The sequence below is a fragment of the Limanda limanda genome, chromosome 2, assembly GCF_963576545.1.
Source record: "Limanda limanda chromosome 2, fLimLim1.1, whole genome shotgun sequence".
NCBI classification, from domain to species: Eukaryota; Metazoa; Chordata; class Actinopteri; order Pleuronectiformes; family Pleuronectidae; genus Limanda; species Limanda limanda.
In genome coordinates this window covers 24,968,368-25,231,814 of record NC_083637.1, presented here as the reverse complement: position 1 = coordinate 25,231,814, position 263,447 = coordinate 24,968,368, and the positions used below count along the sequence as shown (strand labels likewise).

At 42.5% G+C, this 263,447-nt stretch overlaps 18 protein-coding genes across 21 annotated transcripts; 9 read left to right on the top strand and 9 right to left on the bottom strand.

Annotated features, from left to right (window-relative positions):
• Positions 1-10,260: 10,260 nt before the first annotated feature.
• Positions 10,261-19,211, bottom strand: nfil3-5 (nuclear factor, interleukin 3 regulated, member 5). The gene is made up of 2 exons (XM_061086803.1): positions 19,076-19,211; positions 10,261-14,182 (listed from the first exon to the last, which is right to left on the bottom strand). Exon 2 carries the CDS (start codon positions 13,690-13,692, stop codon positions 11,851-11,853), a length of 1,842 nt encoding a protein of 613 aa, XP_060942786.1. The 5' UTR covers positions 13,693-14,182; positions 19,076-19,211; the 3' UTR covers positions 10,261-11,850.
• A 4,408-nt stretch (positions 19,212-23,619) lies between these two features.
• On the bottom strand, positions 23,620-26,444 carry LOC133020930 (nuclear factor interleukin-3-regulated protein-like). The gene is made up of 2 exons (XM_061087705.1): positions 26,310-26,444; positions 23,620-25,640 (listed from the first exon to the last, which is right to left on the bottom strand). Exon 2 carries the CDS (start codon positions 25,548-25,550, stop codon positions 24,300-24,302), a length of 1,251 nt encoding a protein of 416 aa, XP_060943688.1. The 5' UTR covers positions 25,551-25,640; positions 26,310-26,444; the 3' UTR covers positions 23,620-24,299.
• A 10,538-nt stretch (positions 26,445-36,982) lies between these two features.
• Positions 36,983-39,947, bottom strand: klf1 (Kruppel like factor 1 (erythroid)). The gene is made up of 3 exons (XM_061095093.1): positions 39,818-39,947; positions 37,253-38,075; positions 36,983-37,158 (listed from the first exon to the last, which is right to left on the bottom strand). Exons 1-3 carry the CDS (start codon positions 39,893-39,895, stop codon positions 36,983-36,985), a joined length of 1,077 nt encoding a protein of 358 aa, XP_060951076.1. The 5' UTR covers positions 39,896-39,947.
• Positions 39,948-42,906: 2,959 nt separating this feature from the next.
• c2h22orf23 (chromosome 2 C22orf23 homolog) lies at positions 42,907-45,567 on the top strand. The gene is made up of 6 exons (XM_061085403.1): positions 42,907-43,000; positions 43,261-43,323; positions 44,186-44,359; positions 44,503-44,637; positions 44,811-44,911; positions 45,460-45,567. The coding sequence occupies exons 1-6, from the start codon at positions 42,907-42,909 to the stop codon at positions 45,565-45,567; spliced, it is 675 nt and encodes a 224-aa protein (XP_060941386.1).
• A 197-nt stretch (positions 45,568-45,764) lies between these two features.
• micall1a (MICAL-like 1a) lies at positions 45,765-61,887 on the bottom strand. 2 transcript variants are annotated; one of them, XM_061083548.1, is made up of 16 exons: positions 61,338-61,887; positions 58,305-58,353; positions 55,171-55,312; positions 54,872-54,972; positions 53,496-53,635; positions 51,542-52,173; positions 51,398-51,458; positions 50,765-51,195; positions 50,149-50,540; positions 49,924-50,058; positions 49,638-49,764; positions 49,395-49,485; positions 48,767-48,840; positions 48,230-48,344; positions 48,093-48,139; positions 45,765-47,931 (listed from the first exon to the last, which is right to left on the bottom strand). In XM_061083548.1, exons 1-16 carry the CDS (start codon positions 61,481-61,483, stop codon positions 47,789-47,791), a joined length of 2,826 nt encoding a protein of 941 aa, XP_060939531.1. In that variant the 5' UTR covers positions 61,484-61,887; the 3' UTR covers positions 45,765-47,788. The 2 variants fall into 2 exon arrangements, with proteins under 2 accessions (XP_060939531.1, XP_060939532.1); XM_061083549.1 differs by having other exon boundaries at positions 50,149-50,498.
• A 2,284-nt stretch (positions 61,888-64,171) lies between these two features.
• Positions 64,172-73,530, top strand: gga1 (golgi-associated, gamma adaptin ear containing, ARF binding protein 1). The gene is made up of 17 exons (XM_061083550.1): positions 64,172-64,231; positions 64,957-65,041; positions 66,577-66,652; positions 66,811-66,909; positions 67,300-67,423; positions 68,143-68,243; positions 68,442-68,522; positions 68,875-69,012; positions 69,123-69,204; positions 69,337-69,447; positions 69,557-69,679; positions 70,040-70,083; positions 70,363-70,553; positions 70,707-70,942; positions 71,072-71,241; positions 72,474-72,584; positions 72,885-73,530. Exons 1-17 carry the CDS (start codon positions 64,186-64,188, stop codon positions 72,993-72,995), a joined length of 1,929 nt encoding a protein of 642 aa, XP_060939533.1. The 5' UTR covers positions 64,172-64,185; the 3' UTR covers positions 72,996-73,530.
• Positions 73,531-76,414: 2,884 nt separating this feature from the next.
• Positions 76,415-86,457, bottom strand: LOC133016958 (probable ATP-dependent RNA helicase DDX17). The gene is made up of 13 exons (XM_061083546.1): positions 86,134-86,457; positions 84,385-84,538; positions 84,188-84,284; positions 83,817-83,950; positions 83,487-83,552; positions 83,265-83,406; positions 82,253-82,413; positions 81,983-82,155; positions 81,759-81,869; positions 81,588-81,649; positions 80,988-81,047; positions 78,585-78,818; positions 76,415-77,709 (listed from the first exon to the last, which is right to left on the bottom strand). Exons 1-13 carry the CDS (start codon positions 86,184-86,186, stop codon positions 77,222-77,224), a joined length of 1,935 nt encoding a protein of 644 aa, XP_060939529.1. The 5' UTR covers positions 86,187-86,457; the 3' UTR covers positions 76,415-77,221.
• Positions 86,458-86,512: 55 nt separating this feature from the next.
• On the top strand, positions 86,513-90,800 carry ntan1 (N-terminal asparagine amidase). Its single transcript, XM_061083547.1, has 10 exons — positions 86,513-86,846; positions 87,342-87,444; positions 87,747-87,812; positions 87,908-88,016; positions 88,125-88,198; positions 88,296-88,349; positions 88,443-88,496; positions 88,577-88,674; positions 89,208-89,321; positions 89,492-90,800. Exons 1-10 carry the CDS (start codon positions 86,766-86,768, stop codon positions 89,660-89,662), a joined length of 924 nt encoding a protein of 307 aa, XP_060939530.1. The 5' UTR covers positions 86,513-86,765; the 3' UTR covers positions 89,663-90,800.
• Positions 90,801-91,536: 736 nt separating this feature from the next.
• On the top strand, positions 91,537-120,289 carry LOC133016932 (bMERB domain-containing protein 1-like). Of its 2 annotated transcripts, XM_061083544.1 has the most exons (7): positions 91,537-92,286; positions 97,155-97,166; positions 114,556-114,667; positions 117,179-117,252; positions 118,725-118,839; positions 119,999-120,092; positions 120,188-120,289. In XM_061083544.1, the coding sequence occupies exons 1-7, from the start codon at positions 91,983-91,985 to the stop codon at positions 120,287-120,289; spliced, it is 813 nt and encodes a 270-aa protein (XP_060939527.1). In that variant the 5' UTR covers positions 91,537-91,982. The 2 variants fall into 2 exon arrangements, with proteins under 2 accessions (XP_060939527.1, XP_060939528.1); XM_061083545.1 differs by lacking the exons at positions 97,155-97,166; positions 114,556-114,667; positions 117,179-117,252; ... (1 more) ...; positions 119,999-120,092; positions 120,188-120,289 and adding exons at positions 93,722-93,792; positions 93,980-94,009; positions 94,369-95,887 and having other exon boundaries at positions 91,640-92,286.
• Positions 120,290-122,361: 2,072 nt separating this feature from the next.
• On the bottom strand, positions 122,362-139,375 carry LOC133015568 (meiosis regulator and mRNA stability factor 1). The gene is made up of 27 exons (XM_061082804.1): positions 139,279-139,375; positions 138,510-138,720; positions 136,756-137,640; positions 136,428-136,587; positions 135,972-136,186; positions 135,025-135,142; positions 134,760-134,932; positions 133,945-134,463; positions 132,164-132,318; positions 131,749-131,910; positions 131,438-131,624; positions 131,122-131,300; positions 130,884-130,964; positions 130,527-130,766; positions 130,300-130,419; positions 130,017-130,195; positions 129,714-129,934; positions 129,475-129,617; positions 129,221-129,354; positions 128,590-128,792; positions 127,922-128,149; positions 127,035-127,274; positions 126,689-126,940; positions 126,435-126,501; positions 126,233-126,337; positions 125,681-125,848; positions 122,362-125,215 (listed from the first exon to the last, which is right to left on the bottom strand). Exons 2-27 carry the CDS (start codon positions 138,663-138,665, stop codon positions 125,016-125,018), a joined length of 5,490 nt encoding a protein of 1,829 aa, XP_060938787.1. The 5' UTR covers positions 138,666-138,720; positions 139,279-139,375; the 3' UTR covers positions 122,362-125,015.
• On the top strand, positions 138,857-145,091 carry LOC133015580 (pannexin-1-like). Its single transcript, XM_061082815.1, has 7 exons — positions 138,857-138,920; positions 140,256-140,713; positions 141,920-142,041; positions 142,192-142,385; positions 143,000-143,501; positions 143,582-143,751; positions 143,894-145,091. Exons 2-6 carry the CDS (start codon positions 140,530-140,532, stop codon positions 143,741-143,743), a joined length of 1,164 nt encoding a protein of 387 aa, XP_060938798.1. The 5' UTR covers positions 138,857-138,920; positions 140,256-140,529; the 3' UTR covers positions 143,744-143,751; positions 143,894-145,091.
• Positions 145,092-146,042: 951 nt separating this feature from the next.
• On the top strand, positions 146,043-153,323 carry LOC132996501 (nuclear distribution protein nudE homolog 1-like). The gene is made up of 9 exons (XM_061066794.1): positions 146,043-146,156; positions 146,553-146,673; positions 146,796-146,949; positions 147,382-147,530; positions 148,224-148,360; positions 149,380-149,547; positions 149,630-149,715; positions 149,830-149,984; positions 150,691-153,323. The coding sequence occupies exons 2-9, from the start codon at positions 146,588-146,590 to the stop codon at positions 150,782-150,784; spliced, it is 1,029 nt and encodes a 342-aa protein (XP_060922777.1). The 5' UTR covers positions 146,043-146,156; positions 146,553-146,587; the 3' UTR covers positions 150,785-153,323.
• Positions 153,324-153,325: 2 nt separating this feature from the next.
• myh11a (myosin, heavy chain 11a, smooth muscle) lies at positions 153,326-185,136 on the bottom strand. Of its 2 annotated transcripts, XM_061066783.1 has the most exons (42): positions 185,044-185,136; positions 180,909-181,273; positions 180,374-180,530; positions 175,634-175,661; positions 172,044-172,143; positions 168,284-168,376; positions 168,091-168,154; positions 167,457-167,552; positions 167,026-167,169; positions 166,835-166,930; positions 166,228-166,346; positions 165,949-166,101; positions 165,637-165,810; positions 165,347-165,520; positions 165,068-165,182; positions 164,314-164,507; positions 163,676-163,797; positions 163,526-163,595; positions 163,257-163,417; positions 162,452-162,560; positions 162,209-162,340; positions 161,828-162,034; positions 161,558-161,695; positions 161,319-161,442; positions 161,044-161,215; positions 160,671-160,883; positions 160,354-160,498; positions 160,024-160,230; positions 159,827-159,931; positions 159,560-159,712; positions 159,127-159,375; positions 158,599-158,811; positions 158,271-158,483; positions 157,990-158,151; positions 156,939-157,067; positions 156,761-156,849; positions 156,538-156,661; positions 156,224-156,432; positions 155,607-155,715; positions 155,291-155,463; positions 154,867-154,899; positions 154,334-154,401 (listed from the first exon to the last, which is right to left on the bottom strand). In XM_061066783.1, exons 2-41 carry the CDS (start codon positions 181,248-181,250, stop codon positions 154,875-154,877), a joined length of 5,802 nt encoding a protein of 1,933 aa, XP_060922766.1. In that variant the 5' UTR covers positions 181,251-181,273; positions 185,044-185,136; the 3' UTR covers positions 154,334-154,401; positions 154,867-154,874. The 2 variants fall into 2 exon arrangements, with proteins under 2 accessions (XP_060922758.1, XP_060922766.1); XM_061066775.1 differs by lacking the exon at positions 154,867-154,899 and having other exon boundaries at positions 153,326-154,401.
• A 6,136-nt stretch (positions 185,137-191,272) lies between these two features.
• Positions 191,273-194,240, bottom strand: cep20 (centrosomal protein 20). Its single transcript, XM_061091988.1, has 4 exons — positions 194,198-194,240; positions 193,265-193,462; positions 192,281-192,365; positions 191,273-191,804 (listed from the first exon to the last, which is right to left on the bottom strand). Exons 1-4 carry the CDS (start codon positions 194,223-194,225, stop codon positions 191,675-191,677), a joined length of 441 nt encoding a protein of 146 aa, XP_060947971.1. The 5' UTR covers positions 194,226-194,240; the 3' UTR covers positions 191,273-191,674.
• Positions 194,241-194,727: 487 nt separating this feature from the next.
• On the bottom strand, positions 194,728-218,943 carry abcc6a (ATP-binding cassette, sub-family C (CFTR/MRP), member 6a). The gene is made up of 31 exons (XM_061082885.1): positions 218,526-218,943; positions 215,493-215,669; positions 215,213-215,338; positions 210,581-210,718; positions 208,158-208,280; positions 206,987-207,048; positions 206,719-206,850; positions 205,474-205,680; positions 204,082-204,259; positions 203,684-203,845; positions 203,487-203,579; positions 202,719-202,922; positions 202,207-202,353; positions 202,027-202,114; positions 201,391-201,460; positions 201,177-201,303; positions 200,902-201,078; positions 200,629-200,796; positions 200,219-200,405; positions 200,027-200,111; positions 199,820-199,937; positions 199,182-199,389; positions 198,754-199,064; positions 198,275-198,474; positions 197,976-198,102; positions 197,729-197,830; positions 197,480-197,626; positions 197,212-197,370; positions 196,877-197,043; positions 196,521-196,715; positions 194,728-196,145 (listed from the first exon to the last, which is right to left on the bottom strand). The coding sequence occupies exons 1-31, from the start codon at positions 218,565-218,567 to the stop codon at positions 196,037-196,039; spliced, it is 4,536 nt and encodes a 1,511-aa protein (XP_060938868.1). The 5' UTR covers positions 218,568-218,943; the 3' UTR covers positions 194,728-196,036.
• Positions 218,944-235,204: 16,261 nt separating this feature from the next.
• On the top strand, positions 235,205-239,553 carry coq7 (coenzyme Q7 homolog, ubiquinone (yeast)). Its single transcript, XM_061088169.1, has 6 exons — positions 235,205-235,372; positions 235,710-235,888; positions 236,684-236,798; positions 237,083-237,222; positions 238,068-238,136; positions 238,447-239,553. Exons 1-6 carry the CDS (start codon positions 235,288-235,290, stop codon positions 238,522-238,524), a joined length of 666 nt encoding a protein of 221 aa, XP_060944152.1. The 5' UTR covers positions 235,205-235,287; the 3' UTR covers positions 238,525-239,553.
• A 9,095-nt stretch (positions 239,554-248,648) lies between these two features.
• notum2 (notum pectinacetylesterase 2) lies at positions 248,649-254,432 on the top strand. Its single transcript, XM_061095072.1, has 12 exons — positions 248,649-248,829; positions 249,184-249,295; positions 249,463-249,515; positions 249,949-250,044; positions 250,165-250,225; positions 251,337-251,449; positions 251,709-251,811; positions 252,215-252,403; positions 252,498-252,598; positions 253,348-253,495; positions 253,615-253,662; positions 254,129-254,432. The coding sequence occupies exons 1-12, from the start codon at positions 248,649-248,651 to the stop codon at positions 254,430-254,432; spliced, it is 1,509 nt and encodes a 502-aa protein (XP_060951055.1).
• A 2,787-nt stretch (positions 254,433-257,219) lies between these two features.
• rps15a (ribosomal protein S15a) lies at positions 257,220-260,918 on the top strand. The gene is made up of 5 exons (XM_061086231.1): positions 257,220-257,262; positions 258,128-258,265; positions 258,438-258,517; positions 259,072-259,157; positions 260,786-260,918. The coding sequence occupies exons 2-5, from the start codon at positions 258,133-258,135 to the stop codon at positions 260,877-260,879; spliced, it is 393 nt and encodes a 130-aa protein (XP_060942214.1). The 5' UTR covers positions 257,220-257,262; positions 258,128-258,132; the 3' UTR covers positions 260,880-260,918.
• The last annotated feature ends 2,529 nt before the right edge of the window (positions 260,919-263,447 follow it).

The window sequence follows — 263,447 nt, the reverse complement described above, 5'->3', positions numbered from 1 at the left end:
GAGTTCTAATAGAGAGTATCGCTGATTAAGACACCAAAAATATGATTAAACGTCAATGCTTTGCTGTAATTTAAAGATGTGCACATGATGGTGAAACCCCTGTTGTTGTGGGAGCAGAGTTTTGCATCACTGAGTCCAGTTTTAAAGATACTGTGGTTGTGGAATGTGAGGTTAAAGTTTGGTAATGAGCTGTGGCAGCTGCAATATATGAAGGAAGAGTGTCTGCCTGTCTGCCTGTCTGTCTGTCTGCCTGCCTGCCTGTCTGTCTGTCTGTCTGTCTGTCTGTCTGTCTGTCTGCCTGCCTGTCTGTCTGTCTGTCTGTCTGTCTCTCTGTCTGTCTGTCTGTCTGTCTGTCTGTCTGTCTGTCTGTCTGTCTGTCTGTCTGTCTGTCTGTCTGTCTGTCTGTCTGTCTGTCTGTCTGTCTGTCTGTCTGTCTGTCTGTCTGTCTGTCTGTCTGTCTGTCTGTCTGTCTGTCTGTCTGCCTGCCTGCCTGCCTGTCTCTCTGTCTGTCTGTCTCTCTGTCTGTCTCTCTGTCTGTCTGCCTGTCGACTCTTTAATAAGTAGACTTGTCAATTATTGTCAATTCTCCTATATTATGTGTTTGATACATAAGTGAAGTTATCAACATTATGCACACAATAATTTTGTCTGATGTGTCTATGTTCTTTTTATTTTTATTCCAACAGAATCTTTATTTCAAAGTTTATTCTAAGCACTTGTTGTATATAATTAGCATTAAATGTCCGTTAATAAAGCCACTTTACAATTTACCTCTGTGCCACAATCTGGTATCAACCTGAAATCAACATTGGTGGTTAATATCTAAGCTTATAATTATATAATGGATATGAACTGGGGTTTTGTAAGTCAGTGTGGGTGTGTCATTTCATAACTGAAACTGGGTGGATAAATAGCATAGTTTGACCGCTAGAGGGAGCCTCACACAAGTACATTGAATGTTTTGTCCCGCTCAGTTCCTCCTGGTTCCATTCAAAAACATGGTTCAAAACAACTGGTTCATTCCAGAGTCAAGTCTTTAAGTCGTTATAGCAGTGACCTGTATTTTGTCTAACGTGAAGCAGATTCAGATCAAATCATTTTGGGGGAAAAAATGTTTTTGAAAGAGATGAGACGGAGATAAAAGTCAAACCCACGTCCGATCATCCGATTGAAACTGCAGCCGGAGCAGAATGAGCCGAGGCGGGTTCAGGTCATCGAGGTCGTTTCCCTGCCTCTGCACCATGATGAAGCCTTGAGCAATGTGGGAGGTCAAAGTTCACGGTGACAGATGTGTGTGTGTGCGTGGTGGTGGAGGGTGACCTGTGCCCAGTTTCCGTAGTTTTGAAAACACTTCTCGACACTTTACCGTCTCTCCCAGAGTGTGGTGAGATTTCCAAGAACTCAGTGTGTAGTGGTTCGGAGGCAAAGAATAACATACTTTATTATTTCCTCCCCTCTGCTTATCTTGAACGACGTGTTTCTTTCGTCTGCTCTCCCTTTTAATCTCAGAGCCCTATTGCTTATCAGGCCTGTGTTTACCTGTGTGTTCATTATGTGGAGTCGCACTATGCTTTGTATTCAGTAGTTTATCTACATACATCAAATGGTAAACCTAACTCATTCATATGTGTGCCATTAGCTATAGATCCAGGGCGTCTCTCTTCCAGTGTTGTATGTCAATCCTGTCCTCACCTCACACTAAACCAGGGGAGGATTTAGGGGAGGGGCCTGGGGGGCACTGGCCTCACATAAAATCTGGGTGGCCTGTGAGATGCCTCTATCCTGCCAGTAGTCTTTAAATAAATAAATAAACTATTCACCCTGGGACAATACTAACAATATGGATGTTGGACATATTATTGGCCCCGATTTAGAAAAATCCTAGATATGCCTCTGCTCTCAAGTGACTACTTCTATCACATTAAGAGAATTCCCAACAACAAAGATGTGATTTTCTCTATGAGGGCAGAAGCCAACTCTTTTTATTTTCCGACTCTCGTGGTTGTGGTTTTTTGATGTCCTCCTCTGCACCGGGGCCTTGTCGCCGCTTGACTCTTACTGACTTCTTGCAGCGTGCTCTGGGTCATGTCAGCTGCTTCCCTGATATGAACCTCTAGTCGGCACAAACTGTTCCATCATCATCATCAACTCATGCTCAGTAACATTTGGTTATTGGCGTCGTATGAGAGCTGAATGTGAATTAGTCTCATTTTGAATTAGAAGCCGCTGAAATTAGTCTTTCCGTGGTTTAATGGCAGAAATTAAGCCTGAAGCCCAAATTAAAATCATCAGGAGAATATGTTAATGACCAGACTATTCATTTCGGTTAGTTTGCTTTGATCGTTCAGATACGTTATGGGCATTACTAATGGTGTCATTGTGGAAGCTACCTTGTCAAAATCTGATCTGGTTCCATTTCCTTTTTTCTATTTTATTGAAATGTTTTTTTGTTGTTTTATTTTTAAATATCTGCTTAGAAGACAGACAGTAACAATAACAACAGTATTGAAAATACAACCTTGGTGGTGGAGCAACTACATGTCAAAATGAGTACTGTGATATGCAGGGGTAAAGTATTCAGTTGAGAGTTTCACCTGTTCAGAAAAGAGTATTGCTGTTATTACTTAATTTAATTTTCTAAATATTTCTTAGATCAAGATGAATGGTGGAGAATATCCACCGCTGGTCCCATGTTACTGTAGAAAAGTGCAGCTTTCATGTGTTTTACTGGGTTTTTCTTTCATTTTTTTCTTTCGGCCTCCATCAGAGCAAAGCTTTAATCCAACTACACAAAAACTAAATTAAAATGTAAATACATTCAGTCTAAATACCTCCACTCAGACACGTATGTCCAAAGTCATGGGTCCCCAGCTCCACCTTGTTGTGTCAGTACTGTAAACGGGTTGCATGTCTCCTGTTCACTCGACTGAGAATAATAACTAACGACTAATCACAGATTAGTGTGTGGCTGCGTGTTTTCTTGCATGTGAGGCCGTGGCCACTGTGTGAGTGTGTCTGCAGTCAAATGTGAGCATGTGATGTGAACAAGCGTCTGTCTGTGTGTGTGTGTGTGTGTGTGTGTGTGTGTGTGTGTGTGTGCGAGTTGTGTGCCTGTCCAGTCACGCAACGGTTACACAGCGCGGTAGATCAGTGGGAGAAGATTTGCTCAAATGGTCATCTCCGCATTTTCTAAAGCCTCTGTGTGTGTGTGTGTGTGTGTGTGTGTGTGTGTGTGTGTGTGTGTGTGTGTGTGTGTGTGTGTGTGTGTGTGTGTGTGTGTGTGTGTGTGTGTGTGTGTGTGTGTGTGTGTGTGTGTGTGTGTGTGTGTCTCCTGCAGTGTTTGTACATTATCAGGTTTGTGGTGTAACAGAAAACAGATGGGAGAAATGGCTGAGACTAATCTAAGGGGGTTAATCCACTTAATAACCACCATGAAGAACTGCAGGTTACCTCACTCACCACAGCTCCAACATGTTGTTGTCTGTCAGGTCGCTCCGCCACCAATTATGTTGGCTTATGTGGAATGAATCAACTTGAGAGAGATATGTAGGATAAAAACACCTCTGATTTATTACATTCTATATTCACCTGCTGCTCACTTTTATTTCAATACTGTCTTTATAGAGACTTTTCCCATCATGACTCCATCATTAGCTTGCATCAGGCTTATCCAGCACTCTGCAATAACCAAATCAAGTTCTCATCCTTATTCAGAGACTTTTTTGAAATAAATTCACTCTTTCTATTTCCCAGTACAGATTATTTGCTGTGCAGACCACAGAGTGCAGGCTTAGTAACCCAAAAAGGAAATGTAGCACTAAAAGGGAACACAAATTTTGAAGAAACTCTCCACTTTTAGCAAACCCAGACAATTAAATTCTGATATGAGCTTGGACAGAGCGAGGACTGTTTCGTAATAATAATAATAATAATGAATAAGTCTTCTTCGGAAACAACACATACATTCTTTCCTGTAAAGTGTCCCATGAGGGCAGGTACAGCCTCCTCTCTGTGTTTAATTAACTGTGTTGATAGCCGCTGATGTTCCACTTAAAATATTTATGGAACAATGTTGGCAGCTTGGATTTAAAACTGTGCACTCGAGGCTACGTGTTCATCAGAGCTCCTCTAGTGTCACTAAGATATTTGCACTGTGGAAACACACAGCTCACAAATATGGCTCTTTTTACGTGGCAGACAGGGAGAGGTCTTCACAACGCCTGAGTCAGAGCTCTCCAGCAGCTACGCGGGAAACTTTGTGTGTCTGGATGGAATCAGTATGTGATTACATCAGATGGTGTGACGCATTTCTGTGGTGGGCAACGTGAAACTCACTGTAAAACCTTGTTGAGTTTAAAATAGGACGGCAAACATACAAAAACCTAAGCAAACCTACTGTATTTATTAACCTCCCTCATGATTTATGTTAATAATGAGGTGCATATAGGTTTTGACTTTAATTACGACTTTAAAGGGTTTTTTTTAAGTTTCTTTTATAGGAATAAGTTTGACATTCTGGGAAAAGCATTTGAGTTCGCGTGGCTGAGCTTAAGAGGAGCAGCAAGCCTCTCCTAGGTTTGAAAAGAAACAGCACCCCAAGGTTCTGCAGTAACATCTGGGGACTTAAAAATGTACATTTGTGTTTTTTTCTTTAGTTTATTCCCTCCAAACGTAATAAAATTAGCTCACCACTCATTTTAGTTTGCTTAATTGTTGATATGCAAAAAATAATTTATAATAATACATGGTTTAACGGGCGGTTACATGCCCATGCCCATGTTTCTTGGCTGGTGCACAGACGACCTGGAGTCTGCTGTCATGGTGAGGTTGCCAGGCAGCTGCTGGCTGTAGCTTCATGTTTACCTTTCAGATAATTATTAAACTTTCCCGTTTGCCTTTTGTGTTGCCGGAAAAAAGAGAGTCAATATTGACCTTTCTGAAAAATCTTAAAAAATGGGAATATGTTCCCGCTAAACTAGCCAGCGGCTGTCTGTAGCTCTACATTTACCATACAGACATGTTAGCAGTATTTAGGTCATTTTAAATTGTTGAAATTCTGCCTTTTATTTTAACAACAAAAAAGAATCACAATAATATAATCTATGGAAAAATCTTGAAAGACATAAAATGTTTCAATCTAAACTAATAGTATTTAGTTCATTTAAAATGGTTAAAGTGTTGCCTTTTGTTTTTCCTTATGCAACTCTGGGAAAACCCTGAAAAAAGGGGAATATTTCGACAATATCTTCCTGACATGTGATCCTGTTCAGATACAGGCTAACGTGTTTACATAAAAGAAGATGAGAGATTGCTCGGGTCAGTGGCCGTACGAAAATGAAGGTCCTATTTCTCCATTTTGACAAACACTCACACAAACATGCAGGGACAGGCTACTTCCTGTGGCACAAGGGCACAAGATATGGCAATGGGACCCAAGGGTGGTTTTACATTGCATAACATGGAGCTGAATCATCGCTCACATACAAACATCCAAGTGGCCTACTTTCACATCAGAAATGCACAAGTTTATTTTGCCTTTAGCCTATTTTGATGTGATGTAAATGCATCGGTGTTAGTGTGTGTCTGTGTGTGCGTGTGTGTGTAGTGTGTCACTCACTGGCCTTCCTCAAATCATAATTTGTGCTCATGTACGTAACACCCTCACACACACACACTGCATTTCCTGACCTATTTTACAGAGCAGTGGAGGGCAGAGGCAGTGAGCGGGGATAGAATGGGTCATGGCAGGCAACATAACTCCCCCTTGAGCAGCAGCCAGCCGAGCATGTCCAACAGACGAGTTGTTTTCCCCCTCGCTCGGTTTTCTCTCGAAGTCTTCCTGCAGGCGTGTGCAAACCAGAGACACATCTCACGGTGCAGCTTACATAAAACATATAGCTTTATTTGTGCTGATATCACAGTGGCCAGTTGTACCACATGCTTCTTTATACATCATTGATTTGGTTTAATTTGAGATTTCAAAATTGTGTTACAAAACATCCAGAAATCCCTTAAGGTAGGACCACATTTATTCATTTATTATTAGAAATTACAATCAAGATCGAAGGACATTTTCTGTAAGGGATGAAACTCAGAAAAAGTTTATAAATAACTCACTGAGGGGACTTGAGACTCTTGGTTAATGTCCAGCCATGCTGCAACCGGCTTAATAATTGATTAACTGCATTCCTGAGTGACTTATTCTTTATTTTAAGAAATTGGGATAATATCAGATTATTTTCAGTGTAACCGGCTTATGGCTGATCTTAATCATATCATCCACACAGGATTAAGTTTGAATTAAAATAAGGATTTTTATATGATCAGATGAGAAGACAAAACTGAGAGACTCAATGGTTGCTAGGGCTGGATTGTGAAAAACAAACTGTACACCAGCAAACACTGATGTAATATTCAAAGCTGGGTCAGTTTAGCTCGATTGCACAATGAGTTTTTTTCTGCTTTGTTGGCCTCCTGAAGATTTGCTCCTCTCCATTCAGTGAATCTCAGCTCACTGTAGCTGAGATTTCTGCAGTGAGCGATGGTGTTTGACATCTGCTCAGCAGGATGTTAACTGCACATCCTCTCTGGGAGGATGACGAGCTAAAACGACTGAAATATGAAATTCAGAGGTGTGAATGAGCACGCAGACACACGCGCACCCATATATATATATCAACACACACTCGTCGACTCCATCCTCCGTACCCCATCCCTGGCTCTCCCTGTGCTGCTGACCTACATACTGCAGCATCCCAGTTACATAACCAGTCAGGGCTGTTGATCACCGCAGGCAGCGCAGGGCCAACAGCCCCTCCCTCTCTCTCTTCTGCGCACACACACACTCTTCGCCATGACCTACCAGTGTTCAGAAACGTCTTCATTTGACAGGAAATTAATATTCAAGGTCACACCTGCCGGACAGGTGGATTCAAATGGCTTGTGCTGGAACAATGCTGAGAAGATTCCAACTTAGGTCACACTTGAATGTCTGGATTTTGGCATCTGGTGCATATTGTGTTTCCTCGAAGGTGGCCTACACTTAAAGAAATACCACACCCAATTCCTAGTAAGTTGGTAATAACAATAACAATTTACAACATTAAACACGTCATGGAGCTTTCTATTACATAATCCTACTAGCTCTGACGAAAAGATCAATCTTTGTGTGCTTTTTAATATAAAGGTCAACTTGATGCAACATCAAACTGATAAATGCGTGTGTGTGTGTGTGTGTCACTGACTTGCTCCCTCATGCATCAACCAGATAGGAGCTTTTTTTTCTGAATAGTTTGCTCAAGTTTACACTGTAGACTAGAGGCATGTGACGTAATCCTCCCTCCCTCCCTGCCTTCTACCCCCCCAACCTCTCCCTCCCTGCTCTCCACTCTGAATACCTCTCTCTCTCTCTCCTGCCCCTCACCCCTTCCCCTCCTCTCCCATCCCTCCTCAGTGACCTACTTTTACTCTCCTGGCCTGTTTTCACAAGCCTCCGCACAACACAAAGGAGCTTTTACAGCTCAAAGACGTGCTGGAGGGGGGGGAGTGAGAGAGAGCGAGAGGAAGAGAGTGAGGGAGAGAGAAAGAAAACAAGAGATAGTGAGAGGATAGGGAAAGGTGGGAAAGGGAAAAGGTGTAGGAGAGAGAGGAAAGTGCAACACAAAGCACTGCGGTCGTCTCAGGAATGCCACTTGTTCCAACTGCCTGGTGTGACATGGAGAGCAGGAGTGAACATTAGTGTGTGGTCAGCTGCTTCCAATCACCTTCATCCGTCCTCTATCTGTTCCAGGAGTCATCTCCTAGCGCTTCACACTCAAAGTACGGTGCATGCGTTTGAATTGTGTCACAGATTTGCACAACATGAAACCCCCTGGTTACTAACTCTGAAGATCAACACATGTCCACAGGTGGTTTTATGCTTTCTTGTTTATTTATATATCATTTTAGTTTCCAGAGTTGAATCTCTTTAAGTTTGGGTGTTTCCTTCTCAAACAGCAACACCCCTGCATCTGATAGGCTCTCCTCCCGTTAATGACTCTTATGTAACCCGCGTCAGTGGCGAGCTCTGCCCATGCCAGCTTTCAGTTCCTATCAGCTATTGTTCCATTAACAGCAGGGTCAGATGGAGGCTGCGTGCACTTTATAGTCTGACGCAGTTTTCTCCCAAGACAGTTGTGTAACTTGTTTTTAGCTTGATGCACTCTGATACACGCTGGGATTTGTTTTCCTGGTTTTTATCCATCTCAGACCCCGGTTCATGGCGTTGAGCAATAATGGACTGTCCAGACACAAAGAGCAAAATAAGCAACTTTGCTGAAGTACTTTTATAGGTAACACTGTGTTTTGTGTGTTTTACTGCTGACCTTCTCTCTTCCAGTGAAGAATGAAAATGAAAAAAGGCCAGTTTGCAATTATTTCTGTTGATTAAAATCAAGATTATTTTAATTGAATCATGCATTTAGAACTTCAGTTCTGGTTTTCATTTGATATTAAGTCAGTCGAAGAACGATACAGGAAATCGTTCCTCCCAACTGCAATAAGACTGTACAACTCATCTACCTCTGTCAGTGCCACCATCACAGAACTGCACTAAACCTGTCTCCTTGCACTGTGTACCCTGTACAACCGCTCCTTATACACTTACTTCACATCATATGTGATATGTGTTCATATACACCATATTGATATTATATATCATTTTATACAATAATATTGTCTTTTGCACAGTCTGTCTACATATTCTTAGACTCATAGTATATTATATTTCCTATTGTATAGTCAAATACTTATATTCATATTCATACCTCTACTATATATCATATATTATATCATACTCTCTGTATATTCTTTGTATACATAAGTCTATATACACATATTTATACATGTGTACATGTTATAATTACTATATTATATCACCATTACTATTATTATTATATATACTGTTGCTGCCATTATTACCATATACTGCTTTTATATTGGTATAATTACTATCATATATAAATATATATTATGTTATATTATATACTATATATACTGTACTATTCTTATATACTGTCTAACAATACCATTACCATCATATCATCAGTACTTTTACCATCATCTTGCCACTGCACCTTATCTACCTATTTTATTGTATTTTATCTTGTGCTTCTGTTTTTTTATTCTTTCTACCTCAATATTTTTAATTTTATTCTATTGTATTGTATTTTATTGTATTCAAATATACCGGCTGCTATGACAACTTAATTTCCCTTCGGGGATGAATAAAGTACTCTATCTATCTATCTATCTATCTATCTATCTATCTATCTATCTATCTATCTATCTATCTATCTATCTATCTATCTATCTATCTATCTATCTATCTATCTATCTATCTATCTATCTATCTATCTATCTATCTATCTATCTATCTATCTATCTATCTATCTATCTATCTATCTATCTATCTATCTATCTATCTATCTATCTATATTGGTATCTACATAAAGGTAACAGTTGTGTGAATCCTGGAAAGATGTACACATCAGTAAAGATGTAAATGGCCCAATGTAAATTTAGATAAAACACAAAATAAAGTAAATATTTAATTTCTGCCTTAACGAAAGGTACAAGAAAAGAATAAAGGAAATCCTGCAAATGTAGCAAAGCAGAGAAAAGTTAGAGGTTTTAGTAGCTAGATGAAAGGGAGTCCTCCCCAAATGTCTGGATTGGCCCAATCTGTGCCTTTTGAGATTTCTGACTTTAAAAATAATTTCTTCTCACAATATTCATTTTACTGCCTGACTCTTCGTTTTAAGAGTTTTTTTTTTAATATATATATATATATAAAATCCCATGAATAGGCTCCTTTGAGGAGAAAGCCTGTTTGTAAAATATGAGGTTCGTTTACATTGGAGTCGTGTGTATTTTGTGTATATTCCACGACGTGAATATTCAGGCAGAGGTTTGGACAACAGATTTCCTCCTGTGCTAAAATATCACTGTCTGTGTATTTTTCCTATTTCAGTCCATTTCACAGAATCTCTGCCAACAGGCAGCAGGCTCCGAGTGATGACTGGGTGAACCACTGATGTGTTTTCTGGCTGTGTTGTCTCTCACTGAGCTGCACTAGCAGACTGAGATGTTGCTGTCTGTGAGTTGTGAATCAGCCACTTGGTCTCCTGCAACCCCCGAAAAAAAAATTGTCTGGTTGCGAGTATGTGTATCAGTTCTGAAAGCATTTCATAAGAGAATCACTCAATAAGTACCAGAGAGACATTTGTAAATTCAACAACCTTTTTATTTTTTCGCCCCCATTTTGAATCTTTCACATTCCAAAATGAGTGTTTTTTTTCTGACCATTTTGCATATCCACGTGAAGTATAGCAATACATAATCACTTCTGGACGAGCCTCATTGAATTTTTTTGTCTTCCATTTTCGGAAAGCCTTTCGGCAAACAGCAAGGGTTATACAGTAACACGTAGTACAAATGGTAACTGGGGCAAAGGGCAGCGAGGGTTTAATACACGGCACAACCAGGAAGAGCATTGAGCAAAATGACACAACAGGATGACATAAAAATACACATAATAAAAGCCAAAATAATAACAGAATATAATAGAAAATAACAATATTAATAAAATAATAATAAAATAATGACAGCAGCATACAAGAGATAGAGACAAATTTACATTTATACATAGTGACCAAAGGCAGGCACCAGGAAGTGAAACAGTTGTACAGACGTGTGTGATCTACTGCAGCTACTGTAGCTAAAACAACTCAGTGCAGAGGTGAGTGGGGTCGTTTGGACATTGAGGGGACGAGGGACAACACAATAAAGAGGCACCTTATGAAGCGAGAGCAGCTTTGCTGGTTACGACCGGAGAGCCATTTCATTTATTAGACAGACGACGTTCGTCTGGAAAATGAAGATTTATTGATTTCTGTTGAACGGCCTGCAGACGAGGCTCGCCTTGTGCTTGTCTGGTTTTGCCGACAGCAATGTGTGACTGCATAGCCTTGATTTATACAAGAGTAACTGGCCTTGACTGCTCTGACAGCTTTGAGTGTCGAAGAGCTTGGATCACCTGAACGAGGAACCGGAGCTGAGTCAGAAACAAACTTTTTTTTCCTTTTTTTTTTTTATAAGTTGTGGCTCATACTCAAAGTATTCTTTGAGTCATTTTCTAGACAAAGAGGGACTGTACACGGTGTCTCCACAAGAACAAACTGATCACTTTAAAGTCTACAACTTCCATTATCCCACAACTTTTTTTTGTTTATTTTTTGCCACTTTTTTTATTCTTAAAATATATTCCATATATGCAAATTTATATGTCACAGTAATATACAATCTAAGTGCTTCAGAATGTAAGAGAACTTGTGTGCAGATGATGAGTGGGTTTGGGATCAAATGGTTCGGATGGGTTCGGAGGGAGGAAGAATGTCACTCTTAGCCAAAAAAGGAAGGATGTGTATCTTTGGTCAAAGGAATGTTCCCAGAATGCCACGGTAAATGCGGACCAGCCACCCAGGCAGCTTACAATAATGAATAATTGAATATCGTTGAATTTTCCACGAGAGCAATATCCCAGACTCCATCTCTGGAGAGTTTCATTCTTTCCCCTCCCTCGATGAGAGATTTGTTATTGTAAATTGAGAGATATGTGGGAGGTAGGAGAGAGTACAGAGAAAAAGAACAGGTGACACAGTGAACTTGATGGTGAAATCACATCCTAACTACACCTCACACAAATCACTGTCTTCATTTCTGTCTTGTAAGGTGGCGATGTGAGTCCGAGTTGTAGTTGTCTGTCTGATATAGACAACCAAGAGCAGATGCTCGAGCTGGTCCCAATTGTCCTTATTCTCGCCTCTTATTACGCCCACCCCTCCCACTGCTGGATCCCTTTTTTAGTTCCTCCTTCTTAGCGTCCGTCCTCTCATTTACAGTCTTAACCACTTCTGCATACTCAGTGTCATTCTCTACCTCTTTGCTCTCCCCATTGGCGTGGCTGCTGTGAGGGTTGCTGGGTAGAGCTAAGTACGGGTGCTGGGGCAAGGTGGGAGAGGGGGACATGGAGGTGTTGACTGGTCCCTCCATCTGAGCTCCTGCTGCCCCACTGGACAGTGCTCTGTACTTGAGACGGAGCTTGTGTGGCAGAGCAGTGGCTTTGACCTCGGCTGGACACTCTCCATGAAAAGTGGCAGCTCCAGCTGCCTTCTGGTGGTAGCGGCTGATGTCTAAGGCGGGTGACTCATCATCTGTGGAAGCCTCCTTGTCAGAACTACGAGGGTCCCCATCACTGGAAGAGGTGTCCTTAGTGGAGGTCTCCTGGTAGAAACCATCAGCTCGGGGGCCCCCCTCGTAGGTGAGCACTGGGGGCTCTTCATCCAGTGTGTTGAGGTAGCCGTTGTGCTGCACAAAGGAGGACTTGCCTTCCTCAGTGTTGTGGGTCAGCTCAGGGGCAAAAGGGTTCTGGTGTCTTTCTGCCTGCTGACGACCACTCTCCTGACCCTGGTAGCTATAATGCTGCTGTTGGGCACTGGGATTGTACTTCTCCTGAAGCTCCTCTACCGACTCAGCATGACCATTGGTGTATTCATACTGAGGCGAGTCCATGGTCTTTGTCCTCTCTAGCTTCTCAGCGACCTCGGTGATGGTCAATGAGCAGTCAGAGAACTTGGAGGTTGAGGGTTGCTGGAAAAGCTGTGGCGGTCTGCTCTGCTGGACCTGCTGGCCATCTGACCTCTGGCTTTCCATGGGGTAACAGCCACTGCTGGAGCGGTACAAGATAACGCTCCTCTGTGCAGAGGTGGCCTGGGGAGCTGGGCTGGAGGCATCCATTTGACACTGTTGTTGCTGCGGTTGGTGGTGTTGGTAGTCCATGGCACCTTCAGACACTGGGGTGCTCTGCTGGTGAGGAGAAACCAGAGCAGCGTGGTTGCCATGGTAAGCCCCAGTTGGCACTCCATTTGGTAACCCATTAGCTAGCACATCTGGAATCTCGTTGCTTTCCAGCCTGGCCATCTCTAAACTTGAGGGCTCCTCCTTTATGTTGTAGCCCATGGGTTCTGGGCTGTCCCTGGAGGAACTGTCTGACAGGTCAGAGATGGAGCCACGGGGAGAGTATTTGTGGAGCATTGTGTGGCGCTCACCACGGCTCGACTGCTCAGGTTCAGAAGAGTCTGAATTTAGCATCACCTGGGACGCACTGGAGTATCCACTGCTTGAGAGGTAGGTGTTACTGTTTGGGGTGCTGCTCCCGTTGCTACCACTGTTGGCATTTGCAGCGCTGTTGGCAATCTGCTGACTTTTCTCCATGTAGACGGCTGTGCTAATGAGGCCAAAGCGTAACTTGAGCTGAAGGAGTTCTGTCTTGAGACGAACATTCTCCTCATTCAGCGCCATGACCCGGTTCTCTAGCACCATGTCATTAAGGCGACGCTTTTCCCTTGAGCGCTTGGCTGCTTCATTGTTCTTCCTGCGTTTTTCCCAATAGGAAGCATCTTTCTTTTCGTCAGAAATGAACTCCCGCTTGCGACGAGACGTCAAAGAAGACTTGCTACCTTTAGATTGGCGACTGCCGCGCCCTCCACTTTCGGGATCAGGGGATGGGAGGCTTCCGCTGTAGTTAGAAAAAGTGTCTACATCCATGGCATTCTTGTTGCTGGAGGATGGAAGGTGAAGATGGAGACTTTCCATTTTGTTCCCAACTGGGGGCCAGAGATTGACTCTAGCAAAGGGAACGGTATGAGCCTTCTGCTGTGTTAATAAGAAGTGTGATCTATGTAGCAGGGTCAGCAAAAAATTCCGGATGAGGTATTTGTGCTCCTTGAAGAGAGAGCCTCATTGATTTTTTTTTGATCAAAATGTTCAAGTGTCCAAATAAGCCAGGAAGATTAAAAAGAGTTGGAACTCCACAAAAACCTCAGACATTGAACTAGTGTTGAGTACGAAGAACTTCAAAAAAAGTAACAAGTTGGGGTTTTGAGCGGAGAGTCTTCCAGTTGGCTTAGTGATTTGTGCAAAGCAGCTTCTGTGGCCTCACTAGAGGTGATCTTCAGCCGTACTGTGATGCCGGTCAGGCTGCTGCCCTCCTTCTCTAGGCGTCTTACGCAGGATATAGGTCAGTCGGTGTACTTTGGGGCTCCGCGAGGAAGTGGCTTTAGTGCTGAGGTTTGCTGACCACTACCTAGTTTATGAAAGGAGACAGCAAGAGGAAAAGGGAGAGAAGGAGAGAGAATTAGATTAGCACTAGAGTATATACTGTGGTATATTTACATTTTAGTCAGGTCATATTAGGCTGTCACATCTGTAATGGCTCAGGTTATGTTGTAGCCGTGACACTGTCTGGACTTACACAACACTGCAAGCTGCTTAGCCTTCTTATGTTGTGTCAACATCGTAGCTCTACGGGAAGCTTTGCCCAACTTACTGGTCTTGCGGCATAAAGTGAACAACAAGCCAAGTGCAGATATGAGAGAATGCTGACGGCAGTCCGGTATTATGTAATAACTGGATCTGCACTTAGTTTAGACTTGATTCCTCACTGCACGACAATAAACAGTTGATATGCGGTAATTAATAACACATCATTACACTGAGCCCTGGAGTGCATTACAAACATCAAAACATATTTTTAATGACGCACGAACGCACGCACACACACACACATACAAAAACAATGCAGTAATCTAGGTCACCGGGTCTGTGTGTAACAATGACTCCTCTGGTGTCACTTTTCATTCGCAACAGTGGAATTGTAAACCCTGGCAAAATGTAGGGCAAAACGGTGACCTACAATCAGTGAAAACTATTTATTTACTATAACTCTACATGTAAAGATGAAGTCAGGCATGAGGAGATTTAGAGGAATTTTGGGGCGTTGCTGATGAAAAACAAACAGTCCCTGGTCCCGGTTCATGGCACCATTTCTGTCATGTCCTATGATGAAGTGTGGAAACTTTGACCAGACATGGCGCAAGCAGAGAAGACCTGAACAAATAATCTCCCCCTACAGTTCCTGTGATTTACACTGGGATGGCAAGAGGGCAAAGGAACAGTCGACAATCACGACCAGAGAAGTGCTTGTGCTCCGGTGGAACAAAACTTACAAATCCCTTACTTACGTAACACCAGAGTCAATGCCACACAACTATTTAATCTAGTGAACGTCTTCTCTAGACTGCGTACAACACTTCTCTGCTTAGGCGTGGAGTCAATGACCCTGTTTCATAATCTAATCACACATTGTGACTTTGAAATAGTCTGGCTACAGCTAAGAATAATTATGTAACTATAAACCCATGCCTGTGATATTGTAGCTCAGGGGTTATATAGGGTGGGTGCTATTCTATAGATCGAGTTTTCTTGTGAGTAGCAGAACATGAGTTCCTCCCTCTCTTGTTTGTCTCCTTTTCTTGAAGGACCAGGGTGAAGCAATGCTGATCAGACGTGGACGCAACCACAAACAGATGTGGAAAAAATGAAAGGGTCAGCCCCCATTTCTCCCCCCAACCCCGAATAAATTTCATAAAGACTGGCAAGAGAGGGAGGGGGTGTGAAACAAAGGCGGGCGGGAAGGAAGCACACATACGTCTGCGCTGTCCCACTGACCTAGAAACGGCGCTAAGCGGTAAACACTCCTCCTGTCTTTGACGGTGCGCCATAAAATAGGTCAGTGGAACTGCATGGGAGGGAGGGCAGGAGAGGGAGAGAGAGTATTAGAGTGCACGCTAAAAATAGAGCGACAGACAGAGGTGAGGGAGGGAGGAAGCAGAGGAACGATGGGGTGACGGGAGGAATTCATTGGGGGGAAGTGAGAGGAATTTTACACAAACTGTGGCACGAAAAATAAGAAAGAGGGGGAAAAAAGACACTAACTTGAATACGCAATCTTCCCAAAAATCGGATTATGACAGCCCCAGTGATTTTTCATGCAAGATTAATTCCCGTTCACTCTGGAAACCCTGCGCCGCCCAATCCAGAGCGTAGCTACATGAACCGGTGGCAGATGAAAAACCATGGCGAGAGACGGGGAGATGGCATTGACGTCAGAGCACACACCCATCTCTGCAGCCAAATTCACACAAAACAGGCTCTCTCTCTCTCTCTCAGGACTGCATGGGGAGGGGCTGCTGTTGTTGCTCGTAGCCTACGTGCTCTGAATTGCTCTGGTGGCGGAGCAGGCCTTGTGTAAATCATGCATATTACATAGCAGCAGAAGCTACAGGTCTCTGGCTGCGAATGCCTCAAATCTCCCCTTGTTCACTCTCCTCTCTGTGTTTTGTTCCCGGACTGAAAAAAGAGAATAGACACTGGGCAAGGTACGCTGTGTAATTGGCTCTTTGTGTGGAGGTTGACTTCCCATTAGAAAGGGATGATTCCCTGCAGCTACTGTACAACACCGGGTCTCTGTGTTTTTCTCACTGAACGCCGCGAGGGAGGTAGTTCCCGGGCACTTGCCGCTCGAGGAGGAATGCCTCACCTCTGACCTTCTCTGAGGCAAGTGTGAGTAAAAGGCAAGGCATCCTCTTCCCCTCCTCCATCTTTTAAGTGATCCAACACCACACACGTGGAAGGGGCCCCTGCAAGGAGACTCCATTTTGCCCAAAGACAAAAAACGAGGAGGCTGTAATCCAGACATACCAGGTTAGTTAGTGAGACCTACGGGACTGTGTGTTGTTTATCACCTCCTCACAGTGTATATGACTAAAAGCACTTCAACTTGTAGTGAGACGCTACAGGAACTTACAGATAAATGCACTTTTCTGGGAAAAGGTTTTGACTTTCTCTTGAAATGTACTCATTAGTACATATTAGCTATTTAATCATGTTAAACCTACTTGTTCTATTAGAAACATGTGATCCTTTTCACTTAAATCTGAATTCCCACATCTTCACATCTTTACTAACAAGTCAGTGGTTTTACCTGCTTACACACAGCAGATTCAAAAAGATTAAAAAAATGTACTAACACATTGATCCACAGTCAGTCAACAATAATAAAGGATCTATATTCTTAAAATATGAGGCTGTTTTCCATCTCTTATGTATATTATAAATTGGCTTAATTAATCTTAAATCTTGAATACATTTTTTTTATAGATTTTGTTCAAATGTGTCCTAAAATAATACATTCTAAGTGAAATGGAATGTTAAAAGAAGCCGTGATGCTTCCATCAGATGGAGAGATTCCTTTAAAAAAAATATCTGCAATAATAGAAAACACCGTACACGTACATATTACCTATTTAATCATGTTAAACCTCCTTGTTCTTCTATTAGAAACATGTGATCCTTTTCCCTTAAATCTGAATTCCCACATCTTCACATCTTTACTAACAAGTCAATGGTTTTACCTGCTTTACACACAGCAGATTCAAAAAGATTAAAAAAATGTGTACTAACACATTAATTCACAGGCAGTCAACTGAGAGAACCGGGTAAATAGCTAGAGTTACTAAACCCTGCATGAGTATGTGGACTTGGATTCCTCAGAGCGACAGACAGAGAGGACAAAGTAGTCCACGCCTCGCCCCGTATACCCCATGTGTCTCCTCCTCACCCAGAAACCCGTCTGACCTACATTCAGGGGGCCGGCTGGGACAGAGCAATGCAGACGCCCCTGGAAACCAGACCAGCTGGCAGCCGGGCGGACTAAGGGCTCACCAGAACTATGCCTGCCCTTCGCCACACAGGAGTTTCCACACATTGCATCACATCCTGGATGTTCACTTGCTGTTCTCATTTCACAACAAAGGCCCTGGCAAAGACCTCGCTGGGATCTTGGGAGGCAACCTTTTTTTTGGTGTGTGCCCAAAACAGGAAACACTGTTCCATCTGCTTTAGCCTCACTTCTGCTTTTTTTTTCCTTCTCCCATGTTTTCTCTAGAGCACAAAAGACTGAGCAAGTTAAAAATAGCTCGCACACACCGAGCAGCTGTGTCACCTCACTGGATAGAAGCGTGGCAGTAGAATACAATCTTCCTAAACATCGCTCTCCCTCCGAAATAAGTGTGTGGTGTGACTGTGGGTACGGAGGGGTGGGAAGGAAGCACAGGGTGTGAACGGGAATCAATTACTGGCCTGGCTGTCCCAGGAGAGAGCTGCAGTTTATGGCTTCTCCCTGCTGTGTGCCTGGTTATGTCATAGTCTCCAACTCCCTGAAAGAGAGGCTCTGTGCTTTACTCAACACACCTCAGGACAAACACACAACAAAAAAATATCCATCCACTGACTCACACAACAGAAATCAGACATCGTGTGCTAATTTTTCTACTTTGAACATGTATTACAGTGATGTAACCTGAAAGAGGTTGATGATGGACACATGTGGGGGAACAGGAGATTTAATGGAGACATTCAGTTGATCCAGTTTTCCCAAAATTATCTACTATAAATAATAAACAATAATAATAATAAAGGATCTATATTCCTGCCATCTTTTCTGTATATTATAAATTGGCTTCATTTATCTTAAATCTTGAATGAATTTTTTTACAGATTTTGTTCAAATGTGTCCCAAAATAATACACTCGTAATGAATTGGTATGTTAAAAGAAGCCGTGATGCTTCCATCAGATGGAGAGATTCTTTTAAAAAAAAATCTCTGCAATAATAGAAAACACCGGACACGTACATACATAGCGCAGCAGACCACGTGCCCGAGCTGAAATAAACCCGGTGTGTCTGCGGGAACCAGACAACACTCGTTCCCTGGAAAACACCCGCATGGAGGAAACCACGTCGCCTTGACATTGAACCCGCGGTGTGGAGAGTGGCCAGTGTGCACCTCCTGCCTCGTGTTCCGAGGAGAACACAAAGAGAGGGGGGAGAACGCGACAGCGGCGGAAGAGCCACTCCGCACATTTCCCTGTCATCCCACACAAAGCGGCGGCGGCGAGCGTCTCCAAGTCCCGGCTCAGCCCGGAGAGAGAGAGAGAGAGAGAGCCGCCATGTGGACACCACCCGGGAGCATCATGTCCACATACTCACACACACACACACACACAGGTTCAAGCACACCGCACATTGTGTAGAGGACACAAAGAAAACACACAACAGCGGCTCGCCTCGCACGTACCTCGGAGGAGAAGAAAGAAAAGAGTCCCCGACACAAAGCTGTCTGGCTCCTGCTTCCTCGTCTGCTCGTCCCCTTCTGTCTTCTTCCTCCTCTTCTTACAGGAAACCTCCCGAAAAAGCAAAACGGAGGGGGGGGGGGGGGGTGGAAATGGAAGAGAAACAAGTGTGCGGTGGTCCGTGTGTGTGTGCCGGGCTCCGTCAGTGGGGGGGCTGTGTGGCTCTGTGCTGGCTCGGGCTGCCGGTGCGCTGCGTGCCGCCGGACTCTCTGCTCCACTTCCCCGGATCCCTTTCCAGAAATATGTGTTAGTAGGTCAGCGGTTGCGTAACAGCTCTTATGCTGCCTAGTCACGTTTCTGTCCTCTGTCTCTCCTCTCTCGATCTACCTCTCCCTCTCTCTGTCTCTCTCTCTCTCTATCTCCCTCTCTCTCTTCCTCTGTGTGTGTGTGTGTGTGTGCGTGCTTTCTCTCCACCTTCATCCCTGAGCTGAAGTTCATAACACGCACATGGATGCGCTCTGCAGCGTGTTAGCGAGGCGTCCATTGATGGCATGTAACAGCCTGTGGTAACAGCCATAGAGGTAACAGCCTGTGGTAACAGCCATAGAGGTAACAGCCATAGAGGTAACAGCCTGTCCTTGAGCACAGACTCGGTGTCAGAGCACCTATTTGTCTCTCATCGTTTCTTTTTTAACTTGTGATTATTTATGTTTATTGATACAAAACCACAATTATTTATTTCTTTAATTCATTCATCCCGATAACGACCTTTGTGAATGCTTGTGTTCCTGTGTGTCTTAGAGTGTGAACATTTTTGGAAAGTGGAGACATTTTTTAGAAAGGGGACATTTTTGGTAAGTGAGGACATTTTTTAGAAAGGGGACATTTTTGGAAAGTGGCGACATTTGGGCCGGTCCTCGCACAATTATTTATTTCTTTAATTCATTCATCCCGATAACGACCTTTGTGAATGCGTGTGATCCTGTACACGTTTCTTAGAGTGAGGACATTTTTGGAAAGTGGGGACATTTTTTAGAAAGGGGACATTTTTGGAAAGTGAGGACATTTGGGCCGGTCCTCGCTTTTTAAGTGGGCTGTTTGAGGGTTAAGACTCGGTTTAAAATGTTAGAATGAGGTTTGGGTTAGGGTTAGGCATTTAGTTTGGATGGTTACGGTTAGGGTGAGGTGCTAGGGAATGTATTATGTCACTGAGTGTCCTCAGATACAACTACAATGTGAGTGTGTAACAATGCAGCTATGACATAATATAAACAGGGTTCGCATAAAAACTGTTTTACAAATTTGTTTTAGATCATGGCCAGCTACAGATCATCGTCCTCATCAACCAAATGTCCACAGGCCTGGGGCATGCTAGCAGAGGTCATATTCTGTCCAGGTACTTTTAACTTACACTTGATTTCAGAGGAATACTTTGCGCTTTTTGCTTTTATTGTAGCACATAGTAAGTATTTACAAGCTCCACCTTGAATAACTCCAGTATACATTTTTATAAAGTAGTTGTACATACGTAATAGTTGTACAATAATATGAGTACAAGGCAATCTGCTGGTTAATGAACACTTTTACCTATGATGCCTAATGTGCTATTTGCTGATAACCCTTTTGTTGGCTTTAGTAGGATTGTTAATGCAGGACGGTTACTGGTAAGTTTAAACCAGAGGGTGTGTATGCAAATATTAGAAAGCACCATAAAGGGATAGTTCGCTGAATATTTAAATTCACTCATAATCTACTCACCACTATGCGGATGAAGGGGTGGGTGAAGGGTTTGAGTCCACAAAACACTTCTGGAGTCTCAGGGGTAAACAGCATCACAGCCGGATCAGATACAATTGAAGGTTTACACCACGGTTTAAGCCTGCATGTCCTCAGATGGCCTCCTCTGAACACCACACACACTCTCACCCAATGGCACCCGCTAGGATTGCTACTTCCTGTAGTGGAATTTTAGGCTTAAACTTGATCGAACATGAATGTCGGGCTTGTGGACACTTGGGCGATAAATTGTTTTGTCTGAAGAAGAGGTCTCTTTTGCTGAAAAACAGTTTACCCCTGAGACTCCTCAAGTGTTTTGTGGACTCAAACCCTTCACCCACCCCTCCATTGACATAGTGTTGAGCAGGTAACGGGTGCATATTAATTTTTTCGGTGAACATTCCCTTCAAGGCAAATGTATAATTGAGGATATTTGGCTATATAAACAGAATAAACTCACTGCTTCCAAATCCACCGCTGTGTAGAGATACATCTGGAGCTTGATGTTTGAAATGTTCTTTAAATTATAGCATATTGCTATTTCTTCTCTACAGCGCAAAATATCACAAAGTACAAGCAACAACACATCTGCTGTTCTTCATTATATTTATAACATAACAGTTTTGTTTGATACTGTTACATAGATATAATATTATTGTTTTTATTCTAGCAGATTTATACACTTGTATAATGTTATTAAAAAGTGTTTTAATTCTGACAGTCAGCATCCTTTTCCTGTTTTTGTTGGTGGAGAAACAGTTTGGTGAAGACCCGGATCAGGGGGTGGATCCATACATTTTTTTGTCCCTCGATATTGCGTTCAATTCTGAGAGGTTTATGAAAATATACCTTCATTTCCCAGGGAATAATTTATGGAAGCATGCCTTTCTATTTTATTCTATTATGTTTATGCCTCATACACATAGTGTGAATTCATCCTGATGGCCTTCAGATTCTTTCTGTAGGATCAGTCATGTTTGCAGTGGCAGACAGCAGAGGATATTATTGTAAAAACATAGGCTATGATTCATTTTAATTATTTTTGATTATTTCTCCTGCTTTAAATAAATATCAATTTCATTTTGTATTCATTTTTCCATGGTCAGGGATAAGATTTTGATCTATAGATTTTTGTTGAAATAAATTCCATTTTTTCCAAGAAACCTTGATGAGAAATTGACAATCAAATCACTATGATTTAAAATAATATAATAATAAAACAATAAATCACACAACAGTCCATCATTTCCATTATCTTTCAGGATTTAGCCAGTTCATCTTCTGTGTTTTTGTTTATCAACACAGGCAGAGGAAGTGTATCATCTGCTCGGGAGCTTTTCTATTTATTATCCCTCAGAGCCTGTTGTCCTCGAACCACCGGACTTCATGTGCGGTTACGTCAGCCCTGTTTTGTATCAAGCACACATCCACCTCCAACCCATTTTCTCCCTTACATCCCTTCCCCCTCTCTGTCTATATACACACACACACCATCACCCCCCCACCCCCCTCCCCCATTAGACTATGTTGGGGGAAACGTCGGCCTTGAACTTGTCTACCTCCTCCCCCCACCATATCTGTGCTGGAACCACCAACCCCCAACGCACCGCTCCATCGCCGCATGCAGCTGCCTCTGCATGCAGGCATTCCCTTGGCAACTGTGGTGGTGCCTGCCTAGCAACCGAAAGGCTCTCGCTCGCTCCTGTGTGGCATGGGGGGTTGCAGACTGGGCTGGATGGAGGTTGAGCACAGACAAAAGATCTAAACAAAGACTTTGTTGTTGTTGTTGTTGTTGTTGTTGTTGTTGTTTTGGAGGCAGACAGGAACAAGGCCATGGCCGTGTCTCTGCAGCAGCACGTGTCTGCTGCTCCCTATTCTACCTCACACTCAAACATCACAATCTATTTGCATTGATCACACAATTGTAATTTCCAAGCTCCGGCTTCCTGCATCACATTGAGAAAGAAATTAATGATTTAAATGTGGAAGTGCTCTGCTTCAAACACGATGTAGCACTCCAGAAACCACAATGGAGAAGATGACCTCTGTAGTAACACTGCTGTGAATGAATGAATGAATGAATGAGTCAGTGATCAGTGCAGATAAAAGGCACTTGGCGCCACCTGGTGCTCATGCAAAAAATAGAGTCCCATAGATGAAAATATTCAAACAAAATTCACTCGAATAAATCATATTCATACTAAAATGCATTATTCAGTGTTTACTGCAGTATTTCCACTGCCTTGAGAATCTATCTGCGGTACCAGTCTGTCTCCAGGTGTTCATGTGGTCTGAACCTGCATCCTTCACTCCCATTCGGGCCAATCAATCTCCACCGCAGCTACTTGGGGCCTAAAAATAGCTTTCTACTGCTGACGTGGAGGATGCGTCATGCAGAGTAATCTCACTCCTCTCCCCTTCTCCCTGGCACTCTCAGTGCCACTGCCCCCCCCGCCCCTTCTCCTCAATGACCTTAGTCGATTCCAAGGTGGCGATAGCATTTAGCAGAATTTATTAACGAGAGGAAGGCCATACATGAAATTCTAAAGATATCACTTCAGCTGTCAAAGAAAACTGGGATACCATTCATACTGTTGAGCAGTGCCCCCCCCCTCTCCCTGGAGCCACAACTCCCATCGCTCCCCCCCGCTGTGCAGAGTCTGTAATGCAACACAAACTGCAGTTGAAACATGCTCAAAATGCATGTTACCTTTAGAACAAATACAACATTAGTATTTTGGTATATTAAATTAATTTAAAAAATTCACTAGACTCTTGAACAAAATACTTTTATTTTCAAATACAGTTACAATGCTGGACAGTGATGATGACAGTGATTTCTGTATGTACCTTGCAGTCATAAATGGGAAGCAGATATAGCGAAGAGCACAAAAACCACAGTAAACTCCAAAGCGTCACATGTATCACATATTATAATGTATCATGTTATACTCCCACCTATCTCTTTGAAAAGGTTGAGCAACTGTTTGTTTGTGTTGACAGAAACTTGAACATGTTCACAGGTGTGTGGAACATGATGAGACGGAGGTTTGGTTTGCATGCTTAATATTGAACATTCTTTTTACTGCTGTCTGTCAAATCGCTGGAATTCAGCCTGATCCAATGACTCTCACATGAATCCCCTTTAGTTCTTCAGTCCTTGAGCATTAGTTTAAAAGTTGTCTCTCCTGGTTGTGGTGTGCTGATCGTTGCTGAACAAACAGATCCCTAAACTGAATTGTAACAGAGAAACAGGTGGGGGTGTAAGCAAGCTCTGTCATGTCAGACACACAGGTGCAATGCTGTGTCTAACAGTGTGCACCAGCTATCTGATGTCCAATGTTGTGTCTTCAAGCAGTGGTGGGTTGTTGCAGAAAGCTGACAGTTTGTACTATGTGAGGTGGAACATGTCCGTTAGCATTGATTTGCCTCCGATCTTCCTCTGTTCTGGTTTTAAGTGACCTTGGAGATCAGCTGCTGAGAGAAGAGCCGTTTGAGCTGAGCCACTTCCTGAGACAAGCAGCTGATCTGCGACCTGAGACTGCCGTCCTCGGTCGGATGCTTAGTGTACCTGGAGTTCTGCAAAGAGGAGGAGTTATAATAAGCAGAGGACAGAGCCTGATGCTGCTGCCCGAGTCCACCACCGGCCTCCTCCCTCGCCCACGGGGCCTGACTCGCCGCCCGACCGTCCCACGCTGCCGGCTGGTGGCTCCTCACCTGCATGTTCGGCCCCACGGTCACCACAGGTGGTTCGCTGTGTCTGCTATCAGAGGAAGGAGACATCTCCCCCACGTCACTGTTGACACCGGAACATTTGAAGCGCAGCTTGTGCGGGAGACTCCTCAGCCCGTCATGGGAGTCTTGTTTGTGTACATACTGCACCTCCACGGGACATATGTGGGAGTCGTAGCCCTGCTGCTCCTCGGCCACCTGCCTCGGTGAAGGCTCCACACGTTCACTCAACGTGTCCTCGAAAAACACTGGGCTGCCCATGTTTGAGCTGCTTGAGGTGGAAACACCGGAGTCCTCGGACACACTGTGACCTGACAGAGGCCCGCTTGCCCTCGGCCCATAGATGGACGCCTGCTGCTGAGCCTGGGAGGGGATTTGGTGGGTGCTGGGACTTTGCTGTGTGTTGAGGTATGAGGGTCCGTCAGTGTGCGGTTGGTAGTAATGTGTTGTAGCGGGGGGTGGGTGTGCACAGAGGGGAACAGAGAGTGGCAGGATGCTCACGTCAGACGGATCCTTGACCAGACCAAAGCGAAACTTGAGGGCCAGCAGCTCCGCCCTCAGGCGAGCGTTCTCCTCCAGCAGACCTAGGACCCGCCTCTCCAGCACCATGTCATTGGCCCGCCGCCTCTCTCTGGACCTCTTGGCGGCCTCGTTGTTTTTTCTTCTCTTGTCCCAATAGCCGTCGTCTTTCTTCTCGCTGGGGATGAACTCCCGTTTGCGGCGTATGTTATTGCCGCCGTCTTCATCACAGCTGCTGCCAGCCTTAGATTCAGCGCTCTCTTTGTGCTGGAGCAAAAAGGTGCGACCCAGGAGGCCTCGGGCTCGCTGGCTCGTGGAGGTCAGGATGGAAACGGCTTCATCGGTGAAGGACCCGCAGGCCTCACCCAGGCGTCTGGACTCCAGTCCCTCCTCACCCAGCAGTGAGGGCACCAACAGGTCCTGGATGACGGCTCCCACGGGTTGACCCATCATGCTCAACAAACACCTCAGGAAGCTCCAGGGTCTGTCAGCAGCTCACTGAGGGCTGGATGTTCAGAGGGAAACACACGATAATGGCACCACCTAGTGTTGAAGAAACACAAATACATATGATGAGGATTTGTTTGTAGTGTTGTAAAACATTTAATTAACATATTTCATCTGTGTTTACATTGAAAGACTAATAAAAAATGAATAATAAAACTAAATATTGTGCAGATATTTCTGAGTATTTGAGAGGAATAAAAGGACTTTGATATATATTCATTATTTTGATGTTTTTATATCAAATCTGAAATTTCAACAGTTAATGTTCAATATAATATATTTATATCATTGGATATGCTGTGTAAAAACATTGAAAGAGTAATTTATAGAATATATTTAAAGTTTAAGTTTTAAAAAAGTTTCAGAAAAGGAGTGAAAGATTAGAAATGTTCGATTATCTTAAATGTCCTTTTTAGAAATAGCTTAGGAGTCAGTGATCATAACTTTAACCCGGCATTTACACTTAACTCTACCGAGTTTTTAATTCAACTCTGCTTCATAAATAGATGACGGATCAGCTTGTTGGTTTGTTGTTGATGTTGATATAACATGAGTTCACTCACGTATAGGATGATAACTCTTATACATCCAGACAATATTACACTTTCAATACTACACACAACATAGTGCAAAGATAAAAACTATGGACTCTCCTGATTAAAGCCGGTGTCAGTAAAGTGAAACTACAGAGGACACGATACTCACAGTCAGACAGGAGCTGGGCTGTGTGATGAGAAGCTCGGGTCCGGTCACGCAGGAGACATGTGGAGCTCCACAGCTCGTCCGGAGGTTTCTGCTCCTCGCAAAACTCAGCTCCGCATCTCTGTGTCGCTTCTTCCCTCAGCTCATCGGTTCAGCTGGGGTCGGATACTCACCCTGGCTGACCCCTCCTCCTCCTCCTCCTCCCCCCCCCTCCTCCCTCCTCCCTCCTCCCTCTTCCCTCCTCCCTCCTCCTCCTCTAACAGGAAGCAGCCTCAGTAAAACCAGTGTGGAGATTTAACAGCAACAAACCTGAGCTGCTTTCACACTCATCCCATAAAAGCAATTCATATTTATTTGTAGATCTTGTACTGTGGCAAGTATGAACAAGAGACGAGATGGAAAATAAATTGCAAATCAAAGGCTGTGATAAAAATACAAAAAAGGGGCCACATGAGAATATATCTAAAAATAAAATAACTTATTTAAATGTATACAATAAGCACACACAGCTGTTGTCAACTGCTGACTCATACTGATGTTTACACCAGCTGTTACACGTTTCATTAGGGTACTAGAATAAACCATTAGACTATATTCATTCAAAACATTGCAAGACACAGAGAAAACACAAAGAAGAAACAGTCAAATTGTGAAATCAAGAACAAAAGTAAAAACCTCATATATAAATATAAGAATAAATACAGTACATCATTTTTTTTAGGTAAAATAGGTTAGATCAGAAACTTAAATTGTAAAAAATGAGTTAAGCTTTCTCTTTTGTGTGTTAAGATTGAAGACATGACAGCTGCCAGTAAGCGAAGGCAATGTAGCTCAATCGCGCCCTAGTGGCTGCCTGCAGAATAGGTCATAAACCCTGCCTCCTCCGTGTTGGCTAGTGGGACATGGGCCAAACCTAAAGTACACCTCAAATACATTTATTTGATATACCCATATCATTTGTCAGTTTAGGTAGTTCTTATCACATTCAAGTATTGTTATTGTTTTATTTTATAATTTATCTTGTATTTAATTAATACGATTATTTTGATTCTAAATTTCACTTTCTTTCTCAACCCGGACATGTTGCCAGTGTACCACAGGGCTGACAAACCATCACTGTCACACAGTCAACCTATGCCAGGAAATGTCCTCAAGGCCACGAAAACATGAAAACACTTCACAGTAAGACCCTGCTAGAGCCAATCTATCAAGTAAATATTCAAATATTTTACAGAATAAGCAAAAACGTTGACCTGTTGGTGGTCAATGTCAGTAGGATTCATCCTCTGGTGATCATAAACAATGATGATTTAGATGTTTCATTTCGGACGAGGTGGTGGACACAAAAACAGACCAAGAGTGTCATCCTGGGAATCCTGCCCAGCACCTGTATGGGTCACCAGAACACAGCCATACAAGGTCCTGCATGTGACCACACGTCCTTCACCGAAGATTTTATTTATGCAGCTGTACCTGGAAGTGTTACTTTAGGTTTTTTCGTTGGCCGATTGCACGAGTTCCACAGTATCTGGTAAACTTGTTTTGCATCAAACAGGAGAAGAAATCCTATGAAGCTCCAACGTGTTACACACATGCACACACACACACACGCAGGTCATACTGATCTTCATAAATTGCACAACATGTTTGACCTAGTATAACAGTTTGATCAGATTCATGAATATTCAGAAATCCATCTATCATAAGAGGTTTAACATTTTAATTTGTAACATTCAACCTTTCTGCTCTAACTTACAGGACATCGAGTCTGTTTACAATGTGTATTTCAAAAGAAAATTCATATTTCTTGTGATTTTAATAATGAGAGATTCGTTGCTGATCCATGTGAAAACCTGCAACATCCACAGGTATAGGTTTTCTCTGTCATTTTTTTTTTTTTTTTTTTACACCACTACGTTAGATTAGATCATACAGTTATCAAAGCAAGTGTGCACAGTCATCATCGTGGCCTGAGTTGTCCTCATCTGCTCTTTGCAGTTCAAGGTAACACAAATACACTGACGTGTGTGTTTGTACATGCTCTCTTTGTGTCCTGACATAAAAAAACATATGGTTGTGTATTTTGTTTCCCACACACAACAGTCGCCCGTGTCACAGAACAAAAGCTTTTCCAGTGACTGTTGGCTTTAGTGTGTAAGAACAAAATAAACCAATCCCTGTGTAAAGGCCCCTGAGAGTTAATCTATAAACTATATAACCATAGATTGTTAATGTAAAGGCAGCTGTCTGCAGAGCGTGAGCCGCTCGGCTGCCAGGAGATAGTGTGAATGGAAAAGAGAGTTGTTATGCAATAGACCAAGACAGAGAGCATGTGAGGACTACGCTGGGCTGGAAGTTCAGCTGGGGTGAGGCTGCTCAGAAAAAAGGAACATTGTTCCACCAGCGCTCCGCTGCACTGTGACACTTCCTCCCCGCACATGGAAACGCTCCAAACAGGACCTCTCTGTGTCAATTTCAGCATTTTCTTCGAAACAAGACAACAATTAACTTCTCATTCTTTCCTCTCTGTATGTCCTCTCTGAAGCTTTTACCAAGAACAATGACACTATTGACCTGTTGCTTTGACCTTAACAGATCCACACACAGACACTGAGACAACTGTATTGTCCTGAGGTTCAGGTGAATGAAGTGGCAATGAATTGAAAAATTATGATTTCAGTTCGTTCCTTTCATTTTATTAGTTGGTATTTATTTCTTTGTACTGACCGATTATAGATTTTTGATTGCCCCCTGGTGGCTGGCTGCAGTACATGTCACAAATCCTGCATGTTGGTGGATTGGACATTGACCAAACTAAAAAGTCAAAGTGTATGTCAAATACATTTTTCTCAAAGATGCACTCTGTCCTTTTAGGTAGTTCCTATCAAACTGATGTATGTTCAAGTGCTCATTTTCTGGTAACTTTGGTTTTAATTAGTTATTTGATGCTATTTAAAAAACAGGGTGAAATGTCATGATTGACACCTGGGACTAACTCACAATTGGTCGATACAAGAGCTACATCCCCGATTGCTACTCTGGCTCCAAATGTGCAACATGGCAGTGTTCGTGTCTAGGATACTTGAGCTCCATTTCTGGATAATGAGATGAGTGGAAATGTGTTGTCCCTCTTTATTTATAGTCATTCGTTAATAAGAGAGTGAATTGAGAACATTTTCACCTGTATCATGTTCAGAGGGATTGTTTGGATTGTGGTGTAATGTTTTTGAGTGGTACTCTTCATTATTCTTCTTGAGACTTAATTTTGCAAGTAGAATTTTTTTTAAATCCTGGACAAAAGCATAAATGTATAACTTCTTATGGGATCTACTAATGATCTGCTTACTATTCTTTAATGTTTGATATATTCAAACTAAAGAAAACAAAGTCTAGTATCACAGTGGCAGCACAGAAACTCTGTCAAGGCGTTTGCCATGATTGGTTGAAGTCTAAGTTTCTCTGCGACAGTGTGTGTGTGCATGAAGACTTTCTATACTGAAGCACCTTTGAACAATATAACTCTTACCCTCAGTGACTTTAACCGTGTCCCCATGTATTGTGCTGAAGGTTGGTGCTGTAAAAGACCAACAATTGCTACATCACTGGACATGCTTCACCGCTGATGTGTTCACTCTGCACTATTATATAACTGGAATATTGTGCAAAATATGAAAGAAGCAGTGTTTGTGTGTGTGTGTGGTTGTGTGTGCTCGTGTGTGTGTGTGTGTGTATGTGTGTGTATAATAAAACATCAGTTGAATAAATGATTGTTATATATATTGTGTCACATGAGGTCATTATGCAGAAACAGCAAACACATTGACAGACACATGTAAACTAGAGAATTTCCTGTAGCTGCTTCCCAAACGTCTCCCACAGAAAAAACAGGGCTATTCTGGTAATCTGCCATGTTTTCAACCCATTAGCTTTTACTGCCAAGGAACATGCATTTAAAATGTTTACCTTCAAGAGAGTGACTAGCGTCATGTTTATGTGATAAAAATACATTTTTAGGAGCTGGAAAACTGCCAGTAATCCACTAAAGTGAACTTTTGTTATTTAATTCTGCAGGTAGTGTTTTTGTGGTTTCTTCCTCTGACTCCAGACTACAGACAGACAGTTACCAAAGAGAAAAATAACTGTTAAAAATAATGCAACCATTGGCTTTTTTTGAATCCTTTTAGCACTGTGCAGCTATTTTTTTTAATTTGTTTGTTTGCTTCTTTCTTTCTTTCTTTCTTTCTTTCTTTCTTTCTTTCTTTCTTTCTTTCTTTCTTTCTTTCTTTCTTTCTTTCTTTCTTTCTTTCTTTCTTTCTTTCTTTCTTTCTTTCTTTCTTTCTTTCTTTCTTGTTCTTTTCATAATTGAACACTTACAATAAAACAAATTCATGTCAATGTCTTCACCTTATTTCACAGATGTACATAATGTGCCAGGAAGCACAAATGCATCAACAGGGAAGAAGACAACAAGAGGATAGGAATGGATGTTCAAAAACAAAACAAATCATAGATTATTCGTTATATAATGCCGATCAGGCAAGTTCACATCCATAACAACTATTTTCAAGAGCAACCAGTAGCTGCAGAGTTTGCAAATTCACATGATCAGTCATAATCATTTATTTATCTTTATTGTTTTAGATGTATATATCGTATTACACCTTGGAGGATATCTACACATCAGGTTACAGCAAAGGTTAATGTCCATAGCAGAATGTGTCTGTGTGTGTCTGACTGTTAAGACTTGTTTGTGTTGACGTTAAGGTTGTGGTACTTATGTTTGACGAGTTGTGATGCTCAAAGAGAAATGTTAAAGTAAATTTACTATTTAGTAGGAGAACTATTCAGTCTGTTCAACATGTTGTTTAATCTCTTCTGAGGAGATTTATCAAGTCAGGGATAATAACTCAAAGACGTCAGTTTCCAAATTGAGTTTTTTCAAAATGATTTAGATTAAGATTGGACTGAAGAGAGTATTGGACTGAAGAGAGGAGCTGGAAAGACGTTGGCATTTACCAGGTAGGCAGGCTCCAACAAAGGACACTTTGATAATTGATTTAATGTTATTTTAAACAGTGTTTGTATTAAATCACAGACATTCCTATTTCAGGTTCAGATAAGGGTTTTTCATTTTGAATGCATGTTCTCAGAGGTCTTTATGTCTGTATATGTGAATGCTTCGTTATAGCCCAAAATAACGAAGGCACAGAGTAATTGACTGTCTCTGGCCGACAGTGGCCTTGTTTGACTTTGTGTCTGTGTGCGTGTGTGTGTGTGTGTGTGGGGGGGGGGGGGTGGGGGTGTGTGTATGTGTGTGTGTGTGTGTGTGTGTGTGTGTAAACTCAAGTTCAAATCAGGAGAACCATCCCACCCACCCCCTCTCCTCCCTTCCCTCCCTCCCTCTCTCTCCCTCTCTCTCTCTCCCTCCCTCCTTTTTCCGTTCCTCGATCCACTTGGACTCACAATCCCCCGTCAACAGTCTCAGTGCTGCAGCGGCTTTCACCACTTTAATCCTTATCCTGTTCTCGGACATCAGGCCAGGATGCCCATTACGTGAGGTTGTGCAACAGCAGACAAACAGTGCAGTCAATCGTTCTGCACATGCACACAAAGCCCGTCACCAATATACATTGAATTAGATGAGAGAGAGAGAGACACAGACAGAGCGCGTTGTGCTGGGCAAGTTTATCTGCATTTAGAAATACTTATCTCTCCTCACACATGGAGGGTTGCCAGTTTGGCTCCATATACGTGAATGTGTAACCGCCACAAAATTCAAATGAAGATAGATGTCTGTGTTTGGTATCCCTGCTGTTCTAAAGTAGAGGGGCTCAATAATGCAGAGGAAATCCATTTATAGAAGCTCACTGGAGAGGCAGGGCTGCTGAAATATTAATGCTACAACATTCTCTTCACTCGCTGTTGTCTGAGACTGTGTTTCGCTGTGATGTTTGTCTGCTATGCTGAGGTGTCTTATTCACGTCAAAGCTTCTGCCCTGTTGTTCTGCTGAGGTCGTCCCAAGTGTTCACATGGGGTTGTGTTGTTTTAAGACCTGTTATAAATTCAGTTATTGTTTAAATACTGAGCCTTATGTCCCACTTTTTTATAACTAGTGCAGTGCCCGTTCTAAACCTGCCTGTTCTCTTTGATGCTCCTGAGCTACTTCAGATTTATGCCTTGTCATTAATGAGGCTTGACGTTGTGTGTGCGAGTGTTTTAATACGAAGTCTATAGTGCAGGGGGAGATGGAAAACTTTGTGTTCATCCTACCTGGTTTATCTGCAGTGAATGTTTTCAAATGAAACTGAATTTGCCTCATTGCTGTTCACGCACGTGGTTTATACATGAGTTTGAACGATTTACTTAAATTATGCTATTCTTTTATACATTTAATTTCGGCTATTTCACAGGTCTGGAAAGAAATCGACACAACCTTCAAACCTAAGTTCACGAGTTTTCAAAATAAAAGCTCTGTAATTCAACTCGATATAAAGCATTGCAGCGACAAATCGACTGTTGTCTTTTTACTTTGTATTTTTGAGGAGGTTATTGAATGCTGATGCCATGACGGTGATCAGCACCAATGATAACTGTAAATGTCCCTGTCGTGGTAAAAAAAAACACAAATCATCAAAAACTTCACTTTTTGAACCATTTGTCGGCCGGACTGTAGTTTAAAGGAGAGCGTAGAAGAAGACCTGTTCACACTGCCCCGCCCCCGATGCCTGCTACAGAGCCCTGGTCCTCTGTTTATTTCAAATTTTATTAATATTGAACTATGGCGTGTCCAAATCGCATAAAATTTGACACTGCACTGCCTCTTGCCACTAAGGACACACATACCAAGTGGGAAGTCGACAAGATGCACAGTTCACCAGATATGCATTCCACATACAGACAGACAGCCAGACAGACTTTTGTGGAATAAGTTGGTAAATGCATTGATACAAATATGTTTTTTAAAGAATTGAAATGTTTTCTCTTCAACGAGTACAGATTTAATTTGCTTCAGACCACACAGAGTTCAAAGAAAAGTACACACAAGAAACGCGTTATCCGTGCGACAACTAGTAAATGGGGAAATTACATAATTTAACAGCACGAGTTAAGGGGTTATGTTTTAATCACATTTTGACTTCTCGGCAGCATTTATTAAAATTCTAAATGCTTGACATTGATGGACTGTGTCATTTTTATTGTGTTATTATTATTGTTTTCATTAGGAGAAGGAATGACAACTGTTTAATCTCCGCTAACTTTCCCTTTCAGGTTCTCGCAAACATTTGTCCTGAAATGCCCTCTCAATGGGGTGAAACACAAACATACACACACACACACACACACACACACACACACACACACACACACACACACACACACACACACACACACACACACACACAAACACACACACACACACACGCACACACACACACACACACACACACACACACACACACACACACACTGATTAAGCTGCATTTCTCCAAAGAGGAAAACAAGAAAGAGAGGGGGAATTTAATTACACATTCGTCCTCAAGTAAACCTTCTCCTCAGATCTTCAGCATTCAAGCTTTCCTCTGTGTTCCATATGCTGATGAAATTATGGATGTGCTGGTGGCAGGAAGAGGGAAGTTTTCTCTCTAATAAAAAAAAATTAAGTGGTTTAATGAGTGTTTTCCAATAATAATTTTACATTATGCCAATGGGACTTACAGAAAATGAAACATACGACTCCACGGATCCACTGTCATTTGCTAAAAGAGCCAAAAACATGCAAACATATTACATAAGTGCAATTGTTCATAGCACATCCTATTCAGACTTTAAGCCCCATTATTATAATGACATTTTTTAACCTTTGACTTGTTAAAGTGCTGCTGCCATCTGGTAACATCACAATATTTTCCCAGGTAAACATTTCAAGTCATGCTGCAGGGTGTGTTCTGCAGCCTGTAAACACTCAAGTCATGCCCTGAATGCATAATTCCTGCATAATATCCTCTTTAGAAGTATGGCATGATGTAACCGAGAAGAGGAAGAAACCAGAAAGTGGAACAGTGGAAGAGGAGAGGGGATTTGTTTAGTTCAGTTGGAGTGTTTGTTCTTTTCCGGGGGCAGGGCAGGTCAGCACTCCGCCTCTGTCCTCGTATCACCTCTGAATCCCAAATCATGTACTCTTGAACACTGTGCTAAAATAAACCCATTCTGCAGATGGAACCTCATGACTCTCTCTGCTGTGGATTCATCCTCTGATGTGGAGCGCCTCTCCGTGCAACCGCAAGCTCAGTGGATAACAGATAACTGATGACCACGGAGTGTGTCTGTAGCATCAGAATTACCAGGATCAATTCACATGTGTGTGTTTGTGTGTGTGTGTGTGTGTGTGTGTGTGTGTGTATGTGTGTGGCCCAGGTATAACTCATGATGTGGGGACATAAATCTGTTTACACAGAGCCAATGATATAAATTACTAGATTTTAATGTGAAGGCATGAAGGTTAAAGTTAAATTAGTTAAAGGGTCAGGATTAGGAAAGTAGTTACTGGTTAAGTAAGTGTCCAGGAAATCAATGTACGTCATTGATTGGAGACAAGACTGTGTGTGTGTGTGTGTGTGTGTGTGTGTGTGTGTGTGTGTATGTGTGTGTGTGTGTGTGTGTGTGTGTGTGTGTGTCTCATGTTGTCCTGGATGAGCAGGTTTAATTGCAGTGCCAAACACAGATTATTCACCATGACTCTAAAGCAGTCCTAAAATAACTATCGGCCAAGTATAGAATACAGCAAATAAAAGCATTAAACCATTAAAGCTTCTACAACTCTAAATATATTACTGTACAAGCTGTTACAACGATCTAAACGTTTGCAACACATGCTCCATAAATAGCCCCTATATATATATATATATAAAGTGCATGTGCATGAACACGTGTTGGCAATGTTGGCGAGCGTGTCGTCTTAAGTTTATGGGGAGCTCCATAATGTGATGACGGCCTCCATCATCTGACATAATCAGGATGAATCAGAAAAACTGCGTTACATAAACAGATTCTCATTCTAATCTCGTCCTCACCCAGTTTAGAAACACTGCAGTCGAGTTGCCTGCTCACACTGTCGCTGCCTCCAGGCACCAGGGCCTTTTATAGAAGACTGCCACCTCAAGTCCAAAGACTGATATTACACTTGCATATGCACACAACTGCATATTTTTAGATTCATTCAGTATACGATTTAAGGATTTAAGAAAGGATTTGGATTCTGCTCGCAGGCAGTTTAAAGCATTACAGGTCTTTATTGGAACTATAACAACAATAACAAAATGTAAAACACTTAAAAGCACTCTGAGAATAGAAAAAACATTGTACAACAATATAATACCTTCTGTTGATATAAAAGATTGTGTTAATAAATATGTTGCTGATTTTTAGAATATAATAGGCAACTGAGAAAGATGCATATTGTTTACAGATTTGAAAATGAGAAAGAAATACAAGCACACTAGTTTTTCTTAAATAAAAATTCCCTGAAACAGACAAAACACAAACTTAGATGAAACAAAATACACAACCATACATGGCCTGTACAATCATATGCTACATTTACAATCATTATTACCATAGTGGTGGTGGCAGAGTGAGCCGTGAGTTCCTACTGGATACACTATGATAACCTATGTCACATATATAATTTTGATATATGTTGTTAGTGTTTAAGTCTGCTGTTGTCTACGTGCCCATAGTGTGTACAGTGTTTGTCCACGTGCCTCTGGTGAGAGCTGATGTCTTTGTGTTGGCGTTATTATTAGATTTAAGGTTTCAGGGTGATCTGGAGGTGAAGTTGCATGTTGCAGCTGAACCCCCCCTCACCTCACCCTCCCCTTTCAAACATGACAGAGAACCTGTGGCAGCCTGCAGTTGTTAATAGAACTTGAAAGATGTTTAGTTTATCCAGTTTGGACGACTGTAAAAAACATTGCGTCCTTTTAGGGTAAAGAAAACAACAGTTTTTCAAATTTTAATGAAACACACTAATGAAAACATCAATAGGATTATTTTATATTCAATTTCTGCCAATAGATTCGTTTCAGGGTCCCCAACGTCTTATTCTTGACTTGATGATGTCTGAGTAATAAATCTGACTTCAAGTGATGTAGCCTAGACTTAATAATAAATAAACCTGGGCTGTCACATGAAAGGGGGAAGTTTACAGATTTGCTTGTTACGGATCTTGACAACTATGCTCCCAGGGGGCGAAGGTTCCCCACAGAAACATTTGTGTGTATGTGACCATGCTCTAATGCACCGGAGTAGCTGGTGGCATCCAGGTCGAACTATAGGAAAGGTAGACCTCTTATGTCAATTTTGCTGCATAAATTATGACTCTTTTCATGAGTCTGAAGAAATTGTTATTATGTAATGGTCCTTTTTGTAAGCACAGGATATCAATCGTTATTTTTTAGAAAAAGGGAATCTTAAATCTTTGATAAGTCACATTGGCACTTTGAAGTTAAACCAACTAGGATGAGTATTCAATTACAACATCGAACCCCTGTTTGTGTGTGTTTGTGTGTGTTTGTGTGTGTGTGTGTGTGTGTGTGTGTGTGTGTGTGTGTGTGTGTGTGTGTGTGTGTGTGTGTGTGTGTGTGTGTGTGTGTGTGTGTGTGTGTGTGTTTGGGCTTCAAGTGTGTCTCTTCATGTGCAGAGCCAGGTGGTCGGAGCGGGAGAAGGCCCTCTGACACAGCAGACACTCGTAGGGTTTCTGGCCCGTGTGCTTGCGGTAGTGACGTGTCAGCTCATCAGAGCGGGCGAATTTCCAGCTGCATCCCTCCCATGAACATTGGTAGGGCTTTTCCCCTGATCAATACACACAAAAAACACAAATGGTAACCATCAAACAAATGCGTTAAATCCCATCTTGTGTTCAAACACATTTTCTTGTGGGTTTTACCTGTGTGCGTGCGAAGGTGAGCCTTGAGGTGGGAGCTCTTGGTGTAGGTCTTGCTGCAGCCGGGGTATTCACAGCTGTGGATGGCGGGCCTCTTCTTCCCTGTGGCCCTCCGACCACGCTTCCCCTCCACCCCAGCAGGGGGCAGCTGGGCTCCCACCAGCAGGGATTGCTGGTGATGGGGCAGTTGACCAGTGGCCTGGCTGTGGGTGTAGTCACAGTAAAGGTTGGCGTTGTGGCTGAAGCCGGGCATGTAGCTGTAGTGTCGAGGGTCAGTGGTCACAGCTTGAGAGGAGATGAACCTGCTGTCGGGGTAAGTCACCATGGACGGGTGCTGCTGGGAGTAGTAGGGGTTATAGTCCCATGATGAGGCCTTACTGTGGTTTCCTCTGCCTCCTTGCAGGAAGCCAAACTGATCTACGTTAGCCAGACTGGGAGCGGAAGTCCGACCTGTTTGTGCCTCACTATAATGGTGGTACAGCTCTGGATGGTGTGATGGGGTTTGATCGGGGGACAGGAGCTCTGCCACGAAGCTGCCGCTGCTCACCGGCACACACTCCTGACCTGGCTGCTCCTTAAACGTGGCCACCTCTTGGTAGGCCGTGTGTGGGTCGACCAGCCGCTGATCACAGTTCTCCAGAGAAGGGTTGAATTCAGGAGAAGGGTTGCTCCAGTCAGACAGCAGGAACTCAATGTCCCAAGATGCTCGGCTGTCGTCGTCGAGGAGCTCCTCTGTCAGCTGCTTGGAGACCTGCAGCTGCTCGGAGATGCTGGGTCTGTTACTGAGAGAGTCCAGAGGCAGAGAGACGCCCTCAGACTTCCACACCTAGATGTTTGCAGAGAGGAGCAGAAGACGGGTTCACATTTCTACAAATCTATCTTTAAACAATGCTCGCATATGTTCCTAGCAAGGGATTGTTCCTGCTGCCCAAAGCAGATGAGAAGACATCCCTCCCTCACAGCTATTAGTACTTTTAGTACCACATTTCTAATTTGTTACTACTTTACAATTTCTCCACAAAGGAAACATTGTCTGTACCCACACAGATGGAGGATTTATGTTTGTCTTGATTTGTCTATCTCATAGGGGTGGGAATTGGCAAAAATGTGACGATTCAATAGTATTGCGATATTTGGGCCATGATTCAATAGTATTGCGATTCTGCGATATATTGCGATACTGCAAGTATTGCGATTCAATTCTGCGATATATTGCAATTCATGTCTCCCATATTATTCAAAGGCATTACAAAAAATTTGGAAAATAAGACTGCTCAACTCACTTCAAATGTCACATTTAATTCTGTGAACAACACTGTCTTCTACACATTAACTGAAGTGCAAAAACTAAGAAAGGGTAGTGCAAAAACTTTGTCCTTGAACATTCAGGACACAGGACCTTTGTAATTATTTTCTGAATGGGAGACCTCTCACATGAACACTGAGCTCCCAGCACATAACTTACAATTATTTAAATACAATACAGTAACATAAAGCAGACATAATAGAGTAACATAAACCGGAGAATAATCATATAAATAAGAGTAACCTAGAGCTTCAATCAAATTGGGCCGCTACTGTATCTCCTGCAGTGGAGAACACCCTTTCCGCATACACACTAGGTATCTTTAAAACTCTGAAACTCCTCGTCATGCTTTGCCAGCCAGGGGCTGTGACATATATAATTGTGAATAAAGTATTAAAAAAAAAAAAAAAAAATTGCAATATTTTGCGCTGCAGTATCGATAGTATTTCGGGCGCAAGATATCGCGATACTGAACAGAATCGATTTTTTTCCCCACCACTACTATCTCAGATGCTGAAGCCTCGTATTCAGATTCATTTCTGCACATTACAACATCATCATCACCACTTTATAAGGAGTTTCTTTGTAGCCAGTGTGTTGGTCACAGCAGGAACCACTGCTCACTTTTGTACAAAGCAACTTACAAGTGCATTCAAACTCCACAGGAAGAAGAGCTAGATTTAATCAAAAGCTCTAAGTGAATTCTCCCCAAAACAACAACTAAAACACGTCCGGTCCTACAGAACAAATGCAAAGTCTCTCCTCTAACATTAAACACAGGGCTACATACAAGAGACATGCTTCTCACGAGGTGTAAGAGTTTTCAATTTCCTCTTTCATCAGCCCATATCAAGTTCAACTTAACAGTTTAAGACAACCAAAAGGTAATTATTAACTGTTCGTATGAATTGATCGAATAAATTATTTGTGAACTTGCCGTCACGAGATAAAACTACAAAATGTCACCAAGTACAGCACATACCTTCAACACAATGCCGAACCGTCCACTCATGAAACAACATCTAAATTCACCAGATCAGATTGAACACACTTTTAAATATTCAAATTAATAATCCTAAAAAACAACAAACAAACTGACACAGACAGAAACATAACCTCCTTGGCTGAGGTAAGAAACATATTGTGTATGATATTGATTTGTATTTATTGTTTTGTCTCCTGCTCTCATCTCTTTAACCAAGTGAACAGTATGAACTCAGATGTTCCTGTGTGGGACCCGGACACACAAACTTCTTACTTACTTTCATGTTGTCGCTGCTGGAGTGAGCGAGGCTGGAGAAGGAGCTGATTGACGGGAGCACAGCCTGGGTAACTGCCATCAAGCACTTTGATATGACAGCAACTCTTTTTTCCTTTCTTTTCTTTTTCTACTTGACCCTCAGCTAACAGAAAGTCAGAGCCCGCAGCTCAGGCCTCTCATCCCACTCACAGTCCACTCCGAGCGAAAAGGCCTCACAAACTGTTTCCCCCCCTCTCCATCCCTCCCCTGATATCTCTCCCTCCTCGGCCTTGTCTATCTCTGTCAGCTGTGAGTCTTATTTCAAATCTCTCGTTTTCATGTAGGTTTTGACCGTTAAGGAGGTGGAGCGTAAAGCGTGAGCTTCACAGCTGGTTGCCTTTCTTTATGACTGAAGATTGTTCATTTACATCACCAACCAACTCTTCTATCTCATCTCAACTCACTGTCTTCCTGTTCTGCGGTATTCAGAGCAAAAAGGCAAATCTGAAGAAAAAAAAAACACAAGCACCAATAAGGGTGTTCATGGAGAAACTCAGAGAGATATTGTTCTTAAATGGATGAAACAGAAAATAATCCAGTCTAATACCTGAAGATGAATGTAATATACATTCTCAAATCTGTGCTGAACTTCTGAACTGAAAACATTTAGTTTTCTTAATAAACTTTTCTGAGGTAAATAAGATTCAACATTTGCTGCAATGTGGATTGACTGAGTTGAGAAGCAGCTTTTAACGATATACAAAGTAATTTAGTAAATGATAAGATTCAACTAAGATAAAAAATGAAGTTCAATGATTTAAAAACATTTAATAATGAGATTATAATAATAATTTATATAGCCCATTCGAAATAACCGTTGACAAAGGTAAAAATATACTTAAACAGAGACAATACAATACAAAGGCATTAAAGCAAACATCATAAGCAATTGTGATTTCTAATATTGCACAATTATATAATATATCAAATGAACTGTCACCACTGCAGACTGATGCAGTCCTCACTGTTTTTTCATTCACAAGTAAACAGGTTGCTCAGGCCATTATCAGATGTCTGCTCTATCTGAGACTGCATGCTTTGGCACAGGCTGCACACAGAGAGAGCGTTGGAGCCTGTGAGCTGAAGTGTGTGGACACTTTACACCAACGTGATGTGAGAAACAGCAACACAAACATGAATGTGAATAAATGTAAAATTTGTTCAGGCAGTGATCAGAGATGATTGTTTATTATTAAAGAGCTGCTCAAAGAGTTAATTCAAACAAATAAGTAGAGGTAAAGACATCTCTCATGAGCTAACACCAGCTTTTAATACGTTTCATGATTCTGGTTTTGAGACTGTAAGTATTGATTGATCCATTCCTGCTGATAGTTTGAATATGCTTCACACACACATGCCGACACAGATCAGTTCCTGTCTTCCCGTTGCGGCTTCTGAGAAGACCTGTGTGTGAAAGGTGATTATGTTCTGGCTGCTGTTTATCTGTTGACGCCGGGCAGAGGCAGGCTGCTGTCTTCTCACAGATAATAGACCTCTGACTGCTGCTCCCCCCCGATGACTAACCCACCGCTGATAAACACGCTCTGTCACTGAGAGCAGCTTCTTAGAGCTGCTGCTGCTGCTGCTGCTGGAAACCTTCACATTAGAGCTTCCTTGTGGTCTAAAGCACAAATTCATCCAATGTCTGCTTTTTCTTTTGCCAGAAGAGAATTTATGTGTGTGAACTTCTTTTTATGGCACAAGTTTTTTTTTAAAGAAGAACTGCATTGTATTTAGTCTTATGAAATGTATTATGAATTGTAAGTGGTCAAAGAAATATCTCAAATAGATTTATGATATAATAATGATAAACGTGTTATTATTAGACGTTTGATGTAATATTCATGACATGGCAATTAACAATTAATAAATAATCATTTCAAAAACTGGGATAAAACAGGAAAACAATTGAGGCTACTTTAACATTTCAGCACCATTCCCTGTTTAATGTGAGCAGCTTCTCAGTATGTTAAAACAACTACTTATACACGATCTAATCACCTCATTAACATACTGTATTTTTTTTTAATAAATATGATTTACTTCTCTAACATTTCTTTTGGTGTAGTGATATGATGTGGATTATTTTTTTAAATGACCCCTGTGGTTGAATCCGACCTTTGATACAGCAAATTAAAGGAAAACATTACAGTTTAGTTTGAATACTTTATTTGTCTAGTTCGACGAACACACTTCTGTTATGATAGTCCATTCTAGTCCACTTTCATGGTATATGTGAAAAGCTATTCTTTTTCATTATCAGGAGTAACAATAGATGCTATCTGATATCAATGATGTTATAATACATCCATGGTAGTAACTGGTGAAGTGTCATATCAAGTATAATGTGAGATTAGACTTGTAGGCACCTATTTTTGAATCATTGCATATAAACCTAACATTTTTTTAATGCCTGTTTTAACATTTTCTTTTGTGTCATCTTTCTTATTTTAATTTTGTCTCGTTTTTATCTATGTCTTTTTATTCCAGTGTATTTTGTTAAGCACTTTGAATCATGGTAAGATAAGTGCTATACAAATAAAGTTGTATTATAAATCCTTCTTGGGCGCCATCTAGTTGTCTTATTGTATCACTGCGCCTCTATCTTTGCAAACAATATCAAGTGAATGTGAATATAAAATAAAAACACAGCCATGAAATCAGTTTGTAGAATGTGCCATTAATAAAAGCTATACATTTGTAAATGGAATTATCTTTTATTATCGTTATTATTGTGTTGGCTGCACAGGTTGTTGGTTGTTGGTTGCCATAGCAACAGCACTCAGTGGCACCGCAGAAGACGCTGGTGTTTGAGCTCCGGAGTTTGTCGGCAGATGACAACAAATAACACCACGTGTTTCAGTGAGTTCTTCCTATGTTGTGTCCACTTGTAGATCTTATTTCACCAGGTTTGTATTTATTGAATCTATATGACGTTGTGCTGCTATTGTTAGCCACAGAGCTGTGAGCTAGCTTCACTGAGAACAGCGGTGTGCTCATTCTTTAAACGACGTCCCCTCATGGATTGTGGGTAATGTCTCTCTGTTGCAGATGGAGGCCTCCTCACACAGCAGAGGTGGGAGGGGCCTGTGGAACAAGCCCAGGGTCACTGCGTACAGCAAGCAGACACAGGACATGCTGAGATGTGAGATGATGATGATGATGATGATTATGATGATGCACTTCATGTTCAGTATGAATTGGATGTTCACAGATAGAGGAGCTCACTGTGTGTGTGTGTGTGTGTGTGTGTGTGTGTGTGTGTGTGTGTGTGTGTGTGTGTGTGTGTGTGTGTGTGTGTGTGTGTGCGTGTGTGTGTGTGTGCGTGTGTGTGTGTGTACGTTGAAGTGTTCACCACTCTACTGTGTTGTGTATTCCTCATCATGCTGTATTCCCTTTACTCAGTGATGATGCAGGAGTCCAAACTCACCAACCTCCAGAGAAAGCACATCAATGAAAGTCTAAGGAGTGAGTTTAAAGATTTAAAGTGTTTTTACTCAAGTATGATAATAAAGTTTAGATATTTCATATATTCTTAAATATTTGAATGTGGTAAGTGCTCAATACTGTGTTTAATACGTTATCTATATTGCAACACTCAGCATATCAGATAATGAAAACAACATAATAACACGTGGTTTAAAGGTATAATAATAATAATACTGCTACTACTACTACTACTACTACTACTGCTACTACTACTACTACTACTACTACTACTACTACTACTACTACTACTACTAATAATAATAATAATAATAATAATAGGGACTCTAGAATGGTCAAGGCCCAATAGTCTCCTTAAATTCAATCAAGCAGGACCAATTTTAACACACTCATAGATATCAGTTCCCTCAATTTTTTGTGATTTTTTTTCCCCCAGCACGTCCACTATTGATTCTCTGAAAAGAAACAGGGTAATGTTGAAAAATGTCCGTTATCACAATGTTATAGACGGTTAGAATAATTTCCCTGGATCTGCCGCCTGATCCAGATTCGCACGGTTACTTCCCTGATCCATACCACAGCATCCAGCGTGTCCCAGACAATCTGTCCAGTAGTTTTTGTGAAATTTTGCTGACAAACAAACAAACAAACAAAAACCCAAACAGACAAACATAAAACCAACCTTTCAGAAAATGGACAAGTGTGAATACATTACCACCTATGTAAAGGTTATGAAATCATTACAAATTTAGATTTTCTCAGTGAGCATTACATTTACTGTCCTGCTGCACATAAACACATTCATCAAATCATTTGGCTTATCTACATTTTGAATTACTACAATCAAAAACATTACTTATTTTGTTTAACTTTCCCTCCACAGATGGAACAGCTTTGCCACTGCCCCCTGACCCCAAATTGCTACCTTCTCCCCCTCAGCCGAAAACCAGTAAATCTGTCCAGAGACGGCTGCCAGGCCGACCTCAGAGACGCAGTGCGGAAGCTTGCTCTTCTGGGAACAGCTACTCCAGAGAAGAGTTCCGCCCCAGTCCTACCAGTACGTTTACTGGTTCTGCACATTTGTGTTTAGACAGAGCTATATTGCACTTGCACAAACTATATCTGGCTAATTTTGTCTATTTTGTTTTCATTTCTGCATCCTGAGAAACATTCTCTCTTCCTGTTTCACTGTGAATCCAGGAGACTTAGACAAAGAGAAGAGGAGGCTTCAGAATATAATGGCAACAGGAGAAGAAGAGCCCACATCTTCCTCATCTACAAATGTTCCAACACGTTGGACCCCAGAAGTGGAGGAGAAGGACCAGTATCAGGAGGGTGAGTGACTCTAAGTACTGAGTGCTCATGTAAAAATGTAGTATATTCTTCTGAGTATCATCATGTTGATGGTGTGATTCCATCAAAAGATTGTCTGTTGAAATTGAAATCATTTTGAATTAATAAATCCACAGCCCCTTCCATCAGTCTAATATGAACCTGTTTTTGGGTAGTTCTGGATGAGATAGAGGAAAGACGACAGTTTCTGGCAGACATGGCCTCTCTTGGTCAGGAGAAGCAGTACATCCATATAATCAACACGGAAATATCACAGGTAAATATGCAACTCAACTCTTTAACTCAAGATTATATTATATTATTATATAACGTCATGCAGTGCTGTATTTTGAAAAGTTCTTGTAACTTTGTATCTATTTGGAATCATATAATCAAAACTAGAAAGCTCTCAGAAAGTACATACCTCTGCCCAAGGCCCAACAGGCAAATTAAATTCAAGTTTCACACACTCATAGATATCAGCTCTTTAAATGGGCCTGATTTTTTCATTATAATCTCTGAATTATTCCATGGGAGAATAGTCCAAATCTTGCAATGCTAAAGAAAGTTGAAAATATTCTAGATCCCTGACCCATACCACATCCTTCCACCATGTTTCATAGAAATATGTCAAATGTTTTTTGCGTCATTCTGCCAACAAACACACAAATGCAGATGGAAACCTCTTTGGAGGAGATAGTAGTCAGTTGCTGCAGGACAAATCAGTAGCACTGCAGAAAGTTCAGATTCTGTGCGTACTGAAAATAGAATTAATTATCTCTGAAATACAATTGTACTGAATCCTGTGTGTCACAAATAATCCAGAAAATCAGAGAGCTGGAAATACTGGACAAGTGCCGCCAAGACATCCACTTGGAAAGAGAAGGCAACGTGGACTCAAAGGAGGCGACAGCAGAGAGGACCAACCTATGACTCTTCACTCTTATTCTTAAAATTACTTTGAAACCAAATGCAAGCAATAAAACTGCATATCTGTCAACACAAGCCCCTGAATCAAGTTGATTCTGAAAGGGATGAGTGATGTGTGATGACAGAGGTTACGGTTCTGTACTGTGCTTCAGCTGAGGTGTGGAGACAAAGAATAGGAAGAACTTCACTTGAAACAAACATTAGCTCAACTTATTTTATTTCTCTGCCTTCCAGTGTCAGTATTTCATATGATCCTGCTGCTGCTGCTGCTTGAGGACAATGTATAGAGCTGCAGAAGGACTTGGTTTCAGCTGTAGAGGAAGACAGGCTCAAAGCAGGGATAGTCATACTAGAGATCAACCATTTAAAATGGATGACGGACAGACAGACAATCTAAATGACAAAACAGGGACAGAAAGCAGTAAACCATACTGTTGCAACAATGAAGCGAATCAGATACATGTCACCCGTACAAAAATGTCAGTATTCAAACTTGTCTTATCCACTTTTTAAGGCAAAAACACAGAAACACACAGAAAGGCATCGTAAAATATAAATTAATGATTGCATATTCTGGTTTTCTCTCCCAAAGGTTAAATCTGTTTTGTAGAGTTTTTAAAAGACAAGTATCTGCCTTCTCTAATAGTCATTATTGCATGTTTGACCTTCGATATTTATAAAACTGTCAAGATATATCATACTTTCTATAAAGCTGTCCTCTACAACTCGCATTGTCCAAATCCGTCAGACTTTTTAATCCCAGTTAAGTTTCCCATCGCAAACATTCATTAAAGTGTGGGTCTCAATTCATCAATGTGTTGCATGAGTTGCATTTACACACATGACAACATCAATGAAGTAGCTAAAAACAAGGAAACTAAAAACAAACATACTATAGCAGCTAGACGAACTAAGGTATTACAAATGAAGATCAAGGATAGAAGATGCATTTCCTTTAACTAGTACCACAGGCTGAAACCAGACACGACATAAAACTTTCTTAGATCTCTCATCTATCTAATGGAGCAGAGGATATTTTTTACTATTATTCAAAAGCATGTTCTTTCAGTTTGAATGCAGGAGTTATTGATTTTACGTTCAGATTTTGTGATGCTTTCCCTTGAAACAGTACGCTCTCACTCCAATAGCCCCTGCTTGTGCTCAGATTTGCTCTGCTTGTTCTCAAACTGTGAGCTTGCACTCAAATATCCTGTGCTCCAGCTTCACACTGCTTCTCTGTTGGTCACTTTTTCCCGTAACATACTGGAGGGGAAAAAGAAACATGGCGGTGTCTCATATATTTTTATAGTTGCTAGCAACAGTTTTCCCATAATGAAATTAATTTTGCCGCTCCATGTTCACCAAGGGATCCGCTGGACTCCTGCTGACTCCTCTATGAGGCCGTTGTCTTTTTCTCTTCAAGCGCATCAACAGAGACCGCCCGAATGGGACTCTCAAACAAGTAAAGCCAACACATCCATGAGGGGCGGGATCATTTCATTTGTTCATTTTAACAACATCTCAAAGTAGATGTTTTAGGTGAAGCAGCACGAGGAGAAGAGCTGGAAAGTGCAAGAGTGGCAGACAGTTTTAAGCACAATCACAGCAAATTTCAGCACAGGGTAATTTGAGTGCAAGCACAAGGTATTGAGTTACAAAAGTTGAATGTGACATTAATAAGGCCTGCTCCTAAACTGAAAGACCACACTCTTGAATAAAGATTGGCAAAAAAACTACACAAAAGAGGATACGTGTAATGAACATGAGCAATTAAGATGAGATTAAAAACATTAAAAACTCATGAGTAACAGAGATAAAATCACATCCCACTGACTTCACCCAAGGTCTCAGAGCTGCTGTGCAATGCAGGAACAGTGAAGCGAGAACATACAAGTCATCCCCGTCATATAGAAATTTCACTTGAAAGGTCAGAGAGCTGAAACACGCTCGGGTCAGCTCTTAAAGCACTTGAGTTTTTCATACTGTCTGTTTTAACACAAAGGCAAAAGACAATCGTCACTGGTCAGACATTTTTGGAGAAGCATCAAGTAAGATGAGCAGGGAGTGAGTTCTGAGTTGCACTTAAAAGTCATTAATAAAATAACACGGTTATTAAAGGACACGTCGTCTCTTCTTCTTGGCCTGATGTAATCTCTTTTCACATCCTGTTTTATTTTCCTCATGTCCTTTTGGAAGGTAGGGTGTAGACTGTGTCCTCCGCTTTTCAGCTCTTCTCCTTGCGAGGGCTGGGGCTATTGCCTGGTTCTCCTTTATGGCTCAGCCGCTTCAGAACCTTAATGGGTTTGAACTTTGACCCTTTTTTCTTGTGGTGCGGCTGTTGCTCGCTTTCGGGTTCCTTGTGAAAGACTGATGAGGAGGAAAATAAGAAAATAAACCTGATTAAAACTCACATAAGTAAGGGATGGGGGACAACAAGGAGTGAGATGCAATTTTACGTGTTTTATTCAGCGACCGCATTCCTCTGTATTATCTTTCATATGCTAAAAATTGAAATAACTTATTCCTACCTTTCTTCTTCAGCATGGCCTCCATTAGTTTATCCTCTTCTTCATCCCTGTGACAGAGCAACTGTTAAATCACTGGTAGCTGCAAACATCAACATTCTGTAAATCCTGTGTCTGAATAACTAGCAGTTAGTGATCACCTCTGCCTGTCTTGGTCCATGTTGTTGACGATTTGGTTGCGCTGTTCAATGATGGTGACCAGCTCAGACATGAGCTCCTGATCCCGGCTCTTGTCCTCCTCAGTCCAGTCTTTCTCTGAGAAACAAAGGGAAGTTGATGGATTATTTGTGGCCTACTACACACTGAATGTGAATGCCCTGAACAAAGATAGCATAAGAGTGCTCTAGCAGGTTGTGGGTATTTATATAATTTATGAATTTGTGAAGATACAGTAACATAAGTAAATATAAATGCAAGTTCTCAACAGACAGCATGCTGTTGGGTAGTGTATGTAACATGAACTATTTGGGGGGTTGGGGATGCTCTGAAGTATGTTAGGTTTTAGTGAACACATGTTGAAACACTTTAATTTTAAGTATTCTTTTGGTGCAGATTTAAGAAAATAGTGGTTCTTCGTGTGGAGAGAAGTGTGTTATTTGCTATGCATCACTATTAACACACAGGTAATGAATCTGGTTATCCATGTAGCACTCTTCACATGTTGAGGCCGAACATACCTGGTTTGTTGAGAAGACACCTCATCTCATACTCCACATCAGCCTGCCTCTCCTCCAGGTTCTGCTGCTTGGCCCTGCACACAACATACAAACTGTTAGAAACTCCTATCTTACAATAGACCTCTTTCAACCTGCTTTCTGCAAGGTAAAGAATAACAGAAACAACGACAACAATTATTATTGTACAATGTAATAAGCAAATGACTAAATTCAAAATTTCTCTTCATATTTCAATATCATTTATCCTTAGATTACCAGATTTGTGCCAAGCATGAATGATGAATGCATCTTGCCCGGCTCTAAGCTATTTCCTTTTGGCCGAACCACAGTGGTTCGGACCTGTCAGGGGGAGGGAGGAACTACAGGCAGCTATGGGCGTGTCTTAGATGCAACGATATGGGTTTAATGCTCCACATGATCATATTTCCTCCAGGAAAATGTCTGAACACAATTAATTAAACCACTGAATCCCATCTTACTCATTAATTAAGAAGTTATTCTTAATTTAAGTGACTGATGATGTGAAGTTATCAACACAAATTTGCATGTATTGCCATATTTTAAAGAAAGCTTTTGGGTCAGGTAAAAAAGGTTCAACATCAGCCTCTCTCTGCAGCCTGAAACTCACGTGTAGACCAGCTCTGCTTCCCGTCGGACTAAAAGGTGTTTCTCATGGATCAGAGTGAACCAGTCCACCAGCAGGCGCTCCTCATCCTCATCTGATATCACAACAAAGGAACAGAAACACAATGTCTTATATTTTCATTGTTATTATTTAAAAGTTCAGGAATCTTGGCTTTTTATATTTTCAGTAATGTTTTAATATTAAATCTAAATGAGTCAAAGAACTGTCTTTAAAGCGATGTGATACCGTTGGGGTTGTCTCTCAGCTTCTTCTCCAGCTCCACCCCCCTCTGCTCCAGCTCATCCAGCTGTTTCTCCAGCTGACTCATCTCTCCGTGGATGTCCTCCACTGGGATAAACTGATCTGTCTGCACCTGGAGGGATGTTTCAATGAGACCGACCATTTACTTCTTCTGTTTTTGATGCAGAACTTTCTATTTTATGCATTTTATTTCAACACTAAAATCTGAATATGTATGAATGACAGTTACACAAACAAGATTCTGTGTAGATTCTGTGTTTAGTTTTTGTACTTTGCGTTTGATTAGTGGGAAGCCGTGACCAGGGGCCGGGGGTCTTGCAGGACGAGAGCCTTTTGGTGGTTTGGTTTTAGATTTAGCAGGCGAGGGAGAAGCTTTCCTGTTGAACGGGTTCTCTTTACAAATCCGCTAAAATGAGAGTAGAAACACAAAGTTGGATTTATATTAGGTGCAAAGTATTTTGAATAATTTAGCTTTATTTGGAGGTGATCCTATTACCTTGCTGTGTGACGGTGTGGCTCCGGAGGCCAGTGGGCTGGGGGTCGTTGAGGGTCGTGGTGGAGGGTCTCCAGCCCCTTTGGTCCCTGTACTGCGACTGGTCTGTGGTGTGGCTGGAGCTGAGCTGGCGTTTGAAATCATAGGAGAAGGGTACGGGCTGGGGGAGGGATGAAGCAGGTGTTCGTTTGTGGAGGAGGAAGGCAAGTCCGAGGAGTCGCATGGGGAGCAAATGGAAGGCTCTGAGATACTCTTGGTGAAGGTGAGTTCCTGGTCCCTGCTGGCACTGCCACCCAAAGGTGGATGGGAGGAGCTGTGGTCCGAGCCCGAGGACAGACTCTCTATGCTGAGAGCTGGAGAGGGAGAGCAAGAGGAAGGCTGAGAGTGAGAAAAAACTGTAGAGGGAAGAAGATTCAGTAAAAAGAAGAATGCAGAAATAAAAGAGGAATCAAAGTCATAGGTTGAAATGAAGACAGGATGGAGAAAAGAGCAAAGAACATTTAACATCAAGATTTGGGATGGAATGTATTCCCATCTCTGCTAATAACAAAATTATTTATGTGAGAGTTTGAATAAAATTGTTGATGAGTTTTACGTTTGCGGTTCTGATCAAACAGACCTTGGTTACCAGCAGGAGGCTGCGGCGCCCGCGGTGCTGGACGACGTTTCTTGCTCTTTGCACTCCCCGGGCTGGCAGAGCGCGATGAACTCCCTCCACTAGGGGGAGTGTCGGCACCTGTTGTGTCAGCCGCATTAGAGATGCTGTACCACGGGTGACTCACCACCACTATGGGTGGAATCGCACCTCCTTCACCCCCCTCTTCTTCCTCTGCCTCGTTATTTTCATCGTCATCGTCGTCAAATGGGTTGGCGGGAAGGGGTGGTGTGCTGGGTCGGGAGCCGTCCCCTTTAAGAGAGGACAGAGAGCCGGCATTGGGAGGTGTTGCCAATCCGGCAGGGGGAGGGGGAGGAGCTTTCTTCTTCTTGGATTCTGATTGGACGAGGGCGAGCCAAGGTGGGTCTTTAGGTTTATGGGTGCCACTGGACAGGCTGGACAGTGAAGACACACAGATAGGGATGGAGGGGTCACAGAGGGGAAGACAACAAAACAGCCAAACAGAGGCATGGAGGACCAGGCAACTCATACATGCTGTAACAAGATTTAATTCAGAGGAAGACTGGGCTGATATGAGACATGAATGTGAAATGGTGGCAATGGACAGGAGGAGGAATTTTAAAGAAACTGATCTACCTTCCGGGAGACTGGGATCTCTCTCGAGGTTTGGGAGGAATTGGAGGCTTCAGATGTTCCCCTGTGATTTCAGATGAAAGGAGAGGATTAGTAACAAATTGTACATAACTTTAGAAAAGTTATTGCTTTGCAACAAGCACACACCAGCTGCAAGGCCGTCTGTCGTACGGGGTAGTCGAACCCGAGGGGCAGGGCGAGGAGGAGGAGTGGGTTCAGTAACTCTGCGAGGCGCTGGGACCGGCCGACTGACACCTTCATTATTACTGACCGGCGTAGAAGGAACGTCTCCGTTGGTTATACATTTGACTGGTGTTTGAGTCTCCTCCTCTTTCTCTCCCTCGTCCTCCTCTTCATCGCTCTCGTCAAAAGGGTTGGGGGGAGAAGAGGGACGGGGTGTCTCCTCTGTCGCTCCACTGTCTTTTATGTCTTCTGCTTTTTCCAAAACTTCTATGTCTTCTGATTTTTCCAAAACATCCGTTGTATTTGTTGTAACAGGAGGGATAGTGGCCGAGACACTGGTCGGCATGTCAGTATCGTTTGTTCGGCCGACTGGGGATGGAGTCTTAGCCTGGTCCCTCACAGAGGGCGAGGTGTGAGGAGTCGGGCTGCGACCAATCCTGGCAGACGGAACCACCACTGGTTTCTTACTGATGTCTGGTCGGCCATTCTGGTTGGCTGAAGCTTGTCTTGCGAGGTGATGTGTGCAGACCAACGACCCAGCGTTGCTCACCAATTTGTAAGATCCAGGAAGGAGAGTGCTGTGACACTCTGTGCACCTGAGACAACAACGACACAGGAAGAAAGTTAGATTTTCATCAGGTCACAAAGAGGGACAGTTATTACCTGACTAAAGGCTCCATTATGCTACTCCAAATCTGTTACGGACGGATCGGACAGACACTTTTTCATTTATAGTTCTCCGGTGCTGAAAACAATTCACCGCCAGAACAGTAGGTGGCGCAACGGAAGACAACCTTGGAGAAGCCTACCTCACAAGTAATCAGAAGAAGTCCACGCTGTTTATTTACTTACTCCCCACTTCCCTCACACACAGTGTAGGCTACGATGGCAACTAAATAAAATAAAGTGACACCCAGCGGGTCAAACTGCTGATGTAATCGTTTCTTAGCGCAGCGGTTCCCCGGTCTTGTTTCCGAACTGTGTTGCTAATTCCACAGCTTGAAGCTACACGGAGCTAGCTAGCTTCCCCCCCAGCTAGCTTCAACCCCATTTCCACACACAGTCAGCAGGGACTCCCGACACTAACTACTACCCAGTGTTTGCTTCTAACCTGACGGTATTATAGAAACAGTGTCATGATAGAAGTAGAATTAAAGTCGTGACAGCGGGTTTTTGCACTGTTACCACCGCAGCTAGCATGGTTGCTAGCCCGCTAGCGCCGTTATGAAAGCTCGTTATAACCGTATGTGACCGTGCACACATGCCGTCAGTGCTCTAACGAGCCACCGTCAGCCAGACAACTCCGCTGGCTTAACACACACGTCACATTAATCGTAGAATCGTAGGTGTTTGAGTTTGTTGTGATACAGGGAAAGAAGCAGGAAGTTTGAGGTCCAGAAATGACGTTGTACAGAAATTATGTCGTTAGCAGACCAATCACAGCCAAGGGCTGTCCCTAGGCTCTCCGAAATAAACACGGACAGTTAGAAAAATCAGAGGTGCAAGAAAAGCTCTCCGTGGCGCTCGGAGAGGGCGTTCCACGGCGAGAGGGCGGTCCTATCTGTCCGTGTCTGAAGAAACGGAGTAGCATATATCGGCGTAAGGATTTAGGAAAATGAAAAGAGAATTACAGCATTTTTAGAAATACATTAGACCTCCAGAGTAGGGCTGTCACGATATCAGATTCTCACGACTTTAATGTACAAAAGAATCAATGATAACTATATTGTCGTGATAGAAAGTACTATTGAGATTCATTGATTTAGATTATGACTCATACACATGGTATTACTAAATGCTCATTATTACACCAATATCTATAATTACTTGCCAATATCTGTATATTGCAACAGCTCTACTCTAAAGACTATTTCCCTCGGTCCATGTAGCACACAGTGACTGTAGCTGTGGGATTCACCTGAAGCAGTTGCGATGGTAGAGCTTGCCGTCCACCAGAAACCTCTGCACCAGGTGGACGTGTTTCTGGCAGGCAGCGCAGGTGCTGCTGAGCGAGCTGCGCTGGGCCGCTTCTCCACCCGCCGGCGAGGGCTGGCTCGGCTAGTGCAAGGGACAGGGACGTCGTTCGCAGAGAGGGGGACGGGGTGGAGACATCAGGGGAAGGGGGGGAAGATGGAGAGTAATGGGGGGAGGGGGGAGGGGGAGATCAAACACGGAGTCAGGATTTGAGGATGTGGATTTGCGATCATCGTGTTAGGCTAACTACGTCTGCGTGGTTACTGCAACATCTACTGCTCGTTGTTTCACGTGCTTTGCTACTGCATTTCGGTTTTCATTTCAAAAAACAATCTCTGATCAACTCAAAAATGTTTATCATGATGTATATAAGTGTTTATTAGTAAATAAAATCCAAACAGTTGGGGTTAGTGGCTCTGCGAGTCACACGTTGAGGATATAACTGATATTCAGGGATGATATATCTGTTTTTTGGGGGTTAGGTAAATAATGTAAAGGGGTTAGAAGCAGCATATTCAAAAACTTGGCACACAGTGTTAGGATATTGCAATGGTTAGTCTTTTATGTAAAATATAAGATATGTTGGTTTTTTTTAAAAGACTGACCTAACATTTTAGCTTTCACCTCCTAGCCCACCCCCCAACCCCCCATCCTACTGCCTAGGCTCGGGATCAGAGAGTGGAGGGGGGATCAGATGTGAGGAGGAAGAAGAACAGGAAGAGGAGGGAGTGGAATGGATTTCCATCTGAACTGGGGTCGGGAGGGGTGGAGGCTGAGGTGGAGGAGGGTGGCAGTACATTGGAGTGTGGGGATGGAGGTAAGAAGTTGAAGGCATGCGAAAGAGAAGAGAGACAGGATACAGAGGCTATCTTTATAGGATTACTCTACCTCTGTCGCTTTGGTTACCCCCTGCTGTGCAACACAAAGCCCACAAGAGGAAGTAGTACTTATAAAATACGTATGTGGATATTGTACATTGTTGTACTGGGATGGGATTTGTGTTGTCCAGATCTGATGAGTTAATACCCCCAGAATAGCACATGCAGAATTACACTCAGATATTCCAAGGCTTCACATACACAGCAATATGCAACCAAACAATGTGAGGCTTCACCGGACTTCAGGACACTGTAAACAAAACATTACTTACAGCTTACCAACAGGCAGCTCCATACTGTCATCATGCAGGGCTTACTGTGTAGAGTTAAGTGTGGCCCAAAGTCTACTAAGTCTTAGAAATTTAGAGAGAAGTCAACACATGCACAAGGGGAATGACTGGTCGTTACTTTGCCCTCTCCTCGTGCAAAGTGTTGTTCTTACCTCAGACTCAACCACTTTGTCTTCCAAAGGGGTCAAAGGTCTTTTCTGGGCCGGCTCATTATAACCAACAGAACTCGGCCTCTTCATGCAAGGTGGGTTTGCTGCAAGAGAGGACGTAGAGGAAATCAGTTAAATGAGGAATACAGTAAAATCCTTTTTGTAAACTGTAATATCTTCATTTAATGCATATATCTGTAAAGAATGGGGATTGAATAACAGGATTCAAATCCAGATATCAAATATATTTTATGGAGTTCACATCGCTACAAATCCAATCCAGCTGAATTAAGCAAACCAACCTTGAGATTTGTTGTTGAAGAAGTTGTAATACTGGGAGACATAGGTAATGATACTGAGCCGGTCAGGCACTTTCATGGACACCATGTCCTCTGGGTCCAACAGGGCGGGAATACCCAGCTGTGTCTCGGCAACTTCAAATGCCTACAATGTGGAGAAGACAGAGAAAAGGGGAAAGAAGGGAGTTAATAGGAGAAGTAGGTAAGAGCAGGAGATATGAAAGAGACTGAAATACTAAAGGTATAGACGATTGTGGCACAGGATGTACAGGGGGGGTTTCCATTAACAGGAAGGTTGGTGGTTCTATGTGTGAGTGATGTGTTGCAGAAAGTGCTGCACATAGACACATTGTATGAAAGCTGGCTGTGACTAGTCATCCAGACTGGATGAGAGTTATATGAATACAGACCATTGACCCTTTTTATCAGTGAGTTTACATGCATGCAAATCATTTAACTATAGTCAAAGTCAGGGATCTGATCATGGTGATATCTCTTCACTCTAACCAGGTGAACCACTGGAGAACCCATTAAGATTTCAGTCATAGTCGGCCTGATTTCCATGACCAAAGTAATCACACAGGAAAAATAGTGACAGTGGGGTCTGTGCATTACCATGACTTTTTCATATAGAATGTCACATTGCTTCAAGCTGCATAAACAAAAGTCCATTCCCCTTCATTGAACTGGGGAGGCAGACACCTTAGCAGAAAGTGAAACTATATGCATCGCTGAAGGTTTTGCTTTTAGCGTTATTCCTCTAAATGAGGCTATCGAAATAAAACAAGGTACAGTTACATAACTGCTAAAGGTTGTCATCAAATTAAACCTTAAATCTTGGTATTTACAAAAGTCTGCTTATTTGTCTTTGTGTAAACATATATAAACTGAGGGCAGAATAATATTTGCTGTGTGCATGTGTACAACAGACCAACATGCTCACCAAAGCCCAATAACCAGCAGATACTTGTTGCCCTGAATAGTCTAACTCTGCTGCCAAAACATCGGTCATTTGCTCGCTATGTTATTTTGGTTTGTTCTTTGAAGCTCACCATCACTCTGATAAAGACATTCCATTGAAGACCTGAGAGAGCGGGTAAGGTTACGCAACACAATACTTATTGCAGTTACACAACACTGACGTAACTCAAAAAAGGCAATAAATGGTCAACATGTAACAAAACCATTTGCACAAATAATACCTGCTTTACAGATTAAATGCTTCTCTATTCTTAGTTTTACTGCATCTAGTTTGCTGCAATTTACTGAAAACGATTGAAACCTCTAGACTAATAAACATATTCCTGATGCACTATCGAGACCTATTTACTGTCCACAGACCAAAACAGAACATGAACCTACTTCAGTTCAAATCAAGATACTTTTAAAAGAAAATTAGGTAAGTGTTGTTGTTCGGATGACGACTCAATGATGATGATGATGAGTAATGCTGCTTCCGGACTGATGTTGTAATGCTTGTGTCAGACTGGCTTAACCCCGCCTTCATGCAGCTCAGGTAGTTAACAGTACATTGGGCTTGGAACCCTATTACTGAGGGCAAAATATTTTAGAATATAATCCAAAATTAACAAAGGATATCAGCAGAATGTGATTTAATAACGGTATTGACATAAAATCCATTTGGACAACCAAGATTTGAAGTTAGGCTGCTAAAGTAGCTAGCCCCAGCCCATCCCTTCATGTAATACCACTTTGTACCTCCATAGGCGATAGTGAGTTTCAGTCTGCCCCAAGTCCAAAATGAGAGGAGGCTATAAACCTTTCGCAGTCATCATCTCCTCGAGGGGTGTGTGATATGACCATGTTAGAATGTGATCTATTAAAATGTCTCTACGATCTGCTTTTACAGAGAGATCATTAGAACCGTTTTACAGTGTACATTATTTATTATATATATATATTAATTCAGTCCAACCTGACTCCGCTTGCTCTCTTCTCTCTCTCTTACACTGACACTCCCACACCGACTCAGCTGACGTCTCTAACCCACAACAGTTTTGTTGATTTGTTTGTAACCACCGCCAGATTATCAACAGGGATCAACACATAAGGATCGATACTTTTCTTAAATGAGTAGCTGCACGTATTAATTATTTTATTCATGATATTCTTAATAAACATAATATGTATACACATATACATAATATAAATGATAGGGGGGGCTCAAGCCTCGGGATAGGCGGTATAGAAAATGGATGGACTTTTACCGCATAATGTAATTCAGTGCAAGTCATCACTACTGACACTAAGAGATCAACCTTTGACAGCAGTCTCACATGAACAGGGTGTATTCAGTGTACCATGATCTCCTGTATTACAACATCTATAAGAAAAGTAATCCACTGAGAGAGTCAACTGTGAACAAATTCAAGGAGCTCACATCTGGCAATTACAGAATACAATCTGACCTAGAAGCTTGGCACGCTCTCTACATTACCCGTCGTGGATTACCTTCTAGGGCTTAGGCCTTATGGAGTCAGTACTTTACAGCCAGCATACCAGGAGTGTATTTCTGCTGCTACCACCAGTCGCCTCACTTTCCCTGAGAGCTGCTGGATAAAAAGAATGTAAACAGCCGCAGAGAGCTGCCAAAAGCTCTGCTCATACTGAAAATGAGGAGACTCCCAATTCATCCCTCAATATTCTGTTGGTTTACAGATGATGTGGGAAAAGCAAACATGGAAAGTATGATTTAAAAAAACCTTGGATTCAATCTACTTGCAAAATTACTTAGTGCAAATTCTGCCCTCTCAGCTTTAAATCTTCTCTATGTGGTCTCAACAGGCTTACGTCAAGGATTTGATTATTTTCCCCTTTTTTCTTTTTTGGAGGATGAATCCTCTGGTTTCATCCCTCTTTCCATCAGGATTAAGTGACACTTTTCTCCACAGGGTCAAATACACTGCACCACACCCACCATGACTGAATTAAATCATTGAACGTAATAATTTTATGGATGAGTGCAGCACACGCAGAAACAAATTCAACGCCTTAAGCTAAATGACAGATAATAGCTGGGCCTCAGGTGATTTAACACGCCACAGTGACATTACCACCAACACATGATTATAGAGCATCGTTCGAAGCTCAAAACATAGAGCTGTAAACTGACTCACCAGTCGGTTGTTGTCGTAGACGTTCTCTTTGGACAGCACGCCAAAGTCTCTGGAATGACAAAAAAGAGTAGATGTTAAAATTCAAATGAACATTTGGTACAGATATACAGCTTGCAACATCTGAACTCGTGATATCTGCTCTGAGGCCAAGGACAGCATAGAGGATCATAAAGAGGTGACTGTCCATGTTGATCCAGGACGGTGCTGCATTTAGCTTGCTGGCCTATATCCTCTTATGCTATGAACCATCAAAAAGCTATTATTGGCTTGAGAGCGTGACAGGAAGAAATGGTGAGCGGTATGGCTTCCCAGCTCCCAGAAACAACTGGTCCCACATCAATGATTCTTGATATGAACAACTGCCAGGACAAAAGGAAAGAAGTGGCGGCGTGAACAGGAGTGATGGGGCTGATAATTACAAGGTTCGGCTTTGAAAAGCCCGGAGCGATGGAACAAATGCCAGAGCTCTCCCCAGTAAACATCCTGCAGTAAAACTGGAAAATGTCTGGGGTGTTTCTGGGATGAAAGTGCGGTTGTGTGCGTAAGTAAATTCATGTTGATTTAAGTGTCTCGCAGTACGACAACAGTGGGGTGGAAAAAAATATATAAAACATGGCGACCCCAGTGTGAGCTTGTGGAGACCATGTGGAAATTTCAACAGGGCAAAACCCTATGAATGAGCTCCGTGTTGGAGCGGCACAAAGTGACCTCTGTTTTCTATAATCTAGTTCCCATGGTCACAGACCCACTGAGCAGCAGATCTAATATCAAGATGATGTCAAAACAAGTCCGCTGTGTCATGTCTGCCAACATAACCAGACGGAAGTACAGCAACCTAAAGAAAACACAGCCCAAACTGTCCCTGGAAGTTCAACGTTTTTTGAGACTCACAGGGCAGACAGTGCCAGCCGATGGCGGAGTGATGTGTGCGATCTGCACTGCAAAGCTAATCCACTGGGACTCAAGAGTCTCGCTTCCAGGTGTATTTTCGGAGAGAGGACTTCTATTGGACAGTGTGTCTGTGTGAGTGTGCACTGTGTGACAGTCCTTTAATATCCACATGATCAAAACCTGAGTGAACCAGTATATCTGCTACATTTGGTTCAGTCAGGTGGTAAATTTGTGTCGGAGCAAACAGGATTGAGATTCAGTGATGTTGTGAGAGTCAAACATGAAGCCTATAAATACAAATAATCTATAGTTTCACTAGAGAAGTGGTAGAGACAAAACCAGCAGTGCTAAACCGCACAATGCAGTTTGATCAGGAGCTCTACATGAACACAACTGACTTTAAATGCCCTGTCCCATGTCGTTTGGTTAATGACTAGACATGACTGGTTTATCGAAGTCGGATCTACTCCCTCTCCAATTGGCTGAGTGACAGTAGGAAAATGAGATAAGGCCATTTGCCACTCTAACGTCTCTCCTCTGGGCCCATGGATGTGTTTTGATGAAATCCCGCTCGGTGCAGGGTGGCTCTACGTTGGCCTGGCCCAGCATTAGAGCTAAATCCAGTTTGACAGGCCGAGGTCTCAGCCGCAGATTAGCCTGACGGACTGTCTGTCTGGATCAGAGCACTGAGGGCCGGACAGGGAGGCATGCTGGGACACAAATTGGAGAGGCAGCGCTCGAAAGTTGGGTGTTGAGGATTTCTCTGTTGTGGTACTTGGAGCTTTACTGCTGAGACGTGTACGTAGATATATTCCACTTCACTGACTTGTACTTAAGAGACTGCTCCACAGTGAATGTTTACTCTGCTCCCATCCAAGCATGATTCCAAACTGTTCACAAAAGTCTGCCCCACCTGTGAGGTGAACACAAGAGCAAGGCGCTCATCGTCTGAAACCATCCCATCAGACCACGTTTCCCCTCCAGGACAGAGCAGGAGCACAACATGCCATGAACTGAGCGGTTTAACACGGTCCTCCTACAACAGCAAGGGTCACAGGGTTGTTTCAGTCTGAATCAAACTACTAATCCTGATGCTGTCCACAGGCGGCTCTACCCACTGAGAAACGCAGGGCCACACTACAGCCACATTAGGCTACACAGAACTGGTGCTTTTCTAGAGAGATCCACATGAATGGCAGTCAGTGTGTGTATTCTGTCACACTGCAAATACCGGAGATGTTTTCTAATCAAATTAGTACAAAAAGGTCCACATACATATTTCAACCAGGCACATGATGGCCCCCCTTATCTGGGTGATGGAATTCCTGTGTCTATCAGGATTCGACACAGCAAAGGCTGATCGAACTCACCTATGAACTTTAGATGAGCTATCAGCTGCAGGTCAATAAGTCAGTACTTCATTTACAGGTTTTTTGGTCTGTACCAGAACAATGGAGAGGCATCACTTCCTCGTGCCTAAAATGAGCCCTTTGAAAACACACTGACACTGCTATTGTTCTCTGTGGTGGCATCTGTACAGCGTGTGTGTGTGTGTGTGTGTAGGTGTAAAATGCAGAGAGGAGGGGCGTGTTGTTACAGACAGGGTAGGACTTGTCAGCCTGGGTTAATTACAGCACACTGACCTCTCACTCACACTGCAATACTGAATCTAAATATTTCTACCGGTGATTATGTCGACGATTAAATTACATTATCAACACGTTACAGCGTCGATTAATTTTAACACGGATTGGAAGTTTTCACGTGTAAGCATTCGTACTTTAATATCAGATTAACATATATTTAAAACTATAAACAACTCTATCAATATCAAGCACTAAATCTATGATGTTTTAGGCACGTGCTTAACATAATCTCAGACAAACACAGAATAATCTACAGCACAGATGAGATCACTACTGAGTCAGTTGTGTTATATTTATGTATTATTATTATTTTTATTACCCTGAGTAGATGATCATGGTAATAATTTCTGTATTTCACTACAGTAAACAGTGTGAAGGCTGGTAACCTTTGACTGGAGCCAGTCCACAACCAGTTCATTACAGTGTTATAACGCCTGTACACTGCTATCAGGTTAGTGGGCATCGGTGTTACACGGTCCGGCTTCAGGATACTTACATCAGATCTGGTCTGAAGCGGTGGATTATGGCACAAAATGCCAAACCGTCCCTGAAGGACGTGGACATGTCCTTTATCTCCACATCGTTGTAGTTGTCACACTGTATCCGACACCACTCCTGCAGAGCCTTCAGGGATCCCATCATGCTGTCACTGTAATCTCCTGCTCGAATGAAACCACCTCGTCCTCGGTTCTCTCGCCTCGGAGGACACGGGGCAGACAGGGACTTTGTCTCCGGTCATGAACGAGTCGACGCCCGTGAAGAGGCGACAGACATCCAGACAACACCCGAGGTTCCTCTACATTCATCCACGGCCAGTGAGTCACGTTTAAACAGCTAGCCCCGCTCGCTAGCTACATGCTGGCTAACTTTGGCAACTCCAACACGCAGTACTCCTCCAGGTGGATCCGGTGGACCGGGTTCTCCACAAGGCGAAGCACGTTCCAGCGCCTACACCGGGACTTGGAGCTGAACGACCGGGTTCAAACACGACTGGGCTCATGGGCTCATGGCGGAGGCTCTGCCAGCAAAGTTCCTCACGTAGCCAATTGAGCTAACGTCAAGCAGCCACGTTAGCCTGCTGCTAGCTGCTGGTGGTGGTGCTGGGTGTGCTCCTCGGTGTCCGCTGGAGGGGTGATGGTGCAGGTCCACTGGACACTGGGTGGTGGTTCCCTCCTGGTGGACACGCAGCTCGGGGGCTTGGTCTGGTGGTGCAGCGGCTGCAGCGGCTGTTAGAGCCCCGGGTACAGGGTGTGAGGTCCGGTGCGGGTCTCCTGACGTCCTCCCTGCGATAACAACACTAACACACCCTGCTACACACAGCTACACACAGCTGTGGGTGATGGAGGCGGTCCGGTGCCGGTGCTCAGCCACGCGACGAGCTGCATTCAGAGGGGCGCGGGCAGCGGTCTCTGCCACTCGGTGTCAGGCTGCTGTTCACCCTGGTGTCCAGCTGGGGGAGCTGCTGAGGCGATGAGTACGGAGAGCCAAGAGTGCCATCTCTCGTTTCTTTTCGTTTTCCCACCGCTTTATTGATCAAAAGTGATGCTTTTTCTCCCAATGGTTTTCCATAATTTCGTGAGCTATTCCTTGGTCTCTTTTTTAATTATCAATGAAAAATGTACAAGATAAGATAAGATCATTATTTATTAGTCCCACGATGGTGAGATTAGCTGTGGTATAGCACGGCCCCAATATAGACATCGGTAAAGTAATAAGAGGTAAACATGCAATGCTTATAAATGCAAGGAAGTACAACAATATAAATGATGATGATGTGAATATTTGATTGCACATCCACCCCGATTTGCACAGGCAGAAATGGATATTGCACAGTTAAAAGGTGAAGCCTGAGTCTAAAGTGCAGGCCAGAAATTGGTGTGTGTGGTATACTGGGAGCAGATGGGGCTGTACGTGGCTACAGCTGCAGGAAGGAAGGAACTGCAAAACCTCTCCTTCGAACACGTTGGGAGGATCGGTCTGTCGCTGAAAGAGCTGCCCGGTAATGTGATGTAGTCATCAGGGGGTGGGACTCAGTGTGCATTAGAGATGACAGCTTGACCTTTGCTCTCCTCTGTCCCACCACCTCCACTGGGTTACGGAAGCTGGTCCTCCTACTCAGTCTATCCAGCCTCTTCCTGTCAGCCATTGAGATGCTGCTGCCCTAGCAAACCACAGCAAAGACGATGACTGATGCTGCCACAGAATCATAAAAAGTCAAACAAGGCAATCAAACATAACAGTTATAAAAATCCATAATTTAGAATAAACACCACATATTACTACACAAGGGATCTATGTTGACATATAAATATGAAATGTTCTCTCAATAGTGAGTCTTTGTACTTGTGTTGTCGCAGGAAAACTTTTAAGGCAGGTACTGTATGACAGACAATGATGACAGCCAATGACACGTATGTGAAATGGGCATGTGTAGGTTAAGTAGTTTCACTTCCAAGTGAGTTTCAGTTTGAGGAGAAATGATTCCCCGCTGTGTGATCATTCCTCCATAATTATTTTCGGTCTAGTACTGGGTATGCAGAGCAGAATCACAATTCAAACTATTACTCCCTGCTTACAATAAAGGACATACATAAACACAGAGAATGGAATGGATTGAAATCCTCTTTGTGTTTTCTATGGCTGGTTAAAGAGCATTGGAATCTATCTATTAATGAAAAGTGCTTACCACTGCTTTATCTGTGTATCTCTGCTATCTCTTTTAATTCCAAAAGGTCTATAGCTTCAGAAATACATGATCTATAGCCTTGATGTGGATCATGTTGGTGTCATTTCTGGACAGTGGGAGGAAGTGTTAAAGCATCATCATCATCATCATCATCATCATCATCTAGGGCAGGGGTCTTCAACATTTTTCAGTTCAAGGACCCCAAACTGATGGAGAGACGGAGAAGGGATCCCCTACTATATATATTGTAAAAAAATTGTGTTTCATATTAAACATAGCTACCCTGTTATTGTGCATTCAATACTAAGCTATTCAAATAATACACAGGTTCATATATTCATGTTTTTATTGTGTCGCTGAATGAAAGATGAGGTCTTCTGCCTCCATTTATCCGTTCGCTACAATATGTTAGATTCATGTTAATGTGTATTTAAATCCATTTAAATTTGTCGAAACAAAAATTGTACTTTTAAAAAATATAATTTTTTTTCTAAACAGTGGGTGGGAGTGTGGTAGTTCAAAGTCTCAATGTAAATCCCATGAAAACAGAGGCAGGGATATGTGGCACTGTTGACCTTCCATACCTCCTGTGGACGTCATGCGTCCCCGCGATACTTTACATAACCACGCGAGACTGGCTTCTTGTTTATTCTGAAAGATGGCGGCGGCGCCTCCAGAAGAGGAGAGCCTGGAGTCTCGAATCAGTAAGTCCCCATTCACTTCTACAGCAGGTTGACTTCTACCCTGAGGACGGGACGCTGCGGAGGAACCTGGGGATTCCGTCTCAGTCTGTAGTCGCAGTGCTGTGTCTGTGGATTCATCTCAGAGTCGAGACAGCGAGTGTCATCAAATGGGAAAAGTGCTGTTGACGTGGAGGAACAGACAGGTTCGGATGATACGTCACCTCGTCTGTAGCCTGTCTCCACTTGGACCCACGTTGTGTTCCGTGTGGTCAGTGTGAGGTTGGAGCTGATTCACCGACATGACACGTTCATGTAAACACCCCAGTGGAGCTAGCGTGGGAGCTAACAGCCCCAGCTAGCTAGTTAGCTGCTGCTCTGAGACATGAACCTGAACCTGAACCTTCCACCTGCACCAGAGACACTAGTGCTGCTGCTACACACAGGAGAGTCTCTCCTCCTCTGCTCCACAGCAGAGACACTGGGATGGTGTCTGCAAACAACCAGAGGCTGGTCACACCTGAGCCTGTTCAGTCTGTGCAGGACCTGTCACTGTGTGGTGTCAGTGTGGGGGGTGTGACAGGCCCCAACAGCCTACACACTCATGTCAGGAGTAGAACATGTCAGGAGACTCGAGTTTAATATTTTTAACTCAAATGTCACGTCAGAGATCCTATACATCAGCCTTCTCGTCTGGATAAAATCTAATGTTTATTTTAGTCTGATTTTCCCTTTTCTCTTTTCTACAGACAAGGCCACCAACCCTCTGAACAAGGAGAATGACTGGGACAATATCAAGGGGTTTTGTGATCAGCTCAACAATGAACCAGAAGGGTGAGATGAGGAGGATGACGAGCATCATCACACCATTTCTGAATAGCTGCTCTACTTCTCGTCGTAGATAAAACACACAAACACATCCGTGCTATGCCCGCTGTTGATCTAGAGTCCAGACCACAAGTATTTTGTCAGACACCTCCCACACAGCACGGAAAGAAGTGCCAGGGAGACGTGGCCTCTTTAACAAATAATGCCTGTGTGTTCAAAAAGAATTTAACAGATCCACACGAAGTCAAACTAAATCTTTACATTTAATATTTTGTGGAAACTCTTTTTCTGTATCTTTCCTGGTCATGTTCACAGAGCTTCACTCACTGGCTGTCTCTCTCTGTGTGTGTGTATATAAGATATTTGCCCTCCTGAAAAGTCATCCAGTGCATTTAGCTGAATCTGAGCACACACACAGCTCCTCTATATCTCTTCGTTCATTCTGCTGCATCTGTCAAGTAAATGCCAGCCTGCCACTTCCACATAGGCCCAAGTCATAAAGGAACCACTGGCTGTTTGACAGATGAGGTTGGTTATCGATGGTGAACTGTTCCAATTTTCATTTTCGAATTGTCTCCGCCAAGACAATCTTTTCACTGCTGTCTGTTTATTTGTTGGTTGATTTGTTTGTAAGCAAGATTACACAAAACCACAGTGTGGATTTCCATGAAACTTGGTGAAAGGACATTTTGTGGGTCAGGAAAGAACAACATTTTGGTGCTGATCCAAAGAGGGTTTTTTCACATTCTTTAACATTGCAACATAGGGTTATTTTCAACATTTCCCTAGTGAATTATTCATGGTTCTTGATGGAACTGATACGAGTTTGTGGAATTTGGTGCAGCTTGATTGAATTTGAAGGAACTGTTGTTGTGGTATGTGCTCTACTGAGTGCAGCTCTAGTTGCGAAACAGGTGTTTGTATCTCTTTGTGTTGTTGTGACACCTCACTGTTATTGTCATTGCTTCTTTCCTCCACATGTTGAAAAGACAACTACACTTCTATCTTAATTAAGACTCGACTAATTCCCACGTGTGAGCGGTTTTGTGTCTGAACTAACATTGAAATCACAAACTGAACATTGAAATATTTAGTAGCCAAGTGTAGAATTAGTTTTGAGCACCTGTCAGTTTGCACAGTGTGTTAAAAGGGCTACATCTCTCACTCAGGTATTTTTATATTGATGTTACAATGTTTAAGTTAAATCTGAGACTTGGTACTTACCATATTATTTCAAATAAATGTGCTGAAGCTCTGAGCCTGAAGAATAAAAATCTGTATAACTGTTCAAATACTTCTGGTCTGGACTGTAAATATTAACAACCTGCTCTCATCCAGTTTCACAGATATTTTTTTGCTTAATTAAAAACATTAATCCTATAAGTAGTGTTTAAGTTAATCACAACTTTAAGCATGTCTCACTGCTGATTTAAATAGTTTTTTAACATTAAAGGGTGTTTTGCCTCAAATGTTTTTGTGTATATTCATACTTCACACCTTTTATCTGTGAGTAGAGTTAAATATCTGTTTTTATCCATCAGTCCTCAGCTTGCAACCAGACTTCTGGCTCACAAAATCCAGTCTCCTCAGGAGTGGGAGGCCTTGCAAGCGCTTATGGTGAGAGAGGAAATTACTTAAGTCTAAGTCTTCACTTGTGTATGTGTTTTGTGGCTAATGCATGCAAAGGTCTGCAAAAGGCACAACACATGTCAAATGTTATTACTCTGATTGTCTGATGTGTAAAACCAGTAAACTTTAACTTTAACCACCTCCAGGTCCTTGAAACATGCATGAAAAGCTGCGGGAAGCGATTTCACATTGAAGTGGGAAAGTTTCGTTTTCTCAATGAGCTCATCAAGGTGGTTTCACCCAAGGTAATAATAGTTATATGTTCTAAGTTCTATCTCATCTGTTTAGCCATGACAATTATTATTGATGGTGTTTATTTGCTGTTTAAAACAGCAGCTTCATTCGTGCTCACACAGAAAAACTCCAAGAAAAGGTTTGATAGCAGAATGCAGAATAGAAAACTTGTATCTGTTGGGTTTGAATATGAAGCTGTGACCATGAGATAGCTCAGCTGGTCTAACACCCAAGTAGGATTTTTGTTAACCAGAGTAAATCACCACACACTAGTGTCAAAGATGTGTTTCAGTTTAATGGCTGTATATCATCTTTATTTATTCATGAAAAATGTCAAAGAATAAAAGACACAATTTTTCCATATAGATTTTTAACATACCTCCCACCTCCTCTCCCTGTAGTATTTAGGTGCGCGGGCTCCAGATCCAGTGAAGAAGAAGGTGTTAGAGATGGTGTACAGCTGGACGGTGAAGCTGCCAGAGGAGATCAAGATAGCAGACGCGTATCAGATGCTGAAAAAGCAGGGTGAGTGCTCCTGATGTTTGAGAACATGACAAATCACCAAGCGAAAGGAGGTTTCTCGTTTGCTTTATTGTGACTCCAAACCTGCTTCATACATGCACTGAACTGTGGATAATCTCCTGATATTATCTGGAGGGGCTGTTTGTAAGATCGCAAACGCCAGTTGGGTTGGTTGAGTAAAAACTCCAGAACTGTGTGAGAACACAGCAGGAAGCCCTCTGGAGGATTCACCGAAAGCTAGTGGGTGTTTTAAATGATGTTTCTTAACCTCTACAGATGATCTTCACAGTGGAATTAGTACGTAACCTTCTGCCTCCTGCATGTTGATCATGAGTTGATCATATGTGAAATGAAGTTGTATGAAGTCTGGAACCCATCTTGAGACCATTTTCCAGAGTTCATGTCTGAAAACCGCCAATATGTGTGGTTTGTTATTCCATATGATCTCCACACAGGGTTTATTTATGCCCTTTTTAAGTTGTTTGATATTGTCCTTGTTGCAAGTGCTTTCAGTTCTGCTTTTCATGCTTATGAGCCACAGACGTGAGGTGAATGTGATCTTAAAAATAGATTTTCTTACCACGTTGCAGTTGTCCAGCATCACACGTGTCTCTGACAGCGCTCAGAGTGATGTAGATTCTCTGGCAGAGATCTTTATACAAAATGTAAGTAAATAGGCTGTTGAAGTATTAAGGTTAGTAGCTGTCCTCGTTCTCTTCCAGGTATTGTCAAACAGGATCCTGTGCTTCCTGATGACGAGCCCCTCCCACCCCCTCCACCTAGAGCTAAAAGTGCCGTCTTTGAGGATGAAGAGAAATCCAAGGTATGATGTCTGAGGGATGACGATAAATGTGGTTGACAAAGGGAAGGACTCAATTGTATCATCCTCATGTCTTGATCCATAAAGATCTTTACCCATCACGTCCTTTTGAAATGAAGCCTATGCTTAACATTGTAAAGCACCAACAGTTTACTAATTCACATCCTCCCCTCTTTCCTCTGCCCTATCCTGTTTTTGTAGACGCTGTCTCGCTTATTGAACAGCACTCACCCAGAAGATCTAAGAGCAGCAAACAAGCTCATTAAGGAAATGGTTCAGGAAGTGAGTCACCCGCTTTGTTAACCAGATGTGCTGTACAGTATGTGCATGTGTATTGTTTAAAATACACACTTTCTTATAATAATAATATATTTTTTATCTCAAGGCACTTTCAGTATTTAAATTTCTTATTGTATTGATTTATACTGGGATTTACGTTGCCTACTCGATCTCCTAATCAAACATCAGCTTGTATTTTCTATAAAACATTTGTGAAGTTATTAACATTCATGTACTGTGGGTGTTTGCTGTGATAATCTAAAACTGTAATATAGCCTTAATTAGACCCGTTTTTACATCATGGAACAAATTGAGTTTAAAGGTCTGTGAGAGTTTATCGCTGTCTTTTCCGCAGGATCAAAAGCGAGTGGAAAAGGTATCAAAGCGAGTGAACGCCATCCAGGAGGTGAAGGAGAGCGTCAGCCTGCTGAGCCAGCTGCTGGAGGGCTACAGCAAGGAGAGCTGCTCCCAGAGCAACCAGGAACTCATTAAGGCGAGCACAGCTCAGCACATTAAAACATGCTTCAGCTACAGCCTCATGATTGTCCTGGGACGGTTCAGTAGATGGGAGATTTTAGGGTTTTCACGTGGTTCTAATTTCAGGATCTCTACCTGCGCTGTGAAAAGATGAGGCCCACACTTTTCCGTTTGGCCAGCGACACGGAGGATAACGACGAAGCCCTGGGTTCGTGGGTAGTTTCTGGAATCATATGAGGAAGCTCAAGACTTTTCTCATGAAGTTTTTGTTTCCATTCTGTTTCATCCAGAGCATGACTAGATAAACCGTCTGATGTTGTTAATTCATTTCTGCTTACAGCGGATATATTACAGGCCAATGACAGCTTGACACAGGTCATCAATCTGTACAGACAGCTGGTAAAGGGGGAGGAGATAACAAAAGAGGGCACATCAATGCCCTCACAACCAGGTATGTGTTTTTAAGGTCAATGGGATTTGAAAACCACTAGCATTTATAGATATGTAACATATTTCTGTAGACTACAAGATCACTGATGAATATTTTCTGTCCAAATCAGGCAACAGTAGCTCAGCACTCTTGGACCTGATGGGTCTGAATGCATCAGCCAACCCCTCCAGCCTACAGACCCTTACTCAGAACGTGGGTATCAGCCTCTTGGATGATGAACTCATGTCTCTGGGTGAGTTCCAGCTCGTTGCTTAGGGAACAAAAACATCTGGCTCACTGAACATTTTTAACAAGTTTGAACGAGAAAGTCAGCACTATTTCCTTATTTCCACTGGCCAGGGTGGCCTGTTGGCTAATATCCAGCATCCTCAGAGGCAGACCACACCTGGCCAGACCACAACAAAGCTCGACACATTTCCCGCCTGTTTATAATTATGTCAGAATTTGTGCTTACGTCACAAATTCTGACATAAGCACTGATGTTTTTCATTGTGTTGTAAATCATTTGTCAGCAGAAACAAGGTTTGTGTAAACCACCTCAAAAGCTGGGATCAAATGTAATTAACCTTTTTTATTGTTCTCGTCTTCTTAGGATTGAATGTAACGGAAAACTACGACTCCCAGAACTCTTTTCAGGTGAAAGTTTTAAGCTGACTTTGTACATATGGTCACATTAAAGCAAGTATTTGTAGAAGCTGAAATTGTTACTTTGGTGCCACCAAGTGGAAGTATTACAAACTACCAATATAACAATAAGGTATGCTAAAATTAAGACATTTATCTACATTTATAAAATAATATTATAAAAAATGGCTTTAAAGCAGATATTGATATGATTCTCAAACCATATAACATCATCTCCTGCCTCTTAAAGTCCTGACACCCAAACTCTAACCCTCTTTTTTTACTCTTCAGTCCTCTGATAGCACAGATTCTTTTGCTCCATCGGCATCGACTGCTGTGTTGCTACCAGCTGTGGTCCAGACACAGCATGCTCCGCCAGCAGGGGGCTCCACTGCTCCTCCTAAAGCCATGGAAGAGCTGGATCTGCTGGGGAAGACATTAATGCAGCAGTCCCTACCTCCAGAGAGCCAGCAGGTCAAATGGTAAGAGACACACACACAGATGTGGGGTTTATAATGAATACTTTTGGAGTTTAACAGTGGTAATATACCTGTGGACGGGTGGCAATTGTAACTGTAGTGGACAAACATGTTTCATGTTCCTCTAATTCCTGATCATGTTGCTGTTACACACAGGGATAAGATCCAACCTCACTCCAGAGTCACTTTACGAGATCTCCAGACCATGTCCCACACCAGTTCTAGACCCACTCCTCCTGCAAACACCTCCTCCTCTGCGTCCGGCCTGTCCGTCCAATCAGAGCAGCCCGACGCTCTCCTCCTCTCTAACCTCAGTCTCACAGCTGCTGGCGACCTCTATGACAGCATCTCTCTAAGTGACGTTACTGTGCCTCTGGAGTCAATCAAACCAAGTAAGCAAAAGCAATAACACCGGTTCCAACAGGGACACTGGTTCCCATCATAGATTCAGTTTTCTCTTTATGTCTCCACATCGGATTTCCATGTGTTTTTTCTCATTGTGTGTACACCTATATTTTCAGGCAGCCTGTTGCCAGTGACCGTATTCGATAAACACAGTCTCCGGGTTTTGTTCACCTTTGCCCGGGACTGTCCTCCGTCCCGGCCGGACGTGCTGGTGGTGATCATCTCCATGCTGTCCTCGGCCCCCAGTCTTGTCACCAACATCCGCTTTCAGGCTGCTGTGCCCAAGGTACGTCCCTCCTGTCTGCTCGTCACACTGAGGTCAGACACGCATTGCAGTCAAAGATGCCATCATGTACCTGAGCTGCCCAACTACAGCTCCAAGCATTTGTGTCTTGTAAGAGTCCTAACATTCGGTGGAAACCAGATCCACTGATTAAAATATTATTTGTTAATATCTGTTTATCTGGTTAACTTGAGTGCAGCTGAGACACATTTTTTAATTTCTTTGGCAAACTTTTTAGCAGACAGATCCAAATTTATAAATGTGGCAGATTCAAAGAGAAAACTTGCATTCATTTTAAGGGATAGTTCACCCAGAAATTTAAATTGACTCATTATCAATCCCCAGTATGCTGATGGAGGTGTGGGTGAAGCGTTTGAGTCCACAAAACACTAAAAGAGTTTCAGGGGTAAACCGTGTTCTGCTTGTGTGGTGTCATCCAAGTGTCATGTTACCCTCAAAACGAAGTCATATACACCGTGTTTTTAGTCTAAAGGTCCACTGATAGCTTCCGACCAGGTGCATTCAGGGACTGTCGGAGATGCTATCGTCCGCTAGCTTAACCACTTCTGGTGAACCTTGAGCCTTAAAACACAGTGTAAATGACCTTGTTTCAAGTCTAATGTGAATGTCGGGGCTTTAGGACTCTTTGATGACATCACACGAGCAGTATGGAGGCATTTTATGTTTGTTCTGTTTTATTACGTCTGAAGCTTTGGTCATTAGTTCCTTTAATTGTATTGGATTCTGCTGCAACACTGTTTACCCCTGAGACTACTAAAGACTGAAACACTTCACCCACCCCTCCATCGACATAGTGGTGTGGTAGATAATGAGTAAATTTTCATTTCTGGGTGAACCTTCCCTTTTAAAGTTGTGTTTCTGTTCACTTGATCAACTATTTAAACATTCTCTCCTCTTCAGCTCAGTTTTTGGTCTCTTGGCTCTTTAGCTTTGCTGCTAAATTGCTTGAGTCTTCACTAGCTAGTTGTTTACTGTGTGTGTCTGCTTGTTGGAGTATTTTACTGAAACAGCTGCCCGCTGTGTCTTATAATCAGATCAATGAGTGTACACTGTAACCTCAAAACTCTGTAAAATATTATGTATGTTCTCCACAATTAACACTTTTCCCTTTTATGAGGTTGTTTTTATGTTGTTCGTTAGCACGTTGCTTTAAAATATTGATTTGAAGCTTCTAAGTTTAGTGGTGTGTGTGTGGATGTGATTTTGTTGCCTAGGTGATGAAAGTGAAGCTGCAGCCTCCCTCTAGTACTGAGCTCCCAGCCTTCAACCCCATCCTGCCTCCAGCTGCCATCACACAGATCCTGCTGCTGGCCAACCCACACAAGGTATTCCTCTTCCTCACATAACACCATTTTAATACCATTTAATAACAGCATTTTATGTATGTCAGTTACAGTGTTTTGAGCAAATATGGATACAACCAATCTACTTTTCATGTGAAAGGAACGTTTGCACGTTTGTTAAACCATAATGATACAGAATGCTTTTCTGTGTTAAACACACAGTGTAAACATAGCTCTTTGTTTACACTTGATTTACACCATGATTTGTACATTCCATAGGAGTTTGATTTGCAACATCATAGCCCATAGCGGAAAAAATCTGACATTTTGTTTCCGTTTCAGGAAAAAGTACGTTTGCGGTTCAAGCTGACGTTCAACCTGGGGGACGAATCCCACGACGAATCTGGTGATGTGGACCAGTTTCCCCCTCCCAACACCTGGGGGAACCTCTAGTGAGATAGAGAGATAGAGAGAGAGATAAAGCACCCTCCTGTCATGTGACCTGCTGCTTCCTTTAGATTTAGGATGAAGTTGTTCCTCATCACTGGCAGAGGCCACATGGTCTCAAACGCTCGGTAAGACAAACTGAGAAGAGACCAGTTGTGGGAACCCGCTTCTACCTTGTGCCTTCCTTCACAGCCTTCCTGTCCTTTACGCCACCATCTTCATGCTCCTGTGTTTTGTTGCCACTTTCTCTTCTTCTATCAATCAGCGTAGAGATATATGATAAATACAGCAAACCGTCAGAAACATTGACTCAATGCAGATGTGGAGCCTTTAAAAAACAAAACAAAAACCTGAATGTGTGCATCTGTCTGATTCCCAAACTGCAAGTCCCATGTCATGTGAAGTACATGCAACAGCTGGAATCTGACAATTAAGATTATTCTTCGTTTTTTTCTACACAACCAGACACTCAATCTGAAGCAGGTGTGTGATGTAAACCCAACTTGGGCTTCAACATGTTACATATTTCCGAGTATTGTCACCACCTGTGTGTCCAGTGTTTGTTTTGAATGTTCAGTCATTGTTTGTGTTACATCCATCAATACTGTTTCACAGCCAAACTCTCAAACTGCTGAAAGTGATTTTCAAAAAGGCCAACAACTCTACCAAAAGCCCCCCCCCCCCCCCCCCCCAACCAATACATTATAACCTATATATTACAATAGTGACCTGATGGTACCTGATCAGAACTGAAATTATTTCATTTTAAGAAAGATGAACGTTCTTATAGTTTCAGCACAACTTCTGTGTTTTCAGGAAGAGGTGCAACAGTGGATGAAACAAAAAAGTATTATGCTCACCTTTTTAAAATCTCTTTTCTAAATTGATGAGCAGTGAGAATTACATGTGCGTGCTGGAAAGACACTCATTAGAGTTCATACCTCCGCCAAGGCACAAAAAATCCCTTTTTATAAAACTACATTTAATTATATTGCTCCCCTAAACATGCCTGATTTCTGTCATCAAAATCTATTCATTATTATTTTTATGTCTCATCTCTCATCCAAGTTTCATAGAAATCTGTTGAGTAGTTCCTGCGTAATCTTGCTAACATCCAAACCAACCAACCATAGGGCATGGTTAATAATTACTAACTCACACATTTCGTATATCATTATAGCTGTTTTACTTTGGTTTCAATGAAGACAGTTCAGAGTTTGAGAAATTCATCTGATATGCTTTAATAACTGAAGAAGGGCCAGGATAACCAAGTTATCCATGGAGCACAGATAATGAATTGGCACGTCGTTTTTTAAGTGTTGTCTTGGTTTTAATGCACTGTCGTTTATTTGAAAAATGTGACGGCTGGGTTGTGTGTCCGAGCCTCGGCTGTCTTTTTACCATGTCCCAATGTCCCGGTAAGCTGTGACAGTGGTGCAGAGAGTCGGCATGCACATGCACAACACCAGGAAAAAACTGCAGCAGCTAAATGGAATTCCGACGTTTTTCATATATGATTTCTACCCGAGCTTCTCCTGCTGTGATGCGTCAGATTGTTTTCTGTGTAAAAGGCCCATGAAGGAAGGGCACGGAATCTCTGCCCCTTTAAAAAAAGGTACCTTTTACTTTCTGCACTTTTCTTTGTGATCAGTAGATGGGAGATGGGACACTGTTTAACATTATGTTCAACTCAGGAGCTTGATCCGGAGATTCTCGTCCTCAACATGCACTTGTTTTTGTTTAAATTTTGCACATGAAATCATTCCATTTAGCAGAATCTTGTTTATTTCTTTTTTTTTTTCATTTGCTGCCTCTCTACTGTTGATTGACCCAAAGAGGGACATGGGAAGTCCTGAGCTGATGTCATGTGACATCCAGTTTGATTCTACCACATGTGCCTGAGATGGAACCTTTAGATTTTTTTCAATTTTTTTTTATTTACTCTGTACATAGATGTAAACAAATGACAGGTTGGATCTTTGTTTCTGTTTTCATGTGTTCATGTCCTCATCAGAAAAAGACTCTTGACCAACACACAATGCATCAGACGATGTTACAGGATCATCTGAGCATTCACGGTCACTGAGTTGACCGGAGCACGGTTCTATGATCGCTTCTTAGATTATGATGAAGAAAATATTAAAATAGAGATTCTGAAATACACATTCAGTCTTAAATGTGTGAAGTAGAGCTTCAGCTTTTGATATCACAATTTGCCTCATAGGGTTCAACAATCTGTACACAGCGAAACAACCCTGTGTCCTTAGCCCTCGACCAGGGGAGCCACTTCCAAAGGGATCCATACAAGACTTATGTGCTGTGATATCAATTTAACATTAATACTTGAAACCGTTAAAGTTCATATTGCAGACCACACAGTGCAGTGCCATTACTCATCCTTATAGTGTTGTGACACTATAAATCAGCCACTTGATTTGTGTACAGACACATTTTCACTGTTTATTTATCAATAACAAGCAATAATGAGAAGGAGAGCAGCCTCAGTGACGATCTCTTCATGGTTCGATCAGATTGTAAGTAATGAGCGTTTAAGCTCCCGGTATAATTTGAACTATGCACTAAGGAGGCTGCTACAGACGTGGCAGGTTTACACAATCCAGTTCAGATTTTGCTTTTGTCATCGCAATAGAAGTTAATTACAGGCTTCACTTCTTCATCTCCTTAGATATCATCCTCTTCTAACTGAAGTAGCCTTGAGTAGTTTTAATGAGGATGTTTAAACTTGTCCAGTCTGTACGATGTCAACAGAGACTGTGACTCTTGCTTCTTGTCTAAAAGGTTTTGTTGAAGAGCACGAACTGGATCTAAATACAAGACTTCCTGATGCATTAACTGACCCTGAGCCAAATGCCATCACATCAGTTGAAGCCATTAAATTCATTTCTGGCTTTAGTTAGTAAGGTTAATTTAAAGAGGCAGAGTGTCATCTTTTAACAACCCTGTTAAACCTGGCCTTACACATGGCCTAGCATGGTGCATGCAATGCCTTAATATATTGATCAGACTGGAGCTCCTGGATTAACCAGGACCAGATATATAATTGCCCCTCCCCCCCTGTGTAAATTGTTGCCCCTTAATGGCCCCTGATTAAGAGAAACCCCAGGTCTGCCACTGACTGGGACTCACCAGAAAAACTTGATTAAAAACTTACAAAAAAAACCTCCAAATTGGATTTTTCAGACTGACCCAAAAAGACGCTGAACTCAGTGGCAGCAGCTTGAAGAGCAAGTGGCAAGATTCCCACCAGGTTCTGTTCCAGCTGAGCTCCTCTTGTAAATATAAGCTTCATGCCATGATGTATATTTACCAATAAAAGCGACACATGTACATACTGATAAATGTGTGTTTATGGCAAATAAAGTCGTTTGTACTTCACCTGATGTACAAATAAGTTGATCTTTAACTTGGATTCATTCATTTGTTTATTATGAAAACAGTAAAAAGTGCACAATGAATGAAAGAGGAAAGCAGCAAAAACAGCGACAATAATTCAGCATCAGCTGATTTCCTTAATAAAATGATATATGAGTACAGAGTACATTTGTTTATTCTAACCTGCTGCAGGACAGGAAACAGTTTATTAATGCATTTAAATCTAAATCAAAAGAGACATTTATTGAATTGAATCAAAACGACTGCAGAGGAGTCACACATTTGGACACTTGGACAGTTAAAACAAACCAGAAAATGAATGTCAAAATGAAAGTTTGTCGCCAGAAAAAACCTGAGTCTTGCTCCAACAGAACATGAAGAACACGACTGGAATGTGACATGATCTATTAGAAATGATTTGACCAATAGACCAGCACTCGAACACATGTTCACTGAGGCTTGTACATGATTGTTGTCATCGTAACCAAATTCCTCCACAGCCAATGAAAGGCACAGCTGAGACTAGCGAACAATGACAAAATGGTGACATTACACAGACTGCAACCTTGTTCCTCCGTGAATCAGACTTGGGACAGTGACAATCAAACTGAAAATTAATATTAAAGGCAAAAAGGTCAAACAGGAAAATATAAATTCCACATGATGGTTTTTTTTTTTAAAGTACAAAACATAGAAAATATAAGCCCTTTCAACAGTATAAGCCTTTCTCAAATCCCTCGCTCTCTTGGAGTTACCAAGAGTTGGGGAGTAAAAACAAAGTTACACTGTGAGCACACCAAGAAGCACAAATGACCTCACTGCTTCCTCATTTCGTGATTCTACTTCCTGGGAGGTGGAGGGCCTGGAGGAGGAGAGGCAAAAGGGTACGGCGGCTGCCCCATGAAGCCCAATTGCGGGGGCTGTTTCACAGCAAACGGCTGCGCCATGAGGGGCGCCGGCCCCCCTGTTGGCACAGCAGGGGGGGGAGGCTGGCCAAACTGACCTTGTGGCTGACCTGACTGATCCTGACTTCCACTGCCGGCTGATTGGGTGTTGGGACGGGAGTTGTAGCCACTGCTGCCACTGTAACTCTGGTACTGATCTGATCCCGTGTTGAAGCTGTTCCTGCGATCTCCTCTGTCCCTGGAAAAGGAAGAGGAGGAGGAATTGGAGCCGCCTCCATCACGGCTGTTGCGGTTGTCACGACTGAAGCCGCTGCGTCCATCCTTGCTTCCACCGCCGCCCGGACGCATGCGGTGCTCAGACTCTCCGTGGAACATAAGGTTGGGGTTGTTGGAGTTGCCTCCACGGTAACGCATTCTGCCACCTGTCGGACACGATAAATGCAAAACTGTAGATCACGATGTACCCTGTACAACACTCCGCTCCATATACACTTACTTCACATCATATGTGATATGTGTTAATATAAACCATATTGATATTATATATCATTTTATACAATAATATTGTCTTTTGCACACTCTGTCTACATATTCTTACACTCGTAGTATATTATCTATTGTATAGTCAAATACTTATATTTATACCTCTACTATATATCATATTATATCATACTCTCTGTAAATTCTTTGTATATATAAGTCTATATACACATATTTATACATGTGTACATGTTATAATTATTATTATATTACTACTATTATTATTATATATACTGTTGCTGCCATTATTACTATATACTGCTATTATATTGGTATAATTACTATCAAATATAAATATATATTATGTTATATTATATACTATATATACTGTACTATTTTTATATACTGTCTAACAATAACATTACCATCATATCATCAGTGCTATTACCATCATCTTGCCACTGCACCTTTTCTACCTATTTATCTTGTGTTTCTATTTTTTATTCTTTCTACCTCAATTTTTTTTTTTTTATTGTATTGTATTTTATTGTATTCAAATATACCGGCTGCTATGACGACTTAATTTCCCTTCGGCGATGAATAAAGTACTCTATCTATCTATCTATCTATCTATCTATCTATCTATCTATCTATCTATCTATCTATCTATCTATCTATCTATCTATCTATCTATCTATCTATCTATCTATCTATCTATCTATCTATCTATCTATCTTATCCTTATCTAGTCACTTCTATAGGATGATTAACCATTATATATCTCAATTTGAAAACAATCTGTGACGGTTGCTCTTACCGCCTCCACCTCCACCACGGGTGTCCACAAGTTGATGCAGTTTTGGGTTGATGGCCTGTCGAGCCTCCGCCAACACCCGCACCAGGTCTCGGGCCTGCCGCATGTTCCCCGGGGTGAAGAAGGTGTAGGCGGTGCCCTTGTTGGTGCTGCGGGCCGTACGTCCGATGCGGTGGACGTAATCCTCAGAGGAATTTGGGTAATCGTAGTTGATGACGAACTTGATGTCTTCCACGTCTTTGGGACAAAAAAAAAGTGTTTTACAGCAAAGGCGGAAAGGAAAACGATTCTAATCTCATATTCTTGAGAAAGACTTGATCATGATTCAAATCCAAGATCTGATGGATTTTATTTAAACAAATTACAATAAATTATTTCAATTATTACTAAAATAAAAGATATTTTAAATATTTTGGGTCAATTCAAGTCAAAAATCTTAAATAAAGTTACTTACCTGCAAAAATCCCAGGTTTTATTTCATTTACACACTACTTCAGCTTCATAACTGACTTATATCGTGAGCATGATATTGAAGCATAAAGAAAACCTTGTTAAGGCTTAATAATCTCCACACCAACATGATACCTGGTCAAGGTGTGTGAAGACAGTCTGTTTCTCATTACAGGAGATGTGGGGCTCTGACAGCACTGCTGATTAAAACGTCTCCCTCGTCCCCTCCCATCGTGACGGAGTGAGGCTGCTTCATCAACCATGTCCCACTGAGAACCTTTACTTAGCTACAACACGATGGGATGTATAGTGAGCTCATGGAGGAGTTAAGGGAAAGGGGCGGTGAGGTACTTACCCCCTTTATGTCGTTTTTACAAAGGTAGTCAATCCCCCCTTGCTCAGTCCTGGTTCTCAGGGAGGCGCTGAGGGCGAGGGAGAGGACTCATCCCTCACCTTCTACGGACGCCAGCAACGTCAGACGGGAGCAGAACCATTGAACCCCATGACACACACTCACACACACACTCTCACATACCCACTCACACACACAGGGCTGGTTCTGTTGTTCTCTCGCCGCATTGCAGGACCCTCCTCAGACCCTGGCCAGGACTGGATCCAGACGAGCCCGTCTAACTCTCTCTCTCTCTCCCCTGTCTGTCTGCCTCTGTGGGACGGACCGACGGGCAGACATACAGGCACCTTAGGCTGCTCCCAAGGAAGGCTCGTTGGATTTACAAATACGGGGTAGGGGCGATCGTGGTTAGATCTTAGAGGGGCTTAAAGCCCTCTGAAACTAGCCGAGCTTCTAGTTTAGCGTGATCGAGGGGGGCAGTGACGACAGCATAGATTGTTAGAGCTGCCGTGTGCTGCCAAACCCTGAGAGGAGAAGAGGGGAAAAAGAACAAGGATACGGTCATGGGAATTTGGACATGTCAAAGACAATTCAGATATCCCCCCTTCTCACATGTATCCTGCCAACAGCTGCGGTTCAGGCTAACCACAGTAGCCTTCCTGAGGCCTCTGCTGTCATCTTGCACATATGCGTCTACAAAACAGAACACCATCTATCCTTTGGCATGATAATATCACTGGAGCAACTACAGAATCTATGTGTGAAGAAACAGCAACATCATGGGTTAATACTGAGACCATTAAAGGAGACATGAGAAACGATGTGCAGGAGCGTACGCCCCACACACCCCTCCTTTCAGGCAGCGTGCCAAAGAGCCCCGGGTGGAGGAAGCTTTATAACTGCAGTAACAAGAAACAGACTATAAACCAAGTGGACCAGAGGGTCTGCAGCCCCCCCACTGGAGGGCACAGTCCATCAGACTGTCAAGTTGTAATAAAGTGGGGAATCCTTCCACGTAATGTGCTGTACATCACGATTATACTTTCTGTGTTTTTCTCATATTTGATCAACATAATTACTACATATTTTATCCCCTGTAAACTTTGGAAAGTTCACAGTGCCATGTCCTTCATCAGCTTCATCACCTGAAAGTATCCAGCGAAGAAAATTCCACAAGATATACATTTTATTTTATTTGAACTGTGGTTCAATTGTATCTCTATACACTGATCAGCTGCAATATTGAAATGTGTTTTAATATTGTATCCATGGCTTGTTTTTCAGTGAAGTGATTTTCAATCATCTTCCATGGTTTAACAGATCAGCAACAACATTAAAACTAGTTGCCAGTTGTAATGTTGTTCTGATCTTTGCAAATGGAGCAATAGCAGGCTGCTGTCAATGGCTGTTACAACAGCTATATTATTCAGTAATATACTCACCCTCTGTCAGAAATAAATCAGCTTAAAAGAAGTACAGCTGTATGTGAACTTCTGTTATTCTATCATGTGCAATACATTGGTATTCATTGAAAACTAAAAAACAAAGAGGTTAGAGTATCATGTGGGATTATGCAGCATTAAAATGTATGAGAAGAGACGTACCCAGACCACGAGAGGCAACATCAGTAGCAATCAGTATGGGAGCTTTTCCACTACGAAATTCTGTGGAATTCAAAAAAATAATGATTTTAAATATTAGCAAAAATACTTAACTGAAGAGCAAGATCGACACTGTTATCATTCTCCCATCAGACCTCTCAATTCTTAAGACAGTGGCTTCTAAGTCCCTTTAGTAACTGTGGACCTGCACCTCTTGAATTCTTAACCTGACGACTTACAAGCTATAAATACTGTCTCAACATTTAAAGTCAAACTCAAAACCCCCCAAAACAATGTTTGTATAGTTGTTGCAAAATGTGGGGCAATGGCTGTGTGTGTATGTAATTGTATTATGGGTGTGTTTCTATAATGTACATATGCTGCTTTGTTATTGATTTGCCACTGTGCTGCATTTACAGGATGTTTTTTATGTAGATCACGCTGAATTTCTTGGTAATGAAATGACTTCTCTCTAAATAAAGATGTCTTGGTTTGATCAACTAAGTGATTTTACTCCTCCAAACAGATGAACGTAGAAATTAAACAAGAAACTGATCCACAAGTGAAGGACAGAGGAAGCATTTACATTTGATGTGTTCTTACCTGCGAGAACCCAATCTCTTTCTGGCTGGCTCTTGTCTCCATGAATACACATGGCTGGCCATCTAGAACACAAAATCATAATATTAGTGAACACTCTAAATACCTTCTGTCGATCCGTTTTTACTGAATCAGCCTCAAACTGCTGTCATGTTGTTCTCAGTAATTCCTCACCCGTCCCGCCTCATTCTCCTGGTGAGATCATCACAACGCTTCTTGGTCTCCACAAAGATGATGGTTTTGTTTTCCTTTTCAGCCATAATTTCCTCCATGAGCTGAAAAAGTCTGTAAACACACAGAGGCACTTACACAACTGAAAGTATGAGCTCATGTTCTGTAACATTACACCAGTGAGGATCATGACACAGTGGCGGTCAGATATTTGTGCTTATCCTTACTTGTGGTCCTTTTCATTCTCCATGCAGACATCAACTATCTGCAGGATGTTGTGGTTGGCGCTGAGTTCCAGAGCGCCGACATTAATCTGCACAGAGTCCCTCAGGAAGTCCTCAGCAAGCTGCCGAACATCCTTCGGCCATGTAGCACTCCACATCAGCGTCTGTCTGTCGGGCTGAAGGACAGAAACAGAGAAAGTGTCCCTGTGATTGATATGATCAAGATGGTCATTTGGAATTCAGTAGCCATGGTAAGTAACACGTTCTCCTCACCCTGATTTGATCAACAATCTTGCGAATTTGTGGCTCAAAGCCCATGTCCAACATGCGGTCCGCCTCATCCAGCACGAGGTAGGTGCAGCGACGCAGGTTAGTCTTCCCCCCCTCCAGGAAGTCGATGAGACGGCCAGGTGTGGCGATGCAGATCTCAACACCTGTCAAAAAAAGATAAACAGCCATTCCCTGATTGTTTGTTGACTAGTCCATGGACAACTCTGTGTGTGTGAGGTCAGGTGGTCCCAACCTGTTCTGTTCCTGGTAACCAATGTGGCCACAAGTTCCAGGGAAATGCAGCATGTGCTAAAATACCAGGCAACTGCTTTAAATGTCATATCAAAGAGTCGGTCTTCTGCTCTGGTGTGTAATACTTTTTTGCCGTGATTTAAATGGGTTGTTCTTTTTCATTTACAAAGTTAGCAAGTGAGAATTTTTTTTTTCCAAGTTCATAGTTCAAAGTTTCTTTCAGATCTGAGTGTACAGGTTAAAAAATGTACTTGCTGCCATGAGAGGAAAGTCCAAAAGTCTTATTGCTTGGATCATTTATATAGTTTTGTTTTCCTGATAATGTTCCACTGAATTTTTTTGCCAGGCAAATGTTTCTATTTTTCCCACAATGAAAACTGTGTTTGCTTTTGCAATTCATAATTCGACCACTAGCGGATGAAGTGCACCCCTGATCAAGTTAGGACTAGAAGCTTTCAACACATGGTATTTGTTTTCAAGTTATGTAACACCACTGTCATGTCTTCTTTTTTGTAGAAATACATTCTAATTAGCAGAGCTCTTAATTGCCAATGACTTTCTTTATACTCTCATTCTGAGGTGAGAGAATAAAGACGCGGACCAATTGGTCAAGTGCACAACACTCAGCTGGGAGACCATTTACTGGGACTTCCATACAATCACAGCATTGTGTCTTTCCCCACCGAGCACTTAGAGGGGACAAGTATATCGAACAGGATTTTTGAATAATCCATAGAATGTGAACTTCTATAATCATACGCACCCCTCTCGAGGTCTCTTATCTGTGGTCCTTTGGGTGCTCCGCCATAGACGCAGGTGCTTTTGATACGAGAGGTCTTTCCATAGTCGAACGCCACCTGCTGAACCTGCTGAGCCAGCTCTCGGGTCGGGGCCAGCACCAGACACTGAGGTGAGGAGGAGGGAGAGTTTACAGACTGTGTGAAGGCTCATTGATTTACATAAGACTTGTTTTCGTAACACTTACAATCGGTCCATCTCCCCTCTCCAGATAGGCCTGATGGTTGATGTGCACAATAGCAGGGAGGAGATACTGAAGGATCGAGACGACATAAACACAATTTGTTAGACAGTGGGAAAGATGAACCAATTAATTCATCTAAGAAAGGCAGTATTTCCACTTATGTAATCTCAAGTCTGTCACTTTGCAGTTGTACTGCTGTTCCTGATATAGATTTGTTCTTGGCCTTCATTCTAATCTTGTCAAATGTGCTGTTTAAAGATATATATACTATATATAAATGTATTCAAAATAGTGTCATCATCATGCAGTATTATGATCGCCAGGTGTCCTTACAGCCAGTGTCTTTCCAGAGCCAGTCTGAGCGATTCCCACCATGTCCCTGCCGCTCAGGGCCAAAGGGAAGCCCTGGGACTGGATCGCTGTGGGCTCCTTAAAGTTCTGATGTATCAGCACATCCATCACATACTCTACCAGAAGATACAGGAAGTCAATCACACAGCCATACTGTTAGCCATTACATCAGCAGCACCATACACATGTACCCACTAGTTCTCGTAAAACACATTGTACTTAACTTGCTACATTTCTTTTCATTAAAATAGTCTTGTAGTGCCTAGATACCGAACAGCACTGTATATATACTGATGTTTCCCAGTAATTATTTATGAAGACATTTTAATAAGTTTAATGTGAGGTTTACTAACGAGGAAACTGCGCCTGGTGGAAAGCGGTGACAGCTTTTGGACAGCCAGTGCCTCTGATGGTGATCTCCTTCTTCCTGCGATACTCTTCCATGTCAAACTGGAAATGAAACCAAAAGGGGGGAAAAAATATATGCAGACTTTGTTAATACTTGTTAATATTTTTCAGGATATCTTGTGATAGTAGATATAGAATTTACCTGACTAATGCGTTGGATATCAGGGTGTTCAGAATAGAAATTCTTCTCAAACTTTGGCAGCTCGTCCATGTTCCACTTCTTCTTGTGGAGACGCTCTCCTGGATTCCCAAACTTCATGGGTCCTCCTCGACCACCCCCGCCCCCAAACCGTGGCCTGAAGAATGTTGATCAAGACATTAAGACCACCAGAGAATCAGTGTCACTACTGCAGCACTAGCCTTTACCAGGGCAATTGTGTGCTGATCATGTCTATCTGTCTTTTGGGTTTGTCTGACCCAACATTGTTACGGCTGAATCTAAATGCCCAGAAGTCGCTGCACTTACAGACTTGAAGGCTCATAACTGTTCTCTGAATTCATAGGGGATCATAAGAACTTTATGGCTGTGCGTGATTTATTAGAGATCTCTACCAGCCTACAAATGAAAATTACCATAACACAATTTACACAGCCTAAGTAATATTTTACTTTACTTTTTTATATATATATTTATTGGATCTATCAGTAGATTTGTGTAATGATGCATTGATGCTAAATGTCACAAAATTGTTAATAGTGTGTGATGATTTGTGTCTGAGGCAAATGTAATTGTATATTATGTACCTCGGTGTGAATACTTCAAAAGGTATTCACAACTCTTGTGTTTTGTATTTTATGTTTTTAAAACTTTGGTCTATAGAATCTTAACTCAAGCAAAAACATTTTGCAGTCTTGTTTATTTATGATAAGAAAAAAATGTTTCAAGTCAAATATCAGATATATCTTTTGTTTCCCAGAAGTATTCAGCCCCTTAATTCAGTTCATCGTAGAAACAGTTTCAGCTTCCAGTCTCTAGATGTTTTTCACCTCTGGACTTAGTCATATTTTCTCCCTGTAACTCTGTCTGGACTTGAAAGGAAAGTGTTTGTAATTCACCGTCTTCAGGTTTCTCAGTTAAAGGGATATAACTGCAGGAAGTACTACGTCTGGCGAGTGGCTTCTGTTTGTTCATGAGAATTTTGGCTTCTTTTTTGCTTCCCTGACTGGTCTTGGAGGAACCCTGGTGGTTCCAAACCTCTTCGATTTGTTCAGTGATCAAAGCAACTGTGATCCTGGGAACATTCAAAGATTTAGAAGTTCTTTATAGCTTGCTCAGACTTATGCCTTGGCCTAGAGATGGACACCAAACAAGTATAACAGCCATAGTGAAATGAAAACAATACACAATCTGCAGGGCTGTATCAAAAATTGATAAATAAGATATTTTGGGCTTGAATTTCTTTACAACTTGGCCTTTGTCTTCTTGAGTTATTAAGTAATATGATTTATAAATATACTGCATCAATTTCAAATCAAATCTACAATGCAGTAAAGAGTGCAAAAACGAGAAGTGATGGGAATATTTCCCGTAACCACTGCAAATATAACATCCGAGATTAAATTTAGTGTAGAGAAAACCCAGTGAGCTCTCCTATAGCGCCACCATCAGGCCAAATTAAGACTTTCTTAACAACATGACATTTACCCCGGGGTCACATGAGGATAAGTAGGAGGAAAATAATGTTTTTAAAAAAGCTCAGTGGCTTTTAACAGTGTTTACAGTGTTGACAGTGGAAGTAAACAACCAGGTTGGTGCTCGCTCTGCTCTCCCGATAGAAAACACTAGTTAGTAAACAACCCCCCCCGCCCCCCCCCCCCCCCTCTTCTGCGCTGTGTAGACATGATGCAACACAGCCTGGTAAAGAAGTGCGTTGCTTCCATAAGGAGTTACCTGTCTCTCCCGCGGTCTCTGCCCCGGTCTCCATAAGACGAGCCTCCTCTCATGGTGCTGGAATCCTCCTCCGCTGGGCTGGACACGTTCGCTCACTTTGCACGGCGACTTTTAAACGTTTAAGTTCTGTATTTACGTGCAAAATAAAGTTAACAGATACCTGCAAAAAAATACCCGAGGATTCCTCTGATCGTAAAGAGATGTTCAGTGGTGGACTATTCCGCTTAGAAGGACTTTGGTAAACAAATGCTGGATGCGTCACAAGCTGCCTCGCTCCTGTCTTCCCTGCCCTCTTTAGCGACGTAACTCCAGCTAGTAGTTCTACGTAACCTCCCGTCAGTGACGGCGACGCTACGCAAAAATAGTCCACTGAGTGCAAATGGTGAATGTGATTGGCGGAGCTACTCGCGCTTTGTAACAGCTGGCGGCAGTAGTGTGTGTGTGTGTGTGTCACCGAGTGTCTCTTCCGGGGAGACCGCAGAAGAAGAAGAAGTGACCAGGAAGTTCAACTCGTCGGTCGTTCCCTTGGAGCGTGATTGATATGAGATGTTTTTAATGTCTGGAAGAGGAAGTTTCCGCTCTGACATGTTGTCTTGACCTGCGGATTTTTACGGAAGACCTAGTTTTAGGAAATGCCTTTGCTAATTCAGAAGAGAGGGTTAGACCGCTTGAACGCCACAGCGGAACTGTTCGACAAATATCCTCATTTACAGGTTTGTTTACAGGAAGTGCGGCTTCGTTTAGCTCAGCGAGTCATTGACGATCACTTAATGTCAACCTGCATCCACAGAGAAAACGGGCTTCACCACAATGAACCGGATTGGGCGGTGGCGTGTGGTGATAGATGCCAGTCTATCAAAGAACAGATACAACTAAAGTAGTGTAAATAGCAGAAAACGCTAAAATCACTCGAATGTTAAATGTTTGATTATGTTATGATCACAAATGTGGTAAAATGACATTGACCTGCAGGATGACCCTTTATTTATCGTTATATAAAGACATCCAGTGAGACAGCTACTAAACTCAATGCTGAACTCGAATACTAACCAACCAAACAGATCACAAAGTTAAAGATATGCAGTCTGTGTTCATATCTATGAAGTAGCACCACTGTTTACAATTTTGATTTGCAAAAGATTCCTGCCACTGGTGTCAAATCCACAATGACCACAACTAACCCTAACTTTTAATTTGTCAATTCACAGGATGGTGCAAGAGCATTTAGCTCGAGGCCGCTTGTTGATGTCGACCCAAAGTGCCTCCTGTATGTCCAACAGCGAGAGTTCGCTGCAACGACCCCATCAGACGGTGAGTCAGGCTTCATGAGCAGATCATCAACATATAAGGTTGCTATGAAAAAATTTATGAGAAAAGGCCTTAGTCACTTGCATTGGCATTCCACAATCCATCATGGAACAGACATGAACAGTCATGACTCCTCAGTTGTCTTTAATTCATTAAGTTTTGCCACAAATTTAGCCCTTTTTAATAAGGAGCCCTGGTTGGACGAGTTGGACTGTTTGTTTCATGTCGGACTCCCAAAGTGTTCTTCAGCTCCACTGATCTGCATCCTGATTACAACACGTGCTTCTTTCTCCTGTTTTGATCAGATTCTGTTTCGGTCCTTGGATCTGACGACGCCACCACCTGCCATTTGGTTGTTCTGCGACACACTGGTAACGTTGCTTTAGTTTGATTTATTCATCGTGCACTATTCTGCAGGTCTATTTGGTTTTAATAACTAAATAACTTGAATTTTATTGTTTCTCAGGAAGTGGAGCGGTCTGCCTCGCTCACTGTGATGGTTCCAGCACTTGGTCTGAAGTCCCAAACCTGGTGAAGTCTGTCACGTCGCTGAGTAAAGTCAGTAAGGAGGGCAGGTATGAAACACACAGACAAATGTGGTAACAGTTTATATCTCTCAGTTTGAACATTCATTCAAATGTTTTAACATTTCTTTCTTCTCTTCTTTGCCTTCCATTTTATAGACTTGAGCTCCACCTTTTTGGGGGATTCAACGATGAGTCAAAGACTTCCCATAATCTCAGCCTTAACATACTGGGTATAGTCCTTTAAAGATATCTCATATCTCTTTGTAAAAAGTATGGTGGCAGCATATGAACATTGCAAAACTCAAACAGCTCTTTTCCACTTTACAGCAGCGTTTCATAAACAGAAAGAGGATATTCATCTGGAAACATGTTGCATCACAGGTAACATTGATACTTTTTTCATAAAGATAATCATCTATCATTCAGAAGTATCCTTGCAATTCATTCAGTGAACCCTTCTGTTCTCTGTTGTAGAAATGAACGATGTTGTTGTTGATGGGACTCATAGACCGATAGTGTATGGAATAGGTAAGTGATGAAAAGAACAAGAGGCCTGCGATGCTTTAATGGCCCATGACCTCCAATACATTGTGTCTGTTTCTCCAAAGGTGTAAATGTTAAAACAGGGGATCTCTTCCCTTCATCATTCACTCACAAAGGACCTGCAGAGGAGCTGCGAGCAGCACGGACCTTCACTGGAGGACAGGTCATACACAATTTCAATTTCTATGAATAATAATATGGACTCCTCTAGGAAAACAAATCCCCTTTGTGTGAGACAAAAGCATTTTAATTTAGGCTGTAGCTAGTTATTTTTATCATTACGAATGATTAAATATCAATATTTTCCACTTAATTGAATAATCAATCAGTCTATTTCATGGCAGAAGGAAATGGATAATTCTCAGACCCCAAAGAAAAGTCAATGAGTATAAAACCATAAGACATGTAAATTACAAACTTTTAAACAAAGAAAATTTGTAAAGTCTTGCATCTGAGAAGCTGTATAAATATTTGTTTTCATTATTGATAAATAACTTAAAAGATTCATAAATTACAAAATCTGAAGCTCTGTGTTTTTATGGATTAAGTGATTGTTTAATAATTGTTTCAGAGACCATACAGATTCTCTTAAAATAACAAAATGTTAACTGTGCAGTTGTTTAAATATTTGGGGTCAAATATATGAAACACAAAGTAAATTCAAAGATCGTAAATAAAAGCTTCTTTTCCCCGCAGATGGCTGATGTATATGACTCAAGTCGGGGACTTGTAAAAATCGGCCCCTGCGAGTGGTCTTCAAATCTGGATATTGCCTTCTGGTTGTCACAAAATGATGACACAATTTTAAAGGTAAAGATATAAGGAAGTAATTAGCCTCTTAAGTTGTTTTAACCTTTCCATTTTTTTAAATCCTCCTCCAGATTCTATCTTCAGGGGATGTTTTCTTACACAAACTCTTTCTAAGATTAACTCTAGGCGTAAAACAGTGTATGACTCTGGTGTTTCTCTCTCCTGTCCAGTACCTGTCCACTTCTCCGATGGCCGAACCGCCGCACTTCGTCCAGCACATGAAGTCCACCATCCAGTTCCTTTTGGAGCACCCCGACTCCGATAGCCTGTTTCCTGGGGGTCAGCCGCAGCTCTACCACAGGACTGAGGCGGGGGACTGGGAGACGGCTGTCCAGTCATAGAGGCCTGCTCCCATTTCCCCCCTGAACCTCAATCATGAAACCTGACAATTTGTTTTGCCTCTTGGTGCATTGGATACACTGTGACTCTTCCACCCTCTATCCATTTTTTTATTCATCGTGTCTTAACAAGATGGTGACCCCAGGCAGGACCGCGTGTCTGCTAATTGGCTGTCCTGACTTATCTGGCTGGTCCGGGAAAGGAGAAGAATAAGTGATTCTGTTGATGCCTGTTAAAAAGTAAACTTCCAATCTTGTGAGGTAGTTTAAAGTCTGCACCTTACACCTCCTGCTGTGTTGCAGCGTGTAAAGGTCAATGTCCTTCTATGCCTGCTTATCCTGTTTTTTTTGTCTTTTTTCTCAGCCTAAAAACTACGAATGCTGAACTGGGTTCCAAAGTATAAGTTCAGTTTATACTAGTACAGGACAGCCTTGAAAAGTGATGGCCTTCATATTACTGTTTTCAGTTACTGTGGGCAGGAAAAGGGTTGGCACAAAGCAGACGTGAGAGTTGTGAATAGGATCAGAGGATTATATAAACTGTACAATGAGGATTATTTTGCATTCAAATGGTTGCTTTTCAGCTGTTGACATTTCCCACAGGTACCTGAATGCACCAACAAAGATTGTATTCTTGTAACTGTTAGAAAGAAGGAGACAAAGCCAATGGTTATTGAGAATACTACGAGTTTCACGCACGTATATATTTACAAAATTTAAAATATGAAATATACATTTTGCCGCAAATTCCAGCTTATACTTTGGAAAAAAAGACATGATTTGTAGTTAATAGGTTGAAACATGTACATAAAAACATCTGTGTGGCCCTTTAAATCTAGTGCTTGACCTGCTGCTAACAAGTCATTACAGGTGATTTAATTGCAGCATGAACAATTAAAAAATAAAATCATTTTGGCACCTTGTTTAAAACAGTAAAACATTTACAAGTGCTAAACTTCACCCTGAAGCTCTTTCCTCTACTAACGCACCTTCCTGATGAGAGTGAAATGTACGCCATCAATGATCCTGTATACTTGGCTTTGAATGTGTACGTTTGAGAAAATTGCATGTGTAAATGTGTATGTTAATCTCAAAGAAATCATACAGATTCTTTTGAAACATGAACAAATTGAGAACAACATGTTCTGTATAAGGCCTTTTTTATAACATGTTCTACAGAAAGTCGCCCAGTGCTTAGAGCGTTCAGCATGTAGCGTGTGAATGTTCGTACCTGTTACTATATGAATATGACATTTCTGGTTTAACCTGTTTGTGGGAATAGTTGGTGAGTAGATTCTTACAGTTGAGCTTTTGAGGACATGATAATTGGTAAGTGTGGATGGCTCATAGAGATTGAAACCTGATGAAGTGGCTCAGCCGACATGACCAAACAATATCAGTTTATGGTATAGATGCCTCCTTTTTTTTAAGCACACCATATTCAGGCACATTAAATCATATTTTATTCGTACAGCCCATATTCACAAATCCCAGTTTGCCTCAGGGCTTGAAGATCTGAACAAGCTGTGTCCTCCCCTGTCCTTAACCCTTGATGAGGGTGAAGATAAACTACGAAACTTTTTAATAAATATGCAGACACCTCAGACAGAGTCACAACTATGAATGTACTCTCAGCCAGTATGACCTTGTCAAATTGAAAAAAATTCATCTATAGATACATCTATAGTCTTAAAAATCTTGTTCGGGCTGAGCTCGCTTGCAAACGCACTATTAATAATAATAAATATGGAATTATATTCGTTATATTATAGTGGGTTATATTGAGGCTTTATTATCACTAACATTAATTGATTCGGCTCAAAACAATCTCTAGTATTAATGTTTCTCTCAGATGATAGGGACAGTCAGCTCCAGCAGCTGATCTGGGATCGGGTGTGTTTCTCTCAGATGAACCGGACAGGCAGCTCCAGCAGCTGATCTGGGATCGGGTGTGTTTCCAGCGTCGCTCCGCCCTGCAACTCTACGCTCATTGCTATTCACAGGGAGCGTCGGTTGTTCTTCTCCGCGGAGCGAGGCGAGCCGGCGGATGACAGACCACTGACTGACAGTGTCGGCGGATGACAGCTCCTCACGTGCAAGTATCCGCATCCTGGTCCGTCCAGCAGAGAGTCCGGGGCTGGTTGGATCATTATATTTCCTCGTGGGCAGCGGTACAGTACCTGTGACGGCACAGAGATGACGTTATGATGGCGTCCCGGTAACAGGAGCATCCCGCCAGCTCCCTGACAGAGACCGTCAGCTGACGTCACACATTTCGCCTTCTGCAGATTCGACTCCACTTGTATTCTGACCCGGATCTGAAATGCTGAAGGCGCTGGTGAGACACGTCCGTCGGTACCCCTGGGCCTCTAACGTCACGGTGTACGGGTGCCTGTTCGCGGGGGGGGACCTGGTGCACCAGCTGCTCTCGCGCAGGGACAACATGGACTGGACCCACACGCGCAACGTCGCCGTGGTCGGGTTCGGTTTCCATGGCAACTTCAGCTTCTTCTGGATGCGCTTCCTGGAGCGGAGGTTCCCCGGGAACTCTGCCCGGATGGTGGTGAGGAAGCTGCTGCTGGACCAGTCCATAGCCGGGCCCCTGGCCACCTCTGTCTTCTACACAGGTCTCTCTCTCACACACACACACACATGCACGTCTCTCTATAGTTGTCATATAATATAACCCTAACCCTAAAACCAAGTCTTAAACAGTCCCTTAAACAGCCCATTGAAAATTGTCCTCATTTCCCATAGATGTCCTTACGCTGCAGGGTCTATTTTTAAAATGGTACTCACAAAGATATAAGTACAGGAACACGCACACACACACTCACACACACACACACACACACACACACTCACACTTGTCTCTAGTTGTGAGGACATACATTGGCATAATGCACTCCCTAGCCCCTTACCCTTAACTTCACTACTAAATGCCTAACCCTAATTCTAACCAAAACTCTAACATTTGAATTTGTGTGGACCAGCTAGAATGTCCTCAACAAGAATTGGCCCTCATAACTATAGATAGACATGTGTGCACACACACACACAGACACACCCACACGGGAGGTAAATAGTTAACTCCAAGACAGATCACATATCTGTCAATTTGTAACAGAACCCGCGTCATCTCTGTGCTCCTGCTTGTGGGCTAAAGATCAGCTGTGGTTCATTGTCCCATGAAGCCAACCTTGACTAGCAGAGGTCACATGAAAAAAGTTAAAACTGATTCCACTGCAAAGAGAAGCGTGCTCCAACAGATACCGACACACGTGTCAGTCTGATATCAGTTCATCAGTATAATCAGTGGATTGGAGCTGAAGGACTTTTATTTCATGAGGTGATTTTGGAGCCTGAGAACTCACAACAATGTTTGATGCTTCCTTTAATATTTTGGTATTTTATTACAATAGAAATGTTGCTCTAAAGGAGGCCACCATTCAAATCAAACAAATACAAACTGGTTGAAAGTTGAAAGGTAAAATAAGGTAACTCAGTTCTAATGATTCTCACAGCAGGAAAGCCAAAACAGCAGGATAAACTAGAATGGTGAGGTGCATACCTTCACCAAGGCCCAACAGTCACCTTAAATCACGCTTCACCAAATTTCAAGTACTAATAGAAATCAGTTCCCTAAGTTTGCCCGATGTTTTTCATTAAGATCCATGAACTATTATTATTACCTGGGAAAACGTAAATATGATGTAAAATGCCCTAACTTGTGAGTGAATCCCCGGCCTGATCCAGATCCACACCAAAATTGAATGGGCTCTTCCCTGACTCATAACACGTCCTTCCCACAAGTTACGTAGAAATCCAATCCAGTAGCTTTTGCGGAATTTTGCTGATTCCAGACAAACAAACGTGTTAAGGGAGGGAGAGCTCATAGATTTTGATTTCCCTTACTCCAATAAGACATACAGCTCCCACTGTGTGTCTGGTTTCTTGAAAGTCTAGTTCCCCCGTCTGTCTGTGAATCTTCTTATCTGTCACATCATTTTCCATCAGGCTCCCAGAGAATAATCCCCCCCCCCTGTTGTCTGTGTCATCCAGGTGTCAGCTTCTTGGAAGGAAAGGAGGATGTCTTTGAAGACTGGAGAAAAAAATTCTTGAATACGTATAGGGTGAGTTGCAGCAGAGACGACCTGTCAGTGCTTGTTTTTTCCTGTCAGCATCAACTTCGCGTGCCTTCCGCTGACATATACCATCCACGCTGATGCTCTGTGACAGTTGACTCGTGCCATTTCAAATCAAACAGCGAGAAGATGACATTTGCGAATGGCGTTTTTTCAGTTTTGTCTCTCTTTTCAGACGGGGCTGATGTACTGGCCGTTCATGCAGGTAATCTCTCCAGTGAATTCTTTGCATTAGGAAACCATCAATAGTTAGAAAATTGAAGCTTATAACCACATCTCAGGGTCACGTTAGTGGATCTTTGATATAGATTCTCTTCACCTCCATTAATGTCAGGTTTTTTTTACAATATGATGAATTTTGATCCATAGAGCAACCTTTCAAATAATAGATGTATCCCAATTACAAGAGCTGCATATTTTTGCTGACCAAAAGTATGGAATCTTACATCAATACTAGCAAATTATTTTTTTGAATTTTAGGACCTATTATCCACATATTTAAGTATTTATTATATGTACCAGTAAAACAGCATTAATATGGTGCAATCTCTATCTTTCCCCCAGTTTCTGAACTTTGCCTTCGTGCCTCTATTCGTACGGACCACGTTCACCGGCTGCTGCGCCTTCGTCTGGGCCATATTCCTGTGTTTCTCACAGCAGAGCGGCGATGGCACGGCCGGTGCTGCTCTGAAATGGATGTTCTCCAATAAACAGGATGAATCAGAAGCCACAAAGGAGAAAGTGGAAACTGAAGTCAAGGTACCGGCGCTCAAAGAGGGAACAGCAGCGTCTAAATCTACTCAGAACTGAAACACGCTGAGCAGGAAAACACTGGTAGGAACAGGATACGACTGGTCCAGTGGACAGCTGTCCTGTCTGTGGTTGATGTTGCACTGACACTGGCAGAGTTTGACTCTAAAGTCTCAAAGTAAAGTGTGACATATGCTGTAAGGTGGTTTGGGACTGTATGTATGAATCTACAGCATATTTTTCAATACTTCAACAAGATATATCAGTTCCATGGGAAAAGACATTCAATCCCATTCTTCTTGTCATGCTATATTTCTCGGGTTTTAATTTCAAACACACATGAGGTCTTCTAATGTCTGGGACAGATGGTGTATTGATGGATGTTCCAGATTCCTCAGATTTTCACCTAAATGAAAAACTGGAACGAGTGGGCGGAGATCATTTTTAACACTATGTGAAGTGGCAGCTTACACATTAGCTCAGATCTTAAAGTTCAATACTTGAAGAACTATCATTCTAAACATTCAAATAGGGCTCTTTCCTTATGAGCAAAAGTGCTTTGACTGTTATTTGCATCTGTAACAGAGTGCCTGTCTGTATTCATTCCAGCTTACACTAGGGGCACACTGCACAAGTACAAGTTTTTACATTGATATTTATATAATTTGTATTATACATAAGGACCATCATGCACTGAGCAAACAGGAGGGATGTGGAAGAAAACAGCTTAAACATATCATAAAACACATGTTTGTTTTCCACATTTTAACTTTTTTTCTCTACATCTAAACAAGTGCAAATGAAATACTACTGAATACCTCGAGTTTGTCTGATAATTATTTAACAACTATTAACAGCATGAATGTTGACTTGCTACCTGCTTGATGTCGTACTTGTACTTCACATGTGACACTGTGGAGTGTTGCTTTGCCCGGTTTTCAGATTGTTTTAACACAGTTTGCTATTATAACCTTTTTCTCCACGTTTGACCTCTGTGAAAATGTTACATTATAGGTTTCACTTGTCAGCAGTGACTCTTGAAATGTAACATCAGCTCCTTCTACAGTTTTCTACAGAGGTCATTTTATAAATAGAGAGCAGCTCAGTATGAGACCTGACTGTTATTCCTATACATAGAGTGTAAAGGGTTATGGGAAAGTACTCCCTTCTCTTCTCAGGTAGATAAACAAAACATTCACACTTTTGCATGTTTCATTGTGTTCCCACGTAATAATGAAAGTCTTGATGTATCTATTTTTGTTTTTCCCAGCTAAATTGATACGGTGGTAATGATACTAAAGCATTTGAATTGGTGCACAGAAAAAAAACACTATCTCTTTCACCAGACTATTAAACTGCACACTTAATTATTGTCACTTAATGTACTGTTCTATTTTGTGTAAATTAATTCCTGATTATTTTTACACTGATGTGCTACACTGGAACTGAAAGGTTAAATGAATGAATATTCAATTTGTTGATATCAGCAACTGAAAACTAGAATAGTAGAATTCTGTCTAAATGTTTTTGACGGGTTTTAATATCACGAAGAACCACATAATATATCGAACAATAATTTTATTACATTTTGTAATGTAAATGCTAAATTGAGATAAACACTATTTATTGTTGAATAAAATGAAAACACCCCCTTGGATTCAGTGTGATTATTGAACAAGCATGCAGCTATAACAACAAGAAACCAGCTGCTACTCTTATTCTGCTACCAGAGGTGCATCCTGGGTGGGTTTTGGCGTGTGTTCAGTATAACTCTCACTCATCATTTACATGCAGCTCTGTCTACATCTCTTGTGGGAATATATTGAGCATAGTTTGTTCTTTGAAAAGTCTGCCTGCATGTAAACAGTAGCTTTATTCTGCAGCTTGTGTTTTCATTCTCTGTGACATCTGTTTTGACTCGCGTCTACTTCTGAGACTCCTAAAAGGAAAGAAGAGGCATATAACGTGCCTATAAATAAAGGTATGTCTAATTTTGTATCAGGCTCCTCCAACAGATTCCATTTGTCTAATTTTACCTCCTGCAACCAGAGCCCCTTGTGTGGAAACACATGCCATTTAACCCTTGTCAGTTGAATCAGCATGTAAATAATAACCAGAGGTACACTTCAGAGACAACTGCAAACAGTCATGGCCCTTTATCTGTCGTTCTGTGTGTCTGTGTGTCTGTCTTTCTGTCTGTCTGTCTGTCTGTCTGTCTGTCTGTCTGTCTGTCTGTCTGTCTGTCTGTCTGTCTGTCTGTCTGTCTGTCTGTCTGTCTGTCTGTCTGTCTGTCTGTCTGTCTGTCTGTCTGTCTGTGTGTCTGTGTGTCTGTGTGTCTGTGTGTCTGTGTGTCTGTGTGTCTGTGTGTCTGTCTGTCTGTCTGTTTGTCTGTCTGTCTGTCTGTCTGTCTGTCTGTCTGTCTGTCTGTCTGTCTGTCTGTCTGTCTGTCTGTCTGTCTGTCTGTCTGTCTGTCTGTCTGTCTGTCTGTCTGTCTGTCTGTCTGTCTGTCAGATGAACATGTCTCAATCTACATTATCTGAGTAACTACAGCAGTGCTCAGCAACCGACAGCCTGCACCCAATAATATTTTTTCCCACCAGATCAGATAATTTGTTTATTTCCTTTCACCATATCAGACTAACACAGACGTTAATGAATGTCCCCGGCGCTGGTGTGCGTCATGGCGACGATGGCCGCCCACATTGAGTCAGGTTCTGCAAAAGGTTACTTCCAGTTAACGAGTGTCGTGGCAATTTCTACAATCCCACCTTAACAACCAGGAACGAGACACAATTCTCCTGCAGTGTTGTCACACTTTAATGCTCAGAGCGTGGTACATACGACAAAGGTTAGTTTGTGATATGCACACCGATGGGAAGCAGTTCTTTGTCTTTATACATTTGGCTCATCCCTCCCACTCTGGTTGGGATTGTTACAAAGTCAAAGGTCAGGATCTTCTGATGAGATCCAGGCCACAATGCCTTAGTTAAAGCAATCAGGCCAAGATTCATTCAGTTGTACAGGACAGCGCATGATCAAGGTTACATTGTATGAGAATCAATCATGATCAATCAAAGGGGAAATTAACATGATCATATTGTGGTCAAAATGTTTTTTCTCTCCAGATTCACCAAAATGCTTGTTCATTGTGGGGACTGTTTTAATTTTTAAAGTGATAGTTCACCCAAAAATGAAAATTCACTCATTATCTCTTCCCCACTATGCAGGTGGGTAAGTGTATGAGTCCACAAAACACTTTTGGAGTTTCAGGGGTAAACAGTGTTGCAGCCAAATCCAATACAACGGAAGTGAATGGTGATCCCTTCTTCAAAAAACAGAAAAACACGAATCCTCCATACGGCTCCTGTGGTGTCATCCAAGTGTCCATAAGCATTCAGATTCGATTCGAAAGGAGATCATTTACACTTTAAGTGAACTATCCCTTTAAGGCAGGGCTCTTTCAATAAGCGGCCCGCGGGCCGAATCCGGCCCCCGAGCTGCTTTGGACTGGCCCCCGGAGTGTGCTTAAAAAAGTGCTTGGAAAAAAAAAAAAAAAAGCACTTTAATGGCACTAACTCATAGCACTTTGTAGTTTTGCTTTATTTTGAACCGGGCCGTGGGTCATTTGGTACCAGGCCGCCCAGAAAGAATAAACAACTTACATTATTTCCGTTTTATTTATAATCTGATTCTGAACGGTGTTTTATTTTGAAAAATGACCGGATCCTCTCCGTTATGACTCATGCTTTACGCATGTCAAGAAGCTTGTCTCGGTCACATCACTTTTTCGCTGAACACAAACCCGGACCCATTTGTCAACAAACCAGGTGAATCCAGCATGTCTGTGCAAGGAGAAGATCAGCTGCTGGAGATCGCAAATGATGGCGGCCTCAAAAGTGTGTTCGAGAAAACAACTCTACCGGTGTTCTTGATTAAAGTCACGGCAGAATACCCTGAGATCGCCACAAGAGCACTAAAAACTCTGTTGCCATTTCCGACATTATATCTGTGCGAAGCGGAGTTTTCTGCTGTGACGGCAACCAAAACAAAATTACGGAGTAGACTGGACATCAGAAACACACTTCGGTAGTCATTGTCACTATTAGCCCTATTGGGACCGCCTTGTTGCAGAGAAACAGGCTCAGGGCTTCCACGGATTCAGCGTTGTGGTTAGTTATAGTTTAGTTGGATTATATTTGTCATGCACTTTATAGTTGTTTTTTATTTGTGATTGATTCATTGTTACTCACTGTTGTGTTGTTGGTGCAATGTTACGAGGACGCTGCTAATAAAGTTGCATAAGAATACACATCAGTTTCACATTTATTATTATTATATTTAGAAAATACCCCAGTTTTTATGCTAGTCGTTTATCATTATATTTTGTCGTATTTATCTGCCACATAGTGACATCAGTTGAATTTTTTTTAATTAAGGAATTAATTTGTAATTTTAAATAAATTGTTAATACGCAGCCTCGAATTAATTATTGCGTGGCCACGTATTTATAATTAGAATGAATCACAATATAATTATTGAACAAGTTAACAAGATGACGCCCGTGCACGCCTTGCTGGTAAGCAACCTCTGTGCGCTTTGAAAAAAAATTAAATCTACCAATGTAACCAGAGGGCCTCCGTAGTGATGCAAAAAGTGATGAAAAAAAAGGTTCGGGACCCCTGCTCTAGAGTGCATCACTGTGACCGTTCTGTACCGTTCAAGCTGCGCTAACGAGACAAAAATGTCTCTCTCCACCTTAAAAAAACAAAAAAGTTGAAAATAGGCAGTTCAAAAATGAATGGACAGAGAAATACGTATTTATTACTGTGGATAGTTAGCCTGACGTTGTCAGACTCATTATTCTAGTCAGAATATGAGTCTGAGACCGCTCCATTGGGCTGTGATTATGGGGCGTGTTTCAACTGAACCAGGAAACCAGATGCCTCTTCGCGCAATTGGATAGACCTACAACCAATCAGAGCAACGTAATATGTGACGTATGTCAAGCGACGCATAGTTGTTGTCAGTTGTGTGTTTCAGGAGTTTATTCACTCTCTAAATAAATAAATGGAAATGCCGCTCGTATATCCACCGGAGGCAAAGCCCCCAGGAAGCAGCTGGAGACCAGGGCTGCTCGTGAGAGCCCCGGCCGCCGGCGGCGTTAAGAAGCCCGCGACGGATCTCTCTCAGAGCCTCGCTACCGGCCCGGGACCGCGACCTGCCCGGGACCGGGACCGCGACCCGCCGGTCCCGAGGCTCTTAGAGAGATCCGTCGCTACCAGAACTCCACGGAGCTGCTGATCCGCACGCCGCGCTGCAGAGCTCCGCTGTCATGGCTCTGCAGGAGAACAGCGAGGAGGAGAAACGACAGCTAATCGTTTTTTTCAAGCATACACTTCCTTGTTGCTCCAACATTAACAGCGTCCCAACATATGTGTCTTTTTGTCTCATATGTGCTGAGGAGCGTAGCCCCCCCACTCTCTTTTTATTTATATGACTGCTTGTGTGGCCGCAGCATCGGGGCCAGCTGATAAATTAAACTTTTTATGAATCCCGTAGGAAGAACGGCTAAACATCTGTTCGATCTACAAATGCCTTGATCGTGTTCCTCTGTTCCTCTTTCAAAATGAATGCACTGTCGATGTCTCTGAAACAGACTCGATGGAAGCATCAACACATCTCAGCTCATAGATATAAACACTATATATGTATCTATTTCGACCTCCCTCAGACCGTCACCACGGTCTTAACACGAATGATGTCCTCATCTCCCTATCCTCGAGACCAAATATCAACAATGTCACGTGAGTGACCTTAAGGGGGCTGGGCTCACCGCCCATAAAGCTCCCCGGTGAGCGCGGCCGCCTCCTCTTTTCTTCACTCGCCTCATCCGAGACCGACAGGTAAGTAAGATATTTTGGGACTCCACTTTTATCAATCCGACACTTTTGTGCAGGCGCCTTGTGTCCCTGAGGATTGTTTGTGGTTTTCTCCTTCTCTAAAAGTGAGGCAGAGGGCTACACTGCATGTGTTAAGCTCTGCTCTTTGTTTCAGGCAGCTTAATTAGCTGCACCTGGCACTAACTACTCATGTTCACAGCTTTGGGTAAGTATTGTTTATCTCGTGCTGTTTGTGTCCATACAGAGTTTGTTCTCTTACAGGAGTGAGTAGAAAAGTTGGGAAGCTTAATCAATAAATAATATATCCCTTAAAACTGATTTGGATCGGGGGTGCCCCCCCCTCCTCACCCGGTAACTCGCTGTCCGCAGGGAGTGGGGTTTCTCCAACTCCCCCTCGTGCGTTCGCGCACAGTGAGTGGAGGTGAGTTAAAGCCAACCTTTTCACGTTTATTTGCCTTTCAAAAATGAATAAATAAACCGTGTTTGAGGCCAGGTAGTGTCCCCTTTTCACCTCTGTGCGCAGCAGGTGGGATTGTTTGCCTGTGTTCCCTGTATAAAATACAGTTGGTTATTGGTTATCACCCTTTGTAGGTGCTATTTTGTTTCCCTTAAAGCCCTGTTCGCAGTGGCTGGGATGTTGTTCTCTCTCCACCCCCCCACCCCCCTTGAAAAAGGCACCCCGTAACTCGCTGTCCGCAGGGAGTGGGGTTTCTCCAACTCCCCCTCGTGCGTTCGCGCACAATGAGTGGAGGTGAGTTAAAGCCAACCTTTTCACGTTTATTTGCCTTTCAAAAATGAATAAATAAACCGTGTTTGAGGCCAGGTAGTGTCCCCTTTTCGCCTCTGTGCGCAGCAGGTGGGATTGTTTGCCTGTGTTCCCTGTATAAAATACAGTTGGTTATTGGTTATCACCCTTTGTAGGTGCTATTTTGTTTCCCTTAAAGCCCTGTTCGCAGTGGCTGGGATGTTGTTCTCTCTCCACCCCCCCACCCCCCTTGTTTTCTGCCATTGCAGGCATACAGTGGGCATTTTCAGGTGAATTAGTTATTTCACCCCTTCCTTCGTTTTATGTGATATTGGCCAGCTGTGATTAGCCTGTTTATAAGATCCCCTTTACCAGCTATCCGTAGCTGCTGGGCGCTATTGTTTATATATTTATTCTTAAATCACAAAAGTAACACATAAATGTCCTTACATTTGTGCCATTATTGCCGGGGTATCATGGATCCCCGAGATGGCCACCGTGAATGCCCGACTTGTTTGGGCATGGCACATTTAATGGATGATATTGAGAACCCCTGTGTGGCAGCAGTGGAACTGCCTGTGGAGGAGCGTGTTAAAAGAGCCAGATGGGTGGAGCAGTCTGTTCGTGCTGGGGCCGTGCAGCCTCTACCAGACAAACTAAATGAAAGGGGACACACCTCAAGGAAAGCCCCCCGAAAACGTGGGCATGAGCACACCCCTGTTCGCAGGCGGGACTCAAGCGAGACACAGGCTCCAAAACCTTCACAGAACCCAGCTGGTCAGCATGATGACACTCAGCTGCAAATCCTAGCGGCCATACGTGGTCTGTCAGACAGGTTGGGTAGAGTTGAGGCCCAGTACCCGGCCACAACAGCTAGGGCATCGAGGAGGAGAATGTGGTTCACCCTGACATTCTCTCTCTCTATGCTCAAAATTCCCTTTTTGAAAGTGATGGGCAGTCTGAGGGTGCTGCTGGGCTAAAACAGCCTAAATCCACACAATGTGAGGGGGCGTCCAACCTCAGCAACATGGGTGAAAGTGAGCCTTCACCCATGGACGTCATCTCAAGGGTTTCAAGTGCGGCAAAAATTGTGGGGCTCAATGTTCCAACTGAGGCTCCTGCTCCAATGGATGGGATTTGGGCCGGCATCACTCAGACCCAGCAATCAGTTACTGTACCTGTGGCTGGTGACTATTTGCACATGCTCAGGAAAGCATGGAACATCCCAAGTGGGGCACCTCAGTTCAATGCAGGTTGCCGGAGACTGACTAAGAATCAGTATGCTCCTGAAACAGGTATGGGGGATATGCCTCCAGTTGAGCGGGAGATGGCAGCCTTAACATCTCTGGGTCCAGTGCGGGTAACCACCAATCCACGCTGTCCCCTGAAAGAGTGTGATAAGTCAGACCGACTGGTGTCTCGGACTTATAATGCAGCCACACGAGCAGCCCGCTCGGGCAATGCACTCGCCATTTTATTGGCAGCTCTTAGGAGAACAGCCAACCCAGAGGACCAGGACACCATGAGCCTGATAGACTCTGCCCTGGTCACTCATTCCCAGTTAACAAGGGACATTGGTGCAGCTATGTCATCTGCCATGGTAGCTCGGAGGCAGATCTGGTTGGCACAGACAACTCTTCCCGAGAATATCAGGAAAGAACTGACCAATATGCCAGTCGTGCCGGCACATGTTTTTCATCCTGACTCCCAGGGTGTGTTAGATAAGGCTGAACAGTCTCGGCGTACCAGAGAGTCAGTACAGCGCACTTTCAGAGGGGCTGCGTCTACCAGGTATAAACTTAGGGGCTCCCAGCCTCCCCACCGATCATCATCCTGGGCCCGTAAGGAGCCAACGGTGAATGACAGGCGACAGGCTACAGGATTCACAGCCTCTGGTGACTCCAAACAGCCTTCACAAAGTCGACGTGGGTTCTATCCCCGTTTTTCGACTAGAGGTGCTCCCCAGAGGAGGCGCCCCCCCAGAGGTCAAGGACCTCGGGGCGGTACAGCCTAGGGGTGGGGGGACACCCGCCGAACTTCATTCTCGGCTATGCCTGGACAGCTGGGAAGAAACTGTGTCAGACCCATGGGTGCTTGCTACAGTATCAAAGGGGTACAGAATTCAGTTTCGGCGGCGGCCCCCCCCTTACTCCAGGATCCGCATGACGATTGTCACGGACCCAGTCCAGGCTCAAATCCTGGCACAGGAAATTTTAACCCTTCTGCAGAAGGATGCAATTATGAAAGTAGATCCAGACGAACAGCTCACTGCCTTCTACTCCACGTATTTCCTCGTGCCGAAAAAAGATGGCGGAATACGTCCCATCTTGGACCTAAGGCGATTAAACGCCTTCATAAAGGTACTTCCTTTCAAGATGCTGACCACGGGTCAGATCTTAGAATCTATCGAAAGAGGAGAGTGGTTCACCTCGATAGACCTGGAAGACGCGTACTTCCATGTGCCCATCTGTCCAAACCACAGACCTTTTCTTCGGTTTGCATTCCAGGGGCAAGCCTATCAGTTCAAGGTCCTGCCATTTGGCCTTTCCCTCTCACCAAGGGTGTTCACCAGAGTGGTTGGGGCGGCCTTGTCTCCTCTCCAGTTGTCAGGAGTAAAAATCCTTCCCTACCTGGACGACTGGCTGATTTGTGCTCCATCTCTTGGCCAAGTTGTAGAGGATACCCAGAGGGTGTTGTCGCATGTACGGTCCTTGGGTTTCAAGGTAAATGTGACGAAAAGCAACCTCGAGCCAAGGCAGCAGGTGATTTTTCTGGGACTTTGCTTGAATTCCCTTACAATGTCTGCATCCCTCACATCTCAGAGGGTGAGGAAGATTCTAGTCTTCCGGAAACGATTCCGTCTCGGCAGGCAGCTACAATTTATCAGCTTTCAGAGGATGCTGGGGATGATTTCAGCCGCAGCAGCTGTTGTTCCTCTGGGCATCCTCAGGGCCAGGCCAATTCAGAGGTGGCTGAATGCCTTCAAGCTCAACCCGAAGCTGGACAGACACGTGAAACTTCGTGTGACACGCACATGTCTCCAAGCCTTACGCCCATGGGCAGACCGGGTGCTCTTGCTCCAAGGAGTCCCCCTTGGGAACATTCCCTCGAGGAGGACAGTGGTGACGACAGATGCTTCCCTCACAGGTTGGGGAGCAGTCTGGGAAGGCAGAATGGTGCGTGGCCGTGGATACCCCCTTGGGGTGGCGAACACATCAATGTTCTGGAGTTGAGAGCGGTTCACCTTGCTCTGAAGGCTCTCCTTTCCTCCATCCAGGGCAGGCATGTCTTGATAAGGACAGACAGCACTTCAACTGTGTATCATATAAATCACCAGGGAGGCACAAGGTCCCTGCGTTGCCTCCAGGTGGAACAGAAACTTCTGTTTTGGGCTTTTCAGCATCTGGCTTCACTCAAAGCAATCTTTATCCCAGGGATTGTAAATCGAGCAGCAGACCTCTTGTCCAGGACTGGTCCTCTCCCAGGAGAATGGAGACTTCATCCAGAGGTTGTATCCCTCCTATGGAGTCGGTTTGGCACGGCTCAGGCCGATCTATTTGCATCAGCAGAGACAACCCACTGCAGGATGTGGTTCTCTCTGGAAAACCAGGGAGGTCCCCTAGGCCTAGATGCACTATCTCAAGAATGGCCGGAAGGGTTGTTGTACGCTTTTCCTCCATTCCCTCTGATTCCCTAGGTACTCAACCGGGTTACCTCGGGCCACTACGAGGTGCTGTTAATAGCCCCCAGGTGGCCAGGGAGGCATTGGTTCCCAACGCTCCTTCGCCTGGTTCACGGTCAACCATGGGCCCTGCCAGTCAGGGCAGACCTCCTCTCACAGGCAGAAGCTCAGATATGGCACCCCAGATCAGACATCCTGCAGCTTTGGGCTTGGCCCCTTCTCAGTACCTCTCTCAAAGGTTAGATGAGGCTGTCCTGAGGACCATAGACAATGCCCGGGCTCCCTCCACTCGGGCTAACTATGGCCATAAATGGAGTGTGTTTTCTACATGGTGTCGCAACAGACAGGAAAATCCAGCCGCTTGTCCTATTGAGCTGATTCTCCGTTTCCTTCAGTCACTTTTGGACTCTAACAGGGCACCTAGCACCATTAAGGTATACGCTGCCGCAATCTCTTTCTTCCATGAGACAGTGGGAGATGTTACAGTTGGTAGACACCCTCTAGTGTCTCAGTTCATTAAGGGAGCACACCGCCTGCGACCAAGCAGGGCTCCATCATGGCAACTCCCCTTGGTATTACGGTCCCTGATGCAGTCTCCCTTTGAACCCATAGGGCAATCCAGCCTTAAGTCTCTATCTTACAAAACAGCTTTCCTCCTGGCTATATGCTCCATGCAGGTGACTCAGGTGTGTCTCTCTGGCCAAACCCCTCGTTTTTGCCTAAGGTCATAAACCATCAGACGGTAAATCAGGTGATCGAGATCAGCACTTTTCAACCTGATCCGGCTCTACTACAGGAGGAAGCCGACCTGCCTATGTTGTGCCCAGTAAGGGCACTGAAGGCTTATATTGCACGCACAAAGTCTCTGAGGGGCTCATACTCTCAGTTATTTGTCTGTTTTGGGGGTAAAAAAGTCGGCCACCCTGTGTCTAAACAGTGTTTGTCCCATTGGATCGTTAATACTATCGCTGAGGCCTATTCTGGACAGAACATACCAGTCCCAGATTCCTTGGTAGCTCATTCCACCAGGAGTATGGCCACTTCCTGGGCTGCTTTAAAGGGGGTCCCTCTTTCAGAAATATGTGCAGCAGCAACATGGAGTGCCCCCTGCACATTCTCTAGATTCTACAGGGTCAATGTGGCTTCCCACACCATTGGCTTCCGCAGTGCTGCTCTCAGCTGCTGGGCGAGGATGTGAGGCGATAGAGTCCTCCGTTCTTCGCGACCCTGATGATACTAGTCATCCGTGTTAAGACCGTGGTGACGGTCTGAGGGAGGTCGAAATAGATCGTAAGTTATGACCATAACTATGGATCTATGAGACCGACCGATGACCGTCACCCTCTTTTGTCACTCAGAACGGGCTGAGGCGTTCAGACAAGGAGGAGGCGGCCGCGCTCACCGGGGAGCTTTATGGGCGGTGAGCCCAGCCCCCTTAAGGTCACTCACGTGACATTGTTGATATTTGGTCTCGAGGATAGGGAGATGAGGACATCATTCGTGTTAAGACCGTGGTGACGGTCATCGGTCGGTCTCATAGATCCATAGTTATGGTCATAACTTACGTTATGTCTCAGCTCTGCAGGCAGCGCTCTCTGGTGACGTGGTTGATTACGTCACTGTAGATCATCTGTCAATCATCGTATAAAGCCCGCCCTGACGATTTGATTGGATCCGATCAGCTCCTGATCTGGCATAGTTTCTCCCCAACGGAGCGACTCCAGACCGAACTTCCCAAACAACAAATGTTGTGGGCGGGGCTAAATTCGTCTGGCACCCAGGCTAGTGGATAGTAGGAACCCGGTATGTTTAATCTGCAATGAGTGCCTCGCCGTGTGTAAAGAGTACAATTTGAGGAGGCATTTGAAGACGGCGCATGCTAACTTTGATGTCACTTTCCCACTGGGCTCTGCTGCTCGGATATCGAGCTTCAAATCTTGTTATGAGGGAAGATGTCAAACTTTATTTCGGTCCTCTACCGATCAAGAGAGAGCAACGGTGGCATAGTTACGAGTGGCATGGATATTGGCTAAAAAGAAAAAGCCGTTTACAGACTCTGAGATAGTGAATGAGTGTATGCTAGCATCCATTGAGGAGCTGGTAGCAGAGGAGAAAACACGAAAAAGCGTGATCGAGCAAGCAAGTTCCAATATCTGACTCGTCAAATATGAGGAGAGTGGAGCTTCTTGCATCGGACGTTTTCAAGACGCTGTTGGACAATCTGAGGAAGGCGAAGTGATGTCTCTGGCCGTGGATGAGTCCACCGATAACAGTGATGTTGCACAGCTGTGCCTATATGTGTGATTTTTTGATGGGGAATGTTTTCGTGAGGATCTGCTTGTACTAATTCCCATGGAGGGACATACTACCGGTGAGATTCTTTTCACCAAAATCATTTCATTCTTTGAAGTGAACTTGGATTTGGCTTGCGTCAACATGTTGGTGACTGATGGTGCACCCTCGATGGCGGGCAGGGAGCAGGGACTAGCTGCGAGGATGGCAGCCGTGGCTCCGCAGATGAGACCACTTCATTGCCTCATCCACCAGAGCCTTCTGTGTGCTAAGCTCAGAGGTGAGTTGAAAGAGGCCATGGACTCTGTCATGGCCATCATAAATATGATCCGGTCAACTTCCAGTTTACAGCACCGCCTTTTCCGCAAGCTATTAGCTGACATGTCTGCTGAACATAAAGATTTGCTTATTCACAATGACATTAGATGGCTTAGCAAAGGAAACGCATTGAAACGTTTTGGGGAGGTAAAAGAACTAATTCTGGTGTTTCTCCGGTCTTCAAAGTTGGAAAAAGCTGGCAAGTTTCTGTCTCTGATGGAAAATGATGAGTTTAATGCCACTGTTTTCTTTTTGAGCGACATTTTCCACCATTTGAATCAACTCAACTTGGAGCAGGGCAGGGATAAAACAGCCACTAAGCTTGTTGAGAAGCTTCATGCTTTTCAAAGGAAGCTCTCACTTTTCTCTGTTGATCTTTGTCCTGGGAAGATGCTCCACTTCCCCACATTGAGGAGGTCTGGCCTACAAATAACAGAAATGATGTCAGGCTTCATTGACTCGTTGAAAAACAACTTTGCCTCAAGGTTTCATGATTTTAGCATCCCCAGTGGCATTATGACATTTGTAAAGGATCCTGTGAACGTTCAATCTGACTTTGCATTGAAAGGAAAGGAGCTTTTATCCTCTGTGGATTAGGAGTCTTTACAACTGGAAACCATTGACATTCAGTCATCAGGTGACTTGCAACAGTAATGGCAGCAGACAGGTTTTGAAAAATTCTGGACCCATGAAGTCAGCTGTGAGAAATTTCCACACTCAAGGGATCTTGCACTTTTTGTTCTGACAATGTTTGGTTCAACATACACTTGTGAGTCATCATTCTCACACACGAATGCCATTAAAACTCACAATCGCATATCCCTTACTGACCAGCACCTACATGACTGCATGCGCATTGCCCTGACAACTTATAAACCTGACTTCACTGCTCTTGCCAAGTCAAAAAGATGCCATTTCTCTCATTAGATGGCAAATGTAGGCAAATTACATGCAAGTTAATAGGCATGTTAGTCAAGCAAGCAATTAAGTTTCATTTTTGTAACAGTATGATTTAATTATGATGTTATTCACCTCATTAATTGTCATGCATTGTTATGTTGTAATTCAATTCAGAGGCCTACTATGCAGTTTTATTTTGCATTTGTTGGTGCACTTGGAATTTGTTCTAAGTAAATTCTAAACAACTGATACAGTTCACCTGAACTGAGTGATTCATTTTAAAACTCATTTCCTTGATAGACTACCATGCACTTTTAAGTTGTTGCAATTCTATTCAGTTCCATGCAATGCACGTTATTGGTGGAGATACATTTGATTCTGCCTGTCACTCAAATCAGTTTAATCTTAAGTATTGAGGATAATGACCAGTAAAGTTGTGTTGGTACAGCTATGTACAATGAAGTGCATGTTTTTGTTAGTGAATTGCATTTCTCCAATTGTCTGTTAATATGGCTTGGTTATTGCTCACCTGGTTTGATTTTTTAATCCTTGGGCCTATGTTGTAAAGCTTTCACAAAATAAAATATATTGACTCCTTCAGTATGTTGCTGTAATTTCTTGTTACCATGATCACTCATATCCTCTGGCCCCTGACTTTGCCTCAGTTTCAAGAACTGACCCCAGCTCCAAACTAATTGAAGAGCCCTGCTTTAAGGTCTCGACCTATATGTAAAGTGCCTGCATGGAGATAATGTATGGAATAACGTAAAGTAACGTAACGTAATAATTTGATGCGATATAAATGACATGTATTTGAATTGAATTCATAGAATCACATCCTCTTTAGCAAATTGTCTTTAAACTAAAAACACAGGGTTCGATTTGTTGTTGCAATGCTTTTTATCGAGTCTAGAGCGTTTGAAAAGCAGTTCATTTATGCCTCAGGACTGTGACTCACTTAACACACTTCTGACATAGCCGACATGCAATGTATGAACAAACAGTAGTTCAATAAATCATTCAAACGTAAATAAACCACACATGTGAACAATAATGAAGCTTATTCATTTTGTTTTACGAAAAACACAGTGTTCCAACTTTATTCTAGACTTTATTATTACAAGCTTCCAGAAGCTGTAAACAAGAGAAAAGACAGTTTGTTGTAGAAAATATATTCTTCATGTCACAATCACAACACAACCTGGACACCGGGTAGCAGGTGTGAACCGGAAACAGGAGAAGTCTGGACAGCAGTGACTCCTCAGCTGTTTTCTTCATGTAACTTCAATGTTACTGTGCGCTTATTGTTCCAGTTTGAACGTCATCTCCTTGTCAGTGGGTGTCACCCTGCATCCTCACACCCCTGCTCGCACTGCGCATGCGCCCTGCATCCTCTCCCCTGCCCCTGCTCTCCATCCTCACACACGGTCCAGGGACTTGAAGAGGCTCGGATAAACATGCTCATCGTCTCGGGTCGCCGGAGCCTTGTCACCGGGTGAAGTCGAGTTCGCAAACAGAGGAAGCGGCACATCCAGCATCAGCATCAGCAGCAGCATCAGAACCTCCACCACATCTCTCTCCCTCTCTCTCTCTCCTCTCTCTCTCCTCTCTCTCTCTCTCACCGACATGGAGCTAAAGAGATCTATTTCGGACAGCGAGCGCGCACTCAGGAGCTACGGCGCCGTGTCGGAGACGGCGTGGACCACGGACAAAGGTGAGCACCGAGCACCACGCAGAGGAGAGAGGGTTCATCTCCCTGTCAGGAAACGTGTCTGTGATGTGAGTGCACGTCCGAGCCGGTGAGCCGCTGCAGCGAGGAAGTGGTTAAAACGCGTGACTCACAAAGGGTTCGGGCTGTTTTCAGCAGCGGAGCTAAAAGGCCCATTTACCCCTCTTCACTGTTTATGAATGAAACCGAGCCAGGGACTATACACACACACACACACACACACACACACACACACACACACACACACACACACACACACACACACACACACACACACACACACACACAGACACACACACACACACACACACACTCACTCAATACCCAGCTCTGATCAATAATTAGTCTATACATTTATACTGATCTTTGAATGTGTGTCTTGAAATTAGTTTAATCAATAGTCTGTCTACATTTTCATATACTCAATTTTTCAGAATACTTAAATAAAATTTGAGTTATGAGTTATGTTATGAGTCATAATTACAGAAAGTTATCAGTCATCAGCTCATAATGAACGTGATAAGCTGCAAAACCATTTAATTAAATGTGTCTGTTATCTTCTCCAATTATCACTGATACAGGTTGTTTTCTTGCTTCATGCTGTATTTGGTGTTTAAACATCAGAAAACAGAATCACAATGTCCAACGTGATTTAAATTTAAATTGATTGTTTTTTGTTTCCATCCCTGACCAATAGACAAACACAAAGATACTTATATATATATATATATTTATATATAACAGAGATATAATACAGAGAAAAAAAACACCGATCGTCACTGTGGAGAAGCTGGAGCCAGAGAATACTGTGCATATGTTCAAGATTCACTTTATTGTCATTCAGACCAAACACAAGACACGTGCGCGTTAGGAAGAAGTTTCATTGCAATCCAGCTCATGAATATAATTTAGAATGCTGTTTCCCACATAAGTACAAGTAAATAAATAAATAAAAGGATAAATAGATAAACGTGCTAAAAATAGACATCAGGATATTGGATGCAACTGAACGAAATGACACATTCTGAAAAAAATTGATAAATAGAATGTAAACAGGAATGACAATTAATAAATAGATAAACATAACAGAAATTGTGTATGTGAACAGACAGCACATTGCACAGACTGTTCTCGGTCACAGGGAAGAGATCTGTCTATTAAGTGGCTAATTTACCAATCATTTAATAATCTCATGATTTCAGGATTGATCGATGAAACCACCGGCTGAAAAATGGCCACAGAGTTGAACCAAAGCCAAATAAACATGATTAGTATCAGAGGCGATTGTATTAGGACTTTCCAGGGGATGAAGGAGGATTAATTCCTGATGTCAACAGACGCAACGCTACAGTGACAACAGACGTGGTGTCAGGGTTCTGCTGAGGACGGCTCGGCACAGAGGAGCAGGGAGTGAAGAAACTTCCAGATGAAGTCAGAGAAGAGAAGAGAGGGGTGGGGGGGGGAAATGCAGCGGATATTTTTAGACACAGATTCAACCACTGCTCCCCCCTCTCTCTCTCTCTATCCCCCTGTGATTCCCACAGACACACACATGCAGCGGGAAAACAACACAGAGCTAAAGCACGGAGAACGTCCCTCTGAAAAACATTCTATTTTGTGCTCACCATCTAGAGTTATCTACTGGGGAAAGAGGAGGAGGAGGAGGAGGAGGGGGAGGGATGGAGGGTGTCAGAGGCTGTATAGCATCATCAGCAGCAGCTCTGTGTGTACAGTGCGACTGCAGGATGTGTCAGGCCCGTCTGCATTGGGTGTCACACAGATACTGACACCCCCCCCCCCCTGTGGTGGAGCCTCCTGTGTGCAGGTTCCACCTCTGCTCTCCAGGATATTTACTCCTCATCTAATCATAATCCCGAAGTCCACTGATACGTGGACGTGCAACAGCATCTGGGTTCAGGTTGGAGCAATGGCCCTCAGAATGTGTGTGCACGTCCCTGCACTGATGAGCCTGTTTGCTTTGAACATTGTGTGTGGTGTGTGATGTGAGGAGCAGTGTCAACCTCACCTGCTCCCTGGTGAACACACGGCTTTTAATCAGTTGTGTTTTCCCTGTTAGGTTTGTAACGCTGAGCATGTGAGAGTGCAGATGAGGGGGAGCTGTTGGAGTTGGCACCTTGCCACCCGAGACTTGATGCTGCTTGGTCTCATTGAAAATGAGCACATGGCTGAGAGTGAGCTGCGTGGGTGTTGGCGAAAGTACAACAGGAGAAAGGAACAAGGGGGGAAATGAAGAGTGTGTTTCATATCCCGCTGCAGTTTCATCAGGCAAACTTTGATTTGTCTGAGTCCGAGTCTTTCTGGTCTGAGCAGACACTTTAACATGATGATTCAACATCAGCGAACTGGGCCCTCAGACTTCTGTCTGCTGTGGTGAGTCAGCTCTGTCTTCAGCAAGCATCGCTGAAAAAAGTACCACAAACACACACACTGCACTTTGTGTTGCTGCAGGAGGATGAAGAGCTGATCCACTCCTCTGTTACACTGTGGAGAAATACTGTGCAGCACATTCGACAGCTCAGAAGGAAATAAGCAAATAGTTTGTTTACCCAGGCCTATCAGGCTGTGGACTGGGAACATGTTCTTATTTATAGAAGGGATTAGTTTACAGCCAGTATGGACAGGAAGATTGAGACAGAATAATTTGAATAAGGACCATATGGATAAGTGAGTTTGCACATGGACAAATAACAACTATAACAAATGTGAACCTTTATTTGACGACATTTTCTTGGCAAAAACAAAGAAAGGAAATATCCAGTTTCTAGCTACTCAAATGTGAATATTTGTTCTATTTCTTTTCCTTCACAGCCCTAATGTTTTTATACATATCCCCTGACACCAGCTTTGGGGGATTGTGTTGACATCAAGTCTCGTTGTGAAGCATTTTGTTCTGGCTCCGGGAAATATTCATGTTCTGCACAAATGTGGAGGAAAACTGTTTATGACTCAGGGCTGCGGAGAACCCAATCCAAGACTGGTGACTGATGGTTTGGTTGTATTGCCAAATTTGACAGTATTGCAAAAACATTTAGTTTTTTCTTTTCTTTTGATTTCTCATTTATCTCTCAAGTGATTTAAGTAGGTAAGTTTCAAAAGGTCAAAATAGAAGCAGCAGAGGCCAGAATATCCTGAACTTAAATCTCTCACCGGAGTCATCCCCCCAAAACCCTGATCCTATAAGTTCCATAGTGTAACTTGTCTCTCAGTAGACCTCACCTCCTGCCTGATGAACATCGTACAACCTCTACACACCCTTCTATTAAAGAGTGTCAAGAGAAAATGCTGACAAAATGATATCACTACAATAATATAAGAGCCACAGAAGGCATCATTATTATATACTTATATGTATATATACATATGTTCCTCATCATTATAAGTCAATGGATTTTAAGGTGTAAAATTGGTGCAGTGTTCTTTTAATGATTTGATATGTGATAAATATTTCAGAGTAAGGAGCTGAATGACTCAAGCAAAGGTGTTGAAGAGGAGGAAACCAGGATTCAGTTAACTCTTAAAATGGGTATCGTACTGTATATGTGTTGGTTGTGCTGTAACATAAGGTCGGTGCAGGTGCCGCAGCATTAGCGGTGGTCAGTGCATTGATCATGGTAATCAGTGCCTGGTCAATGTAGTTAGTGTTGAGTGGTTGCAGTGTCTGTCCATGCTCATGTCAGCTGTGAGGAGAGAGGAGAGAGAGGGGTCTGAGGTACAGCTCAGGAAGGAAATCGTTATGTGCCGAGACCACATTTGATCATTGATCCATGTTCGGAAATTATTTTCTTTGTTTTTATCCTTTCTTTTTTGAAAGTGCCTTCAGTATATTTTTATAATCAGATTTTCTGCAGGCCGCACGGCACACACACATTTTCACATCATTAGTGATTGAAACCTTTCAGTGGAAAACAGGAATTTGTGCTTGAGGCGCTGCTGTGACTAGAAATGTCAAATCACCTCACTGAATTCCATATGCTGCTCTCTCTCCAAACATCATGTGCTCGGCTGCTGTGAAACCCCCCCGACTCAGGGAGACGAGGTGAGAACTGCGTTTGCCAATAAACCATCGCTATTGGAAGGTTTACAAAGATAAAAAAAACAGAATTGATGAATTTAAGGATGAAACAGTCGCATTAAATTAAAGGAGAATGAACCTATGATTATAAACCTCAGCTTGTACGTGTTGTGCCGCTGGAGTCTGTGATTTATGCTGAGTGCAGTGAGTACTTTCAGTCATTTCAAACTTCCAAGCACTGTTCAAGGTGAGATTTGCACAACAGACGGGATCCCAGCAGAGGTGACCTTGTGGATAGTAAAACAGTCTCCTGTTAGTTTCTTCTGCCTCCCCCTTAACTTTTTGATTCCTCCTTATAATAGTTACTGTGTGTGTCGTCCCTCTTCCTCTCAGGTCACTCAGACGTGTCCATGGCAGAGAGCACCATGTCTCCAGATGAGATCGAGGTGGAGATGACTCGTATCCAGCGCCTGCGGGAGGTCCTGGTGCGCCGGGAGTCCGAGCTGCGCTTCATGTGAGTCCCTAAAGTGTCCGTTTTCTGAGTTTTCATAACACCACACGTCCCAGAATGTGACAGAGATTCTCAGCAATTCTCTGTCAAGCCCCTGCTGCTGCTGTCCTCGAGTGGATGATGAAGAGATGAAGGCCTAAGTCGACGCCATCGTGATGCACTGCAAAGGCACTCGATTGCTGTTTCTATGTGACATAAGTGGGCAGTTTTAAGACAGTCTCGGTCCTGAGCGAGGCAGTCCATTTGTCCATTGATTATTCAGAGAGCCTGACAGGAGCTGTGAGTCACCAACATGAACTCACTGGCTCCTCGTCAACAACAGCTTCAAGGATCACGGATCGTATTCTGTATTATCTCTGTCTGAATCCTCGCTGTCGTCATCTCAGGATGTTGAGTCTGCTCTCTCTGGCCAGTGTGGTTAGATGGATGTTAATGAAGTGATCACACAAATGTTGATTTTAAAACTAAACAGATCTGGTGTTTTAATGTATTGTTCAATACACACAAGGCTGCAACTCAATTATTTTCATGATCAAGTACGGTGAAGATCATCACAATTTACTAAAGTAATTTAATCAGTTGTCTCATTCTACTATAGCTATCATTTATTGTTATTAATATTTTAATATAATTTACGACGAGGAAATGCAGCTAATGCTGATATTTGAGCAGCTGTAACCATTAATTATTCAGCATTGTTGAAAGACGACATGAATGATTAACTGATCCGTCCATAGACTAATTGATTAATCAAATAATCAACAGACTCCCAGTACATGTAGGAATGGAAGATATGAGAGAGTATTAATTCATCAACCATCACATGTGCAAAAAATACATTCGGTGTTATTAAATATTGCAGGTTGTGTTGCAAATTAGCAAAATGAAGAACAAACTTAAACCTTTTTTCAGTTTTTTAATTTGTAGCAAAAGTTCAAACTATTCTACTTGAAATACTAGAAATATAGATTTTACAATGTGAGGCAAGGATTTAGTTGTCATTATATACACTTTGCTTTTGACAATCAATCAATTGGAAAAATGCATCGTATTATTATGGAAAAATCTCCATTATTACATTGTAAAACTTTTATAAAAAACAAATTGAGCCTGGAAATAACGAGCCTTGGTCTCAGGCTGTTTGTTTTGTTCACTGTTGAAAAGACTGTACATCAAATCGTATCACCACTGTTACATATAAAAACAGAACAGAGTATTTTCTGGGTCATTAAACCTCAATCATCTGCAGTGTGACGGTTTTTGTGTGGGATGAAGCTGATACACATCTCAGAGACTTCACTTGGGTTAATAATGTGAGTTCACACACCCCCACTTGAGCAGCTTCATTAGGCCGCCACGCTGCTTATTGCTTACGTCTCTGTTGTCAGGCTCTGTGTGACTCAAGACAGTAGAGATGCACACACACACACACACACACACACACACACACACACACACACACACACACACACACACACACACACACACACACACACACACACACACACACACACACACACACACACACAAACACACACACACACAAAGTAGCAGATGGAGTGTCAGAGTGCAGAAGCTGCTGGAATCCACAGATAGCACTGAGAGAGTAAAACACAAGGCAGACCAAGAAGCTAAAGGGAGAAAGCAGGAGGGAGGTGAAAAAACGGAGCAGGGATAAATACACAGGGAGGAGGAGGAGGAGGAGGAGGTGGAAGGAGGCTGTGGATGAGTCATCGGCATGATCTATCACAGGAAGAATTAAATCTTTGGTAGCTGTCACTGCTGTGCAGAGAGAGGGAGGGGGTTTAGGGAAGTGGAAGGGGAAATGTGGAGGCCCCCCCGAGGGTGAGGCGTCACGGCTGCAGGATTGATTTCTGTCGCGTGTTTTTTCATCTGCACACACTCGTGATATATGACACGTGGGGGGCCGAGGCTGTGATGTCTTACTGACAAGTATAACAGCGAATTAGATTAGGATCAGCACAGTGTTTAGTGCTGAGATGAAGTGTCGATTACTCAATTATTCAGGCAAGGCAAGTTTTATAAAATAAGAGGCAATTCAATGTTCTCTACAAAGACAAAGGGAAATATAATACATTAAAACAGGTCATTAAAAAATGTTAAAATTAGTGGGATGTCTGTACCATATTCCATCCCACGCATTTGACACAAAACCACCAATGTGAAACCCAGAGATCCCTCATGTGAGGGGGAACATCAACTAGCAGCGATCGATTCTGTACAAAATATCAGCAGTCTGGACCAACTGATATTGTCCCAAAGTCCACTGACGATAAAACAATTCATGATAATAGAAGTAAAAAGCCAGTTAAATTATTGCATTTTACATCAGATTTTCTGTCAGGGTTGGTTATGATACATAACTCTGTCTAACATCATTTCAGTCAGATAACAAAGTCCAGAGTGGCTGGACTTTGTTATCTCAAAGCCTCTGCTGTTCATTAATCTGATGGAAGCAAGTGACCGTCTGTTTTCTGTGTCTTTTTTTTGAAGGATGGATGACGTTCAGCTCTGCAAAGACATCATGAGTTTAAAGCAGGAGCTGAGGCTGATTGTCGCAGTGCCAGGTACGAGTTCAAACACACAAATCCTCAACAAGTCAAGCTGTTCACTGCAACAGTGAAGCCAAAGTCTCCTGGATACGGTCGACAGATACGTTTGTAAAGGGAGTGACCTCCCTCTCCTTAGCGGTGGCTTCAGCTTTAACTTTGTTCTCCACTGTTGAGGGTCCCTCTTTGTGTGCCCACTATCCGTTAGGGATTATTGGTCTCACTAACTGCACGCTGTCGCACAAAAACTGCCCCTCGTTGACATTCCCGTGAGCCACTGGGGCCTCATGTGTGCAGTGGCTGGGTGTTCTGGCATCCCATTACTTTACAGCAGTACAATGAGGGTCACTAACCCAATGCATGCTGGCTCTACCGCTCCTCTGACATTGTGCATCGCAGCCTTGCTCCCCCCAGATTGGCCTGAGGAGATACACACTGGATCTGCTCGGCTCCACTTTATTTCCAGATGGGACAAAGAGCTGATGTTTGCTGTGGTTTCTCAAATCCCCCTTTTCCACATTAAGATTAAGATTAAGATACATTTATTTGTCCCAAACACATGCACAGACATGCACAAGCACACTCATGCAAGGAGGGAAATTTAACCTCTGCTTTTAACCCATATGGTGCAGGACACACACAGAGCACATAGCCTGAATGGCAGCAGTGCCAGACACCCTGCCTCTGTGTGTGTGTGTTTGTCTAAATATGCACGTTGTTTGGTCTGTTGATGTGTCTTTGACTGTGTATTGGAGTGTGAAGGTTAGAGAAGTGGGACAAACCAACGTGACTGTGAATGCAAATTTCTTCTCCAGTTGAAACAAGACAGAGCTCTTGAGCATTTGCATTATTAAATCAGTGCCTTTTAAAAAAATACATTATACATGAGCACAGAATGAAGGGTCTGTTTGTGGTGTGACTCGGAGGTTTAAGAGCCAGATGACTTTGCTAAACGGCAGTGACGGATCTAGGATTTTCTTAATCCCGGGTCATAAAGGGGCCACAATTTACAGGGGAGGGGCCAAATATATGTCCAAGTCCATTCACAATCCTTGATTCAGTAAGATGTTCATTTAAGTCGTCCCTTGTTTACTGTTAACACTATAGCTTCAAACAAAGCCACATATCAGTGAACATATTTCGACAATAGTTCCGTTTTCAATATCACTGTGTACTTCAAAAAAAGATAAGAAAAACTAAATCCTTAACAAATTGTCTTATTTGTTGTGAGTAAGTAGTTTATTTAACAACAAAAGGAGAGGGGCACTTCAAGGGGCCATCAGAGTTCCCTGGATCCGTCCCTGCTATAGTCAGTATTTTTTTAAGGTCTTTTGCAAATAACTACATGTACTAAACATGAATTTATAGTCTATACGAGAAAGCAAAAATATTAAGGGTTCAGTTCTGCGTGCTTGTCCTCCCCCTCCATACATTTATTTATTTGTCTATGACTTTGCCTTTCATCCATTTCCTTTCCTCCTTTTCCCCAGAGAAAGAAAAAACAAAGAAGCACCGGCAGCGGGAAGAGGAGCTGATCCTGAAGATCCATAAACTGGTGCAGAAGAGGGATTTCCTTGTGGATGACGCTGAGGTGGAGAGATTAAGGTGGAGTGCTCCAACACGTGATGTCGCCGGGAGCTGTCGTTATTTTAAAATCAGTGTCAGATTAAAGAGCATTCATTGTTTCTTCATTAGAATCACAGGGTGGTAGAGAGACAACAGGAAGGAGACCCACTAGGGTGAATTTATGGAACAAATGAGAAGATGAGTGAAGGGCTCACTTCATCATTATGACACTGCCTGCTGTGTGTGTGTTTGTGGGAGGTTGACTGATGACCATGGTTGTTCAGTCTCATTTTTCTTCCTCCTCCTCCTCTGCTGCCACAGATAACCCGCAGACTGACGGAGATAACATTCAGACAAAATATGTAAAAAACAAAAAACTGGTTTTGAATCAGTGTCTGTGGAGCTGAAACAATTCATTTAGAAAATGCACTGCCACTGCAGTGTGTTATTTTTAACAGCTTCATGAAAATATTTCTATACGACACACTGAGCAACAATAACAAAAAACTAATTGTGATACATCAGGGCCACATTCAAGCCCAATTTGTGCTTCTCATGTGTGAGTATTACACTAAAGAGCTTCCATTTTTCTAAAAGATGAATCCCCAATAATGAATGAAATACACTAAGGGGTATGCAAAGTAATTTACCTTGCAACTAATGCATTTTTGTTCATAACAACATTAACTAATTTACAGACACATTAAACTATATAAAATTGAATCAAGCAGCTAACATCTTTGTTTGGTTTGGCACTGGGTTGCATTTTACAACACTATTATATATACCGTGTATCCTTTGAGGGTCGTAGGGGAGCCTATCCCAGCTGCCATCAGGGGGGAGGTGTGGTAAGGTGGGAAGGTCACCAGCGTGTCGCAGGACCAAGACACAACACCTACAGTAGATTCAGTCTCCAGTGCCAGAATTGTGAATGCGAGAGAGAAAATCTTCCTGATTGAACATACACTTAGTTTCATGGATTGAATTTAATACATCAACCTCATTTTGGAACATAGGACATGATGTGTCCTACCAGCGGTTGATGTAAGTGGATGTGAGTGAGCACTATTATAGATAGTCACTCTTAAGATAATAATCAATAGTTACTTATCTATGAATACAATCATCTAAAAGCAACATGTGATTTATTGTGTTGAATTTGAGTCTCAATTTAAGATGCATCTGTTTGGGCCCTCAGGGAGCGAGAGGAGGACAAGGATATGGCAGAGTTCCTCAGACTGAAGCTGATTCCTCTGGAGGAGAAGCTCAAAGTCGCACGAAGTGAGCAAGAAGTTAAATAAAACTATTTGTATATGCACATCTATTTCTCTTTTCTTAATCATTTCCCTTTCCTTTTTCTTAATGGAAAGATCCTCCAAAGCCTAAGAGACAAATCCTGGAGCTGCCGCCCAACAAACCATCCATCACCAAGTCAGGAGTGGCCATCATTAAAGACTGCTGCGGAGCCACCCAGTGTGCCGTCATGTAACCCACAAGAGACCTCTTTATAACCCCGTCCACGCATCAGAATAACACACGTGCTTCACATGCCATGCCATACATCACTTCCTGTGACTCAGAGAAGCCCAATGTCTCCCCTGGACTCTGTTCAGGAGTCAGGTTTGTAATTTTAATACAGCTTCTGCCACAAAGGGGCATCCAGAGGTTTGGAAACTTATCCCTGATCAGTACTCAAACAGCTTGTGTAAGTGCAGACTGCTTCAGTTGTGTATGTGGAGTGACGTGGAAAGGGAAATATGGCTGTTGTAAATAAAAAAGGAATGACCTTTCTTTAGAGGATGGTGATAAGGTCTATGATGACGTTTCTGATACACACTGCATGTAGGTGAACTACAAGCACAAATTGAAGTTTAAATCCTGGGTTTCTCTGTGTAACCGGAAACAATTATCATATTTTCATCTCATCATGTTTGATAATGGATAGTTCTTCTTCCCTCTCAGCCATTTATCACTAACCTGAGACATACAACTACACATTATCATCATTGTTACCAAGTGGGAGGAGCACACGGTTCCTACAACAACATGGCTGCAGATTAAGTAAAGGTGCAAATGTAAACCAAGGTGTAAATGCAGGAGAGTGGTGGATGCTTTTTGTACTATAGGCTATAGCTGATAAATATTTTTGCCTCAATGCTTTGGCTCAAACAGCGGAAACGACTCAATTCTGTTCAAACCCTCTCACCATTGCAAACAAAATTGTGTTTCCCAAGCAACATAATAACGAGACAATGACCTAAAGATAAAATAACATGTGGCTAAACTGCGGGTGCATCATGATCTTTATGACCAATTCATCTGCAGCTCTTTTGTGTTCCTCAATACTCAAACCGCAGAGACGAGGGGCAGGGGTCACATGATCAAAACCAAAGGTATACAGTGGAATTATGTTATTTTTTCAACCTGGGCCTTATTTTTGATAAATTTAAATAAATGAAACGTTTGGAATCGGTCCACTAAATTACATCTGCTGGCATGAAAGCAGTGGCTACACTGTAATCTAATGAGGCAAACGTGACAGTCCAAGAAATGTCCATGTTGTCCAAAAGAGTGACACTTCTCGTTGAGCGAGTCATGTATAATGTTGGCAGACTCTTAAAATAAAAATCTGTGCATATAATTGGTGAAAAATAAGCATTTTGTGCACCATCGCAATTGCCCCATAAGATTTCATTGTAGCCACTGCTGCTGTGTCACAGCTGCCCGTAGACATGATCTACTGGACCAATTCCAAAGGGTTTTGTAAGTGCTATTTACACACACACATTTATAAACATAGGGCCCAGGATGAAAAATAACAGAATTATCCTTTAAAGAACACATATGTGGAAACAAGCTTGGATTTGAAGAACATTTTGTAGCACTACACTGAAATGCGTGTTTAATATTTTGCATTACACTGAATTCTAAGAGCAATGCAACCTCATTTGAGCCACTTTTCTAACAGCATTTTCCACAAGTAACACTTCAAATTTTCTTGTTGACCCCTGTAGATGCCAACACTAAAATAAATGGTGTTTTATTAATTTATGCAATTTATTTGAAATGGTCCACTCATTAATTCCTGTGACGCAACACATCCCTGACCATGCCAACAGCACCTCAGCCATCAGTTACTGAGAAATAAGAAATAAGACAGTGGTAGTGTGACATCATTCATTTTTGAAAATCACAGATATTGCTGACAGACAAACAACTTGCATCCTCTGAATTTAGTCTTGTGTTTTTAATGATAATCAGGAAATGAATGAAACTCTCTTGTAAATGCCTTCAATAACATGGTGTATGTTTGAGTGTATTTAGTGACTCATGTCAAGCAAAGAGTTGCTCTTCGTCACTTTACCTTCCCTCTGATAACTTAGTGTTCCGTAGTTGTAGTACATTTATGAAGGTCCTGATGTTGAGTATAGAACAAATATGCAGAATATAAGCTGAAACTCCCTGTACATACATGTTTAAATAAAGAGCATCTTTCAGGAACATAGTCGCGGTTTCCTTTTTTCAAAAACAACCACACAAACTTTTGAGACGAGGCAGACGTGATGCTTGTGAACTTTATTAAAGTAAATCTTTTTGGTCCCTTCACTGATAGACTGTTACAGCGACTGATGATGCAGTGAGCCAATAAATCAGTGAGTGAATGGAGAGAAAACTGTAGAGCAGGTAAACATAAAAGGACTTTCACAAACACTGCGATGACTGAAGAAAGTTCCTGAAATGATATTTTCACAGTAAACTGCAGACTAGAACTGTCGTGAAATGTGTTACCTGAACAAGCAACATTGTGTGACAGTTATATCCAAGAATAAACAGTACAAATACTTTTCAACCTCTCTCCAACACAAAAACATTTCACATGTGTATTTCATGAACCAAAACTATGCAGAAGTGCATATTTGGAAAGATACAACAGCTTCTCATTGATGTAACCAAGCAACAAGAGAAGGCTTCAATAGAGAAGATCAAATATACAGCTGAGTTAGTTGTCACCGATGTACAATGAGGAATGCTATGGTTTACCCAAATACACATTCATAAGGCCAAAATTTAAATCTAGATATTTCCTATGAGCAGTTTATGCCATTTTCTATCATTAGCAATTATAAATTATTATTCTGATCTGCTCATTTTTTATATTAGGTTTCCAGACAGTCAGTAAAACAGCGTAGGAGAGATGAGCCTTAGCAGTAATATTTAAAAACATTCTAATTGGTGCTTCAGACACTTCAGTGGGTTGGCAGGTGAAATCCCTCAGCATTAAGCACTTAGCACGCCAAGTCAAAATCAAGTCAAGGCAAATCTGACAAAGAAAACCCTGCTAAACACTGAAACTGCACAGGAGCTGATTGCATGGGCTCTTACCCATTCTTTCAACAGCGGCGCCTGGGTCATGCTAATCTTATTGACAGCCGACAATAGTTGGTGGCACTTCAGCAGCCAGCAGTCTTGTAAACACTTGAGACAAGAGGTAAACTGAGTAAACCAACACACATCAGTCAGTAAAAACTCCTATGCGGGACGTGAGGGAGGGGAGCGACGGCGATTCCTTTGGCACCGTGGCAAATACAAGCCATTGTAAAAGCCCGGCAGATTCCAGAGAGCCGCAGGGGGTCCTCCGTGTACAACACAGTCTGTTCAGGAGGCTCCTCGGAGTCGCCATGCTGCTCCACAAACAGCCCATCGCCTCGCTCTCCCATCTCCTCTCCCTAAAACCTCACAACCGTTCACCTCGTCATTAAAAATCAAATACTAAGGAGTGCTCGCTGCTCCTCTGCAACGCATCAACTCAAGACGGTGTGGACGCCACCGCTGATTCACTACCTGCCAGCAACAAGGTTGTCTTAAAAACCTTGATCGTTTCTGTGGCAACTGCAGCGATGACGCCGACTCCAAGATCCTTAAAACATGGTGGAAATAAAAGACTGATCTTAAAGAAAGTTGGGGTATCATCTGCTCCTCCTGGGCTTACACCATGCATAAATTAATTTATGCACAACATGCACATTACACACCACCTACTCCGGTGCAAACCCCTCACAGACGAAATATAGCTAAGAGAACACAAACACACTGGCTGCAGACAAACAAAGAATAAGTCAGTTGCTGCTGCCTACGCACACACCTGGCTGGAGTATTAAAGAGGCACCTATTCTCTGTCAGGTCTTCCTAAGTGGTCTCGGAGAGACGAGCCAGAATCTTTGCTGGAACTTAAGTTGATATTCTACAAGAAATATTCCTGAGAGCAGCGATTGTCACAGTATTTATCAAAACCCTTAAGAGCCAAACTGTTCAGAGACTGTTAGCTTCCTTTAAAGAAGACACTTTCTGAGCAGTTTCAACAACCAGGCCAAACTGTCTCCTAAATACTCTGCATAATATAAAAAGAACTGAAAATACTGTCCTGAGGCTACTTTACAACAGAGAAATAAGCTGAGAATTTACTCAAAGAGAAGCTACCTCCTGAGCCAAGTACAGAGAGAATGGTTTGCTCTCGAAAAGACTAATAGAATGAAACAGGCACAGCAGCCAGTTTGATTGACATGTCTGGGGTGACCTACAAAGTAAATCTCCAAACTTTGAAATTAGTGCAAAAAAGAGTAAATGTTATAAATGAAAAGTTCTGCTTTGGAGGATTCAGATAGGAAGCAATTCTGAAGGTTTCTCATGAACAAAGCATCTCTCCAAACCTTCAGGTATTTGTCAGGTTTTTCAAACGGAGTGAGAATGAGGGTAACTAAACTTTTTGGGATTAAACAGAGAAAAATGGGTTACTCATACCATTGTTAACAACTTCTCTAAACAGTGACAACTTACTCAGCTTCAGTCATTGTCTGTAAGCCAGCAAGTGTTTTCACACAACGTGGCTCCAAACTGAAGATGTACATTAACTTCCCAAGAGAATTAAACACAGTCATGGTCAATGAATTTGGCAAATAAAACAATTGCAGAAAATCTGCAAAAAGTAAACTCACAGCTTGATGAGCGTCACTGGGAGAACAAAGATGGAACAAAGAACGAGTGATAAAGAAGAAGGAAGAATACAACAGCCTGTCTGTAGAGGGGATAATACTACAAATGCTCTGCTGGGGTCAGTGCGTTTAGTGAAGCCGGTCAACTCATCCATTTAGAGTTACACTATGGGTGAACTAGTTCTGCTTTGTCTGTGTGGGACTGGATGTGTTAGAGTGACGGGATTAGAGGCCTGCTGTGAAGGAGAAGTTGGCTGCTAGCTTGATTCTGCTGCGTGAAGTTCTTCTGCTGGGACTGTCATTGGTCAAGGGGGTCTTCATGTTGGGGGCTTTTGGAGGATCGGTGACGGCAGACTCTTCTGCACTGCCACACTCCACACGTGGATCGGATGTGCTGCCAGCGACTGCTGCAAGTTCATCGCCCTCTGAAACGACAGTCACACACTGAGCTTACACCTCACAAAAGAAATAAGGTGCAAATGAAAGCGTGAATTATAATTCAAGTGTTCTCCTGTTCTCCTACAGTGAAGTCTCTTGCTTTTACACCTGAAAACGACAGCACTCTCAGAGCAGACATTTGGGCCAAGGCCACGTAACCCAGCAGTTTGCCATTTTACTGAGAGCAAATCGTAAAATCCTTTATAAATGTATACATTTTAAATAGAACTTTTTTTTCGTTCGTAAATCGAGCGCTGGTTATGTTTCAGAAAAAACTCTAACATCCCTACTCAAATTCTTCAGGCACAAAACAATAAAAATATCTTCAAATCTTGTTTCCATTTGATCTTTGTGTTAACAACCTGATTTATAATTCAGTCACAGCTAAAAGTCACTTTTCAAAACTATTTAGCGTTAGGGGTTTAGAATTAATACAAATACATCACACTGACCTGCTGGTGGTGGAGTTCTCTCTTCAAAGTGGATCAGGTCTGCCTGCTGGAGGAGAACAGGGTCGGGGTGAAGCTGAGGTGATGGTAGACAGGACGGTACAGGACCCCACAGCAGGTCCACCGGGGAGGTCAGACACAGCAGCTCCGACTCTGCAGCAACATCGCCACCTGGCAGGCAAAAGAAAGAGCTAGACTTGACTTCTCATTTATACTTTAACTTGAAAAGATCTACTTACAGCAGTTAGCATAAACAAAGAGGTACAGTGGATACAAATAAAAGGTCAGACATGAAAACAGGAGAGGAACCACAACATAAAATGTAATAAAAAAATCGTGTTCTCATACATTTATCAAATTTCACATGAACACTAAAGAGAGTTATGGTAAATGGATTTATGTGGTGTTTTCCAGTCTTATATCCTGCTCAAAGTATTTCACAGCATTCACACAGGGGGGGGGGCACTGGGGACTATCCACTACTACTTGACTATATTTTAAATACTATGCAAATAACCTGAATGCTCAGCAGTTTACATAAAGACTTTTTATTACCTGGACTCTGGGCTCCAGACACTGTGTTGCTAAAGGTGTCGTCTCTTGGGCTTTCTCTGTTCATGTCTGGCTGAGGGCTGCTGGAGACTGACGAGCTCGTCTTAGCTACACACAAACACACAGAATCAGCACAACGTCACAAAATCAGTTCATTGACTGTACTTAATTAAATGAAACAAGACATTAGAAAGACGCCCATCACCTTTATCTTTCATATCGTTCTTCAAAACGATAATCCTCTTGTGACCGTGCCCTTTGATCCAGATCACCTGAGGACAAGCCCCAAAAATATCAGAAACAAAGTGTGCAGAAATGAGAAACTACAAGAGTTGGGTTAGATTTATATAAAACCATTAGAATATTTCACATTTATGCCTCATCTGTGGACACAGTTGGGATTAACGGAATGTTAAATACTAGTGGGAATACAGTTTAAGTGTCTGAGATTATTCTCACCTGTGGAATGGCGCTGAGCAGCTCATCGGTGTTGGTGTATCCATAGTAACGTGGTTCAAGGCTGCAGCCTGTAAATTTGTTATAAGCTCCCTGGAACTCATTGAGGAAGATCTGGTTGTAATGGTACGTGTGGAGCAGCGCGCGGATGTTACGGGCAAACTGGTAGAGCCTGGTCAGCCTCACCCACTCCTCACCATGACCAGTGGCAGTGCTCCCAGCGTTACTGTTTTCATCAGTTTCTTCATGGTAAAGCTGTTAAGGACAAAAAAAAAAAGAGAAATTAAGAGATTGTGAACTTGAGGCTTCCATAAAGAGGGTTTAGAGGAAATAAACAAACTCTACTCACCTCCACGAGGTAGGGCAAACTCTTGAGTAACTCGCTGAGGGAGAGGAATCCATATTCACAGGGGTTAAGTGGTGCTCCATGGACAGTCAGGTAGTGAAGGCTGAGCTCTTCCACCTGCACACCCATGGTGACCTGCTGCTCTTCCTGAGACATGAGCAGGGCCAGTAGTTGGGATGTCAGCGAGCGCAGAGACTTCCTGTTGATCAACTGCACCTCACGACCCTCCGAGCCATCCACCACCTTGAAAGTGTTTAGAAAACAGCCGTTTATTGGCATTTCATTTGACTCAAAATGAGGTCATTTACACCAGGTTTTAAGTCTAAAAGTCCATCAGAAGTGGCTATGCTAGTGGACATTAGCATTTCTGTCAGTCCCTGAATGCATCTCGTTGGAAGATATTAGCAGACATTTACATTAAAAACAGTGTAACTGACGCCGTTTTGAGTCGAAAATTAATGTCGAGGCTTCCGGGCACTTGGATGACAACACAGGAGCAGTTTGGAGGCAAGTTATGGTTTTTCTGTTTTATTGCATCGGAAGAAGGACTCACCATTGACTTTAATTGTATTGCAATCTGCTCTACCAAAGTTTACCCCTGAGTGAGTGGATTTTCATGTTTGGATGAACAAAAACATGTGATATCTGCAGCATAATTTATACTTTTCGCCTTGCCTCTTTTTGCTGCACCACCCCTCACCTGAACACTACAGAGATTTCTTTGTTGTTGTGAACTGGTCTGAGCAGGGGCTCTCGTACTGCATTGTTCATGTGTGAAAGGCAACCTGCGGAGTAATTCCAGACGCAATTCTGCAGACATCCTCCAGAGTTCATGTCTGAAAATGCTTAAGAGAGAAAAGAACCCCAAAACTCAGAGGGAGGCTCTTTACCTTGACAACATGGCAGAGTTTGGTCAGCAGAGCCAGCAGGGAGCTGGCGTCGTAGTCCTGCAGGCGCAGACCGTAACCAAAGGTCTTGCTGTACTCTGTGAGCAGCTGGCTGACGGGAAGGCTCGAGTTCTTCTGAGCACGCAGCAGCTTGACCAGCTGAGCCGCCAAGGCCTTGATACTCTCCACCTCGGTCAGAGTCAACACTTTCTCCTCACCACACTCCAACACCTGACACAGAGAGCACAATTGTTTTCAACATTGACATTATCAAAGATTAATTTATTAGATCTTGGCAGAGAGGACCAGCTGTGTGCACTAAAATATTCAACGTGAGAAAAAGTGGGACAGAATGATGGGCAAAAAAAGGGTGAGAATATCTTGACCTGGATCAGTGAAACTCAAATGAGCCATGTTATGGTGATCAGGGTGTGTTCAGCTACTAGCATTTTAAATTGAATTAACGATTCAAGAGTCAATAAGCAAAACACAATTATCATAGTCACAGATGACCATATTCCTCGGCAGCACAACATGCTGGGAACATGGATATGCATCTGTTGTCTTGTATACGCAGTCACAATTTACTTAGTTAATATAAAAGGGGCAGTGAATAATCCTTTAAATGTCCTTATAGTTTAGATCAAGCTGCATACATCTTTCTCACTCACCATCAGTACGTCGGGGATTGCCTCAAAGAGTTCTATGAGCTTAGTGAAGCCGTAGTAGCTGAGCTTGCACTGACGTCCAAAGTGGTGGTGATATGTGGGGATAAACTTGCTGAAGGGCATCCGGTAGTGAGGCTGGTGACGGAGCAGGTCCACCACCTCCTTTGCAAACTGCTTGGTGCGCTCCATCTCCTCCGTGGTTCGCTCTGAGGTCAAATAACAATTATATGTTTAGATTTCTTCATGCTGCAGAGTTTTTTTTATCTTCAGTTAGCTTCATGACCTATTTCACAATGATGTTTGCCCCGGACAGAGGAAACTGTATTGTTTTTAAATGAATGATACCATTCCTTTTAGTAAAACTATTAGGGTAATCACAGTTTGACATTAGAGTATACATAACACTTGATCTCCAGCAATCAGACTTTTCTTAAACACCTACTTAACCCTTACTAGAAAGTATAAAACATTAATATAGCTAAACTATAAGTTATATCATAATATCATCTACTGCAGGTTAAATCTGTGTGTACAGAAATGCAGCAAGCACAGCAGTTTGTTGTTAAACTAAGACACAGCTCTTAATAAACAGATGTTGATTCTCCATGCTTTTTAATGGCTAGTTTAAACCAACCTCTTTTGGGAACAGAGATGACTGTTTCTGTGGCCTGTTGTGTTATTGTGATGGTGGTTTCCGGGATCTCAGTCAGCAGGTCCATCAGGTCACATATGCCATAGTCGATAACACTCCAGTCTTTAGAGAAGCACCTGATACACAAAGCAAAGAATATATTTAGCATTACCAAGATGCAAAGATTTTTCCGACATCTACAACAATTAAAGACAATGTGAAGGAATCATTAACAACTCCAAGCAGTGTTGACTGACCAATGGTATGCCTGCATGAAGTCCTTGATTGCCACTTGTTTGCTGGCTTGAAATTTCAGCAGTTTGAGCAGGTCCTGTGTGAAGCGCTTCACTTGAGCACGATGGGTCAGGGTCAGCAAACGCTTGGTACCCATGCCCAAGATCTGTAGGTAGAGAAAAAAAAAATTGAATTAAAAAAACCTGAAATATAAAGTGTACAATTAGAATTGCGAACGTGTGTTCCTTATTATTGTCGCTACCTGCAGAACGTGTGGTATAGCCTCCAGCAGCTCCAGCAGTTTGGAGTAGCCGTAGTCAGAGACACGGCACTGCTTGGCAAAGTGATGGTGGTATGAGGGTATAAACTTGCTGATGGGCATGATGCAGGAAGGCTGGCTCTTCAACAGGTCAATTATCTCGCGGCTGAATTGAATGAGCTGAGGGTTGCCAACTGGACTTTTACAGCGCTGAATCCATTGCTCTATACAAAAAAAGTAAAATGTCAGTGAGAACCTCAAACAGCACATTTCACAGGATATTGTACAGATTGAAAATGTTCATACCAGAGTTTGGTGCTGGGGGTTTGTTGTGGATCCACTTGATGACTTTGAAACCATTTTGAGCTGTGACTATTGTGATACTAGGGACACAGGTAATGAGATGCTCCAGGGATACACCACCCTCCAGTGTCTCACTGCCCAGTTGCAGTGGGCAAAATTTTTCTGCATAGCAGTCTGGAAAACTAAAGGAAAAACACACTACATTAATGACTTTATTCACAAGGTGTGAAAACATGCTCCATTTGTATATAAAAGATTATACGTGGGTTAAAGAGCCGATTTTCACCTGAGCAATGGAAGTGTTCCCTCGTGTGACTGCAACAGGCTGTGGACCTCAGAGGCCAAGGTGTTCAGAGACATCACAACAAATGGGATTTTATAGGAGTCAGGGTCAAAGTCGGCCTCACTGCAAAAATAGAAAAGATACAGTCAGTGATGAATAGTTTAGATAATGGTGCCGAAAAACTGACCCCATCACTTTGCATTTCGTGCCACATTCTAACTGTTGGGTACCTGAAGTCCTGCTCTGCATAGTGTTGTCGGCAGACAGGTTCATGGTACTCAAGCTCCTCGAACACCACAGGACTTCCACTAGTAGAAGAGGAGCCCTCCTGGGACTGGGAAGACCCCAGTGGACTCTGACGCATTTGGCTGTTGGGCAGAAGGCACACAAGCCTCGAGCCTCCCTGTTCCCTCACCGCCACCACCTCTGGCAGTCTGTACAGATCCCCAACCACTAGCTTACGGGAATATCTGGGAATGGGATAAAGAGTATTTACTTTGGCAACAAATATTACTTTGTAATGTCATGGAGAAAAGTAGTAAAAATGCTGAAGTTTGAATGTCCTAAGTTGAAAACCAGCAACTTACTTTTTCTCATAGATCTCAGAGAACTTGAAGAGGGGGAGACAATTGGCAGGGGCATCCTGAAGAATGTTGATTATCTCTGTACTGTAAAGGGACAAAGCTGACATTTACCACCACAAACTATAAAACTGATTAAAAACATTTTTCAACCATCCTGAAAATCCTAAACTGCTAATGTCAGAGAGTAAAAGAAAGCTATGAAAACCATCAACCCTCCAATGTTACTCAACCCAGACTGTACCTGTGCATTGCAAGAGATTTGCTGCTGCCACCAGTGATCAGAGACACCTGGATGCGCTTGCCTCCGATCTTGTAACGGTGTAGGCCACTGACGGCGCTGATGGCCTGCTGCAGGGACAGCATCTGAACTGTGGCCTTCAGCTGATAGTCGGTGTGAGGGCTAAGCTCCACAGCTTTCACCTGAATAAAAAACAAGTCATACCCACAATGAGATGTTATGGGACAGCAGTGAATCGGATATCCAACAAACAATCTTATTAAAAAAATGACTGTTCTTTTACACTGTCAAATGAGAAGATACATGGAATAGGAATTACCCGTCCATATCGGGAGAAGGTGTCATGCAGTGTCTGCTGCAGGTCCTTGCGGGACATTCTGTAGTCCAGGTTGCCCACCTGGACCTCTGCTCCCTCTGAAAATGGCTCAGATGGACCATCAAGACACGGGGTGCGAGGGGCAGCAAGAATAGGTGAGGAGCGGCTGGACAGGCATGGGGACGCACTTCTAAAATGTGAAATATTGCATCTTATATTACGAACTGCACATTCAATATTATGAAACTTTGTATGCTCTTGGTAGGCTCAAGGCAAACTTAATCAAACATAAGTGAATTTAACGAATAGGTCACCTGGAGGACCAGGAGCCCTGGGAGAGGACAAGAGGACTGAAGCTCCGGTGCAGGCTCAGCTTGCTGAAGGCTGAGGGAGTGCTGATTTGGAATTCCCCTGAGTTCCTCTCGCCTTGTTCGACCGGGGATTCAGTCACACTGCGGGGATTAGAGCCCTCTCTTCTAAATGGAAAGATTAAAGATTGCTTTTAGTCACACCATTGCTGTTTGTTTGTTCATGTTGCTCGATTATTTTCTTGCTGAGAACTTTTATATGAAAACCATACAATTCCGCAAAGATGGTGCATTAGATTAAACAAAGCACTTACACAGCTTATTAAAATAAAAGTCTATACAGAGCAAATTATCAATGGAGTTTATTTTGTTATCAGATCCCACTGGTCACATTATGATAACCCCCTTGCCCGGTGTGTACCTCCTCCTGTACATGGATTCTGCAGTGAGGCCAGGTTTGGACAGCTTCTCCAGGGTCCCGGTCTCTCCATTGCAATGAAGGGAAGAGGAAGCAATGCGCCCTTTTTCCAGTTGGTGAAAGCCCATTCTGGACTTGCCCTCCAAACTGCCAGGCTCCTGGATAAGACAGATGGCAACTGATGATACATGTTGAATTGCTGAAATGCTGCTGATGCGTTTGTGTGCATGCATGTGTGTGTGTGTGCACGGGAGGTGAGACTGAGACAATTGGTTAATTTTGTTAGTGAGAACTAGCTCAATGGAAAAGTTATGGATGGTCATGATATGGTGTTCTACAGGAGGTGAGCATTCAAAATCAACTATAAAACACAGCCAGCCGAATACTTAGATAACTTTTATATATTTTTGCGGAAGGTTTGACTGAAGAGAATATGAACTTGAATGTACTATACACAATGTGAGCTGCTGTGATTAAACAGCACTGTGGCAACAATGCTGAAGGCCGAGCTGAAACAGTCAATATGGTTGCCATTATGAAACTACAAAATCAGCCTATTATAATAGATCTGAGCTAGTTCATAGTCATCATGCTGCAACTGTACAGCAATTCAGACAGCTAGCATACTGTTAATGATATAACCATGTGTGCGCTTTACAGCTTTATGAATATAAAATCATGAACCAGAGCTATGACAGAACCGTCCGTCGGTATGTCAGTTTGTTTTTATTATATTAGGATTTTATTTCCTCCTGAATTTTACCTCTTGATAATATTTTTGCTAGATATTTCTCTATTCATCTGCCTGAATGTTGATCTTTGGTGTTACTCGGACACTACCTGTGTTAATCTATCTATCTATCTATCTAAATATACAGAGACGCCTCTAATAGCATTTATGGCGGCTATTGGCCTGAACCCGTTATGGAATATAAACTGTTAATGTGGCAATCATTTTATTTATATGTTAATATAATATTTGTTTATATTTTGTACATTATTTTTCTATTTATATATTATTCTTATGCCAATACATCAAGTGATTTGTTTAAAAAGGATTTTGGGTAGTCAATATGATGACTATCAGAAATCTGACCAAGAGCCTCATGCTTTACAAAAAAATCACTGGCAAATAAATCCCTTAGCGGGAGCTTTTAGGCGTACAGAGTTGGTTTTTCAAAGCATTGGTGTTATTAATCATAAGGACATCTATTTGTAAAGAAATCTGTAAGTTACTTGTGTCAAATGATATTGGATAAATTGGAGATTTATCCTTACTCTTTACTGTGCATCTACAGAGAAAAGTTTAATTGCCCCTCTATACAGTTCTCTAGTCTGACACACCGATATGTTTAGTTAAAAGCAAGCAAGAAAGTAGTCATTCAAGCCACCAGGTCAGCATTTTCATAATGAACAACTGCATGAGCCACGTTCATACTCAAATAAATAAAAGCATGGAACAGACTTTGGACAAAACACAGAAGCTAGCCACTCACATGAAGCAGTATATCAGCACTGATATACTGGACAATACAGTCAGGGGAGGGTATAAATGTTAATTAACATGCAGGACAACAGGGGACACATCAAGCACTAGCAACAACTAACACATGCTACATGCTAGCCCATGCAGACAAATGAAGCAAGCAGCTACAAGCCGTTAGTGTCGAAGCAGCAATTAGGGCACGAGGGGGAAAACAACTACTATGATTTAAAAAGCAGCCCAAAAGATGATAGAGCGCAATGGAGGTTAAGGGGAAGCAGGCACTGGCGAGTCTGCTGACCTGATGGGGCTTGGCTGGAGCACCCCCGGGAGGCCCACTGCAACCCCTCCTGGGGCTGTAGGGCCTTTCAGGCAATGGGCCAGGAGAGCGGCTTTGGCGGGTTGCTCGCCGTGGCCTCCTGGGTGACCTGGGCTTCTCCAGGGGCAGAAAGGAGAAGGAGGAAACGGATGGGGGAGGGCCAGACATTGAATCCTGGGTTTGACAGGGCTGTGGGAGCACCCGAGGGAAATGATGGGGCTGAGACTGAAGCTCAGGCTCAGGACTTGCATCATCTCTGGGTCGTGGGGAAAGGGAGAGGCTGATTCGGCAGCCAAACACATCCTCATTTTCCATTCGCTTGCGGGCGCGTGCAGCCGCCTCTGGGCTGCCAAAACGGAGTACTGCTGTGCCCTGGGACATGCCCAGCACCTTGCCGCCACAGTTGTCGGACAGGCGGCGGAGCCTGAGCTTTACCGCGTTCCACAAGCTCTTTTCACAGATGACGGGGAGGTTGTGCACATACAGGAGGTTGAAACTGGGCTGAGGGAGGGGAGGAAGAGACAGCGTGCCTGTCTGGTTTGTATACTTTACACTTAAAAGATTCAAGATGTTTGGAGAATGGCTGACAGTGTTATAGGTTAAGAAAAATTGCATTGACCCCTTAAAAGACAATTGGATAAGATTAAATTCACATTCAAACTGCCTCCCTTTCTACCCTCTTCGTCCACACTAAAATTAGATTCAGCTTGATTACTTTTTCCAGGAGGACATCACCTTATTTACTTCAGAATCAACAAGTATTTCTTAAGTCTGAATAAAGCATTTTTGAGGCCTACCTGTTCTTTGACAAGCATTCGTGGGGGCAAATCAGCCGTGATCTCCTGAAAGGTCACTTGACGGTGGGCATGCTGCAGAAGAGCTGAAGATGTATGGCTGCCATGGACCAGGATTACCTGGAAACCATGGCGATGACGTAGGTCACTCAGCTCACTTGCAAAGTTCACATCCGCTGTTAATAACAAAAAGATTAAATGTTCATGCAAAATATTTTGTGGTAAGAAGACAGTTTTTTTTTAAATTGTGAATCTGAACAGAACTCACAGGATACTAGTACAACAGTTGCAGGTGCAGTGTGGGTCTCTGCAAAGCGGCGTAGGCTCTGGCGAAGTTTGTCATCCGCAGCATTCTTGGCTGTGGCGTTGATATGTGCGACAGTAACCTGATGAAGCAAAGTTATGTTAACATGTTGTCAGAATTAGCCCAGTGGTAAATAACTATTCAATCAGGTATTGAATAATGCTCATTTGTTGTATTTAGGGCTTTAAGACACGTCGACAGAACTCACTCTGTCCATGTTTTGACAGACAACACGAACAGCCAATGAGAATGAGCTTAGCGCCACGCCGAACCAAACATGTAGCTGGAATAGAGTTAGACCCACATCAACTTAGGTTGATGCACACAGCTAAGAGCAGAGGAGGAGCAGCAGCACATGTGTTAATGTTTGGGCTCCTGCAGAAAGGTGGACGACTCTGCATCGATGCAGTGAGGGAACATAATCATGTTTTCTGCTACGTTCATAGATTCAGCAGGTGTCCACCGCTTAATGATTTTAAAACCGCTGCTCCAGGACAGTCGCTCATTAAAAGGCCAGGCCGTCCTGTTTCCTCCTCACTCCTGACCTGCGTGCACTTTACACTTTAACAATAAACACCATCACAAGTTGCTAGGACACAAACAGATCTGATGTCGACTCTGTGTTTGTTTGATTCTCCAGAGTTTATGAGCAAACGTTTAAACCTGCGACACGAGGCGAACGTGAGGCGCACAGACAGAACACCAGTGTTAAAGTGACTGGAACTATCCGGAGACATAAAAAAAACGTTTTTTACATAACAAACACAAATGTATTTGATTTATATCGAGATATAGATATGCATATATAGATATATCAATCAACCAGATATGATTTTTTTCCCATATCGCCCAGCCCTAGTTCTATTGTAACCATGATAAGCTTTCCAACATTAAGACGCTATTGCTGGTACCTGGCAGTTGTTGAGCTCTTGGATGACAGCTTTACACTCCTTGCTGATATCACAGACGCAAATGAATTCCGCCTCCCGATGACCCTGGAAGAAACGGCTGCGAATACGCTGGACCACGGCTCCAGCGGAGCGACCACTGGGAACACTGCAGTTCTCAATATCCCAGAAGACACCAACTGGAGGGAAGTTCTCAGGACCACTGTTCTCTGGTGAACCTGACACATAGGAAACAATCATTCAAATTCATTAATTATGTCATTGTTTTGCAGTTGACTTGGATGGAAGATCATTTCATATGCACTCATTTTAAGCTCAATGGAGCTTGCTGGTTCAAACAATCCAATTAAGATCAGCAAAACAAAAATTACTTAGATATTTTGACCAGGGGTGTGAAATTGTTTTCATGCCACTGCATGGCCTGGTATTTACCAACATTGGATTATGGAGCCTACTAACCATATTTCTGGCCAATCTTGGCAAGGCTGGTCGACATGTGCATCAATCCATCAGAGGAGGTGCCACAGCCATTGCAAAGGGGGATAGGGATCGGAGCAGTCATGGGTGCAGGAACATTGGGCCAGACTTTGTTGGACTCTGATGTCAGACCATTCATTGGCTGCAAATAACCACACATGCAAATGTTCTTTTTAACAACAATAAAAAACCTCAGTCTAAGTTTAAAGGAATGGGGTCATCAATGCATATAGCACAAAGTTACCTAAAGTTATCTTTATGGCACAGAAATTCAAAGAAAGCCACAGTGAATAAAGAGAAGTCCACCAACCTTCAAAAAGAACTCCTGACAGCAGTGCGCTCCCTTCACACAAACCGTGCGTTCTACATTAAGGTGCATAGGATTAGAGCAGAAGTGTGCTGAGGTGGTTGTAGTAGTAATGGTGGTGGGGGTAGGGTGGTCACCGAGTGTGCTTCTCTGGGATCTTCTGGCTGACGGGCTACAGTCCACACCACAGGTGTAGTAGCCAGAAGAGGCCAGGCAAGAGCCGTGCAATGGTGCAGATAGAGAGGAAACAGAGGGAAGAGAGGAAGCCAGAGAAGCGGAGGATGGAAATAACCTGGGTTGACTGCATGACAGAGGTGCAGCTGGGTACGTGTGGAGAAGCCCTGAGCAACAGGGGAGGTAGGGGTGTGATGAAACAGGCTGGGAGGTAGCCACAGAGGAGGGAATCTGAGGTTTGCTACCGAGACTGAGCAAAGGATTGAGCGCTTTAACTCCACTTCCGAAGCTCAGGTTATTTTGATACTGATGAACAGATGAGGATACACAGCAAGACCCAGATGTGCTGATACTGCTGTTGCTGATGGTTGCTCCCAGAGAGCTTGGGGCAATATACAGTGAGACAGCTCTAGCCATGCTGCTACTGTTACCAACAAAACCTCCACCATCTAATAACCCTCTGCTGTCCGTGCTGCAATAGACACAGTGAGTGCAGTTGCTTACTTTGGGGCTACCCCCCCCTTGTTGAAGCTGTGGTGGCTGCTGTTGGTGGGAGCCTTGCGTGAGCTGAGGTGGATGGGGCAAGCAGGGGTAAGGCAAAGGGGCAGGGGCCATAGGGAAAGGCTGGGATGATTGGGAGGAGGGAGGATGGTGTGGGGGAGGAGGGACATCTTTCAATTCCAGGATAGCCTTTCTGCTCTCCATGTAATTGTTCTGGAAGACAATACAAAAAAACATTAGATAATTATGATCTAAAATTACCTCAGTGGATTATTTTGGTTAATGTGGAAAGTTAGTTAAGTGAACTTTAAATCACATAATATTTGCACAGCACCCTCACAGCAGATAACTGCCGAGCCCACCAGTGTGGCCATGCAGGGAAACTTTTGTATAATGATTATAGTGACCAAAGTATCACAGTTACCATTGTTCTGCATTATTGTTCAAATGTACTGAAACACAAACTGAAGTAATTTCACCAAATTAAATATCTAGATGCTATAGTTATAATCAAAAAGCAATATTTGTTTATTCATCAGAGCAGAGAAGGTTGACATCTTGTTAGGTGAAGTAACCAAATAACCAAGATAATTAAAGATTAAATGATAAAACTAACCGCCAGTAATGTTACCACTCTGCTGTGAAACTTTTAAGTGATCAGAACTTTACTCAAGGCTTTCCACCCTTTACCAAGCTGGGTCATCACCATTAATTGTCTTAACCAGCCATGTTGGCACAGGTGAGAAGCATGGCCATCCAGAATATTAACCTTGTTCTGTGCTTCGGCACCATGTACAAATATCAAACCAATATCAACACGGGTAAATATTTGACATAGCTGTTCCCTCACAAGGTTAAACTACTGTTATGTCTGCAATGCAAACTCTGATCACAGTTGCTCAACGGTTTTGGATTCCTTATGAAAAAGGCTTTTAAGAACTGATGCACTTCCTTGATAATTGTTATTTCCAAAGCAAATACAGTAACGTAGAACACATTTAAAGCTGCCTGAGCCAAGCTACGTCCATGTCCGTCTAGTCTCTGTGTAACATGATCGGAGCTGCTCGCAGATGAACACCTACCTCTTTGTCCGTGTGATGAGGAGCGGTGGTCTCAGCGGTGGAGAAGCAGTCCTTGAGTTTCCATAGCAGGGTTGAGGCCTCTGGTTTGGGGGGATTGAGCCATGGGTAGTTAGAAGCGTTGCACATGGATCTCTCCTTTCCCAGTCCGTCCATCATACCACCCAGAGAGATCTTTCACCATGCTGTGACCTCTCTTCTCTCTCATGCTTTCCTTTTGACGGGAAACGAAAGTTAAAAGTTTACACTGTGTGGTTTCCCCCTACGTCATCGCTTGTTGACCAACGAGCCAGGTCCTTCCGTTCACACTTGTTGTCAAACACACAAACATTAGAGTAAAGTCCTCGGTGACTCATCCATGGTAGTTCAGGTCGGTGGCTTCGTAACAACGGATTGCTCCAATAAAGCTGACATGTGTGTATAACGTTAACAAACCTAGCAAGTCAGTGTTGTTTACCTGAAGCTAACAGACGCCACGGTTTGGTTTGACCAAAATGAACAAAGAAGCAGCTAGCTTAGCATCCTTTCTCTTAGCGTGCCTGCTACTGTTTACGTCGACATTTCGCTCGCTTGTTCATCCAGCTGGAGAATGTTTCTGGAATGAGCCAGTCTTGCGTTGTTTGGCCGCAGCTAGCTTCGCGTTTATGCTAACAACAGGCACCATTTACGTAACTTAGCTTGTTTATCTGACTCAGCGCTGCTCTCACACACTTCCGCTCATTGTTTTCGTGTATTCGCGAATATTTGACCGAACAGTAGATTAGTCCTGTACCTGAGAAGGTCTCGACTTTCACATCTTCCTCAAAGGACCGTTTCCCTCCGTGTGTCTTCCTGCAAACCCGCACCTTTTTGTAACCTACGTCTGCCGGAAAGCCCGCACAAGTGTCGCAAATTGTATTGTTCTGTCCACGGACTGTTTATAAAAAAGATTCTATCTAGACAACGCGGGACCAATGACCTTTTCAAAATAAAACATAAAAACATATATCTTTTCTAAAAATGTGTTTTAGAAATACATGAACATCTACTAACGAGTGACAAAATATATAAATACTACATCACAATAAAATGTTAAATATATATCTCTCCAGTATTGAGCGAAACATAATATTTTTATATTATTATTTTTATATTATATATATCTGTAATGTAATAATAGTTTTAGGCTACATACATTTGGAACATTAGCCTATAGATGTATATATTTACATCGACTTATTTGCACAGACGTATTTTACGGTCACAATGACAGTATAGTTCACAGTCACTTTACTCAATGATACAAATAATAATGTTCTGCATTTGTTCTGATGAGCATCAAACATTGGATTAAAAAATCCCAGTTGGCTATTTGGGGTCCTCTCTGATCATTTAACATTTCATTCGAGATTTCTTCAAAGCAAACATCACAATGGAACAGTGACTCAGTACAATACTCATGTTTTACCCCCCCCCCCCCTCAACTTTTTATTTTCTCCACACATGATAAAATGCACAAACACGAAATGTACCTTCCTGTTTGCATTTGTGTCTCCTCACCCACCTCTGGGAAATGTGCAATAACCTATACATACATATTCCGATACAGTTTAGAGTTGTTACCACATTAACATCCTCGAATGTGACTCTGCATCTTTGTATTCAGTTTTTAGCATTGTACTTTTTACGTTTTCTCTATTTTGTTTTCCTTTATTATATTATTTCTTTATTGCCCTGCTGACTGAATGATGACAAACACGTGTGTCTCAGTCGTGTCAGGTGCACCTAGCGGCCCGCAGCGACCCCTGGTGGCCGGCAGGCAGGCAGCAGGCAGCCAGCCCTGTGATGAGGGGTCTCCAGCGGCGGGACAGCAGCGGGTCTCTGCTGATGAATGGAGACCTGTGAACAATAACACCTCGGAGGCTCAGACGTGGTTCGCATTGTTCCACCACAGGAGGAACTCTTCCCCCAGTTCGCCCCGGGCTCTCAGGAACCTAACCGAGTCCTGCATTAGTTACACCGGCGGTTTGTGTTCCCCTCCGTCATGGCGATTGCCCACGTCGCGACGGAGTACATGTTCTCCGACTTTCTGCTGAAGGACCAGTCTACGGAGGCCAAGTACAAGGGGCTGCGTGCGGAGCTGGCGGTGGACAAAATAGTGACGGTGCTGGTGGTGGGGCTGCCTCTGTTCCTCATCTCGCTCGCCTTCGCTCAGGAGGTGTCAGTGGGTGAGTTGCTGCTGAATGAGTGAGCCTCCTCTTCGTCACGATCAGTGAGCAGATCATGGAGGAGCTCCTTTGTCTCTTTGTCTTTGCTTTTAAGTGGAACCCTTGTTAGGTGAAGTGGTGGGTGAGGCACAGGGGCATTTATGCATCTAAACACACACACATGTGTGCTCACACGTAAATGAGCAGAAAGAGAAGGAAAGAGGCGGGAGAAGGTGTGGTTCATGTCTCCACCCTTCTGCTTCATTCACGCCCCAGAGACTCATGTGCTGCAGCTGCTGCAGCTGATGATTGATGCTGCTGCTGCAGAGGGGGATGCTTCAAATCTATTTCAAATGAGTATTAGCGTCAAATCATAACATAGATTATCTTGAGTTTCTTAGTAAGGTCGAGACCTTACAACAAACTAGAGATTCCCAACAATTCCCACAATAAACAATTTGGCATTTTGTAAATTAGGGTGTGCATTATCCGTTTAACGTATACCAAAATATATATATACAAGGATGTCATATTTGAATATCTCCTTATCCTAATGCACAAATAAAGTGTTCATCCTTGTGTATTGTAAAGTTGTTTAATTTAATTTATTCATTTGAAATTTGTATTATATTGGCTTTTTTTATTCTCCCATCTGCCTAAATTAATCTATCTAATCTTATCTAACAAATACATTTCACTGGTGTGGGATCAATAACGTTTTATCTTATCTCGTTAATGAAAATATGATATTAATGAATACCTCACACAAACAAGCAGGAGGTGCTCAGTTTGGGGTTGATGATTCGCGCTGTAGTGTGAACACGAGCTCGGCTCGATCAGCATGTCTAACTAATCTATGTAATCCTTACAGCTCATAATGGCCACAGCCTGCCGTTGTTATAATTATCTGCTAAGACTTCAAAGACTGATGGATCCATTGCACTAAAAACCCTTGAGAGAACAAAATTGATATTGGATATTTACATACCATGTAATGTTGACTATCTGGGTCATTTGTGAACTCTACTTGCCTGAATGGATTTCCTATTGTAACCCAGCATTCTGGGGCATGGTGTAATTACTGACACAAAGTATGCTGAAAATAACCCAGTAACTAATTAATCCAATAGAGCAGTAGAGGGGCGACTGACAACTGTTGCAGTGTTTGTGTCTTTTTGCTGATTCACCATGAAGCCCATCAGCTGATTCTTGCCTTTCCTCCTCCAGGTACACAGATCAGCTGCTTCGCTCCCACCAACTTCTCCTGGAGACAGGCCGCGTACGTGGACTCTTTCTGTTGGGCTGCAGTGCAGCAACAGGCGGACAGTTCTCCACTATGGCTGCACAAGGTACAGACGTCCTGTCAGCAGACGCTGCCAGGGAGAATGATGAGTGCTGACGATTTGACAATGTGGAAATTGGTATTTTTGTGTAAAGCCATCTTTGTCATCTCTAACATGTTCATCTGCTCTGTTTCCCCCTCTCTGTGACTGGCTCAGTTCTTTCCATACATCCTGCTCTTACTGGCCATCCTCATGTACATCCCGGCCCTGTTTTGGCGTTTCACTGCGGCTCCACACCTCTCCTCTGACCTCAACTTTATCATGGAGGAGCTCGATCGCTTCTACAACCGTGCCATCAGACTGGCAAAGAATCTGGCATCCAGCAAGGAAGTGCAAGAGGACAACCAGAGGTAAACGTCACCACCCCTCTTAGATCGTTATCACCCTATGTGAGTGTGTGTTCAAAATAACTCAACAATGCATGGATGGATTTTGGATGGAATATAACTTAGGAGTTTATATCCAGATGACCTTAACTGCTTTCATACATGCACTGAACTCCGGATCATCTCCTGACCTTCTCCAGAGGGGCTGTGTGTGAGAATGCAAATGTCCAACTCCGTTGCTGCGGACATTCTCTGGAGTTTCTTCAGCCTGCCTTGTAAAAACTCCAGAGGATACACAGTGAGCGATGGGCATGACAATGTCAACAAAAATATGGTCGGAAAAACACAATTTCCAAGACAACTCTGGAAATAATACATCTACAGAGACAATCTAAAGCATTGACTACGTTAGATAAAAAGATTCATAGGAGACTGAGAAATATTTTCTCTGTAAATCTTAACACGTGCACTTTGATCCCAGCTGTTATTTGAATCAAATGTCTTTGGCGTTCCTTGCTGTGTTCCTTTCAGACCATGGTGTTATTGTTATGTGTTGCTCTTCTCTGTTAGATTGTATAATATTTATTTCGAAACAACTGGTCTTGATTTCTCTCTGAATGTACTTAATTCTCCAACAGTGCTTTGGATCTGACTGAGGCCTGCTTCAAGTACCCTTTGGTGGAGCAGTATCTGAAGACCAAGCGCTTCTCTCACTGCCTTGTGGTCAGGTACCTGGTCTGCCGGGGCCTGACCCTGCTGATCCTCCTGCTGGCCTGCCTTTACCTCGGCTACTACATCCAACTGGCCTCCTTAACCGACGAGTTCTCCTGTGACCTGCGGACAGGCATCCTGAAGAACAACAGCATGGTGCCGGCCGCTGTCCAGTGCAAGCTCGTAGCAGTCGGTGTCTTCAGGCTGCTCAGCTACATCAACCTGGTGGTGTACGTGCTTCTCGCTCCCCTGGTGGTGTACGCTGCTCTGGGCCCGGCACGCCAGAGCTCCAGCTTCCTCCGGCCTTATGAAATTCTGCCTGGGTTTGGTGCTTTGGGTGTGGTCACACCATTCTATAACGACCTCAGTATCTATCTGCTGTTCCTGCAGGAGAACCTGAGTGAACTCAAATCCTTTAAGTGTCTGCAGGTGGGTCACAGCGCTGATAATGTGGGACCAGGGCGGTGGTTAAGAAATGTCACATATCACTACAAATGTTTTATTTGCAGGTGCTGGAGTTACTGCAAGCAGCAGGTGATGAGGGGTTCGACTCCATGTGCCTGCTGAGAACTCTGGGTCAGGTGAAGACTGACGTTCTAGACAGTAAGGGGACGTGTGAAAAGAAGAGTGCACGCAAGGACACCAAGAACACTACTAAGGCTGAAGCATGATTCTGAAGGTGAGGGAGCACATTTCTCTGTTTTGTCCAAGTAAATTAAGCAGCATGATGCAGGCTAACATCAGTGAGATAATGTTCTTATGTTGTGGATTTCATTTAATCTTGTTTCATCTTCCTTCTGACCTCTCTGCCTTGTACCCAGTAACTGACGTGATGAGGATGAGCCCTGCCTCGATGGAAAAGAAGAAGCGGGAGTTGTGCACCTACTTTAATCTGAACTGCTGTCGTTGCTTTAACCTACAAAAGTGTAATCCATAGGAAGGATCACATTATGTAGTTTGGGCCAAGAGACCTTACTTTTACCTCTTAGATTTCATATTTTTTTATAGTTACGAATAGTCCTGATGACAAGTTACTCAGGTCTGAGATAACCCTTTTTTTTCTGAAATGAAATTCCTGGGTTTTAATGTTTGTCTTTGCTATATGTTACCTTTCTCAGGACCTGAAATTCCTTCCAGTCATTATATACAGTAAAAGCCATTTACCTTGGAAATAATTTTCCAGCTGCAAAAGCCTTCCTTCTAGGCTTTATGGTGAAATTTGACTGCTGGTGGTGTTTTAACCTACATAAGTGTAATCCATAAATGTAATCCATAGGAAAAACACACATTTAGTATTTTTGGCAAACAGACGTTTCGTTTATCTGTGTCGTATTTTTTTATATATGTGATGTGTTATGGACCCGGGAAGCCTTGCAGTACAAAGAATCCAGGGACCCAAAAATGGACACTGCAGGCATCCAGGTACGAACAAGCAGGAACGGGAGATCTTCTCCGCAGTTGCCAGAGCCATCAACAACACCAGCTCAAGAACATCTGTAACCAAGCAGGGGTCTGATCCACCCTGGCTGGGTTGCCAAGGAGGGGGGTGTATGATGTGGAAAAACCCGACGACCCAGGGTAACATCTCTGACAATGTGTCCCAGTGCATCCACGACCTGTATCTTTTATCTGAATAGTTCAGAGGACAAGTTACTCAGGTCTGAGGCAAACCCTTTTTTTCTGAAAGGAAATTCTTGCTGGTGTTGTTTTAACCTACAAGTGGAATCCATGGGAAATAAACGCGTTTTAAATTCAGTAGTTTTGGCCAACAGACGTTAATAAAATTAGAAAAGCTTCCGAGCGCTTAGTTTACGTGTGTTTTATAGTTTAGGTGGAAAATAAAACCCTGTAATGACTGGTGAACTTTGATCCTCCAAAGTAGCCTACATATTGTTAGAAACACTGGAGAGCATTTGTTTGGACTGTGATTATTTATGTGTAAATGTGACATGAACAATAGCGTTTACTGACCCTGTTGTATAAGGGTCCATATACAAATAAAGAATGTTTTTTTTCCAATTAAGTCATTATGGGGTGTTTTATTACATTACCAACCTTAGATACTAATGAGATATATCCATCCACCAATCCATTGATCCATATAATACACAATATGAAAATTCAAGACAAGGCAACATGTTTGTCTTTACAAGGAATGTAAAACCTACAATCTTACATGGTGAAATCATTCACACCCGATCAACATATGTATTCAGTGTTTCTCCATCTTTGCTCCAATACGTCCCCACGGTTTTCATACTGTGTCATCAGCCATTCCAAGTTATGTGTGCAGTACATGCAAGTTGTTACCTCCTCCAAAAAGTTTGTTTCCGTCTGCATCTGTCAGTTAGTTAGCAGGATTAAACATAAATTAAGGATTACAACAAAAAAACATTAGATTTTGGTGTGGATCTGAATCATGGGCTGTATACTGGATATTTTGTTTTCACTTTCTTCACCATTGGGACATTTCTGTTGATTTCTCAGAAAACTATTAATTTATCTGGATCTGATAAATAACTGGCATGTTCAGGGGACTGGTATTTATGCATATGTGCACTTTGGTGCAGATCTAAATAAAAATCCAGATCTAGTGAATTTGAATGTGGTTTCATAAGGGGACTGTTCCATTTCGCTCTCTTTGTCGAATTGGATTGCACTATAAAATGTTTCATATTTGCTCTTCTGCGTCTGTAAAACAGGGGAAGGAAATATTAGAAACACAAATCAGAAAACAATGTTTTATTTTTCTCTTCCAATCTGCTTGCTTGCACTAGACAACACTGTCCTCTTGCAACACTTCAGAACATCAAAAGGAAAGTAGTGAGTAGTGCTCGGCCTCGTTCAGCAATATGATTGGATACTATTTACGTGACGTCATCTGTGTTGTCCAATGGCTACCGAGAACCGAACCTTGGTTTGTATTTGATTGGCGAGTTGTGCTTCTTCGTTACCGGTCCGGAGCATAATCACAGATTAGTTGAACAAGTCACTTTACGTTTGTTGCTCAATACGGAAAATTGCTATTATTTCGAATTTCTCTCTATTAGCATTAGCATGCTGTAATAGTTCCCGTGTATGCAGGTGAGTCTGCTGCTTTTCTCTTGAACACTGTTGATAGCACATCCTGGCTACGTCACTTAGCTAGCACGTTAGCTTAGCTGCAAACAGGGTATGAAGGTATTCGCTGAAGTTATGTGTAGTTTCCAACACCGCTATTAGCTTTAAAAGTAGAAACGCATTCACGTCCCGTCTGTACACGTCTTGAGTCATGTCACTATAGCATTTTTGTGTTGCTACTAGTCGTCCCAGCCTTTGTATTTAGTGACCAAATGCAGGGCGCCGGGGAATTATATGAGCTAACCTAGTTAGCATCTGCTGAACGCAACAATTTGGTGCTTTGAATTGTAAAGCTGTACATGGTGTTATGGTTAGTAAGGGCAGCATTGACGGGTTTATTGAGATACAGTTTGTTGCTAGGTATCCCGTCCCCATCATCCTGACCCGGAGCAGACATGGTAGAGCCGACAACACACAAGTTCGCATCCTTAGAAGAGGAGCTGGGCTTCTGGAAGGAGCACGCACAGAGACATCAGCAAAGGTAACAATAACAAAGCACACACCACTCATCGAACAGGGACTTTGAATAACCAAATGATCTGTTATAGCTATTTGTCGTAAAGCATGGGAGCAGTAGTGAGTCTAAAGTTGTTCTCTCATCAGGGCTGACGAGTCTCAGGAGGAGCTGCAGGAGTTTCAGCTGATGAGTCGAGACTATGAAGCCGAGCTGGAGACGGAGCTGAAGCAGTGCGAGGGCCGAAACAAGGAGCTGCTCCTGAACAACAACCGACTCCGCATGGAACTGGAGAACATAAAGGTTGAGCAGCTCAGTTATATATAGACTTCCGGCTCTAGTGATGACAGATCAACACGACACTGCACCTTCTCTCACACAGAAGCAGACAGACAGACAGCCAGACCCACACAAACTGACAGCTCCTATTCAACACAGATGTATCATTGCCACTGCCATTAGAATTGCTGCCTAGCTATACACAGCTGATTGCTATTTTTGCTCAGTGGTCCATTGGGAAGGGGAACGTTAATGGAAGAAGTGAATTCAGGATTGTGCTGATTGCTTTAAGGTTGTTGGGTACAAGTAGGTAGACAAAGCATTCAGTGGAATTTTATTGCCTCAGCTAATGTCTTAAAAATACATTTGCATTGGCTAATGATTTGCCATGATGACACGGCCAAAATGTCAGTGTCAGTTAATTTGATGTCTGTGAATGTGTATGTATGTTTGCAGGAAAAATTTGATGCCCAGCATTCTGACGCTTTGAGGCACATCTCAACCCTGGAGGAAGATCTGGCACAAACCACAGCAGTAAAAGATCACCTGCAGAAATACATCAGAGAACTCGAGCAGTCCAATGATGACCTGGAGAGGACCAAAAGGTCAGTGTCTTAAGAAAGCTCATCTCACTACAGCTGTTTTCAGACATGAACTCCGGAAAATGACCAGACAATAGTGTACGGACTTTCTCTTTTCACATAAGAAGAACGCAGCAGGAGATTCTCCAGTCAGCAAGTTCACAACAACAGAAAAATCCCCAGAGAACAGGGAATGGGGTGGAGCAGCATGCAAGAGGAAGGATGTAACATTAAATCCACTGTGAATTGACATGTTCTATTACACATATTACATAACTGCCCATATCACCAACACCTCACAAGTCTTCTATGTGCATGGCTCCTCCTTTTTTTTTTTTTACCAGAGTTTTAATTTTTTTATTTTGCGTCCATCACGTGTTAAAGACATAATCGACACACCCACACACTCACATTGAATCCTCTGGATAAACTGCTGCTGTATTCTCACATGGGCTCATGCTGTACTAGCGACTTGGCAGGAAAAACTATTTCTGGAGCAACTGATTCATTTGCCTTCAAATTAGTTGAATTGACATTTGCACTCTCAATGACAGCCCCACAAAATAATTTCAGGTTTTATCTGGAGTTCAGTGCATGTCTTAAAGCCCATTATCACACCCATTATGGAATTAACTGTCAAACTAACTGGCCAACTTTAACCATGGTGCTCAGACATTGTCAAGACTGCAGCATGCTAAAACTATTTGTTTGTTGCAGGGCCACCATCATGTCTCTGGAGGACTTTGAGCAGCGGATGAACCATGTCATTGAGAGGAATGCCTTTCTGGAAAGCGAGCTGGATGAGAAGGAGAACCTGCTCGAGTCTGTTCAGAGGCTCAAAGATGAATCCAGAGGTAGAAACGTACACTCACTGTAGCTGCTCATGTTTACAAGAACAGCTGATTCCTTCATAAACTGGTTTACACATTGACTCAGTGAATTTTGATAGTGAAACCGATTCAAAAAATCCAAAGACTATCCTGTTTCACCTGTACTTGATAAAATGTGCACTTGTATTCTTTGATATTTGGACTATCTAACCTCATTAGAACTTTAAAGAACGTACACTGTTTTTACACGTTTTAGCTCCATTAAGCTCAGTACTGAGTTTAACAGTACTTGACAGATTTGAATTGTGTTTTTCCTGTTTTCAGGCTTTAATTTAACTGTGAAATTAAAATGAACTTGCTTAAGTGCAGTTTTCCATCACAGTGAATATCATTTCTGCTTTTAATGTCGATATTAGCTGCCCGTCCACAAAGCCAACAGGTGGCTGTCAGGCGCCCTTTGCTTGGTGTTCCAGATCAGTGGCTGACAACTGCATGTCATCTTGGCTGCAAATCTGCCCTAGCCTGCACTAGTCAACCATTAGAAGTGATTTCCAGTTGACTGAACATGTTTAATTGGTGACAGAGGCCGTCAGACTTTATAGTGTAATCTTTTGCTTCCGCTTTTACTTTTCTTCCCGAGAAGAAAATGTCTATAAGCTGACAATGCTTGGGCAAAGACAAAAGGAAAAGGAAAACCAGCCTTATTATTGTCAGCGGGTTTTTATTTCTTAAGCATATTCTCTATTGGAATTTTAGTATTTAAGGAGAATTATATTGTTGGTTTGTTTGTCTTTCTTTTGTTGTTGTTCTGCACTTCTTTAACAAAAGACTTGACCTTTTACTGAGCTATGTCCTTGATATTGGCTTGGTGATAAATTACAGATTTTTAACTGGTCCACTGTACAGTATGAAGCTGATGATTACAGATTTCACATAGTTACAAAATTATTTGTTTTGAATGGAATGGAACCCATTGTTTTTAACACATGGCACGGGATTCTCAGTCATTGCTGACTCGCAGTCTGTTTCCCTGTTTGTGGCAGATCTTCGTCAAGAGCTGGCTGTTCGTCACAAGGAGAGACGTCCGTCCAGCAGCCTCGGCAAAGACGCAGATCTGTCGAGCCCCTCGGCTGGAAATCCATCCTTCCCCGTCACACCCTCCAAACCTCTCAGCTCATTTGCCACGCCCCCTGCGTCCAGTATCCGACGAGGTGAATAGAACATTTTAAGAACTTCACTAAGCAGATACACCGACTTTGCTGTGTTTATCTGCTCACATTGGTTTTGTTTTAGGCGATGGTCTAACAGGGACTCCCCTCACTACGTCTGCTAGAATATCTGCCCTCAACATTGTGGGGGAGCTGCTGAGAAAAGTTGGAGTAAGTACTATTATAATCATTTCACACACCTGTGTTTTCATTGAATAGTATCACTACAGGTCTGGGTTTTGCATGTATGAGCTGGCTGAAAATGCTTTTTGAAATCCCTGCCAGAATCTAGAGTCCAAGTTGGCATCCTGTCGAGACTTTGTATACGACACGTCTACCAACAGACCGGCACTCTCAGCTGGTCCTGCTAGTCCTTCAGGTGTAGAAGCAAGGCCCGAGGTCCAGACTTCCAGCATGAGCCCCCCTCCTCAGTACGACAGGTGAGGAAAAGACAGCGGCAAAGTCTAAAGTGTAACCAAATGAAGAACTTATGGTTTTGTTGTCTCAATAATTAAATAGAATAGGTAACATAGAATACAAAGGTCATTTTTTCTGTTTAGAGAGTGTCTGACATGTAGTTTGCACTTAACCAGAGGATGGTGTTCATGTTTGATTAGAAGCTGTTATAGATTCAGTGCTGACATTAATATTAGTACTGTGCAGTGGTGTTGAATTTTCATGTTTATTTAATAGGTAGAAGCTTGTTGTTGCTGTTTGCTGTATTCTTCTTAACTGTATGTGTGAACCTTGTGTAAGATGTGATTGTGCAATGATAAAGGGAAAAATTAATTTGGGTCTTTACTTGTTCTGCTGTCAGAGTTGGTGTTTCCTGAATCTTCACATTGTAAGTGACGAGTGAAAAGTTTATGACACAAAGGGACAGAGTCCTGCACGGGTCCATTAGGGGTGGACAATTTGACCAAAAATGAATATAACTGTATTTTCCAGTTTTTGGACAGTGTGTATACACAACCTGATCTGTTACCCATAATTATCCAATTGGGACCTCTCACCATCTGACCCGCAACCGACCCGTGATTTAATACACACACATTCTACATACAGTCGCTCACAACAGTGGTTTAATGTAGGTATTTTCCCTTTGTAATTTAGGGTTTGTTAAGAAGTGTGTATCTTGTCTTCCAGTTTAGTGAAGCGGTTAGAGTTTGGACCAGCTCCTCCAAGAGGGTCCTCCCAGGGGGCCCAGTCTCCGCAGGGAGGAGTGAAGATCCTGCTATGAGACATAAAGAAGATACGCCTCCACCCTCCATCAGCCTCAATAACACCAACCTTTTAATGAACTACAGCATTGGGACTCTGAAGTGAGCTGTCTTCCCTTGTTGCCACGTGTCTGCTGAACTATTTGAAGAAAGCCACTGTTCTCGCTCCATGCTCCACATAGTCAGCACATGGACTGCTGCTGCCTCAGACTATTATCACACCATATCCGTCACAGGAAGCAGCGCTTCAGCCTGCATTACAACAAGGAACTCTGCTGATCATACTCGACATTCAACTATATCTTTGACACGGCTCTGTGACAACAGATTTGCTGTCAGTGATGGATCAAGCGCATCAGGGCTTTTGGGACGTTACTGCTCCCAGATGGATGTTGCCTATGCCCATTGTTTCATTGAACTAGGGAACCAAATTAAAGCAAGTTATATCAGAAAGGATGCAGGTGTAGGGACCAAAAACCCAGTGTCATTCATAAAAACAGTCAAAAGAACCATTATTCTGTTTCAGTCCAAACCAAAGCTGTGATTAGAATAGGGAGAAAAGAAACATTAAAGGGTTAAGTGATGAGGTTTAATGTCATAAACTAGTACATTTTTGTTCTTTAAATTGAAACTAAGGGCTTGAGTAATGTAGTTTTAATTTGAAAAGTCATGATTTGACTTGTAACTCACAAAGTATTGTGTGGAGCAAGACTGTTGGTTAAAACAAGGACGATCATAATTCTTTCACTGTCACGAAAATGTTTTAATTGAGAATGAGAGAAGGATGAATTAGTTACTGCCGTACTTTGAGGTCTGAGCCTTTGCTGCCTTCAGTGTTTAGTTACCTCTTCAGTTTGTAGGTCTCACGCTACTGAAATATTTAAGTTATTAACCTCAATAATGGATGATCTATTTGCAAATAGAATATTCACAGGCAGAATCTGTTTACAGAGCGGAATCTATCCCTAATGCTTCTAGAAGTGAGGAAATGTCACTTTCCTTTGAGCAACGTCACATCTTGGCTTGTTAAATTGAGTTTGGCCCATATCATTTCTGTCAGCTCCTTCCTGACATTGCACAGACTTGTTGTTTTTCGTTACCAGTTCTCTTCTGGTATGCAGGGTTTCTAAATGTGAAGATTAGGATTAGGTTTCCTGCCTCAGAGATAGCATTCATCATTCTGCAGCTTTATGATCTCCTGTTACAAGAACGTTTTACCAAGATTTTTGACTGAGTGTTGTGTATGTGCACTACTGAATGTATAGTAATAATTCTCTAAGAGTGAGACCTTCTGTCTGCCATTGAGGGTTGTATGTTGCGAACTGGGCAAAGATACAAAGCAATAATAGATTTTAACAAGTGAAAGAGAAAAGCACAGCTCGTACTATATTTGTGTAGATATATAGAGCCTATAGCAGAGACTCCTTTTCCTGCCTTTTTAGTAAGAGATGTTGTTGATTGGAAAATAGCAACTTAAAGTTTTAATATGGCATCTTTCCCTGAAATGTTTCTGGTTAATCGGTAACTCTCACGACTGCCATCCATCAGCTCATCAAACATATTTCAGTTCATATCTAAATATCACGCACATACAGAAGTCATCACTGTAGCCATGTGTGGGAATTAACTCTATACATATGAGAAATGCAGTTTCTGCTCCTCTTTGCTGTTGAACCTTCCTCAAACTAACACCAGCCGACAAGGACGCTGGAAGTAAGGGGGTGCTGACGGGGCTCTACTCCCCTACTGTTAAAGCGGCGTAACTGCAAGGCCAAATAGTTTTTACAAAACAAAAACCAAATACATCATCTGATTTAATTTCCTCAGGTAACATGTCCACCCATTATTTTAATAGTGTATTCTGGCACTTTGCTGGGGTGTGGTCACACATGAGCACGTTTAAGCTGCCTCCCGATCACTTCCAATCTTCACCAGCATGGTGGCTTATAAAACATTGCCTTCCTGTGGTGAGGCAAATCGCAGCGTTCAACTTTGATGAACTTTGACCTGTGTTATTCACTTGGCCTGTTATCTGCCTGATTTCTGGTGTGGAAAAAACCTGCTTTCTGTGTGCGAACTGTCCCAACCTCAATATGGCTCAATGCCGTTTTGAAATGCAGAGATTTAATTTTAAAGTTAATCTGTTTGTTTCAAATTTTCTAAAATTGGTATAGTATTGGCCGTTCAAATAAATATAAAATCCTACATGTTGCACTGCTGAACTGCAGCAGTGCAACATGTAGGATTTTATATTTATTGGTTACATCGTTTTCTCTCAGCACCCCAAAATCTGACTTACTTCCAGCATTCCTGTGAGCTCACTGTGAATGTACATCTATCACCACTGTGTACTGGTTGTGTGTGTGTGCAGAACCTCTGCAACTGCTTATACTCTATCTAGATTTAAAACTGTATGTGCCTGAGGTACTTAACCCCACTTTTATCCTGTCGGTTGGTTTGCAGTTGTTTTTCTACTTGGCTGAACAGATGAGAATCTGTTGTGAGGATTCAGTTTGATCTCTGGAGTGAAGACAGAAACAATAAAAGAAGAAAATGAAAGCTTTTTTTGATATATCTTTATTTCTTGTGCAGGTGGTTCAACAATGAATAGATACGAATGGTGTCATGTAAACATCGGTTGATTACAAACGTCAAAGTACTGAGTTTAGGGTGATGAGGGGCATATTGAACAGGTACAGTAAATCTGGACAAAGGACAAATATTGAAGGTGTGAGTGCTCCAGAGTGTCTGATACTGACACATCTGGCTCATCATTTTATAGTTGGAAGTTACTAAACCTTGTTTGACCTTCGGCTATTTCTGGAATAAAAGTTCACTTGACATATCTGGACACAGGAAAGGTGCAAATAAAATATAAATTGGCGACTTTAGAAACGCCTAAATATTTGTTCATTGGGGTACAAATGGCAGCACTGATTGTAAGCAGACTAAGTATAGAAATATAATCTTGACTACATATCCAGTCTGATGAACCACTTCAGTGCTGCTCTGAAACACTTAAACAGCAGTCACAGGCAACAGGACGACAACAGGGGACGTTGCTGATCATAGTAACACATCTGTAGATTTACATTATGTCTGCTTTAACTTCTAAGGTCACTTATTGTGGATAGACCTTAGATTTTTCCAGGCAACTTCGTTTGGTAATTAGAGGCACCTACATTTTGTGTACAAAAGTCATTCAGTGCAGTACAACACAGTGTAAATAATTTTTTTTAAAAAGGAACTGCAAATCACACATCAGCAGAGCCAACGAAACAACTCCCCTAGTCGACACCAAGTCCTCCTGATTGGTTTGTCAAGAAAAAGTGCTCTAAAACAAGAAGACAGATCAGTACACTACTGGAAATGGGAGAAGATATCTATACGTTGGAAGTGATATGGAAGAACTAGATAGCATGTCAGGCCTTTAAAGTTATTCTTGGTTTTAAGTGGCACACTTTGTCCCAGGAAGATAAATTTGATCTCTGGTGATTTGACGTCACCTTACTCCACGGACTTTGTTCCGTTGAAGTCGCCCTGGGAGTCGCCCTCCTCCTCTGAGGCATCCTCGACCACCCTCCGGCTTCCGCCCATGCGCCGAGGTGTGCTGCCAAAGGAGGGCTCGTTTCCACGCCTTCAAAACGCCCCCGGGACGCACACAGAAGACAGAGATGCAGAAAAACATGGTCACAGTGAGAGGGGGGAATCTATTCTGAGAACCACCTGGGTGCTGCAAACTACATGGAAGGATTGAGGAAATCAGAAGTTTCAGGTTGTGCTTTGGTTACAGGTTAAGCACGCTGGTTATCTTTGTAACTCATTGAACTCCTGGCTCAGGAGAATGAGTCTGGTTTATGGCAACTAAACCAAGCACTGAGAAAAATGTGGCCACCAAGAAATGGGTGTCATGGGAACCAAATGGTGCAACTAGACTTGCTGTTAAAAATTTAAAGTAAATCTGTGGAAGCTGATGAGCCATATTTCTCTCAGTTAGGCTCAATGAAAGAAATGACAGCATTAAAAGTGAGCATGGGGGATGAAAAGTTATGGGAGGTTATAGTAGAAATGGTGATTGGGTAACATTTAGGGGCAGAGGTACCTGCTGTGTTACTCCTTGGGTTCAGGGTTGCCTCTGGAATAGAGATGGACACGATTGTTTTGCTTGTGCTCAGTAAAGCTAAATCCACTGAACTAAAAAACAATCTTTGATGCTTTAAGCAACAGTGTCACGTTGACAAAGCAGCAGCGCCCTCTGCAGCCACACATGGGAATTAATTTGCACGGTTTCCAAGTGTTTTTTCTAGTGTGTATTTCAAACATTGTCATATAGGGTGCATCCTCAGGATATACAGCATTTAACGATCTACCCATACTCCCTTTGACATATCTGTGCCACCTTGTGGCTTCACAGGAATAAAGTTTCTATTAAAAAGACAGGAACATAAAACACAGTTATCCCAAGAATAAAGAAAAGTAGAGATTTACCAACCGACAGGTAAACGGACAGAGGCCTTTAGTCCTACCTGAGTTTGCTCTTGAGAGAGTTGACCTCGCGGCTCATGCCGTCATTTGCCTCGGTGGCTTCATCCAGCTCCCGCTGCAGCTTCCTGCGGGCGGCCATAGCGCGCTGAGACTCCTCCTCCGACTCCTCTAGCTGCCTCTTCAGCTGCTTCATGCGAGTATTTGACTTCTCAGCCTAGTGAGCAAACAACTTAAATATTCAGGCTTACTACTCCCTCACAGGTCACTTCCCCAAAACACACATATGCACTGTACACATGTACTTGTCGTCGGATTTAAGACACATGAGGGATGTTTGAGTGTGTGAAGCGATGGTACCTGGTCTTTGTACTGCTCTGCCTGCTTTCTTTCGTCTTCCACCTGCATGATCAGGTCCTTGAGCTTCTTGTCCTTCTGACGTATCCCCTTCGCTGAGGCCTGCTTCTCCCTGAGAGATCCAAGAGTTCACAATGTTTAGGGAATGAAAATAAAGCTTTAAAGAAAATTATGAGAAATTAAACCAAATAAACAATGAAGGAGTGCAAGTGCAATCTTTTTGTCAATAACAGTATAGTATAAAAGACAATAAGTAGCATTTGAAGTATTTTGGAACAGATGATCTGTAACCTAATTCCTTGTTTTACTTTAAGATAGATTTAAGTGTAAGGACTTAGCGCCACCTACCCACAAAAACAACATACTTCATTTACCTCTGCCAAGGTGGTTATGTTTCACCCCTACCCATGTGTTGGTCAGTTGCTTTGCATGTCAGTTTGTTAGAAAGCAAGATTGGGCAAAAACTACAGGACAGATTACCACAAAACTTGGTGGAAAGATGCGGTATGGGTCAGGAGAGAACCAATAAAATGTTGGTGTGTATCCGGATCAGGGATCCATGACTAATTCTTATCATTATTTATTCAACATAATTCTTTGTGTGTTTCCTTGTCGCCAACCTGTTCTCCTGCTCCAGCTGCTCCTCCAGCTGTGCCACTTTAGCCTCCAAGGAAGAGATGGAGGACTTGAACTTGGACTTGACTTGGTTCTCCATCTCCTGGAGCTTGGTTTTCAGCTCCTTGTTCTGGCGCTCCATTTGCTGCCGAGCGCTCTCGTTCTTCTGGGAGGCGGTGCGCTCTGTCTGCAGCTCGTTGTTCAGCTGCTCCGCCTGTGGAGGGAATACAAGCTGTTAACATGACACAGGGGATACGGATGAGGTTTATGGAGTTAATGAGCTTTGTAAGGACTCATGTAGCTGCAGCGGTCGGGCCACCTGCTGCGTGCTCTTCCTCAGCCTGTCGTTGATGATCTCCATGTTGCTCTGCTCCTCCTCCAGCTCCTCCTCCAGCTGGGAGATCTTCGCTTCCAGACGACGCTTCTCATCTGACAAGGCTGACCTGAGCACGAGAGCCACAGTGGAAATCAAATATAATCACATTTTCTTTTCTAGTTTAACTTTACACACCCTTATCACACAGAAATAACTCTTCACCCACTTTCCAGAGGAGTTGCTGGCCAGCTCGTCGGACAGCTCGTCCCTTTCGGCCTCTGCCTGCTTCCTTGCCCTCTCTGCCGCAGCCATTTCCTAGAAACAGATAAATGACAAGGTTATTATTTCACATACAAATCTGCCCACAAACAAGTTTCTGCCTTGTTAGGAAAACATTGTGTTACCTCCTGCAGCTGCATGAGTTCGGCCTCGAGACCCTTGGCCTTCTTCTCGCTCTCCTTTGCGGTGGTCAGCACCTCCTCCCTGGCAGCACGGGCATCGTCCAGCTCCCTCTGGAAGTCCTTCGTCTGGCCCTGGAGGGAGGAAGAGGAGCAGGAATAGAGACAGAAAGAAACAAGGAGAGTGGAGACATAAAGAATCAGACTGTGATTTATTAAAATTTTTAAAATCTAATGGCTGATTCGGCCACATATCATGTTCAGAGAGCTCATAATTTTCAGCACTACCTATTGATCAGGCTTCCATGGCAACACCATATTTCTGATCATAGCATTTGAACATGCACTTAGTTAGAAGTAGGTTCTGTCCTTATTTGAAGCACAAACCTGCACCATGGTACAATCTTAAAAAAACAAAGAAACTGTCACAATTATACAGTAGCAGATTTCCCGCTGGAGTCAAGTCTGACAAATAATAAGGAAAATAAAATGCTAAAAGTTTTGTCAAACCAGTCAAAACAATGAGCAAATAACCAGAAACTAAATATTTTCAGAAGAAAAAGCAGCATTTCAAAAGCAAAAGATCACAACTCAAATCAGCTTTAAAAAGTGTAATCACCCAAAAACCAGCAACAAGCAAGGAATATGAAGTGTATGTACATGTGTGTGTGATGCTCCTGAGTGAAGGTTGTAGTTAATTGACAAACACTTGATTAACATCCAAACCTTTTACAAACCTGAGGCAGATTATGCGTTATACGTCCTCACTGTGCTTACCCGATGCATAAGCAATATATCTGTATATTGGACTTTTGTTATATTGCTATTGCGAAAATTATATTGCGATAACTACTGGTATTGTTTTATCACCCAGCCTAAGTCCTCTCACTTATTTGTGTAAAGAAACAAATGTACAAGCTTAGAAATAGGAGGAAAAGATGAACAACTATGTGCATCCAAAAAATACAAAATACAACATTTTATGAAACCTGAAATAAGACTGTACAGTCTTTATATTAAACCTGCTGCTGGATTTATTCCAACTCCTCGGTCTCACCTGAAGCTTGCGGAGCTGCTTGATGGCTTCGTCCCGTCCCTTATTGGATGTCTCGATCTGCGCCTCCAGATCTTTCATGTCTGTCTCCAGCTTCTTCTTGGCTGCTGCTGCAAGGGCCCTCTGTTTACGTTCATCCTCCAGCTCCGTCTCCAGCTCACGAACCTACGATCGATCATTGTTTATCATCACTTACTTCGGATGCAGCTGGTGCAATGTTCTCTAAAGGTGGATCATATTGTCTTCTCCAGGTAGGAACATAATACATTTGAATGCCTTTTTACCTGCTTGACAAGCTGCCTCTTCTTCTCCTCTCCCATCTCATCCCGTCCCTGGAGGTCTCTGTCGAACTGGGCCTTCAGCGCCTGCATGTTGACCTCCAGACGCAGCTTGGCGTCCTCTGCCGCCTGCAGCTCGTCCTCCAGCTCCTCCAGCTGAGTCTTCATCTCTTCCACCTGGGCGTCCAGGCCTCGTTTGGACTTCTCCAGCTCGTGGACCTGCCATTGAATACATTTTCAAATCAACTGCAACGCTGTGGACTACTAGTTATACCAGTGGAACCACTGGGTCTACTGACGAATCCAGAGCCTGAAGCTCGACTCGCTCACTTACACTTTTTCCCACATCATCCTTGGAGCTGATCAGGTCCTCCATCTCCGCCTTCAGGAGCTTGTTGGCTCTCTCCATCTCCTCCCTGGAGTCCTGGGCCTCATCCAGAGCTCTGGCCAGGGACAGAGCTTTGGTCTCCTTCTCTCTGGCCTCAGCTTCAGCCCGGTCTCTCTCATCTGCATATTTACTTGAGATCATCTTCTCCTCAGCCAGCATCTGGAGGACAGATAATCATAGATAAGTGGATATATGTAACTGTTAAAGAGATTCAATCCACACTATACTTTTTTTTTTTAAGTTCTAACCTTACATTTGTGAAATCTGTGAAAAATGACAAAATCCTTTCAACAAAACATTTGTTTTCCATTTTCCTGAAAATGCACCAGCATATTATTGTATTATGTGGCATTATTTAAAGTACTTTTAACTTTTATGCTGGTTGTACTTTAGGTTATATTTTCAAATTTGTGATCTGTAATTAATTACTTTTCCCGTAATAATCCAGTATCTCAGGTTTCTGGTTTATCTGACCTGGTCAAACTTCTTCTGCTTCTTCTCCAGGTTGGACACGTTCTGCCTCTGGTTGTCCAGGTCCATCAGTGTGTCCTCCAGCTCCTGCTGCAGACGGTTTTTGGTCTTCTCCAGCTTGTCGAATGCTGAGGCCTTCTCCTCAAACTGGGTGTTGGCCGCCTCCAAGTCTCTCTGCAGACGTTTCTTGCCCTCTTCAAGCAGCTCAACGTTTCCTGTCATTTCCTCAAGCTTCTTCTTTGAATCTGACAGCTGTTGGCAGAATAAGACTGTGTTAGGTCACTGACGATAAAAGAGGAATCTTGCGTTAGTGTTTTCAGGTTCCTTAGCAGTAAATTTGTCTTTCGAATTTTTCATGTTTAGAAGACTTTTGTCTTAAAACCTCCCACTTGACTAAATCATCTGTTAAGTAATGACCCCTGGTTTGAGCTCTGACCTGGACGTTGAGGGTTGACACGTGTCGATCCACGTTCCTCTTGGCCTCCATCTCCTCCTCAAGCTGCTCCTGCAAACTGTTCTTGTCGTCTTCCACTTGCCGAAGCTTTGTGGAGAACTGCAGCTTCTGGCGCGTCTCCTCGGCCAGCAGCTCCTGCAGCGACACACCAGTTCAAAGGTCAATGCTTTCAGTTCAACAAGGAATTATAACATGTAGACCGAATAGATAATACAATATAGCATTATATTCTGCTTGAAGTCCAGTTACCTGTGTATCTTGGAGTTGGGCGGAGAAGCTGGAAACATCTTTGCTCAGTTTGATGTTCTTGCCTTCTGCTTCATTCAATAGGTTTGTCACACTCTCCAGTTCAACCTGCATGAAGATGACGATACAGTTTCTGAGACATTTATACAAAAAATAACATTTTCTCTCTCTGTACATTTGTGATGTAACTAATTACTCACAATGGTCTTGGAGCAGCGCTCTCCCAGCTCAGCCTTCTGCTTCTCACTGTCGTTGAAGCGTGACTGCAGATCCGTCACCTGACCCTCCAACTTCTTCCTCTTGTGCTCCCCGTCTTGTTTGGCCTGGACCAGTGAGCGCACCTCCATCGTTAACTCGGACGTCTCCTTCTCCAGAGCTTGTTTGGCCTTCTCCAGGGTTGACTTCACCTGAGAGAGAGAAGAACAATCAATATCATTGAGATTAGAAAGATTATAGAAACTTTATCAAGTGAAATAAACAAGCTCATTGGCTCCTAAGTTATCAGATTGTGTGAGGTAATGCAGGCCTACTCTCTTGGACTGCTCCAGCTGCTCCGTGAGCTCCTCCACAGCCTGGGTGTGTTTCTGTCTCATCTCATGGACCTGGGCCTCATGGGTTCGGTTCTCGTCCTCGATGGCTCTCTTCAGCAGCGTCACATCCTGTTCACGTTTGGCTCTGCACAACAGATGGATCGATCATGCAAATGTTTATTTGACAAATATGAACTCATGGCTCTTGGTTGCATGTAATATTGGGATTTAACGGTCATTGTATGTTACTTCATACAACCAAGAATATAAGTTAAATGCATGAAATGAAATGGATATTTGAGTTTTGTATGATTAACCTTAGTTCTTGCTGAGTGGCGGTGGTGTCCAAGGTGTCCTCCAGCTCAGACTTGAGGGCCTCCAGCTCTTCCCCAAGGTCTCGTTTGATCTTCTCTGCCTTGTTCCTGGCCGCCCGTTCAGAGTCGAGGTCCTCCTGCAGGTCGGAGATGTGTCCCTCCAGCTCTCTGATCTTCTTCAGCGCGTTGTTCTTCTGGGCTGTCTCATCTTCTAACCTGAGAAGGAAAATAAGTGCAGAGGAAGAAACCAGTGAGTATAATAGAAGTTTATAGTTGCTGTGGGATAAAGGAGAAGTACATTGCTTTTTAGAATCCAGTGTATCGGTGATTCATTTAAATGAATGCGTGCTATGTTTGTAACGTCTCAGGACTTTACCTGGCCAAGGCATTCTGTAACTCCTCCTCCTTCTTTGCGAGCTGAGCTTTGAGGTCAGCGATCTGAGACAGCAGGTCAGCTACCTGCTCTTGTAGGTCATTCGACTCGGCCTCCAACTTCCGCTTAGCCTTGTCCAGCTCCTGGCGACCCTTCTCTTCCTTCTTCAAGCGGACTATTAGTATGGGGGAGGGTTACAATTAGCATAAATCTACATTTTGTAGAACAAGCACAAGTTCCAGTTGTCACGTAAGTAATGGTTTATAAAGGATGATTACCTTCTAATTCAGAGATCATGGACTCGTGTTTGTTTTTGAGCTTGGTGAGGTTCTTTGACTTCTCCTCCTCCTCAGCCAGATTGGAGCTGAAGTCTGCGAGTCTCTCCTCCATCACCTTCCGCTCCTACAAAACATCATCGATTTGTTTAACTTGCATTTATTTTAACATAGGGACTCTCTTGGTAAGTTATTGACCAATATCCAGGCCTCTTGGATAAATATTGTTTTACAACTCTTACCTTCACCAACTTGTTGTTCTGGTCCTCCATCACCAGAATATCGTCATCCAGCTTTTTGATCTTTCCCTCGTAGGTTACCTTCTCCAGCTGCAGCTTTTGACGTGCGTCCTCCTCCTCTTCCAGATGTTCCTCCAATTCCTGCATGAAAGAGTCTCACACTCACTCAGTGCATTGTGCACAGCTAAACATGGAAATAAAATGAATAGCTTCTTAATAACACAAGCAAAAAAGCAACAGTTGATGCAGATCAAAACGCAAGAATGTGCAGACCTGCATCTGCTGTTGCATTTTCTTCTTGTCCACGAGCAGCGCCTGAGCACGTTCTTCCTCTTCGTCCAACCTCGCCTCCATCTCATGAAGGATCTCTTCCAACTCCTGCTTCTTAGCCCCCAGGCGAACCCTCATCTCCTCAGCCTCAGCATACAGCTCCGTCTCTGCCTGGAGCTGCTCCTGCAGTGCATTCCTCTCCTCCAACACCTGGAGCACACAGACAGGTGGCGATGTGCTTCGGCTTCATTATCAGCAGATTCAACTCACAGTGCTTAATTCTAATGTTTATATTTAATAACCTCATGTATTGTTACTTTGAAACAGCTCTAGATGGCTGTGATTTTCAGTGAAAGCAAAAAATGTGTCGGCGTCATCATTTACCGATGTGTGTTTCAAGGAGATCTCCTTGAACTCAGATTCATACTTTATGGCAACTTCTTTGGCTTTCACCAACTCATCGTCCTTCAGACTCATCTCCTCCTCCTGTCGGGTCACTTGCAGCAAAGGCTTGACCTGGAGATTTGAAAACATATTTTTAAAATGAGGTCAAAGAAAAGTAAGAAGAGAGACAAAAATACCGGGATGTACTGTGATATTGTTAGACTACATGAATAAGAAGCTGACCTTTGTGAAGAGCCTCCACCACTGCCAGTTCCTCAGTTTAAGGTAGGCAGCACAGTTCCTCTGAATGACTTTCATGGCTGTGAGCTGCTGTTGCCTCTTTGCAAATGCCCTTTAAAAATACAGCAATATAAATAATATAATGTAAAGTTGTGATTTATGGTGATAGAAACAGCAAGAACAAAAAATATGAAACCCTTTCCTTGTGGGCAAATAAAGAATGAGCCAAAATACAGTTTGAAACATTAGATTGACTGAACGTGTGAGCAGTAACATGCATCACAGACAGTCCAATTTATAATAGAGTGTAGTACAGTGGCGGCTGGTCAATTACGCCCCTCAAACCTCCTGAGAAAAAAGCCTGTATAAAAATGATGAACATTATTGAATTATATAATGATAGTTTACTCGTACAATGCTGTACAATTGTATTTACCTTGTAATACCTCCGGGTGCAAGGCACCGGCCAAATGGATGTGAATGTGGGTCCAGGAGGTTTTGGCAACGGAAGGACCTGATACCTGCTCTTTAATTGGTAGCTGCAGATTTTCCCTGGGGCGCAGCCCTCTGTTCTCCAGACACTCACACTTTTTTTTAAAGCCAATAGGTATTGATTTATATATCAATTTTTTTTTTTGAATGTGATTGGTCGCCCCTGTACGCCGTCTCAGGTGCGTCTGATGTCACTGAGTTACGTGTATGTGAGCTGAACGGCTTCAGGGGAACTTTTTTTTAGTCTGGTGTCAGATGAATTTTATCCCCAGCCGCCACTAGTGTAGTATGTGTGAGGAGGCTTGGGTGTTCATACCTTCTGGCCAGGAAGCCTGCAGCCTGGGCCTGGAAAGCGATGATGATCACAGTGATCTTCAGATCTCTCTCCTCTTCCAGCTGGGCCAACACTCCTGTGCGGAAGAAGATCTTACTCTGTCCAATCCTGTACAGGTTGGGGTCCAAGTCCACATGCTTGATCTACACAGGAGATTGGTGAGAAAGATGAAGCTCACAAAGTAAGTAGGTACGACTTTATACGTGGACTGACTGTGATTAACAAATGTTGGGACTTTGAACTACATTTACCATGAGGCAGCAGGCTTGTTTACCATCCATGAAACCTTTGGGAATAGAGCCAGCAGCCAAGATCTCATAACTGCGAGGAGACATAAATATATCAAACTTAATATGGTGAGAAAATTTTGAAAAAACATGCTGCAAGTAGATCCGACTCACCGCTGGCGGAACTCCTGGAATAGGATTCGGTTGGGAAACCCTTGTCGGCAGATCCTGATTCCCTCCAACACACCGTTACACCTCAGCTGCTCCAGGACCAGATTAGCATCCAGCTTCCCGGCCTGAGAAGAACAGTTTTTTTATTACACCAGATTTTATGAAAGATATAGACATTACTGCCTCAAAACAGGGCAGTGCAGTGCTGAGTTGGCATATTCTCCCTTTGTCTGTGTGGGTCTTCTCTGGGTACCGCGGCTGCCTCCTGCTGTCCACAGACATGCAGATTGGGGTTAGGTTGATAGGAGACTCTAAATTCACAATGTGAATGATAGTGAATGGTTATTGCTCTGTACGTTGGGCCTGCGATACACTGGCAAGCTGTCCAGAGTTTACCCCACCTCTCCAAATGACCCTCATAGATAATAATGGATGGATGCCTTCAAATGCCCATGTGCGGATATTGTGTTGCTTTTCATATCAATAAATAAATCAACATGTTTGAATGTGCCATGCGGCAACAGATCAAAGAACTGGTTCGGGTCTGAACATAAGATTTTTTTTTTCAAATGTTCAGGTTCATAGGATATGGAGAGCTTGGTGGTCTCACATGGTCCAAACCACCAGGCATTTTTTCTTACCCTCTTCTCGTGGTTGGGGATGATGCATCTAACAAAGTTTGGCTGGGTGTTGTGCAGTGTGGTCATGAGTTTGGCCAGAGACTCCTTGTACAGCTGTCCCACCGTGCGGAACATCCCCTTCTTGGTCTTGGAGGAGCTCGGCATGGAGCTGTCCGTCATCTTGGCTATCGTGTCCAGACCGACCACTCTGTCCGCTGCAACGTACAAGACGTGTTCATTCAAGATGGTAGAAAATGTTCTGGAGCGAATGTGTTTTTGGTTCCTGTTATAATTGTTATTTTCCTGTGAATAAAATAATGTTTGAGATCTTAATGTGATGGCACTGTATGTCTCACTTGAAGTCCAGTTATATGTGTCCACAGGTCAGATTTGTGTGAGGGCCATGGCGGCATGCATTGCTGTCAACCACAGTGTAATTTGTGATTTCAGATCCAACAGTTAGAGCCTTTAAGTCCAAAAGGAGATGTATGCAAATTTGATTTGAACACCATCTGCAAGGATTATTGGTGACAGTTATGTATTCCTTGCTCAAATAGTATTGTAGGGTTTGTTCAGATCTAGTTCGGATCCAATATTCAGCTTTATTAGTGTCACTACAATCATTAATTCAGCATGTTAACATATCTACTGTACAATTCAACAGTTTTATATTCATTTGTAAAACATATTTCCAGGAATATTTCCTTTAAATATAAATATAACCAGTTGTGGGTGAGTTGTGTCTGACTCAAACCAGTAGAGTCAGATATCTCACCATCTTTCCAGAGATCTTGCACAAACTGGCTGGAGGAGTTGTTGAGGAGCGTTGTGACGTTGTCATTGAGAGGATCCATATTCTTTGTCAACCAGGCGTAGGCGTTATAGTCCACCTACAAACAACATCAGTGTTACTTTGGTTTTACAGATTTTTTTTCACAAAACATCAGCAATTTATACTTAAATTATAGCTAAAGAAAGATATAACAATACTCGGTTTCTATACTAAGCGTGGCAACAAATCATGATCATATTATAAATATCCATTCATACTTACTCTCCCAGCATAGTGAAAGATAGAAAACTCTGTCTTGTCCTTGAGTTGTTTGGTTTTGGCAAATTTAATATGGTTTCCTTGTGTGTTCAAGAGTTTCTCCACAAAGGAGATATCTGTGGCTTTGGGGAACCAGCACTCCTCATCCAGCAGGGCCAGGATACCAGGAGGGTTGTTCTACAGAGGATATGTACAGTGGTTACAAAGTTCGACCGGCATTTTTTATTAAAACAAAATAAATCATGAAATATCTCCCAGTGTCTGCGGATCCATTTGGTTTAAGTGTCACTCACTGGTCTCTCGATGAGCTCGATGCAGGGCTGCAGGTCGAGCCCAAAGTCGATGAAGCTCCACTCGATGCCCTCCCTCTGATACTCCTCCTGCTCCAGGACGAACATGGTGTGGTTGAAGAGCTGCTGCAGCTTCTCATTTGTGTAGTTGATACACAGCTGCTCAAAGGAGTTATCCTGCAACAACCAAAACACGGAGCTAAAGACACTCATCCCGCATGAATATATTCTGCATATTTTAGTATTCATTTGGCCAAATTTCAAAAACACATAGAAGCCAGATTTCTGGCTCATCAGTGATCATCGAGTCTATACCTCAAAGATCTCAAAGCCGGCAATGTCGAGGATTCCCAGAAATGAGGCTCCCTGGCGCTTGGTCTTGTCCAGGGCTTTGTTGACCCGCGACAGGATCCAGCGAAACAGACGCTCGAACACAGCCTTCGCCAGAGCTTCGATAGCAAAGTCAGCCTGACAAATACACACAGACAGACAGGAAACGTCTGATTGATGAGAGACAGGCTTTGGAAGTGTTCAATAGAGGCAGAATAGGCTTCGTTGTTCTTATGGTTTCACACAGTGCACCGGGTTTGGTACCTGCTCTTTGGTCTGTGCCTTCTGCACCACCTCTCTCCCCACTTTGATGCGAGGGGTGAGAATAGCACGGGTGAAGTCGGTCACGTTGATACTCTGAAGATGACACACCTTCTGAGCCGCTGCACAGACGAGAGAAAAGGAGTCGGTGAAGAACACATGTAAATGGTTGTAAATATCGCTGTTGTCTCTCTGTCATTTCTGTCTGTGAAGACCAACTGATTTTTTCACCCTGTCTTGAGTTTACAAATGTGCCTGATGACAATGATTGTGTGTGTGTTGGCGCAGACAAGACAGGTAGAGCGAGAGCAAGGGGCCGAGCACAGTTAGGGGGGGTGAATGTAGAGTAAATCTGCGAAGCTGTGAAGAAAGATTTTTACCAAATTAAGAATTTGTTAGTTTTGGATGGATTTCAGGACACGTAGGTACGTTTAGACCTGAACTTTGTGCGGACCACTTGTGATCAGAATACTCAGGACAGATGTTAATACCAAGTCTATACTATGTCTTTATTTAGAAGTACGTTTATATTGTAGACAGTTACATTAACATGTGGCTAATGCCCACATGGTCATAGACTTTCTAATAGTTTGAAGTAACGGTGTCTAACCAGTGTTGTCTGGCATAGTGGCCTGCTCCTGGTTCCTCTCTTTCTTGAACTCGATGTTTCCCAGCTGCATCACGGTGGAGCAAACCTTGAGTATGTCTGAAACAAACAAGCGTGACAGCTCAGAGAAACCGCTGACTCCATCCCATCCTATTCTGTCCAAGCAGAGATAAGATCAGAATTATCACTGGTACCGATTCTCTCCTCGTCAGTGAAGCCCATGATCTTCATGGCCTCCATGGTCTCCTCGTACAGCTCATCGTCTTGCTGGCCAGAGACCTGAACGTGGCCCGCACTCAGGAAGCGGTAATTAGCGAAGGGCTCCAGAAGCAGCTCCTCTGATAATAAAACACATAGAGTTATATCGTTGGTAATTTAATGTATCTTCAGTGTTCTCTGAATGAGTGAAGATTTTACTTTTTGCAGATTTGAATCATGTTTTCTCAGCCTTGACTTTCTTACTGTAGTTTGACATCAGTAAAAGGGTAAGTTTTTTAATCTTACTGGCTCAACTAATATATTTATGACATTTCAGAAGTTTATAGATGTTTTTATGTTGACTTTGTGCAATGTATGGTCAATTAGCCTGCAGTTGTTAATGGAAGTGCTGCAGATTGTGACTCACCACGATATTGTTGGGCCCCGGCAATCATGTAGTAGAAGATGTGAAAAGCTCTCTCTGTCTTTGCTTGTCTGATACAGCGAGACTTCTCCAGCAGGTCTGAGAGCAGGCAGCTGTTAAAGAATATAAAATTCTGTGTTCATGATATAAAAACCTTTCCTCTCTTTGTGTCATTTGTACTGGGTGAATAAGACAAAAAAAAAACAACAAATAAGGGACACTATGCAAAGATATTGACCAGATTAGGAGTACACTCTTACATAATATGCATTGAACAACATATCTTAACATATACCCTCGGTACTGGAAACTATTTATAGGGGCCTGGAATAGTTCAGCAATATAAATTAAACAATTAAGGTCAAATTCATAAAAACTGTGAAAAGAAAATATTCAGAAACAATGAATACAAGATGGCAGATAAGCAGTAGTACTCAATCATAAAAGATGGCGTCTCCAATTTTTAAAACTTTTAATAATTACTTAAAATCTACATTCATAAAAACGGACATTAAAAACGTTCATTCCACAGTGTCTTGTTGGACAGTAAGAAAATCTCACAGAAAAGTGATTTTAGATCTCATTTCATTATCAAAAACGGAGACCAATGCGTTTTTAAGAGAGAGAAAAAGGATACAGGTCTCAACATTGGCTCCAACAATGTAGCCGGTCACATCAAAATTAATGCGGATGAATTTTCCCTGTTGGAGTGATGAGGAAAGAAGACGTAAGAGGATGAGGAGATGCAATGAACAACAAATACACAAAATATCAATGAGAAAATTAAGACTCATACTCAATATATCCACTTCTACAAACATCAAACTCACAAATCTGGAGGAGTTGTCATTCTTGATGGTCTTGGCATTTCCGAAGGCCTCCATGATGGGATTGGCCTGCAGGAGCTGCTTCTCCAGCTCCCCCTAGTGATGACAGCGATATACAAAAACATGGCTCTTACACACTGATGGATTTGGAGGGGAGGGGAGGGGGGGCAGTGGGTGTTGTTTGGTGGGAATGAGGTGATTGGGGGTGGGAATGGGTGAGGGTGGATTCAGCAGAGTACCATTACTGGAGAGTAAAAATCAATAAACAACTTAGAATATGGAGGCAAGGTTGACTCGTCATTAATCAATAAATATTCTGAGAAGTAAATGTATAGATAATATGATTTCATAATAATTGAAATGGAGTTCTTCAACATACTATGTAAAACAGACCCATTACCTAAGTACTTCCCTCTTATAGAGAAGCTGTTGCTGTTGATGATGTGGAAACAGAGCTGGAGCTGCACCAGGGAGGTTATGTTGGGTCAGATGAGACATCCTACATTTGTTAACTGAACTAAATCATTGGACGATCCTGCCAATGGATTCAGTGTATCCCAAAACTCAAATTGATTCTGATTCACAAGCAGCCTTGAGGAGATGCGATTTGCTTCCAGCGTGACTCCAGAGCCTGTGGGCCGGTGGGTGGAGCCGGGTGATGGTTGGTAAATGAGGCAGACACCCTGTCACTTTGCATCGGGCTAATCCACCCGATCAAAGGGGCTTGTGTCAGCCCAGCAACAAGGTCAGGTGCTGTAGTCCTCTACCTTACCTACTCTCTCACTTCAAAACACTCCCTGCAGCTATCACTGTAAACGAGCTAACGCCAGGAAGAGAGGAAGAAGAGCGCCACATTGTGATAAAACAACGTGAGATGACAACAGTAAAGAATGTCAACACATGATCTTTAAATTTAAAAAAAGTCTATGAGAGGATAATTCTCCTCTACTGCAAGACAACAAAGTCTGATTTTGATGAATGATTAGAATTAATGATGGACAGTGCCTTTTAAAAATCTTCAATTGCAAGGGTTGATATTTATTAAGGGGATTTCTATTAAAAGGGAATTCTGGTATTTTTCAATCTTGGTCCTGTGATCATAATAATCAAATTGGTTCCAGTAGATCATCTGCACCTACAGCTGCAACATGGTGGCAGTGGGTATTATGTAATCTTATGGGGCAACAGTCCAAAAAATGTCAAATGAACGATTTTTTTCCACAAATAAAAGTCTAAAATTGTTATTATTTGTCTTGGCTGAGAGTGTGGAACATTACACATGTCTAACTCAATAAGAAGTATCACTCTCAAGTCTCATGAGAATTGCATTTTATGTGTAAGAGAGATAATTGGAGAGAGGAGTTTTGATTTTACTGAGAGAAACTATCATGGCCGAATCTTTTTCTGATAAGGCCAATGCCAAAGAAGCATTTCAGCACATTTAGTGGACATTTAGTTGCCCCATAAGATAATATTGTTGCCCAGTCGCAGGTGGAGAGAATCTCCTCAACCGATTCCACTGTTTTTTTGACTACTGTTCATTTACACACCCACATTTATAAACATATAGGATGTATAGATACAGGAATTCCCCTTTACACTTTATCTTGTTTTTTTTTTTAACTCACACAAAGAAGTGAAGGTGATTGAAGGTAATTAACTTATTATTTTTACTGGGCAAATATGTTTTGTTGTCCTGCTGGAAAAGTGTATCAACAACAACATTAAGTTTATGGTAAAATTGGAAAGATACAGACCAGCTGTAGAGGTGCAGCTCAGAATTGGCAAAGCAGAGAGGAGGGGGTCCTTTTTATTTAAGCCACTGGAAAAAGAAAAGAGAGAGGAGAAAAAAGAGAAATAGAGCACTAAAGAAAGTAAAAGCAACAGCTGGTAGGAAGGACTGTTTTCTTTTTGGTTCTGTTTTCATAAAGAAAAGTTATGAAGACAGAAGCAGCAGGAGTCAGAGCAGCGCCTGAGGAGGAGAGAGAAAGCATAAGCAAAAAAGAGCAACCAGATGCTATTTCTGATCAGGCAAGGTCCCTGGGAGCAACGAGGTCCTACAGAGGACAGGGGACAGAACAACATCTCCTCAATCAGTCAGTGGTAAAGGGAAGTGTCTCTTTAATCCATGAATTAATCCGGCTAATACCCTCGCCAACGCTACACCAACATCACAAACCATCAAAATCTAGTCAGGAGACATCTAGGTCCTTTCCAGACTTGGTATTAGCATCTGTCCTGAGAGATCCCATCAGAAGTGGACAGTGTTAAGTTCATCTGTTCACACCTGACATTAAAATACATACTGAATGTGTCTACTGTGACCACCGGTGAAATGACCTCACTTTGCTGCTCTATACGCAAAAATCAAGTACATAACTTTTGTTCTTGAAGGCCAAATCTTTTTGATTTTGACAAGTTGAGTTTACAGATATGTCTGATCTCACTGTGTTGTCTATGTACTGTAAGTGATTGAGAGTAGAGAAATGGAGTAGGTAGGTAGTAGCTGTAGAGAAAAAAAGAAGTCAGGAGGGAAGCTATGATGAAAGATTTTACCAATCCAAGAAAAAGCATCAATCATTATTTGGTGTCTTTGACATTGTGGCGGTACTCCAAATCAACATGGACACTGAGAAGTTTAAAATTATATATAAACTATAGCAGGTCCAGGACATCAGCTGAGTAAACAGTTCTTCATATGTGGCCAAGGACACATTGCATTCACACAGCAAAAAGGAACGTGGCCACATCCCAGGACACCTCCAAATGTGGTCGGAGTAATCAGGTCTCTGGACGCATTGAGGATGCATTTGGAAGCATTCAGACCTGAACTTAGCGTTGAGCACTTGTGATCAGATCACTCAGGATGGATGTTAATACCAGGTCTGACTAGGGTTCTTGTCACAATCCTACTCAAATAGAACATTTAACCAGGAAGGTGTCTGAGCTCAATTCTGTCCATGGAGCGTTGAGTCTCACAATTGCAAATGCCTACACACTTTGCAAACCACAAGGTACATTGAATTCTACAGGACTGGACCGTCAATGGCCCACTGTTCAACTGGCAAGGTGAGAGGAGGAGGAGGAGGAGGAGGAGGGAAGGAGGGTAGGGGTAGGGGGGGTCTGTGTTTGAGAGACAACAACAAGAGATGGGCATGCTCACACTGTGCTCGTTGATCTGTGAGAGACCCTTTCACTGCCGGGGAGGCTTTAGTTCTAACCTCCGCTGGCAGTGAAAGGGTGTTCATAAGAAGACGGATTAAGACACAAAACTCAACACAATGAACCTGTTCAAGAGTATGCAACGCTACACATCCTTCACTGAACACTTCACAGGTCTGAAAAGTGATTTCGAGTCACCACTATGATGATGATCATGCAGTCTACTTCAGTTCTGGTTGGGTAAAGATGCACAGGTTTCAAATGTCAGGGGGAAACACCCCTCTAGCTAACAATGTAAGGTTTGGGATCTTGACCCTCGCTGAAATGAAAATGATTACAAACAGCTACAAACAGAGACTCAGAGACATCATCTTCATGCATTTTTCTAACCTAATGAAGGCACACGCACAAACACCACACACAAAAACACACGCCAGGCATTCCCCTTTACTCACGTAGGCAAACTGTGTTCCTGATTGTTGCTATTTGGAGGAAATGGCGATATACAGGATTAAACTGGGCAGACATGTTGAATAGTGAGGGAACTGGTTGGTATATCCTAACCTTTAATACAACATGGTCACTGAACATGGATACTTACAGCACTGCTGTCCTTCTTGCCTTTGTGTGAGGAGGCCACTACAGCCAGATACTGGATGACCTTTTTGGTGTTCTCCGTCTTCCCAGCGCCGGACTCTCCACTAGAAAAGGAGGAAAAAATGAAAAAGGGATGAAAAGATGCGAGAGGAGATATAGTGTGATGGAATGAGAGAGACAACAAGAAGATAATCAGCGCTGGCAGGTTCTCTGTTCACAGTTGAATAAACCAGGTTAATTGAATGAAGATCATGTGCAACATTTTTTCAAAAGATAAGATTTTTCTTGGCATCGCTGCCTTCATTCTTCATAGTCGACTGTGAAGAAATAACCAAGGTGAGAGAGGAGTGTACGACATGCAATAGACCATATTCACACGGAAGTTATTATCCTCTGACATCACACATTAAAGATGGGAAGGTCTATAAGTCACCTACACAAAGAACCAAATGTTTTCATTTCACTGCCTCCGAAATGCAATGGATGGATAAAATCTGGAGGGTCATGGGACCATGTTTCAATGTTTAACAACATATCTTACAGCACAGAAGCCTGCTCCTTCTTGCCTATCCAAAGCTAGTGTCTATGTAGCTGGGAGAAACTTCATATGACATTTACAAGACTATTATAAGAGTTTTATGACAGATACCCTCAAACTGGTCGGACGTGTAAAATATCATTAAAACAAACTTTTTTTAAACAGAAGCCAGAACACTTCACGTCTGTCTTTTCAGATAAATGATCTCGGACACTCCGACAGACACAGTTGAACGATCCCAGAGCTTTCAGCCAGTAGTCTAACACACATACTCAGGTATGGGGCCATAAAAGGAATGGGATGCTCTCGATGTTAGGGGCTTGGCAGCTCTGATAGGAACCTAATTACTCTGTCCTGTTCGTGGGGACACATAACATCCAGGCTCCTACTGTAGGGCAGAAGACATTTTGATTGGACTTTTCCCCTAAAGATGGTCCATGAAATTGACTCATCCTGCATGCCCTGCATTTCATCTGTACTTGTTTCCCTTATGATTACAAGAACATGTGAAAGGACAGAGTGGAGAACTTCATTTAAAAAACCCAATATGTATACAAAATGTGCAACTAGTGATGGAGTGTGGGGGCGGGTTTTCGTTTGTGTCACTTCAGGCTTCTGAAATTTGAATTTGGTCTCGTAGCAAAACGGATAAGAAAACCCCCCTAAAGATAAATCATTCCATATGTGTGACACATTTGAACCCTCTGCAGAATCAAAAAAGAGTAACATCCTGCTACTTTTTGGCCACTATATTCATTTTATCAGTCCAGTTTTTCACACACATCCAATGAATTCTAAACAAAGGAAACTGCTGACCCTGCTGAGATGCAATGTCAACATCTCTTGAATGGATTTAAGTTTGCTCCCAGCTATTTCCCATCGCAAAGTCCTGCTACTGTGTGGCAGATTCCGAGGAATAAGATTCCTGCAGAATAGTTTGTGTCCAAAAAATACAGTAGAAACCCTTGTGGAATCTAATGCAATACAGCAGAGAGGTTTCACTTCAATTGTATTTCAGCACAAATCCCCTTTATCCATTGTGATCATACTAGACAGCTTAATTACAACAATGTCCTCGTCTCTGATTGTATATTAAATGAGCTTGTTTAAAGTAATTTATTACTTTATATAACTAATACGCTTTTCAAGAAATATTTGTTTGTTTTATGTTATAAATCTGTCACTTGGATAATGTAATAAATAGTTCCATAAAAAGCATTAAGTAGTCCAAACTAAATGAATTCACATATATGCAGAGAGCCTTTCTAAAACCCTACCAAGTTTTGCGAGAGTTTTCCTCCTCACAGTAAATCCTATCATGGCCGAGTGCTGAATAGTCTCCTATGACAATTAACAAACACTGAGTTTCCCACTACGAAGATACAAGGCCTCTGTGATGACCTACTGTAGAAGCACTCTGGCAAAGAATATACTCTGCAATTAAACACACACACAGATGCACGCACACACAGGAGGAGAACGTCATACATGACATTCCATGTATCGCACCAGAAACATTCCTGCCATATATGGCTCCAGAGGCCGGCTGAGGCTGAAGCTCGGCTGCTGGTGGCTGTGGCTCAAAGTGTGTTGACCTGACGGACAGCGAGCCAGAGTTTGTGTTTCAGCACGACCGTATCATATCACTTACACTTCATCACTTTGGACAGTTTCAAAGTGAGGCTCCTAATAAGATTATCAGCATTAAAGAGTCAGTTTAACGTGTCTGTATACCTAACAACAAGTCCACACACAGAAGGCCATCAATACAACATAACTTATCCGAGAAAAGATGCTTGAGGAGGAAGAGCCCTCACTCTCATTTCCTTATTTTATCTTTAACTCAATGATAAAAAGTGAATATTATCACGTTAGCTAGCCCAGGGGTGTATCCAGGGGTGGCATCAGGGGGGCACTGGCCTCAATCTGATTGGCCCCTGAGATTTTCTTAATAAACCAGTCAATAAATAGGACTTGTTAAGAATTTATATATAATTTTAAGCTTTTTTAGGACACACTATGTTTAAACAAGGACAGATATTCTAAATATATTCAATGAAGTGTGGCTTTGCTCAAAGCTGTAGAGCAAACAGTAAACAAGGAATGATTTAAATGTGCACCTTACTGAATCAGGAATTGTGCATGGGACATATTGGCCCCTCTATGTCAATTATGGCCCCTTGATGGCCCCTGATTTAGAATCTACAGCTCACCAGCTAATTTACAGTGAAACGGGAGTTTATGTCCAATATATATTACATAATGGATAGTTGCTGTTTATTTTATGCTCAGAGTAGTTTTTTCCTTTCTGAAGTTATTCTCCTGCTCCACAGTTACAGTAGAAGTGGACTGAAATAAACATAGATCATTAGCCAGTGAAAAAGAAATGTGAGAAACTAGGAAGGAATCCTATAGAAAAAGAGGTTAATACACTGTTTTCGAAATTAATCGAATCATACATACATACAACAATTATGAACATAGCAAAGCCTACTAAGCCATTAAAACATACAAAGGACAAAAAAGACAAATCTATTTGTGTTCTTTGAATCAAAATCCAAAGATTATTGCCCTGACAAAAGGAGCCTGTCTGTCCCTGGATTCCCAATCACCCAGCCAAAGTTCTCAGGAATTAGCCTAAAACAAATAAACTTTCAGAATGGAGCCCAAACATTTGGAGATCTAATCTGGTTCTCCCATCAGGGTGCAGGGCACACTTCCTGACCGAGAGTCTGTGATGAGAGCAAGGCCACGGCCCCCAGGGAGAGCTGCGGACGCATTAATGCTCATTCACTTGGGCTCCATTTAATGACATCTCAATTGCACAGTGCGACAAGAAGTAAAAACCGAAGAAAGCAGCCACCAACAACCTCAAAACAAACACGAGAGAAACACATACCACTGTTAAATTATGAGTGATTTCTTGGTGGCTGACACTGTGAGACCAGACCGGAATCTTATTTGTTTAACTATGTGTTTACGCGATCATTACATAACTGTTCCTCCACACAAGCACCACGCACACACAGACTTTGAGATGACAGATGATCACTTACGTGCAGAGGATGGACTGGTCCTCGCGATCTGCGGAAACAAAGACATTTTACACAAGTTAGACTTCTTGTATGAAACCTGACTCATACAAGTGAGTGTGAAGATCACTCTGTAAAAGCAGAAAGATTAGGTGGTAAACCAAAGGAATCTGCAATAACCAGATTAAATATACATCATTTATATTATGTAGCACGAGAACATTCACAGGACCCGCTCATGCTTGGCCAGAGGACATTTGTACAGTTATGCCCAATAGCACAGGACACTTAATAAAGATCATAATAAAGACCAGTCTGGTGTAGAATTTAGACACCAGCTGGGACTCAGTTCAAAGCGCATTAGTGAAGGCTCCCCCGTGCCTAAAGGAACATGTAACTCCCACAAATACTTTGATTTCTAACTATAAAAATCAAGTCAGAATGTGCTGAGCAATGAGTCATTATATTGACTCCAAAATACTCCTGGGAGAATACACAAAAGTCCATGTACGGCTATTTTGTAACTGTAGCCTTCATTACAATCCAGCCCTGGGGGAGTACAGGGAGTACTGCTGAATGAAAAGATAACTGCAGTCAGACATGAAAACTCTCAGTAAGTGAAACCTTAAAGCTGCAAAATTAGTATTATTACGACTTTCTATTGACATACATTCATTCTGGACAGAGCTATCCAAAACCTTATGCCTAACCTTAACCATTACCATTGCATATATATCCCTAACTTTAACCTAACCACAATTCACATCTTAGCACTAATCTTAACCAAGACTTTGAAAATTAAGTTTAGTCTGATTGTGACTGCATGTCTTTGGTCCCCTTGAGGTGGACTGGTCCTGTTTATGCCGGAAAAGGTCCTACATGATTCTGTCATGAGGAGTTTAACAGTAAAAAATCTAAATCTGTCTTTTTCCTTATGAGGTAATTTACAGTAAACACTGGGAGCACAGAGGGACAACACTTCAGTCAACAGCTGCTCGGGACACAAACACTCTCTTTGGGAATTTTAAATTTTTATCTCCAGCACATCAAAGTCTGAGGAACATTTTCCAAGGAGCTGAATCTCAGCCAAGACTGGAGGAAGAATGTGTTGAAGCTGAGGAGAGTTATCTGGATTAACTGTAGCTACGCACCACTTCCACTCTAATGTTAAACGACCTGCCTCATTGGCCACTTCTTCATGGGAAAGCCTTCTGATGCATCCACAATAACTGCTTCCTGCCGGCCATATGTTATATAATACATGTTCAAAGAGCTTGAAAGATGTGTAGTTTTATTCTGAACCTTTGGTAACCTTTTAGATGAAAACATTGATACTTACACTATCTCAGAAACAAGGATTAAAAACAAATGTATATTAAAACTTGTTAGGATTAAATATTAAGCTTTAAGAGATTAAACCTTATTTTTTACTGCAGTTAGCATCAGTTAGCATTCATTTTGCTATTTTCTGCTCGCTTGACATTGGGCTGTGTGCGTGAATTTGTCAACTCGCTAGTTCATCATCACAAGTTAGCCAACCAACTCCATGTGAATATATACACATCATGCTCGGATCATCAAAAACTGCGTTGGCTAATTGCTTATGTGTTAGCTTGTAACGCTACTGTTATCCTCCGTAAATGCAATGAATGTGAAAACATTTTTTGTAGGCCCCAAAAAGGTGTCAACTAATGAACATGTGTCCAGCTGTGTGCACGGGCAGTGAAATATAAATCCCGACTGTAGGGGGAGCCAGAATGTAGCAGAGAGTGAAACTTGCGTTGTGTTGCTTTAAAGCTTCACTTTTATGTGACATTTTTTACTTATTACGTGTTTTCTGTTTATGCCTTTATGTTTGTATGTGTATATATTCACTGACCGTGCTGTTGGTGTTTACTTCATCAGTTTTACTTGCTTGTAAAGCAGCTTAAAGCTGTGTCTTGAATTCCAAAGCTGAATGGGTGGTCTTTGAGCTAAAATATCAAATTTTTACATATATCATGAGTCTAAGCAAACGGCTGACTTGTTTAGTCTGAAATAAAAAAATTACAAATTCTTTGTCGTGCACAACGTTTCCTGGGTGCCAACAAGTGTGAGATTTTCCTATCAAATGAAAACGCTTCTTAAATTGCAGCTGTATCTGTGTTTCTCTCCAGGGATGTGCTGATGAAGAGTAATCCAAACATTTTCACAAACACCATCAATCCTCCCTCTTCTTGTTTACTGATGAGCCTGTGTTTACACACCATAGCTATAGCACAAAAAAAACATCATTTTCTGTGTACTGGCAAAGTAAAACCCTCCAACGTACACCTACTTATTAGTGACAGCTGAGTTCTTTAAGTAAGCATTAGAGCATTAAGGGTAAAGACCAAATCATCAAAGAGCCAAACCAGATTTAGTGATTTTTAAATGACAATAGACAATAACAAAAAGTAAGTCAGAAAAGGGAGCATTATATTAGCAGTCGCTCTGGTTTTACCTTATCCAAAGATTAGAGCTGGATGTAATCGCAGCTGCTTTTCTTAGGCTTCTGTATTTTCCTTTCACATGATCAGTCTTGTCGAGGAGCTGCCAGAAATCTGTCACATTCATTATCAGTTTCCTTTATATGCTCAGCTTTCATCCTGAGTCCTACTGCACTTTCATACCGTGTGTGGCTTAACTCCTAGAGATGAAGATGGACAGGAAGTGGCAACACCAGTATAGTGGGTACAGTGGGAACCATGTATTTGGTGTTTTATATCTGTGATCGGTATAGAGTGAATAATATGGACATGAACATTTATATGACTTTAAATGCTAGTAAGCATTGAGCTATCTTTGTTACCTCCTCCAAGGGGATAATGTTTTCATCTGCATTTGTTTTTATTTTAGCAGAATTATGCAAAACCCACCGGATGGATTACCCAGAAACTTGGTGGAAGGATGTGGTGCGGATCAGGGAGTGATCCATAAAATTCTGGTGCGGATACAGGGGCAGATCGAGGATGTTTTTCAGTTTCTTTAGCATTGATTTCTCAGAGAATATTTCATTCAATATTTCACTTGACAGGAGGTCATCAACACAGACAAACAAGTGACAAGTATGGGAAGTCTCAGACTGCTGACAGCTAGTTTAGAGGCTTTAGGAGTAATTTGCTGCTGATGCTGTCAACATTCTCAAATAATAAAAATAATAAAAAATAAAATAATAAAAGTCCCACGAGTTTCACAAACTGTTTATCTACCAGTATGTATGACAAAATATAATCTTGATTCCAAACTTTCTTTTTTAAGAAATGCATTTTGTGCTAGAGGGCAAACATCTCCGCTGTCTTATAAAACCACTTAGCTGTTTAGCTGGCATTATTTTAGCATTATGATGAGTTTGGGTTATCTATTTTAAGACTAGACCTTCAGCATCTCTGTCTGCAGCCAGAGAGCTGAGAGGGTTTGATACTGGACAGTCCCACTTTCTCTGAACAATTACTTCCTAACAATCACTCGTCCAAACATCCCGTTTCACAGGAAAACCTTTAAAGTCTCTTTTCTCGCCCCGAGCTAAAAACTCTTTGGTATTTACAGTACACAGACCAAAAGAGAGAGAAAAATGTTAGAAGATTTGAACGAGGAAGGGCAGGCTGCTGAAACAGGAAATGTTTCACGGCCGTCCACCCATCTCTCAATCCAGATGTCAACTCCTCTGAGAGAACATCCTCACGTCAACATGCAGTCCTGTGGGCATGACCCCCTGGAGGCACGAGAAACAGATTCTGTGGGAAACCAGCCGCTCTGAAGTCGTACCACTGCAGGGTTAGGCCCCGAGCCATTTACTGTGAGATACACTCTGACGACCGGCCACTCTCGCCACCTCTACGAAACACCGACTCTGAAACAGTCCATAAAATTCTCTTTTAGATTTTATTAGGCTGTCATTTTTTCCTACCGACTCACTTTGTGAAGAACTTGCAGCAGAGGGATGGGGCTGAGAGGAAGCTTCTGGTCTGCACGTAATAACAAACACAGTTCTGCATTTGAAACTGACAGAACTGGGCCATTTGTGGTTTTTATCAACCACTTTGTGAACATGATGGAGCTAAAAGGCTGCAAACTGTCATCGCCCAGTGAGAAAAATCTAAACTTCTGTCAGCTGATACCACAGCTCACCCACACCAAGGGCTCAAAGCTACAAGCCAACACTTCACTTTGACACAAAAACTCAAGAGGCCAGCAGCTTGCTTGCTTTGTAATGTGAGGGGGGTGTCGACGATTTCTGCACCAGCTCCGGTGTTGCTTTCTCATGCCTCAATTTAATAGGATCCATTCATGTTTATTTGAGGATTTCCACGCAGTAGAAGCTGGAGCTTATTCAGGTAAGCACTGGGTAGACAGAGCTACCAAAAACAAAAAGCACAGACAGGAACTGGGACAATTAGCGATGTCTCTTTTCCACCTGATCGGAGTAACCCACTGGACGAGCGGGTAAACATAAAAATAAACTCAATGAGGCAGGGACGTCACTAAGATGGAGTATTAGTGTCCGGTGAGGGGGAAACAATGTGTGATTTCGAGAACTTTAACATCTTTGAGAACTTTAACAAGACAAAAGTCATAACTTTACAAAAATTAAATTGAATATATCAGAGAAATAATTTATTATTAAGAGAATAAAGTCATCATTTCATCAAAATAAGTTATAATATTACAAGAATAAAGGGACAAAAAACATTTGTAGGAAATAAACAATAAGGAGAAGGCACATGAGGAATATAAGAATCCCACCTTGCATCATGTTTCTGTAGGCGTTATCAGTGATGGAGTAGATGTGAGGGGGCACTTCATGTCTTTTCTTCCCTTTGTACATGTCGATGATCTTCTCTGAGTAGATTGGTAGCATTTTATAGGGGTTCACCACGACACAGAAGAGGCCGGAGTACGTCTGAGAGAAGAGACCCGGGGAAAGAAAAGGATTTTTAGAACGGTTTGTACATGTTTGCCTTTTTGATATGGGACAACTGAGAGATGTCAGAAAGAACAAGAAAAGGCAATTATTATTATTGTGTTGATTTTTCTGAGAATAATTCAAGGGTCCTGGGACTGATATTCATGGGTGTGTGTAATTCGGTGCAGATCCAAATAAAAATGTGGACTTCTAGTGAATTCTAGTATTAGGATACAGTTCAGTGGGTTTAAGCTCCAGATTCAAGGTTAGTAAATCAATGAAGTTCAGAGTAGATACAAACTTTGTAGTTTACATTAATGTTACATCCAGTTCAGATTTTGTGAGTGTTGACATGTTTTCGGTGTGTATACTTACATATATGAGACCAGAGAAGTACCTCTCACGGATGTTATGCAGCACGGACGCCTCATTCAGGCAGGTGAGCTCGGCCATGTCCTCTACCTTGCTGAACTTGGGCGGGTTCATCTTCTGGATGTCGTCCTTGTTGACTGTCATCTTCTTGGTGGTATCCGAAAGCTCCACCAGCACCTCGTCCCCGTGCTCCTCCTTGATACTGGCCGCCTCGAAGCCGTGCTTCTCCGACGGGACCCACACCAGCTTCTTGGCCGACCAGTCGGCCTGCGCCATGGGGCTGTTCAGGAAGTCTTTGTCGACAAAGAGGAACTTCTCGTCCCCGGTTGGGGCCTTCTTAGACATCTTGGATTAAGGTGGAGGGCCAACTGTTGAGGGCAACAAATGGAGTGGATGAGTGGAGCAGACACAGAAAGGAGGAAGCAAGGAAGGAAGTTAGGTAGGAAAGAACAGGCAAACAGGAACAAGCAAGATGGGAAGCCATGAAATAAATAAAGATGAGAGGGCAAGAAAAGAGGTGTGAACGCAATGTAACTTACAGGACGATACTGCAGTGATGTATCAGTTGTGATCAGAGAACATGATGCACAATACTAAAATGAAAAATGTCACAGCTCACACTTTGTGTCACGCATCTTAGATGAACAAAACCCTCTTTTCTTTTAGGAATAACCGACAGCACAGGCTTATCCAAACCCAACAGAAGATTATGAGTCTTCATTGGTGGGAGACATGCTACAAAACCGGTTTAATCCATCAGGGAGTCCTTGAATGCGGTCCTTCTCGCAGACTCCACCCCCCCGACCCTATACTTTCACATACAACACCAGAGAGACATACAAACGATTCCCTCCCTAATTTAGATACAAGGATAAAGGTTGGGAAATTGATTCGAAGTAAGTAACAAACACAAGTACATTTCATCTGCAGCCAGAGAGCTGGGGTGGTTAGATACTGGACGAACCCACTTTCTCCTGAGCTCTCTGAACAATCACTTCCTAACCAGTCCTCGTCCAAACATCAGGAAAACCTGTAAAGTCTCTTCTCTCGCCCCAAGGAAAAAACTCTTTGGTATTTACTGTACACAGACTAAAAGAGAGGAAGAAAAGTTGGATGTTTCACAAACACCAGCACGGAGACAAACAAACAATTCCTTCACTAATTTAAACTGAGAGATTGATGCAGGGAAATTGATTTGAACTAAGTAACAAACACAAGTGCACTTTGTCAGCCGCTTTATCTGAAATATCCCCAAATCTTTAATACTCACTGTCATGTGCTCATACTCATAGGCATTGCTAAATTGACATCAGTCATTTTTTCCCTCATCTTTCCCCCCCTCCTTGTCTCTCTCTCTCTCTATGTGTCTCCCTGTCTCTGTGCAGGGAGGCTTCAGTCTCGTGCTGTGATGACCATATATGGAGCCCTTGTCTGGAGCAGGACTCTTTTCTGCGGACCTAAACAGTGAGGCAAGTGAACTCCCAAACAAAGCCCATATAGGGAATAGTATGTCTCTCGCCGGCCTCGTCGTTTACTCCAAAACGATAACAGTGAGGCAGCGAGCCTGACGGGGGCCCGGAGCTTTAACTCTCATGCTGCATATTGGCTCCCAGCGGCAGTCATTTTTAAATGCAGCAGTCAGAAGCTGAAATATGAACAAGTGCCTGGGACTCTGGGAGCCGTACCTGCAATGGGAGGCCATGCAAAGTGCATAAAGTAATAAGAGCAGATATATGGCGCCTGCATATGACTCCCAACAAACATAAATAAGAAATACAGCTATAGTAAGTGCTTCCAATATATCTCCTGCACTACACTAATCAATCAGCTGCCTAACTACACTGTTCCAGTAAAGATGATATAACTGTGAAACCGTGTCATGATGTATGAGCCTCTGAATTACGGACTGTCTCTTGTCCACAGGCTGTTTAGCCTACTTACTTCACACAGACTGGCCCACAGTTTAATGGAGTGGGAAGTGGGAACTAGATAAAAAAGCCACTGAACCTCCCGAGAAAGCCCATAAATATACCAGAGAGACGAGCCAAACCAAAACCACGAGAAGGTACTGAACGATATTATATGAATATGAACTCGACACATAGACAGACGCTTCCTGTTTGCCCCAAAAAACTGCAAAGCCAGTGCAGCGCGGAAACAGGGAAGGGACCAGCTGATACTTTGATGATCGGCGATTACCGCAGAAAAGAGTAAACACGGCTTTTCCTGACACTCCTCCAGGGCTGCCAGTCAACTTCCTCCTCCTCATCCCCCCTTTAACTCTGACCAACCCTGCTTAATACCCTTGAAAAGCTGCCCCCCACCTCTTTCTCTCTCTCTCTCTCTCTCTCTGTTGTGTCAACACAGCTTTGTACTCGGCCGGTGTGCTGAAGACAGGTGTCTGAAGTGGGGTTGACAGGATAACCGGTTGATACCTACCGACTGGAAGTTTAGAGGATGATAAGGGGAAGGAAGGGGTTTGCTCACATGCACCACACTAAAAAACGAACTCACAATAACACAGCAGATCCCTCACACTCATTGACCTGCTCAGTGAAGTTAGAACACTATTACTGCATAACAATGAGCCCAATATACAAGGCCATTTTTTTTAACCCTCCATCGAGAATAATAATCAAGTGGAAATGTCACCCCTAGAGACTGCGTGACCTCCCCAAGAGAAAGGGGTCGACCTTCGGGGCCTGTGAATAATTTCACCCACTTCCTCTCCCAGCAAATATTCCTCCTGTTATCGTTTCCTCAACAGCCCTGACACGTTTCGATTTCCATGCCTCCTGAGACTGTCAAAGACCGGAGCATGAAAATAATGAAATCATGCAGACCAAAATAGACTTGAATGACAAACACACTTGATTTGTCCCGTTATGGAAATGCTTTTAGGCTCATGGAGAAGGTCGTCGAATGCAGAACCGTTCAAATCCAAACAGGCTCAACACATAACTTCTCTCTTTCAGAGACACGTTGATGTTAAAATGCTAAGTCAGAGGTGTTTTCAGCACATGAGCTGTTTGTCTTGGCCGGTTGCTACTGGGTCGTGGCCCTGACGGAGGCATATGCAGTTCATCCTCCACTGAACTCAAAGTGAGGTGCACATGTTGCATATGAGGGGAACAACCAACGCCGTGACACCACTGATGACTTGCACTTGTAAAAAACTGTCAGTTCTCACTTCAGCTTCTGCATCTTCAGCCACAAGGTTCCACACTTTGACGGGCTTGTGCTTTTATAGAACCATATTTGGAAAGCAGGAAACACTATGGTTACCATCACGTCTGTTTCTTTGAGAAGATATCCAGACTTAGCTTCCTCTCACTTCCTTACTGCAGCATTTATACTGCAGGGTGTCAAGAAGTCAGCATTATTGTACTGTTTAAAACCACTTTACTCTTTACTCCCCACCATACTAATATAACATGATCTATACATTATGATGTTTTAGTTCAGTTTATTTTGAGTGTAAGTGTTTATCATATATAATATTACTTCAATTAATTAAGAAAATTAAAAGTAAAGTTAAGTTATTCCAACACAATGTATCATATTAATATGAAAAAGATTATTTAATTCACGAGTCACTAATTGAAGTATTGTTTTCATATTTTGAGGTTCGTAAACTATTTTCTTATTTCAGTGAACTTGAATGAAAAGGGAGCAGGAAGACAGAACATCTCATTTCACCTGCTCCTTTTATACAAATAACATTAAGACAAACTGACATCCTTTTTAATTTCCTGTCTTTTCACACATCACAAAATCAATTAGCTATCATCATTATATAAATATTATTCTTACTAAGTTTAGACAGATATGTCTGCAATAACTTTCTTTAAAAGAAATGATGCGAATAACATAGTCAAACTTGTCAACAACCAGGTCATGTAATAACGTTCTAAATAAAGTTTTTTACAGACTGACACAAAAGTAATATTCAGGTTTTGCTTGAACTTGTGTTTTAATTTGATTACTTATATCTAGGGGAAGAAAAACTAGACAACATAAAACTTCTTCCTTAGTTAAAGTTCCAGATTAAAGACATCAGACTTGTGAAAGTGCTGCGGTTTGACAAGTGCAGCGCAGCAGCATCACCTCTCAGACGAGTCAGTGCCATGATACTCACATGATGAGCAGGAGTTAGAGTAGAGGGGAGCGGTGGGCTTGGAGAGTCAGGGTCTGGAGCGGCCGGCGATGACGAGGTTTATACTCCAAACACGACCAGTCCAAATGACCCCCGACCATTTCACAGGCTTAGCATTTAAACTGCGCACCGCTGCGTCAGGGTGGAGCTGCTCCAGCGGACCCTCCTCCAGCATCTGCAGGAGGCAGCGGACATGCGCACTGAGGACAGGGCAGGTTCAACACTGAGGCACTGCAGAGACTCAACACAGACCTGAAACACTTGACTTTACTCTATACTATATATATTACATTACATTACTTAATTTTACATTACTTAATTTTACATTGCAGTACTTTACATCACAATACATTACTTTACCTTTCTTTACTTTACTTTACTTTACTTTGCCTTACTTTGATTTGCTTTAAATTACTTTATTCACTGTACTTTATTTTACATTACTCTACTTTACTTTACTTTACTTTGTTTTACTTTGCTTTACCTGACTTTACTGTCCATTTCAAAAGTAATTGCTTTACTTTAGGCTACGTTACTTTTATTTACATTACATTACATTGCACTACATTACATTACATTACATTACATTAATTTCATTACCTTACACTACCTTACGTTAAATTACCTTACAGTACCTTACATTACATTACATGGTTAACTTATTAAACATAAATGCAATGTTTGACCTGGATGCCACATCCTCCTTCAGCATGAATTGGTCATGGTTAAGGTTAGCGGTAGGTTTTTGCTCATAATGAATGGAAGTCCTACGTTGGTGTGTGAGAGAGAGACTTTACTTAACAATAAAAGCACAGATGTATTAACAGTAAATAGTACTGAAGTATCAATCATTTCTTCTGCAGTATGTGCCCCATGTTATTGAAGCCTGTATCATTATTATATTAATTTATAACAAACTCTAATGTGGAATATTTATATTTCATGATACCACAACGTGTAAGCAGCATTTTACTGTTGTAGCTGAGCAGGTAAGGCAAAGTATATTTGTCTACTTCGCAGTTAGGATTTTACTTATACTTTACTTGTACTTATATCACAGTCACACTGAACAGCAGAGGTTTGTTATGTTAAGAATATTGCTACTAATATGTATAGACTTTGCTTGAGGTATAATTTTTCAAACTGAACTGGTAACATCACAGCACAACCATGACAGAGTAACAATGAGTCAACATGCACAAGAATAAAGCCATCCTCACTTCACATGACTAAATTACTTCTGTGGTATTTCTAGTCTTATATACCATAGATTAAGAGCCTCAATTTGTAGTTTTTTTTATTCCGATTTTTTACGATATTTCATTGGTCTATGAAAAGTCATTGAGGCTTTATGGTTCCTTGCTGAGCTAAATGTTTTGTTTGTAGTTTGTACCTCATTAGAAACAGTAACAGTTCAGTTCATACTGTTTTCTCAAATTTATGTTGTTGCTGCTCAGTTTGTAACTTTTCAGGTAAAACAAGAAGGCATCAAAAAAGGATGGACCAACGACTAGTTACACACATACTGCACTTCCAGATGCTGTGAGGTTGCATTGTGCAATCAGCGATCACTCCTCATAAGGCAAACCAGCTTTCCCCAGCACAGGAATCTCCCTTTACTGTCACTGCTCCACAGAGGTCCCCCGCCCCCCCAATACACCCATAATTAATGTGAGTTTCTTTCTCTGTGTGCATCCTTCAAAAGGGTCTCCTTTCATTACGCACATTGCGTTCCACTATCACCCCCCCGGTCCTGCCCCCCCTCCATCCCTCTCTTGCTGCATCCCTACTTTCCCCAGCTTCTTTCAGATGGAACTTCCTATATAAGGACACTGTTCTGTTTGCTCCAGTAAATCAAGCTGCCGGCTGATGGCTGGGTCTGTTTTATACCAGGCAGACATGGAACTGCACGCGTTCTCCCAGTGTGTGTGTGTGTGTGTGTGTGTGTGTGTGTGTGTGTGTGTGTGTGTGTGTGTGTGTGTGTGTGTGTGTGTGTGTGTGTGTGTGTGTGTGTGTGAAACCTGATGACAGAATAAAACCAACCTACTGGACCTCTGGGCTACCTCTGGCCAGCCTCATGGAAGGTGGGGCGGTGGTTCAGACGAAGGAGGAACCCGGCCTGAAAAACTCACAGGAGACAGGGCGAGAGGCAAGACAGAGAGAAGAACAAGACGAAGAGGAGGAGGAGGAGGAGGAGGAGGAGGAGAGGGAGAGAAAGCAGGGGATACATTGAACAGAGAGGTTGCAGTGTGTGCCATATAAGGACAGTGGGTCTGTGTGGAATCTCGGCAGCTTTCTATGTTACTATCAAAGTCGAGCACAGGCCAGCACCCCGAGCCCCAGTGACTAAATATGGTCCAGCAGCAACAGCGTTGTTCAAACAAACAAAGTTGCCTCTATGGAAATGACTCTTTTAACTTACCTGTAGTTAGCTGGGACACAGAAACGGTTTATCAATCTACGGTAGACCGAGGGAACAAGGGAATATCAGAGGACTACAGATCTGTTATTGGTGATGAGGGAAATATGACGGATGCAGTTCCATGTGGTTCCCTTCTTCAACCCACACAGGCTAAATAATGAAGCTGATTAGCCCCACAGAAATGGTCAATTGTTTGTATATATGTATATATACATACAGTACATATATGTTCATAGTATATTTTTAGTCTTAATGGCCCAATCAGTGCCTAACACTACAATTTTGCCATTCACTCATTTACACACACATTCTCACAGTGCATCTATGTGCAGCACTTTCATACATATTCTCACACTGTTTATGGGGATGTTTATCTTAACACATCAACAAGCGGAATGAGGAGACTGAAATTGAACCGCTGGCCCTCTGGTTAGTGGACGACCCGCTCTCCCTCCGACCGCCCCCACACAAGTAAATAACAAGGGTCATTACTCCATGGCTGCTGTAAAATGATCACTTCTATAATTTTTTTTTAACGTGATGTGAGGAGAAGGGAGGACAGCCCTCTCCTTGCAAACGACCTGAACGGTTCACATGGGACAATGTGCGCCTACAAAATGAGTTGTGGGCGCACATTACGACTCAGTAATACCCCCCCCCCCCCCCAGCTCCTGGCTCTCTGAGACAAATAATAATTCCTGAGTGATTCCTCAAACCTGTGAAAACTCAGCAGTGACAGGTGGCGAGGAGGCGGTGGGAGTCAGCATGAGAGAAAGTCTCAGTGAAGCATGATGAGTGCAGTGGTGTTCAATAGATTCTATTATTTTGCATTGAAAATCAAAAAATCTCAGATGGAATTATACTGAAAATAAAACCATTATTTATGTGTTTTTTTTCAATCAAATAATTTCAGCGAATTTTTCACGGCAAATGACATTTCAGGCCTCACATTTATGTCCCTCTACACAACGGTGTAGAACAAACATGCAGTTAACCACAACATGAACTGTAATGCAGAGATCCCTTAAATGAGATAATCTTTAATGTTTTTCCTCACGCTCATGTCCATACATGGCCATCTATCAGAGAGAAAAATATGTTTATGGATATGTTTGACCGTCGAGGAATGCCATTGCCGTCTAATTTGAGCCCGGGGGCAAACATCGGTTCACTCTGCTGCAGTCGAGAGAGGACAAATACATTTAATACTATTTATACAGCTGTCTCTTGTACACACACACACTAATTTATACAGTGGAGGAGAAATGCTACCTATTACGGGGCAAACTTCCAATTAAACAATCATCTGCCATTGTACAACTTCCTCCGCTTATATAGCCATTTTGAGGAGTGCACTGGTGTTGCAAATATACTAGGAGCCGGAGGTGTAAAAAGTACTGAAATATTGTACTCAAGTAAAAGTACCTTTACTTTGATGAAATTTTACTTAAGTACAAGTAAAAGTACCCATCTAAAAATCTACTCAAGTAAAAGTAAAAAGTAGTTCATTTAAAATGTACTTTAAGTAAAAGTTACTTAGGTACTTCCAACAACTCCTATACAGTGCAAAAAAGGACAAGGGGTCATAAATCCAATCCAAAAACAGTTATTTTTAATTAAAGGAGAATCTTTACAAATATAAGTGCAATGACATTAACATGTCAAACATTTAACATGTCAACAGAGCATTTAAGAACTTTTGGGAGGACATGTCAAGACATGAACCACATGACAGCTAAAATAAAAAGTTAAAATGCCGCTGTCCCACTGTATATTTAAACTTTTGGTTAAACTTTGGTCCACCTTTAGAGCACTAGTCTGCAAACTTCTTGTTGAGTTTGAGCATTATATAGCTGCTGCCTCTTTTGCGTTTGAAGGCAAACTTCTTGCTGAGATGTGGCCACGGGTTTTCTTCATCTGCTTTAATCTCAACTGGCGGAAAGTTCGATGCTTCTGCTTGTTGGTCGTCGGCAATATCATCCTTCTCTAGCTCTCGTGACTCGGCACCAGCGGGCTTGCATCGACTCCATCATCCACTCTATGCAGCATCTACCTCCGGTGTTGTGCAAGTTCACACCTCTCATGAACTAGTTCATACAAGTAAACATGAACTAGTTCACGTTCATAGTTTACCATTTAAATTCTGAACTAGTTCATAGTTCAGTTAATTTCATAGTTTTAAGGTGGAAAGTGAAAATGAAAGACAACTTGTTTTTTAAAGAAAACTTTATCCATCACTACCCCTTGCCTTAAACTGTACTTCATATGTATCAATCTACTTAAGTAAATATAAAATTACCCATTTTAAAAACTACTCAAATTACAAAGTACACAAAGAAACTACTCAATTACAGTAACGTGAGTAAATGTAATTCGTTACTTTACACCTCTGCTAGGAGCCCCAGGGCCACAGGCTTTGAAAGCAAATAAGGGTTTGATCGAAGGAAGCTATGTAGATTCAGACTGATCCAGATGATGCACTGTTTAAAAGCAATAATCACATTATTTTTTACCTGTGCCATGGAGGTTATGATTTAATCTGCTTTTGTTTTTAACAGTATTACACAATAAGTACTGTAATGTAAGAGGAGACAGGGCAAACACACCTTTAGAACTCAGAGTACTTTGGACATGGATTAGGTTGGAGGTGGTAGAAGGGGTGGAGCTCGTCCAGCATCAAGTCAAGCTGAGATACGGTCGGCTCGGTGGATAATTAGTTCCAGAAACTCTGGGTTTTAAGTGGTGTGAGATAAGAATGTCAAGTTCCCTTAAATGGCGAGGCAGGATGTGAGATGCAGAGAGTGTGGGCTTGTTGCAGAAGATGTTTATGTGTCCACCACAGGCTCTGGTCTGCATGGGAAGGTTGTTTTTTAAAAGCATGTGCATAAGTTTAACCCACGGTGTGAGTTTATCCATGACTAGGAGAACTCGATGAAAGGGGTCTCTGCACTGTCCTGCCACGTTGACATGATCCTAGTCTTGCATAATATTTGTTGAAATCAAGGCGATCATAAGAACGGCTCAGCCTCTTCTCTTCAGTGGCAGAGAAGAAAACGCATCAGAGTAAAACGTCCGAGGGGGGGGGCTGACTTCTTCAGCTCAGCATAAACATGTAGATTAAAGAGACCAAGATAAGACATCTTAACAGTCATGAGGTATCTGACTATTACATATGAACATGGCTGAAGTAGGATTAGTAAATACATTTGTGGCCGGTTCAAGGGAATTGGGTGCAGGGTGGGTTCGTCTGCACAGAAACAATCACAGGAAGTAAATGTGACTTAAATAGATTAAATAGACTTTTGGCTGCAAGTTATTTAGCACTTTTTCAACTGACCTGATGTTATAACTTCACAAAGCAAATGCATTGATTTAAAAGAACATAACTGTTCTTGCAAATACACTTAATGACAAATAATACACCTCATACATGAAGGAGTGTTAGTCTATAAAACAAGACATCTTTATATTGTTTAAGTAACATAATGTAGTTGTAGGATCATGTTTAGCCGCTGTATTAATGTATACAGCTGACTGAAGTGCACTTGTGGTCTGTACTGCGTTTCTGACCTTAAATGTCTGAAAATTTGAATTTCATTCGGCATAAATATTCTAAAATCAAATGAGATTTTTGCTAAAGCTTTTAGATATTATTTCAAAGTTACAGGTTAAAACACAATTTTACTGTTCATCCTCTGGCTGCACCAGTCTACAGCTTTATCTTTTGTGACACTGCCACCATGTGTTCCCCAGTAAAACTGCACTTTTAAAAACCATTTTGACTCAGTGTGGTATATAAATATAAAACATTTATTTTGAACAATTAAAAGCCAATATTAGAGTATCAAAAACGTGAAAAATATTATAGAGAAGACATCGAATTTCCGTCGGAATTATGGAGAGAGCAAGGAATATTAATGCGATCAGTACCAATGTGGCTGATGCTCAAATTGGTAAAGCCAGAAATAAAAATCACAACATGAAAAGTTTATCTGGGGCATTTGGCAACCTCAAAAATAAATACAAATGCTTTCTGCCACCATATTGTTCATATCCTCTGTGCCGTTATGCATACAGATGAAACTCACAGTAAAATCTGAGGATAAGATGTCCGATGCTGCTACATTTCCTGCCATGTATGTATTAACTCTTTGGTCCAAGGTTTGCCAGTATTCAATGCATTGTCAATTCTTAAGCATTAGATCCAGGTTCGATGTTGCTGGCAGAGGGGCCGGCTGGCAGAGAGGATCCCCGCAGGAACACCTTCCCTCCTTTATCACCACTGTTCAGGAAGTGGGACACTAAGCCATAGAGGAGAGGCCTGCAAAGTAAAATCAACCTTTAAGTCACATTGTTGCATTTTTCTTTCTGTTTTTAGCAAATGATGACAGTGAGAAATGAGCTGGTTGATAAAGGTCTGTTCATGTTCTATTCAATTATTGTAATTATGTGTGTTTCACTTTTCAGAACTGGTCCTGAGGTAAGTGATTGGGAAACAAAGAGTGTTAGGAAGTGAAACAAGCAAGTCTACAACCCCTGCTACATCTGCTGAGTCAGGTCAGTTGAACTAAGACTCCAGAGAAATGTGGACTTTCACAAAACAAACTACTTGTGGTCATGTTTCTTCAAAGCAGGGGGGCAAGCTGAAATTATTCAAAACCTCTTGGTATTTCAAAATGAAACTCTGATGATGGAGATGATCCACGGAGCTTTTACTAAATATATCATTCCATAACTGATCATACCCCCCCCCCCCCCCCCCCCCCCCCCAGAGAGTTCAGTAAGTCTTTTTCTTACACAGACTTGGAGCTGGCATCCTCTGTGACTTTCAGCTCACTGGCCAGGAACTGTCTGTCCAAAGGCACGTCAGGCTGGCCTGACTCTGAAAAAACAAACAGAGAGATCAGAAGAAATACACTTCTTTAACAGTGAACAACAGCAGTTGGAATCTGAAATTGTTAATGAAGTAATTTTTTTTTTTTAAATTAACGCTTTTAGATTGAAAGGTTAGATTTAGGAACAGTTACAGATAGTGTTGTTTGTGAAATGATAAAACGTATGTGGTGGATTGATGTAATTAAGTAAAATATTAGTTTTTGCAAATCAAATCAACGATAATCAAATCCAAATGGTTATGGATGGAGGTCTTCTTAAAAGAGTTTCTGAAGCCAAATTGTTGTGGTGTTGCAATAGACAACAAACTTACTTGGAAACCTCATTCATATATATATAAAGAGTATATAAAGAGGATAGTGAGCAAACAAATGCAGCACTGTAAAAAGCAAAAAGACGCTTTAGATTTTGCATCACTTGTTATTATGTATTGTTCACTTATTCTTCCATATTTTGGTTATTGGGCAGATGTGTGGGGCAACACGTATCACACTAATAATAGAGTCTAGTATTTGTTTGATACTCTAGTTTCACTAGACCCTTATATGTATCACAGTAACGAGCAAGAAGGCTTATAAACAAGGTCAATGTAAGAGAACATACCAAGAGACCGTTTATCTAGTAATTTCTGTTGAAACTTAAATTTTTAGTTGATATAAAAAAATTATTCTCATGTGTAAAGCCAGAAAAGGACCTGAAAATTAAAAATAAAATACAAAAGTGATCAATCCAACAGTTTGATCATAGAGAAGGAAAAAAACTTGTGAGTAAACATTTACCAATGTAAACAATCCTTAATGTGAAACCACATTGCTGGTGAGTCACTTTGTGATCTTGTATCCTCCAGCCTGTGGAAAGTGAGAGTTGTGCTGTGATCTCGCCACCTACCTGCTGTCAGCACTGACTCCGTGTACTTGTACCTGTTGAACTCCAGGTACTCTCGGATCAGCTCGTTGATGAGCAGGTTTTCGTGGGACAGCGGAGGTCGAGGCTCCCGCTGATCGTCCAGGGCGCTGAACACCTCCGCCCGGATCCGAGCCTTCAGCTGGCCCAGCACGCCCCGGGACTCCAGCGTGTCCCTCACGGCTACAAGAATCACAATGTGACCGGATACAGTTTAGTATGAGAATCGGGTTGATAAACTTCCAATGTTAAAACAACGACTGGAAGCTAGCCCCTTGTATAGGTCAGTGTTTCCAGCTAACATTTGTCCTGAATGATGGGAGTTTTCTAAACATCCGCCATACTTCATTCAGATATTTGAGAATTTAACCAGATTTTCGTAAATGACAGAAATCAAGACCTCTTCAAATGTGAAATATGCGCTTATGCGAATTATTAAAGACCCTTCTTCTAATCGGAATACATGTGAATAACTACTGCGTCTTCATTTAACAACAGCGTGTATTACAATTCCACCACAATCGCCTAATGTCACCGAGCTAGTTAGCGTTCACATGAGCTACTAGCTAGCGGATGATAACAATGTAAAACCCACAACAAACGACACACGTGTACTTTGTACAACGTTTTCAGCTGAGCCGAATTGAAACGCATAAGGAAGACATAGAGAGGACAGTGAAAGGTTCGAGTCCCTCGTCTGCCTCACTTATACAGACACCTCAGTTCGCAGAATTAAAAAGTTTTTGAATGGAGACTCGTAGACGATGTTGTGGTTAAACTAACATGAGCTAACCCCTGTTAGCAGCTCTGGATTAACTCATGCAGAGACCCGACCTGTCGTGTATTTGCCTCTGTGTGATCTAAGAGTGAAATGTGATCATCTAAACAATAACACCGTGAAATACAGGGGGCTCTTACCGCTCTTCAGCTCAGTGATGGTCGCCATTGCAACAAGTGTAAACAAGCCAACAGTCTGCAGCTGTTCATACTGTAGAGATTCTGCCATCTAGTGACTGTCTGAAGTAACTACAACTGCCTGGTTTCATCAGTACCCATAGAAACAGGCCTCACTTCAGTCTGTTGCATCTTTCACCAGCTTAATGACACAATATTTACTCCACTGGATCATTGCAATATAGATTATTATTCAATGTGTTACATCTCTAGAAGGAAGGTTTGTGGAAGCAGTTTTTATTTGCTAAGCTTGGAAATAAAGCCGGAATGTTGAAATGGAATGGAATGAAATGTTGATGGTTCACTGAAACTTTGGCTTTGTTGTCTTATTAACACGTCTGTGTGCATGACACAAAAATAAAGAAGCAACCAATCCAGCACTGATGTCATCAATGTTTTTCTTGTGCCCAAGAATTGTCCTTGAGTATTTCAAGGGCTGAGTTAAAGTATGTATTATTGTGGCAAACTCCCTTAAAAAGACACAAATTCACGCATGGATTCAAATACATTTTATTTATCCAGCATGATGTATGAAACAGTACATTTACAATAAAATAGTCAATGAAAAATGAACAAGCTTGCTATAAAAAGTATAAATATAAAACAATCCTCAGAATTTTAAGGAACTACATTTTGTCGATTGACATAAATAAACTATAGGCTTTCTCTTAGTATATATTGTCTAAACCAGTAAGACAAAAACAGCAAATACCTCTTCTCTCGGAAAAGTTCATAGGGTTCCTTCCTCGAATCGAGACTAAAGGTCAACTTGGACTATATACAGTCTGTCATGTCAGCACCAATGAAACCATACTGATGTTTTTATACTCTGTGCACATGTGTATGTGAGTACAGCCTGAATTTGTGCGGTGGAGGCAGAGAGATAATCACACAAAGATTTAACACCATTGTTTTGAAGAGGCATTCTCTTCATTCATGGTGGTTTTTCACTACCGGCGTCAGGTTAAGTCTGACCAGCATGGTCTCTATTGACTTTTTTTATATGTTTACTTTGACAGAAATAAACAACAGCCACAACGTAGTTGGACTGTTGCTAATGCTTTGGCTCAATTCAGTGTTGTCCTCTTTTTCTCTGACCCATAAAAACTCCCAATTGGTTGCTTCGAGCTCGGATCCCGAACGCTGCGAAAACTCACTTCCCTCGCATTCGCCAGGTTGAACCTTTTGAAGGTTAGTGTGTCAGAGTGTTTCCTCTCCCAGTTTCTGGGACAAGATGGCAGAATAGGTTTCCATCTAATAACAATAACAAAATTGCCTCTTTCTTGGTATACAAGGCTAAAAAAGTATGAGTAAACATCAACATTTAAGCCTGAGAGAACATCAAAAATATGCCATGTGCTTTATAAAAACTTACAAAAACTATAAAAATAATAAAGCCTGAAAATCCTTAAGATTTGTGGTACTCTTTCAATCCAGCCTTTACCTTAAACATTTCATGGAATAAACGGACTCCACTACTCTATGTACAATATTTATAGCGGAGACTCTCAACAATCGACTGTAGCCTTCTTTTGAATGTTCATCATCTGAGGTTAACAAATGTCTTTTCCTGACTTACAACAGCATGTCTGAGTGTGTGTTACAAAAAACAAACAAATTCTGTAGGGACTGCGTCAGCAGCTGCTCTTGGGATTTGTAGACAATGCCCTCTTGGAGAGGCGTTCTGAGCTGCCATAAATCTGGGAATGGCCCGATTTAACATGTGTTGGAGAGCCACAGGAGTAAGGTGCCACATCTGCACGCCACATCACCAGCTGCAAGGAACGAGACTCCAGCAGAGACCTAGACCAGCCCGGCCTCCCGGCACATCCGATAGAACTGTCCCCGCTGTGCAATGAGGTTGGCTGGAGTGTCCATCTCGGAAATGTGGCCTCTGTCCATTACGATCACTCTGTGGAGCAGCAAAAAAAGGATACAGATGTTTTGAAATTATTGATCGTTTAATTGTTGGAACTAAATGTTAATTTGTTTGCACAATAATTAGATTTTTATCTACTGTTTTGTTTGTGAAGTGTCAAAGTTAAGACAAATTCCTTTTACATGTTTTTCAGGATCCATACTAATGCTTATCGATGGGTTATTTTCCCGGACCAAAAACATCCAAAAGTGTTCAGGTTACAGTGACAGGAAAGAGACAAAATCAGCAAACTTACATATGAGAATCGGTAGTCATTAAACCTTAGATATTCTACTTGATAAATGTCTTGTCACTGACTAGTTGACCATTTGCCCTTTGACTTGATAATAGTCTTGGATTAAAATGTACCTTGTGTAGTCCATGATGGTGTTCAGGCGGTGAGCGATGGTCAGGACGGTGCAGTCTTCAAACTGTGTGCGGATTGTGGACTGGATGAGTGTGTCTGTCTCCAGGTCCACAGCAGCTGTCGCCTCATCCAACACCAGGATCTTGGTTTTCCTCAGCAAGGCTCTGGCCAGGCACACAAGCTGGCGCTGACCCAGACTACACAGACAAAAGGAGAGTTGGAGAGGGACCAGTCGAATCACGTATTAGACGGGGACTGTTCCTGGAACTTAGTGTCGATCTCTTTATAATAATTAAACAATGACTGACTAGGCAAAACAAATAGCTGGTTTGTTTATCTGCACTGCAACTTGTCATACCTGAGGTTTTCTCCTCCCTCGGAGCATTCGTGGTTGAGTTTGTCAGGCAGATTTGAGATAAAGTTTTTGAGGTGAGCCAGCTCCAATGAACTCCATATCTCTTCATCAGTGTAGGTGTCAAAGGGGTCAAGGTTCATCCGGAGGGAGCCTGAGAACAGCACGGGGTCCTGGGGGAGAGGAGAGCAGCTGTTATCCAGCACTGAGCTGTTCGGATCGCTAACAGGATTATTACAATTTGGAACGGATTATTTTGGAGTGGATACAGATTGAAGCTTTTGCAAACAGTTTATATGATGAAAGCCAGGACTCAGTTTTTGTTATTTCCACTGTCATACCTGAGGAATGATAGTAATGCGGGATCTGAGGTCATGGAGTCCGATTTCTTCGATGTTGACGCCATCAATGAAGATCTTTCCTTTCGCCGCCTCTAAGATCCTGAAGATTCCCAGGGCAAGTGAGGACTTCCCTGCACCCGTTCGACCCACAATTCCAACCTGTGAGAAGAGGTTTTTAGTTAGAATTTAAGTATGATATTATGCTGCAATTTGAGTGATCCAGGATTAAGTCAAGTTTGTGTGTTTTATATCAAATTAAATGACTCACCTTCTCTCTTTCATGGATATGCAAGGTAATGCCTTTCAGAGCCAACTCAAGGCCTTTACGGTACTGCAGCCCGTAGTCCTGGAACTCTATGGTGCCGGTCTGGGGCCAGGCCTGGGGCAAGGAGCTGCCCTCTATACTCCAACTGGCCTAAATGAGACCATAACAAAGTTAGTTCAGAACAGAGAACACCCTCTCCTTTCCATTGTTGGATTATTTCGTGTGCTAGGTAGTGATTCTATGTCAGTGTACCTCTTTAGCAGTGTCTGCGTACTCGCTGACTCTCTCCACAGAAACAATGTTGTTTTCCACATCGGTCCAGGATCTCACAATCCAGCTCAGGAGTCCAGTCACCTGCAGTATCCAAGACAGCATGGTTTACTTCAAAGTCTTTTATTCATTGCCACATGCAACATGCCGTTTGAGGGTTGTTAATACACCTCCAGAACTGCAGTGTGTGTGTGTGTGTGTGTGTGAGCCCGTAGGTAGAGCCACTTACCTGGAGGGAGTGTGACACAGCCAAACCAACCATGCCCGGGCTCAGTGTGTTTTTTCCCATCACAGAGAGAATGGCAGCAGCTAAGACCACGCCATTACCCACAAACTCCAGGTTGACTGCCAGCCACCTGTTGATGTAACAATGATTTAGTTGTGGACGGACAAGTTCCAGAATATCTCCTGATTATCAAACCCAGAGGCAGTTTGTTTAACCATTACCATGCTTTTCTGTTAACTGAACAAAGGAATGTAAGAATTATATCAAAACACGTAATAATTCATAATTACGAATCCTCTCACCGGGTGGCCACAAATCGGGGGAAGTAGGAGGTCTGATTGAAGTCGACCCTCTGGTTGGCCTGTAGAATGAACCTGGACTGCTCCCCAAAGGCCCGGATGACGCCAGCGCCCTGCACCGTCTCATTGAAGTGGGTGTAAATTGGCGAGCGGCTCACAGCTTCCAGCCGGCGCAGCTGACAGGATGTGGCGACGTAGAAGCTCTGTAGCCCACAGTGGAAAAGTAAAACACCAGCTTTAATGAGTGAAACCGACTTGGGAGCGCTCAGGGCTTTCCCATAATTCATAAGCAATGCATGTAACAATCTATGTCAGCAGGTGGGGGAACAAAATACATGCGAAAGGCAAAATCAGAAGGGTTGGTTTTGGAAGTCAGAGCGTTCAAATAACACACAGTAATGGGACCCAGCTGCTGGTGATCCATGTATAAAATAATGCTCTCAAAGAAAAAGTAAGGATACAAGTCATTAGTGGGAATGTACCTGGACGAAGGTGTAGAGGAAGGCGAGCGGCAGGATGATCACAGCTGCGAAGGGCATGGCGATCAGCACAATGATGCAGACCTCCATGAGTTTGAAGACGTAGCTCAGCATCATTTTCAAGCCGTCGGGCACCATGCAGTCAATGGCGTCGATCTCTTTGGCAAAACGGTTGAGTAGGTTGCCGCTGGGCGTGGTCTCAAAGAAAGACATGGGGGAGCGCAGCACGTTGATCAGCAGGTCCATGTGCAGGTGGCGAGAAGCGATGATGCCGCAGATCGAGATGGCAACGGTTGTGCCAAAGATAGAGATGCCTGAACAAAGGGGAGGGACGTTCGATCAAACCCGGAGCCAGACATTATAAACCAACGTGAACCGTTCAAACATGTGGAGTGTTTGTCCTTGAGGACTGACGCCATTAGCTAACTGACCTTGTACGAAGCCCAGAGCCCCAAACACAGTCAGTTTCAGGTCTGTATCGATCTGAGTGCCGTTAACAATGGGGTCATCGGCCCACATGCTGAGCCAGTAGCTGTACGCCAGGGAGGCGCCCTGCTGGAAGGCGTACAGGAAGATGATGGGAATGATGATGGCCAGGCTGATTGTCTTGAAGTACTTCTTGTACATGTCAAGCCTCACCTTTTGCAGAAAACACACAAAAATGCTGGTCAGTCTCAAGGAATTAAAGGAACCTTTTGTTTGTCTGTGTATCAATATCAAATCTGTAACCACTGAATGATTTATATTTGATGTTGCATTTCTGGTCACCAGATGAAAGGAAGTATAATATTCCTTCTCATTTTAGCTCTATTTTTTTCCCTCTACTTCTAAGGAAAAGCTATCTCATTAGTTGCTTAAAGCTAAACTGTATCCAACAGCTATTTGCTAAATGTGTTTGTTATGTGATGAAAAGGAAGTGTTTTGTACCGAAAACATCTACTTGCTGCAGCCTAAAACAACATGTTTTGAATAACTGTGAGAGTAAACTAAAATGTATAATTTGTGGCTTAGAAATATTATTATTAATTATAAGAATATCTTTATGGGGAGAAGCTATTGTCAGACTCACCCTTCCAGTGTGGGCCTTGTCAGCCACGGTCAACTTGCCCAAGTCCTCTGGTATCTGTTCCTGGTCCGCTTCAGACACTGGCTCCATATTCTGCAGGTTGGTATTAGTGGTGTCACCCCTGGAGAATGTGGAGAAGCCAAAAGTCAGCATCATAAAATGCTAGGGATGCCACACAGCTTTATGACACTTTATGTGTTTGTATAGTACCCGATGAGCTGCTCCTGGGACAGGTCTCTGGAGAACGGCATGAAGTCGACCATGCTGAGGCGAGCGTTGGACCTCCTGGACCCGGCTACAGGAAAAGGACATGTTTAATGCACATGTAAGTACACTTTACTCTTTAATATAAAATTTATGATGACAGTGTCTTTTGAATTTTGTGCTGAAACCTCTCCTCACCTCTCTGTATGGCGCTCTCTTTTCGCTCTGTGGTGTTGGCAAAGGTGTGGATGAAGTCAGCAAATGCACCGTGGCGGCTCAGGAGCTCCTGGTAGGAGCCGCTCTCTGTGATTTCTCCATCTACCATGACGAGAAGGTGGTCGGCCTGCGGCAGGAAGCTCGTCCCATGGGTCACCAGGATGCGGGTCTGCACAGGTCAGAAAAATAGGATGTAAGCACAATCCGACACTAAATTGATGCTTTCTTAAAAAACAAGAGTGTCAGCAAAGTGGTGGTTTCCGTGTGATGATAACACTAGCACTGGACTTGTGCTTGCAAGTGGTTGAGGTGTCATAAAACCATGTTTTGGCTCTTTGCAGCTGAATTGTAGAGGCTTATTTGCACTGTGCAGCTTCTGTTACATGCATTACCTTGTCTCTGAGCACTCCTTTGGGTCCAATGACTTTGTCGAAGATGTGCTGACCCACGTGCGCGTCAACAGCAGACAGCGGATCATCCAGCAGGTACACATCCGCCTTCCTGTACACAGCCCTGGCCAGGCTCACCCTCTGCTTCTGCCCACCCGAGAGGTTCAGTCCCTGCATGACCAAGATTAGGAGAACATTTCAGACATAACTCAGATGATTTCAAGACAAGAAAGAATTTTTAATTGTTTATTTTAAAAGGGAAAAACATTTGCATACCTTCTCTCCGATTTCTGTAGAATCTCCAGCAGGAAGAATGTCCAGATCTGGCAGCAGAGCACAGGCTTCCAGCACACGGTGGTACCATGTTTTCAGCTTCTCACGGCCAAAAAGGATGTTGTCGTGGACCGTGGCGTTCTGGATCCACGCCTGCTGTGGCACATAAGCCAGGGAGCCCTGCGGAGACAGACGTCCAAAGAGAGACTGTCAATATTTATTAAAATGTTACCCGCAAACTACGAATAGAACTTGCACATGGCACATGAGCTCAGCACCTTGACAACGACTTGACCGCTTCTTTTCTCTGTTTCTCCGAGCATGGCGGACAACAAAGACGACTTTCCACTGCCCACATGTCCCACGACAGCAACAAGGGAACCTCGTGGCACGTGGATGTTGATCCTGTCAACAAGGAGGGGAATTATCCAGTCAGTGTCTCTTCATTTTATTGATTTAGTTTATTTTTTGGTTCATTTTCACAGCTCATACCTTTTCAGACACGGAGGGCCCTCTGCAGACCAGCTGAAAGTGCCGTTGTCAATCACCACGTCTTCCCCATCTGAACGAGAAAGAAACACTCAGTAAACTCAATACAGCCGGCAATAAACACTAAAGGCAGAACAGGTTCTTTCAACCTGAGCGACAAACAAACCTTCAAAATAAAATTCCTCCCTTGAAGTGACTTGTCATAGAGCAGTCTGGGCATAATTACAAGAGAATTTGCTTAATCATCCAAATTACAGAGCTGTTGCTTTTTCACGAGCTGTCTTAGGAAGTGTTGACAGATCACAGACACAGAGCTCGGTATGTTTTTTGTTTCTCTATAAATCATACGTCTGAATTCATGCTCTGATTTACGATCAACCACTAAATGGGAACATCCTATAATTAACGTGTCTACCAGTCAGGCCGCGACCCAGGAAGTGACAGTGCACATGAGCAATACAAGGCTGTGGTGCTCCACAGATATAAACAGCAAGTCTTGCTGGCTGCTTGTATCGATTATGACAGCCTATGATTTCAGACAGTATAGGAACCAAATTATGAAAATTGGTGACACCGAACAGTGCAGTATGCTAGTGTATTCATGCAGTGTAAAAGTTTATGCACGGGTGGGGCTCCTACCACAACTCAATGGATCCTTTGAGACATTGTCCACTTTCAGTTCTTCTGAGCACAGGTACTTTCCCAGACGTCGGAGGGAAACCACCGCCTGAAACAGAGTCAGTGGTTAGTTAACTGACCTGTTTACTGCACCAGCCACCGTGGAAGGAGAAAACATCTCAGAGCAGCAATATTACCCACCTGCATGCTTGTGCTTATTGCAAATGGCAGCTGACTGAGCGGCGTCTTCAGGATGTTGATCAGCGCCATCGAGACAAAGACCTTCTGTGCGTCGAGGACGTTTCTTTCGTCCAGCGTCACGTAGACTCCAAACATTGAGAAAGCGATCTTAGAAGAAAAGAAAGATGCTCAAAGTTAGATTTACAGACAGAATGCTCATAATAATAATAATAATAATAATAATAATAATAATAATGTCAAACTTTATTTATATAGGCCAGCACATCTCTTAACAATGTTGCAAAGTACTTAACAAGGACAAGTAAAACAAACAAAGATGGACATTGGAACTAGAGCAGTGCAAAGGACAGAGCTATATCAGGCTTTGGGTAAACACACATGTTAGTACAATCGATGAACAACCGGTTTTGGTCTTTTTGTGCAACAAAAGTATCTCTCTATATATATACCTCTGTCAACTTTAGAATTTTTTTTTTTTTTTTTAAGAGCTCTTTCAGTTTTTCTGCTCTTACCAAGAAAGAGGAGGAGTTGAAGGAAGCAATGGAGATGGAATAAAGGATCTGAGACTTTTTCAGAGCCTCCAGCTCCTTCTCTCTGTAGCCCAACACCTGCTCCAGGAAGGCCTTCTCCCAGGCGTAAAACTTCAAGATCTTTATTCCATTCAGGATCTCGTTCATCAGTCTGATGCGGCCGTCCATGAACTTCATCTGGATCTCCTGTTGACCACAAGGAATGTGTTTTTCAATTTACTTCTTACATTTTATCATTGAAATAAAATGTCTTAAGCTGAAACTGGGTTACAGTGGAAAGACAATTACCAATTAAGACAAAAACAAATCCATACATTTGTGAACATGGGTTTGTCTGCCCTTGTTACAGCTACAGTTTCCTGAACATCACAGAAGTTGTTTAATTCAGCAAGAATTTACTGCCTGTTACATTCTAGGGATTTTTTATGACAAGGAAACAACAAAGGGCCAGGAATGCGGTTGAAGCCAACGTTCGATTAAACTGGCATCCAAATTTATAGAACCGTCTGTTGTTTTGCCAAAGAAATGAAAAATTATGTCTTCCTACTGCCCACCCTTTCCTGTCATTGTTTTTCAAACATGTTATATGGGGCAGACATCAAAAGGACAAGGGAGAATGTACCATCCAGGCCAAACACCCACACTGCTCTTCAGCCACTATCTAAACCAGCTGTGGCTTCCCTGACCCAACATGCCAGATGTCAGCCTCACTGGAGCGAAGGAGCAACGGATTCCTGTAACAGCTTTTACCTGCAGCTTGCTCCTTTTCTTTGCAATGAATCCGTTGAGTGGAAAAATAAGGATGACAGTGGCAATTCCTGCCAAAGCCGACGGGCCCAGATGCTGAATAAAAGAAGGGATAAAAGCGCGTTAAAGGACTTCAGAGTAAAATGAAAGGATTTGTGCATGAATGGGAGGCATTGTGAAGATACTACACTTGGACATACCTGCCAGAGGAAGAAGAGACAAAGAGCAATCTCAATAGGAGCCAGCCAGACAGCATTGAAGTACACCACAAAATCCATGAGCTTCTGAGTGTCTGCAGAAACCAGATTTACAATCTCGCCCACGGTGCACGTCCTCCTGGCAGCGCTGTTTATCACCAGAGACTGGAGGGACAACAAAAGAGACAAAGACGTTTAGCCCTCAGTGCATTGTGTACAATATAATTTGACACCCTCATAAAGGTTTCCGACAATCATACATCTTAGGTGAAGCGCATTTAATCACACTCTGCGTACAGTTTCCAGTCTGGAAGCAAAGCAGGCTTTTTGTTTTTGCCAGTTGAGACATAATTTATGTCACGTCAAGAGGTTACATGTCTTGTGGACGCAGATCTACCCACCTTCCTGTAGACCAAGCCCATAACAGCGGTTTTCACCCTCATTCCCACTGTGAAGCAGGCGTACATGTACTGATGGTTGAAGAGCGACTGGAGGCAGGAGAGCAGGAACATCAGGGTGGCATAGAAGTAGCCTTTCCACAGCGGGGCGTCTTTGTCTCTCATGAAACCCAGAAGAAGACTGAGGCAGAGGAGAAGCAGATGGAAACAGGTTCATCAGAAGTTTGAATGTGGTTTATACAACATTTTTCTTTGACCCTTGAGTGCACTTTTGCGTCACTGTCTTTACTTTATCAAAACCCTATGTGATTTTCCCTGGAAAGTAGAGAATGATACCAATCAAATCAGATGCAGGCGGGCTTTTACCCGGTCAACACAGTTTTTTTACTGTGTTTTTTTCATTCAATCCGGTTATTATTTGACTTTCATTGTGTGTCTTAAACCAAGGGCCTTGAGCGCTGCTGTGGCTGCTGGCTGACTGGTCTGCACAAAGCAAGCTGGGGTTGCACAACAGCGCTCAGCCTGTGGCCGTGCTGCCCTCACACTTGGCCAGCGGCTCCCTTATTGTGGTCCAATTGCTTTGCTGCCATTTAGAGCCTCCTTTCGCTCTCCGCCTGTCCTCCGCACGGGAGCACAGAGGGCTGCGGTCTCGTCGACTTTTCTTGCTCACAGCTCCATGACCATAATTAACACTTCCACTGATTCTGTGCAGTGCATCAACAACAACATTCCAGTCTGGCCAGAGGGATGCTGTGGATAGCGGCGGGTCAGCCGTGACCTGTTTTCACTGCTGCCAGCCTCTGTTGTTGTTTGGTTGTCTGTATAACAAATCGTTTCAAATAGAACAATGAAGGTGACATATCTGGAGTTTCTTATGTAGCCATGTCTACTTATCTATCTAGATTGTTGTATTTTGGTGTTTCCCCCCCAACAATCTTCAAAACCTATGTTTCTATAAATTATTATACCAGGAAAAATAAATCTCTTTCACTTCAATCTCCCAATTGAATTGGACAGTTTCACCTAAAAAAACCTCACTATAAAATTCTTTTTATACTCTAGCCTGGAGTGGTGTGCATCCAGTAGCTGAGGTTTGGAATATTGTCTGCAACTTCCTTAATACAGAGTATGCAATGCCATTTGGTTTGTGGAGCACTGAAAAAGTTACATGGGAAAAACACTGCAACATTTCTTTCCAAATGTAATGACACTGTTACTTGCTATCCCTTGAGCGTTTTTTTTACAATTGTCTAATTATCAACTGCCTGATTTGTATCTTTGTGCCAATTCCAACAATATCTCATTCAGTAAGAGACATTTTTGGGGGCCTGGACCCTATGGAACTGGGTTGAGGTGCAGCTAAGTTTAGACACGTTCTCTCACTTCATGTCTCACCTGAGCACCTGGGGGATGGCGAACATGAAGGCATCGTGGCATATGATGCACAGGGTACCGGTCAGGAAGTATGGACCAAACTTGCGGGCCAGCGTCCTGAGCAGGAAGAAGCCGGAGCTCTGCTCCTTCTGCAGCTTCCTGAGGAGCTGCGCCTGGTCTGGCAGTCTGCCCCCCAGCGCCGCACCCGACGCCAAAGCCTTCTCCTGCCTGCCAATGGGGGAAAACGCACATGTAGTTAGAGACGAGACTTCTGTGTCAGAGATGCCCCGGAAAGCTTCTGGTGCCTTTCAAGTCTTTAATGTAAAACACATTTTGTAAGAAAAAAAAAAGGGTTTTATTAGTGCCATCACTGATGGACTGAAGAATCTGCCAGCAGCAGTAAAAGACATTATTTAATGACATAATAACTTGAAGGCAGATCTTCAAAGAACTGGCTCATGTTAAAAAGCTTTGAAAATGACACAGGGCTCTTGTCTTGACATGAGGGTTCAATGTCTCCCCAAGGAACTCCTCTGGACCCATTTTCTGGCCTCGAATGCCTCTGGTAATGAGACGTACCAAATTCAATCTACCGCAATCATGGCTAAGTCATGCTCTGCTTGGGTCATTAATTCAACTTACACCATGTAAACGTGTGACCGCGTCGCAATAAAATGGAATTGATGCTTTGGCTGTTAAACCATGACAATAGTGAGAGCTGTGTAGTGGTTAACAAGCTCGTGTCAAAACAGCAGGACATACGAGCCAGAGGAAACATGGAGGACAACGTGTGCACGCCCTGCACATGTCGTTTCCCTGCGAAGTCCGGTCCTCTGCCACACATTCATGTTATAACTCTTGGCTTTTACACATAGAAGATTAGGAAGCCTATCACGGGGGATTCAGTAAATAAAAGGTCAGTTTGCTCCACACAAGGACACAGTTATGTTATAAATTCTGGAAGAGGCTTTTTAAAGAAAATCAATGGGCTTTTGATGTCTTCAGGGTAATCTCTACACTTTAGAGTCTAACATTTCACAAGAGAAAGTGTGTGTTATAAGAGTGTGTTAATCACACATGGATGATGAAATCAAATGCTAATGTTTGCACTGTGGAAATGTAGGATCCAGTGCTTTTGGAACTTGATCGGCACCATGGACAAAAGGTCTGGATGTCTTAACCTCCGCTCTTTCAACTTTGACCACCATTTAAATGCTGGGATTCACTTTTAAACCACCAGGCATTAATTATCAGTTCAATTCTCACTTTTGAATTTTGGCACATTCCGCTGCCCAGTCCTGATCGAGCTCACACATGATCTTGTGTGACGTGTCTTCCTGCCTCAGGGTCCACAGGTCCTCTGCTGCCAGTGGGTTGCGATAGCCCTTCACAACAAGCCTGCAGGGGGAGCACAGCGATGATTCACGCTCGATCGTCAACAAAACACGCATATTATTGTAAACAAGCACAAACTGTCATAGTAATGAGTCAGCCTAGGGCCTCAAAATGAGAGGGTTCTGAAGAACCACCTTACCCAGTGAACCACCAGAAGAGGATCTTTGACAGGAAAGAAGCATCTTTCACGGGACAGGGATTCTGCAACAGATTAAAGACCAGACTCACTGTTGTTTTCGTAGTAAATCTCTTGACACTTGGAGGCTTTCAAGAAACACACGAGCTTCAGCAGGGCCGTCGGTTCATGGCTGAATGCTGCACTTGTGATGGGGTCAAGATTGAGAATGCTGAAGTGCGCAAACATCGCTGTACAATCAGGTGGTCCATTGTGGGGAGAAGAGGCCATGAACTCCCACATGACAGAATAAATAGAGCTCAGTGTTAGCACCGGGCAAAGATGACGTTTTGAGGTCTGGTGCAGACCGGGCGGAAATGTGTCATCGCACACTGTCCAACGGGTGGACAGAGAGACAGACGCACACCCGCCAGATACACAGAAAGTTTGTGCTCTCACGCATACTTTATGCCGTTCCTCCACCCTGCCACCCCCGCACGTGGTGTTTGCTCTCTTTAATATGAGCACTCTCCCTCTTCGTCCCCTCACTTCCCCTCTTCCTGTGAGTAAATCTAACCAGAGCGTGGGCCGGGGAGGAGGTGCAGGAAGAAGAGGAGCACGCAGCGAGGAGCGACCAATGGGTGTGTCCATCACCCCAGACTGCGGCTTCTGCACCCACAGCCTCCCCGCCGCCCGCCAAGAGTTTCTAAGGGACTTTTCCAGCTATTTTGTTTATTACCGGGGAAACAATACACCGCACGTCTATTTGATTGATTCGAAAAAAAATATTTCATCCACCTGTCAGCTGCTCTACAACAGGACCTAGATATTTTGAGGTTGTAGGGTTCTTGCCAGGCTTGTGTTTGATGGGATCTGTATTAAATAATGGCTGACATAAGCAGCAGTCAGGATGTTATCGGATGCGGAAGTGAGTGAGTTGTGTTGATGGTATGCAGGAGAGCAATGTCAAAGACACACTCGCACCCATCTACAGTCCTCTCACAGGAAGCAAAAGTGGTAAAGTGAGAGAGAACAGGAGGGAGGGAGATGAATCACTCATCATCATTTCCTCCAAAAGGGAAAAGTGTCTTCACAAAAACAAAGCTGAAACCACAAGACAGTTGCTCAGGCATTTTTCCATCCCTGGTAAATGGACCTTTTTGACGGAAGAGGGACACATTCTCCTGCTGCCTACCTTTTCCAAGACGGTTTTTCCCACTGGAGGCTGGTCAGCAAAACAGCAAAGGAAGAGCTGGGCCAGCTGGATTGTGAAGTAGGAGAAGAAGGCGAGGTATCGTACAATGTCTGAGGCAATGCCCTGTAGAATAAGTAAGAAAACACAGAATGAGAAGGCTGCATTAGAGTCTGAAAAAAGAGTTCCTTGAGTTTATTTGCTTTAAACTATGCCAGACTAGTTTCGTAAATGTGTCTTTCATGAAAAACCAAGGCCAATATTAATTGGCCTCATGGCCAAGCAAATGCCAAAGAAGAAATAACATTGAACTTACATCCAGGCTTAACGTTTTCAACTGGATCAAAATGTTCTTTTATGTCTTTCAACAATAATTAACAAATCACACAACATCCTGTGGCTTTGTGTGCAGATCCAAAACGCCATTAGTTCCACTTTATGTTTTTTTTCCCATGCTTGTGCATTGTATAGAGATCACAGACACAATAAATGGTATTTTGGACGTTTAGTCTATATCAGAGTGAAAACCCAAAGTCTTTAATGGCTTACTTTATATAAATGAAGCGATAGTTAAAGCTGCCTCTCAGTCACGCTAAGCGGACCTATCTGTAAATAGGCAGATTGTGGTTTTACAAACCAGCACTCTTACTTTCAATCAAGGCAACAGCTGTGATATTAACCACTATGTGACTTTTGTGAAATGTCGAGCTGCTGTGTTATTCTTGACGTACAGAAACTGCGGGCGCTGGCGGAGTCATTGTTTACTACTGGGTCAACACCCCTGCCACAGCCAGCCTGTTGTGCAGCCGTATGGGTACCCATGGAAAGCAGAGCCATGGTAAACAGTGAAATGAGTTTCTCTGAAAAGTGTGGTGATGTGCTCAGAAAGGAGATATGAAGGGTACAAATGGATCCGGCCACACACTGAAAAAAAAGGTCTGGGATGGTTGGAGAGGGGGTGGGAAAAATGTAGGTCAAGTGACCAAGATTGGCCAAAGGTCCAAAAACATGAACTCTGTCAACTCGAGCCGTCAACACAGCAGCGTGAATCACACACAGAGAACTGCTGACGTGTGCGGTATCATTTGTATTGTCTCACAACATGACAGCACCTATTGTAAAACATATGCATATTAATGATATGTATATGTTCAAACTACTGACAAAAAGTGTTGTGCTATTTTATAAAAAACGATACTGGTTGGGATGAATGAAGAAAGAGTCAAATGGGGGCTTAAAAGTTTACTTTGGTTTCTAAACTCTGAAAAACATTTTGGGGGAATTTGGAAGTTAGATGAGAAGATCGGTAACACTTTCATCACTGTATACAAAATATAAAAGGTAACACAAGCAGGTTATATCAGCTAACATATAGTCTGTACAACCGTAACGAAATCCACTATTCAGCATATGTAGCACAAGTTCATTACAGGACACATTATATCTTTTATCTGTGTGAGAAGGTGAAACAACATCCCTGCTACATTGATGCACCTGCCTAACAATATTCTGACACATGACGTTGCATGAAAGACAATATTATTGCCCATGAGGAAAGGGTGTGGCTGGATGGTGTTATGAGCTGAAAAATAAGATGAATGAATGATTTGGATCAAGACGTTAATATTCAATACGGAGGAGAAATACATATGTTGTCACGTGTGCCCCATGTGCACGTGTGGCTTTACATCTATGTCTACATTCCAAAGGGCATTATGTGTGGATGCATAGATATCCATCTGTCTGTGTTTACAGCAGTGTAGGCCCATAAACACAGCGCTGACGTTCCTCTGGTCTGACCCTGGGCAGCCGTGTCTCACCAGCAGTTATCCCAGGGCCATCATTACTCTCCCCCAAGCAGTGTGGGAATGTCACACCGAGGACGATAAAACAGAAATATGGATGTGTGTGTGTTTGTGTCTTTTTATAGAAATGCAAATGCGACTGCCCCACGGCCCTGTGTGCGCTTAAATAGAAACCTATCCCATGCAACAATGATTGCAGTGTCTGACAGGAGACACAGGAAGAAAAGGGAAACTTAAACACACACAGGCTTGACCAGAATTGGCGGTGTCATCCTCCAGCACTTGGTTAACTTTAGGTTACCCTGGTTAAAATTGGTGGATGAAAAAGAAATGCTTTGCTGACAAAGGGATATCTCCGTTTTTTGCGCCTGGAGTCTTGTGTCTAGACTTTGGGTAGAAGTCGACCTGATTAGATATCCACGCACACCGTTTTGACACTGCAAGTTCAACAGGTTCAAAACTGAAAAACACTCTTTGGCTGCCACTTATACCTGATTTACGATATAGAGGGTACTTTTGTGGGGTTGTAATATACAGCAGCATGTGTTATTATATTACAGATTCTATTCACGTTAAATCATACAGCACAGTGTTAATATTACATCTTAATAGGCTATATACCTCGTCCATGGCCAGCTGGATCTTCGCTCGGAGAGGCACCAGGGAGCAGACGACAGCCAAGACCCAGAACAGGAAGAGGAACACTGAGGAGCGACAGCCTCGTATTCTTTCCAACTGGATGATGCATAAGGCCAGAATCTAGACAGAGACACACAAAGACAGAAAGGACTGATTTAGAGAATTCACATGAGTGGTTCTTATTTCACAAGAGAGGAAATGAATCCGTCTCGGAGCCAGAGAGCAGGGCGCCAAAACTCCACGGACAAAAACAAGGAAAGAAAAAAAAAAGTAGTAAAAGTCCTGAAGTAAATTCACACCAAATCTTTTTTTTTTCTTTTTCTTTTGTGAAGAATTCTTTAGAAACATGAAGTAACTCCGGGGAAATTATGCCCCAGGACATGAAGCACTAGCTCCCCTGTATTAGCCGCCAATGTTTTCAACAGAGCAGAGAGGATTGAGTCAGATTTATGCTGATCTAACGTAGGCGATGGTGGTTTTAAGAAAGCACTTGGGTTTCTGGGATTCCCCTGGCCGCAGGGACAGATGTGACTTGGCAGACTTCCGCCTATAAAGAAATGCACATGTATAGTGTGCTGCGTACCCTAAACATATTGCTCAATGTTACTATTTCAGTTAACAAAGACGATAGAGCGTATATGGTGTTTTTTTTCCCCTCATTCAGTAGTCCCAGTTATCTGTCTGTTGTCATAGAAATCCTGCGTCTGTTATTGAACCTCTGTAATTGGTTCCTCTTTAAGTGGTCAGCCAAAGCAAGACGTCACTTTATCCTCACCCAGTGGCGAGATCGCTGGTTTAGCCTTAATAATAAGAAACATATTGGTTACTATGGGATGAGGCACAGCATCGTCCTGATATAAACTACAGTGGTCTGATAATTATATAAGTCTTTCCAAGTCAACAAGCTGATACACTGTAGATGGAGATTTGTACAAGAGGGTGGAAATCTCTCTGGTTGATATAAACAACGTCCAGGGTTCCTGTTTACTCAGTGTTGTGACGATTTCATTTTTTTGTTCATTCACATTTCCCTCATACTTCTTAGCAGTGCATCGAAGGATGATTGTAGATAGTGAGCCACTCTGCAGTCACACATATGGGGAATTAAGAGTCCCCGGTCCACTCGAACGTCTCTGGGATGTCGGAGCCAAAGGCACATGAGGCAGGACATGCAGACGGCAAGCACGTGAATGGTTTAATGTCATGGTAAAAGGTGCTTGCTATTCATGCAGCAGATATAAAGCAAGATTTCTATTTATATGAATTGTTTGTCTCTGAACAATGAATCAAGACTGATAATCATTCTCCTTTTTGCTCTGCTTCGGTCTCCATCACCTCATAACTAAATACCTGACTCTTCAGCTCTACCTGTGTTCAGCAGCGTGTCACTAACTGCACTGTTTGGTGTCGGGCAGGTAGCCGACAGTGGTGCTGGGGCTGCACATCAAATACAGCAGTGGGACAGATAACATTCACTTTTTGGGATAAACACAATGGACACTTGTTTTCTCTAAATAGTTGTCTATACATCCACCTGAATGTTGATCTGTGGTGTTACTCTGACTTTAACATATAACCAGACAGAGACACCTTAAACCTGTAATGTAATATCAGCTATCGATGTGACATGAATTCTATAAGTGAGTTTATATTTTATGTTTTGTAGACTATTTTTCTATGTACTATGATATCTAATGTGGCATGTATATATTCTGTAATGCTGAAACATCACGATATTTGTTCAAAAAGGATTGTGGGTATTTAAGATGGTGGCTCTTTGGGCGTGCGGATTTTCTCTATTTCGAACGAGCAGTGGTGCAGAAATGTACCAAGTGGCAGACTGGAAAACCAAAAACAAAGAGCTCAAAGACACCAAAATACTCCAGAGAACTGCTTTACTAGCATCTTTGATATTTAAATGAACTACCAGCTCTTTAGGTGGGGCCTGGACCTCAGCTATACATTGCCAGCGTCTCTCCTATTATAGCCCTATGCTCTGACATGCCCTATAGCTGTAAACCATCAGCCCGTTGGTTTCTTCGAGTCCGTGGGTGGAACTAAGAACTTTCTGTTCCGAACTTCTGGGTCTTTGAGTCCGGATGTGAGGAGGTTGAGGCTGCATCAGCCCAAAAACAAACCTCTATGTAAAGAAGGGAAAGCAAATGTATAGCTGACCCTGGGTCAACCATACATTTTGTCCCTCCTATTATAGTCCTGGGCTGTGACTTGTCATCTTGATGTAAACCATCAGCCCATCGGTTGAAACGAGTCAGTGGGTGGAACTAAGTCCATCACTCAGCCCCGAATCAAAACCCTACCTTATAATTACATGGGTGTAATGTGTGCAGTGCTGGGGAAGGAACTGGAGCTTTACGTAATGTTATTGCTGATTATAGTCAACGTCATGTGTGTTCATTCAATGACTTTCATTGCTAGTGACCATGATTCGTCCTGTGGGCTGCCTGACTCAGGCAAAATCGTTCCCATACATCAGCCCGAGTCGAAGGGCAACAAAACAAGTTGGTCGAAGCAACAAGAGCACAGTGTTCCCGGACTGCACCCAGAGAACGGCTGGTGGTGGGTGGCTGCAATCAACATCCAGAAAATTATATGCTTCGATAATAAAGATAGATCTGGCCAGTAGAATCAACGATTAGCAACGTGCTGGTAGTTTGTTGTCTGGCCCTCGGGAGTGATTAATGACGTCCTTAAAATATATCGTTTTTTTTAATGTATCCGTCTATAGAAACGGCGTATTTTTACCCAAACAAGTGCTGGTATTTACTCAGGAGTCTGAAAAGACCACAGGTGGGCCAGGCTGTCTGACTTGGAGAGGGAGACTGTGCAGGACCTGTGCTGGGCTGCAGAGAGAGGGAGCTTTGTGAGCGAGGCTCTCCAGCTCTGTAGGTCAGCTTCACAGACTCACTGGACGACAGCAACCCTCCCTATCCGGGCCGAGCTGCATTGTAATTCTTAAATCACTCCTGCGCAGCGTAAACATGCATTTCAAATGTGTCATGCCACCCATGTCGTGAGCTGCGCCCTTCTTCTGTTTGTGCCCACGCATCATTTAAGCATCATTTAAAACGAGTGGGGTCGATGCTTCGAGAAACATTCAGGGCCACTTCCATCAACACATGCTGCTGGAAACATTTCTTTGATTGCATACTGGTCCTTATCTTCTATAAATAATGATCTGTAGCCCACCTCACACACCACCCTGACTCAGGTGGTGGGGGAATACTATGGTTTGATTCAAGATGTAAGGAGGGGGAAAAGCCAAACAACAATTGTAAAAATTAAAGACCTGAGCAGACAGAATAAATATATACTAGTAGTACAGATTTGGAGCATTTGAGCTGTTGCTCATAGTTTGGGTTTATTTCATTTAAGTCTGAACCTTGGCTTCTGGGTGAGTCTTTTGCCTTTTTTGTCATTTCTTTCTTTCTGTACAGGCAGTGCAATTAAACACCTTAAATACAGTTTTGGTCAGAACAATGGCGCTCAACAGAAGAAACTGGCGTCAGGCCCAACATCATACCTGTAGAACCTTTAAAGGCTGAATCTCTCTGTGTAATTAGGGTAAACATACGCTACGACTGCGAGTCGTCACCATTGTATTCTGCGGTTTAGTGTTTTTTAAAGATAAAGGCTGGAAGAGATTCATATGAAGTTATTTCAAAGCACATGATTAGTCAATGCGCACTGAGCGACACAGCTGCTGCATTAATGGACAAACTTGAGGCGAGCTCTCGAGTGGACAAGCAGCAACAGCCAATGCTCACAGCTGACTGGGCCTGTAATCTGTGACGTGGGGTAATTATATAAAATCATGCTGAGTAAGAGCCTGAAATATTGTGATTTATGTAAATATTGTCTCTTACTGACAAAGCCCCTAAACAATCCTATTTAATTGCACTGGAACTTTGCATATATGTACACTGAACCACATCAAACAGTAATTCATGTCACTACATATACTGTATATTCCGTACCCTGGTGAGGAACGGTAAAAGAAAGGTTTTGTTTTCAGGGTACTGTGATGTGTGCATTGCCTATAAATCTGTCCCTGTTACACAGCTTTGCGCCTCAATGTCTGGCCAACATACAGCACGTACGCTATATATTCTTTCATGTTTCTGCACATTGACATGTGAGCAAGCAGGACACACAAGGAAATATGGCCACGTCTCTGTTGCCCTGAGCAACGCAGGGGGGTTGAAATGTGTAATTTGGGCTGCAAATCAAAGGCCATGTTTGAGACCTTTTTCATCCATGAACCCGAAATACCTTTAAGTAAACTATTGCACAGTTGCATAAATCAATTATAGTCAATGAGTATGATGAAAGAACAGTCTTGTTTAACAGCTAAAAATGGAGAGTCATGGTTTAAGCCCTGTAACACCCAGTTTGATTACAGTGGTATCTTGAATGTGCAGTTTTCCCTGTTCTTTAATAGTGCTAACTCTATACACATACATTTAAGGCCTGCATCATCTTATTTTAGCCACTGCCTACGTCATCTTAATGTAACATAAAGTCATCTGTATCCAATTTGGGCAGTAATATGTAAATGTTTGGGTAAATGCTAGTTTAAGGAACCACAGTATTTACCACAGTCATGCTGCGTATGATGGGGCTCAGTAGGAAGACCATGTGCTGGTGGATCTCCTCGCTCCTCTCCAGAAGAATATAGAAGAACTCCACGAAGCCGAAGGAGGCCAGCAGGAAGCCCAACACCTGAACAGGACAGGAAATGAATGAGAGGCTTATTGGAGGATCTCACAGGACGTGCCATCACATTTGCATCTGCATTTGCACATCTGTTTTCATTTATGTGAATAAAAAATGGACAATACACTGAAGAATGGCCAAAGTCTGTGTGAAGTCTCACCATCTTAGAGGAGCAGAGGCAGGACATCTTAATCCGTCCACGGTCATGGCAGTAGAGGTGGAGGCAGTAGAAAGGAGCCAGAAACCACAGGTAGATACAGGGAACCCACACCAGCACCGTGTTCTGGAAACACTGAGTCAGGTCCGGGTTGGCCGTGTACCACGTTCGATTCCAGTCCTACAACAGACACAATGTAAGAAAAGTAAAAAAAATCTGATTAAGAGAATGTATTTATGAGTCATGAATTGAGGTCAAACTATGAGATAATATTCATCATTGTGACAGACACAGCTGGCGAGAGCTGAGTCCAGAGAATCGAGACTTGGTGCACGTCCTAAGTTTCATCCATCAAGGCGGTGGCAAGTGAAACCACAGTAATTTTACAGAAAATCTATCTGTGCCCAATCCTGAGAGAGTGTGAGTTGGAAGAAGCCTTCGTTTTGCTGAAAATAATCAGTTTTCCCTACTGTGTCTCTGACTTGTTTCCTAATTTGAGCTGAACAGTAAAAACTGTCAACACATTAAACAGTGAGGTCAAGGATTATACTAATAACAATAAAAGCCCACGCATACGAGGTGTGTTGGGCAAGAGCTGCCAAATGTGTGAGATTACGCAACAGCAGCAGCAGCAGCAGCCGGAACCAGGATAGGTCAACTATTGTTTTAAAAAATAATTCCAGGGAGCTAAGTGACTTGTTGTTGTTGCTTGTCTTGTTTATCACCTCACTGGTCTAATGAGGGGCACGGTGTCTGGCTGCACTAGCTGCCCTGCGGAGTCGCCACAGGAAGTGGTTTAAAGATTCAAGTATGGCAGAGCAGTCTGGCCCCGCTGGTAGACTCCCAAATTGGATAAGGGAGAGAGAGGCCACAATTGGTGGCAGCTGCAGGATCATGATGCAACAACCGGGCCAACGTCCACGCAGCGAGTGAAGCGCGGCAGGTGAGATGTTCACCTCTCACTGGCTGATGCTGCTGCACCTCGTGGGCAGCGTGAGTCATCATGAATAGTGATTAATACAGGTTTACCATCGATGGCGTCTGAATCATCGGTCTTACTGTCGCCTACCCGTTTGAGTTCAAATGAAAGCTTGTCCCAGCTCAACCACAAGTAAAACACAGGTATTCCCACATAAATCCTTATAACATGGCTGGTTAGGGTTATGTAATAAACTTGCCATTTTTCACATAGTGCACAGTAGAGTGGTCTCTGTGAACGCTGATGCACCGCAACGTGTTTAAGTGATAAATCTCTTGAGAGGCGGGCAGTGAGTGGGAGGCTACTTTTCACAGTCCCCCTCTGACTCCTGTGGTCAGTGGCAGGCAGATGAACACAGCACTTTGATGCAAGAGATCCAACTTGTCAAACACACTCTGGGCTTTTTCTCTTGTGCATTTTGCTCAGTGCTTATCCTGTTTCTCACCAGGGGCTGAAATGCTGGCAGTAAACTAGCAGATGCCAGCAGCTTGGGCATGGCAAAGGTGTCTATTTTTACCTGACAAACACTATGATGTGAAAATTGAGAGAAGAGACTTGTACGTGTACGGCGAATCTGTTTAATGTCCCCTGCTTTGCAATACCGGCCTAATAACCTCCTATAACACAAATTGTGCTAATAATAAGGTTAAATAAGTGAAATATTCCACCTTGTTAGTTAGAAAAACAGGACTGAGCAGCATTATGCACCTACAGTATTTGTAAGAACCAAGGACTCTGTGATTTTAGAGAGTATCAGTCCCTCTGCTGACACTTTCACCAAGACCTTGACCTCTTGTTTAAATAACAGGATGGATTGGTTAAAGGTGAAAGAAAGTAAATGTGCTGTTAGCTCCTGGACTGAACATGCTTGAGTTCTGCATTAAAGCCATACAATCCCACAGCAATACCCCACAGATGTGACTAATGATACAGCAGTGACGCCTCACCTAAAGTATGCACAAGGTTGATTACCGCCGCTAATAACTGACAGCTTCGGAGCCGACCAGAGACAACGACGTCTTTTTAAAACAGTCCTCGGCGCTGATTAAAGGATGTTCTGTGGCTAAGAGAATCACATCTGCACTTTGAACTTTCACGGCAGAAGGTTGATTCGCAGATTACCTTAAATTTCTCGACAATGGCTGTTTTGCAGAGGCAAGTGCAGCTGTAATGAGAAACAGAGGGAGAGAGGAACTGGTGGGGTGAGGGGGGCGAGCTGGGATTTAGTATTTTCGGATTTTCCAGCTGGATCGCGGCCATTCGTCTATTTTTTCGAGCCGGGATTCAGAATGTGGAGGTTTGCTGATATACAAGTCTAATAAGCCTGTCCAGCTACAGCAGCTCGGCCCAGTGTGCCAGAGCCTGACTGGTCAGCATCTCATTGAGCTGAATCACAGGGCAGAGTGACGGTAAACACAACCCAGGCATAGACCAAAGTCTCCCAGTTGGATTGGATTGCTAATGCACTCCGATTTGTACAGAGTGCAAACAGATAAGTTCAGTGTAACCCATGCTGAGTTTATTTCTGTGCTGCTGCTGAGTCCTGCCAGCAAACATTATTTACCCCCACACAAGTTAAAAAGTTCTAATCGTATTGTTTACTTATACTCTCAGCAGGATGGCAAAAACCTGTTGAATACAAATATCAGCATAGTTGATGGCCAAAGACCATGCACGCTAATGTGGCTAACGCTAATACCTTTTTTCCTCCATCATATAAATTGTCAAATTAAAACATGTTAATAAGACTAAGTAAGCAAATAATCAGAACTGTCTCTTTGTGTAAAGATATTCAATTTCCATAAACAATTGTGAATGATTCAGCCTCAGAAAGACACAGTCAAACTTTTACATAAACATTGAGTCATTTATAAACATTACTATTAGCCTGTGTGACATGAGCAACAACAAAAATTATACTATATATAAACTGTATACACTTAAACTCACTATAACTGGAGTGGATGAGGCTTTGCGGGATCTGCTCATGACAGAAAATGACAAACACTCAGTAAATAAATGTGATTCCAGGGTCAGTGAAGGCATCACAAACTCACCCACAGAGGGTCCAGACCACTGAGTCTGCAGAAGGCATCCATCCACTCGCTCGCTCCTTCCTCCCAGATGTTCCACTTGCTGGGATTGAACAACCCTGCTGCTGACGCTGGGCAGCACACACACTCAGCACCAGTGTGTGTGAGTGTGTGTGATGGTAGGGAGAAAGAACAGTATATGTGTCCCTATTCCTCTCTTACTAATGCTGGTATTTCTTGGAATAAGCTGCCTCTCTGTCTGGGTGGCACGCTCTGTGTTTATTAGTGTGCAAGAGTGTGTCTGTTAAACTTTTCCTTCTCGTTTAATAAACCATCTTCTCTCAATGAAACTCTGTTTCTGTCTGCCTGGCTGTTTGAACTGCTGCTGCCCTGAGATCCTCTGTCCTTCTGACTCTCACTCGGTCTGCTTGCTGTTTATGAGTATGTCTCCTTGTCGGGTGGGTGGAAATATTTCTCTCTCTCTCTCTCTCTCTCTCTCTCTCTCTCCCTCTCTCCCTCCCTCTCTCTCTCTCTCTCTCTCTCTCACCCCTCTCTTCTCTCCCACATCTACTGGATTTCGATCAAAACACCACAGCTACTCCCCTTAATGGGATGACAGTCGCACAACCAGACACACTCCTCCCACGTTCCCTCATTGCCCCCTACCTACTTTTACATTCCCTCTTTTCCCCCATTTCCCCCCTTTCCCCCACATCCCAGACCACCAGTCGTTTAGCCACACACTGTATGTTTGTGGATTCAAACTGAGAAGAGAAACACCGGGATAAATGCCAGTTTTAAGTTTTAGTTTTAAGATCTCAAAAAAACTTCAAACACAAACATCACTAGGTACAGAGACCTCAAGGTACCGAAAGGCAATATCTTTTTTACACCTGAGCTATGAAGCAAGGGGTAGGTGGATTGAAATTGGTTGGATTTGTCCATTTGTATGTCTGTCTCAGCCATAACTCTGCAGTTTTAATACAGTTCGGACTTAACTTGTGGAGTTTAACACAAGTTGGTAGGGAGCAGGGTAATATTGATTTAGTTTGTAAAACCCATCAAAGGTCAAGGTCACAAAGTTTTAATGCTAAAATGTATTTTATTCATTTACTTTGATTAAATCATGAATAAATATCAACACAAGGTAAATGTACCAAATTAGATAAACAATAACAACATAAAGAAATGGTTAATTAATATTAATAGATACACTACACATATGCTCACAAAATAAATATGTTATGTTCATTAGGTCTTTACTAGTTTATTTGGTATGGAAGTTATTTAACAGTTGTGATCAAATTATAATATCCATATCTTGATAAAACATTACATTGTGCATACAAACAATATCACTTCTGGGACATAAGGGGCCCCATACAAGTAACTCTTGTGTGACAGATCATTATCATATTATAATATTGTGCTTAGCTCTAGTGCATATAAAAAAATCCCTTTTGGGGACTTAAGGGGTTCTGTATGAGTGACTGTTGTGATGCATATATCAAATATATATATCAGCACTATTGTGCAAGGCTGAGCAAAGCATAACATACCAGCATGTACGAGTGGAGTCACCTTTACAGCTGGACACAAGTGTTAATTTATAACAAGTTAGAAATGTATGATTTTAGTCCAGACTAATACTGATTCGACTATTACTGCTCAATGGAAAGTGTACAGTCACCTCAATGACACAAACCATCACATGCATTTCCAAGTATTGCAACACAACTTGCTGATAAAGGAAGAAAAGTCAGTAGATCTGTTAATTAGTCATCTCATTGGGAAGGAACTTGCACTGTAAGGGGAAAATTACTGCGCAACTGTGTCTCAACGAGTCATGTTGAATTATGAGTTTTAAAGTCTGTGGCCATCTTGTGAATGAAGGTATAGTGAGTGGCACTAGTGGTGCAGCATGCTGTTAAATCTTAACAGGGTGAAATGGCATTTGGCCATTCTGCTGCCCACTCCTGGAAACAACTCCCAGTGGATATCAAATCTGCCCCAACCATGCCTTGTTTTAAAAATAGATCGAAACTATTTTCCCGTGCCGTCCCTCAATCACTTAGTCTTACACTTTAATAAGACATTACCTGTTTTATACTGTTTGTACACCGTTTGTACACCTTTTAAATGCCATTTTTCTGTACAGGTGCTTTGTACTCTTATTTTTATACTTCTTTTATGCCCTCTGTGAATAATAATGTGCTCCACATATATCAAGTGTCAAAAAAAGAGAGTTACTCTGCTATTTGACACTGGGATTAAAAAAACAATCATAAAATAAGAATACAGCGACATGTATCTCCAGAAATACCAGAAGCACAAAAACAAGTGTGTGTGTCATCAAAGCTCTTTGTAGTCTGCTGAAATGCATCACTGAATGGCGTGTGGATGGTCACTATGGTCAAGACACAGGGAAATATTCCACACAGCAGCTGCACAGGAAAGTATGACACCAGCTCGACTGAGACTAACACCACCGCTGGCATCGTCACCGCAGAGAAGAAACATGGAAAGTTCGGCAGAGAGGCAGCAGACCACCACCAGGCCCTGTGTCTCGCCATGCGCAAATATGAGATTATTATTCTTTTAAAAGTGAGTCATCACTTTATATTTCTCTTGCAGACGAAGTGTTTTCAACCCCGGTGCAAAAGGCTGAGAATTATATAACGTGACGTGTGAATTCATTTGAACTCGAAAATTAATAAATTGGATTTGAGGCTTTACCTGTGGTTAAAAGTAACGGTTAGCGGGTTAATATTTTGTGCTGGGTGTGTTTCTGGTAAGAAGGTCAGGAAGTTCAAAATGTCCATTTTCTGTCCCCAGAGTTTATGCTGCTGCCATCAGCTATTGTGCAGCTTTTAAGCAAAAAACAAGTGACTGCAACAGAGTCTAATGTAGCTGTCAGACAGATCTAAACATCCAGGGTCTAACTGACTGTTGTGTTATGTCTCCGTCCCACAGCCTGACTTGAATGTTGCTACCACCAACAAATGGCCCGAAACACCACAGGTGGTATAACACAACCAGTGAAGTGGAGAGAGAGAGAGAGAGAGAGAGAGAGAGAGAGAGAGAGAGAGAGAGAGAGAGAGAGAGAATATATGTGTGTGTGTGTGTGTGTGTGTGTGTGTGTGTGTGTGTGTGTGTGTGTGTGTGTGTGTGTGTGTGTGTGTGTGTGTGTGCGTGTGTGTGTGTGTGTGTGTGTGTGTGTGTATAGCACAGGCTGCAGTGTTTACAGTGCATCGTTTTGTCCCAAATAATACCCAGGGTCCAAACACAGAGAGAGAAGGGCACTTGGCCCGTGTTCTCTCGCTGTTTTAACTCACGTAACTGCCATGCTTGAATCTCTGCGGCTGAGTGTTTGTGTTTTCTAATCAACAGTAGACGCATGACAACATCTGGTGTTTGGCTGTGGGGGTACATTTTTATGGGTATGTGAGAACCTTTCTCGAAAGGGGCCCCGCTCACACGCGTCGTCTTGAAATTGCCGTGTTGTCTGTTGTGCAGAAAAGGTTGTTAGCAAATGTGCTCATACATTCTGTGGCTTTTTTTTGATTGGGATAGTTTAAAATGTCCCCCGTTGCGTCCAGAATAAACATCATTGCAGCCTCCGGGGCGGGTCTCTTTAGCCGATCTGAACCAGAGAGCCGCTTGAGGTAGGAGGTGTCGCAATGCTCAGAGCAAATTTTGCACCAAAACAACACACACATTCAGATTTGTGCACATGCGATGAGGAGCGAGCGCAGTGCGAACTGCTGATACAGGCCCAAAACGGGTCAGTGCATACAAACTAATGCACATCTGGTCTGCAAATGAGCTCTGCACCCGCCGATGGTCCGACTGCAGACTGTTTACATCAGTGAGGAGAGAGAGAGAGGACCCAGCATGGACCTGATGGCAGGCTGGCAGTGGAGCAGGCCACTTGTGGTCGTGGTGTATAGTAGTAGTAATGTGGACCTGGCAGGCAGTGGATGCAGAGGGTGGCTGCGGGGGCGGCAGTGCCCCAGCCAATCCGTGGTCAAGAAGTGGTTAACCAGTCCAGGTCACCTACACTTCCTCTGGCTTCTCTCCCTGGGAGGAAAAACAGTCTAGTCAAAATAATGGTGTCATTTTGGCCTCTTACGTTTGAGCAAGAGGGGACAAATTTAGCAACAGCAAAGCAGAGGGAGGGGCCTAGAACCGATTAAGAAACAAGTGAACAAAATCTGTATTTTTTTCTCTCTCTCTCTCTCTCTTTGCGCTTAAATAAGCAGACCTAAATGAGTAGCACAGTTCTAGTGCAGCCTGTAAATTCAGATGTGTCAGCCTACGCAAGCAATTATAACTGGGCTCCGTCTTCCGCTTTGCTCCCCCCCCCCGCTTTTACCCACAGTGCCGTCTCAATCTGTTCTCACTGCTCCACAAGGCTGAGCTTTGACTCCGACCTGCTTCCTGTCTGTCAACAGGACTGCTGTGCTCTGCAAGTTGATATGACGAGGATGATACTGTGTGTGTGCGTGTGTGTGTGTGTGTGTGTGTGTGTGTGTGTGTGTGTGTGTGTGTGTGTGTGTGTGTGTGTGTGTGCGTGCCTGTGCCAGACCTGTTTCATCAGACTCTAGACCCGTCTCACAAGCTTCTGTGTGTGACATGAGCCTAAAAATATGTATCACCTTACTGAGGAGCTACTCATTCATACGACGTCCAAATAGGCAACATAATGTTAACGAAATTAACACACACACACACACAAACGTAACTTCTCATGAAACCAAAGTGTTTTCTCACCTAGTGGCTGGCTGCAAACCCTGCCTCCTCCATGTTACAGAAAAGGACATGGACCAAACTAAAAAAATCTAGGTACATGTCAATTACATTTTTCTCAAGCTATTTTTGTAATTTTGAGGTAGTTCTTATCACACTGTTTGTTCACTTGCTATTATTTAATTGGTAATTTGATGCTATTAACGGGCCGAAACATCACGATTGACAGCTACGACTAACTAATTTCCCCCATGCACTAATTTATACTGTCTTTTGTGTCCAGGACATTTTTTATTTAATTGTGGACAGTAGAGGTGAAGTGGAGACGTGTCGCTCGCTTTTTGTCCCCAGAAGGTGACAGTGTAAACAGTTTGAGGTCTCCACAAAACTAATAATACACACGCAAATAATCACAACTGGTGTGTCCCTTGCTAACTAGCATAAAGCTGACATCTGCACCTTGGTACATTCGGGACAAATCAACATGGATTGTTTCAGTGAGCTAATTTGTGAAAACAAAATGAAGCAAAACCTCCTTCTCTGTTTTTCTTTTTTACTAAATTGAGCTAAATGACTGTTGGTTTAAGCTGCATATTTACTGGACAGGCACTGAATTCCTCTTGTAACTCTCAGCAAGAAAGCAACTATGCGTACTTCCCAGAATGTCAAACTGATGCTGTGGAGGGCCACGTATTTAAAGGCTCATCAGAAAAGCTCCAAAATTGACCTCAACCAGCTCCTTGCACATGATATTTACTCTATTTATTTTAGTCACCCCATGCAACGAGACAAATTGGTTGCAGAACAAATTTAGAATTAGGACGGTAATTGCCAGGGCCCAAGTTTGTTTTTTGTTTGTTTTTTAATCTCAGCCCGACAACTGCAAACCTCAGACACAGTAAAGATGTACTTTTTCTTCTCAGACTGCAAATTCGCTGGCCATCCTCTTCCCAACAGTCCTGGAACCAGAAGGTGTCTGAATGAGCCTGTGCTGTGATTACCCGTCAGAGGAAAACCACGCGATAACAGCCAGTCGGCAGAACGGCAGAGATGCGGCAAAGCTGGTTTGGAGCACGCTCTGTAAACAAACACTTCTTTGCCATTATATTATGCATTTATTGTGCTAATATGAGCTTATATCTTTTTAAAAAGTTGCCAGTTGGACGGTGAACACTGTATTGTTTACTCTCTCAGTAGAGTAATAACACTTCATTTAAAAACAAAAGTTAAATATAAGAATGGAATATGTTGGCTCCTGGTGGTAGAGCCAATGATGACTTATAACTGTAAAGAAAGGCAGATGAAAAGAAACAATCATCACTGACATTATGAAAGTAGTGTTTTCCACGTCTTCTTGAGTTTCATCACAGACTGACAGCATGTTTAGCAGTTGCATCATTTGTCATTTGTTTCTCAAGGTTTGAGCTCAAGAAAACTGGTGATATGGTCATTCAGTCTTTCAATGATAGTGATGAGGAGCTGATGTATTTTATTCTAGTGACCAAAACTGGTGACTCTTGTTTTGTTAGTTTGCCTCCGGCTGAAATTAAATCTCCTGACACACACTAAAAACCAGGAATTGAGTGAAATGAGATTTTATTATGTGATGGATTACTTCTCTTCTATTTTCCAAAGGTTTGGACAATAAAGAAACAAGTACTATAATTTGTGACGAGGCAGTGACCTGGGTTACTCTTTGAATGTAATCTCGGTAGATGATGCACCAACACTTTCACATTCTTTCAGAATAATGTGGAAGGCATGTAGAAACCACGGGCATAATGTTGGGGAGCTGTATTCTGTGTGTCAGCCAGTGGTAGGCTTTGGTTGGATCTGACCTGGCCGGGCCTCACAGTAACCCAGCCACAGTCCAAACAGGTTGAGGCAGCCTGTAAACAAAGTGGAGCCTGGGGGACACAGCATGGCAAGACTTTTACAGCTGCAGGCGAGAAATGAGAGGTTAACGCTCAGACTGCTTCATCGCTGGTGCAATGGACTGAATTTCATTATGATTTAAGCACACATTTAAATTGTGTTGAAATATATGGAAACTGGGGTAAGTAGTGCAAGTTACAGATTAAATATATACTTACAGACAGGCCTTGGATTGAGACATAATAATAAAAATGTGCTAATCAAATAACAAGAAATAATGTGAAACTTGTATTTTCATCCATCCCTCCATCCACCAATCCACCCAATGAACTTCAGATAGTCAGATTTTGTTTTAGTTTCTCCATATTAATTCGCTACTAGTTTAGAAAGCTGTTGTTTGAATGGCAAAATGTCCTGTATTTGAAGAGCAGCTTCAAAAGTCTTGATGACCGCTCACAGTCTTTACATTCACCCATTCACACACAAATTCAAACAGCGCATACAGTAACGAGCATAGTTGTCATCAGTTATCATTACTTCACCTGGTTAATTCTTTGTGTGCGTGTGAGTGTCTGTGCGTGTGTGTGTTTGTGTGTGTGTGTGTGTGTGTGTGTGTGTGTGTGTGTGTCTGTGTGTATATTTGTATGTGTTTGTATGTCTTTGTGTTTGTGTGTCTATGTGTGTGGAGGAGCATGCACTGCTTTTGCAGGCCCACCCCTGGTGGTGTTGCATTAAACCACAGCCTAACTTCCATTTGAATTCCCATCTCAACTGAATTTTATCCTATCCACTCAACCCACATATAATGTATATCCATCCATCATCTACTGTATATCAATCCATCCATCTATGGCTTTGCTCTCTCTCATGTACAATCTGTAGAGCCTCCGGAGCTCCAGTGTAACCAGGCAGACTCAATGAGTAAACACTGCTCAATTACTTCAACAATTCCCTAATAGGATGTTGTGGCTTCTTTTTAAACCGAAAACAGACCTGCTGTTGCCCTGAAATAGCAGCGAGTGGAAATCGACGGGACGGTCCCCGTCACTAGTTGCCCAATAACCCGGGAGAGTGGCTCCCCCCTTAATGGAGCCTGGAGCCTGACTCCCACTCATCCTGGCCTCTTGTGACGTATGGAGGCACAGCTCATCAGGAGTCACCACACTGAAGTGGTAAGACGAACATCAACAAAAACAATTCCTTGACGTTTCACTTGATGATTGTGGGCCGAGCCTCCTCTAAAAATATCACCAAGAAGAACTGAGGGGGAGGCCGGAATTGTGGTTGTGACATTTAATGGGGACTTGTCCACTCCCTTCGCGCTGTAAAAACATTGTCTTTTTCAGGCTGGAAAACAAATGGGATGAGTACAATGTGGTAAAATAATGTCGAGATGACCAGCAGAATTTCTTCTACCACTGGCTGCTCTTGTTACAATATCATATTTTTATGTTCTGACTACCACAGAATAACACCACAGCCTTAATCCTGGTCTGCTTCACTTTATATTTGATGTCTTTTAGACTACTGCCAGCTGTTTGACATTATTTGAGTCATGGATGTTTCACAATAACAGCAACAAAGACAAGTAAATGGGAGCTTGATAGTTTTACTCCAAGCACCATGGTGGCGAAATGACATCAAAAGATATTCAATGTTTGTAACTTTATGTTTTTGTGCAATAACTCTAAACTGCTTTCAGACATGGACTGAACTCCGGACATAACATTTTTCCTGAGAGGCTGTTTGTGAGAACACAAATACATACCATACTATGCTTTCGTATTTTCCTTCATCTAAATTCAGCCATAAAACTACTGAAAAAGTGACACATACATACACTACAGTAAAAGTAGCACTCACCACTGAACTTGCCCGTTTGAAGGCCTACTACAGTATGTACCCATACACTGGTAACCCACAGTTTGCTCTCTGTAAAACACAGAGCCCAAACATGACATCCGGAAAACACCATATAGGAAAGCAAAGGCTGGGACGGCAAAGCAAAATGAGCCACATCCTGTGGCTAACAGGAAATGCTGGTTAAATGACAGGTTTCGTAAATAAAGGGCTTGGCGTGGCTTGCCATCACACCCTTCTAAAGGATTGTTGCCCTAAATGCATCTGCATCTGTCCGTGATTGTCAGCGGGAATGAGAAATCCAGGAAGCCTCTGCCGTAATAGAAATAGTAAATATGAACAATTTACTCAAGAATCAAGACAGTGTCCCATCACCTTTCTAAGTTAATCCTCACACTGAGCACACCTTCTTTAAATGAACTAGCTGTCTGAGCTTGAGGTTAATACGATCACCGATGACTACGCTGTACTTTTTACTCAGTTTCCTGAGTTTATTAACGTGTTTCCTTTTTATGCCGTCTTATATTGGGTTGCTACGAATGTGTTTTCAGCGTCCTAAAACTAAATGTCACTTATTACCTGCTTGGTTAATTTAGTGTCTTGATGAGCACTGCCTGAGCACGTATGAGTTTTTCAATCCCCCCCCACAATAAGCATCAGATTTAGACATTATCTCTGATCGTATTTTGCTGCAAAAAAAACAACACGAAGGAATACAGCCAGACAAACAAGGACCATTTAACTTGTACCAGACGAGGCTAAATACACTCTCCAGTGTCCATGAAAACAGGCGGTTTAGAGTGTGATTTAACTAGGTCTGCAGGGTGTGCAGGATGGATTTCTGAGTGTAAACAATTCAATAATGGAAGAGAAATCACTTTTCTTGGCTTTTAATCTTGTACAGCCATCTATAAAAAAGGGTTAGAGTGGCTTTTTAGGAGACTTGGTGAATTTAAATCAGATATTCAACCTCATTTTAATACTATTTTACGAGACATCTTGCCTGTTCCAGAGGGATACCACCAAACCATAAACAGTTGGCTTTTTTAAACAATGTTGCATAACTTACTCAGCCTACTTTTGTACCAATTTGGATGAATAACTGTTGTTTTTAAGGGGAATACCATGCAGTTAAAGAATTTATATTGTCAAGTGCAGCCCCACCAGTATTTGTGGATATCAGCCAAGGTCATAAATGAAACCAAAGTGACATGCAACATGGGTTGTTACAACCATAACTCTACAGGCTGTTAAAAACACTTTCCTGCTGCTGATCTTGCACTTACACATTTAAATAAAGAGGCTCAAAAGGGTTGCAGGAAATAAAGGGGACTAGATCTTAAGATCACAATAAAAGTGACACAAGTTCAAGAGTAGGACTCAAGGCGAAGTCATAGTTTCTGCGTCGGCCTCCCGCTGGGGTGCCCTATGGTCCACATCTGCTTCTGTGCATGTGACTGGAACAAGTATACAACTCTCAGCGGACATGGAAGAAGGAACATATAGTCAAACTTATTCATTCAGCTCGAGGGAAATGGCAGAAGAAATAATTAAGCATTCTTAAAAACGGGGCCACTGTTATCCCCATGTTCTTGTATATTTCCCTGTAAGTGCCCCATCTTCTCCCTACAGTCTAAAAACACATCCTGTCCTGGGACATAAACCAATTCCCAGCTGTGACTCTGAATTAAAATGGTAGGTTATATAATATATATATGAATTACGTAACTGTACTTATGAACAGTGGCCGAGTGGACGACAACCTCTACAGGGCCACAAGGGTAACGGATCTTCCTTCTTGACTGTGTTTCTTGTTTATGCAGAATCTGGGACTGTAGGTAGATGCTTTCTATGCATCTTCAATTTCAAAGAACTCTATTATATTTAATATATTTAGAGAGCGTTTAGAAGAGATATTCCAAATTCAAAAGTGCAATTAATTATATAGTGTAGTTTTTCTCACAGTAAGAAAGTTCACAGGTCAAACCGGTGTCATTCAAAGTCCTTGTTAAGAGGCTGTGTGAGTTTTCTCCAGGTAGTCTGGCTTCCTCCAACAACCTAAACACATGCAGCTTAATCGACTGGGATTGGCCCCCTCCCCACTGCATCCCTCAATAATCTAATGGATAGGTGGATGTTTTGTAAGACACATCTAGTTTCTCATGAAAACTTTTCAGTTCTGCTCCTGTGATTATGTGAGGACTGTACATATTATCAGGTTGCATCCTAGCTTGTGTATCCATGTGAGTCTCTCAACAAAAGTGCAATTGCAATATACACCATTAAATACATTGTTTTTTGTATTGTTTTATGGGTGCTAGCATTGCTTCTGTTATCAATAATAACATCATAACATCTAAGTATCGCTATTTGTATGACCTCCACCAAGGAGGTTATGTTTCTGCATTTGTTTGCTTGTGTGATAGTTAGCAGAATTACGCAAAAACTACTGGACGAATCCGATTAAAAGTTGGTGTGAATTCCAAGTTGTTAACTTTGCAAGATATTTAACATTTTCTTTCGGGTGTAATGAATTTAATTTGGTTTCACAAGGGGGTTGTTGGGCCTTGGTAGAGGTATGCACTCTACTGAGCGTCATTCAAGTTGTCATAATTAAAACCAGTTATGCCTGAGCTTTAATACAAAAGTTTCACAATTGCTCCTGGTCTCTCTCTCTTTTCTCTCCCCCATTCTTCCTCTTTTCCACCCACCTCTCATCTCTCCCACGTTTCTCCCAGCCAGTGGAGGCAGATGTTCGTCCACACTGCCTCTGGTTCTGTTGGATGTTTCTTCCTGTTAAAAGGGACTTTTTGTCTCCACACAGTCTCGAAGTGCTTGCTCATTGTGGGAACTGTTGGGTTTCTCTATAAGGTCGGGAACTTTCAATTTTAAGTGCTTGATATTATATATGTTGTGGTTTGGTGCTGTACAAATAAAACGTCATTGAATCGTGTGTTTTTTTCGAGAGAAGGCGTTGTCAGAAACATTATTATAAACTGCATCAGTGTTTGCACTAACACACATAATAATATATTCATATTAATATCTTATTACTAAATTCACATAAAATATGCATGCCCCACACACACACACACACGCACGCACGCACATACACACACACACACACACACACACTAAATCAGACAAGACCTATCACGTCTTCTCTCAGTGAGAGCAGACACTGTTGATTCACGCCTGTGTCCCACCACAGCTATGCACTGTCTGACCAGAGCCTCGGAGCGAGGGTGTGCAGTCTCACACATGGCCATGGATGCATGCAGACATTACACAAACACAGTCAGACACATATACATACAGGTACGTTCAGAAGCCAGTCTCACGCTTTCCCCTGCTCTGCGGTTTGCTCTTTAATCCACTCATCAGTCACAACACACTAAAGAGCAAGAAAAACACACACTTTCTCTTGTTCTTTCCTTCCCTCAGTTGAACTACAATTTGAGACTAGAACTGTTGATTACTTCATCCATCCGCTGCAAAGTGAGAGAGAGTGTTTACTCACTGGGGATAGAAGTTGCACCTGTCAGACGGACCTTTAAAGCCCCTTTGTAAACCACTTGCGCTGAATGGCTCGGTTTTCTCCCGACAAATCCTCCAACCATGTGGCCTGAGTGTGTCAGACACACTCCAGCCTGTCAACAAACATCAAAACCAGGCTTTAGCTTCACTTGAAGGTTCACGAAGACCTGACATCATCATTAATCAAATAGTGCTCAGGCGTTCATCCATTGACACCCATGCCTGGATTAAACTGTCATGATGTGTCAGGCAAAAGTTTGTTGTCAGGCCCCCACTGCCCCCTCATCCCCTCGCCTTATGGATGTTCTCTTTCACTTCCATTAACTACAGTCTACACAGCAGACTATACATGGCAGCTTCACCAATAGACATCATTAGAAAAAAAAATCACTCATTTGTAGAAATAATACTACATGTCCGTTGCTTTTCTGTGAATTCATTTTTGGTTATTGTACTATAAGTAATATGTGAACATAATTAGGGTCTTAAAGGTCTACTTTTAGTCTTCCACAAAGTTGGTAAATTAAAGTACCTATAGTCGATGTAAATGTCTCAATGAGAAAGGGTTTTTGGTTCAATCTCAAAGCTCTAATAAGCAGATTTCACACAGATTTTCAGACCTTTTCCAAAACATTTTGTGAGGGGCTTCATGTTAGAATGCAAACGCAACGTTTACAACATGTGATGTTTGCAAAACTGGAAGGAAAAAAAAATCACGGAATGAATAGAAGTGTCAAACTCGTAGTCGACACAAACAACAGGGTCAACTCTGAGATTCAAGAGCTTTTGGTGATAAGGGTTGAGGCTGGTGTCAATGCACTGCAAACAAAAACATGATTTCCACAGAAATTTTGCTTGCTCTATCACGGCTTCACCCCTCACCTGAATACTCCAGACATTTTCCTGTTGTTGTGAATGCATTTGACCCAGACAATCTCCTGCTGTGTTCTTCCTATATGAGAGGCAAAGAGTTCATGTCTGAAAACTATAGTATTCGTGTCTTAAGCAGCGGGCGGTCTTTGTCAAAACGCTCCTACAACCCTCCTACACTGCACAACTACACACAGCCTCTAACTGATGAATGTGGTGAGGAAACTTTTGTAACCAAAGAGGCAAATGTTTGATGAGATTGAAAACAGAGCTAAAAGAGACTGAATGTTTACATTCTTTAGATGAACACATATCTCGACGCAAAATCAATTATCAGTTTACAATCTGTTATCGTTGCCCCCCAAGAAAAACAAGCAAACAAACAGCAGGTGTTTTTTTGTTTTTTTTAAAATGAGAGTTCAAAATGCAACAGCAGAGGTCAAGATATACTTCAGTGTTTTAAAACGTTTTAACTTTCATCCATCTTGTTTTTTTTAAGTAAACATATAAGAAGGAGCTGGGGTTGAGCCTGGCCAAGGACACTGCATACTGTGCTTTATAATCCAGTTTACTCTTAATGGGACAGTAATTTACAATATGAAAATCATGCTGTATTGAAGACGATTGAAGCAAGACATTGAGACCATAAACTCTGTAAAAATTGTTTACTGATGGTGCAGATCAGATAATAAATGCAGAGACTTTTAAAGAAACCGACTTATTTTAAAACCAGTGGAGTCGCCTTCTGCTGGTCATTCAAGAGAATACAGGCACTTATAGGTATCACTGTGTCCATTTTTATATCCAGATCTCACTGATAAGTGCCTAGAAGTGTCCGGCTCATTCTGATTAGTCGAGACATTTCTAGGCATTTTGCTATAATGTAAAGTGCCTAGAAGTGTCCCACGTATTTTACTTCCCTAAAACCAAGAGTGGTACATTTCTAGGCATTTTGCCTTAATGATACGTGCCTAGAAGTGTCCGGCTCATTCCAATTGGTCGGGACATTTCTAGGCATTTTTCCTATAATTTTAAGTGCCTACAAGTGTCCCACTTATTGTCCATCCATTACCACAAGTGTGGGACAATTCAAGGCATTTTGCTTCAATGATAAGTGCCTAGAATCGTCCAAGTATTGCAGATCCCTAACCACAAGAGTGGGACATTTGTAGGCATTTTGCCTCAATGATAAGGGCCTAAAAGTGTCCGGCTCATTCTGATTGGTCAGGACATTTCTAGCCATTTTGCTCCTATGGTAAGTGCCTACCTGGTATCCTGGGTACTTGAAGGAATATTTCACCGAAGAATGAAAATTCACTCACTATCTACTCACCACTATGCTGATAAAGGGGTGACTAAAGTGTTTTAGTCCACAAAACACTTTAGGAGTATCAGGGGAGGATATATGGGGCCTTTAAGGATAGAAACACAGTGTAAATGACAATGTTATGAGTCGAATATGAATGACACTTCTGAGCTGTGAATTCTGTAGATGTAAATTCTGTTAAAAATGTTACGTCTGAAGACGGGGTCCCATTTACTTCAATTGTTTAGGATTTGGCTGCAACACTGTTTACCCCTTAGACTGCAAATGTGTTTCGTGAACTCAGACACTTCACCCACCCCTCCATTGGCATAGTGGTGAGTCCATAATAAGTGAATTTAAATGTTTGGGTGAACTATCCCTTTAATGTGGAATTATGCAGCTTTATGGGACTAAATAACATCATCAGGTTTATTCTCTTAGAACAGCTCCATCTAGACTAGAGCCTCTGAAGCTCAGCATTTCCCTGATGGGTCCACTGAACCTCATGTGTTGAGTGCCCCTTTAAAACCAGTGTGTACAAAGTGTGACAAAGTTTCCCCTTACAAGACTTAGTCACGATACTATGTCATGATCACAGGATCTGTCTGGGTTGACTTTAAACATTTAGTTTAGTTAACATTCAAACATTTTCAAAAGATCATTTTTTAAATAAATTTCACAATATGGATCATCAGCAGCAGTGGATAACCCCCACCCCCCCCCGAAAAAAACATAAGAATACGTATATCCAGTTGACGAATAGCAATTGGGTTGGGTTGTAGTGACGCGAATTCCCGTAAATTCCCAATGAAAGTTGCAGTTGATTGTATTACCAAAATAACAAATGACAAGTTGTGAACCTGGGACTTTTGGCCTCGTTCACACCTTTGACCTCTGCACTCTCACGCACCAGAACCCAAATGATAATCGACACCTCCAAAAGTGCAGCCACACGTGTGTAGCCACCCACAGTCAGACAGACAGATAAGGAAACACATAACCGGTGTCTCACCACAAACACACACACAGACAAAACCGACACACCCCACCATTCACCGTCCTGGCCTTGTTTACTCATGACCATCACCGCACTTCAGCAGTCAACCCCATCATTCCCCACATTCCTGTGTCCTAGCTCTATTTTATGTGCTTTCCAGAAAGACTCGTGAGTCTTTTTTACAAAGACAGGAATTATATAGGCTTTCCAAAAAAAGCTGACTAATCCAATTAAAGTAAATGATGGTGTGACTGACAGTTGAGTGTATTTTTTTGCTTTATGCATTCGATGGGTGAAATCTAATCCTTCTGGATGGTTGCACTGTGGCCCTCCAAACAATTTGACTGAAATGGAAACAATGAAAGCTGGGACTTGCAGGTGTTTACCTCCTTTACAACCTTTATCTGTGCAACACTGCCATCTGTAGACCATCAACAGTTTCTCTGATCACTCTATAAACTTGCTTGATTTTTTTGTTGTCCTCCCTAGTCTGACACAACAAGCCCAAACAAAGGATGCACTTATGATCTGTTTGACCCAGAAAGGCAGAGAGTGTCTGGCCAAAAGATAATTGTCTGTTTTTACTTTATTTCCTCCCACAGACCACAAATATGTGGGCCAGGTGAACCTAGTGAACTCCAAACTGCCAATTAAGTGTGGGTTTGCTTGTGCTACGTCTTTGCCCTGTAAAAGACCAGTGACCTGTCGGACCTGCTGAGACAGACTCAGCATGGCCCTGTGATGGTGCGCTGCAATATGCAGCTATAGATACCATATGGAGGACTTCACAACACATCTCTCTGGGACCTTCTGATTAATACAATCCATATAAGGACCAAAAATGATGTGAGCTACAAAAAGTAAACAATGATCATATCAATAAATCTCCACTTTATTGTACCAAATAACAATGTGAGTTAAATAGTGCTTCAGTTGCACTTGAACAACTGTTCAATCCATTCTTTTTGCAGCTAAATGCTTTAGGCCTACAAACTTATTATTTACCTGTTAAGTTCAGCAGACTTAAATGAAATAGACCAATTTATTTATGACCTTTTATTTGTAAGATGAACATCTGCCACCTTAGGAGAAACCCTGGATCTGCAGGCTGACAACCATGGTCCACTCATTTTGATTTTCTAGAATAAACTGTTTTTTATCTGTGGTGATATGTTTTTATTTGTGTATTTATCCATGTCGTTATCTATTTATTCATCTATGTATTTATGTATTTATAGGTGTAAGACATCAAACTGTATAAAACATCTGAAACAAAAACTTCTATAAACTACGATCAGAGTTCCTTATTAATTTGTTTAAAAAAGTAATAGAAAATATTAATAATGGTCGACACCATAATAATAACAAAAACGAATGTCACCTCAAGAAACAGTTTAGTTCAATTTGAACACACTGGTCCGGATATTGATAAAATAAATATGCGCTATAATTTTCCATGGGGGCTGTTATGCGAGTCGCAACGCGCTTACGTCATACGCCTGCGCCACGTCCACCCTCTGACATTCAATGACAGTTTTGCACTTTTCGTAACGTTTCTCTGATAAGTGCGGTTCACGCAGAACGTGTCTGCCATGCAGAGAGCCGTGCGCACAGCTTCACTCGACTGGTCTCGTCTGGTCGGCCCAGCGCTGACTCGGCAGTGTTCAAAATGCAGAGGTAAGGATAAGCGGTGCGGTTAGCTGCCCAAGCTAACGTGCTAACATGCTAAAAACACCCGTGTGTCCGCTGTCTGTCTGCTGCGGGCACGTATCACTGTTAGCTAGCTACAGGTCAAGACTCCCAGTGTAGCATTAGCTTTGTGGACACTACGCTACTGTTCCATGACAACACAACATGTTTGTAAGCAAACGGTTTAAGGCCAGTGACTCAATAATGTAGTTTACATTCTTTGAAATATTTTGGAGAAACTCTCTCCCTGAGGGGCCGAAGTTTTCCTCTGTAGCCGCAGAGAAGCTAACATTAGCATCATGTTTTTCTCACTGTGGTGTAACAGCGCCCCTGCTGGTGAGCGCGCGTCCCTACAGCGTGATCCCGCCCCCGCGAGACGCCGAGGAGAGGGACATGCTGCACCGCGTCCTGCGCGTGGACCATGCGGGCGAATACGGTGCCAACCGCATCTACGCGGGCCAGATGGCGGTGCTGGGTCGGTCCAGGACCGGACCTCTCATCCAGGTCTGATCGCAGTGGGACACGTAGCTTGGAAGTAGGGCAGGGAGTAGGTCTGACACTGTGCTGTGTGACTAGTGAATCACATGTTAAACCTGGACTCAGCTACACACTAAACAACACAACCAGCAAGGGTGGGTTTGAATGCCCTCAACTCAAGACATTCTAATGGATAACAACAAAAGAAGCAGTGATATTGTAAAGTTCAAACTTCTCCAGATGGTCCTCTGGAATAGAATAAATAAAGTAGTTTTTTTAGGGTGCACCTTCTAAATATTTAGATCTGATATTAGATTTTAGCGTGGGATGAAACTCGGTTGGATTTTCATACAAAACAATACTGCTTATGGGCATTCACACCCACATTCTTTGGTCCGGAGCTTCAAACATTTCAGTAAAGTCCAAACAAAACAGGCTGAAATTTTGTCTAAGCAAAACAGGTGGTCTCGGTCTGGATCAAACAGAGCCATGGTTGCATTTTGTTTGCCGTGTGAAAAAATATATTTTTTGAGTCAGTCAATAGAAGAAGAAGACGAAGAAGAAGAAGTGAAATCCTCTAAAAGGATCGTGTTCATTTGGCTGGTGTTAATACCACAGTGATAATACAGTGGCAACAAAATTTGTGTTCATTTATATTCTCAATTCAAATTGAAACACTACTTTTTTGTATTCTCTTTATTTTGAGACTTTAAGGTGTGAAAACACTGTAAGTAAACTCAGCTCAAACATGTAGAAACTGCACCTTGCTCATTTGCTGTTTGGTGACACAAGTAAAACCTGTTCATGTTTGTTTTCCTTCAGGAAATGTGGGATCAAGAAAAGAAACACCTTGCGAAGTTCGATGAAATTCTGGCTGAGAACAGAGTTCGACCCACAGCACTGTTACCCCTCTGGAATGTCGCTGGGTTTGTGTTAGGTTGGTACAGCCCCAATTCAAAGATAAACTTACTCTGAAGAGCACTACTTCATAAAAGATTTTGTCACAGGCTTAAATCATGATATACCTCAGGTTCAAGATGAGACTTCTGTAAGAGAGACAGATATTTTAAAAAGTTGATGTAATAACCAACAAGTATATAAAAACATTATCATTTAGGTAGCTGAGTCTGAACCTTATTTCCCTAGTAAACCTGAAGCAGTTTTTATGTAACGATTTGTTGCTTCAATGTGCACATCTCTTCTTTTTGAATTCTCCACTAGGTGCCTCCACTGCACTGCTGGGAAAAGAGGGGGCCATGGCGTGCACTGTGGCGGTGGAGGAGAGCATCGCCGAGCACTACAACAGCCAGATAAGAGCTTTGATGGAAGAGGACCCAGAGAGATACACTGAACTTTTAAAAGTGAGTCAACCTCTCACTACTGAATACTTCCTCCTAAGAACAGTTTGCATTAACACCAATCTCACACATCTCTGCTACAGTTTAAGGGGAGTGAACAGCAGTAAGTGAGGGTGTTTACAATGAGATGTACATGAATTATTGAATGAGTTACACCTGGACCTCATTCCCTGTGAATCCTTCAAGTCTGAGGGCAAATTGATTCCAGCATGAAAGTGGTGCACTCCACCACTACTGGAGGAAACTATTGTATAATGTGATTATCACAGAAAGTAAGATGGATACTAAGAAATGGAAAAAGCTCAGGAGTGTTTCGACGGCACTTACGTTCTAAACACTTACTGTTGAGAACAGCTCCACCTCATCTTCGGTCCAAGAAAATGATTCCCTCATCTTACTTCTCATTCTTGTTGTTTCTTATTGTAGTATCTCTGTAACTAAGCAACCAACTGCAGAGTAGAGAATCTGCTTCCTGAGGGCACAGGGACGAATGGGGATATTTCCTGATATAGAGCAAAATCACGTGGATGGGGATCGTTTTAGTTTTATAACTCAGTTTTAAACGGACATAGCCTGAGATTGAGTCTGTGATCGCTGTTGCAGGTCGCAGTTTGTCTTTTTTAGTTTGAACCCACTCCACATACCAGAACAGTGTATATAATTTGTTCACATCGCATAATGTTACTAATTCAAGGAAAAATAGATTTGTCATTTAGTCATTGGTTAATCGGACTGCCTCTCTGGATATTTTCCAGATGTGTCTAACTTGCATCCAGCAGAGACACAGCTGCGGTTTGATCTGAGTCAGATCACTTTCTTAATGAATGTCCTGGGGTATGTTTTAATAGGTCATAAAGGAATTCAGAGACGACGAGTTGGAGCATCACGATACAGGACTAGAGCATGATGCTGAATCGGTGAGTATCCTCCACAATCTGGTTAATAATGTTTGTGTTGCCTTGCGCGATGGTTCAAATGGCATTCAGTCAATATGACTTTGTTTTATTTAGTATCAAGGAAGTAAAGAAAATGAACTGTCAATCAGTCTTCACAAATACTTTGGTTTCACATAAAACTGATCAAAACACACCTAATGGTATTAAACTCTGTTAAAATAATAAAATGCTAATACAATTAAACCAATGATCAATCATGAAAGTACTCTACTCTTTGCAGATTTTACTGAATGTCATGTCACTTATCTATTTATTTTGTTTTTTATTTCAGCTACCTGGATTCTGGCTACTAAAAAATGCAATACAGCTCGGCTGCAAAGCTGCAATATATGTTTCACAACGGGTCTAATTGTTTTCAAAGGCTTGTTTTGATATCTTCACTCAGTTTTTTGTAAACGGGTTCTTTTCCAATTTTGGTCGTTGTACTTTTGCCAGATCAAAAGTATTGTATACAAACATTCATAGCTTTGCACACATGAATCTAAATATTATTGCTTTGTACAGAATATAATTCATGGACTGTTTGAGTTGGTGAGATGACCCTTCTTGAATTAAATGGCAGATCTCAACGCTGTTTGAGAGTGTAACTGTTTTATTGATAAAATGATAAAAAAATTGGTTCAACATTGACATTAGAATATATACTCCCGTTACCGGTGAATCTGCACCTAAAGATCTCATGCTCGCCTTTGACCAGAAGATAAATACTTGTATGATAAGAACATATTGATACTTGCACAGCCATGCCATCATACCCTTCAACAAACTCCAGTTTCACATGTAGTAGTTCATATATCAAGCTGAGCAATGACTTGTCATCATGGCCACCTGCTAAGCTTCCTCACACAGCTGTTCTGGGTACATTATGTCACTGAGAAAGAAGGACTGACAAGAGGCTTGTCCAGGAGCCCCTAATCTATTAGGCCTTTCAGCAGGTCGAGCAAATGGTTCATACCCCTCCAAGTTGGTATCAGTTTGTCCTCAGTGTACAATGATACTGACCTGGCCCTTTTTACCTGTGAATTGGCCTTTTCAAGCACTGGGGACATGGCACTGTAGTGATTAATTGTCAGTGGCAGGAGCTGATGGGGCTTAAATGAAATCCTTTGATGGTAATTTGTCTCTTGGATCTAGCAGCAAGATGTGAGGGTTGCATGTGGCTTAGATTTTGACACAATGTCGCTTTTTATATAAACTTCTATTATCAGCCAAAGCTTCATAAAGAACCATTGAAATTAGAGGGAACTATAACAACATCATATCTGATGCTCAGATGCCAAAAAGTATCCCTTTCCAGCTTCTCGTTTCTGTGGATTAGTTGCTTTTCCTCTTCATTGTGGGATAATAAAATAATGATAATAAAGTAAATTTCTTAAGGTTTGGACTATGGTTATTTGCACAATAATGTGAAGATGTCAGCTCAAGCTTTAGAAGAATTTGTCACTGTTTTCCCATTTCCTGCCATCAACCTTTTAACCGATTGAACTTGAAAACAGTAACTATTAAGTGGCCTCTCATGCCCTTTGTATTTGTTAGTTGTTTCTCCACTCATTTATTCAGCTTTTCCATCAAAATTGTCACCCATTCATACATCAGTGTGTGGACTGGCAGTGTCTAGGTTCACAGGAAGTGTGATCTATTTAGCCCAGCATGAGCTCAGAGGAGTTATTTTAGCTGGGGTGGGTTTGCATATCAGACCTGACCTCAGGGGTCAATGTGCCGTATGGCCTCCATTCCTTAAAAATAGGTTTCTCTTGACTGTCCATCAGTCCAAGTAAGAGTTTAAGTTAAGAACCCCCCCCCCCGCCCCGTAATGTTTATTTTGATGCTGGACGTTATGAGACAATTTTTTTTGTTTTACTTGAAGCTTCCGCCTGTGATCAGAGGATACACTTATTGCATTTCTTCATGCAAATAGATTGGTACTCAGTAGATGCATACCTCCGCCATGGCAGTCTCTTTATGAAACCTAATTTAAATTGACTAGATCCTCATATTTATTTGGATCTGTATCAAATTGCACACACTCATAAAATCAGTCCGCTACACATTAGTGATTGTTTTTCATCAGGATCTGTGAATTATACTCATGTTTCATGGTAATCCGTCGTTTTTGCGCAATCTTTCTTACAAACCAAACACAAATGGACAGGGGTGAAAACATAACCTCCTCGATGGAGATACTGAAATGATGATCACCTAATCAGAAATAGTCAGTTCAACTCTATGAGGGCTGCCTCAGGGTGGTGGCCGCCCCTTTCCTTGACCTCATGTACATGGCATGTACTAAGAAATTCTTATATTTACAATATATTAGTTCTTATAAATATTCTCATTCATCTTACTCGTACTAAATTAACAAGAAGCCGTAGTGGCGTTTTTGTTATGTGACAAGGACAACAAAGGTATAATGTGACAGCTTTGCCAATCTAAAGTAGAGCACCATTCATTATCTCAGCTCCTGATTAAAAGTGCCGACAGTTTTATACTAACATGCAACTGTTTTTAAATAAAGCAACAGATGCACAGCACCATCTGCAGCACCTTTTTGGGTGACAAAATTACACGGGTAAATAAACCTGACTTCAAGTCACAGAGCCATTATTAATAACCGTAAATAACCTTCGGCTCCACATTTTAATTTGCTGCCTTGAATAAATCTGTGTGTACTGCATTTCTAGTACATCAGACAGTTTGATTCTGCATCCATCCACGGCCATCAGGAGTTCATGTAAATTGTTTAGGTTCTTTTCTCAGAATCACGTCCAAAGGAATCTGCTGAAACGCTGACTGAGATATTGGCAACAAGAATGTGAAGAGGGCAATAAAACTTAACTAAACTAGGACTGTCTTGCTAGCCGTGAATAATCGTGGTTGTAAATTTTGAGCAGCACGAATAATACAAATCCTTATAAGTCATAAAAGCTTTCGGATGCAGATTGTATTGCCTGTTGGCTTGAATATATGGAAACTGTCAGTCATCAGGTCTGTGTTGGATTTATAGTAAGACATAGGTAGCCTAAGCTCCATGTGTAGCATTTAGGAACCAGATGGGAATGAGTGGATATTGTTTTGAATCTGCAGCTTGGAATATGATAGCATTTGACGTCTCATAACTTTTACAATGTTTTCTTTCAGATTATGTAAATGCACTCGCATATAAGGATTTCAATCTCACTTCAGTCCCTTTTTGGATTGGCTCTGGATTATACAGAATGATCCTTTAAACAACCATCCCCCTTTCCTCTGATGATACATAAGCGTGCCTTCTGGGAAGCCAGATGTGAGCTGTAAGACAAACTATCGTCTTGAGTATAGTTTTGGACAAATGCACAATCCTTACAAGAATTGTATCCTTCCAGGAAAAACACACAGTGGATGAATGAAATAGCTTGCTTCCAAAATCACTGAAGGCCCGTTGTCAAATTCTTGTCTTTTTTTGTCATTCTTCACTGTCATTCTTGGCTCATATGCGTTGTCCTTTATGACAAAATACAAGACCACAGTCAACAAAATCATTTAACTTTAGCGTCAAAATTTAAAATGTATTCAACAGTGGGCATATGCACTGGAAAGCACATTACATTCTTGTTTGATTATCACTATAAAAGTATAAAGGGCAACCTGGTGAACTGTAATGGCTGATGAATACTACATAACTTCAATGGCCACAGTTTGACTCCTGACCTTTGCAGCATGTCGTAGGCTCCCTCTCTTTCTCTCCCTCGCCTGATGTCTCTTGTTTGATTCTACATTGGATGTGAAATAGATGAAAAGTGGCTGCGCTCAGCCAGGAAATTGTCTGGCATTCAACCCCCTGCAAAATCCCCAATGTGTTATTTTTTTTGCATGTTATATTTTTGCACAGTCAACAGAATATAACATAAGCTAATATCTTTAGATGCACTTCCACCCATGTTTATTCTATGTGCTAAGCTAACCTGCTGCTGATTGTAGCTTCATATTTGCCTGTATACCTGCATCCACTTTTTCTTTCGTACTGCCAGGAAAATCATTCCTTTATCTCCAATATGCTGCTAAGTCTATCAGCCATGTGAGAAAACAAAAATCTTTGTATCCGGGCCCAGCATGGCTTAGCATGGATTCAACCTGATCTCTGGCAACATGATGATGTTATGTTTTGTGCGATGAGCTCAGCCCAGTCGACTGCATGGGGTGATAAAGCTAACACAGATGCTAACTGTCATGTCACCATCAATTGTATGCGCGAATTGTGCATGCTTATTAAAGTATGCATCCTGACCCTTTAACAAGGGGGTTCCCAGAAGTGAGGGGCCTTTAGCTTATCCAGGTCAACTACTCAACCCAACAGCAGTGTGGCCCGCCACACTTACACAGGCAGTTCTATGAATAGTAAACAGTTAACATTTTTACTTTCTGTGGTATGTCTATACATATACATATACATACATACAGTACATACTGTAGGTGATGTCACCGTGTGATTTCGATTGCCTTCTTACCTCACTAACAGAGTGACCAAGTTGCTTGAAACTCAAATGGACTTTGGTCTCACATTAATGAATCAGACATTTAGCTAAGGAGTAAAAACATATTCACTTGTTGTGCTATATATGATTCACATGCACCTGCAATCAAATCCTCTGCCCGACCCAGGGGTGTGTGGCCTGAAAGAGCTGTGACCACGTGTCCACAAGTCTATACAGTGTGAAGTGACAACACATGATGCAAAGAGCTGACATCACTTCGGCTGGAATCTGTGATTTACAGCTTGTCACATAGTGCCATCTACCAACCCGCTGTGAAGAAAGAAAAAACAACACACCAAGGTCAGTCTTCTTGGAGGAGGGTTCATCAGTATGGAATATCCAACACTGTTTCTGACAAGCTGTGTCTGACGCACTGTGTGATATGATGTTTATCATATCACCAAAGTTCCATTTCAATCAACACAACCGCATGAGTGGTATAGGGAGGCTGATCATGATTTTGATATTGAACAGATGATGAATATGCAATCTTTTTTAAATCTGTTTCAATATGTAAAATAGACACTCACAATGGACTTTTATACTCCTTTCCCATTGACAGTACAGTTATTTGTCTGTTGTCTCCCCCCTTGCTGCATCGTGTTTAACATCATGAATTGACTGACAACAAAGACAGAGTCTACTGCAGAGTAATTTGACCCAGGAGTGAACGCAGATTGTATCAATTCTCTTTGCAAACAAGAGCCAGATGTTAGTGGGAGTTACAGGGTTTTTTGACCGGTGAAAAAGGTGCTATATAGAAATAGCCAAAGTATTTATTACATCACACACAACGTCCGCCATTTTAGTTGCCTATTCTTGTGTTAGCGTGGAGCATAGCTATTAACATCACCATGAATAGTTAGCAGCTACTCCATTTTTAACGTTTTATCGTTAATCTTGAACAGACCTATAAGCATGAGTTAGCGAGCATGATATGGGCGAAATCTTACAGATACTTCAATTCTGATGTATAATAGATTCTATATTTGCCAAAAATATATTAATATTGTAAATTCGTTGATGTGCTCAGCTGCATCTATTGCATCTATTGCCCTTCTGTCCATGGGAGAGGGATCCTTCACATGTGGCTCTCTCTGAGGTTTCTACTTTTTTCCCCTGTTAATAGGTTTGTTTGGTAGTTTCTTTCTCAAACTTGTTGAGGGTTAAGGACAGAGGATGACGCAGCTTGTTAAGCCCTATGTGACTTCTTGTGTTTTTTGAATATATGTTATAAAAATATAATGAGTTTGATTGATTGAAAATCATCGCAACCCTAACAAAATTCCTGGTTATGTTATCAGTGTCCTTTTTTGGTGCCTGTTTGTCAGGGAAGTTTGTATAGAGGTTCATGGTCTCCATAGGATGAATTCCAAAGACATTGGTATTCCCTTTTCATTTAGCGCCACCATCAAGTTAATGTTTTAATTTGTCCAGCACTTTATTTTAGCCCGATACCTTTAAACACGCTCAACAAAGATGGTGAACATTGTAAACATCATACCTGCTTAACATTGGTATGTTAGCATGGTGACATTAGTGTTCGGCTCAAGGCAAAGCCTCACAGAGCTGCTGGCTTTGCTGTCCTGTTGTCACTTCAGACACGTGAGTCTTTTAAGTCTATGGTCCTCACAGACCATAGCTATGTAACTGGTTGGCAATCTGAGTTCTTTTCAGGCCATGCAATAGATTTTTTACAAAGATCCTACACGGTGACGTGTGTGCATCTCTTATCAGACGGGACTTACCCAGGTCTCACTGTATGTGAAGGACCTATTGATGTAGATGAGCATGGCGTGACCTCTTCACTGGTATACATCACTTCTCTGACAGGCCTGGTGGGTTATCCAGAATGACTCCAAGGCCACGTTGCTGCTCCACTGTGTCATGAGCCCAAAAGACACTTTGAACTGTTCACTCAAGCACAGTATGTCCCCCCTCCCCTCCCTCTTTAAAACAGGTGGTGCACTTCGGAAGGAGAACAAGGCCTATAGAATCCATGTGAATCAAATATTTTATCATTTATTTCCACATCAGTTACAGTAAAATTATCACTTAAAATTTAGTGCTAAGCTGCTAATTATAATTAAAAAAAAAAAAAAATGTATTGCAAACAAAACAATATGACAGGTGCAACACCTGATATTTGGTTCATTTGTACTAATTTGTTAAAACAAACTTTTGTGATCTGATGCTTTTATGTCAATAAGTGAAATGAAATATTTGGCTGTTGCGGTTTGCAACACTTATATTCAAGAATGAATATATTTTACTAAGATGAAGATGCATGTGGCACAACAGTAATGTGGACAGAACACAGTTGGTTGTGACGGGAGCTGCAGCCACTCGTACCATTCAAAACATTATCACTTGTCACCCATCCTTATCTATGGCTGTTTGATCACTCCTCGGAGGCTCTCCTGAATCCAACACCTTGAATCCCCTGCCATCCCTCCATTCATCACTTTGATGCATCCATAGTTTGCAAAAGGTTTCCAAGCATGACCTCTTAACACCCGGTTGAGGGGGTAGTTTTGCCCACCCCACCTGCTCTCCTCCTGCAGTGGATCAGCACTTTACACCGATCCTGCTAAGACCCGTCTGTCGTCCACATGGATTGAATGAGCGCTCTGGCAGTTTTGCCCTGACCAGGTCTCATATCTCTCACCTGAGGCCCGTTTTTTGTGGCTAGTCCAAATGCCACTCTTATCACCTATTAATCATGGGCCTCTTTCCCCAGCTATGCCCTTCAATGCTGGTGACAACATAGATTCAGAGTGATGCTGTTGCAGATTGTCACATTACACGCAACACAGTAAAAAGAGCTGCAGGGCATGAGCGTGGATGGACCATAACTTTATTTAAAGGTTTTTCTGTTTTACACATACATTAAAGTAGGAGTTTGTTGACTGGACTACTCTGTGGTTTCAATCTGTTGTTCATGTGGAGTTATTATGTGTGGGTCACAACCTTTCTGCACTGTGGTGAGGACATAAGAATCCAGCATATGACTGCTGGCCCGTTGTTCTTTGAAGCTCACGGCCGGTGCCCTCAGATATTGAGGCTGGTGATGACACACATGCTCAGCAGACAAAGTGCTCAGACCACCCGGGCTTCAGGTGTCCTGACCTTGGGGGTTGGCTGTGAGATATAACAACACAAGGGAGAGAAAGAATGCCTCCTATGCCGCACAAGGGGTCAAGCTGTTGCCCCTGTCAGGGTGAAGTTCAACATGCCTCCTGAGCCTCATATGGGTGTAAAATGTTTGTTTTACAAATTTAAAGAGAAAAATTTAATAGACTCCAGACACTTTGTGCCTGAATGCGTCTGTAGATGCTGGTGGGGACAAAGTTTGTCCCAGTGTAGGCTCTGGGAGTTGAATCACTGGAAGTGCAGAGAACAAATTCACTTTCATCCATTGATCTGAAGCCTGCTCTGAAAAACGTATCATTCTGTCCAATCCCATATCAAAGAAAACAAAATAGCAGTGATGCCATCTGTCTGTTCGTGACATTCTGGCGAAACCGTGATAGATTTACAGCAACTTCTTTCGTTTTTCAGCTATTTGAGGTATCTGTTAAACAGATTGTTGCATTGATTTCTGGGAAGACAGATGGTGGTGTGCATGCCTCAAGACAAGTGGAGGAATGAAAAATTGTTCAGCTCGGTAGATCAAATTCAGTATAGTGATGTCCTTAGGGTACATTTTTATTGCACGTAGGTGCATACGATCTCAAACACATATTTTTGAGTAGCTTTGTTTTCTTTCTGGCCATAGTTGAAAGTAGCTAAAATTGCATGAAATGCTTGAAAAATGGACAAAAATACCATTTCCACCTGCCAACGCAACGAGACAAACCTTGATAAATCTGTCTGCCTTATTTAAGTCTTCAAATGGTTATGTGATTTTTGCAGACAAAATACTGTATGATTTTGCTAAAGAATATTAACCATCCTCAACACACCCAGAATAAATACAGCTATTTTGCAACCCCTGTTTATATTTCTTTATATTCCTTTACCCAAGTAGTGCATGCTACTTATGTGATGTCTTTCTGCTGCTGTAACATTGCAAATTTCCCCATTGCGGGACTAATAAAGGACTTCCTAATCTTAATTTTACGGTCAACCTTTGACCTAATAATAATGTTTTATTTGCGCTTTAAAATTGAAACTGTTGCACAGCCCTTCATGTTTTTTATATGTCCAGAGTGAATCTGCTGTTGACAGTGTGTCTAGTCTTCTGGAGGTGAATTGAAGCTATATTGTCTTTGTTATAATGTAATTATTATTTTCTCTGTGCCGAAGTCATCCTCAGACCTCCTGCCACCCTGCAGTCCTTTTAGTCCCAGCAGCCCGCTAAAGCCCTGTGCAGCCTCTGGCCTCCCGAGTGATCATTATTGTTGACACGTCGGGATGGTGTGCATTTCATCGATGAGAATTTTACAGCCCTGGGGCTCGTGATCTTTCAGGGAACAGCGCTACGTCACCCTACAAACATCCCAGGGGGGACAGTCACAGATCAGTTTCAAATACTCTGCATCTTTCTTCACCAAAGGCAAACTAACCTAACCTGCCATCCAGGAGTCTGCAGAGACAACCTGTAAGAGAAAGCAACTGTAGGTAAATACACTTTATACACTGCATGAAACCTTTCAATCTAAATTATATATCTATTATCTATCTGAACCACTTAATTATTGACCTGTGGCAACTAACAATTTGAAAGTTATCTCTAGTGATGAACCTACGGCTGGAATGATAAATCGGATCAAAGAATATCAGAGTGGAGGTTGCATCACATTGTATCTGCTGCTTTAACAATCCTGCTATAAAGTATTTGTATAAGTGACATATTAAAGAGTCAGTGACAAATATAAAATATTATTATCTTCATAAAGCTGTAATGCAAAAATATTTCAAATCTTTGATTTGTTCAAATGTTACAGTCTGCAGGCAAATAGCCTTTTTTGCTTTTTAACTACCTGACGGACTTTGACTTCTCATTGTGGAATAATGATAATTTTTACATGACATGAAAGGATTATATCGAATAATAATTTGTATGTTGCTTTTAAGAAACTTAAAACAAAACAAAAGCCATCTACTTGTGGTTGTTTTTCCATACATTAACACAACATATGACACCATGACACCATGAGTGTCCAGTTGTTGACCATGCAGGAACCTTGTGGTACTATTCATTCCTGTGTCGGAAAGTGATTGAGGTGTGTACTCCAATGACCTCTGGGTCAAATAGCACACAAAGGGGCTGGGCACTTATGACAACCATGTAGATGTTTAAATCAAAAATACTGGTGATCAGAGGTGTAGGGTGGGAGGGAGACGAGCAGTGGGGATTGGGGGGAAGGAGAGCTCGTTCTTGAGCCATGGTCAGATGGGAAAGTGCTGGGTGGTGGGTGTGTGCAGTGACTTGAAATATGTTGAAGAGATGCGTGTGTTATCTTTTCTCCTCACCACTGGCCGTCCAGTACCTCCCCTCGCGGTGTGTCGTCAGCAGTTTTATCTCAGCCCCTGGCAGGAGCTGCAGGAGAAAACAGGAGGAAATCTGATCCATATGGTGGCACTATAAAGCTCACCACTGATTTGCAGGCTTCATCAAAACTGGTCAAGTCTTCATCACTTCATATGACTGGCATCCTCCTCTCACACCAGGTCACTGCGTTCTGAACTCCTCACTCCTTCCTCAGCAGCACCAGTTATCTACCTGACCTCAGAGGTGCCTCGGCAACAATCTTTAAGGCTGATTCTTCTTTAAGAGGTAACTTTATTTTAAGGTCAAAAAGTGATGGACTTTATTTGGATAACCAGTTTTAGTTGATGAGATTAAAAGATAAAGAATATTTTGTTTCTAACAGTCATTTTTTTGCATGTGCATGTGAAGCAAGATTGTTAGCAGGTAATAATGAATGTATGTATTTTTTCTTGTGTTGCCAAAGAAATGAAGATTTTGGGCCAGATTGCCTTCTTGCTTCTGCTGGGGGGAATCTGGTGTCAGAACAACCGTAATGCTAAAGCTAGTGGCAAGTCCACCAAGAGGTCTGGTGGGAATCAAGGAGGTGATGTTGGCCAGTCACCCCCTGTCGTTGAACTGACTCCTGGAAGCACTGGAGCCACTGAAAGTACAAGAGGCACAGGAGGTACTGGAGTAACTGGAGTTACTGGAGGCACAAGAAGCACTGGAGGCAGTGGAGAGACTGGAGGTACTGGGGGTACTGGAGTTGCTGGAGGCACAAGAAGCACTGGAGGCAGTGGAGGGACTGGAGGTAATGGAGTTGCTGGAAGCACAAGAAGCACTGGAGGCAGTGGAGGGACTGGAGGTACTGGAGGTGCTGGAAGCACAAGAAGCACTGGAGGCAGTGGAGGGACTGGAGGTACTGGAGGTGCTGGAAGCACAAGAAGCACTGGAGGCAGTGGAGGGACTGGAGGTACTGGAGGTGCTGGAAGCACAAGAAGCACTGGAGGCATGCCTGAAGCCGGACGAGAGAGCGCTGCGGGAGCTCGAGCAGCTGGACAGCAGACAAATGATATGAGGCTGCATTTCCTCAAGAACACCAAAGTCACATGTAATGACGGAACAGCAGCTGGGTGAGATGGGTCTCATATTTTCTCTCACTTGTTTCCCTGACACTCTTGATTGTATTTTGTTGCCATCTGATTCATGTGCTGATTTCAGTAGCTACACAGAGCATCATGGTGTCATGGATGATTTATCTCGACCATCTCCTCATTCCTGATTATTTCTGGTTCTACAGGTTTTACCTAAAGGAGTTCAGAGGAAGCCGCCGATGGCTGTTATTTCTGGAAGGTGAGTATTTAAGAAACCAACTGGTTAATTTTGGTCCCAAAAGGTCAGCTTGTTTTGGCGCAATGCCCCCATTGGAATTTTGAGGGGGATGTCATCTTGGCATGTCATCTTTTATTTTTCTCCTTTTTTGGATGTCATCTGTCACTTTGATAGACTTAGGTTAGTGTAAACCTTTTTGGATTGTTCTCCTGATTGACTTCTATGGGATTTCCAAAAAGCCACAAACATTTTACCTGGCTGACAGGATATGATTTAGAAATTACGCCTGTATTACAGACTGTGAGTGAAAGTATGGTACAGCCTTGTTAACAGATCAGGCTACAAGTTCATTGCTTTCCCTCTCCATTCCTCACAGGCCTCTATGATTGGCTAACAAGGGTCTCCCCTGCTGTGCCGGATGTGACAGTCTAATATTAGTCTCTATTATTTTTAGGTGGCTGGTGCTGTCACAGCAGAGAGAGCTGTGATTCCAGGTACCAAAATATCCCACGACTAATGAGCTCATCAGGGTGGCCCCAAACAAAAAGAGGTAGGTCAAGCGGCCATGTTTTAAAAAGCACGTCCTACATGTTTCCATAGTGTTGCTTTCTTCACATAATCTGTAGTGAGACAAAGGGACATGTCTGACCTCTGATTGCTTGATTTACAGGAACTGGACTACTTTCTTCCCAAGCAGAGGAAAACTCTCACTGGCATAATGCAAACATTGTGTAAGTACTGTGTGTCTTATTATTGTGGCTACTCAGTGAAGACTGCAAATTGTTATGTCCAAAATTCTGTAATCATTCAAATATAATTGCATTGCTTACAAAAGCTGCAAGAAACGTCTGCCTGGTGTCTTCCTAATTTTTTGGGGCACCTGTGGAGACTGGAACAAAATCCCCCACAAAGCTCCACTGTGATGACTTTATCTGAGTGTCGTCTTTCATGTTGTTGATATATAAATGTTTATCAAACAATGTATCAGTCACTGCCCACAAATTCCAGTGTACCTTTACATTTGAATGGTTGCCGAGCTAAACATTCACTAGAGGGCAGAGCAGAGTCAACTGTTTCTGACAACAACAAACATGGCGACAGTGGTGGAGGTTGTTATAATGGACCTCTTTGCGACAACTAGCTGCTGCATGGTTCACAGTGAGACTTCTTGTTGTGTGAGAAGTAATGTGTAGTATTGCCAGACTCTTAGCAAAGACCCAGATTAACAATTCAGGCCTTTTATTTGCAAAAAAAGTCCATTTTAGAGGACATTTCTTGGACTGTTGCAGCTCAAATCAAATCCAATCAAGAAGAATATACTTTATTTTATATTCCATTTTTATGTAGATTCTTCTCGGGACAAAGTTCTAAAGCAGCTGCAGAACACTACATTTGACAACAAACAAAAAAAACAGTTCCTCCTCAGGATTACATTGTGGCTACTGCCTGTGTGTCGCGAAGGGCAGCTTCTGAACAGATTTAAAATAATTCTGAAAATACCATTAATTTACACACCAATATTTCTAAACGATTGAAAAAATAGCAGAATTCCCTTTAATGTTGAGCATAAAGTCAGACTATTTCACATTTTAAAGAAATAGCCTCTTACAAATGAAAAGATAATAAGCAGTAAAAGGCCTCCTCGCTCAATTCTATGGGCTCATCAGTTTTGGGCTACTTCAGCTTCACTTGTTCTGATGTGACCAGCAGCCAATAGCGGTTTATGCAGAAAAGTGATGGAAGAGGCTATGTGCTGTCAAAGTGGATTTTTTACAGAGGAGATAGTTATTTTGATGGCCTCAAGCTATGGTCTACCAGATGTGATTGTCTCCTTTATTGCAGATTCATCCCGTACTGTTCCAGTGATGTATGGAGTGGTACTGGGCCGACCCCAACCCCCCCGCCACGACCAAGGCAAGGAAGAGAGAAAGAAAAAGAGCAAAATGCAAACACAAGTAAGTTCCTTTAGATCCTTCAAGTCCACTGATCATAGGGTCAGTGGTTTTCCTAACTCCTCCAGCCACGCATGTGGATGTGAATATTAGTGATGCACTGTATGCATACCACGAGTGCTGAGTGAATAGGTATTGAAAATGCAGTACAACACTTAACCATTTTCAGTGAGGTTCCTCCCTTACAGATTTACGATATGATTGATTAAACTGTGTGTTGTGTTGCTCCCAAAATGTGATGTTGTTACTCTGTTGTTATCAGCTGAGTACACCTTCATGGGATCCCTGATCATCCGAGAGGTCATCAAAGACCTCATCCCCAAAGGAATCAAGCTGGCCAAGGTTGTAATGCTGTCTGGCACAAGGTGAGTTAGTTTTATTGTTCATGCTCTGACACTGACCATAGCTGTGGACATGAGCATGCATCCTCTGTCTCATCTGGACCATTTCCATGTCTAACAATAAACTAGTGAAGCCCTATTTTGGGTGCATCCTCTTGTCAACAATAAAGATGTTTGCCCCAACTGTGAACAGTGACATAATGTTTATTAAAGGGCCTTGCCCTGTAATGGTGAACATTCCTCCAAGGTTAGCAGCATGGTCGTTAGGACACCCCCAGGCCCTAAAACAAGATCCACTTACTGGATGCAAAGCTGCTCAATTTTCACTTCCCTGCTGTTGGCTGGCATGCCCTGTCATTTGACACCCCTAACATAAACATGTCTCTCAAAGCCAAACTATTTATTGATGTTTTTGGCTCCCCTGAAGTGCTGGCGGGACAGGTGTTTTGCTGAACATCGAGAGGGTGGCCAGTCAGCTGGAGCAGCTGGGTGCCGAGGCTCAGGTCCGAGGCCTGGTGGACTCTGGCTGGTTTTTAGAGAGTAAGCAGCAGAGATCCCCCAACTGTCCCGAGACTGTCTCCTGCTCACCTGAAGATGCCATCAAGATAGGACTCAGGTGAAGATGTGCATTCTTCTGGCAGGCAGTACAGATCTGGTGTTTAGGTTTAATAGTGTAAGCTTTTAAGCAGTGTGTGTGTTTTTTTCTTCAGGTTGTGGAATGGGGTTGTGCCTGACAGGTGTCGGCAGCTCTACAAGAGAGGAGAGGAGTGGCAGTGCTTCTTTGGACACAAACTCTACTCTACCTTGACCTGTGAGTGCTCGTTGGTACCTAAGTCTATCTTAGTGTTTGATTAACATGTAATATAATTGACTCGGCTGTTTTAGAAACGGTGCAAATTTCTACGACATGGTGAGTTTGAAATGCTCAGAAGCTGACAGGCAAAAGCACCTGGATAAACATTTCAAAAACGAAAATTTTCTAGTTGTGACAACAGTGAAAATCTTTATGTCCTCAACTTAATCACCTCAAATAATGATTTTACAACAAAACAACTTTGGCATCTCAAAATGCTAGTATCAAATAATAAACTATGGAGACAGCAACACAGGCTGAACCTGAAGAATTTGCTTGTTTTTCTGCAAAGTATCTTTTTTCTGTTTGGTGACATGGGGGCAGCGCAACAAGCCGTGAACACAAAAGTGACATATTACCGTTACAGATACAGAACATGATTGTAAGTCCAATAACCATTCTCCTTTTATCTCCTGTGGTCTCTACCAACTACTGAGGGAAATATCTTACTATTTATCTGCCAAATGCTCCACTCTATTCAGCAGATAAACTCGGCTGAATAAATAAGCTTTTAAATAGGCCTTTAAAACCTAAACAATTATCTAAAACAAGCTATAAAACATTGTAGAGAAGGGGGAACCGCAAAGTGATCAAGTGATAACTCTCCGCAAGTCCGTCACGACAAGCGATTACTCACAGCAACACATCGGAATAATTGTTATATCGATCAAAGCAGCTTTAATGTTGATCTCTTTTGCTCCCTGTAGCCCCTCTGTTTGTTGTGCAGTGGCTGTTCGATGAGGAGCAGCTGAGGGTCGAGAACATCTACATGGGAGGACAGAGTCTGTCTGAGCAGCAGTGGCAGTACATACAGAACCTGGGCAGAGAGCTCACGACCTCCTTAAGAGATGTCACGTGAGTTCCCAACAAATTCTATGGAAGAGCAAATTTAATGATAACACTAGATCCAATATGCCCGAGATGGTGAATGGACCTAAGCTTAGAAATGACCGTATATTTTGTATTTTTTTCAGGGCTGTATTTGCTCCATCTTGCCTCTCCCACACAGTGCTGACTAGAAGGTAAAAATGGATATGTGACTCATGTGGCGGTAATACACTCTTACACTTGCCACTCTTGTCTATTCCAGTAGCCATCTTTACCTACTGAGCTTATGCTGCTGTTTCTGCTCACTCGTTCATCACGCCACATTCTTCATGTCACCAAATGCTATTTCACACTTTCACTAACCCCCCGGTAGCACCCCGTGAACACACTTATTCTTTTCCTGCACACATGGACATTGATAGGTCAGGGCAGTCTTAGCTACGTTTACATAGTCAGACCAAATTATAATTGGTGCTTGTGCAGTGACTCTGCTGTGATGTAACCCTTGTTGCACCCAGACTATGAGACAAGAGTGTCTGAGCGAATAGCAGACCAAGACATGGCTGAAACATACTTTCCTGCCAGGTATTCTGCTAAACTCTGCTAGCCTCTCCCTCTTTATTTCTCGCCCCTGACATATCTGTCTTGTTGTTCCTCCAGCAACTGGATGACTTTCCAAATCCGAGGTACTTCTCTGCCGCGGGCCCTGCACTGTTGGGACAGGAGCCTGGAGGCAACGCGCAACAACAGGACTCCAGCCAAAGGTTGTCCTTTTCACCTGGTCGACACCTGCCAGTGGCCCCAGTGCAACCCCACTTGCCCGGCCTTGGTGGACCAGGCCACCCAGCAGGAGCTTACCCTGCTCCAGATGCTAGTAGCCTTGGGCCTTGACCTCCAGAGGCTGGGCTTGGATCCCCAGGGAGATGCAGATTCTCCTGCCACAATGGTCATTAACGGTGGCTAAGTGTATGAATGGAAAGCACCTCCAGAGAAAGCCTGACAAAGGCTTAACAGAGGGAATTTTTTGAAATTTAAATGTAACCATAGAAATAGTACAGAAATCGGGTTACTACGTCTTGTGCTGCTCAGCCTTCCATTATGCTCCACGTGTCTGTTAAATTGGTGGCTGGTGGGTATGTCACTGTGTCTGGGTGTGAGTGGTTTGGCTCTCCCTCTACTGGACACCAGAGGAAAGAGCATTAGACCGAAACTAAAGGTGTTTCACTTGTAGTGGTGGGAGAGCTTTAGATTTTAGCAGTTGGTTGGACATACTGTACCATCTACAGCTCACTGTCATCCTAATCACTCAACATGAAAATTCAACTTCAGAGCATGGTAGTAGAGTTGATAAAGAGGCTCCTGCAAGAAGCCAGGGGCACAAACATGTTGCTTGGACAGGAAAGAAACATACGTACATCATATGCTGCAGTTGTTATGTTTAAATTTGCTCTAGATATAGGTTAATTTATTAGCATTGTACACAACAGTCATACTTGTCATATGATTGAAATTTTTTAAGGATGGGATGATTCTGATTCTCACACAACAAATTCAGAGCACTCCAAAAGTGCACTCACAGTGATAAAGATAAATACATAAATCTTTTGCACACATATAAAGACAGCTAGTTGTATGTATGCGCATGTGGGATCATTGATATCGGCAGGAGATCATCTCAGAGAGAGTAGATCACACTACAGACATAATTTCTTCTCATGTATAGAAAATATATAAAACATAAATATATTAAAACATAATATATATATCCTTTCATTTAACTTATTTACTTACAAAAGAAGAAAGATCCATAAAAAACAACAACAACCGTGGTTATTCACCACTCCACTGTTGGGATCATGTGTATCCAGTGATATGCAAAGACATAATACAGACTTTGTATTGCAAATCTTTATTGTCAACATTTAAAACCAACCTTTTTCATGTCATGCTACATTTACGGTGTGTTTTAATTTCTTCTAGGTACTGTATAATGATCATATGATAAGCATTTGACAATAATGTACCTGCTGGTAATAAGCACCAGACTGAATTGTTACACATCTTGAAACAGGGAATAAAATATTACCTGTCCCTAATATTGTGAAGTCTGCATTTTTTTTCATGCTTCACCCAAGTCTGGTTGGTCATTTTCTTGGCATTTTCAACTATAAAACAATAATGTGCTTGTGATTTTTCTTAGTTTGTGTAAATTGAACTATATCAAGGACATAAATACGACTGTTGTAAAGTGTGAAAAGAAGTGCACATGCTCCTAAAAGGGTTTGCATAGTATGCATTTCAGATTACACAAATGTACAGAGCCCACTGGGATCATCATGTCTCTAAGAGCCAATCAAGCAAATCTGAGAGCAGCAGTAACAACCGGGATAAGTTGTGAGATGTTTCATGCCCACTTCATGAACTTCAAGACCTCTTCTGTTTACTGAGCCAGGGCAGTGCAGAAACTGTGTTTTTTTGAAAATTGCACAGCCCTAATCTACAATTAACTTTCCGAAAAAATCATCTCATGACACTCATCTCGCCCACCTTCCTTCACGCCCAAACCACACTGGTCATTTCCTCCTGTTGTTGCACTAAAAATGTGTTACATAAGCAGAAAAGTCTGGGCTTTGTTGTTGACTATGCTGAAAATTACCTTGCCTTCCAAATGTTCTATTTAATGTGCACCTTCAGCAAATGTGAACATTGATTGCTCTAACCAAGCCACATTACCCTTGTCAGGAATGCACATATGAGGCGCTTTTGTTTTGGTTTCTAACAAATCCACCAAATACTTATGGCTGAGCCAAATGCATCAGTAGGGTTAGAATTGTATACATTACATTTCCTTTAGCTGACGCTTTTATTCAAAGTGACTTACAATTAGTGCTTTCAACCCCTAAGGGGAAATAACCCTCTAGGTTTATTTTTAGTTTGCGGCGGAAGATGTGTAAACTTTCTGATGTCCGGATGTCGATGCAGTATACAGTATTACACTTCCTCAGCCCTGCTTTAAATATGACTCATGGTTTCTGAAGATCCAGCATGGAGTGCACATCTGGTTGTGAAATCATGGTTCTTATAATGTGGCTGAATAGATCAGAGTATTTCACTAGAGATGTATTGTATATGCAATAAACCCTCTTGGATTAAATAAATAAATATAAAAATAATAAATAAAATATATTTCAAAGCCACGAGCCACATTACTGAAAATAATAACATGCAAATCATCTCTGTATCATTTTTACAACGTAGTGGAGGATGTATTCAAACATTTCACTTAAGTAAAAGTACAAATAAATACACAAAAATCTTCACAAGTAAATGTACCACATTCATTCCATAATATCACTATAGTATTAAGAAGTAATTCCTGAGTATAGTCTATTCCATAATGCCCCTTAAGGCCAAATGTATTGATGGTGGTTCTGTAGATGTATCTGCCTGCTCTGATTGGATCAGTGAACCAACGCCCCCAATCAATTGATTACATTTAGAAGTATATATAAAAAAAAAAAAATGTCAACAGGTAACTCAATACAAATTAAACAGATATTTGGTGAAATATGTAGTTGATTAAAAGTGAAAATGACCTTTAAATAAATGTACTTAAGTACATAAGCACCGCAACTAGGTAAATGTAATTGGCTACATCTCATCACTGGGACACTATACGATACAGTATTTTCACAACGGTGTGGCTCATCTTCGCTTGAGTCCATCTTGGATTTTTTTCCCATATTGCATTGCGGCTTTTTTCTACTTCCTCTTTCCGCCATATTGCAGAACCGGTAAGATGTCTTTCTCCGCCGTCACCTTCAATCTTTCACGTATCGGAGGCATCTGAAGGTTAAAAATGCAATCGATGTGATCACGTTGTAGCGAAAGAGCAGATGAATGATTTGAGACGAATATTGTCTCGATGGGTGAAGGTAGACAATCACAGCCGGGCTTCGAAGTTCCTCCCCATCGCTGTGTCCGGCCCTGGGAGGCTGCCCTCAATGCGCCCGCACTGAGCTGCTAGCTTAGCGGCCACACACGTCTGTTTTCCCCGCTAACACACTTCGAGTACCCGGCCTGTAATGTGTGTGTCTGTCTGAGCGGAGCACATGTGGTTCTCCTCCGGCTCTGAGCTCTCTGTGGCCGGTAGAGCTCCACTTCGCTCCCCGGGTCGCGGAGGCTAGTTAGCCGCTGTGCCTGCTCATGAAGGACCATGCTGTGATGGGAGACTCGTGTTGCTTGTTCACCGGGACCGAGGTGGAAGCGGCGCTGCCCGCTGGGTGTAAATGTCCGCACACGGCTCCCATACCCGGTCCAATGTAGTTTAGCCAAGTTGCTATTGCTCGTTTGTAATACACGAAAGCGTTGCTACTTGCTAAACGCTAGCCAAGTTGTGCTAGCTGGACACAACGAGCCACAACTCGCACGCCTTCACAGGCTCCTTGTTGTTAATGGTTGTTTTATGTGGGCCCCACTCAGTGCTTAAACAGTGTTCCTATATTTATGACTATTATTTGGAAGCGTAGTAACAGATTTAAGCTCTCCACAGTGGGTATGAGGAAACTGGGGAAAGTAATGGAAAGTCAGGCACATGTTTGTCAGTGTATGTTAATGATCGCACCCCCTCAAACCAGGTCTTTGTCTCTGTGTCCACAGGCATCATGGTGCGCATGAACGTTCTCGCAGATGCTCTGAAATGCATCAACAATGCAGAGAAGCGTGGGAAACGCCAGGTCCTCATCAGGCCCTGCTCCAAGGTTATTGTGCGCTTCCTCACCGTCATGATGAAGCACGGTGAGTTGCTGCCACTTGTCTAGTTTGGCTGGGTGTGAAACATTCTGTTAACAGTGTTATTTGCATATGTGCTTGCATGCAGTCGCCATGAGCTGGGTCAGCATGTCACTAGCTAAAAGTTAAATTAAGTCCAAAGTGTGTTTATCTAATGTTGATGTTGTCCCCCCCCCAGGTTACATTGGCGAGTTTGAGATCATTGACGATCACCGAGCAGGCAAAATTGTCGTCAATCTCACTGGCAGGCTGAACAAGGTAAAGTTTAATTTCTGGTTCAAACTTCCACACTTTTAACTATTTAAATGAACATTTGCTCTCTACATGTTGTGAGGTGTTGACCTTATGGTGAACATGATGTACTTTGTAAAGAGCTTCTGGTCTGTCTGCTCAGTTCTGCTGAGTTAAGGTACGGTCACACATGTGAGCATGCAGGCGAGTTAGCCAAACTTGATCATCACACGAAGCCATGGGGATTTGCTTCGCCATCAGAAGCAAATTTTAATCCCCCCATCGCTCACACAGATTGCAAGTGAACCTGAGGCGAACATTTTCCATAGATACATTTGCCCATGTGTGACCAGGACCTTACTCTTCCAAATGTCTCTAGATATAGAATCTGAATTTATATATCAAATTGCTTCTATTTATTTTTTTCCTGTTTTGAGAAGTGGTGAATTCGTTAATACTCTCAATGAGCTGTTGGGAATATCAAAGTTATCACACATGGTAGATCTAATAGTATTCAAACCAAGCTGTGTATCTGCTTTTGTTTATTTTAATGTTAACCAGTGTTTTTCTTAATTTTTCAGTGTGGTGTGATCAGTCCTCGTTTTGATCTCCAGCTCAAGGACCTGGAGAAGTGGCAGAACAACCTGCTGCCCTCCAGACAGTTTGGGTGAGAATCCCACACAGACTATTGCAGAGCCTTTCAACTACAATGCACACGAGTGAAGCTTGCTGGCAGAGGAGCCCCCAATGGTCCCCAGTCTTACTGTAGTTATCAACTTACTTGTCTCTCCTGATCTGAGATTGGTTGAATTGTTTTAACATCAAGTTCATCATCGAGTTAAATGGAAAGGAAATGAGTTGAAAATCTCTATAGGCCCATTTGTCTTACTTTTGAAATTACTATTGGCATTGGTGTTACGCTGGTCGGGGCTTAATGTGTTAAACAAAATATATTATTTTGATCAGTGGTTGAGTCATTATTAGTTTTGAAGGACGAGGAGGAGACCTCTTTGTCATTAAGGTGAATCGTACATGAGAATCTTCGCCCCAAAGAACTAAGTACCACTGCTCTGCAGATGCAGTTCTATTGAACTTCTGAAGAGTTTTGGGTGAAGAAACTTTATATTGTGAAGTAAAGTGAAAAATGGTCGGTGGATGGTTCCTGTTGAGTTTCAATTGAATTTTCACTGGTACAGCAGGGTGACAACAGAATTAATTGTTTGAGGGCTTTTTTTCAGCACTTTATACGGTGCAGTCTTTGTTTTATTGGAGGATGTAGCAGTCAAGGCAATGAGCTTGTCTCCATCTCATATTGAGGTTAGCATTAGGGCCTGGTCCCACATGCATGTATTTCTCAGTGGTGCACCATTGTTTCCTGTTAATTTCCAATCTGGACGAGCAAGAGGGCAAATGAAACATTTGATTCCTATGGTGAGGAAATGCAGCGATGCCCTTTTTCTCATAGGTTTAAAATGTATTTGTGTTCTCAAATAATATCCAAGAACACGTGGATTTGATCACTGCTGGCTGCCTCACAGCTTTGTTTACTGAAGCTGTTTTCAGGCAATACCATTGGGTAAAATCTGGCGAATTGTCTGCTGACTTTAACCGTAGTTCGCATTTCACGCATGCAAAACACGGCGGCAGGTTTTCTGCACATAACAGCATCAAATCCTCTGCGTTTTTCAGTAGAGTTGCAGCAGCCGGTTGCAGCAGACGTAAACAGGAAACATGTTGACTCCGCTGTGGGGAGCATGTGTACAGCACACCCATCACCGTGTCTGCTCTTATCACCAAAATCTCTGTAGACATCTTCGACTGTGTCTTCTACGTGTGTGGCACCGCTTTTTCACTGGGAGATATTTGTTTTCTTTTTCATTTTTGCGTCTGTCGCGTGTTAATAGCGTCATCAACCCCCCCCGCACACCTTCGCAGTGATCCAGCGGGGATCCTCTGCTGAGTTCACACATAGATTTTTCCTTGATTTCGACAGACCTAATACTATGTGGTCAGGCAGAGAGTTCTCAGAAACTGTGGTGCGTCCCACTCTGATATATGCAAATACGCGTTCTCTTGAGAAAATTGGGAGGAACTGTAGAGTGCAGTGCATGTCTGAAAGCAGCTTGAGTCACCTGTAGCTTGCATCGATATAGTGAAATGTAGTACTTTCAAAGCTACACCAGTTGGTTTTGATTTGTCTTCTCCCACCACACTTACAATGCCCTCTGTCTGTTAATGCTATCTTGAGCACTGATGGATCCTTATTGTATTAAACATGGACTTTTCTTTCCACAGATACATTGTGCTGACCACCTCGGCTGGCATCATGGACCATGAAGAGGCCAGACGGAAACACACAGGAGGCAAAATCCTTGGATTCTTTTTCTAAAATGTAAAGAACTGCAAATAAAAAACCAACCAAGAGGAAGCTGGTGTTCTGCTGTTATTTCATTTGTCTGTACTCTGTAGAGAAATGGTTTTCTTTAGCGCTGCAGCTTTAATCAGATCCTTCAGAGCAGACAAATCGGGGTGTTGGTATTGTTTGATAAGAACTTGACAGTTAAACTTGCAACATCATTTGATTCTGGCCCTAAACTCAAGAGGGTGAGACAAATGTAAACTCATACACAACATGAGTGTAATTGGCAATATGAAAATTCAATTTCATATCATTAGGAACTTAAGAACAGGGAAACTGCTCTTCTTACTAATTTCCTTTGGCTGTGCAACAGTTTGATCAAATCTTAGGCCACAAATGGAATCATGTCTGCACACAACTTTATTAGAAAACCTCTACACTGGCTTATTCATGCAATTGTTAGGTCAGTCTATGTTGCTGCAATGCTAAACCATACAGGTCAGGAGCTTCAGTTACTGACATCAAACTTTAGAGTGTGGCATGATAGAACTTCTGATCTGGAGCTTTAAAAGGAAAAACTACTGAGAAATCAGAAGGGTGTGAACAAAAACTAGTGAGAAGCAGATGTGTGAAAGGTTTGATCATATATTCAGTAAATATATCTTTAAAGGATCACCCAGAATCTTAAGACTCATAAAATATTAGAATTTGTCACAAAACATGACAATTGTTCACACTTGTCCCTTAATGTTTTTGGGTAGGATTTAATTATATTGAAATTTAACGTACTGTAATAATGGTTCTTTCTCAATATTTATAAAACAAGTGTTCTGATCAGATTTTAACTTTGTAAACTCGGCTTCTGTGGGAAAGCTCTGTCTTTAGTTTGAGATAATGTAGTTTGTCAAGGGTTTGGCTCTTATCGGCTACTTCACCTTATCTTCCGTTATGGGAAACCTAAATTATTCTGGAACTCCAATATGCCTTTGTATCTCGTACTTAAATTTAACCTGCAGATACCCGGCCAAGACTGAATGGTGTGATGAAGGGGGTTGGATGAGTTCATCTGTGGTCACTGTTTCTCACCTGATGTAAACACTCAGCAGGAATAAGACTTGAGACTTTATCCACCTGTTATTCCTCAGGTAAAACAAGGTGGATACACTCAGCTGTTTCTGTGTAAGACTGAAAGCCTGATAATACGGTTATCAGTCAACCACTAACAGCAGCAAACAAGGTACACACGTGGATGACTTGTGACCAGGCCACACCCCTCTGAGGACTGTATCTTTAAACACATCAGACCTGACGATGAACACAACTTGTGCTCTAACCCCAAACAAACCTCAAATAAGCACACATCCATGTTGTGGCTGTGGCCCCCAGTGACTGTTAAAAGCCGCCACATCTCTGCTACATGGCTGGCAGCTTGTATTGAGCGCCGGGCGTTCTGCCCCTGCAATCCTCTCATCGCTGTGACCTTTCCTGGGCTCCTCTGCGTATTTTAGTCGGCGTCCCCGTCCTCTCTGGAGCCCGGCGGCTGACCTTGCCTCAGACCCTGAAGAGCCGGGGAGGCAACAGCCCCGCTAATGCAATAGCTCTGTCCAAGTGCTCCTTGTGGGCCGTGCAGACAGGCTGATTGCCTCTCTCATGGCTTCACAGCACTTAAGCGCTTCCTTGTAAAGGGAGAAACAAACTCTTTTGCCGTTGCTGTTTTTAAAGAGCAGGGACTGCAGCCGGGACGCAGAGCTCTCTCGTTCGGCCTCTGTTGCTCTGTTAGCACTGTGCCTGTTGACATTTAGAGCAAATGGATGCAGCTGTATTGGCTGCAGGGAATAAATCCGTTATTTAGGTTGCTTGTAAACAGTTTGATACTTCTTATTTTTAAAGGGTAGATGCTATAGTGTTTCAGAAAAGTCTACAGATGTCTGCACATCTTGATGAAAACTAGGTGCTGGACAGAAGGGACACAAACCAGAAGAGGAGACATGTCTGCACATCAGCCGATACTCCCACAATTTATTTTGAAATGTACCTCCCAGGAATATTTGGTCTTCTGAGATGCTTTGGTGTGAAAGAGCTGCTTTGTTGCTCAGAGACTCAAAGAGGCTGTGGTGAAAGTCGACCAAAGAGCAACTTGCAGGCACTGACCATACAGTGAGTTCCACATCTGTCAGGAAGCCGGACTACATCTGTCTCTTCTGTCTTTTGCTAAACTTTTCTAATGAAGCACTAATAGTACAGGTCCTGGGGAAGATTTGTATGCGCTTCATTTAGTGGAGAATATCTCAACTGTTATAGACTAATATGACCCCACTGAACAACGTGGGATGTGTGCCAAAATCTCTATCCGGGATGAAAGTCCTGAAAACAGGTGACACTATTATCACACTACAGGTGAAGGGGACTTTTTTTTTCACCTTTATATATATCCTCATCAATTTCTACCAGATTGATGTTCATATTAAGAGAAATACTTTTTGTATTACACTTTGTCTAAAACATAATATTAAAATATTCAAATGAGGCGATATCTCATTATATATGCGTACATAAACCCTTGAAGCTAAAGATTTTCTGAGGTGATCACAATTTTCA

Excerpts from the sequence above, each read along its gene's own strand:
- nfil3-5 (XM_061086803.1), bottom strand. The coding sequence starts at position 13,692 with ATGGAAAGTCTCCATCTTCACCTTCCATCCTCCAGCAACAAGAATGCC.
- LOC133020930 (XM_061087705.1), bottom strand. The coding sequence starts at position 25,550 with ATGATGGGTCAACCCGTGGGAGCCGTCATCCAGGACCTGTTGGTGCCC.
- klf1 (XM_061095093.1), bottom strand. The coding sequence starts at position 39,895 with ATGGCAGTTACCCAGGCTGTGCTCCCGTCAATCAGCTCCTTCTCCAGC. Across the intron at positions 38,076-39,817 it reads CCAGCAGCGACAACATGAAA|GTGTGGAAGTCTGAGGGCGT; the intron begins GTAAGTAAGAAG and ends GCAAACATCTAG. Across the intron at positions 37,159-37,252 it reads TCACCTTCGCACGCACACAG|GGGAAAAGCCCTACCAATGT; the intron begins GTAAAACCCACA and ends TGTATTGATCAG.
- c2h22orf23 (XM_061085403.1), top strand. The coding sequence starts at position 42,907 with ATGGAGGCCTCCTCACACAGCAGAGGTGGGAGGGGCCTGTGGAACAAG. Across the intron at positions 44,360-44,502 it reads GTTCCGCCCCAGTCCTACCA|GAGACTTAGACAAAGAGAAG; the intron begins GTACGTTTACTG and ends CTGTGAATCCAG. Across the intron at positions 44,912-45,459 it reads TCAACACGGAAATATCACAG|AAAATCAGAGAGCTGGAAAT; the intron begins GTAAATATGCAA and ends CAAATAATCCAG.
- micall1a (XM_061083548.1), bottom strand. The coding sequence starts at position 61,483 with ATGATGGGATCCCTGAAGGCTCTGCAGGAGTGGTGTCGGATACAGTGT. Across the intron at positions 52,174-53,495 it reads TACCATCGCAACTGCTTCAG|GTGCACAGAGTGTCACAGCA; the intron begins GTGAATCCCACA and ends TTGTTGTCTCAG. Across the intron at positions 49,765-49,923 it reads TCCCACTAATCAAACGCAAA|GTGCAGACAGATCAGTTTAT; the intron begins GTACAAAAACTA and ends ACATCCCTCCAG.
- gga1 (XM_061083550.1), top strand. The coding sequence starts at position 64,186 with ATGGCGGCGGCGCCTCCAGAAGAGGAGAGCCTGGAGTCTCGAATCA. Across the intron at positions 69,013-69,122 it reads GCAACCAGGAACTCATTAAG|GATCTCTACCTGCGCTGTGA; the intron begins GCGAGCACAGCT and ends TTCTAATTTCAG. Across the intron at positions 71,242-72,473 it reads TTCAGGCTGCTGTGCCCAAG|GTGATGAAAGTGAAGCTGCA; the intron begins GTACGTCCCTCC and ends TTTGTTGCCTAG.
- LOC133016958 (XM_061083546.1), bottom strand. The coding sequence starts at position 86,186 with ATGAGAGGAGGCTCGTCTTATGGAGACCGGGGCAGAGACCGCGGGAGA. Across the intron at positions 84,539-86,133 it reads AGAGACCGCGGGAGAGACAG|GCCACGGTTTGGGGGCGGGG; the intron begins GTAACTCCTTAT and ends AACATTCTTCAG. Across the intron at positions 78,819-80,987 it reads TGTTGCCTCTCGTGGTCTGG|ACGTGGAAGACATCAAGTTC; the intron begins GTACGTCTCTTC and ends TTTGTCCCAAAG.
- ntan1 (XM_061083547.1), top strand. The coding sequence starts at position 86,766 with ATGCCTTTGCTAATTCAGAAGAGAGGGTTAGACCGCTTGAACGCCACA. Across the intron at positions 88,199-88,295 it reads TCTCAGCCTTAACATACTGG|CAGCGTTTCATAAACAGAAA; the intron begins GTATAGTCCTTT and ends TCCACTTTACAG. Across the intron at positions 88,350-88,442 it reads GGAAACATGTTGCATCACAG|AAATGAACGATGTTGTTGTT; the intron begins GTAACATTGATA and ends TCTCTGTTGTAG.
- LOC133016932 (XM_061083544.1), top strand. The coding sequence starts at position 91,983 with ATGCTGAAGGCGCTGGTGAGACACGTCCGTCGGTACCCCTGGGCCTCT. Across the intron at positions 114,668-117,178 it reads GAGTCCGAGCTGCGCTTCAT|GATGGATGACGTTCAGCTCT; the intron begins GTGAGTCCCTAA and ends TTTTTTTTGAAG. Across the intron at positions 117,253-118,724 it reads GCTGATTGTCGCAGTGCCAG|AGAAAGAAAAAACAAAGAAG; the intron begins GTACGAGTTCAA and ends CCTTTTCCCCAG.
- LOC133015568 (XM_061082804.1), bottom strand. The coding sequence starts at position 138,665 with ATGATGGACGGACTGGGAAAGGAGAGATCCATGTGCAACGCTTCTAAC. Across the intron at positions 136,187-136,427 it reads CAAGATTGGCCAGAAATATG|GTTCACCAGAGAACAGTGGT; the intron begins GTTAGTAGGCTC and ends CCTATGTGTCAG. Across the intron at positions 129,355-129,474 it reads TTCATGCAGGCATACCATTG|GTGCTTCTCTAAAGACTGGA; the intron begins GTCAGTCAACAC and ends TTTGTGTATCAG.
- LOC133015580 (XM_061082815.1), top strand. The coding sequence starts at position 140,530 with ATGGCGATTGCCCACGTCGCGACGGAGTACATGTTCTCCGACTTTCTG. Across the intron at positions 140,714-141,919 it reads CGCTCAGGAGGTGTCAGTGG|GTACACAGATCAGCTGCTTC; the intron begins GTGAGTTGCTGC and ends TTCCTCCTCCAG. Across the intron at positions 142,042-142,191 it reads CTCCACTATGGCTGCACAAG|TTCTTTCCATACATCCTGCT; the intron begins GTACAGACGTCC and ends TGACTGGCTCAG.
- LOC132996501 (XM_061066794.1), top strand. The coding sequence starts at position 146,588 with ATGGTAGAGCCGACAACACACAAGTTCGCATCCTTAGAAGAGGAGCTG. Across the intron at positions 146,674-146,795 it reads GCACAGAGACATCAGCAAAG|GGCTGACGAGTCTCAGGAGG; the intron begins GTAACAATAACA and ends TTCTCTCATCAG. Across the intron at positions 149,985-150,690 it reads CCCCCTCCTCAGTACGACAG|TTTAGTGAAGCGGTTAGAGT; the intron begins GTGAGGAAAAGA and ends CTTGTCTTCCAG.
- myh11a (XM_061066775.1), bottom strand. The coding sequence starts at position 181,250 with ATGTCTAAGAAGGCCCCAACCGGGGACGAGAAGTTCCTCTTTGTCGAC. Across the intron at positions 172,144-175,633 it reads GACCAGTCCATCCTCTGCAC|TGGAGAGTCCGGCGCTGGGA; the intron begins GTAAGTGATCAT and ends CTCCTTTTCTAG. Across the intron at positions 156,850-156,938 it reads AACTCATGCAGCTGCAGGAG|GAAATGGCTGCGGCAGAGAG; the intron begins GTAACACAATGT and ends ATCTGTTTCTAG.
- cep20 (XM_061091988.1), bottom strand. The coding sequence starts at position 194,225 with ATGGCGACCATCACTGAGCTGAAGAGCG. Across the intron at positions 192,366-193,264 it reads GGAGTCAGTGCTGACAGCAG|AGTCAGGCCAGCCTGACGTG; the intron begins GTAGGTGGCGAG and ends TTGTTTTTTCAG. Across the intron at positions 191,805-192,280 it reads GATGCCAGCTCCAAGTCTGT|GCCTCTCCTCTATGGCTTAG; the intron begins GTAAGAAAAAGA and ends TTTACTTTGCAG.
- abcc6a (XM_061082885.1), bottom strand. The coding sequence starts at position 218,567 with ATGGATGCCTTCTGCAGACTCAGTGGTCTGGACCCTCTGTGG. Across the intron at positions 210,719-215,212 it reads TCATACGCAGCATGACTGTG|ATTCTGGCCTTATGCATCAT; the intron begins GTAAATACTGTG and ends GTCTCTGTCTAG. Across the intron at positions 202,923-203,486 it reads AGAAAAGGAGCAAGCTGCAG|GAGATCCAGATGAAGTTCAT; the intron begins GTAAAAGCTGTT and ends TGTGGTCAACAG.
- coq7 (XM_061088169.1), top strand. The coding sequence starts at position 235,288 with ATGCAGAGAGCCGTGCGCACAGCTTCACTCGACTGGTCTCGTCTGGTC. Across the intron at positions 236,799-237,082 it reads TGTCGCTGGGTTTGTGTTAG|GTGCCTCCACTGCACTGCTG; the intron begins GTTGGTACAGCC and ends ATTCTCCACTAG. Across the intron at positions 237,223-238,067 it reads GATACACTGAACTTTTAAAA|GTCATAAAGGAATTCAGAGA; the intron begins GTGAGTCAACCT and ends ATGTTTTAATAG.
- notum2 (XM_061095072.1), top strand. The coding sequence starts at position 248,649 with ATGAAGATTTTGGGCCAGATTGCCTTCTTGCTTCTGCTGGGGGGAATC. Across the intron at positions 249,296-249,462 it reads AATGACGGAACAGCAGCTGG|GTTTTACCTAAAGGAGTTCA; the intron begins GTGAGATGGGTC and ends CTGGTTCTACAG. Across the intron at positions 253,496-253,614 it reads ACCTCCTTAAGAGATGTCAC|GGCTGTATTTGCTCCATCTT; the intron begins GTGAGTTCCCAA and ends TATTTTTTTCAG.
- rps15a (XM_061086231.1), top strand. The coding sequence starts at position 258,133 with ATGGTGCGCATGAACGTTCTCGCAGATGCTCTGAAATGCATCAACAAT. Across the intron at positions 258,266-258,437 it reads CACCGTCATGATGAAGCACG|GTTACATTGGCGAGTTTGAG; the intron begins GTGAGTTGCTGC and ends TCCCCCCCCCAG. Across the intron at positions 258,518-259,071 it reads TCACTGGCAGGCTGAACAAG|TGTGGTGTGATCAGTCCTCG; the intron begins GTAAAGTTTAAT and ends TTAATTTTTCAG.